A 243,793-nucleotide genomic window follows, 5' to 3' on the forward strand; every position below is an offset into this window, starting at 1 on the left:
ATTGCCGTAGGTTGCTTAATAACTGAGCTATGGCCGTTTAAAGTTTTGAAATTTCAAACGGCCATAACTCCGTTATTAAGCGACTTAGAGCGATGAATTTGGCACCGTTGGATTCCTCTCGTCAAGCAGCTTCTTTTGAGCCAAAAATCTTCGAAAATTAAAAAATATATTTTTTTGCTAATTTCGCAAAAATTTTTATTTCAAAAGAAGCTCTTTGACGAGAGGAATCCAACGGTGTAAAATTCATTGCCGTAGTTTGGTTAATAACTGAGCTATGGCCGTTTAAAGTTTTGAAATTTCAAACGGCCATAACTCCGTTATTAAGCGACTTAGAGCGATGAATTTGGCACCGTTGGATTCCTCTCGTCAAGCAGCTTCTTTTGAGCCAAAAATCTTCGAAAATTAAAAAAAAAATTTTTTTGCTAATTTCGCAAAAATTTTTATTTCAAAAGAAGCTCTTTGACGAGAGGAATCCAACGTTGTAAAATTCATTGCCGTAGGTTGCTTAATAACGGAGCTATGGCCGTTTAAAGTTTTGAAATTTCAAACGGCCATAACTCCGTTATTAAGCGACTTAGAGCGATGAATTTGGCACCGTTGGATTCCTCTCGTCAAGCAGCTTCTTTTAAGCCAAAAATCTTCGAAAATTAAAAAAAAATTTTTTTTGCTAATTTCGCAAAATTTTTTATTTCAAAAGAAGCTCTTTGACGAGAGGAATCCAACGTTGTAAAATTCATTGCCGTAGGTTGCTTAATAACGGAGCTATGGCCGTTTAAAGTTTTGAAACTTCAAACGGCCATAACTCCGTTATTAAGCGACTTAGAGCGATAAATTTTGCACCGTTGGATTCCTCTCGTCAAGCAGCTTCTTTTGAGCCAAAAACCTTCGAAAATTAAAAAAAAATGTTTTTGCTAATTTCGCAAAAATTTTCATTTCAAAAGAAGCTCCTTGACGAGAGAAATCCAACGGTGTAAAATTCATTGCCGTAGTTTGGTTAATAACTGAGCTATGGCCGTTTAAAGTTTTGAAATTTCAAACGGCCATAACTCCGTTATTAAGCGACTTAGAGCGATGAATTTGGCACCGTTGGATTCCTCTCGTCAAGCAGCTTCTTTTGAGCCAAAAATCTTCGAAAATTAAAAAATATATTTTTTTGCGAATTTCGCAAAAATTTTTATTTCAAAAGAAGCTCTTTGACGAGAGGAATCCAACGGTGTAAAATTCATTGCCGTAGGTTGCTTAATAACGGAGCTATGGCCGTTTAAAGTTTTGAAACTTCAAACGGCCATAACTCCGTTACTAAGCGACTTAGAGCGATGAATTTGGCACCGTTGGATTCCTCTCGTCAAGCAGCTTCTTTTGAGCCAAAAATCTTCGAAAATTAAAAAAAATATTTTTTTGCGAATTTCGCAAAAAATTTTATTTCAAAAGAAGCTCTTTGACGAGAGGAATCCAACGGTGTAAAATTCATTGCCGTAGTTTGGTTAATAACTGAGCTATGGCCGTTTAAACTTTTGAAATTTCAAACGGCCATAACTCCGTTATTAAGCGACTTAGAGCGATAAATTTTGCACCGTTGGATTCCTCTCGTCAAGCAGCTTCCTTTGAGCGGAAAATCTTCGAAAATTAAAAAAAAATTTTTTTTGCTAATTTCGCAAAAATTTTTATTTCAAAAGAAGCTCCTTGACGAGAGAAATCCAACGGTGTAAAATTCATTGCCGTAGGTTGCTTAATAACGGAGCTATAGCCGTTTAAAATTTTGACATTTCAAACGGCCACAACTCCGTTATTAAGCGACTTAGAGCGATGAATTTGGCACCACCGTTGGATTCCTCTCGTCAAGCAGCTTCTTTTGAGCAAAAAATCTTCGAAAACTAAAAAAAAAATTTTTTTGCGAATTTCGCAAAAATTTTTATTTGAAAAGAAGCTGCTTGACGAGAGGAATCCAACGGTGCCAAATTCATTGCCGTAGTTTGGTTAATAACTGAGCTATGGCCGTTTAAAATTTTGAAATTACAAACGGCCATAACTCCGTTATTAAGCGACTTAGAGCGATGAATTTGGCACCGTTGGATTCCTCTCGTCAAGCAGCTTCTTTTGAGCAAAAAATCTTCGAAAATTAAAAAAAAAATTTTTTTGCGAATTTCGCAAAAATTTTCATTTCAAAAGAAGCTCCTTGACGAGAGAAATCCAACGGTGTAAAATTCATTGCCGTAGGTTGCTTAATAACGGAGCTATGGCCGTTTAAAATTTTGACATTTCAAACGGCCACAACTCCGTTATTAAGCGACTTAGAGCGATGAATTTGGCACCGTTGGATTCCTCTCGTCAAGCAGCTTCTTTTGAGCCAAAAATCTTCGAAAATTAAAAAATATATTTTTTTGCTAATTTCGCAAAAATTTTCATTTCAAAAGAAGCTCCTTGACGAGAGAAATCCAACGGTGTAAAATTCATTGCCGTAGTTTGGTTAATAACTGAGCTATGGCCGTTTAAACTTTTGAAAGTTCAAACGGCCATAACTCCGTTATTAAGCGACTTAGAGCGATGAATTTGGCACCGTTGGATTCCTCTCGTCAAGCAGCTTCTTTTGAGCCAAAAATCTTCGAAAATTAAAAAATATATTTTTTTGCGAATTTCGCAAAAATTTTTATTTCAAAAGAAGCTCTTTGACGAGAGGAATCCAACGGTGTAAAATTCATTGCCGTAGGTTGCTTAATAACGGAGCTATGGCCGTTTAAAGTTTTGAAACTTCAAACGGCCATAACTCCGTTACTAAGCGACTTAGAGCGATGAATTTGGCACCGTTGGATTCCTCTCGTCAAGCAGCTTCTTTTGAGCCAAAAATCTTCGAAAATTAAAAAATATATTTTTTTGCTAATTTCGCAAAAATTTTCATTTCAAAAGAAGCTCCTTGACGAGAGAAATCCAACGGTGTAAAATTCATTGCCGTAGTTTGGTTAATAACTGAGCTATGGCCGTTTAAACTTTTGAAAGTTCAAACGGCCATAACTCCGTTATTAAGCGACTTAGAGCGATGAATTTGGCACCGTTGGATTCCTCTCGTCAAGCAGCTTCTTTTGAGCCAAAAATCTTCGAAAATTAAAAAATATATTTTTTTGCGAATTTCGCAAAAATTTTTATTTCAAAAGAAGCTCTTTGACGAGAGGAATCCAACGGTGTAAAATTCATTGCCGTAGTTTGGTTAATAACTGAGCTATGGCCGTTTAAACTTTTGAAATTTCAAACGGCCATAACTCCGTTATTAAGCGACTTAGAGCGATAAATTTTGCACCGTTGGATTCCTCTCGTCAAGCAGCTTCCTTTGAGCGGAAAACCTTCGAAAATTAAAAAAAAATTTTTTTTGCTAATTTCGCAAAAATTTTCATTTCAAAAGAAGCTCCTTGACGAGAGAAATCCAACGGTGTAAAATTCATTGCCGTAGGTTGCTTAATAACGGAGCTATAGCCGTTTAAAATTTTGACATTTCAAACGGCCACAACTCCGTTATTAAGCGACTTAGAGCGATGAATTTGGCACCACCGTTGGATTCCTCTCGTCAAGCAGCTTCTTTTGAGCAAAAAATCTTCGAAAACTAAAAAAAAAATTTTTTTGCGAATTTCGCAAAAATTTTTATTTGAAAAGAAGCTGCTTGACGAGAGGAATCCAACGGTGCCAAATTCATTGCCGTAGTTTGGTTAATAACTGAGCTATGGCCGTTTAAAATTTTGAAATTACAAACGGCCATAACTCCGTTATTAAGCGACTTAGAGCGATGAATTTGGCACCGTTGGATTCCTCTCGTCAAGCAGCTTCTTTTGAGCAAAAAATCTTCGAAAATTAAAAAAAAAATTTTTTTGCGAATTTCGCAAAAATTTTCATTTCAAAAGAAGCTCCTTGACGAGAGAAATCCAACGGTGTAAAATTCATTGCCGTAGGTTGCTTAATAACGGAGCTATGGCCGTTTAAAATTTTGACATTTCAAACGGCCACAACTCCGTTATTAAGCGACTTAGAGCGATGAATTTGGCACCGTTGGATTCCTCTCGTCAAGCAGCTTCTTTTGAGCCAAAAATCTTCGAAAATTAAAAAATATATTTTTTTGCTAATTTCGCAAAAATTTTCATTTCAAAAGAAGCTCCTTGACGAGAGAAATCCAACGGTGTAAAATTCATTGCCGTAGTTTGGTTAATAACTGAGCTATGGCCGTTTAAACTTTTGAAAGTTCAAACGGCCATAACTCCGTTATTAAGCGACTTAGAGCGATGAATTTGGCACCGTTGGATTCCTCTCGTCAAGCAGCTTCTTTTGAGCCAAAAATCTTCGAAAATTAAAAAATATATTTTTTTGCGAATTTCGCAAAAATTTTTATTTCAAAAGAAGCTCTTTGACGAGAGGAATCCAACGGTGTAAAATTCATTGCCGTAGGTTGCTTAATAACGGAGCTATGGCCGTTTAAAGTTTTGAAACTTCAAACGGCCATAACTCCGTTATTAAGCGACTTAGAGCGATGAATTTGGCACCACCGTTGGATTCCTCTCGTCAAGCAGCTTCTTTTGAGCAAAAAATCTTCGAAAACTAAAAAAAAAATTTTTTTGCGAATTTCGCAAAAATTTTTATTTGAAAAGAAGCTGCTTGACGAGAGGAATCCAACGGTGCCAAATTCATTGCCGTAGTTTGGTTAATAACTGAGCTATGGCCGTTTAAAATTTTGAAATTACAAACGGCCATAACTCCGTTATTAAGCGACTTAGAGCGATGAATTTGGCACCGTTGGATTCCTCTCGTCAAGCAGCTTCTTTTGAGCAAAAAATCTTCGAAAATTAAAAAAAAAATTTTTTTGCGAATTTCGCAAAAATTTTCATTTCAAAAGAAGCTCCTTGACGAGAGAAATCCAACGGTGTAAAATTCATTGCCGTAGGTTGCTTAATAACGGAGCTATGGCCGTTTAAAATTTTGACATTTCAAACGGCCACAACTCCGTTATTAAGCGACTTAGAGCGATGAATTTGGCACCGTTGGATTCCTCTCGTCAAGCAGCTTCTTTTGAGCCAAAAATCTTCGAAAATTAAAAAATATATTTTTTTGCTAATTTCGCAAAAATTTTCATTTCAAAAGAAGCTCCTTGACGAGAGAAATCCAACGGTGTAAAATTCATTGCCGTAGTTTGGTTAATAACTGAGCTATGGCCGTTTAAACTTTTGAAAGTTCAAACGGCCATAACTCCGTTATTAAGCGACTTAGAGCGATGAATTTGGCACCGTTGGATTCCTCTCGTCAAGCAGCTTCTTTTGAGCCAAAAATCTTCGAAAATTAAAAAAAATATTTTTTTGCGAATTTCGCAAAAAATTTTATTTCAAAAGAAGCTCTTTGACGAGAGGAATCCAACGGTGTAAAATTCATTGCCGTAGTTTGGTTAATAACTGAGCTATGGCCGTTTAAACTTTTGAAATTTCAAACGGCCATAACTCCGTTATTAAGCGACTTAGAGCGATAAATTTTGCACCGTTGGATTCCTCTCGTCAAGCAGCTTCCTTTGAGCGGAAAACCTTCGAAAATTAAAAAAAAATTTTTTTTGCTAATTTCGCAAAAATTTTCATTTCAAAAGAAGCTCCTTGACGAGAGAAATCCAACGGTGTAAAATTCATTGCCGTAGGTTGCTTAATAACGGAGCTATAGCCGTTTAAAATTTTGACATTTCAAACGGCCACAACTCCGTTATTAAGCGACTTAGAGCGATGAATTTGGCACCACCGTTGGATTCCTCTCGTCAAGCAGCTTCTTTTGAGCAAAAAATCTTCGAAAACTAAAAAAAAAATTTTTTTGCGAATTTCGCAAAAATTTTTATTTGAAAAGAAGCTGCTTGACGAGAGGAATCCAACGGTGCCAAATTCATTGCCGTAGTTTGGTTAATAACTGAGCTATGGCCGTTTAAAATTTTGAAATTACAAACGGCCATAACTCCGTTATTAAGCGACTTAGAGCGATGAATTTGGCACCGTTGGATTCCTCTCGTCAAGCAGCTTCTTTTGAGCCAAAAATCTTCGAAAATTAAAAAATATATTTTTTTGCGAATTTCGCAAAAATTTTTATTTGAAAAGAAGCTCTTTGACGAGAGGAATCCAACGGTGTAAAATTCATTGCCGTAGGTTGCTTAATAACGGAGCTATGGCCGTTTAAAATTTTGACATTTCAAACGGCCACAACTCCGTTATTAAGCGACTTAGAGCGATGAATTTGGCACCGTTGGATTCCTCTCGTCAAGCAGCTTCTTTTGAGCCAAAAATCTTCGAAAATTAAAAAATATATTTTTTTGCGAATTTCGCAAAAATTTTTATTTGAAAAGAAGCTCTTTGACGAGAGGAATCCAACGGTGTAAAATTCATTGCCGTAGGTTGCTTAATAACGGAGCTATAGCCGTTTAAAATTTTGACATTTCAAACGGCCACAACTCCGTTATTAAGCGACTTAGAGCGATGAATTTGGCACCACCGTTGGATTCCTCTCGTCAAGCAGCTTCTTTTGAGCAAAAAATCTTCGAAAACTAAAAAAAAAATTTTTTTGCGAATTTCGCAAAAATTTTTATTTGAAAAGAAGCTGCTTGACGAGAGGAATCCAACGGTGCCAAATTCATTGCCGTAGTTTGGTTAATAACTGAGCTATGGCCGTTTAAAATTTTGAAATTACAAACGGCCATAACTCCGTTATTAAGCGACTTAGAGCGATGAATTTGGCACCGTTGGATTCCTCTCGTCAAGCAGCTTCTTTTGAGCCAAAAATCTTCGAAAATTAAAAAATATATTTTTTTGCGAAATTAGCAAAATTTTTTATTTCAAAAGAAGCTCTTTGACGAGAGGAATCCAACGTTGTAAAATTCATTGCCGTAGGTTGCTTAATAACGGAGCTATAGCCGTTTAAAATTTTGACATTTCAAACGGCCACAACTCCGTTATTAAGCGACTTAGAGCGATGAATTTGGCACCACCGTTGGATTCCTCTCGTCAAGCAGCTTCTTTTGAGCAATAAATCTTCGAAAACTAAAAAAAAAATTTTTTTGCGAATTTCGCAAAAATTTTTATTTCAAAAGAAGCTCTTTGACGAGAGGAATCCAACGGTGTAAAATTCATTGCCGTAGTTTGGTTAATAACTGAGCTATGGCCGTTTAAAGTTTTGAAATTTCAAACGGCCATAACTCCGTTATTAAGCGACTTAGAGCGATGAATTTGGCACCGTTGGATTCCTCTCGTCAAGCAGCTTCTTTTGAGCCTAAAATCTTCGAAAATTAAAAAATATATTTTTTTGCGAATTTCGCAAAAATTTTTATTTGGAAAGAAGCTTTTTGACGAGAGGAATCCAACGGTGTAAAATTCATTGCCGTAGTTTGGTTAATAACTGAGCTATGGCCGTTTAAAGTTTTGAAATTTCAAACGGCCATAACTCCGTTATTAAGCGACTTAGAGCGATGAATTTGGCACCGTTGGATTCCTCTCGTCAAGCAGCTTCTTTTGAGCCAAAAATCTTCGAAAATTAAAAAAATATTTTTTTTGCTAATTTCGCAAAAATTTTTACTTCAAAAGAAGCTCTTTGACGAGAGGAATCCAACGGTGTAAAATTCATTGCCGTAGGTTGCTTAATAACGGAGCTATGGCCGTTTAAAATTTTGACATTTCAAACGGCCACAACTCCGTTATTAAGCGACTTAGAGCGATGAATTTGGCACCGTTGGATTCCTCTCGTCAAGCAGCTTCTTTTGAGCCAAAAATCTTCGAAAATTAAAAAATATATTTTTTTGCGAAATTAGCAAAAATTTTTATTTCAAAAGAAGCTCTTTGACGAGAGGAATCCAACGGTGTAAAATTCATTGCCGTAGTTTGGTTAATAACTGAGCTATGGCCGTTTAAAGTTTTGAAATTTCAAACGGCCATAACTCCGTTATTAAGCGACTTAGAGCGATGAATTTGGCACCGTTGGATTCCTCTCGTCAAGCAGCTTCTTTTGAGCCTAAAATCTTCGAAAATTAAAAAATATATTTTTTTGCGAATTTCGCAAAAATTTTTATTTGGAAAGAAGCTTTTTGACGAGAGGAATCCAACGGTGTAAAATTCATTGCCGTAGTTTGGTTAATAACTGAGCTATGGCCGTTTAAAGTTTTGAAATTTCAAACGGCCATAACTCCGTTATTAAGCGACTTAGAGCGATGAATTTGGCACCGTTGGATTCCTCTCGTCAAGCAGCTTCTTTTGAGCCAAAAATCTTCGAAAATTAAAAAAATATTTTTTTTGCTAATTTCGCAAAAATTTTTACTTCAAAAGAAGCTCTTTGACGAGAGGAATCCAACGGTGTAAAATTCATTGCCGTAGGTTGCTTAATAACGGAGCTATGGCCGTTTAAAATTTTGACATTTCAAACGGCCACAACTCCGTTATTAAGCGACTTAGAGCGATGAATTTGGCACCGTTGGATTCCTCTCGTCAAGCAGCTTCTTTTGAGCCAAAAATCTTCGAAAATTAAAAAATATATTTTTTTGCGAATTTCGCAAAAATTTTTATTTGGAAAGAAGCTTTTTGACGAGAGGAATCCAACGGTGTAAAATTCATTGCCGTAGGTTGCTTAATAACGGAGCTATGGCCGTTTAAAGTTTTGAAACTTCAAACGGCCATAACTCCGTTATTAAGCGACTTAGAGCGATAAATTTTGCACCGTTGGATTCCTCTCGTCAAGCAGCTTCCTTTGAGCCAAAAATCTTCGAAAATTAAAAAATATATTTTTTTGCGAAATTAGCAAAATTTTTTATTTCAAAAGAAGCTCTTTGACGAGAGGAATCCAACGTTGTAAAATTCATTGCCGTAGGTTGCTTAATAACGGAGCTATAGCCGTTTAAAATTTTGACATTTCAAACGGCCACAACTCCGTTATTAAGCGACTTAGAGCGATGAATTTGGCACCACCGTTGGATTCCTCTCGTCAAGCAGCTTCTTTTGAGCAATAAATCTTCGAAAACTAAAAAAAAAATTTTTTTGCGAATTTCGCAAAAATTTTTATTTCAAAAGAAGCTCTTTGACGAGAGGAATCCAACGGTGTAAAATTCATTGCCGTAGTTTGGTTAATAACTGAGCTATGGCCGTTTAAAGTTTTGAAATTTCAAACAGCCATAACTCCGTTATTAAGCGACTTAGAGCGATGAATTTGGCACCGTTGGATTCCTCTCGTCAAGCAGCTTCTTTTGAGCCAAAAATCTTCGAAAATTAAAAAATATATTTTTTTGCGAAATTAGCAAAATTTTTTATTTCAAAAGAAGCTCTTTGACGAGAGGAATCCAACGTTGTAAAATTCATTGCCGTAGGTTGCTTAATAACGGAGCTATGGCCGTTTAAAGTTTTGAAACTTCAAACGGCCATAACTCCGTTATTAAGCGACTTAGAGCGATAAATTTTGCACCGTTGGATTCCTCTCGTCAAGCAGCTTCTTTTGAGCCAAAAATCTTCGAAAATTAAAAAATATATTTTTTTGCGAAATTAGCAAAATTTTTTATTTCAAAAGAAGCTCTTTGACGAGAGGAATCCAACGTTGTAAAATTCATTGCCGTAGGTTGCTTAATAACGGAGCTATGGCCGTTTAAAGTTTTGAAACTTCAAACGGCCATAACTCCGTTATTAAGCGACTTAGAGCGATAAATTTTGCACCGTTGGATTCCTCTCGTCAAGCAGCTTCCTTTGAGCCAAAAATCTTCGAAAATTAAAAAATATATTTTTTTGCGAAATTAGCAAAATTTTTTATTTCAAAAGAAGCTCTTTGACGAGAGGAATCCAACGTTGTAAAATTCATTGCCGTAGGTTGCTTAATAACGGAGCTATAGCCGTTTAAAATTTTGACATTTCAAACGGCCACAACTCCGTTATTAAGCGACTTAGAGCGATGAATTTGGCACCACCGTTGGATTCCTCTCGTCAAGCAGCTTCTTTTGAGCAATAAATCTTCGAAAACTAAAAAAAAAATTTTTTTGCGAATTTCGCAAAAATTTTTATTTCAAAAGAAGCTCTTTGACGAGAGGAATCCAACGGTGTAAAATTCATTGCCGTAGTTTGGTTAATAACGGAGCTATGGCCGTTTAAAGTTTTGAAATTTCAAACGGCCATAACTCCGTTATTAAGCGACTTAGAGCGATGAATTTGGCACCACCGTTGGATTCCTCTCGTCAAGCAGCTTCTTTTGAGCAATAAATCTTCGAAAACTAAAAAAAAAATTTTTTTGCGAATTTCGCAAAAATTTTTATTTCAAAAGAAGCTCTTTGACGAGAGGAATCCAACGGTGTAAAATTCATTGCCGTAGTTTGGTTAATAACTGAGCTATGGCCGTTTAAAGTTTTGAAATTTCAAACGGCCATAACTCCGTTATTAAGCGACTTAGAGCGATGAATTTGGCACCGTTGGATTCCTCTCGTCAAGCAGCTTCTTTTGAGCCAAAAATCTTCGAAAATTAAAAAATATATTTTTTTGCGAATTTCGCAAAAATTTTTATTTGGAAAGAAGCTTTTTGACGAGAGGAATCCAACGGTGTAAAATTCATTGCCGTAGGTTGCTTAATAACGGAGCTATGGCCGTTTAAAGTTTTGAAACTTCAAACGGCCATAACTCCGTTATTAAGCGACTTAGAGCGATGAATTTGGCACCACCGTTGGATTCCTCTCGTCAAGCAGCTTCTTTTGAGCAATAAATCTTCGAAAACTAAAAAAAAAATTTTTTTGCGAATTTCGCAAAAATTTTTATTTCAAAAGAAGCTCTTTGACGAGAGGAATCCAACGGTGTAAAATTCATTGCCGTAGTTTGGTTAATAACTGAGCTATGGCCGTTTAAAGTTTTGAAATTTCAAACGGCCATAACTCCGTTATTAAGCGACTTAGAGCGATGAATTTGGCACCGTTGGATTCCTCTCGTCAAGCAGCTTCTTTTGAGCCAAAAATCTTCGAAAATTAAAAAAAAAATTTTTTTGCTAATTTCGCAAAAATTTTTACTTCAAAAGAAGCTCTTTGACGAGAGGAATCCAACGGTGTAAAATTCATTGCCGTAGGTTGCTTAATAACGGAGCTATGGCCGTTTAAAATTTTGACATTTCAAACGGCCACAACTCCGTTATTAAGCGACTTAGAGCGATGAATTTGGCACCGTTGGATTCCTCTCGTCAAGCAGCTTCTTTTGAGCCAAAAATCTTCGAAAATTAAAAAATATATTTTTTTGCGAAATTAGCAAAATTTTTTATTTCAAAAGAAGCTCTTTGACGAGAGGAATCCAACGTTGTAAAATTCATTGCCGTAGGTTGCTTAATAACGGAGCTATGGCCGTTTAAAGTTTTGAAACTTCAAACGGCCATAACTCCGTTATTAAGCGACTTAGAGCGATGAATTTGGCACCGTTGGATTCCTCTCGTCAAGCAGCTTCTTTTGAGCGAAAAATCTTCGAAAATTAAAAAATATATTTTTTTGCGAATTTCGCAAAAATTTTTATTTGGAAAGAAGCTTTTTGACGAGAGGAATCCAACGGTGTAAAATTCATTGCCGTAGTTTGGTTAATAACTGAGCTATGGCCGTTTAAAGTTTTGAAATTTCAAACGGCCATAACTCCGTTATTAAGCGACTTAGAGCGATGAATTTGGCACCGTTGGATTCCTCTCGTCAAGCAGCTTCTTTTGAGCCAAAAATCTTCGAAAATTAAAAAATATATTTTTTTGCGAATTTCGCAAAAATTTTTATTTGGAAAGAAGCTTTTTGACGAGAGGAATCCAACGGTGTAAAATTCATTGCCGTAGTTTGGTTAATAACTGAGCTATGGCCGTTTAAAGTTTTGAAACTTCAAACGGCCATAACTCCGTTATTAAGCGACTTAGAGCGATGAATTTGGCACCACCGTTGGATTCCTCTCGTCAAGCAGCTTCTTTTTTGCAATAAATCTTCGAAAACTAAAAAAAAATTTTTTTTGCGACGTAAGTTTCAATTATAACTCGTGAAAGGTACGGTTTCGGCCGGAAATTATTAAATTTTCTAAAAAGACGTAAGTTTCTACATCTCATGCGATTTTCTTAACCAGAAGTTTTCGAGGCAGAAATTTTATAACTCAAGAAATGTACGGTTTGGGCAGGAAATTCTTAAATTTCTGAAAAGACGTAAGTTTCAATTATAACTCGTGAAAGGTACGGTTTCGGCCGGAAATTATTAAATTTTCTAAAAAGACATAAGTTTCTACATCTCATGCGATTTTCTTAACCAGAAGTTTTCGAGGCAGAAATTTTATAACTCAAGAAATGTACGGTTTGGGCAGGAAATTCTTAAATTTCTGAAAAGACGTAAGTTTCAATTATAACTCGTGAAAGGTACGGTTTCGGCCGGAAATTATTAAATTTTCTAAAAAGACGTAAGTTTCTACATCTCATGCGATTTTCTTAACCAGAAGTTTTCGAAGCAGAAATTTTATAACTCAAGAAATGTACGGTTTGGGCAGGAAATTCTTAAATTTCTGAAAAGACGTAAGTTTCAATTATAACTCGTGAAAGGTACGGTTTCGGCCGGAAATTATTAAATTTTCTAAAAAGACGTAAGTTTCTACATCTCATGCGATTTTCTTAACCAGAAGTTGTTTTCGAGGCAGAAATTTTATAACTCAAGAAATGTACGGTTTGGGCAGGAAATTCTTAAATTTCTGAAAAGACCTAAGTTTCAATTATAACTCGTGAAAGGTACGGTTTCGGCCGGGAATTATTAAATTTTCTAAAAAGACGTAAGTTTCTACATCTCATGCAATTTTCTTAACCAGAAGTTTTCGAGGCAGAAATTTTATAACTCAAGAAATGTACGGTTTGGGCAGGAAATTCTTAAATTTCTGTAAAGACGTAAGTTTCAATTATAACTCGTGAAAGGTACGGTTTCGGCCGGAAATTATTAAATTTTCTAAAAAGACGTAAGTTTCTACATCTCATGCGATTTTCTTAACCAGAAGTTTTCGAGGCAGAAATTTTATAACTCAAGAAATGTACGGTTTGGGCAGGAAATTCTTAAATTTCTGAAAAGACGTAAGTTTCAATTATAACTCGTGAAAGGTACGGTTTCGGCCGGAAATTATTAAATTTTCTAAAAAGACGTAAGTTTCTACATCTCATGCGATTTTCTTAACCAGAAGTTTTCGAGGCAGAAATTTTATAACTCAAGAAATGTACGGTTTGGGCAGGAAATTCTTAAATTTCTGAAAAGACGTAAGTTTCAATTATAACTCGTGAAAGGTACGGTTTCGGCCGGAAATTATTAAATTTTCTAAAAAGACGTAAGTTTCTACATCTCATGCGATTTTCTTAATCAGAAGTTTTCGAGGCAGAAATTTTATAACTCAAGAAATGTACGGTTTGGGCAGGAAATTCTTAAATTTCTGAAAAGACGTAAGTTTCAATTATAACTCGTGAAAGGTACGGTTTCGGCCGGAAATTATTAAATTTTCTAAAAAGACGTAAGTTTCTACATCTCATGCGATTTTCTTAACCAGAAGTTTTCGAGGCAGAAATTTTATAACTCAAGAAATGTACGGTTTGGGCAGGAAATTCTTAAATTTCTGAAAAGACGTAAGTTTCAATTATAACTCGTGAAAGGTACGGTTTCGGCCGGAAATTATTAAATTTTCTAAAAAGACGTAAGTTTCTACATCTCATGCGATTTTCTTAATCAGAAGTTTTCGAGGCAGAAATTTTATAACTCAAGAAATGTACGGTTTGGGCAGGAAATTCTTAAATTTCTGAAAAGACGTAAGTTTCAATTATAACTCGTGAAAGGTACGGTTTCGGCCGGAAATTATTAAATTTTCTAAAAAGACGTAAGTTTCTACATCTCATGCGATTTTCTTAACCAGAAGTTTTCGAGGCAGAAATTTTATAACTCAAGAAATGTACGGTTTGGGCAGGAAATTCTTAAATTTCTGAAAAGACGTAAGTTTCAATTATAACTCGTGAAAGGTACGGTTTCGGCCGGAAATTATTAAATTTTCTAAAAAGACGTAAGTTTCTACATCTCATGCGATTTTCTTAACCAGAAGTTTTCGAGGCAGAAATTTTATAACTCAAGAAATGTACGGTTTGGGCAGGAAATTCTTAAATTTCTGAAAAGACGTAAGTTTCAATTATAACTCGTGAAAGGTACGGTTTCGGCCGGAAATTATTAAATTTTCTAAAAAGACGTAAGTTTCTACATCTCATGCGATTTTCTTAACCAGAAGTTTTCGAGGCAGAAATTTTATAACTCAAGAAATGTACGGTTTGGGCAGGAAATTCTTAAATTTCTAAAAAGACGTAAGTTTCAATTATAACTCGTGAAAGGTACGGTTTCGGCCGGAAATTATTAAATTTTCTAAAAAGACGTAAGTTTCTACATCTCATGCGATTTTCTTAACCAGAAGTTTTCGAGGCAGAAATTTTATAACTCAAGAAATGTACGGTTTGGGCAGGAAATTCTTAAATTTCTGAAAAGACGTAAGTTTCAATTATAACTCGTGAAAGGTACGGTTTCGGTCGGAAATTATTAAATTTTCTAAAAAGACGTAAGTTTCTACATCTCATGCGATTTTCTTAACCAGAAGTTTTCGAGGCAGAAATTTTATAACTCAAGAAATGTACGGTTTGGGCAGGAAATTCTTAAATTTCTGAAAAGACGTAAGTTTCAATTATAACTCGTGAAAGGTACGGTTTCGGCCGGAAATTATTAAATTTTCTAAAAAGACGTAAGTTTCTACATCTCATGCGATTTTCTTAACCAGAAGTTTTCGAGGCAGAAATTTTATAACTCAAGAAATGTACGGTTTGGGCAGGAAATTCTTAAATTTCTGAAAAGACGTAAGCTTCAATTATAACTCGTGAAAGGTACGGTTTCGGCCGGAAATTATTAAATTTTCTAAAAAGACGTAAGTTTCTACATCTCATGCGATTTTCTTAACCAGAAGTTTTCGAGGCAGAAATTTTATAACTCAAGAAATGTACGGTTTGGGCAGGAAATTCTTAAATTTCTGAAAAGACGTAAGTTTCAATTATAACTCGTGAAAGGTACGGTTTCGGCCGGAAATTATTAAATTTTCTAAAAAGACGTAAGTTTCTACATCTCATGCGATTTTCTTAACCAGAAGTTTTCGAGGCAGAAATTTTATAACTCAAGAAATGTACGGTTTGGGCAGGAAATTCTTAAATTTCTGAAAAGACGTAAGCTTCAATTATAACTCGTGAAAGGTACGGTTTCGTCCCGAAATTATTAAATTTTCTAAAAAGACGTAAGTTTCTACATCTCATGCGATTTTCTTAACCAGAAGTTTTCGAGGCAGAAATTTTATAACTCAAGAAATGTACGGTTTGGGCAGGAAATTCTTAAATTTCTGAAAAGACGTAAGTTTCAATTATAACTCGTGAAAGGTACGGTTTCGGCCGGAAATTATTAAATTTTCTAAAAAGACATAAGTTTCTACATCTCATGCGATTTTCTTAACCAGAAGTTTTCGAGGCAGAAATTTTATAACTCAAGAAATGTACGGTTTGGGCAGGAAATTCTTAAATTTCTGAAAAGACGTAAGTTTCAATTATAACTCGTGAAAGGTACGGTTTCGGCCGGAAATTATTAAATTTTCTAAAAAGACGTATTATCTATTCATTTTGATTGTGACCACTCCCTAGTAACTTTTCAGTTGCTAGGTTATTTATGGGGAATTTTAGATAACACTAAATCCAGTCGCAGTTGGCAACTCTCGGAGGCGCCATTTTGACAGAAACGTCACGCTCACAGAAGACAGAATGGAGCACGACTTGCGCAAACGTTTTTCGACGTACACTGTGCGCATATCTATAAAATTGAGTTTAGGTACAAAATTTTAGAATTCAAAAAGAAAATGCCACGTCGTCTTCTCAAAGTTGGGACCAAACGGTTAATATTGACTTGTTTCGAGACATTTATTGAAGCCAACGGGAAAACAACTCACAAAGACGAACATCACCAATAAAGTTAACTCTATTTGTGCTTTTTTGTTGTACATTTTGGCTAGTAAGTGTTGTAGTTTAATACCTTCTGCCTTTTCATCCCCTGTAAATCATTTTTTTGAACTTTCTGTCTGATTAGTTTTTATCTGAAAATACTTATTTGTATTAATCAATGCTAATTGATTAGTAATCCCCAGGCATTTTTCGCGTTTGTCTTACTGCCAAATGACCATTTCCTTCGTTCTTCATTAATATCGAGAATTGCATGAGGTGATTTCGAAGTTTTTACGTTAAATAATCTGTACCTGGATATAACCTCACTTTTCAACAGACGTGATCACAGAATCTGACAGACGTTTTTAGTTTCTCCTACTTCAAAGATTGATTTCCGTTATTAATATTGATAAATACATTAAAATCATAGCTTTACTACCGTGGTCAAGTTTTGACAATTCTGACATTTTCACATCATGTTACACCACACAAATATTTAGTGTAAAACGTATGCAGCACACAGCTAAACAGCGCCTACTATGTTTTTCGTTGTGGTCACAATCAAAGTGAATAGATATTAAGTTTCTACATCTCATGCGATTTTCTTAACCAGAAGTTTTCGAGGCAGAAATTTTATAACTCAAGAAATGTACGGTTTGGGCAGGAAATTCTTAAATTTCTGAAAAGACGTAAGTTTCAATTATAACTCGTGAAAGGTACGGTTTCGGCCGGAAATTATTAAATTTTCTAAAAAGACGTAAGTTTCTACATCTCATGCGATTTTCTTAACCAGAAGTTTTCGAGGCAGAAATTTTATAACTCAAGAAATGTACGGTTTGGGCAGGAAATTCTTAAATTTCTGAAAAGACGTAAGTTTCAATTATAACTCGTGAAAGGTACGGTTTCGGCCGAAAATTATTAAATTTTCTAAAAAGACGTAAGTTTCTACATCTCATGCGATTTTCTTAACCAGAAGTTTTCGAGGCAGAAATTTTATAACTCAAGAAATGTACGGTTTGGGCAGGAAATTCTTAAATTTCTGAAAAGACGTAAGTTTCAATTATAACTCGTGAAAGGTACGGTTTCGGCCGGAAATTATTAAATTTTCTAAAAAGACGTAAGTTTCTACATCTCATGCGATTTCCTTAACCAGAAGTTTTCGAGGCAGAAATTTTATAACTCAAGAAATGTACGGTTTGGGCAGGAAATTCTTAAATTTCTGAAAAGACGTAAGTTTCAATTATAACTCGTGAAAGGTACGGTTTCGGCCGGAAATTATTAAATTTTCTAAAAAGACGTAAGTTTCTACATCTCATGCGATTTTCTTAACCAGAAGTTTTCGAGGCAGAAATTTTATAACTCAAGAAATGTACGGTTTGGGCAGGAAATTCTTAAATTTCTGAAAAGACGTAAGTTTCAATTATAACTCGTGAAAGGTACGGTTTCGGCCGGAAATTATTAAATTTTCTAAAAAGACGTAAGTTTCTACATCTCATGCGATTTTCTTAACCAGAAGTTTTCGAGGCAGAAATTTTATAACTCAAGAAATGTACGGTTTGGGCAGGAAATTCTTAAATTTCTGAAAAGACGTAAGTTTCAATTATAACTCGTGAAAGGTACGGTTTCGGCCGGAAATTATTAAATTTTCTAAAAAGACGTAAGTTTCTACATCTCATGCGATTTTCTTAACCAGAAGTTTTCGAGGCAGAAATTTTATAACTCAAGAAATGTACGGTTTGGGCAGGAAATTCTTAAATTTCTGAAAAGACGTAAGTTTCAATTATAACTCGTGAAAGGTACGGTTTCGGCCGGAAATTATTAAATTTTCTAAAAAGACGTAAGTTTCTACATCTCATGCGATTTCCTTAACCAGAAGTTTTCGAGGCAGAAATTTTATAACTCAAGAAATGTACGGTTTGGGCAGGAAATTCTTAAATTTCTGAAAAGACGTAAGTTTCAATTATAACTCGTGAAAGGTACGGTTTCGGCCGGAAATTATTAAATTTTCTAAAAAGACGTAAGTTTCTACATCTCATGCGATTTTCTTAACCAGAAGTTTTCGAGGCAGAAATTTTATAACTCAAGAAATGTACGGTTTGGGCAGGAAATTCTTAAATTTCTGAAAAGACGTAAGTTTCAATTATAACTCGTGAAAGGTACGGTTTCGGCCGGAAATTATTAAATTTTCTAAAAAGACGTAAGTTTCTACATCTCATGCGATTTTCTTAACCAGAAGTTTTCGAGGCAGAAATTTTATAACTCAAGAAATGTACGGTTTGGGCAGGAAATTCTTAAATTTCTGAAAAGACGTAAGTTTCAATTATAACTCGTGAAAGGTACGGTTTCGGCCGAAAATTATTAAATTTTCTAAAAAGACGTAAGTTTCTACATCTCATGCGATTTTCTTAACCAGAAGTTTTCGAGGCAGAAATTTTATAACTCAAGAAATGTACGGTTTGGGCAGGAAATTCTTAAATTTCTGAAAAGACGTAAGTTTCAATTATAACTCGTGAAAGGTACGGTTTCGGCCGGAAATTATTAAATTTTCTAAAAAGACGTAAGTTTCTACATCTCATGCGATTTTCTTAACCAGAAGTTTTCGAGGCAGAAATTTTATAACTCAAGAAATGTACGGTTTGGGCAGGAAATTCTTAAATTTCTAAAAAGACGTAAGTTTCAATTATAACTCGTGAAAGGTACGGTTTCGGCCGGAAATTATTAAATTTTCTAAAAAGACGTAAGTTTCTACATCTCATGCGATTTTCTTAACCAGAAGTTTTCGAGGCAGAAATTTTATAACTCAAGAAATGTACGGTTTGGGCAGGAAATTCTTAAATTTCTGAAAAGACGTAAGTTTCAATTATAACTCGTGAAAGGTACGGTTTCGGCCGGAAATTATTAAATTTTCTAAAAAGACGTAAGTTTCTACATCTCATGCGATTTTCTTAACCAGAAGTTTTCGAGGCAGAAATTTTATAACTCAAGAAATGTACGGTTTGGGCAGGAAATTCTTAAATTTCTGAAAAGACGTAAGTTTCAATTATAACTCGTGAAAGGTACGGTTTCGGCCGGAAATTATTAAATTTTCTAAAAAGACGTAAGTTTCTACATCTCATGCGATTTTCTTAACCAGAAGTTTTCGAGGCAGAAATTTTATAACTCAAGAAATGTACGGTTTGGGCAGGAAATTCTTAAATTTCTAAAAAGACGTAAGTTTCAATTATAACTCGTGAAAGGTACGGTTTCGGCCGGAAATTATTAAATTTTCTAAAAAGACGTAAGTTTCTACATCTCATGCGATTTTCTTAACCAGAAGTTTTCGAGGCAGAAATTTTATAACTCAAGAAATGTACGGTTTGGGCAGGAAATTCTTAAATTTCTGAAAAGACGTAAGTTTCAATTATAACTCGTGAAAGGTACGGTTTCGGCCGGAAATTATTAAATTTTCTAAAAAGACGTAAGTTTCTACATCTCATGCGATTTTCTTAACCAGAAGTTTTCGAGGCAGAAATTTTATAACTCAAGAAATGTACGGTTTGGGCAGGAAATTCTTAAATTTCTGAAAAGACGTAAGCTTCAATTATAACTCGTGAAAGGTACGGTTTCGGCCGGAAATTATTAAATTTTCTAAAAAGACGTAAGTTTCTACATCTCATGCGATTTTCTTAACCAGAAGTTTTCGAGGCAGAAATTTTATAACTCAAGAAATGTACGGTTTGGGCAGGAAATTCTTAAATTTCTGAAAAGACGTAAGTTTCAATTATAACTCGTGAAAGGTACGGTTTCGGCCGGAAATTATTAAATTTTCTAAAAAGACGTAAGTTTCTACATCTCATGCGATTTTCTTAACCAGAAGTTTTCGAGGCAGAAATTTTATAACTCAAGAAATGTACGGTTTGGGCAGGAAATTCTTAAATTTCTGAAAAGACGTAAGATTCAATTATAACTCGTGAAAGGTACGGTTTCGTCGCGAAATTATTAAATTTTCTAAAAAGACGTAAGTTTCTACATCTCATGCGATTTTCTTAACCAGAAGTTTTCGAGGCAGAAATTTTATAACTCAAGAAATGTACGGTTTGGGCAGGAAATTCTTAAATTTCTGAAAAGACGTAAGTTTCAATTATAACTCGTGAAAGGTACGGTTTCGGCCGGAAATTATTAAATTTTCTAAAAAGACATAAGTTTCTACATCTCATGCGATTTTCTTAACCAGAAGTTTTCGAGGCAGAAATTTTATAACTCAAGAAATGTACGGTTTGGGCAGGAAATTCTTAAATTTCTGAAAAGACGTAAGTTTCAATTATAACTCGTGAAAGGTACGGTTTCGGCCGGAAATTATTAAATTTTCTAAAAAGACGTAAGTTTCTACATCTCATGCGATTTTCTTAACCAGAAGTTTTCGAGGCAGAAATTTTATAACTCAAGAAATGTACGGTTTGGGCAGGAAATTCTTAAATTTCTGAAAAGACGTAAGTTTCAATTATAACTCGTGAAAGGTACGGTTTCGGCCGGAAATTATTAAATTTTCTAAAAAGACGTAAGTTTCTACATCTCATGCGATTTTCTTAACCAGAAGTTTTCGAGGCAGAAATTTTATAACTCAAGAAATGTACGGTTTGGGCAGGAAATTCTTAAATTTCTGAAAAGACGTAAGTTTCAATTATAACTCGTGAAAGGTACGGTTTCGGCCGGAAATTATTAAATTTTCTAAAAAGACGTAAGTTTCTACATCTCATGCGACTTCCTTAACCTGAAGTTTTCGAGGCAGAAATTTTATAACTCAAGAAATGTACGGTTTGGGCAGGAAATTCTTAAATTTCTGAAAAGACGTAAGTTTCAATTATAACTCGTGAAAGGTACGGTTTCGGCCGGAAATTATTAAATTTTCTAAAAAGACATAAGTTTCTACATCTCATGCGATTTTCTTAACCAGAAGTTTTCGAGGCAGAAATTTTATAACTCAAGAAATGTACGGTTTGGGCAGGAAATTCTTAAATTTCTGAAAAGACGTAAGTTTCAATTATAACTCGTGAAAGGTACGGTTTCGGCCGGAAATTATTAAATTTTCTAAAAAGACGTAAGTTTCTACATCTCATGCGATTTTCTTAACCAGAAGTTTTCGAAGCAGAAATTTTATAACTCAAGAAATGTACGGTTTGGGCAGGAAATTCTTAAATTTCTGAAAAGACGTAAGTTTCAATTATAACTCGTGAAAGGTACGGTTTCGGCCGGAAATTATTAAATTTTCTAAAAAGACGTAAGTTTCTACATCTCATGCGATTTTCTTAACCAGAAGTTTTCGAGGCAGAAATTTTATAACTCAAGAAATGTACGGTTTGGGCAGGAAATTCTTAAATTTCTGAAAAGACGTAAGTTTCAATTATAACTCGTGAAAGGTACGGTTTCGGCCGGAAATTATTAAATTTTCTAAAAAGACGTAAGTTTCTACATCTCATGCGATTTTCTTAACCAGAAGTTTTCGAGGCAGAAATTTTATAACTCAAGAAATGTACGGTTTGGGCAGGAAATTCTTAAATTTCTGAAAAGACGTAAGCTTCAATTATAACTCGTGAAAGGTACGGTTTCGGCCGGAAATTATTAAATTTTCTAAAAAGACGTAAGTTTCTACATCTCATGCGATTTTCTTAACCAGAAGTTTTCGAGGCAGAAATTTTATAACTCAAGAAATGTACGGTTTGGGCAGGAAATTCTTAAATTTCTGAAAAGACGTAAGTTTCAATTATAACTCGTGAAAGGTACGGTTTCGGCCGGAAATTATTAAATTTTCTAAAAAGACGTAAGTTTCTACATCTCATGCGATTTTCTTAACCAGAAGTTTTCGAGGCAGAAATTTTATAACTCAAGAAATGTACGGTTTGGGCAGGAAATTCTTAAATTTCTGAAAAGACGTAAGATTCAATTATAACTCGTGAAAGGTACGGTTTCGTCCCGAAATTATTAAATTTTCTAAAAAGACGTAAGTTTCTACATCTCATGCGATTTTCTTAACCAGAAGTTTTCGAGGCAGAAATTTTATAACTCAAGAAATGTACGGTTTGGGCAGGAAATTCTTAAATTTCTGAAAAGACGTAAGTTTCAATTATAACTCGTGAAAGGTACGGTTTCGGCCGGAAATTATTAAATTTTCTAAAAAGACATAAGTTTCTACATCTCATGCGATTTTCTTAACCAGAAGTTTTCGAGGCAGAAATTTTATAACTCAAGAAATGTACGGTTTGGGCAGGAAATTCTTAAATTTCTGAAAAGACGTAAGTTTCAATTATAACTCGTGAAAGGTACGGTTTCGGCCGGAAATTATTAAATTTTCTAAAAAGACGTAAGTTTCTACATCTCATGCGATTTTCTTAACCAGAAGTTTTCGAGGCAGAAATTTTATAACTCAAGAAATGTACGGTTTGGGCAGGAAATTCTTAAATTTCTGAAAAGACGTAAGTTTCAATTATAACTCGTGAAAGGTACGGTTTCGGCCGGAAATTATTAAATTTTCTAAAAAGACGTAAGTTTCTACATCTCATGCGATTTTCTTAACCAGAAGTTTTCGAGGCAGAAATTTTATAACTCAAGAAATGTACGGTTTGGGCAGGAAATTCTTAAATTTCTGAAAAGACGTAAGTTTCAATTATAACTCGTGAAAGGTACGGTTTCGGCCGGAAATTATTAAATTTTCTAAAAAGACGTAAGTTTCTACATCTCATGCGACTTCCTTAACCTGAAGTTTTCGAGGCAGAAATTTTATAACTCAAGAAATGTACGGTTTGGGCAGGAAATTCTTAAATTTCTGAAAAGACGTAAGTTTCAATTATAACTCGTGAAAGGTACGGTTTCGGCCGGAAATTATTAAATTTTCTAAAAAGACGTAAGTTTCTACATCTCATGCGATTTTCTTAACCAGAAGTTTTCGAGGCAGAAATTTTATAACTCAAGAAATGTACGGTTTGGGCAGGAAATTCTTAAATTTCTGAAAAGACGTAAGTTTCAGTTATAACTCGTGAAAGGTACGGTTTCGGCCGGAAATTATTAAATTTTCTAAAAAGACGTAAGTTTCTACATCTCATGCGATTTTCTTAACCAGAAGTTTTCGAGGCAGAAATTTTATAACTCAAGAAATGTACGGTTTGGGCAGGAAATTCTTAAATTTCTGAAAAGACGTAAGTTTCAATTATAACTCGTGAAAGGTACGGTTTCGGCCGAAAATTATTAAATTTTCTAAAAAGACGTAAGTTTCTACATCTCATGCGATTTTCTTAACCAGAAGTTTTCGAGGCAGAAATTTTATAACTCAAGAAATGTACGGTTTGGGCAGGAAATTCTTAAATTTCTGAAAAGACGTAAGTTTCAATTATAACTCGTGAAAGGTACGGTTTCGGCCGGAAATTATTAAATTTTCTAAAAAGACGTAAGTTTCTACATCTCATGCGATTTTCTTAACCAGAAGTTTTCGAGGCAGAAATTTTATAACTCAAGAAATGTACGGTTTGGGCAGGAAATTCTTAAATTTCTAAAAAGACGTAAGTTTCAATTATAACTCGTGAAAGGTACGGTTTCGGCCGGAAATTATTAAATTTTCTAAAAAGACGTAAGTTTCTACATCTCATGCGATTTTCTTAACCAGAAGTTTTCGAGGCAGAAATTTTATAACTCAAGAAATGTACGGTTTGGGCAGGAAATTCTTAAATTTCTGAAAAGACGTAAGTTTCAATTATAACTCGTGAAAGGTACGGTTTCGGCCGGAAATTATTAAATTTTCTAAAAAGACGTAAGTTTCTACATCTCATGCGATTTTCTTAACCAGAAGTTTTCGAGGCAGAAATTTTATAACTCAAGAAATGTACGGTTTGGGCAGGAAATTCTTAAATTTCTGAAAAGACGTAAGTTTCAATTATAACTCGTGAAAGGTACGGTTTCGGCCGGAAATTATTAAATTTTCTAAAAAGACGTAAGTTTCTACATCTCATGCGATTTTCTTAACCAGAAGTTTTCGAGGCAGAAATTTTATAACTCAAGAAATGTACGGTTTGGGCAGGAAATTCTTAAATTTCTGAAAAGTCGTAAGTTTCAATTATAACTCGTGAAAGGTACGGTTTCGGCCGAAAATTATTAAATTTTCTAAAAAGACGTAAGTTTCTACATCTCATGCGATTTTCTTAACCAGAAGTTTTCGAGGCAGAAATTTTATAACTCAAGAAATGTACGGTTTGGGCAGGAAATTCTTAAATTTCTGAAAAGACGTAAGTTTCAATTATAACTCGTGAAAGGTACGGTTTCGGCCGGAAATTATTAAATTTTCTAAAAAGACGTAAGTTTCTACATCTCATGCGATTTTCTTAACCTGAAGTTTTCGAGGCAGAAATTTTATAACTCAAGAAATGTACGGTTTGGGCAGGAAATTCTTAAATTTCTGAAAAGACGTAAGCTTCAATTATAACTCGTGAAAGGTACGGTTTCGGCCGGAAATTATTAAATTTTCTAAAAAGACGTAAGTTTCTACATCTCATGCGATTTTCTTAACCAGAAGTTTTCGAGGCAGAAATTTTATAACTCAAGAAATGTACGGTTTGGGCAGGAAATTCTTAAATTTCTGAAAAGACGTAAGTTTCAATTATAACTCGTGAAAGGTACGGTTTCGGCCGGAAATTATTAAATTTTCTAAAAAGACGCAAGTTTCTACATCTCATGCGATTTTCTTAACCAGAAGTTTTCGAGGCAGAAATTTTATAACTCAAGAAATGTACGGTTTGGGCAGGAAATTCTTAAATTTCTGAAAAGACGTAAGCTTCAATTATAACTCGTGAAAGGTACGGTTTCGTCCCGAAATTATTAAATTTTCTAAAAAGACGTAAGTTTCTACATCTCATGCGATTTTCTTAACCAGAAGTTTTCGAGGCAGAAATTTTATAACTCAAGAAATGTACGGTTTGGGCAGGAAATTCTTAAATTTCTGAAAAGACGTAAGTTTCAATTATAACTCGTGAAAGGTACGGTTTCGGCCGGAAATTATTAAATTTTCTAAAAAGACATAAGTTTCTACATCTCATGCGATTTTCTTAACCAGAAGTTTTCGAGGCAGAAATTTTATAACTCAAGAAATGTACGGTTTGGGCAGGAAATTCTTAAATTTCTGAAAAGACGTAAGTTTAAATTATAACTCGTGAAAGGTACGGTTTCGGCCGAAAATTATTAAATTTTCTAAAAAGACGTAAGTTTCTACATCTCATGCGATTTTCTTAACCAGAAGTTTTCGAGGCAGAAATTTTATAACTCAAGAAATGTACGGTTTGGGCAGGAAATTCTTAAATTTCTGAAAAGACGTAAGTTTCAATTATAACTCGTGAAAGGTACGGTTTCGGCCGGAAATTATTAAATTTTCTAAAAAGACGTAAGTTTCTACATCTCATGCGATTTTCTTAACCAGAAGTTTTCGAGGCAGAAATTTTATAACTCAAGAAATGTACGGTTTGGGCAGGAAATTCTTAAATTTCTGAAAAGACGTAAGTTTCAATTATAACTCGTGAAAGGTACGGTTTCGGCCGGAAATTATTAAATTTTCTAAAAAGACGTAAGTTTCTACATCTCATGCGATTTTCTTAACCAGAAGTTTTCGAGGCAGAAATTTTATAACTCAAGAAATGTACGGTTTGGGCAGGAAATTCTTAAATTTCTGAAAAGACGTAAGTTTCAATTATAACTCGTGAAAGGTACGGTTTCGGCCGGAAATTATTAAATTTTCTAAAAAGACATAAGTTTCTACATCTCATGCGATTTTCTTAACCAGAAGTTTTCGAGGCAGAAATTTTATAACTCAAGAAATGTACGGTTTGGGCAGGAAATTCTTAAATTTCTGAAAAGACGTAAGTTTCAATTATAACTCGTGAAAGGTACGGTTTCGGCCGGAAATTATTAAATTTTCTAAAAAGACGTAAGTTTCTACATCTCATGCGATTTTCTTAACCAGAAGTTTTCGAGGCAGAAATTTTATAACTCAAGAAATGTACGGTTTGGGCAGGAAATTCTTAAATTTCTGAAAAGACGTAAGTTTCAATTATAACTCGTGAAAGGTACGGTTTCGGCCGGAAATTATTAAATTTTCTAAAAAGACATAAGTTTCTACATCTCATGCGATTTTCTTAACCAGAAGTTTTCGAGGCAGAAATTTTATAACTCAAGAAATGTACGGTTTGGGCAGGAAATTCTTAAATTTCTGAAAAGACGTAAGTTTCAATTATAACTCGTGAAAGGTACGGTTTCGGCCGGAAATTATTAAATTTTCTAAAAAGACGTAAGTTTCTACATCTCATGCGATTTTCTTAACCAGAAGTTTTCGAAGCAGAAATTTTATAACTCAAGAAATGTACGGTTTGGGCAGGAAATTTTTAAATTTCTGAAAAGACGTAAGTTTCAATTTTAACTCGTGAAAGGTACGGTTTCGGCCGGAAATTATTAAATTTTCTAAAAAGACGTAAGTTTCTACATCTCATGCGATTTTCTTAACCAGAAGTTTTCGAGGCAGAAATTTTATAACTCAAGAAATGTACGGTTTGGGCAGGAAATTCTTAAATTTCTGAAAAGACGTAAGTTTCAATTATAACTCGTGAAAGGTACGGTTTCGGCCGGAAATTATTAAATTTTCTAAAAAGACGTAAGTTTCTACATCTCATGCGATTTTCTTAATCAGAAGTTTTCGAGGCAGAAATTTTATAACTCAAGAAATGTACGGTTTGGGCAGGAAATTCTTAAATTTCTGAAAAGACGTAAGTTTCAATTATAACTCGTGAAAGGTACGGTTTCGGCCGGAAATTATTAAATTTTCTAAAAAGACGTAAGTTTCTACATCTCATGCGATTTTCTTAACCAGAAGTTGTCGAGGCAGAAATTTTATAACTCAAGAAATGTACGGTTTGCCCAGGAAATTCTTAAATTTCTGAAAAGACGTAAGTTTCAATTATAACTCGTGAAAGGTACGGTTTCGGCCGGAAATTATTAAATTTTCTAAAAAGACGTAAGTTTCTACATCTCATGCGATTTTCTTAACCAGAAGTTTTCGAGGCAGACATTTTATAACTCAAGAAATGTACGGTTTGGGCAGGAAATTCTTAAATTTCTGAAAAGACCTAAGTTTCAATTATAACTCGTGAAAGGTACGGTTTCGGCCGGGAATTATTAAATTTTCTAAAAAGACGTAAGTTTCTACATCTCATGCAATTTTCTTAACCAGAAGTTTTCGAGGCAGAAATTTTATAACTCAAGAAATGTACGGTTTGGGCAGGAAATTCTTAAATTTCTGAAAAGACGTAAGTTTCAATTATAACTCGTGAAAGGTACGGTTTCGGCCGGAAATTATTAAATTTTCTAAAAAGACGTAAGTTTCTACATCTCATGCGATTTTCTTAACCAGAAGTTGTCGAGGCAGAAATTTTATAACTCAAGAAATGTACGGTTTGCCCAGGAAATTCTTAAATTTCTGAAAAGACGTAAGTTTCAATTATAACTCGTGAAAGGTACGGTTTCGGCCGGAAATTATTAAATTTTCTAAAAAGACGTAAGTTTCTACATCTCATGCGATTTTCTTAACCAGAAGTTTTCGAGGCAGACATTTTATAACTCAAGAAATGTACGGTTTGGGCAGGAAATTCTTAAATTTCTGAAAAGACCTAAGTTTCAATTATAACTCGTGAAAGGTACGGTTTCGGCCGGGAATTATTAAATTTTCTAAAAAGACGTAAGTTTCTACATCTCATGCAATTTTCTTAACCAGAAGTTTTCGAGGCAGAAATTTTATAACTCAAGAAATGTACGGTTTGGGCAGGAAATTCTTAAATTTCTGAAAAGACGTAAGTTTCAATTATAACTCGTGAAAGGTACGGTTTCGGCCGGAAATTATTAAATTTTCTAAAAAGACGTAAGTTTCTACATCTCATGCGATTTTCTTAACCAGAAGTTTTCGAAGCAGAAATTTTATAACTCAAGAAATGTACGGTTTGGGCAGGAAATTCTTAAATTTCTGAAAAGACGTAAGTTTCAATTATAACTCGTGAAAGGTACGGTTTCGGCCGGAAATTATTAAATTTTCTAAAAATACGTAAGTTTCTACATCTCATGCGATTTTCTTAACCAGAAGTTTTCGAGGCAGAAATTTTATAACTCAAGAAATGTACGGTTTGGGCAGGAAATTCTTAAATTTCTGAAAAGACGTAAGTTTCAATTATAACTCGTGAAAGGTACGGTTTCGGCCGGAAATTATTAAATTTTCTAAAAAGACGTAAGTTTCTACATCTCATGCGATTTTCTTAACCAGAAGTTTTCGAAGCAGAAATTTTATAACTCAAGAAATGTACGGTTTGGGCAGGAAATTCTTAAATTTCTGAAAAGACGTAAGTTTCAATTATAACTCGTGAAAGGTACGGTTTCGGCCGGAAATTATTAAATTTTCTAAAAAGACGTAAGTTTCTACATCTCATGCGATTTTCTTAACCAGAAGTTTTCGAGGCAGAAATTTTATAACTCAAGAAATGTACGGTTTGGGCAGGAAATTCTTAAATTTCTGAAAAGACGTAAGTTTCAATTATAACTCGTGAAAGGTACGGTTTCGGCCGGAAATTATTAAATTTTCTAAAAAGACGTAAGTTTCTACATCTCATGCGATTTTCTTAACCAGAAGTTGTCGAGGCAGAAATTTTATAACTCAAGAAATGTACGGTTTGCCCAGGAAATTCTTAAATTTCTGAAAAGACGTAAGTTTCAATTATAACTCGTGAAAGGTACGGTTTCGGCCGGAAATTATTAAATTTTCTAAAAAGACGTAAGTTTCTACATCTCATGCGATTTTCTTAACCAGAAGTTTTCGAGGCAGACATTTTATAACTCAAGAAATGTACGGTTTGGGCAGGAAATTCTTAAATTTCTGAAAAGACCTAAGTTTCAATTATAACTCGTGAAAGGTACGGTTTCGGCCGGGAATTATTAAATTTTCTAAAAAGACGTAAGTTTCTACATCTCATGCAATTTTCTTAACCAGAAGTTTTCGAGGCAGAAATTTTATAACTCAAGAAATGTACGGTTTGGGCAGGAAATTCTTAAATTTCTGAAAAGACGTAAGTTTCAATTATAACTCGTGAAAGGTACGGTTTCGGCCGGAAATTATTAAATTTTCTAAAAAGACGTAAGTTTCTACATCTCATGCGATTTTCTTAACCAGAAGTTTTCGAAGCAGAAATTTTATAACTCAAGAAATGTACGGTTTGGGCAGGAAATTCTTAAATTTCTGAAAAGACGTAAGTTTCAATTATAACTCGTGAAAGGTACGGTTTCGGCCGGAAATTATTAAATTTTCTAAAAATACGTAAGTTTCTACATCTCATGCGATTTTCTTAACCAGAAGTTTTCGAGGCAGAAATTTTATAACTCAAGAAATGTACGGTTTGGGCAGGAAATTCTTAAATTTCTGAAAAGACGTAAGTTTCAATTATAACTCGTGAAAGGTACGGTTTCGGCCGGAAATTATTAAATTTTCTAAAAAGACGTAAGTTTCTACATCTCATGCGATTTTCTTAACCAGAAGTTTTCGAAGCAGAAATTTTATAACTCAAGAAATGTACGGTTTGGGCAGGAAATTCTTAAATTTCTGAAAAGACGTAAGTTTCAATTATAACTCGTGAAAGGTACGGTTTCGGCCGGAAATTATTAAATTTTCTAAAAAGACGTAAGTTTCTACATCTCATGCGATTTTCTTAACCAGAAGTTTTCGAGGCAGAAATTTTATAACTCAAGAAATGTACGGTTTGGGCAGGAAATTCTTAAATTTCTGAAAAGACGTAAGTTTCAATTATAACTCGTGAAAGGTACGGTTTCGGCCGGAAATTATTAAATTTTCTAAAAAGACGTAAGTTTCTACATCTCATGCGATTTTCTTAACCAGAAGTTTTCGAGGCAGAAATTTTATAACTCAAGAAATGTACGGTTTGGGCAGGAAATTCTTAAATTTCTGAAAAGACGTAAGTTTCAATTATAACTCGTGAAAGGTACGGTTTCGGCCGAAAATTATTAAATTTTCTAAAAAGACGTAAGTTTCTACATCTCATGCGATTTTCTTAACCAGAAGTTTTCGAGGCAGAAATTTTATAACTCAAGAAATGTACGGTTTGGGCAGGAAATTCTTAAATTTCTGAAAAGACGTAAGTTTCAATTATAACTCGTGAAAGGTACGGTTTCGGCCGGAAATTATTAAATTTTCTAAAAAGACGTAAGTTTCTACATCTCATGCGATTTTCTTAACCAGAAGTTTTCGAGGCAGAAATTTTATAACTCAAGAAATGTACGGTTTGGGCAGGAAATTCTTAAATTTCTGAAAAGACGTAAGTTTCAATTATAACTCGTGAAAGGTACGGTTTCGGCCGGAAATTATTAAATTTTCTAAAAAGACGTAAGTTTCTACATCTCATGCAATTTTCTTAACCAGAAGTTTTCGAGGCAGAAATTTTATAACTCAAGAAATGTACGGTTTGGGCAGGAAATTCTTAAATTTCTGAAAAGACGTAAGTTTCAATTATAACTCGTGAAAGGTACGGTTTCGGCCGGAAATTATTAAATTTTCTAAAAAGACGTAAGTTTCTACATCTCATGCGATTTTCTTAACCAGAAGTTTTCGAGGCAGAAATTTTATAACTCAAGAAATGTACGGTTTGGGCAGGAAATTCTTAAATTTCTGAAAAGACGTAAGTTTCAATTATAACTCGTGAAAGGTACGGTTTCGGCCGGAAATTATTAAATTTTCTAAAAAGACATAAGTTTCTACATCTCATGCGATTTTCTTAACCAGAAGTTTTCGAGGCAGAAATTTTATAACTCAAGAAATGTACGGTTTGGGCAGGAAATTCTTAAATTTCTGAAAAGACGTAAGTTTCAATTATAACTCGTGAAAGGTACGGTTTCGGCCGGAAATTATTAAATTTTCTAAAAAGACGTAAGTTTCTACATCTCATGCGATTTTCTTAACCAGAAGTTTTCGAGGCAGAAATTTTATAACTCAAGAAATGTACGGTTTGGGCAGGAAATTCTTAAATTTCTGAAAAGACGTAAGTTTCAATTATAACTCGTGAAAGGTACGGTTTCGGCCGGAAATTATTAAATTTTCTAAAAAGACGTAAGTTTCTACATCTCATGCGATTTTCTTAACCAGAAGTTTTCGAAGCAGAAATTTTATAACTCAAGAAATGTACGGTTTGGGCAGGAAATTCTTAAATTTCTGAAAAGACGTAAGTTTCAATTATAACTCGTGAAAGGTACGGTTTCGGCCGGAAATTATTAAATTTTCTAAAAAGACGTAAGTTTCTACATCTCATGCGATTTTCTTAACCAGAAGTTTTCGAAGCAGAAATTTTATAACTCAAGAAATGTACGGTTTGGGCAGGAAATTCTTAAATTTCTGAAAAGACGTAAGTTTCAATTATAACTCGTGAAAGGTACGGTTTCGGCCGGAAATTATTAAATTTTCTAAAAAGACGTAAGTTTCTACATCTCATGCGATTTTCTTAACCAGAAGTTTTCGAAGCAGAAATTTTATAACTCAAGAAATGTACGGTTTGGGCAGGAAATTCTTAAATTTCTGAAAAGACGTAAGTTTCAATTATAACTCGTGAAAGGTACGGTTTCGGCCGGAAATTATTAAATTTTCTAAAAAGACGTAAGTTTCTACATCTCATGCGATTTTCTTAACCAGAAGTTTTCGAGGCAGAAATTTTATAACTCAAGAAATGTACGGTTTGGGCAGGAAATTCTTAAATTTCTGAAAAGACGTAAGTTTCAATTATAACTCGTGAAAGGTACGGTTTCGGCCGGAAATTATTAAATTTTCTAAAAAGACGTAAGTTTCTACATCTCATGCGATTTTCTTAACCAGAAGTTTTCGAGGCAGAAATTTTATAACTCAAGAAATGTCCGGTTTGGGCAGGAAATTCTTAAATTTCTAAAAAGACGTAAGTTTCAATTATAACTCGTGAAAGGTACGGTTTCGGCCGGAAATTATTAAATTTTCTAAAAAGACGTAAGTTTCTACATCTCATGCGATTTTCTTAACCAGAAGTTTTCGAGGCAGAAATTTTATAACTCAAGAAATGTACGGTTTGGGCAGGAAATTCTTAAATTTTTGAAAAGACGTAAGTTTCAATTATAACTCGTGAAAGGTACGGTTTCGGCCGGAAATTATTAAATTTTCTAAAAAGACATAAGTTTCTACATCTCATGCGATTTTCTTAACCAGAAGTTTTCGAGGCAGAAATTTTATAACTCAAGAAATGTACGGTTTGGGCAGGAAATTCTTAAATTTCTGAAAAGACGTAAGTTTCAATTATAACTCGTGAAAGGTACGGTTTCGGCCGGAAATTATTAAATTTTCTAAAAAGACGTAAGTTTCTACATCTCATGCGATTTTCTTAACCAGAAGTTTTCGAAGCAGAAATTTTATAACTCAAGAAATGTACGGTTTGGGCAGGAAATTCTTAAATTTCTGAAAAGACGTAAGTTTCAATTATAACTCGTGAAAGGTACGGTTTCGGCCGGAAATTATTAAATTTTCCAAAAAGACGTAAGTTTCTACATGTCACACGAATTTCATAACCACAACTTTTCGAGGCAGAAATTTTTTAACTCAAGAAATGTACGGTTTCGGCCAGAAATTCTTAAATTTCTGAAAAGACGTAAGTTTCAATTATAACTCATGAAAGGTACGGTTTCGGCCGGAAATTATTAAATTTTCCAAAAAGACGTAAGTTTCTACATCTCACGAATTTCATAACCACAACTTTTCGAGGCAGAAATTTTTTAACTCAAGAAATGTACGGTTTCGGCCAGAAATTCTTAAATTTCTGAAAAGACGTAAGTTTCAATTATAACTCATGAAAGGTACGGTTTCGGCTGGAAATTATTAAATTTTCTAAAAAGACGTAAGTTTCTACATCTCATGCGATTTTCTTAACCAGAAGTTGTTTTCGAGGCAGAAATTTTATAACTCAAGAAATGTACGGTTTGGGCAGGAAATTCTTAAATTTCTGAAAAGACCTAAGTTTCAATTATAACTCGTGAAAGGTACGGTTTCGGCCGGGAATTATTAAATTTTCTAAAAAGACGTAAGTTTCTACATCTCATGCAATTTTCTTAACCAGAAGTTTTCGAGGCAGAAATTTTATAACTCAAGAAATGTACGGTTTGGGCAGGAAATTCTTAAATTTCTGTAAAGACGTAAGTTTCAATTATAACTCGTGAAAGGTACGGTTTCGGCCGGAAATTATTAAATTTTCTAAAAAGACGTAAGTTTCTACATCTCATGCGATTTTCTTAACCAGAAGTTTTCGAGGCAGAAATTTTATAACTCAAGAAATGTACGGTTTGGGCAGGAAATTCTTAAATTTCTGAAAAGACGTAAGTTTCAATTATAACTCGTGAAAGGTACGGTTTCGGCCGGAAATTATTAAATTTTCTAAAAAGACGTAAGTTTCTACATCTCATGCGATTTTCTTAATCAGAAGTTTTCGAGGCAGAAATTTTATAACTCAAGAAATGTACGGTTTGGGCAGGAAATTCTTAAATTTCTGAAAAGACGTAAGTTTCAATTATAACTCGTGAAAGGTACGGTTTCGGCCGGAAATTATTAAATTTTCTAAAAAGACGTAAGTTTCTACATCTCATGCGATTTTCTTAACCAGAAGTTTTCGAGGCAGAAATTTTATAACTCAAGAAATGTACGGTTTGGGCAGGAAATTCTTAAATTTCTGAAAAGACGTAAGTTTCAATTATAACTCGTGAAAGGTACGGTTTCGGCCGGAAATTATTAAATTTTCTAAAAAGACGTAAGTTTCTACATCTCATGCGATTTTCTTAACCAGAAGTTTTCGAGGCAGAAATTTTATAACTCAAGAAATGTACGGTTTGCCCAGGAAATTCTTAAATTTCTGAAAAGACGTAAGTTTCAATTATAACTCGTGAAAGGTACGGTTTCGGCCGGAAATTATTAAATTTTCTAAAAAGACGTAAGTTTCTACATCTCATGCGATTTTCTTAACCAGAAGTTTTCGAGGCAGAAATTTTATAACTCAAGAAATGTACGGTTTGGGCAGGAAATTCTTAAATTTCTGAAAAGACGTAAGTTTCAATTATAACTCGTGAAAGGTACGGTTTCGGCCGGAAATTATTAAATTTTCTAAAAAGACGTAAGTTTCTACATCTCATGCGATTTTCTTAACTAGAAGTTTTCGAGGCAGAAATTTTATAACTCAAGAAATGTACGGTTTGGGCAGGAAATTCTTAAATTTCTGAAAAGACGTAAGTTTCAATTATAACTCGTGAAAGGTACGGTTTCGGCCGGAAATTATTAAATTTTCTAAAAAGACGTAAGTTTCTACATCTCATGCGATTTTCTTAACCAGAAGTTTTCGAGGCAGAAATTTTATAACTCAAGAAATGTACGGTTTGGGCAGGAAATTCTTAAATTTCTGAAAAGACGTAAGTTTCAATTATAACTCGTGAAAGGTACGGTTTCGGCCGGAAATTATTAAATTTTCTAAAAAGACGTAAGTTTCTACATCTCATGCGATTTTCTTAACCAGAAGTTTTCGAGGCAGAAATTTTATAACTCAAGAAATGTACGGTTTGGGCAGGAAATTCTAAAATTTCTGAAAAGACGTAAGCTTCAATTATAACTCGTGAAAGGTACGGTTTCGGCCGGAAATTATTAAATTTTCTAAAAAGACGTAAGTTTCTACATCTCATGCGATTTTCTTAACCAGAAGTTTTCGAGGCAGAAATTTTATAACTCAAGAAATGTACGGTTTGGGCAGGAAATTCTTAAATTTCTAAAAAGACGTAAGTTTCAATTATAACTCGTGAAAGGTACGGTTTCGGCCGGAAATTATTAAATTTTCTAAAAAGACGTAAGTTTCTACATCTCATGCGATTTTCTTAACCAGAAGTTTTCGAGGCAGAAATTTTATAACTCAAGAAATGTACGGTTTGGGCAGGAAATTCTTAAATTTCTGAAAAGACGTAAGTTTCAATTATAACTCGTGAAAGGTACGGTTTCGGCCGAAAATTATTAAATTTTCTAAAAAGACGTAAGTTTCTACATCTCATGCGATTTTCTTAACCAGAAGTTTTCGAGGCAGAAATTTTATAACTCAAGAAATGTACGGTTTGGGCAGGAAATTCTTAAATTTCTGAAAAGACGTAAGTTTCAATTATAACTCGTGAAAGGTACGGTTTCGGCCGGAAATTATTAAATTTTCTAAAAAGACGTAAGTTTCTACATCTCATGCGATTTTCTTAACCAGAAGTTTTCGACGCAGAAATTTTATAACTCAAGAAATGTACGGTTTGGGCAGGAAATTCTTAAATTTCTGAAAAGACGTAAGTTTCAATTATAACTCGTGAAAGGTACGGTTTCGGCCGGAAATTATTAAATTTTCTAAAAAGACGTAAGTTTCTACATCTCATGCGATTTTCTTAACCAGAAGTTTTCGAGGCAGAAATTTTATAACTCAAGAAATGTACGGTTTGGGCAGGAAATTCTTAAATTTCTGAAAAGACGTAAGTTTCAATTATAACTCGTGAAAGGTACGGTTTCGGCCGGAAATTATTAAATTTTCTAAAAAGACGTAAGTTTCTACATCTCATGCGATTTTCTTAACCAGAAGTTTTTGAGGCAGAAATTTTATAACTCAAGAAATGTACGGTTTGGGCAGGAAATTCTTAAATTTCTGAAAAGACGTAAGTTTCAATTATAACTCGTGAAAGGTACGGTTTCGGCCGGAAATTATTAAATTTTCTAAAAAGACGTAAGTTTCTACATCTCATGCGATTTTCTTAACCAGAAGTTTTCGAGGCAGAAATTTTATAACTCAAGAAATGTACGGTTTGGGCAGGAAATTCTTAAATTTCTGAAAAGACGTAAGTTTCAATTATAACTCGTGAAAGGTACGGTTTCGGCCGGAAATTATTAAATTTTCTAAAAAGACGTAAGTTTCTACATCTCATGCGAATTTCTTAACCAGAAGTTTTCGAGGCAGAAATTTTATAACTCAAGAAATGTACGGTTTGGGCAGGAAATTCTTAAATTTCTGAAAAGACGTAAGTTTCAATTATAACTTGTGAAAGGTACGGTTTCGGCCGGAAATTATTAAATTTTCTAAAAAGACGTAAGTTTCTACATCTCATGCGATTTTCTTAACCAGAAGTTTTCGAAGCAGAAATTTTATAACTCAAGAAATGTACGGTTTGGGCAGGAAATTCTTAAATTTCTGAAAAGACGTAAGTTTCAATTATAACTCGTGAAAGGTACGGTTTCGGCCGGAAATTATTAAATTTTCTAAAAAGACGTAAGTTTCTACATCTCATGCGATTTTCTTAACCAAAAGTTTTCGAGGCAGAAATTTTATAACTCAAGAAATGTACGGTTTGGGCAGGAAATTCTTAAATTTCTGAAAAGACGTAAGTTTCAATTATAACTCGTGAAAGGTACGGTTTCGGCCGGAAATTATTAAATTTTCTAAAAAGACGTAAGTTTCTACATCTCATGCGATTTTCTTAACCAGAAGTTTTCGAGGCAGAAATTTTATAACTCAAGAAATGTACGGTTTGGGCAGGAAATTCTTAAATTTCTGAAAAGACGTAAGTTTCAATTATAACTCGTGAAAGGTACGGTTTCGGCCGGAAATTATTAAATTTTCTAAAAAGACGTAAGTTTCTACATCTCATGCGATTTTCTTAACCAGAAGTTTTCGAGGCAGAAATTTTATAACTCAAGAAATGTACGGTTTGGGCAGGAAATTCTTAAATTTCTGAAAAGACGTAAGTTTCAATTATAACTCGTGAAAGGTACGGTTTCGGCCGGAAATTATTAAATTTTCTAAAAAGACGTAAGTTTCTACATCTCATGCGAATTTCTTAACCAGAAGTTTTCGAGGCAGAAATTTTATAACTCAAGAAATGTACGGTTTGGGCAGGAAATTCTTAAATTTCTGAAAAGACGTAAGTTTCAATTATAACTCGTGAAAGGTACGGTTTCGGTCGGAAATTATTAAATTTTCTAAAAAGACGTAAGTTTCTACATCTCATGCGATTTTCTTAACCAGAAGTTTTCGAGGCAGAAATTTTATAACTCAAGAAATGTACGGTTTGGGCAGGAAATTCTTAAATTTCTGAAAAGACGTAAGTTTCAATTATAACTCGTGAAAGGTACGGTTTCGGCCGGAAATTATTAAATTTTCTAAAAAGACGTAAGTTTCTACATCTCATGCGATTTTCTTAACCAGAAGTTTTCGACGCAGAAATTTTATAACTCAAGAAATGTACGGTTTGGGCAGGAAATTCTTAAATTTCTGAAAAGACGTAAGTTTCAATTATAACTCGTGAAAGGTACGGTTTCGGCCGGAAATTATTAAATTTTCTAAAAAGACGTAAGTTTCTACATCTCATGCGAATTTCTTAACCAGAAGTTTTCGAGGCAGAAATTTTATAACTCAAGAAATGTACGGTTTGGGCAGGAAATTCTTAAATTTCTGAAAAGACGTAAGTTTCAATTATAACTTGTGAAAGGTACGGTTTCGGCCGGAAATTATTAAATTTTCTAAAAAGACGTAAGTTTCTACATCTCATGCGATTTTCTTAACCAGAAGTTTTCGAAGCAGAAATTTTATAACTCAAGAAATGTACGGTTTGGGCAGGAAAGGCAGGAAATTCTTAAATTTCTGAAAAGACGTAAGTTTCAATTATAACTGGTGAAAGGTACGGTTTCGGCCGGAAATTATTAAATTTTCTAAAAGACGAAGTTTCTAATCTAATTTTCTTAACCAAAGTTTTCGAGGCAGAAATTTTATAACTCAAGAAATGTACGGTTTGGGCAGGAAATTCTTAAATTTCTGAAAAGACGTAAGTTTCAATTATAACTCGTGAAAGGTACGGTTTCGGCCGGAAATTATTAAATTTTCTAAAAAGACGTAAGTTTCTACATCTCATGCGATTTTCTTAACCAGAAGTTTTCGAGGCAGAAATTTTATAACTCAAGAAATGTACGGTTTGGGCAGGAAATTCTTAAATTTCTGAAAAGACGTAAGTTTCAATTATAACTCATGAAAGGTACGGTTTCGGCCGGAAATTATTAAATTTTCTAAAAAGATGTAAGTTTCTACATCTCATGCGATTTTCTTAACCAGAAGTTTTCGAGGCAGAAATTTTATAACTCAAGAAATGTACGGTTTGGGCAGGAAATTCTTAAATTTCTGAAAAGACGTAAGTTTCAATTATAACTCGTGAAAGGTACGGTTTCGGCCGGAAATTATTAAATTTTCTAAAAAGACGTAAGTTTCTACATCTCATGCGATTTTCTTAACCAGAAGTTTTCGAGGCAGAAATTTTATAACTCAAGAAATGTACGGTTTGGGCAGGAAATTCTTAAATTTCTGAAAAGACGTAAGTTTCAATTATAACTCGTGAAAGGTACGGTTTCGGCCGGAAATTATTAAATTTTCTAAAAAGACGTAAGTTTCTACATCTCATGCGATTTTCTTAACCAGAAGTTTTCGAGGCAGAAATTTTATAACTCAAGAAATGTACGGTTTGGGCAGGAAATTCTTAAATTTCTGAAAAGACGTAAGTTTCAATTATAACTCGTGAAAGGTACGGTTTCGGCCGGAAATTATTAAATTTTCTAAAAAGACGTAAGTTTCTACATCTCATGCGATTTTCTTAACCAGAAGTTTTCGAGGCAGAAATTTTATAACTCAAGAAATGTACGGTTTGGGCAGGAAATTCTTAAATTTCTGAAAAGACGTAAGTTTCAATTATAACTCGTGAAAGGTACGGTTTCGGCCGGAAATTATTAAATTTTCTAAAAAGACGTAAGTTTCTACATCTCATGCGATTTTCTTAACCAGAAGTTTTCGAGGCAGAAATTTTATAACTCAAGAAATGTACGGTTTGGGCAGGAAATTCTTAAATTTCTGAAAAGACGTAAGTTTCAATTATAACTCGTGAAAGGTACGGTTTCGGCCGGAAATTATTAAATTTTCTAAAAAGACGTAAGTTTCTACATCTCATGCGATTTTCTTAACCAGAAGTTTTCGAGGCAGAAATTTTATAACTCAAGAAATGTACGGTTTGGGCAGGAAATTCTTAAATTTCTGAAAAGACGTAAGTTTCAATTATAACTCGTGAAAGGTACGGTTTCGGCCGGAAATTATTAAATTTTCTAAAAAGACGTAAGTTTCTACATCTCATGCGATTTTCTTAACCAGAAGTTTTCGAGGCAGAAATTTTATAACTCAAGAAATGTACGGTTTGGGCAGGAAATTCTTAAATTTCTGAAAAGACGTAAGTTTCAATTATAACTCGTGAAAGGTACGGTTTCGGCCGGAAATTATTAAATTTTCTAAAAAGACGTAAGTTTCTACATCTCATGCGATTTTCTTAACCAGAAGTTTTCGAGGCAGAAATTTTATAACTCAAGAAATGTACGGTTTGGGCAGGAAATTCTTAAATTTCTGAAAAGACGTAAGTTTCAATTATAACTCGTGAAAGGTACGGTTTCGGCCGGAAATTATTAAATTTTCTAAAAAGACGTAAGTTTCTACATCTCATGCGATTTTCTTAACCAGAAGTTTTCGAGGCAGAAATTTTATAACTCAAGAAATGTACGGTTTGGGCAGGAAATTCTTAAATTTCTGAAAAGACGTAAGTTTCAATTATAACTCGTGAAAGGTACGGTTTCGGCCGGAAATTATTAAATTTTCTAAAAAGACGTAAGTTTCTACATCTCATGCGATTTTCTTAACCAGAAGTTTTCGAGGCAGAAATTTTATAACTCAAGAAATGTACGGTTTGGGCAGGAAATTCTTAAATTTCTGAAAAGACGTAAGTTTCAATTATAACTCGTGAAAGGTACGGTTTCGGCCGGAAATTATTAAATTTTCTAAAAAGACGTAAGTTTCTACATCTCATGCGATTTTCTTAACCAGAAGTTTTCGAGGCAGAAATTTTATAACTCAAGAAATGTACGGTTTGGGCAGGAAATTCTTAAATTTCTGAAAAGACGTAAGTTTCAATTATAACTCGTGAAAGGTACGGTTTCGGCCGGAAATTATTAAATTTTCTAAAAAGACGTAAGTTTCTACATCTCATGCGATTTTCTTAACCAGAAGTTTTCGAGGCAGAAATTTTATAACTCAAGAAATGTACGGTTTGGGCAGGAAATTCTTAAATTTCTGAAAAGACGTAAGTTTCAATTATAACTCGTGAAAGGTACGGTTTCGGCCGGAAATTATTAAATTTTCTAAAAAGACGTAAGTTTCTACATCTCATGCGATTTTCTTAACCAGAAGTTTTCGAGGCAGAAATTTTATAACTCAAGAAATGTACGGTTTGGGCAGGAAATTCTTAAATTTCTGAAAAGACGTAAGTTTCAATTATAACTCGTGAAAGGTACGGTTTCGGCCGGAAATTATTAAATTTTCTAAAAAGACGTAAGTTTCTACATCTCATGCGATTTTCTTAACCAGAAGTTTTCGAGGCAGAAATTTTATAACTCAAGAAATGTACGGTTTGGGCAGGAAATTCTTAAATTTCTGAAAAGACGTAAGTTTCAATTATAACTCGTGAAAGGTACGGTTTCGGCCTGAAATTATTAAATTTTCTAAAAAGACGTAAGTTTCTACATCTCATGCGATTTTCTTAACCAGAAGTTTTCGAGGCAGAAATTTTATAACTCAAGAAATGTACGGTTTGGGCAGGAAATTCTTAAATTTCTGAAAAGACGTAAGTTTCAATTATAACTGGTGAAAGGTACGGTTTCGGCCGGAAATTATTAAATTTTCTAAAAAGACGTAAGTTTCTACATCTCATGCGATTTTCTTAACCAGAAGTTTTCGAGGCAGAAATTTTATAACTCAAGAAATGTACGGTTTGGGCAGGAAATTCTTAAATTTCTGAAAAGACGTAAGTTTCAATTATAACTCGTGAAAGGTACGGTTTCGGCCGAAAATTATTAAATTTTCTAAAAAGACGTAAGTTTCTACATCTCATGCGATTTTCTTAACCAGAAGTTTTCGAGGCAGAAATTTTATAACTCAAGAAATGTACGGTTTGGGCAGGAAATTCTTAAATTTCTGAAAAGACGTAAGTTTCAATTATAACTCGTGAAAGGTACGGTTTCGGCCGGAAATTATTAAATTTTCTAAAAAGACGTAAGTTTCTACATCTCATGCGATTTTCTTAACCAGAAGTTTTCGAGGCAGAAATTTTATAACTCAAGAAATGTACGGTTTGGGCAGGAAATTCTTAAATTTCTGAAAAGACGTAAGTTTCAATTATAACTCGTGAAAGGTACGGTTTCGGCCGGAAATTATTAAATTTTCTAAAAAGACGTAAGTTTCTACATCTCATGCGATTTTCTTAACCAGAAGTTTTCGAGGCAGAAATTTTATAACTCAAGAAATGTACGGTTTGGGCAGGAAATTCTTAAATTTCTGAAAAGACGTAAGTTTCAATTATAACTCGTGAAAGGTACGGTTTCGGCCGGAAATTATTAAATTTTCTAAAAAGACGTAAGTTTCTACATCTCATGCGATTTTCTTAACCAGAAGTTTTCGAGGCAGAAATTTTATAACTCAAGAAATGTACGGTTTGGGCAGGAAATTCTTAAATTTCTGAAAAGACGTAAGTTTCAATTATAACTCGTGAAAGGTACGGTTTCGGCCGGAAATTATTAAATTTTCTAAAAAGACGTAAGTTTCTACATCTCATGCGATTTTCTTAACCAGAAGTTTTCGAGGCAGAAATTTTATAACTCAAGAAATGTACGGTTTGGGCAGGAAATTCTTAAATTTCTGAAAAGACGTAAGTTTCAATTATAACTCGTGAAAGGTACGGTTTCGGCAGGAAATTAATAAATTTTCTGAAAAGACGTAAGTTTCTACATCTCATGCGATTTTCTTAACCAGAAGTTTTCGAGGCAGAAATTTTATAACTCAAGAAATGTACGGTTTGGGCAGGAAATTCTTAAATTTCTGAAAAGACGTAAGTTTCAATTATAACTCGTGAAAGGTACGGTTTCGGCAGGAAATTAATAAATTTTCTAAAAAGACGTAAGTTTCTACATCTCATGCGATTTTCTTAACCAGAAGTTTTCGAGGCAGAAATTTTATAACTCAAGAAATGTACGGTTTGGGCAGGAAATTCTTAAATTTCTGAAAAGACGTAAGTTTCAATTATAACTCGTGAAAGGTACGGTTTCGGCCGGAAATTATTAAATTTTCTAAAAAGACGTAAGTTTCTACATCTCATGCGATTTTCTTAACCAGAAGTTTTCGAGGCAGAAATTTTATAACTCAAGAAATGTACGGTTTGGGCAGGAAATTCTTAAATTTCTGAAAAGACGTAAGTTTCAATTATAACTCGTGAAAGGTACGGTTTCGGCCGGAAATTATTAAATTTTCTAAAAAGACGTAAGTTTCTACATCTCATGCGATTTTCTTAACCAGAAGTTTTCGAGGCAGAAATTTTATAACTCAAGAAATGTACGGTTTGGGCAGGAAATTCTTAAATTTCTGAAAAGACGTAAGTTTCAATTATAACTCGTGAAAGGTACGGTTTCGGCCGGAAATTATTAAATTTTCTAAAAAGACGTAAGTTTCTACATCTCATGCGATTTTCTTAACCAGAAGTTTTCGAGGCAGAAATTTTATAACTCAAGAAATGTACGGTTTGGGCAGGAAATTCTTAAATTTCTGAAAAGACGTAAGTTTCAATTATAACTCGTGAAAGGTACGGTTTCGGCAGGAAATTAATAAATTTTCTGAAAAGACGTAAGTTTCTACATCTCATGCGATTTTCTTAACCAGAAGTTTTCGAGGCAGAAATTTTATAACTCAAGAAATGTACGGTTTGGGCAGGAAATTCTTAAATTTCTGAAAAGACGTAAGTTTCAATTATAACTCGTGAAAGGTACGGTTTCGGCAGGAAATTAATAAATTTTCTAAAAAGACGTAAGTTTCTACATCTCATGCGATTTTCTTAACCAGAAGTTTTCGAGGCAGAAATTTTATAACTCAAGAAATGTACGGTTTGGGCAGGAAATTCTTAAATTTCTGAAAAGACGTAAGTTTCAATTATAACTCGTGAAAGGTACGGTTTCGGCCGGAAATTATTAAATTTTCTAAAAAGACGTAAGTTTCTACATCTCATGCGATTTTCTTAACCAGAAGTTTTCGAGGCAGAAATTTTATAACTCAAGAAATGTACGGTTTGGGCAGGAAATTCTTAAATTTCTGAAAAGACGTAAGTTTCAATTATAACTCGTGAAAGGTACGGTTTCGGCCGGAAATTATTAAATTTTCTAAAAAGACGTAAGTTTCTACATCTCATGCGATTTTCTTAACCAGAAGTTTTCGAGGCAGAAATTTTATAACTCAAGAAATGTACGGTTTGGGCAGGAAATTCTTAAATTTCTGAAAAGACGTAAGTTTCAATTATAACTCGTGAAAGGTACGGTTTCGGCCGGAAATTATTAAATTTTCTAAAAAGACGTAAGTTTCTACATCTCATGCGATTTTCTTAACCAGAAGTTTTCGAGGCAGAAATTTTATAACTCAAGAAATGTACGGTTTGGGCAGGAAATTCTTAAATTTCTGAAAAGACGTAAGTTTCAATTATAACTCGTGAAAGGTACGGTTTCGGCAGGAAATTAATAAATTTTCTGAAAAGACGTAAGTTTCTACATCTCATGCGATTTTCTTAACCAGAAGTTTTCGAGGCAGAAATTTTATAACTCAAGAAATGTACGGTTTGGGCAGGAAATTCTTAAATTTCTGAAAAGACGTAAGTTTCAATTATAACTCGTGAAAGGTACGGTTTCGGCAGGAAATTAATAAATTTTCTAAAAAGACGTAAGTTTCTACATCTCATGCGATTTTCTTAACCAGAAGTTTTCGAGGCAGAAATTTTATAACTCAAGAAATGTACGGTTTGGGCAGGAAATTCTTAAATTTCTGAAAAGAGGTAAGTTTCAATTATAACTCGTGAAAGGTACGGTTTCGGCCGGAAATTATTAAATTTTCTAAAAAGACGTAAGTTTCTACATCTCATGCGATTTTCTTAACCAGAAGTTTTCGAGGCAGAAATTTTATAACTCAAGAAATGTACGGTTTGGGCAGGAAATTCTTAAATTTCTGAAAAGACGTAAGTTTCAATTATAACTCGTGAAAGGTACGGTTTCGGCCGGAAATTATTAAATTTTCTAAAAAGACGTAAGTTTCTACATCTCATGCGATTTTCTTAACCAGAAGTTTTCGAGGCAGAAATTTTATAACTCAAGAAATGTACGGTTTGGGCAGGAAATTCTTAAATTTCTGAAAAGACGTAAGTTTCAATTATAACTCGTGAAAGGTACGGTTTCGGCCGGAAATTATTAAATTTTCTAAAAAGACGTAAGTTTCTACATCTCATGCGATTTTCTTAACCAGAAGTTTTCGAGGCAGAAATTTTATAACTCAAGAAATGTACGGTTTGGGCAGGAAATTCTTAAATTTCTGAAAAGACGTAAGTTTCAATTATAACTCGTGAAAGGTACGGTTTCGGCCGGAAATTATTAAATTTTCTAAAAAGACGTAAGTTTCTACATCTCATGCGATTTTCTTAACCAGAACTTTTCGAGGCAGAAATTTTATAACTCAAAAAATGTACGGTTTCGGCCGGAAATTCTTAAATTTTCTGAAAAGACGTAAGTTTCTATTATAAATCGTGAAAGGTACGGTTTCGGCCGGAAATTATTAAATTTCTTAAAAAGACCTAAGTTTCTACATCTTTGACGAGAGGAATCCAACGGTGTAAAATTCATTGCCGTAGGTTGCTTAATAACGGAGCTATGGCCGTTTAAAATTTTGAAATTTCAAACGGCCATAACTCCGTTATTAAGCCACTTAGAGCGATGAATTTTGCACCGTTGGATTCCTCTCGTCAAGCCGCTTCTTTTGAGCTAAAAATCTTCGAAAATTAAAAAAAATTATTTTTTTGCGAATTTCGCAAAAATTTTTATTTGAAAAGAAGCTCTTTGACGAGAGGAATCCAACGGTGTAAAATTTATTGCCGTAGCTTGCTTAATAACGGAGCTATGGCCGTTTAAAATTTTGAAATTTCAAACGGCCATAACTCCGTTACTAAGCCACTTAGAGCGATGAATTTTGCACCGTTGGATTCCTCTCGTCAAGCAGCTTCTTTTGAGCCAAAAATCTTCGAAAATTAAAAAAAATATTTTTTTTTGCGAATTTCGCAAAAATTTTTATTTGAAAAGAAGCTCTTTGACGAGAGGAATCCAACGGTGTGAAATTCATTGCCGTAGGTTGCTTAATAACGGAGCTATGGCCGTTTAAAATTTTGAAACTTCAAACCGCCACAACTCCGTTATTAAGCGACTTAGAGCAATGAATTTGGCACCGTTGGATTCCTCTCGTCAAGCAGCTTCTTTTGAGCGAAAAACCTTCGAAAATTAAAAAAATATATTTTTTTGCGAATTTCGCAAAAATTTTTATTTGAAAAGAAGCTCTTTGACGAGAGGAATCCAACGGTGTAAAATTTATTGCCGTAGCCTGCTTAATAACGGAGCTATGGCCGTTTAAAGTTTTGAAATTTCAAACGGCCATAACTCCGTTATTAAGCTACTTAGAGCAATGAATTTGGCACCGTTGGATTCCTCTCGTCAAGCAGCTTCTTTTGAGTCAAAAATCTTCGAAAATTAAAAAAAATATTTTTTTGCGAATTTCGCAAAAATTTTTATTTGAAAAGAAGCTCTTCGACGAGAGGAATCCAACGGTGGAAAATTTATTGCCGTAGCTTGCTTAATAACGGAGCTATGGCCGTTTAAAGTTTTGAAATTTCAAACGGCCATAACTCCGTTATTAAGCGACCTAGAGCAATGAATTTGGCACCGTTGGATTCCTCTCGTCAAGCAGCTTCTTTTGAGTCAAAAATCTTCGAAAATTAAAAAAAATATTTTTTTGCGAATTTCGCAAAAATTTTTATTTGAAAAGAAGCTCTTCGACGAGAGGAATCCAACGGTGGAAAATTTATTGCCGTAGCTTGCTTAATAACGGAGCTATGGCCGTTTAAAGTTTTGAAATTTCAAACGGCCATAACTCCGTTATTAAGCGACCTAGAGCAATGAATTTGGCACCGTTGGATTCCTCTCGTCAAGCAGCTTCTTTTGAGTCAAAAATCTTCGAAAATTAAAAAAAATATTTTTTTGCGAATTTCGCAAAAATTTTTATTTGAAAAGAAGCTCTTCGACGAGAGGAATCCAACGGTGGAAAATTTATTGCCGTAGCTTGCTTAATAACGGAGCTATGGCCGTTTAAAGTTTTGAAATTTCAAACGGCCATAACTCCGTTATTAAGCGACCTAGAGCAATGAATTTGGCACCGTTGGATTCCTCTCGTCAAGCAGCTTCTTTTGAGTCAAAAATCTTCGAAAATTAAAAAAAATATTTTTTTGCGAATTTCGCAAAAATTTTTATTTGAAAAGAAGCTCTTCGACGAGAGGAATCCAACGGTGGAAAATTTATTGCCGTAGCTTGCTTAATAACGGAGCTATGGCCGTTTAAAGTTTTGAAATTTCAAACGGCCATAACTCCGTTATTAAGCGACCTAGAGCAATGAATTTGGCACCGTTGGATTCCTCTCGTCAAGCAGCTTCTTTTGAGTCAAAAATCTTCGAAAATTAAAAAAAATATTTTTTTGCGAATTTCGCAAAAATTTTTATTTGAAAAGAAGCTCTTCGACGAGAGGAATCCAACGGTGGAAAATTTATTGCCGTAGCTTGCTTAATAACGGAGCTATGGCCGTTTAAAGTTTTGAAATTTCAAACGGCCATAACTCCGTTATTAAGCGACCTAGAGCAATGAATTTGGCACCGTTGGATTCCTCTCGTCAAGCAGCTTCTTTTGAGTCAAAAATCTTCGAAAATTAAAAAAAATATTTTTTTGCGAATTTCGCAAAAATTTTTATTTGAAAAGAAGCTCTTCGACGAGAGGAATCCAACGGTGGAAAATTTATTGCCGTAGCTTGCTTAATAACGGAGCTATGGCCGTTTAAAGTTTTGAAATTTCAAACGGCCATAACTCCGTTATTAAGCGACCTAGAGCAATGAATTTGGCACCGTTGGATTCCTCTCGTCAAGCAGCTTCTTTTGAGTCAAAAATCTTCGAAAATTAAAAAAAATATTTTTTTGCGAATTTCGCAAAAATTTTTATTTGAAAAGAAGCTCTTTGACGAGAGGAATCCAACGGTGTGAAATTCATTGCCGTAGGTTGCTTAATAACGGAGCTATGGCCGTTTAAAATTTTGAAACTTCAAACGGCCACAACTCCGTTATTAAGCGACTTAGAGCAATGAATTTGGCACCGTTGGATTCCTCTCGTCAAGCAGCTTCTTTTGAGCGAAAAATCTTCGAAAATTAAAAAAAATATTTTTTTGCGAATTTCGCAAAAATTTTTATTTGAAAAGAAGCTCTTCGACGAGAGGAATCCAACGGTGGAAAATTTATTGCCGTAGCTTGCTTAATAACGGAGCTATGGCCGTTTAAAGTTTTGAAATTTCAAACGGCCATAACTCCGTTATTAAGCTACTTAGAGCAATGAATTTGGCACCGTTGGATTCCTCTCATCAAGCAGCTTCTTTTGAGTCAAAAATCTTCGAAAATTAAAAAAAATATTTTTTTGCGAATTTCGCAAAAATTTTTATTTGAAAAGAAGCTCTTCGACGAGAGGAATCCAACGGTGGAAAATTTATTGCCGTAGCTTGCTTAATAACGGAGCTATGGCCGTTTAAAGTTTTGAAATTTCAAACGGCCATAACTCCGTTATTAAGCTACTTAGAGCAATGAATTTGGCACCGTTGGATTCCTCTCGTCAAGCAGCTTCTTTTGAGTCAAAAATCTTCGAAAATTAAAAAAAATATTTTTTTGCGAATTTCGCAAAAATTTTTATTTGAAAAGAAGCTCTTCGACGAGAGGAATCCAACGGTGGAAAATTTATTGCCGTAGCTTGCTTAATAACGGAGCTATGGCCGTTTAAAGTTTTGAAATTTCAAACGGCCATAACTCCGTTATTAAGCGACCTAGAGCAATGAATTTGGCACCGTTGGATTCCTCTCGTCAAGCAGCTTCTTTTGAGTCAAAAATCTTCGAAAATTAAAAAAAATATTTTTTTGCGAATTTCGCAAAAATTTTTATTTGAAAAGAAGCTCTTTGACGAGAGGAATCCAACGGTGTGAAATTCATTGCCGTAGGTTGCTTAATAACGGAGCTATGGCCGTTTAAAATTTTGAAACTTCAAACGGCCACAACTCCGTTATTAAGCGACTTAGAGCAATGAATTTGGCACCGTTGGATTCCTCTCGTCAAGCAGCTTCTTTTGAGCGAAAAATCTTCGAAAATTAAAAAAAATATTTTTTTGCGAATTTCGCAAAAATTTTTATTTGAAAAGAAGCTCTTCGACGAGAGGAATCCAACGGTGGAAAATTTATTGCCGTAGCTTGCTTAATAACGGAGCTATGGCCGTTTAAAATTTTGAAATTTCAAACGGCCATAACTCCGTTATTAAGCTACTTAGAGCAATGAATTTGGCACCGTTGGATTCCTCTCATCAAGCAGCTTCTTTTGAGTCAAAAATCTTCGAAAATTAAAAAAAATATTTTTTTGCGAATTTCGCAAAAATTTTTATTTGAAAAGAAGCTCTTCGACGAGAGGAATCCAACGGTGGAAAATTTATTGCCGTAGCTTGCTTAATAACGGAGCTATGGCCGTTTAAAGTTTTGAAATTTCAAACGGCCATAACTCCGTTATTAAGCGACCTAGAGCAATGAATTTGGCACCGTTGGATTCCTCTCGTCAAGCAGCTTCTTTTGAGTCAAAAATCTTCGAAAATTAAAAAATATATTTTTTGCGAATTTCGCAAAAATTTTTATTTGAAAAGAAGCTCTTCGACGAGAGGAATCCAACGGTGGAAAATTTATTGCCGTAGCTTGCTTAATAACGGAGCTATGGCCGTTTAAAGTTTTGAAATTTCAAACGGCCATAACTCCGTTATTAAGCGACCTAGAGCAATGAATTTGGCACCGTTGGATTCCTCTCGTCAAGCAGCTTCTTTTGAGTCAAAAATCTTCGAAAATTAAAAAATATATTTTTTGCGAATTTCGCAAAAATTTTTATTTGAAAAGAAGCTCTTTGACGAGAGGAATCCAACGGTGTAAAATTTATTGCCGTAGCTTGCTTAATAACGCAGCTATGGCCGTTTAAAGTTTTGAAATTTCAAACGGCCATAACTCCGTTATTAAGCGACTTAGAGCAATGAATTTGGCACCGTTGGATTCCTCTCGTCAAGCAGCTTCTTTTGAGTCAAAAATCTTCGAAAAATAAAAAAATTATTTTTTTGCGAATTTCGCAAAAATTTTTATTTGAAAAGAAGCTCTTTGACGAGAGGAATCCAACGGTGTGAAATTCATTGCCGTAGGTTGCTTAATAACGGAGCTATGGCCGTTTAAAATTTTGAAACTTCAAACGGCCACAACTCCGTTATTAAGCGACTTAGAGCAATGAATTTGGCACCGTTGGATTCCTCTCGTCAAGCAGCTTCTTTTGAGTCAAAAATCTTCGAAAATTAAAAAATATATTTTTTGCGAATTTCGCAAAAATTTTTATTTGAAAAGAAGCTCTTTGACGAGAGGAATCCAACGGTGTAAAATTTATTGCCGTAGCTTGCTTAATAACGCAGCTATGGCCGTTTAAAGTTTTGAAATTTCAAACGGCCATAACTCCGTTATTAAGCGACTTAGAGCAATGAATTTGGCACCGTTGGATTCCTCTCGTCAAGCAGCTTCTTTTGAATCAAAAATCTTCGAAAAATAAAAAAATTATTTTTTTGCGAATTTCGCAAAAATTTTTATTTGAAAAGAAGCTCTTTGACGAGAGGAATCCAACGGTGTGAAATTCATTGCCGTAGGTTGCTTAATAACGGAGCTATGGCCGTTTAAAATTTTGAAACTTCAAACGGCCACAACTCCGTTATTAAGCGACTTAGAGCAATGAATTTGGCACCGTTGGATTCCTCTCGTCAAGCAGCTTCTTTTGAGTCAAAAATCTTCGAAAATTAAAAAAAATATTTTTTTGCGAATTTCGCAAAAATTTTTATTTGAAAAGAAGCTCTTTGACGAGAGGAATCCAACGGTGTAAAATTTATTGCCGTAGCTTGCTTAATAACGGAGCTATGGCCGTTTAAAATTTTGAAATTTTAAACGGCCATAACTCCGTTATTAAGCGACCTAGAGCAATGAATTTGGCACCGTTGGATTCCTCTCGTCAAGCAGCTTCTTTTGAGTCAAAAATCTTCGAAAATTAAAAAATATATTTTTTGCGAATTTCGCAAAAATTTTTATTTGAAAAGAAGCTCTTTGACGAGAGGAATCCAACGGTGTAAAATTTATTGCCGTAGCTTGCTTAATAACGCAGCTATGGCCGTTTAAAGTTTTGAAATTTCAAACGGCCATAACTCCGTTATTAAGCGACTTAGAGCAATGAATTTGGCACCGTTGGATTCCTCTCGTCAAGCAGCTTCTTTTGAGTCAAAAATCTTCGAAAATTAAAAAAAATATTTTTTTGCGAATTTCGCAAAAATTTTTATTTGAAAAGAAGCTCTTTGACGAGAGGAATCCAACGGTGTGAAATTCATTGCCGTAGGTTGCTTAATAACGGAGCTATGGCCGTTTAAAATTTTGAAATTTTAAACGGCCATAACTCCGTTATTAAGCGACCTAGAGCAATGAATTTGGCACCGTTGGATTCCTCTCGTCAAGCAGCTTCTTTTGAGTCAAAAATCTTCGAAAATTAAAAAATATATTTTTTGCGAATTTCGCAAAAATTTTTATTTGAAAAGAAGCTCTTTGACGAGAGGAATCAAACGGTGTAAAATTTATTGCCGTAGCTTGCTTAATAACGCAGCTATGGCCGTTTAAAGTTTTGAAATTTCAAACGGCCATAACTCCGTTATTAAGCGACTTAGAGCAATGAATTTGGCACCGTTGGATTCCTCTCGTCAAGCAGCTTCTTTTGAGTCAAAAATCTTCGAAAATTAAAAAAAATATTTTTTTGCGAATTTCGCAAAAATTTTTATTTGAAAAGAAGCTCTTTGACGAGAGGAATCCAACGGTGTGAAATTCATTGCCGTAGCTTGCTTAATAACGCAGCTATGGCCGTTTAAAGTTTTGAAATTTCAAACGGCCATAACTCCGTTATTAAGCGACTTAGAGCAATGAATTTGGCACCGTTGGATTCCTCTCGTCAAGCAGCTTCTTTTGAACCAAAAATCTTCGAAAATTAAAAAAAAAAATTATTTGAAAAGAAGCTCTTTGACGAAAGGAATCCAACAGTGTAAAATTCATTGCCGTAGGTTGCTTAAGAGGCATCCACAGTCGAGCACGTGGTCGATTTTCTAATTTTATGTTTTATTTTCCCTAACGTCATAGAAATATACCCCAAATGGTTTTGCTTTGATATTGCTAACTTTACTGAAATATTTGGCTGGGAAATGGTACGACAAGGGTATAATAGGGGTAGACGAGAGAGTGACGATTTTGTTACCTGTGTCTTAGTAGTGATAACACCGGTCAACTGACACACAATTTGGAGCTAAAATTTTAATTTAAATATCTTTGATCAACTAAATATTGTCTCGAATGTTTCGAATGAATATAACGAAATCCAATGGATTCAAATCTAGGGATCTATCAGGCCGTCGAATAGGACCCATTCATCGATCACCAAAATAATTATTTAAAAATAAAACATTCGTGCATTCTGTGGTGTGACGCCATCCTGATGAAACACGACTCGGTTCAATACTGCTAATGGCATCTCATCCAGAAATTTGTTTAGTTAAGACTGCTATCGTCATACATTTTTCATACTTCGATATTTAAATTGAATTCATAGTTTGATCATTATGAAATGAATCCATTTTCAAATTTTAGTAAATATTTTTTATGTGTGTAAATGTTTACTTAGAGATCTTTGGCATTAGGCGAACAATAGAGTCATAAATGTACCCTCGACCATCCCTCGACCTACAGCTGAACGAGGTTTCTGTGAAAACGGCAATGAGTAAGACAAGAAGGCTAGCAAGAAAAGGATAGTGTGCTTTTAAATCGAAATTTGGAGACAAATTGTTGATTTGTTAAAATACGCACTGTGAGCAAAGATATGCCTGATTTTCAGATTCCTATAAACACTCGTTTACGAATTTTGGTCCTTAAAATTGCTATTTTGAAAAATCATACGGTCAGTTTGTAGAAAAAAGTGCAAGGATTTCAAAAATATAAATTTGATTCGGAAAAATTGAAAAATAACGGAGATATGATGCCGGAACTACAGTGTGTATCAAAACGACTGCACCAACTACTTGTGTTACAGATATTGAAAAATGGATTAATTAGACATAAGTTCCTTTTTTTTGTTTTGTTAGGACCGTGGTAGTTTTCACTTATGCGAAACAAGGGCAAATGTCCATTAGTCACACTTGCTGACAGATCTAAGACAGCCCTCTGCGTTTCCCATGGGTGTTAGAAACAGTTGACATATGTTTTATGGTTAGTGTGTAAATTTGCTGGGACTGACATGACCGTTGTGGTTTTTTGCGGGTGCATGTGGTTTGTGCATTTGGTGTGGGCGTTGGGTGAGTGAGGTGATAGATGGATGCCAGATGTAAGAAAGGGGATGTATAAATGCGATTTTAGTTAGTTTTTAGACACTCTTGTTTTGACCTAAGATCTGGTAACTTGTACTGATTTCCAAGAGTCCTTAATATAGTGAATTATTAAGAGGTCTGAGTTTGTTTTTTGAATCCTGACAAATTGAGTGTTTGATTGTAACACTTGTAATCGTATAAAGTAGTGAGAGGAACGTCAAAAAAAATAATACAAATGTTCTCCTGATGCTTTTTTGTTTTTTCTTATATTTCGAAATTTTGATTTTTTTTGTTGACATATACAAGCACATGATTAATTGACTAAGATTTATTCAAAAATCGTGTAACAAAAATTTTAAATTTCGGTTTTTAAAAAGGCAAACGGACTAAAAGAAAACTAATTTAATTAGTGAATGTTATTGCAATTGAACGAATACTCCGTCTAATGTACCTAATTGGAACAAAAACAATTTTTTTTCAACATTTTTGATTAAAATTTTCTAAATTTAACACGCTGTAACTTTTAATTGAAGCTGGGAAAAAAAAATTCCAATTTTTTTATATTCTTCTCCCTGTATTCTGTACAACTGCTAATAGTTGGTGCGTTCGTTTTGAATCACCTGTATACATTAAAAAACCCATAAGAGCGGTAGGGTGAGGACTCCTCTTAACTTGAACCGTGCCTGGCGAGAATGCATTTAACACATAGCCAAAGTACTGGCACATCGCGCCGCTGCGTGATCAGAAAGCAGGTTCAAACGTGCAAAATAATAGTTCTTTTCGATATAAGGACGCTGTCACATCATTTTTCAGGTCAGGTAAAGTCGGCGTTTTTATTTTCAATATTTAAAATTCGCGCCTAAACAGTTATGGGTGGAACGTGCTTAGGCTATGTGCTAAATGCATTCTCGCCCGTGTGCCTGTACCTGAACCTACACAACAGAAAATTTACTTTGGATTGGAACCACATTTTCATTTCAACGGTTAGAGGGCGCTTTCAGAACCAACTGGATAAATTGCAATTTTCGGTTCTTTCCTCTTCTAATAAATTAAGATGTTCTAAAAAATACATCACAGGATCTCATTGCTACCCGACGGATCATCATGTTATATAAAACCCGACAAATTTCCAAAACAAGTTTTATTCAGTTTCAATCGGTAACGCCATTTTGTTTTCATACCGACAGTGATTTAGACCGCAAGGTAAGTTCGGTAAGTGTATTCATTTTATTACCGATTGTACACAAATTGAAATTTGAGTAATTGCTACAATTCAAAACCTTTTTGAGAATTTGAAACCAACAAAACATGAACACTTCAACCAGAAAAAGGTTATTCGTGTACATTTCCTTAAAAAAATGACACTTCTTTGGTTACTTGATAAGAATTTTATTAACAGCAACTTTTGAAAAATGTCTGAAAGTGACCTGAAACTGGACGAAAGTGAAATCCACTACGTCTACGAGGACCAAGAATACATTCTAGACCAAGATGACATCAACCCAGAATTGAGAGATGTGAGTTGTTTTATGATTAAAAAGTTTCGATAACAGTAGGTATTGGGTTGCAGCTGCTTTGTAGCAACAAGTCGAGAGCCATTTTAGTTGATGGACAATATATAGTTACTGATAACCAAACAATACTCTTACAAGAAGGTGACACTAGTCTCACTCAATATTACATAAATGATACCAATGAAGGATTCGTGGTTGATGGAGAGGATGCATGTGTGAACAATTTGTTTCAAAACAGTGAGTGTGTGCAGTTGGTAGAAGAAGATACAAATAGTGTCCAACAAATCATTTATTACACAAATGATGAACCAGATGCTGAAGAATTCACTCCTGTGCATGAACTTGCTGAAGCAGATGTAGCAGGCATTCAAGATGAAGATGGTAATATTTATCCATTTAAACGGATCAAGTTGGAGGGACAAATGTTGAATTTTGATGAATTTGTTGAAAAACAAGAAAATTTAGTTGATCAACAAACTAATGAACAAAGGTAAATATCACTTATCAGTTTATTGCATTGTTGCTAGAGGTAAATGAAATTAATATACAGCAGTGAAATGAATCACCCTTAGCTACTAAATGGTGAAAACATTTCACCTTGTGCGATATAAATATTAAAAATCGTGATCACCGATAACGGCGTTATTCAAAAATCAAATCAATATTTTTTTTGTTTTCAAAATATGTATGTAAATAAAATTTTATTTCTAGAAAAAGCATTGCGTAAGTTGTAATTGCCGATTAAATGTTGAGGTTTTTTTTAATACATATGTACAAACTTCTTTATCTGTTTCATCTCATAACTTTCATTCTACTCTGCTTTTTTAAATTAAATTTTAAAAACAAAACCACCGATTTACGTATGTAAATATTATTTTTGCATGTCGTAATGAAAATGACACTTTTTTACACACAAAATCGTAGTGAAAGTAGCACTTTTTTACACGAAAAATCGTAGTGAAAGTTGTACTTTTTTGCATCATTTTATTCCATTTCCTTGGAGATGATTGTCAAAGCATACCAATTTTTTTTTTTGTAATTTTTCATACATTCTTTTGAACCAAATTTCTCAACTTACATCGATACGCAAAAAAATAGTGTGTACAACATGTTGTGAAAGTCCCCTTTTTCACATTTTTGCTTGATTAACTCGGGCTGCGCTCTCGTTAATCAATCTGCAAATTCGTGAAAAAAGTATGACTTTCATAACTAGTTGTACAAATAACTATTAATTTTCTTGTGATAGACTGTGTACATTAGGTACAACTTTTATTGTTTATACTGTTTTCTGAAACAAAGTAATATTCTGAACAGCTTGGAGTATACCATAATGGAAGATGAAAATACTTATCAAACTGAATCTTGCAACTCTGAAGATGTAACAACTGAATCAAGTGACGGTAAGGTTGAAAAAAATTGTACTGAAAATGAGACAATTGATCTATCCAAAATAACTGGACGCAACTTAATAACAGGTCAGACTGTAACTCTGCATAGTTACATGGAAAAGCTAAAAAGACGACTTAAAACATCCCACAGTACGAATCTGCGAAATAGATCACCTAAGAAAGTGTACAACGATGAATTAAGGAAACCAGAACTGAGCGATTTATTAGACAAAAAGATCTCAATAGGAAAAACGCGAAGTGGTAAAAAAATTATAGGAAAAATCATACACGTTGAGAGAAAGACAGATCTGAAAAGGAATCAGCAAGAGGAAGAAAAAAATGTTGTCGTGAATGATCGTCTTCCTCAGTGCGACGACGTAGAAGACACTTACGTGCATGAAAAGAACCAAGTTGAAGAAAATGAAGAAGAGGTTCCGATCGAGGCTGTGAAAATCGAAGATCCAGCTAGAATCTTGGTAAAGAAATGTTCAGTGTCAAAGGAAAGTTTTGAGCAAATTTCCAAAACACTAGGAGGTATAATGGAGATGGAGTCAGTTAGGAAGAAATTAGAAAACAAAAATATTGTTGTTAAATTAGTCGAAAGGAGATATTCCAGTGAAAATGACACGTTTATCAAGACTACGTCATATAGTTACGGTTATATGGAAAGGGATGTAGGTCAGATTGTCGACGATGAGGTTGTGGAGAAGTGGAAATTTGTTCTGGATCAGGATACTCAAGACGTGTTGTTAGGAGACCACTTCAGTATTGACAGCGGGAATGATAAACTGGAGAGAAAGTCAACGTGAGTATTTTTATGTTTATTCATAATTTTAATTTAAAATTGAAACACAACTAATTATTAATTATCCATAATAGAAAGTTATATAACAACTATAAAATGGACTTAAAAAAATTATTTCACAATAGTGGAATATCCACTGGAACGTTGGGTGTTGGAACACGCATAATACCGCTACTTTACATAACCTAAAATTATGAATACATATAATGTATACTGGGTGTAGAATGGATTTTGGTACATAGGCACTTTACGTATAATAGTAAAAATCCTCGGATATTGGTTCCCCTAATTATTTTCCAACAAAACCTTAAATACAAAAGTTGTAGAGTAAAAAAAAATGTACCTAAATTCATTTCTGATTATTTTCTAACACCTTCTGGTTCTGTTAGACCAGAAAAATTAAATATTAAGCATGTATTGATTAAATAGTAGGGAGTTATCCCCAAGTCCACACTAAAGTTGGGTAAAACCCGCTAAATTCTTTATCGTAACAATAAAATCATAACGGCACACGATATTTCCAACAAAATAACGTATGAATTTAAGGTAGCGTTCAATCCAGCGAACTTATTAAAATATAATGAGAAGTCGTTGATTAAATATGTAGTTGCAATTACGTGCTGTGTCATTTTTTGACGTTTTAAAATGATTTCGTGGTAAAGTTCTGTGAGTTTGCGTCATGCTAGGTTTTTAAAAATCGAAACAAGAGCGGTTACGTTTTTCAGCGGATGATGATTTAACCCTTCTTCGAGAGGTGGTTGCTCATAAATCCATACGAAGAATATACTCGCTACAAAATTGTTCACCAGAATATGTGCAGCTCAAAAGCAGACAAAAAGGAATTGATTTAAGAGAACTCGCTGTAAACTCATGTTTGTAGATTACAATAATTTTAATTTCGAGTAAAATAATAATAAAAGAGATTAATCTCAAACGTGTTTTCAGTAGTATCTATTGTTGATAGTTTTTATTAGTTAATAATGTCTGGGTAAAACACACTTTGAAAATATTAATTTTCTTATGTCACCGAAGTAGCGTCAGTTATACCAACAAACTGCGATAACTTCCAAATTGGCTCAACGCTAAATTTCAAATATCGTTTAGGTCACATGACTTTTATCCTAATAGTAAAAAATAATAAAAAGTCAACTTCGTAAAATGGTATTACTCCGGATTGTCTTTTAGAGACATGCAAGCAACATTTTTCTTGCATTCTATCCGGAGCGACCAGTTCCAAGTTTGATATGTCAAATTATCCTACATTGTTATCTTTGGTTGTCCTTTCGGTTACACTTCACAGTAATTGCCATTTTGACAAATTCGTCAATTATTTTTTCCATTATTTGTGTACTTTAAAAATTTTAATACTGACTCAATAAAAAAATGTCCCTCTAGATTTTTTGAGAAACAGTAATTTTTAAATTCGTTCCACTCGCGTTTTAAACTGGCCCACTCATGCCAAAAAAAGCCCAATTTACACACGAACGAGTTGAATACAACGTTTTTTTTTGTTCGAAGAGCCCCTTAAAGGGTCCAAATCGCTTAAAATCTTTAAAATCAGCTCGACGTTTCGTTTTGAAAAGTTGGGACATTTATCAAAATCCGTTCACACAGGAGAAAATTCTCAAATGCTGACAACCTACCGTTGTTTTACTAAGTATTTTTGTTTCGTCAATTGCAGAAAATTCACGATCACCACGAGCCTAACAATCCTAATATCGTACGGAAAGGGCGGCAACAAGACGATTCGCGTAAACCTAAATCCCGCCCCCGGCAACTTATGCATCATCTGCGCTCAATACTTCAAAACCAACCTCCAGCTCCGCCAACACATGAATGCCGTCCACAATACGTACGGCAACAACACCATCTGCGAGGTCTGCGACAAATCCTGCGATGACCTCCAGAAGCTCCAAGAGCATCGCAACATCCACGTCGAAGAAGGCAAACTCTTCCTCTGTTCGGAGTGCAACAAATGTTTCACTTCACAGAACAAACTCCAAAAGCACTTGCCCAGCCACGACGTCTATCTGAGGCCTTTGGAGTGTTCCGTGTGCGAGGTTCGGTGCGCCAGCGAGTGGGCTCTGAAGAGACATCTTCTGACGCACACCGGAATAAAGCCGTTCTCGTGTGATATTTGTAGCAAACAGTTCCTGACGCAGTACGACGTGAATTTTCATAAGAAAATCCATTTTCCGGATAAACATTTCGCTTGTAACGTTTGCATGAGGACTTTTTCCAGGCACTCAAACTTGTTGAGACACACCGAGATACATAAGGGTACGGGGGCTCTGTATAAGTAAGCGTCTGGTTTATTTTTGCTAGCGAGTGGTCGCCGTAACAGAAGATTTGTTTTAGGTGTGATATTTGTTATTGTTCTTATAATTATATCTCTTCTTTGACAAGGCATATGGTTCAAAATCATATAGATGCGGGGGATTTTCGAAAAGAAGATGAAAAAGAATGAAATGTAAATAGTTCCGATTGTTTTACTAATGAATTGTAGAAAATACAGTCAATAAAAATATTTTTTGGAAAAGTTCAAGTTTAGTCATTTAACATCAAAATAAAAACCATTAGTCGCCCCATCGAGCAACTAATTTCCAACGATGAAGTTGAACAACTGTCCAAAGAGCCCCCGCAAAAAACAAAAATTAAGGGAAACATAACCTCAAAACCGAAGTCTGACTTCAGGATTTCATATTCCAGCAATGTACCGCACCAAGGACACCGCAAAGGGCCTTCCCTTTAACACGGAAGACCTCGGGATGCGCCTGTTGCAGAAAATGGACTTTCCCACGATGAAATTCTCCTTGTGCTTACTTCATGGGCTACGAAGATCCCAAGGACGTACAAGGTGAACCGGGGACCGCTGACAGAGGCGAGTGAAGTTTCTCCCGCAATGCGATGATCGCGCATTTTTTACCGTTGGTAATTGTAGCAATTGGGCCACCGAAAACAACCTGGACTGTAAATATGTAAATGGAAATTCTGACCCGAGAGGAAAACAGTAAATGATCAAATAATAACGATAAAACTGATCGGTTTAAGTCACATCGGGGTGATGGTGCCCGACGTGGGCGAAGCCTGCAAACGCTTCGAAACATTGGGAGTGAATTTCATCAAGTTTATCACCGACTCGGACGACTGCTGGATCGAGATCTTTTCAAAAACAAGATGGCCCGCAACTTCTAACATCTTTATTAACATTCAATAAAACACTCACAATGATCACAGTGATATTTTCTCTAACACCTAGACAGACATCCACTTAAGCCCATAGACAATTATTAGTAAGGAATTTGATTCTGATAATACTGGATCATGTCGTAGGTCCTCGTCCTGAAATTCAAGAAACTGTTGCGGATAATCTGCAGCATGTACGTCGCCGCCTCCTTGTCGGTGGCCCCCGTGTGGAATCTCCCTCTCAACAGTTTGATCGTCTGGCCCCTGAAACACGGCAGTCCCGTGTCTAGCATGAGCGACACCAGAGAAATGATCGCTTCCTGGTAGGGTCTGAAACGACTCTTTTTTGACCGACACCTCCGTCTCGCATCGACCACCCCCTTACCTGACGGCGAGGTACGCCTGGACGCACAGGTCTGAGAACCACTTGAAAGGCGGTGCTTCCATCTTGCCCCCCATGATCATCACCATCTCGTCCGTCAGCTTGATGTCGGGTTCGAAGCCCAGGTTGCCGCCCGGGGACGACTCGAACATGAACCCGAAGTCGATGTGGATAATGTGGCCGTCCGTGTCCAGCATTATGTTGCCGTTGTGTCTGTCCTTGATCTGCAACAGGAAACCCACCACGCTGTACGCGGCCATCGAGACGATAAAGTTCCTGCGGGCGTTCTGGAACTCCTTGGTGCTCTCGTCGCCGTATTTCTTTAGGAAGTACTCGTAGAGACCGATGTCGGTTTGGCGCCCCAGTTGGTCGCGCGACTTTGCGTTCGGCACGCACTCGATAACGCCACACTGCGAAAAACAAATTAAAATTTATCTGGATTTAGAAGGATTTTTCGAAAAAATGGTAAATAGAAAAGTAATTTGTTTTGATGAGTTCTATCACCGGTTAAATTTTCTGAACGTATTTCAATAACATACTGTAGAATAAACCTTCCTTCGTTCACCACCACCGCATAGCAACCACGTGCAAACCACATGAATGAGCGCAGAAGCTGAATGCAGCTTCAATTCTTTTATTTCGCCGTTTTCAGTTCCCTTTACTCTCTCCCCTGCCCTCTGTACTCACCCCCGGAGCCGTGGCCACCACCCTGTACGGGAACAAGTACAACTCCAAGCCCACCGTCTGGAATATATTCTTGAATATCCCGATCACTTGGAGTGCTAGCATGTCCTGTCTGACGTCATCTCCCACTTTAAATATGGCCGCTTGCCACATCTCCGGTCCGAAACTCTGCTCGTGATTCTGAAAGTGTACGAATCTTTTAAAAATCATCGCACACAAATTTCCCTCCGCCAACCTCATTGACGGAAACCGCCATCGCGATGTTCTCCAGTTCATTGATGCCGCACCTGGCGACCTTGAACCTGGCCAAGTAGGGTGCCTTGGCGGCGCTCTGCATGGGCACGCCGCTGTTGTAGTCGATGTCGAGAACCATGGCTTCGGGGTTGCTCGGCAAGTAGCAGCCAGGTTGGACCTTGATCTTTCTGAGGGCGGCGAGACAGGCTTGTCTGCGTTCGGTGCCCTTCGGATAGGGACGGATCTCGCCCGAGATGTTGGTTATCTTACCGAAGAAGTCGAACTCGCGCTCGTAGAATTGCTTGGCGGGGCCGGAGAGCTCGGCGAGGATGCTGTTGCAGAGGCCGTCGAGGACGTCGTACAGGACGACGTCCTTGTGTTGCATGTCCTCGTCCAGGTACATGTTCGTCTTCATGTTCCAGATCAGCTGGTGGGCCACGATTTGGGACTTTTTCGCGATGTACTTGATGAACTCGGTGACGTAGCCCATCTGGGATTAAAGTTGCACACAATATGCAATCGTGACAAGATTATTAAATCGTGACAATTGAACGAAAAAAATAAAAAAATGGTATATGCGCTTTACCTTCGCACGAGGCCATGCCATGCCATGTACAGTTCAAGCATAAAAGTTGACTACGCCATGACATTCGTTAAGATTTAAAAATTATCGAGTGCAACGCAAAAAAGGTGCAAAAAGTGTTTGGTTTTCATTCCTAATATTCTTACACGTATATACGAGTATGTAAAACCCTTACTGTCACAACACGTTCGACATTTCGAACGCACAATTTCACCCCAACCGAAACAAAACCAAACCCAACGGAAACCTACCGTGTCGTGCCTCAACGCTTGCACCAGCTGGGGAATGTAGAACAACACGGCGTCCGCCGGATACGAGCACAACACCCTCACCGCGTACTGCGCGGTGATGGGATGCGGCGGAAACTGTCTGCTGAAATAGGAGAGCGCCGTGATCGGCGAGATCCTCGCCCACGTCAGCATGTGAACCAACTTGGTGCTGTCACTAAGGATGGTGTCCGTCGTGGCCAGGTACTGGAGGGCTTCGGGAACGTGCGACACGCACACCGGATTCTGCTGAACCTGGTGGCGAATCTCGCTCATGATCGCCTCGTTGACCTTGAAGCGGGCCGGCAAGTACGTCGCCAGAACCGGCGAGATGTCCCACGCCAGCCTCGTGTAGTCCTGCCACTGCTTCTCCGTGATGTTTTTCGCCCTCCAGGTGGCGATGTTATCCTCGCCGGGGATAAGTAGCTCCTGGCGAGACGTGGGGTTGTGCCACACCACCAGAAATTCGATTTCGACCGCCTGCAACGCGATACCTTAAATTTGTACCATTCGATGGTGCGAGACACACTCACGAGAAGGTCCAGGATGAGATTCCTCTTCTTCAGGTAGCACTTGACGAAGTTGTCCGCCATAGGGACCCTCTTCGACTTGGCCGACCTCTTGCTCAGAGTCGCGGTGCTACTGGAGAGCGGCACCGTGTTTATCCAGCCGGTGGTGGGTCTGTTGAACTCTCCCGGCTTGGTCAATTCGTTGTTCTGCACCATCGTCATGGGCGACGTGGGACCCAGATCTAGGTCCCCCACATCGCTGGCTTTCAAGTATTTCTTGTCGGAATGCAGCGTCTGCCAGAATCTGACCAGCGTGGTGATGTCCTCGCGCAGTTCTCTGGGAAATTGTGACGGACATGTCACCGGTTTGCAGAAATAATCCAGGCAGCTGCAGTAGATCCTCTCTCGCAGGACGTTCTTGGCGAGGCTCTTCGGAAGGATGTCGCCTTGCAAAAGCGACAGACCGCAAGTCAGCAACCTGAAGAAGTTTTATTTTTAAACGATTTAATTCTTCCTCTGGTGCGTCACAACTCACTTGAACCGGACTCCGATCGCCGACACCGATCTGGTCTGACACGGCGGCTCCGCCCCCACGCACATCGCCAAAGACCTGTGAATCAAACTGGCCAACATCTCCACCTTCTCGTAGCTGCTGTACTTGACGGTTTCGACGAGTTCGCAAATGAACTGGACCCAGATCCCGTGGGGCTTGACGAAGGGCGGATCTGGCTCTAGGCGCGCCCCTTCGCAAGCCGCCAGAGGGCCGGTCATGGGCTGGGACGCCGAGAACAGCCCCAGCTTCTTCTGCACGGTGCAGTTCCACGAGGAGACCATCTCCTGGAGGAATCGTATCTCGAGCTCGGGCTTGGAGGTGATGAGCCACTGCCAGCACTCCACCGCGCTGCGCATCGCTTCCGCCGTGAACAGCTCCACCTGCGACCACGCTATGCAGTGGAGGAGGCTGCGGTTGAGCTCCGTCGTCGAGATCAGGAGCGCCGTCGCTTGCCAGAGGGCGTCACGGTGATCGGCGTCGGAACGCTCCTTGCAGGCGGTCCACACCCTCTTCAGGATGAAGTCGACGAGGGCGCGTTTGCCTTCGGGGCCGTACACGGCGGACATCCCGATCACCTCGCCGATGTACTTGGATCTCATCGCCGACGTCGACATCAGCTTCGACGAGTCGCTCTTGACGCACTTGGGGCGCTTCTCCAGAGTGCTGATGCTCAACGGGGCGCTGTACAGGTTCAACGGACCAAACTGGAGGATCGACTCGAGCGCCATCGATAGACCGGTGTGGTGCCACATCCCTGAACTGGGGATCTGGTTGATGTACTCCTGGATGTGCGAACGCGTCCACTGCGGGGCCCACTTCATCGCTTCCTTGATGATGCGCTCCGAGTTGGCGGCGAAGTCTTTCACTATGGCCTCTCTGGCCTCCAGAGTGTCCATCAGCTGTATCGAGTACGGAGTCTGCGGAATTCTCAAGGTGGGAGTCTCTTGGTTGGGATCGAGCTGAAGTGAGTACGACAACACCTGGAGGATGTCGAGCATCGTCCACAACACCCTCCGACTCCACAACAAGTGCGGAAACCTGTCCACCAGACTCGCCAAGAACTTGTCGGACACCCTCCTGATCTGCTTGTGGGGGTCATTAAAGTTCACCAGCAAGAACTGGGCGTGTCCTTCGAGTTCCGCCTCTCTGGCCTCGTTCTTCGGCTTGTTCTTCATCACCTCGAGGAACTTTTCGAAGACGCGCTCGCTCACCGACGACACGCACACCCACATCCCCGACTTGTCCTTCTGCAAAGCGGTGTCGCTCAAGTACTCGGTGATGATGGTGACGAGACTCGGTTCCGCCGAGTTCTGAATTCGCAGGGTCTCCACCCAGTACACGCTCAGTAAGAACGTGCACTGGGCGAAGGTGAGCTTGTTGACGTACGCCGTCACGTCCGTCGGGTGTCTCAGCAGCTCCAAGATTTGGTTCTTCAGCTCTTGGAGCTCATTGAAGGAGACGCTGTCGTTCCTGACGGCGCTGGTGTATTGCAACTCGCGCATCTCTGATCGACTCGACGTCGGCGACACCAGAGCTGGAGACTTTACGGCGATCTCTTTCACGCCTTCGTACCACTCCTTCGGCCAGAGCCCCGAGTCGGAAGCGGTAAACCCCATGATCACGCAGTACAACCAGAAATCCCGGAACAACTTGTGGATGCGAGGCTTGGGGTTCTTGATCGGGGGGAGCCTTCTCAGCAGGACGGCGATCACGGGGATGAGTACCCCCAGGTTGCCGGCAGAGCTCGAGGCCTTCAGCGCGCCTTTAAATATTCCGATCACCAACAGAAAAAAAAATCTCGCTGATAGATATACCGGGTGATTTTTCGCTGGCTCGTTTTCCTTCGAGACCGAGCTGGACGAATAGTTCCAGCAGGCGACCCAACAATTCGTTCATCTGCGTTTCACTCTGTATGTTGGCGGCGATGTTGGCGAGGGCGTTGATCACGGGACGTGACACGTGTCTGCAATTAACAAATGAAACAAAACGTCACTTGTCACTATCAACTCCACTCTATACCGGTACTGAGCCTTCTCGTTCGTGGGGTTCCCGTAGGCGGCGTTGCTGCTCTCCACCGTGATCATGGTGAACATCTTCATGACCACCTCGTAAACGTGGCTCTCGCACTGCGCTATGATCATGCACCCCAACTGATCGACGATCAGCGTGTCCAGAGCAGAGGGAACTCTGCAGAATCTCTGTTGGAAAAACTGCAGAATGGTGTCGGTGGTCTTGGGCGTCCCCTTCATGGACACGGCCACGTGACCCAACATGATCACGATGTTGGTCGAGATCAGCGTCGATTCGCTGTCGCTCTTCTCCGCCGTGAACAATCGATTGGAGACGGACGCCACCAGGGCTCTGACGCAGTCCGGATCTGTGGAGTGCGCTGCCTCCAACGCGTAGCACAGGTTCTCGATGGCGGCGTCACGGAGCTTCTCGAAGGCCGACTGGGTCGGCGATGTCGTCTTCGTCGTTTCGGCTTTGAGTCCGTTCACGTGTGCTAAACAACGAACGGTTAGTCCTGAGGAAGTTTGCGTTGGCGAACTTGCGCACCTATTACTTTGAGATTCTCCTTGTTACCCTTTTCGTTGGCTTGTCGGTGGAGTTTGGACAGGATGGGGGAGGGAGTGATGAGGAAGTCGCGCAAGCAATAGATCGAAGTGGAAGCTATGTTGGGGAACTTCTTGGCTAGCGCCCCCAGACCCTCGAGACACACCATCAGGAGGGGCATGTGCGCCAGGACTAGTTTGTAGCCGTGGTTGGAGTTGATTTTCTCGGTGAGGCGACCGCACAGACTGTCGGCACCTACGAAACCATCGACTTCTTCAGACAGACGAAGAAATCAAAGACGGGGATTTATTAGTATTATGGAAAACGTTAAAACACTTTGAAGCTTTGGTCTCTTTGTAAGGGAGAATGCCAAAAACTTGAGGAAAACAATTCTAAACTAAATTCTTCAATCTTGACTACATCCGAGACATCAAAAAGCATCTTTAAATCTCTCAGTACAATTCAACATTCACCCGCCAGAGCAAACAGTTAACGTCTTCCTGTTGTAGTCAAGTTGAGGACAATTTAACCTCCATAAGGACCAACTCTTCTATTCTGACTTAAAACTAGTCTAGTAAGTAACGACTTGAGATCGTTGCGTTTGTCCCAATGAAGATTAAAATTTGGAACACACAACGCATTAAAAAAATTTTAATAAACAAAGAAAACGGGGGTAAACGATTTGTCACCTAAAACCCGCATTAAAAACCGTAGCAATGTCGGCAAGTTATACTCTTTATCGACTGGAAAAAATAATTCATAGTTATAGTGACGGTACTTGATGGAAGATCGATCGGAGTCGAATTCTCTTTTGTATTACCTGTTTCGTCTCCTATGGCCCAGACTAGCAAATCAACGCAAGCGGCGTTAGCCATCACGTTTACTTTGAATTTGTTAACTAGGGCGAAGTTGCTTTCGCGATCTTCTCTTTCGCTGGCGTCATGATTGCGGCTTTGCAATTCCGTCTGGCCGTTCAAATACAATCCTGAAATGACGCAAACAATTAATTCCTACAAAAAAACAAGGTTTTTTTTAAATGTTTTCCCATCTCATTTACTACATTCTTATCGTTGCCTTCCGGTTTTGTTTCAATCACCCCATTTACGAGTCCAGCCGTCATAATCTCTTTTTCTCGCAGATAGAGTTGACATTTCTTTGTATTGCTTTTACCTCTTTTTGTGTTATAATAGTTATTTACATTACATATGCGGTAAGCTACATTTTACAGCGCGAGGTTTTTAGATTAACAAAAACCGAGTGATGTAAAATGCCTACCGCATTAGTAATGTATTCATCTTTTTGGCCGACGACCATTAAGTACTTGTTTGTTATAACCAATAATTTTGCAAAACCTGTCAAAGATTGACATTTAATTAATGAAATGGCAGAAAGTTATCTATTATATCGATAACTGACACGCTTACAATTTACACCACAAGATAGCGCCATCAGACTTTAGAAGAAAACAATTAATTTCTGTTCGTTTTTGAAAACTGAGCGGATTAATGGTAGCGGTATCTTGTCTTAGCATAAATGGACGATACGTTAAACCTTTTTGGGAGGTTCCAGAAAGCTTAAAATTTTCTTGTTATTTTACACACTCCGTGCGGTAAAATGACAGATAGTTTGATTAGTGTGTAAAAATCAAGATACCGTAGGTGTTCAAAATGTGTAAACATGTCATTTAAAGTTGAGAAGCATACTTTACTACACTGTGTTGACAACCAGCACTGCCAACCTGACTGACTCACAGCCTACTACACCCGGCCTAACGCTTTTTAACACATTTTATACCTTTAACGAACTCCTGAACGTCCTTTGTGAATGGAATGGGAAGGCTCTTTTGTGGCTGAAGCAACTCTCTCATCAAAGTCACCATCACGAGATTGATAATCTCGGAATACGTCTTGTACGGAAAAATTTGTATTTTTCCTGTGGAATAAACCTCGAGAGACTGCTCGTCAAGAAAACTCAACATGTCTTTGGTCAACAACTTCTTGGCCAACGACAGAATCGTCTGCAAGTGTTGCAACTGGAAAATAATTTGCGGTTTCTTGTCGTTCGGATCGTTGACCCTCAAGTGCGGAAACTGATTGAAACTGGAACCGAACTTGGCAAAAAAATAGGTGGAGGGGTCGTAACTGCCCAAACTTTGGTTGATGAGAGAGCCGCGCTTCAACGACGCCGAACTGTAGGCGACGTCCGTGGTCTCGTAACCCTGCGTCAGCGCCAAGATGTCGACTGTCGCGGTCAAATTCCCTGACAAGCTTCTAGGAATGATGGAGCGAAAGCTGCTAAAGCTCCTCTTGTAGGCGTTCTGATCTGTGCTGATCGCCTGCGTTATGGGAGGTTCAGGTTTGGGGAACAATCGACAAATAAGGGGCCGCTCTGTGGTGCAAAACCTTCCTATAGCCCTTGACAAACCGATCAGAACTGGGATCGTAGTCTTGCAAAGAAAAAATTTGACGGCGGTGTTGCAGTTTTCGCGCGCTTTCAAAATCGCGTTGGTCAATTTTACCAAACACTCCACCTGAGTCTCGATTATCTCTTCTCTGGAAGTCTCGCATTTTACGGCGATGTCGCACAATAGAGTGTGCAGACAAAAACTGAATTTCTCACCCACCGGAATTCCTTCAACACAGATGTGAATCACAAATCCTAAAATACACGTACTATTCAACTCACTGTCTGTAGGATGCAGTCTGATCTCGTCAGACCACGTCGCTTTTCCTAGTGCTTTGGCTAATTTGAGTAAATACGGCAAGATCTTGTCTTTGTGTTGGAGGTCTGATTCGAGGAAGTAGATCCCCAGAGCGATGACAGCATCTTGTTGGCGGTTGTTGACCGAGAGGACCCCGTTGCTCGTCTCGGTGGGACACAGCGAGTAAAGCGTTTTCACCTGGAACACGAACCGATTAAACAACGGAGGCTAAAGTTCAAGGTAACAATTAAAAATTAACAGGACATGTCGATCACAGCTCAAGCAAATTCTTAAACAATTTTCAGCTCAATTACCTTATCCCATGGTGTGTTTTTGATAGAGGCTAAAGATCTGGCTAGATGCTGAACGGTCTTGTGGAAAAATAGTTTATCGTCCCTGGCCATTACGATTTAACCTCAAAACTAAACGTCACAGAACACTAAACGTCAAACTTTGTTATGACACAATTGGTCATAAAATGGTAATGGTGGACGGGTCGTCCAGGCCACCGAACGATTAGTCGGATTGGTCGAAATCAATGCGTTTGGTCGCGGCAAGGAGTATATTGTAGAATATTATACCGGGACATTTTTTTAACATTGAACATAGCCCATAATTATTCCCTATGTTCAGTTTTAAAAAACACAGATCAATGCATGTATGTAATCAAGTAACCAAGGTAACGAAAATAAGCACTTGACAGTTTAACAAAATGGTCAAGTTGTTTGAAGAAGAAATACACATAATGCAGTTATTCTATGCCAATCAGAGCATTAGAAATGTGCGTAACATTTCCAATGCAACACATGATAGACCAATTCCATCAATCGGAACAATTTTTAACATTATTTCAAAATCTCTGGTGTTCGGTATATTTGGTTGCATAACAACTCACAATGCATTGATCTGTGTTTTTTAAAATTGAACATAGGGAATAAGTATGGACTATGTTCAGAGTTAAAAAAATGTCCCGGTATACTCCTTGAGTCGCGGTTGCGGGCGAAGCTTGTCTTAAAAAAAAAAAAGATTTTTTCGCAAAATTTAGACCTTCGTAATTAAAATACTCGTGGGTTAACCCGTCATCATGTGTACAGTATTGCCATGAGAACTCCATTTCAGAAATTAAAAACATATAGTAAATTTAGTAACCTTTTTCTTGTGGACACACCTTTTTACCGCGAATTTGGGCTTTTAAAAAGTTAGGTTATGGGTTACGTCATTTGTTTTTACAAGCTAGTTCGTCATTACAAAAATGAATTTACTATAAACAAATTAATAAAATAACAGATTTATAATAAGTATGTACAGGGTGATTTACGAGGAATAATGAGCCCGACGGAATAGAAAATGCAACCCACAATACATTGCAACAAAAAGCCGGACATCGAAGCGGTAAATGTCCGGGTTTTTCTCCTGATGAATTGCGGGTTGCATTTTCTATTCCGTCGGGCTCATTATTCCTCGTAAATCACCCTGTATAAACAATAGTAGTTTATTTAACGAGTTCGTGTGTAAATTGGGCTCTTTATGGCATGAGTAGCCCCAAAGACCCACGAGTGCCATAAGGAGCCCAATTTACACACGAACGAGTTGAATACAACGTGTTTTTGTTCGACAAGCCCCTTAAAGGTTCCAAATCGCTTAAAATCTTTAAAATTAGCTTGACGTTGCATTTTGACAAGTTGTGACGTTTATCAAAATCCGTTCACACAGGAGAAAATTCACAAATTCTGACAGTGTCGAACAAAAAACATATTTATCTACTTTGCGTTATAGATGGGCTCATTATTATATCGAAAACAGTTTAATAATGAATCATATTATTAAACTGTTTTTGGTAAGTTTTAGCTTTTGTTATATTGGCAACACCAGCCGTTTGACGTCAGGCACCAAGGCAACGAGTGAAGCTACGAAGTAAATTTAGTAAATATAACAAATTATAACCTGAAATTTTTGTGAAAAATATCTGTTACCAACCCGCGCGGAAGTCCCTAGTCTAATATGAAAACTTGGGCACTTGAAATTTCAGGATTTAGTAAAACAAAGTAGATAAAATAGTATACTACACTCATTTAATAAGACGTATTATCACATTCGTTCCATTCTTGCTACACTCGTCGTGCTTTAAACACACTCATGTGGAAATCAAGCGTCTTATTAAACTCGTATAATAATATAGGTACTATTTTATGTTTGAACGTTTCGTCGTTGGCACGAATACACGACTTTTGTCGTTATTATGTAAATAAAATGTTCTTTCTGTTCATTGGGAAAGCGGTTTTTAAGCCTTCCCGTTTATGTAGCTTTGCTCTTCTCCTATCAGTTAATAATCAACCAACTACTCTTCACCGGCTTGAGATGAAAACAAACAGAAACAAACAAACATTCGACCGAGAACGGACAAAAAGTCAATCCTGACAGTAAACAATCACACAAATCATTAGGAAAAGTCGGAGCAAAACGCGCAGTTTTGGTCCGCAAAGACACGATTATCCTGAAAGCGCGCTTCTGAACTTTCAGTAAGCATCCCGACGTCGCATTAAACGCGTCGTTTCGGCCAACAGTGTCCGGGTGCGCGTCGGTTGCGATCATCGTCAAAGAACATAAGACTAAAGAAGAATACTCCCAATAAATAAACAATAAAAAAGAGACGATAATCTGTGAGAGCGGAAGTTGTGGGGTTGAAACTATAAATTCGGTAAGTTACGGTTTGTTGTGGAAATTGTAAAAGAAACAATCAATTCGTGATTCTCACGGTGTTGTGAAATTGGCACCGAGACAGTGGTAAAAAAGAAAAATTGAGTGTTGGAATAATAATCAGAATTTCAATTTTCGGACAGTAAAACAAATCTTTCGCCACTCCACTTCTGTTTGTTTGAATTTCGATTTAAACACAGAAAATGTGTTTTATGTTTCTTTTTTCTAATTACAGAATTACATAACTCCGGTTTCTCGCGCGATCAATTTCAATCGATTTCAAAAACTGCGACTCGTGTGAACGTCCATTTTGCAATGTTTGCCAACTGGTGCACCCCTCAATTATTGACATCATCAAAGCTGCGAAAGTGTTCGCACCCGACGATTTTTCAATAAACACCTTTGTTCCCGCCACCAATTAAACACTCGTGTATAACTGGTTGCGCGATTACGCAAATATTTACTCAAATTGTTGTCCATTAACACCTGTTCGTTAGGTCATCACTAGTAATAATTTTTTTCTTCACCTTGGTGTTAAATCCAGTTCTTGGAAACTGCCAACCGGAACGACGCTCCTGTCGGGAGGCGTCCCCATCGATCTGGTGCCGCTTCCGATGGACGGAAACGGCCTAACCGCCGCAAAAAAAAACATTTCTCTTTGGAAAATACGAGCGTCCTTCGTTTTTATCGCGTCGAAATCAATCGGTGTGGCAAATTGATCGTCAAGGGACGTGCTAAAAGATTACAGCAATAAAATTTACATTCGTATAAAAGCGCAGATAATTGTTGTGCACATATTTGTGTTGGATTTGGTCGTGTTTATGTCGGGATCTCTTCTCGATGTACGACATTCCGGGCGATTCGGTGTTTATAAATCGGCTGTTGGCGCGCCCTTAAAAAAATCCAAATGATCTGTTTGTTCAGACGGTTCGCCATTAAACACAATTAGCAAATTCATAAACACGGGGAGCGATTGATCGATTTATTTGCGGCAGCTAAAGGCCGATTCACGACGGTGGCACGTTTTGTTGCAGGTCGGCCGAGAGAAGTCGCCGAAGAATGTGAGATCAACAAGGTGGAAGTTGTTAAGAGACGAACAAACGAGCGCGAAGATGACGCAACTGTATCTTGTTCTTGGTGTTTTTTTTGTTAATCTACCGCATCGGCTTGTCACAGGTGAGTCTTCGATGGTATTGTGATAACGATAATTTGGTAATATTTATGAGGCAGATAACAGAATCTGATGGATTTTTCCGCTAGGGATTCGTTAATGCAGAAATTTGAAATTTGAGTCTGTCAAATTTTACATTATTTTCCATTTAAACAGATTACGTGATTTTATCGTTTTGTTGATGTCCGAGACAAACCAAATCGATAAGAAAATTGTTGAGCGGCAAATCGTAAACTATATTTTCTATTTGAAGATGCGACACTGCTGCTTCGTTTACTAAATAGCCGCTTTTGTTAAACTGTACAATTTCAAAACGAGTTTGGACATTATTGTTATCAGTTTTGAGCTAGAAAATGGAACTGAATACATTTGATTAAAATAGAAAAATATGGTGATTTTTTTCAATCATAGGTAAAATAATTACGACTGTGACAAAAACCGAATGAACAGATTTAGCTGTTTAAAATATAAATTACTTTGTATTTGTGTCTGAATTGTACTTTGTAAATATGTACTGTGCAGCTCTCCATTCATCCAAAATACCTGCAATCAGTATTAACAATACTTATGACAATTTTTATTAATACGTAATTTTACAATTTATCAAAATAACTAATTTCAGAATCTACTCTTCAGTTACCTACGTATAATAAATAATACAGGGTGATTCTAAAATAAGTTTGGAGAAAATACCCGGTAATTGGTGATGATGATAAGAAGTCATAGACAAAAAAATTTTCTTATAAAAGTTTTTTCGTTTTCGAGATACAAATGATTGAAAATTTGGTCAAAATTCCTAGTACGCTGCTGAGTTAAAGGTGATTACCTGATTATCTTGGTAGTTTAGCAACAATATACTCAAAGGTGCCCGTCAGTCACAAACGTAACCTTACTCCTCTCGATCATTTCCATAGAAACATTTACAAAGCAGTGTGCTTGCACCTACGACTTTATTGTGGAGTTGCTGGAACCATGGTTGCTAATGAAATTAACAAATTCGGACAAATTTTCCTTATTCGTAGGCGTTGAAAATACAAGGATATAGGGTAATTTCCATCCTTTGATTTCACCTCCAAAAGTCATTTACGCAGAATCCTTTTGTGTCAAAGGATACTCCACATTTTTTTACAAACTTATTTCAGAATCACCCTGTATAAAGAGAAAATAATGTTACTTGTATGTCCATATTTATTTAACGAGTTCCTGTGTAAATTGCGCTTTTTTGGCATGAGTGGGCCAGTTTTAAGGGCCCACTCATGCCACAAAAAGCCCAATTTACACACGAACGAGTTGAATACAACATTTTTTTGTTCGACGAGCCCCTTAATCCCTTAAAGGCTCCAAATCGCTTAAAATATTTAAAATTAGCTTGACGTTTCGTTTTGACAAGTTGTGACATTTATCAAAATCCGTTCACACAGGAAAAAATTCTCAAATTCTGACGATTAAGTTTGCAACCAAACGGTATGAAGTTAAATTACATACCTATGTACACTGATCACCAAAAAAAAATGTGAAATATAAAATTTGATCATGTAAATCAGATTATTAATTGCCAGCTTATGTCAGTTTTATTCGTGTCAAACCAAGTCTAATTAACTATTTTGATTATTCATTTCGGTGACAATGTCAGATAATTCTAACCTCTTTAAAAAAAAACCAAATTAAACAGATTAAAATACATACAAAAACAAATTTTTGTGTACGTCAATTTCCCATTTTTTTTGGTGGCAAGTTTACGAGTAAATAACATTTCTTGTAATATCATTACTATCAAGTAACGATAAAATTTATTATAAAAAATGAACGTAGGTAAGTAAAATTATCATAAAATCCATCTTCCTTTAATTTTACTACAAGTCGCGACATTATTATTATTATTATTACTGTCCGGATCTAGCCCCCTTGTTTACTATTTATTTCTAAAATTAAACGAACACAGAAAGCATAAACAATCCCATGAGGCTTCACAAGCGTCATTAATGTGACAGAAAAAATTTACACAAAAACTAATCAGTATTTAAAATTGTTTTGCGGTTTAATTGGATCAACGTTTGGTCAATAAAATCTTGGACAAAAAGTTGGAATGACATAAATTTATACCCGAAAACGAACGTTTCAGTATTATTATTAAAAAAAAATTTGTTTCACAGTCTAGGACTGGTTTACAAATCTCTGAGGGGCATGATGACCAAACTCAATAGACCGGGACCAATGGCTTAACGTGACTCCCGAAATACGAGATAGAATATAGCCTTTTTTTTAAATGTCGTCCTGGGTCGGAATTGAACCCGCGACCCTCGCGTCCCTGAGCCGAAACGGACTCCCTTAGACTATATTCATTCATTATTATTTTTATTACAAATATTTCATTTGGTTGCAGTTGGCTGTGATTTATATGTATTTATGTATTTGACATTTAATAATTCACACTTGTGTAAATCGTTTATCACTTTTCAAAGTGCAAATCGCAGTCTTTTGCGAAACTATTTTCTGCATGACGTTATGCACCAGCCCCTTGTTTTTAGGCAATCAATTAATCACATCAAATTTTTTTACTAGTACGGGTTCACATATGGTAGGTGACATGGTGGCAACACTGCGACGTTGGAACATTTTTATATAGGCTTTGCCATTTCTATTCAAACAACTCTGCAGCACACTCCTTCCAACACCTACTGTTCGCAAAAACGCGAGTAAAGTAAAATCGTTATAGATGTGAATTGTCATTGTCAAAGTTTTAAAAAATTCAGTAACTGTACTGCTAAAAAATGCAAAAAAATATTTACTGTTTTGCTGAGACTGTACGTATACGTCAGATGCTAAAAGTGTGGTTATACTCCAGAAAATGGAAAACATATTTATCTACTACGTTTCCATGAGGAACCGAAAGCGATTTGAAAACGGTATTGGTATTGAATACGATATATAAACGCCGTCAAAAACGTATTGAAATCGTTTTGACATTCAAGGTCGATACGGCAAATCCTGGGATCGTATCGAGATCGAGACTGAAAATTTATCATGTAAACGCTTGCAGTCATGCACACCTAAATATTCTTGACATATGATTTTTCCGAGACTTAACGACCTAACCATAATTGACACTATCGGCAGATGAATAAAATATTTGTAAACAGAATTCAAATCGATTCGACTACGTATTGAAACTACTCATATTTACACTTTCGTACTCAATACCAATACCGTTTTTAAATCGCTTTCGGTTCCTCATGGAAACGTAGTAATTGTTAAATTGCAATTTTTGGGCAATCATTGTTAAATTTCACTATGTACTATGTATAAAAGGGATAAATCTTGGTTTAAAGTTTGAACGACAATGTAGAGGTCATCAAACGTTGGAAATTTTCTTTCAATAAAATGTTCGAATTTACAACTTCACGTTTAACGATTGGCGCCAGAACAAAAACTTAAATTCAAAAATCCCGAGAAGCGCGCCTAGTAATTTTAGTTGATACCAACCACACGTCATTTTGACAATTCACATCTATAACGATTTTACTTTACGAACTGATTCATCCGTCAAATGAAAACAACGTTTCCATGTAGACACAATGGAGTCTGCACACACGTCAATAAATACCGTGTGAGCAACAAGTACTGATTGAGTTGGCAATAAATTCTGGTGATTTTTGGTGACTTTTGTGTCATGTTCCAACGAGAAAATCATTTTATTAATAAAAGATTACAAAAACCAAGACGTTTAAATTTGAAATGTATACCAGCTGTCAATAGTGTCAATAAAACAAACCGAAATACGTACAATTCACAGTCTTGAAAATTGTATGTATATTTTTTTTTTTGCCAACTGTAACAGTTATTGTTGCTCACCCTGTAGTATATTGTTATACGAGTTGCACAAGACACTCTATTGTCGAACGAGAGGGTTTAGTCTAAAGGAACGAGTTCGACATGTCTTGTGCAACGAGTGTAACATGCTATTTTTTCTACTTCGGCTTCATTAATTAAATTTCTTTAAATACGGGGTGATCAAGAAGGACTGTTTAAGTTGGTAATGCTGAATTTTATTTTTAAATGATACAACTGGAGTAACTTCCGGTTGTTGACGGCTTCACACTGACAGCCGCATCAATGACAAGTCAAATTTGACATTTCAAATTAAATTAAACATGCTGGTGAATCGTTCGAGAGAAGAGTTAATTTATGTATAGAGCAAAATGGGGAGCACTTCGAGAATTTCCTTTAGTTAATTTTTAGATTATTATTCCGAATTCCAACTTTGATTTCTTTTTGCCGTTAATTTTTACTCTCATAACCTACCATTTTGTCGTTATTTATGCTACGTCAGATATCTGTCCAATAAACCCTCAAAACATATCCGGTTGCAGTGTTGTAAATAGCCGAATAAAAAAATGTTCTTAATTGTATTGCCAACTTAAACAGTCCTTCTTGATCGCCCGGTATAAAATTATTATCTAGTGACTTTTATTAATGGAATTGGGTTGGTATTGACGAAGCAATGTCATTTCATTGAACATTAAATTTTAAATGGTCTCCCAGATGTTGTTACAATAGTAATCTACCCCCTTAATAGTTTATTTTGATCCAAAACATGGATTCGGGTTCAAATGACATCACATCACATTTAACACTGAAATTTACTTTCAATACCAATCCCAAATTCTAAATTTAGTAACTTTTTCCTTGTGAACACATTTTTCTACCGCAAATTTGGGCTTTTAAAAAGTTAGGTTATGCCTGCTTATTGATGCTTTACTCCGTTTTGGAAATTCATTCATTTTGGCAGTGACAATAATATGACAATTTAAATCATTGCCAACTGTCTAGTTTTCATTTATTTTGTGAAAAAATCTAACAAAAAAAAAGTTCCAGTTAGTTCGTCATTACAAAAATGAATGCATTATAGAAACGATGCTATAAAATTGATCTTTGTGAAACTGTTTTCGGTGTCACAAAGTGCTCATTGTGACACCGAGTAGAAAAAATACCTAATTGAATGCACTAATTACGACGAGCTTAGGCGTTGCACCGCTAATATAAATTTGATTTGAACGAGCACGGATAAACGTCAATGGCGACGAACAAGTACTTCCAATGATGCCAAAGTAACGCCGCCAAAGTCCCGCTCAATTCAGAAATAATCCACTCGAACCGAAAACTGTCGAGAGGAAGGTGAAGTTAATAAGATGTAGAAGCCCTGGAAAGTATTTCGTTGCTTGCAACATGTCGCCACTCGCCACTTGACACTTGCATAAATTCGCCGACGGCTTGCATACATTGGGGAAAGTTTAATTATCGAACGAAAGTCACAAACCGCAAATAAGCATAAATTGAGCAAAAGAGAAGTTTGTCAAGCGGCCCGACTCGAACTTACCCCCTAATGCTGCCTAAGTAATTCTCTGGAAAGCAGGAACGGAAACAAGGAAAACACTCGATTACAGTTTAATTGTAATTGGTCGTATAAAGCCGGCTTCTCTCTCACTAATTCACGTCAATCGAACAATCTGAAGACATCAATCACGCCGAGCAACGACGAACGAAGAGAGAGGGTGTAAAAAATAATCGGTATTTTTCATAGGGCCAACGACAGGTTTCATTAGTTATGGGGGGTGGTTTCGAATTAACATCGGAGGAATTTTACCCCGCCAGAAAAATTTATGTTTTTGTCTTGTATTCTGAGAGGGAGATTTACGAGAGCGAGCGTACAGGTGAGCCCTCCTCAGAATAATAAAAAACAACTTATATGTTCCGATATACCTACAGAGTGACGATATTTCAAAATTGAAAAATTTAGAGATTGTGCGGAAAGAGAGGGCGAATCATGCTTTTCCACATTGACAGTGAGGAGCGCCGTTTAAAAATAAATCGACTTCGGTTCGCTTGCGAGATTTTTTCATCAAAATATTATTAATATAAGAGCAAAATGTTGTCCGAATAATTATAGATTTATGGGTAAATAAAACTAAAATTGCTGATAGAGAGTAAAAATAAAATGACCGCAGGCGTAAAAATTCGACTGAAATATACAGAGTGGATGGAAACTGGAACTGTTTGAGGTCCGGAGCAACGTGAAAAATTTGATCAAATTGCACAAGGGGGCGAGTTTTAAATTTTTTTTTTTTGAGCATCGGTGTGAGTGTACAAATTTTGCGATAGAAAATCGATGGGAATAAATTAAGTGAACAAAGAATATCTGGAAAGCTTTGTATACAACTGTAAAAACCTGGAAAGTACAATTTCAGTTAAAATCAATGTCATCGAAGCTCCATAAATTCACTAAACTCTACTGGAATATTTAAAAGCCTTTGAAATTTGGTCTGAGAATAAATTTGTGTTGAAAGAACAGAACTAATGGAGTGTCTGGAATATAAAAAAACATATACGAGGAATTTTTTCCAAGAGAGCAGTGGCGGGTCATGTCTAGAAACTTGGTAGCATAAAAGGTTTTACAGAAATGATCAAATAGGAATATTCTGGAAAATAAGTAATTTATGAGTGAAGAACGTAACAGAAGCGTAAATATAGGAATTAAGGAAACATACATGATGTGATTGTTAAAGACACGCAAAAAAAATATATAGAAATGTTAGAGCATAACAAAACAAGTGAACAAAGCGATACAAGGCAGAGCTATAGTGAGCTATGAAATATAATAGCTTTGCATAAAGAAAGAAGAGAAAGGAAAAATAAATCGAAGAAAATAATAAAGACAGAATTGAAACAAATATTGTGTCAACACAGAGGAAAAAAAATAGTATATTGTGTTATTAGTATTAAAAGTGGTACATTTTTTTGACGGGTAATTTGTTCGCATAGCGAGGCGACGCGTATCGTAGTCAAAAAAAAAAGTCAAATAGAGGAAAAGTAAAAGACGATGTTCTCAAATTTAACCCACACAACATAAAATAATTAAACTTGCAAATGTGAAGAAAACGTCAACTGCGTTTTGAACAGATGTACGTGCAAAAATGCACAGGCCACTCCAAACGGATTAGTTTCTGAACGCAGGTTGTCTCGTTTGTGAATTTACTTTGATGGAGCAGTTGCTACAGTATAAATGTAGAAAATATTTTTGCGCCACCATTAAAAAAGTTGTATTTTAATCAATATCGTGCGTGTGAAGAGGATTAAAGCACTTCTATGAATGTTACAAAAACTATACTATGTATATTTTGCACTGATGTCTATGGTACCATAGAGATCAGTGATATTTTGCCACTTTTAGTGCTTAAAACATAGGTTTACGGTAATGGTGAAAAAAAGTACAAAACGTAAAGGAAACGTCGTTTGCGTGTCATTATTTCAGTCTGCAAATATACCTATTCATTCAAGCTGTCTCACGATCTTGGCTTTAGAAACGTCTAATTTTAGATTTATGGTTTGATGTTGATTGTTTTCTAATCGCGGTATTGCCACGACTTAAATTATTCATAATAAGTGTTACTTTACGCACTTGTTCTATAAATTACTATTATTTCACAGTTTAGGGAATTTTATTCAGCACATTTTTTTAGTACAAATTTTGCTAAATTTATTACACATTATATTTTAAACCCTTATATTTTAAACATAATTAAATGTATTATTAGATACATGTAGTAAATTTTTGAAATCTTATACATACATCTATACAGGTTGTCCGAAAGTTGCGAAAAAGCTCCATAACTTGTTTGTTGTTATTAAAGATAACAACTTTTTATTTTCTCTAGATGATAGCTACACTTCTACTGCACATTCGGAAATTATTGGGCTATATATACAGGGTGTCACAATATTATAAAAACACTAAAGTTACGTTTTTTTAAATAGAACCTACCCAATTTGATTTCATTTTTGGATTCAATGCTAAATTATGAATCAAATCTATAGAGGTGATTTTTCCTTATCTGCTATCGTTTTTGATCTGTGGCACTTTTTTTACCAAAATTTCGAATTGCAGTTAGTCTTTAGCGGAAAAGTTGCTCCCAATTTAGTGATTTTAGAATAACACCCTAGATTTTCACATTCGACTATACAAACCCTATACCGTTGGAAAATTTGTCAAAAAAGCTTTCGGTTACTGCAATAATAAACACTGGGTGCCATTTGAAAAAAATGAGTTTTTGACATTTTTAGTTTGTGTTTAAAAAATCGCAGCAGGCATATGCGACTGAGCAGGTTGTTCAGTAAACACTCGACAGATGCGGCAAACATTCAGGAATCAAACAGAGTAATCAATTTAATTTATGTGCAACGATTTGGAAGGTACGAATTTTCGAACGCACCCCCGAAATTCGAAATTCTGGTAAATAAAGCGCCACAGATCAAAAACCACGACAGATAAGTAAAAATGACCTCTATATATTTGATTCATAATTTAGCATATAATCCAAAGATGAAATCAAAATGGGTCGGTTCCATTTAAAAAAACATAATTGTAGTGTTTTTATAAAAATGAGACACCCACAATATTTTCCTAATGTGCAGTAGAAACGCAGCTATCATCTAAAAAAAAAAGAAACAGTTGATATCTCTAATAACAAACAAGTTATGGAGCTTTCTCGCAACTCTGGGACACCGGTATATCTAAATATTGTAAAGGTGAATTTGTAGATCACTGAACAATTTGAACACTTTTGGACGGAAAATTTAATCTCTTTAAAGGCACTACAAGAGCTCTACATTGCCAAAAAAATTTATTAAAAACTCGCCCAAGTTCCAGGAATATTTTTCCGAGAAATGAAATCAATATTGCGAAGAAAACTTTCCGATTCCTTTTGCTTGAAATACATTTGGGGGGGTTTTATAAACTCAACAATATCCACCGTTAAACACTTTTTATAAACCTTTGCACAAGACATTCTCCTGAATAAATTTCATCTCTGAGGGTATTGTCCATGGTAAAGGCTTTTCAAACATTTTCTCCTTCCTCTTGCACACCAAATATGTTTCCAGACAAACTTTTAATTTTCTAAAATTCCAATATGTATTTAATTTTTTACAACATATTTGATATTTAATATTTGACACCGAAGCTCTGAAAATGTATAAAAAATATATATGTACATATATACATATAATATACAGGGTGTTTTTGAAATGTGTGCACAAATTTTAACCACGAGCTACTGGCTTCATGTAGAACTCGGAAAAAATATCTAAAAAATTCTATGTTAAAAAATAAAATGACATTTATTTTTTGAGCTACAATTTTTTTTTAATTGATTTTAGTCTTCTACGTTGTCAAACAACCTCGTAGGTAAAATTTCGGCACATTTTAAAAATACACCCTCTATATCATATTTTATAAAACGTACACCAATGCGGTTTCCTTGTTTTAAAGCATATTTCCTAGAGGTTACTTTGCATTGGCGCACACAGTGTTTATTAATAATCATTTCAGATAAATTCCTCGGGTCTAAATATTAAAAGGCCACCAATTTATATAAAGTCAACAAATAACTCTTTGGCTCCCCGACAATGTTATTGGTTTTAACACTTGATCAAATACACGGACGACACGTTCCCCTCCGATTAAAATTTAACTATCTCGCGAGAAAAAAACATATCGTTTACGTTGGAAGTGAAGTGCTTTGATTTGATTTAGTTTAAGTGCGGGATGATTATATCGGCTACCTACGCGATCCACAATTAGGTCTCCCATCGAGGAAAAACTGACAACAAGAGATGGGATTTTATCGACTTTTGTAACAGTTTATGCGTTTTCAGTCGGCCTGCTGAAATCGGAGCGTTTCCGTTGCGCAATCCTCGTCATCTGGACCAAATGTACATCCTCACCGACACCGAATCGGCTTGATTTACCTTTTTATCGGTCGAATGGACCCTCCCGACTAATTCCCGTTTTATTTCGGCCTCCGCTCCAGACGGGAACAAATTGAAAACATCGCGACGAACAGCAAACGTTCACTTGTCGTTTCGGTTTCGTCGGAGGCGACACCAACCCTCGGAGTGGGAACTGTCATTAGATATATTGGTGACGTCACGACACAATAAGAACGCCATGTTGTTGCGAACATGATTTAATGGAGGCGTGGGAGGACGACCATGTCGAAAACGTAACAATATATCGTGGAGATATTTCTCTGTTTGTCTTTATCCAGAGATCACGCCTTGTAATGTGGTTTTGATCGGACAATCTCACCGCCGCTTTCCTTTTTATATTCAACACGTCCGTTTTAATAAGATTGACTCGTAAACGGATTACGTCGGGTCGGAGTGGGAACGAGTGTTCCTGAAAGGGCAATATTCCAGGATTTTTCACGGACGGATGTTGGGAGAGATGATCAGGATTCAATTGGGGTTGATTATTTTTGCCGATTTTCCTGCAGTCAATTAATTAATTTTGTGGAATTTTATTTGGGGAACAGAGTTTAAAGAGCCTAGGGAAATTTCGTTGTTTACACTTTTCCAATTAAATAAAAATTCATATTAAAATTTTTGTTACGGTGGGTAAGATAATAATAACGCAGCTGAATCAACATTCATTAAATTAAAATGTTAACTCCCTAAAATAAGGTAAAAAGTCCGGCTCGTTTATCCACATACAATATTTAAAAACAATATTTTCCGAATACATATCACATTTATGAGATTTTTTCTTCTCGCCAAATTTAATTTTTTTATTATTCGCCTTTTTATTTTTGCTACATAAAGTCTGTCTCAATTCTAAATTTCCACCAGCACTGCATTCTACCTTAGAAATACAACCGGCAACACTGTTTGGTAAAAAATATGTCAGGTTGTATTTGTGAGGTTATCATTTTCTGTGTCGTTTTTACAACTCAATATTTTAGAATAAAGGAAAAGAAAGGTGCCAGCCTTTTTACCTCTTCGAAACATTTTACTAGAGCATTTTTCATTTTAGCGTCAAGTAAATTACGTTGTTTTCGAATCATGTTTATAAAATAATTATATTGCCAACTGGTTATAACAATCCCCAATTTAGAAATATTTTTATTTTGCCAACATAATTCAACAGGTGGTGGAAATTTAGAATTGAGACAGACTATAGGTAAAATAATAATTTTAAAAAAATCGAGTAAGCCATGACCATTCTGACCTGACCATTTAAACTAGTGCTGCCAACTGAACCACGACAGTCATGGCTGACTAGATATACTCGTATATACGAGTATTAGTTTTTTATAGCACTGTAGTACCCAGGTACAGGGTTATTGTAATTGTAAAATATATTTCTAACATCGTAGTGTGCTGGGGAAATTTGTCACTTTAATTTTGCTGTACCTATACTATAGGGTGATCAAGAATGAGTGAATCTGTTGGTAACAATGAAAATTTGAATGATTTTGATAACACTGTAATCTAAACGCATTTCCGGTTTTCACCTTTGACAGTGTTGACAGGTAAATTTGAAATTTACCATTAAAAGTTCATTTTTGTAATAACATAAATATAACCGACATAACCTAATTTTTTCTTAATATCGTGTCAAACATCCGGTCAGTGCCAAAATTACGAGACAAAAAACACCAACAAAAATTCTTCTTGTTCCTGATCGTTTGTGTAAAAAATTTAATTAGATTCTACTTTCAACAATAAAAAATCACTGAAGGTTAGATGTGGCGAAGAAGGAGCTCGTTTGGATATTTCAATCACACCTTTAGAGACTACAATTATTTTTCATTACAATTTTGTCACTACGTGCAATTCAAATTCATCAATTTCAAATTTTTCTTCTAGATACTTTTTACTACTCGGAAAACCCATTGCAAAAACTGTCCAACAATATCTTCACTTAGCTTAGCTTAGGCACGATCGGTATCATACTAACGGCTTAAGCTTAGATTATAGTGACCGGAACGCTTCCGTATCCCGAACCGTGCCCTTCCCCGCAATCGCAACGTCCCCGCAAAAATGCGTTGCTAGTTATAGTGACCCGTAACGTTGCCGTACCCCTAAGGTATTGACAGATTTCATGTTAAATATTGTAGGTTATGCTATTCCAATTCGTATTTTGTTGAGAAGCCAGAGAGATCCCAGAAGACATAAAGTAATATTAATAATAATGTATGTAATACCTATTTAATACCAGTAAATATGTGACAGATTTAACAAAGCAAATAAAAATGTTGGGAAGTGAAAAACTTCCAGGAACAGATATAGAATTGCCGTATGTCATTGTTGCTGATGAGGCGTTCCCACTAAAATGTTATATTCAGTAGATAGGGTCCTTCCTATTTCGTCCCATGCCTGTTCTCGCATAAAGTCCATTCAAAAAACATTTGGACTGTCAAAATCAAAATTGCAGTTGTTAGGTTGGTTACATCACTAGTTATTTTCATATTGCCCGGTTGATATCTATTATTTTTTTGATTTTTCAAACTATTCATTTGTTTAAATAGACATTGTCAAATGTCTTTCCCGTCTTTGACAGATTTTGGTGTTTCTCAGGGGTCAACTTTGGAACCTCGTTTTTCACGATTTATGCAAACAACATAAAACCAATTCCTATAGTTCGCAGATGACTTCAAAATATTTCATTTAACAGCTTTTTGGTGTATTTGCCTTTGTGTCGTTGAAGAACGCATAGCATCATTTATTATTATTAGTTTAGTTATTATTAGCTAGTATTTAGTAGTGTTTAGTATTTATTTTTCTTTTTGTTTAGTTTGGTAAACAGCTAGTTAATTTTAAGTTTAGTCCATTACATATATTTTATTAGCGTCTATTTTTAATTTTCACCAATCTAATGTAAAGATCTTCGAATTGTTCTGTTGACTTTATTCACCGTTTCACTCTTTGTCTCTTTCGAAACGAATGTTATTACACAGTTGTCAGTCTAATTCTGATTTACTGCCGGCAACACACAAGAATTCTAGAATTCTTTCACGCTGTTCAGTTTTTACGCTCTTATAAAAATAATTCCTGTCTTCTTTCGAAATTTGCCAAAACTCACGTCTTCACCTCGAATTTTATTTGTAACGGTAAAATTAAAAAAAAAAATAATAACAAAAATAAAATCTACTGGAGATCACAATGAATAAAATTTCCATAAGAAGTGAGCCGCTGGAAAAATATGTAATCTCCTCCTCCACATGGGTGGAAAATCAATAAAATGTTATATTGATGTAAATTAAAAATTGGCTTTGATCAGAACTGTCATTTCCTATACACATTTTTGACAAAGGGATGCTGAAAGATTAAGTTTAATGAAACGTACATCAATGTCGAACAAGAAATTGGGCAAAACAGTACATCCCGATCCATCAAATTTTCTAAATAAAATATGATACGAAATGAGACCCGGCTCTCGCCCTTTCAACACCGGCTAATACCGAATTACCTCGAAACTAATCCTGAAAGTAAATTAACAATTCCATTTGGGCCTTATCTCCACGTTTACCTCCCACTGGGTACCTGACTTGCCGGGATTTTTCAACGGTTTGTGGAAGTTAAGTGCCAATTCTCCCCAAAGAAATATCTAATTAGAGCCAATTTATTTTTGCGCGATTGAAATCCTCTTTCTTTGATTAATGACATGCAAATCGGTCTAGTGGATGGCGGAAAAAGAACAAGTTCGTCCGGGGAAGTCCTCAAATTAAATAATGCAAATGTCTTTTTGATCTGCGCAAATTGTGAAACTGTGGCCACTTGACGTTTTGAGCGATTCGGATGGGGTGGTCCAACCACTGAAAAAAATTCAATTGTTTCCATCCCCGGGTGCAACAAAATATTTATTTTGAAGTCATTTAAACGAAAAGAAAAAAAATAAAACGTCATCTGTTGCCACTGTGACCTTTAAACTTTTTTCATCGACAGTAATTAAACCTGAAAATGTCAAGAGTGGTCAATTAGAGAGGCCTGATTGATGTTATTTCAAGTTTTAATGATTTCGATCAATTTTCGATCGGGTCGAATTTTCGACGATTGCGCTCGGAAGGACGATCTTTAACGTCCTCGACTCCTCCTAAAACAACTTGCACGACTTGAGGGGGTCCTTAACGACCCGATTAAATGTAATTAAATTCAGCATCGTTGAGCTCGAGAAATTATCCTAAAAATTCATGGATTTCAGTAATTAGCATTTTAATCCTGTCGTGCAGAAATTTCAGTTCGTACAATAAAGTTGTGTTTTACTTTTGACACGTTCTGTTGTGCTGAAAGCTGCGATAATGCTTTGACCTTTCAGTGCTTAGCCATCGACTACCTACAGATTAACTTAAAATTTATCTCAATGAATATTAGATTTCAGGATTTTATCGCTCGATCGGATGTGACTTCGTTAATAACTTCGTCATCGATTCGCTGACATTTTTTAAAAGTACGAGTATCTACAATCTACATATGTATATAAAATTTCTAAAAAATTCGATTCAGTGGGACATTCTACGTAAATATTTATTTTCGGAATTTGAAAACTTTAGGTAATATACAGCGTGACCAAAAAGGTTTTATCATTTCTGCTAACCTTTTAATTCAGCAGTCAACCAATTTAATTAATTTAGGAGATTTGAAAATTCACAAATATACATCAATTTACTTTGAAACTGTAATTAGCAAAGTAAAAAATTGTATTGTTTTCAAATATCTTTACATAAATTTTAGTTGACTCAAATGTTTTATTATTATCCTGGATTTCGTTTCCCAGATTAATAAAATTACAATGTATCTTTGTGAATTTACTAGCTTTTGCCTGCGGCTTTGCTCGCATATGTTAAGGAAAACTTTTAGTTGAAAGTTTCTCCAAAAGTTCGTCTAACTCTCTGGTTGAGCTTTCCCCTATCAACAAGTGAACCGTTTTAAAAGAATTATAAGTGCTGAAATAAATTCTAAAAAAAAATATGTGCGTTTAAAAAATTAACTTATTTCATCAAACAAATTAAGAAATGGCATTAATTAGAAATGGGAATAAATCATCAAATAGTTTTGGACCATAAAGAAAAGAAATAAAGATTCATCGTAATTCCGCAATATTCGCAGTATTCGCCAAATAATAACAGGTGTTCATTTAAATTTCTGGTCAAAGTTGGCGTTGAAGAGTCAATTGTGAACGCACCACTCGTGTAAAAACACAAACAACGGTAACATTTAAATAGCTGATCTGTGATCCGTAGTGTGTTCACAATCGACTCTTCAACGCCAACTTTGACCGGAATTTAAATGAACACCCGATACAAACAGAACTAAGAAATAATTTTGCTGATTACTTCGAATATTTTTTTTTTAGTTTTTCCATTACGCCTTTCCTCCTGTGAAAATATAAGACTGAAAATTTTACATTTATTACAAATTAAGTGCAATTTCTCCGTGTTCAGAAAGGGAGAATTTAGTAACTGCGCGCTATTACACATTAATCTCTCCGGAAAATGTGAAATAACTGGCGAAGGAAGTTTTCCCGTTGAATTTTTTTCTGGTAAATTTTATTAGTCTCGAATTTTCAAATACCGTTCATCATCTGTTAGCTCTCATTCGCATCGCACCCTCACTATTAATTCCTCCCTGAATGTAGCCACATTATTAACAAAATAAAACCTGCCATTTAAATGGAAATTTCTCATTCATCCCAAACTCATTTAATAGTGTTAATCTAAAATCGAGTGGAAGTAAATGAAGGCGCCGATACTCCGATTTTAAAAATAAAAAGCCCATAATATCGAAATCGGGAGACGTGACAAATGGAAAAAAACACATTTTAATTTCCTCGTAAACTCGACGAGGTTTCCATTAAAATAACATAATGGAATCCAATAAGATCTAATTGTCTTTCATTTCCGTCCGTTGGATTTACATTAAGCCAATTTCGGAATGAAACGCGTCCATACAATAATTTTCAGGTTGATTTGGTGTTTTTTTTCCTGCAGGAAGGTCGCCTGGTTGGCTGAGGAACGCCAAACTTAATTTTAATTAAAAAATGTGTTAGCTTAAAAGGCGCAATTAGCGACGTGGCAAGCTAATTAAAAGCTAATTGGTCGATATTAATAAGTTTCCCTGAAGTATGCTCCCGATCTATTAGTGAAGTTTCTTGAAACCTGGATCTTTGTAATTTAAACTATTCCAGGCTGATTAATAATGGGACTACCGGGAGCGAGTATACAGTTAAGTAACTTCTCGAATAAAATGCTAAAATGATTTTCTTAACGCTAAGTCTACGGGTTCATTGAGGTGGAAAACTGAAATAGAACCAACCAAAACATCTAAGAGACGAATTACTGGATCTTGTAAAGAAAAATTCTTTCTTCTGAAACAAATTCAATTTTTAAAAAGAGCGAGCGCCAGGAATATTGTTGAATAATAAAAGAGCTCTGCAAAAAAAATCTGTGGCAGGAGCGAAAAGCGTAGACGTGGAAAGCAAAATATTGTTAATGAATGAAAACGGTCATTTTACATACTCACAAGGGAAGAAAAGTAACTGTTTTAAGGACGCTGACCGTGGTGCCATCTGTTGCTCTGTTTAGTAAGTTAACAACGAGACAGACAAAACCGATGATTGTCCTGTCATAAATTATGTAAATTAGTATGTAATTGTATTGCAAATAGTAAATTTCTAGTTTTGTTGGCAAGCTGATATAAAAATACTATAAAATGTATTAATAAATGTATCTGTTTGAAAAAGATAGGGACAAAATAAATTGATTTGTAATTTTTCCAATGATGTTTTTTGCTTTGTAGTTCGTGCGTTCGGTTAAAAAATTTAATGTGCTAAAAAGTGCCTTTTGTCCTCGAATATTTTCAAGCCTCGGCTGCGCCTCGGCCAAAAAACCCAGACTCGAACGATATTGCATAAAAAACTGAACCCATTTTTTTTAGAAAACTACATTAAAAAGGTGATGAATAATATGATAAATAAAATGAAAGCAAAAAAATAATGACAACGCCAGAATAGATCGAGGGAAATTACGAAAAGAAAGTAACCACAGACTTAGAAAATTAGAAGAAAAGAGAAAATTATTTGAGTTGGGTTCAATGTTTAATGAAACGATAATTTATAAAATTGAAAAAAAAGCACCAAAATGATTAATAAGACAAAAATAAATATCTAAAAGATATTGGAAATTTCTTAACCGGAATGTAGTACATACAACTACAGAAACATTCATATGGAAATCTATAATAAGAGAGGAATAAAAATACATCACAGAAAATATTTATGTACATACATGTAATGGAAAATATTAAATATTTTTTTTTAATAACAGTGAATTGTGCTTAAAAATAAAAATATCTTTCAGATTAGAAGACATAATAAATTTGAATTGATAACTTTTCAAAACACTGAAGGCACAAGTTAAATTCAACTTGAAACTCACTTAATGAAGAAGCACAAAATCTTCGTTCTTCATAATTATTTTGCAACAATAATTATCTTTGTTAGAATGTATTTATGGAAAAAGATCTAAAGATTCTAAAGGATGCCAGTAAGTCATTATTAATTCGGTGCGTTATATTTCTTAGTTAAAACAAGATTGTCGACGGTCCTTATCGTTCGAACATTCTGTATATTCATGTAGCAACAATAACCTTACATCCCTTATCATTTGTGACAGCAGAAACCTCCAGTCCGCCTCCGTTCAGCCTCTTCACATAATCAGAGTTGCAGAAACGTAAAAGCCGCCCCGAGAACTCCGGGAAAAAAAACCTTCTCGCTCTAACCCCCAAAGGGATCACTAACCCCACACAACCGAAAATAATCCCGCAGACGTCAGTCACTCCGGCAATTTGCGTCGCGAACCGACGGACGAATTCTTATCGGACAATTAATTCTAATAAAAAGGGCATGCTAATGGCTTGCCGGAACGAAAGAAGGGAACGTCGTTTGAGATTTTCAAAAGGTGGAAATTAAAGGGCAAAATTAGAAACGTTCGCCGATTGCTGATCGAAAATATGTACAACAAATCAAAGGGTTAATTCCCGGAGTAAATTACCTAATCAAGACTCCGGTGCGTCGTCCTGGAATTGCATGGTTCGCGCATTTAATTACTCATTCTTGATTTCATCGACGTAATTGTCGGGGAGTTGTTCTTACAAAAGGAGCAAAGTGCTCTAAGCCGGATTTAGGTACGTGTCTGGTGGTTGCGTAATTAACCAATGGAAATAAACCGACAACGTTAATGAAGATCACACGTGGACTAACAAACAATAAACGTGATTAAGGGCAGATTTTCAACAGAGGGGTGATTATTGCGTGGTTTAAGACCGACGTGATGATTAGACGATTGTCTGTCATATTAGGGCGTGACGGGTTTAGTCTTAGTCCGGCGAGGGAGGTTTCAGCCTGGACGCTGCCCTTTCAAGGCGCCAAGATTAAAACAGAACTTAATTCCTTAATAAGGGGATTCAGATGCGGTAGGATTAGGGGCTACGAGAGAAACGTATCCGAGCATAAAAATTAGAAGGCCAAGGGCTTAGCTGTGACAAGTTAAATACGGTTATGAAGGAGTTCATGTGGATCTAGTGGAAAGAAAAAGAAACGAAAATTATTTCATTTTAAAAAGATGTTATTGGTGAACTAGTTTTTGAAACGACAAAAATATGAGAATTCGTTTGGACAAAGTAATAAAATACATAAGGCATAAAAAAACAACGCAGAAATAAATTAAAATGAGGTATACGAGAATGTTGAAAAAAATAATCAAAAACTATTTTCTTCAAAAAACATTACATATTTTAATCTCTGTCACTTTTATTTATTTGCCGTGTTATTTTCGTACGGGAAGTCTTTAAAACACACAATTATTTCCATATTCCAAATATTAGATTGAGATTTGTTGATTTTAAAATCGGTTTTTAAATTCCCAATTTACAAAATTTATTTTGATAATTAGCGTTAATAAACAAACTAATCTGCCCCAGAAAATAAAAAAAATCAGTTTATTATTTTTAATATCCCCGATAAACACGACCATAAAATCCACTTTTAGCATTACCATTTACACCGAAATTTTCACATTTACATAATTCCCCTTCTTCTCTAACCCGTCGCGCTAAAATTGAATTTTGCCGCTGTTCATCTTTTATTTTTGAACCGTTCTCACTTAGTTCGACGAGTTGTGCCGGCTTGGTTTGCACAGATAATTGTTTTGAAGCTGGGGAAACTAAATCTTGGAGAAGATTTTCGAAGGAATTAAGTCTAGCCCGGGGCTTACTCGCACAACTTTTGTTAACATCTCGAAACTATACTGATAATTAAACTTACTTCTGTAGTGCAAGGGTGGCGAAATCTGCCCCCTACACCCCCGATTAAAAACAGATCGAGCTACAACTTGTGGCAAATTTCCAAATCCACAGTGAAAATTTTACATACATAATAGGAAAAACGGCCCTTATCCACAGGTTTTAAAAATACATACAACAGTGACTAGTTCAAGTAAATAATAATAGTTATTTACGAACCAAGTGCGGGAAGACGATGTTCCCTCATGAGCGCATTTATTTTTAAGCACGAGCGACGAAGGAGCGAGTGCCTTTAATTAATGCGCGAATGAGCGGTAGACCCACGCAAGTGGGTCATACAATATTTTTTGTATGAACATTAAATTAAAAATTTTTGTTTTAATACATTAAACATAAACGAACATAAAACCAAGTAGGCAGTGACCTTTGGTTATTAGAAACAATTGCTTCACTTGACATTTCAATTTTTGCAATAATTTGTGAGTTTTGTTTTATTTGTATTGTATTTTATGTAGGATTTGTAGGAATAATTTTCAACGATTATAAATATTTCTCTAATTTTTAATGGAGGAAAATCCAGGGAAGTTGTATTTTATGAACTAAATTTTATTATTATCAAGACCGATTTTTTTTTAATGCCTTAAACGGCCAGTGTTTTTTGCAATTTTATGCAATGTTATAATTTATAGGATGTGATTTGTATTTAATAATAATAAAACACTTTCAAAGGAATTATCATTACTTGTGATAGAAATATCCTAATGATTAATTAATCAGCTCTCTATGTTTTACAATATGTAATAATAATGCTCGGCTTGCAAATTCTACCTTTGTTAAATTATATTGCTTTGTGTTTCCCATTTTCGGCGATACATCACAAGGACACTTACAACGTCAGTCTCATATCATAACTGTAACACCTCCACATCAATTTCTGCGATACATATTTCGAGCGGACATTGTTATTATTATTACGTAAGAATCTAACATATAAGTCACGTGTAAACAATCTCTTCATTATTTGGATGTGTTTTTTCGCGATTAAATTACTCGATGGAAAATTTTTGAAATAAGAAAGCAGGCTTGGAAACAAATTTCCAGCTATTATTGTTGGTAGTATTTTGTTAGTCTGAGCAATGAAAGTGTCAAAACCAGTCAGTATTAAGAAGATTTTGATTTTCTAAAAGAGAACTTTAGTAGAAGAATCTGATAAATAGTAGATAATAAAATGCACGAGGAATTGTCGAGACGTGTCTAAAGTTTTTCCTGAGCTGGATCTATGATGTGTGGCAGCGCGCTGAGTCGTTGAGAGGTCTCTCAAAGGTGGTCGCTGGAACGTTGTACAGAAATGGGGCGACAAATTCAGCGGTAGTGCGAAAGTGTAGTTTAAATTAAGTTCTTAGTGTTAAATTAATCTATTTCACATACTTAATAAAATATTTCAACATGAACTTTAATTGCAATTAAAACGATCGTCAAACTTTTGAAAGTTCTGTATCATACACAAGTCGACTCGATGACTCTGGACAGGGAAATAGAATTATTTATTTCAAGAAACACAAAATAATTCATCGACTATAAAACTTCACACCATTAACCAACATTTGAGATAAATTTGGAGGGTTATGCAAAGTTTCGTAGGGCTGTCGACGTAATTTCAACATCGAAGTTCTAGTCTTATAGAATTCTGAACAAATTTGATGAACTTTGTGAGAATAGTAATTTTGTTCGATACCTCTCTAGAAAGTGCGTCTGTATCCATAGTTACCAGGTTTCTCTTTCGTTCACTTCACTTTCGCTCATCGTTTTTCGCTCACTGTCTTTCACTCACTGATTTTCATTCACTCGTAAATTTTTCCAACTCTTTCTGATAACGTAATTTTGATTTTTTTTAGGCAACATTTGGTAGCTCGCGGCACTTGCCTCTTCCAGGACATCGTCAGGAACATATGTATAACTCCTTATTATCCATTTCCGCAATTTCCACAACGTGCACAACCACTTTATTCACGTTACATAATTTTGTTTATTTTGTATTTTATTTTTTACATTACATACATAGTTTGTAATTTTGTACACAAAAAAAATAAATAAAGTTATGCAATTTTGTGATGCATCCTTTCTAAAATATTTCGTCCAAGTTTGAGCTTACCAGCGCCAGCGCGACATTTCCTTCGATTCACTAAATTTAACACTTCCGTTGTGCTTCTCCACAAATGGAACAAATTTAGTTCCCACTTTATAACTTTATCACAGAGTTGTAAACACTTTTTAAAATTTTATTGGACAATCTCGTTTCGTACATGTGCGCCGTTTCAAAATACAAAGTATAAACGACGCCAACAAAAGACATATTATTGTTTCACTCGCGAAATTTGCATAATCGAATGTGCAAATAAAAAAGAAGTAAAAACTGTTGAGGCATGGGAAAAACGTGGAAGTTCGGAATTCGGTGGCTGCCAAACTTTTCCGGCCAAATTGAATGTTTCAACTTTACAATCTCGTTTGGTACGTCATGGATAGCTCACGTGAAGAAACTTGTGCACAGTTAAACGTCCGGGTCATAAATTACTATCAGGGTGGTCATCCGAACCAGTTATTTGTTCAACGCATGTTAAAACCCAAAAAATGACAACACACATTTTTGTCTGATCTTGTTGTGACACGCCCAAATTTGATTTTCCTTTCATTTCTAGAAAGGAAACAAAAGGTTAAACAAATTTTTCAGCGCATTTCCAAACACAAAATTATACTTGACCAACTTTTCTTTATTAAAACAATTACATCACTCAACAGAGACGTTGGAAATTTTTTATTTACATATTATTCTGTTCCCTTCCAATGTGTTCATCTACTTATCCTTCCAACTACTCCCGACGCTATTTATAATTTTATGTTAACCTATGTTGAAAAATTTCCCAGTTTGATGTGGTCCCATTTATTCATGTATTCCGTCTGGTAGTCGGAAGTGGTATAAATTTAAATTTTTATATCCAATTTCATTTACAATAGCATTCATATGTTAAAATATTTCTGTCCCACTAATTTACTCGTACATTTAAATTCACCTGATTTTGGATCCCCTTTTAATGCGATCATTTGTCACGTGATGATGCCCCTTAAGAAATAATATAAAAGAAAGATTTGGGTGATTTAAGACGACTGTAATCGAATTTAAACCATTTCAGAAACTTTTGCGAAACGCAAACCAGTAGTACCATGAATACTGAAAAGCAGTCTGTTTTAAAATTTCTTGCCAAAGAATAATTTAATATAAAAATAATAGCCACAAAATATTGGGTGATTCAAAATAATTGTGGATAAATACGGCAACTATGTACGAAAATTTATGTGGCAACTGTGTGGGTGGGGTAGAGTTGACATTTGTATGACATTTCATATGCGTGCATTTGATTTTTTTTTTACATACTTTGTACAGCGAGAGATTGGTTGACATAAAAATCACTAAATTCTACGCAGAGAAAGTAGTACCTAGCGCACGTAAAATTTGAAATATATCCTTCAAGCAGTAACATTCTAGTGCATTTTGTAGTGTTGAGTTACAAGCCTAGAATTTAAAATCTGCCAATCTCTCGCTGAACGAAGTGTACCATATTTGCGCCACTATTAACTGTCAAAGAAATGTCAACTCCCTCCTATCTACAGAGTTGCCACATATATTTTTGTACATACTTGCTATATTTATCCAGAAACATTTTGAATCGCCCATTACAATAATTTATTGATAGTCTATGTTTTTTTTTTCATTCTGTGAGAGGCTAGGTGGCCGTGATGTTTGGCCCACCCACTCTGGTCTATGCCAAATAATTAAGTGATGATTGGAATATTCTGAATAATTAATAATTCATCATTAAATATAAATTATTATTCCTTATCGTTTTAAAAGAATCCTTGAAATACATAGGTACCTATTTTAAATAAGAAATAAAATTACCTCATTAAAATGCATTTTATGCAAAATATTGTGTACGTACCGCTCGCTTTGTAAAATTACAGAGAACGTTTCACTTATAATAATTGGTGTTGTTGATAAAAAATTATCGGTGGCTATTTTTAATTTAATGGACTCCTTATTTATACGAAACGCAACAGTATATTTTTAAATAAAAATATTTGAAAAACGTTTACAACTTTTTGCAACTTTAAGTTTACGCCAGGATCATGGAATTGTCCTTGACGTTTGCTCCGCCCACCGTGCTCTACGGCACGTTGAGCGGAGTTAACTAAACTATTAGTTGAATAAAAGTTTACAATTGTTTCCCGACGTTTCATAAAGAAGATAAATGAAAAACAATGTGAACAGAAACATCAGAAGCAGCACCGGTTGTTACCAAGTTATCAGAACAATTTTGTTTTAAGCTAATTTGGTACAAGAATGAATGTTTGTATTTGTTTTCCACCATTTGTCTACGAAAGAGTTTTCGTTGACAGTTCATGATGGGACAAATGATTTATCTTTTGCAGGTTTGATGGACGAAGGGTCAACCGGGATCTGCACCCAAGGCTACTTCCAGTGTGAAGGCGACACCCTTTGCATACCCCAACAAAGCAACTGCGATGGCAAAAAAGACTGTCCCAGTGGTAGTGACGAAATGAGATGCGGTGAGTGGAATCGAAATTGTCCCGACCCATCTAAACCCAAATCTTGCAGATGACTTAGACTCGGACAGTTATTGGGATCACATCTACAAAAAGAGACCAGCGGCGGAGAACGACGACGCCGCCAACTTTTGCAGTGAGTCCAGTTACAAAGTCTCTTGCAGACCTGACCTGACTGTTCTAGACCTGACCTACAACGGGACCTGCGTGTGCAGAGGGCGCGAGTTGTTGTGCGGCCACAAGGAGTTGGACAAGATTTCTTCGGATCTTCCAAAAGACGAAACCATCAGCTTGCTGTGAGTGTAACGGTTTGTGATTTTGGACAACGAATTTTCGAATTGTTCCAGGGACTTCGAGGGCAACAATTTCGGAGTCCTGAGCCGGGACTTCCTGAGAGGCGTCCCGCAGGACGTCGATAAGATGTAAGTTTGCTCGTTAGTTGCTTTCGGTGTTGTTTTTCGATTATAATTTCACGGGAACATCGCTATTGAGGCGTGACGCAGAACAAACAACGATAATTGCTTCGATAATCTAATACACCTTTCAGATATTTACGAGTGGCTTGATTAACTTATTATTTTAATAAAATAATGCCATCAATCTTCAGGATGGACGCGTTAACGCCGCCCCCGCGCGGGGTTCGCAAACGAAAAATCGGTTGATCAAAACGATCGCGCCGATAGTTGATGGAAAATTCTCTCAAAGCTGGTTAACAGTTTTAATTGACGTCGGATAAACTGTGCGATTAATTATCGTCGTGATGGAGTCAATTAACATAAAAATTTTATTTATAGTGAAAATGAAACGTTTTTGTAGTGGAGAAAATTCGACGAGAAACGCGAAACCGGTCATCATCGATTCATCAAACACCAGAAGATGACTCAAGGTCGACTTTCAAAGACAACTCAGTCCCTATTTAATAAATCATCCACCTGAAACATATTTTAATATTCTAATGGACTGCTCTTCAGTGTTCTTGCATAAATTTCTCTTAAAATATTACCTGTCACGGTGTGGATACCGGAATTAATCAAAATTACGCCTCGTTGGTGGTCAATTTCTGACGTCAATCTCAATTTGCTGGGGATTTGAATGACGCTCTTACAAGTTTCACTACATTAAATTTACTAAAAACAGCTCTACACGTCAATTTGCGACCGCCGAAATCTGAATTTAGGTACTCCATTCTAGCGATTCCGAAATGTGTTTCTGATACATTAGCGATTTGTGATCAACATGAGTTTGTAACGACGAGATTGTCAAGTGATTGTCGTAATTGTCGCTAAATTATCCGAATTATTATCAGTTGCTCCATTTCTTGATGATAAGAATATTTTTTTTTATATTAATAAGTAGGTAGTAGATTGTTAATGTAGTAGATTGATAAAAGCTTTCATGTTCCTCGCATGAATAGTCGAAACTACACTACGTTTTATATTCCTGGCTACAGAACAAATGTGTTGCTTAAGTCGCCGATTATTTTAATGTGCAACAACTTTGATCGGTTCGCTGCAGGGTGTGACATTCACTTTGACTCTTTGAAGACAATTCTCGACGCTGTGGAGTGCCGACTGTTGTTTTTGAAGAGTTGATCATTATTGTGACTTATTTATTAGCTTGTAATCTAGTTGTACAGCACGTTGTTTCCTGTAATTGGGTGCTTCCTGTAGGAAATATATTTATTATTATTATTATTATTATTATTATTAAATAAATTTTCCTCACTAGTGAGTTTACTTTCTTCATTTTCCTCACTAGTAATAAATGCCTATTTTCCTCACTAAATTGAGTGATAAAAGTATCATTTTTATAAGCGATGTTGGAAAAAAGAAATCATTTGGGAAATTTTGCACTCTAGAAGGATTAATGGAAATTAAAAAAATGTGTTTTCATTCTATTCTATTCGACCACTTTAGCAACAATCACGAAAACCAACATCGCTATCACAAACTCGTGCTGATCACAAAACGATAACTACTCTAATCAAGATTTAACTGTTGTAATTTTAAATGTCAACGATAAATGAACATTCAAGGTTTCACAGACTCGTCTCTTCACTGTCTTATTCTGTGAAATTCTCAACGTTTGTTCTAAACAACCTAATTACAACTTTGTCGTCGTTGTTTTGTAATTATTTATATGTCACCTTCATTCGAGACATCACAAACTCGCCCGATCACAAACTGCCGTTCGATGAAATTAATTAATCATTTTCACTGGTCAAGTGAAGCGATTAGCTGTCGTGATTTTATTGCTTTTACACTTAAAATGTTTGTAGTTGTTGTTTTTGATGAAAATTTAAATCAAGAGAAGTTTGTCGCGTAATTTTATAAAACCGCACAAATATTTCAGTTTTCAGTGACGTAGCTACAATTTTTTTAAAATTGAACAATTGATTGTTCTAAAAATAAAAACTCATTGGTACAAAACAGCGGAAGGGACTTACCGATCGAGATAAAAGATCTCGTAAAAGACTCGTATATTTATTTAAATAAATTCCGTGGAGTGGAGACATAAAATTATCGTAAAAGCCAGAAGTTTAATTCATTCCCGACTCTGTAAAAATTGATGACTTCATATGACGTCACCGATCTCCGATTGCACTCTTCCCTGCAATTAAATTTAATTCACGAGCCAGATTTATTATTAAATATTTATCGGGTGAATTATTATTATTAATCCACAGTTTATTAGTCGACGATTCGTTTTTACACCCCGCCGGAGAAAATATGGAATTTGTTACGTCAACATTTTCCGGCCAGTCTCTTTGTTTTACTATTTATCTTTAGGGTTTTCTTGGGCGATCCTCGACTCCAAACCCTAAAATACGGAATTGGATGTTTTCATTGTCAATATTGCTGATCTGGCCTACTCAATCCAAATGTTTCTCCAGTTAATTCCCTCGAAACGACTTATCATTGTTTAACGAAGAGAAAAATCGATGTAGCTCCGGAAATTCCGATATTGGGGGTGAGCTGAAGGTGGGGACCGGGATAAACAGATCTGGGGGTTCAAGTCTTGTAAAAAAACACCCTTGGCGTAATTCGAAAAATTTTAATTTTCAGACGCCAATTACAAAATGTTTAATATCTTGAGCGGTGGAGCCTTTGTAGCGACCTCGATTCGTTTTTGTGGCCCTTAATCTCTTGTTGTATTTCTTCGAGTGTTTTTCCTCTGGTTTCGGGAACGCATTTCCAGCAGAAAAACCAGTGCAAGAGCTGCGCCACAGCGAAAACCAAAATGGGAGCTCCAGAACCGAAACTGTCGGACAGCACTTGATAGAGCTTGACGTTTGTGGCGACACACACCGCATACACAACTGACAGTACACAAAGACCTTTTGTCTTGACACTTGTGGAGAAGACCTCTCCGTTCAGACAGTTAACAACGTTCCCAAGTCCAACGCTGAAGAACACTTGAAAAACCAACATTCCAGCCAGCGGGATCCAGTTTTGATTCGTCACCTCCAAGGAGGAATAGCGATCTAGGAGAAAATATGCGGATAAGAGCGTCAAAGAAGCGCAACATCCTCCAATCGAGAAGAGCAAGAGAGGCTTCCTGCCCGTCCAATCAATGATCAGCATCGATACGACAGTGAAGAGCAACTGAAGACTTTGCATCAACGTCGCTGCCAGACTCTCAGACAACACATCTGTAGCATCCACAAAGAGCAGTTGGGCGTAGAACGTCAAAGAGGTGACGCCAGAAAACTCGCACGCTGCCGTCAAAACGACCATCATGACCAGAGCCTTTCTATTCGACTTGATCAAAACCAAATCTTGATACTTTCCTCTTTCGGACATCTGTCTCTTGACGTCGTTAGTCAGCGCGACCATTTCGTCTTCGACGTCTTCGTTCCGTCGCAGTTTCTTCAGAACCAGCAGAGACTCCTTCGACTTGTTCTTCATCAGCAAGTAGTACGGAGTCTCGTGCATGAAGATGAACGCCCCCAGAAACACCACGGGGAAGACCAGCGTGATCAGACTCGTGGTCTCGATGGAATAGTGAGAACCGACGATGTTTACGAACAAGCTACCGCCGTACCAAGCCACGGAGAAGAAAGACAGCAGAGTGCCTCTGATTCTAGGTTCAGAAATCTCCGAGATGTAGATTACTATGACGCACAAACATCCACCTTCCGCCAAGCCGCCTAGGAATCTAGCAATGTACAGAAGGATTATCGAGTGGGAAGAGAAATACAACATTATCATTGAGGTTATCTGAAGAGGTGCTGTCAGTAACATCGACATCTTTCTTCCGATGATATCAGCCTGTATTGTGAATACGATACTGCCGATGATATCACCGATTGAAGCTACGGTGGTGATGTAGGAAGCTTCATCCGAAGTCATGTTCAGAGGATGATCATTTGATAGTAGTCTGGGAAGTGAAGGAGTAGGCCATCCGTAATGAATTCCAGAAGTGAACATAGACACAACAACTTAAATGATCGATTTGATTTTGTCTAGATAATCAAGTGACTCACCTATCAAGGCAGATAGATATTGAGGCCATTTTTTATTTCTTTGACCGGCGACTTGTAATACTTGACACTCCATTATTTCGTGACCGCTTGGTTAGAGATTCCCTACAGTTCGTACACTAACAGATACTGTTTAAAATTTGCTTGATAATATTCAACCTTGGCTTATAGCGAACCTAGTAACACACTTACTCAGTAAAAATGTAGAATAGATTGTCAGAAGTCATACCAAATTATTCTTTTACTTGAGGAAGCAAAATATCAAATTTACAGTTAGTGATAAAAATTTGAAACAAACACAATAAAAACTAACTGATTAGATATGAATTAGATAAAAAAAAGTTATATAAAACATATGTAATCACTTGGGATTGAATAGATAAGACGTGAAAGTGAGGTTTTTCTTTCAAGGAAGTATCGAGTGTTCAGTTGAGTTGTTCATCAAGTAGCAATGACAAAGCTAGGTTAGGACCACGTTAAGTGACATTTTTGACTAAATTTATTTTATAGTCGATTTCAGTGACATCCGTGCTGTCAATATGACAGTAGGTTGGCATTATTTGCTGTTTCAGTTTAGTAATTTTCAATTTTCTAATTTGGCAATTTACCTTGACGCGGCAAATTGACAAATTCAAATTATTATCTATCATTTCCAACAAATCAAAGAAAATATGTAGTCTGATTTGGATTCCGAGGATGACATAGTCCAACTATCTTTTACACCATGTTGAAGACTGAATTTTATTATTTATTGTTGATGTTTCACGAAATATAAATTTTCTTTTACCATAACCTCAATTTCTTGTTTGACATTTTTTTAACTAGGATTTGCTTATACTCTGAATATTGATTATGGATTCGTGTGTACAATCCGCACCAACATATTAAAAATGACACTGACAGCACGGATGTCGTTGAAAACGACTATATATGTTTATATGTAATGTGAGTGCCAGGTTATCAAAGAGGTTTATAATTAGAGCAGGACATGTCTATGGCTACATGTTTGGTACCTAACATTGAATACAAAACCTCTTAATTCGACGAAAGTCGCAGAGATGTGTAATCTGCAAAATTTTAGGTTAGGTGTGTTTTTATGTTGAAAACATTAAATGCACACCAAGACATTGTTGCCTACGTTGCAGACAAGCCAATTGCAAAGATGTAATCTTCTGCTGTTCAATTCCTGCGTTGCTGGACGTTAGAGATAAAGGGTAACCTTGTACCAACAGAGAGATTAATTTGGTGACTCAATTGTCGGACAGATGTTTTTGGTACATTTTCCATTATCTTCAGCATTAATAACAATTTCGTCTGTACGTTTTTGAACTGCTCCACTGCTTGGTTTTCGCAAGATACTACCAGTTCTATGAAACAAATTTACAGCTCTGTCCAAAGTTTTCTTAAACTGTATGTAATCCACACCAGAATTTGGAAATTCAGCTTGAAATTTTTCAATACAATTTTGCATCGAATAAACACCAACTCCCCCGATTTTGGTGCCGTTTCGAAAATAACTTTCAGTTAAGAAAAGTTTTATGTCCACGGTGAAAACCATCGTGAGATATGTAGAAAAAGCGACTGTTGTTTACCAACTTGTGAAAGCAGTTGATTTATTATAATTCCACAGAAAACGAAACTCAACTCAAAAAAAGACGCAAAACACAAATGACATCTCTCAACTGTCATCATCCCTTTTTCGCTCTATCTTCTTTCATCAAAAAATTTAACAGCTTTGGCGAGGTAAAATGGAAATGTGGCCATAAACAAACACAAACATTCCCAACAACTGGTTTATTCACGAATACGAATAACCTAATTTAAAATACTTTCAACTTCCACACCTCTTTCTCTAAATTCTATGGTTGGCGCAACTCTTCTGTTGCCTTTAATTTTTTGTTGGATTTCTTCAAGTGTCTGACCTCTGGTCTCCGGTACAAACTTCCAACAGAAGATCCATCCTAGCAGTTGCACAAGTGCAAAAACTGCAAGAGGAGCCCCTAAGCCATATCTGTCGGACATAACTTGGTAGATTTTGGTGTTGAGAGCAACACACGTCGCGTACACAATTGTTTGGATGCAAAGAGCTTTCGTTTTGACACTTGCCGAAAACAGTTCTCCGCTCAAGCAGTTTACGATATTGCCCAAGCCCACGTTGAAAAAGATTTGGAAAATGATTATTCCCGCAAGAGGAATCCAGTTGGAGTTTGCCATGTCCAAAGTGGAATAGTCGTGGAGAAAAAAATAGATGGACAAGAAAGTCAACGACGCACAACATCCCCCGATTGAGGAGAGCAAGAGGGGTTTTCTTCCGACACAGTCAACGATCAGCAAAGACACTACAGTAAAAGTCAGCTGAAGCAGGATCATCAACGATGCGGCCCAGTCCTCGGACAAGGCGACCGTGGTCTCCATGAAGAACAATTGCGAGTAGAACGTCAAAGACGTGATGCCAGAAAATTCGCAAACAGTTCCCAACCCCACCATCACGAACAGAGCTGTTCTGTTGGACTTGATCAAAATTAAATCTCGATATTTGCCTCTTTCGGACATTTGTCTGTTGACATCGACCGCCAGTCTGGTCAATTCTTCTTCCACGTTGTCCCGTCTCAGTTTTTGCAAGGCGAGTCGAGACTCTCGAAACCTGTTCTTCATCAAGAAGAAGTAAGGAGTCTCGGACATGAAAACGAAGCTTCCCAAAAACACTCCAGGAAAGATCAACGTGACCAAACTCGTAGTTTCGATGGAGTAGTAAGAACCGACGATGTTTACGAACAAGCTGCCGCTATACCAAGCGATGGAGAAGAAAGACATCAAGACACCTCTGATCTCTGGTTCCGAAATCTCGCAGATGTAGATCGGGAGAATACAAATGCATGCACCTTCGGACATACCGCCTAGAAATCTAGCTGTGTATAGTAAAATCTTCGAGCGAGAAGAAAAGTAAAGCATTATCATCGAGAGTATTTGGGGTGGTGCTACTAGAAGGAGTGTTGCCTTTCTTCCGATGATGTCTGCCAAAATTGTGAACAAGATGTTGCCGACGATGTCTCCGGCTGAGGCTACAGTGGTGACGTACGACGCTTGGTCTGACGTCAAGTTGAGTGGATGACTGCCAGAAAGAAGTTTAGGAAGCGAAGGACTAGGCCATCCGTAATGAATTCCAGAGCTGAACATGGACATGACAGCTGAAATCGTCATGTTTAGTTCGGACACACTCAATCTGACAACTACCTGCTAAAGATGTCACGTATTGACGCCATTTTTTATTTCTTCGGATTTTTCGATAACTCCTGAAGCACTCCATTTGGACTGTTTAATTCTGCACAAGCATATTAAAAAGTAGTGCAAAACTGGTCTCTTCAAATTGTAGCAACTAACCTAGTGATTCACCCGAAAGTGGTGTGATGCAGAGACAGCGAATCTAAAACCAGTACGGAGAGTTGGACGATGGGAGGGTCCTTGACCACAACGTTCACTCCATCGAAACTGTTGCGTGTAGTATAGTATTATACGTATTGGGAGAAGTTATGAAAGCTCTTGAAAGTTCACACTGCTGCACTATAGCGATTAGTGCAATCGACAGCGAAAGGCGATGCGGATAGTATAAGAATTGATAACAGTAAAAGCTGGCGACCGATAGCGATAACTAAAAGCGATGAGGTACCAGGTTCGCCGCGAAAATTACATTTATTGGTGCAACTAAATAAAATATAGATGATGGAAGAGTCATTCGCATTACTCATTAATTACACTAGCAAAATCACAACACCGACTTTCAAAAATTAAATCATTCTATCAACTTTTTTAAATAGAAATAACAATTATTCTTACGTGCGACACACATTGGGTTCGACATATACTGATAATGGTAAATTCATACAGCTGTTATCACCTGTTTGTAATTATTCAATATAAAGGCTGCAATTTGGAGTAATGTATGAACACGATGCTAGCTTGGACTGCTTTAAATAGTGACATTTATAGCTGATAGTTTTTGCTGCTGCAGAAATCAGCAATCGTTGTGTATGTTAAAGAAGTTTAACAACAAACATGATTGTGTTCGGCGAGAACCACATGAAAGTGTGGAGCATTTCTTGTGAGGAAAGGATGGGTAAGTGTAGAGGATGTTGAGGGGGGAATTTTATAAGATAAGAGTGAGCTAAAAGAAGCAAAACAACAATCGAATGCAGGTTTTCACGGCCGTTGTCAACAGGGTTATTGTTTTCCGGGTTGTGCCGCGGTCGTCTGGATTGCTGGGTAGAAAATGTATATAATCTGTTTCAAAATCAAAAATCCACCAACACTGCATTCTACCTCGAAAATACAACCGACAACGTCGCCAACTTTTGTTTTTGGGTTGAAACTTATTCTAGGGATTTCTTTTTTCTGCCAACATAATTCAACAGGTGGTGGATTTTTGATTTTGAAACAAATTATAAGTGAAAGTACTAAATAAAATTTTCAAAATTTAACATGAACGTCTCCATATAAAATATGTACAATAGAACCAGTTTATTTAATAAAAGTCAAAAAATTAATCTCCAGATGAAAAAGTTTTGTTCGAATACAACTAAGTCTGGTGTAATCGAAAAAATTTCAGAACTATAGTTTTTAAAAGACAATGGTACTGGACGGTTTGGTTTGTGAAAAAATCTGTAACATCGTCCTAAATTTTTTTCCTTCACAAATTTTTTTGATAAATGTAAGGATTAGATTTCAAAACTACATTTAAAACACATTTACACTAAAATTTTTCATATTTGTTTATTTAAAAACTTGCTGTATTTACGAAATATATTTACGTATGAAAATCTATCAAATAAATATTTACAAATATGTAATAAATTGCATATTTAATAAGTAGTATATTATTTAACGAGCATATTATATGGAGGTTATAATTAACACGAGGATGAAAATTACGAAACGAGCCGTCAGGCCAGTGTAGTAATCATCCGAGTGTAATAATAACCCTTATATGCCAGTCAAATATGATCTTTTATCTACGACTATTGGCAAAAATCTCGTTTTTGAGAATGCATTTTTTTTCGAATGTAAGGGTATGCCAAGTGACACCTCGTTTGAAAGGCCACTTCCCGAGGAATACACACTATTTGTTTCCTGAATATGTATTTTCAAAGCCTACGTGCTAAAAAAATAAAAACTAATTTTATAAATTGAACAAGTTGGAGGTGTACATTTCGTATTTTAAAGTAACTTTTTTCAAAAGCCTTGATTGTCTTTTGTCTAATCAAGATTGAGGCACAATACCGGGTTATGTAAGGGTTGTCCCAGACAGCGAGAACCCAGTGTTGGAGAGGATGCTAGTTTAAACGTGTTATAGTAGCGGCCGGGGAAAATGAGAATCTGGCTTCATGACTTAAAGGCGCTTTTTTTCACATTATTTATCAATGTCCGAAAACAAAACCCGCGAAATAAAATTTTCATCTCTGCCGCTATATTAAGCAACCAAACACAAAAAGGCGTACGAGCACTAAAAGCACTGAAACAATAACTTCTACAAAATTAGCCCAACAGGGCACTCACGAAAACAGTTTTTCACCAACACATAATGAATATAGCATGAATTTTTCTAGAAGTTTTCCCAAAGCAATTTCACGTTTTTTCGTCAATTGAACTCTAAATAACAGGTTAAAAATTTAAATAAGTCAAAAATAAGACAAGCTTTAGTTATTAATATTCAGAAAGTATTTTAAAGACAGATTAAAAAAATACATATTTGGTGCACTCTGTCGACAAACTCGCAAAACATTCACTTTGTTCACTAGTGAGAAAATATTATTTCCTCATTAGTGATTAAATTGCCATCTTTGCCAACTATTTTCAGTGAGGAAAAATCACTAAAATTCAATGATAATAGAAAAAATAATATGTAGTAGTCATAGTTGCGATTGTAGAAAAAATGTTGTGTGTATTGCGAGCGCAAGTGTACATTGTCGATTTCAAGCAAATCTCTCAATCGACAATGTATCATTTTGCGCTCTTAATACACAAATAACTATACATTGTCAAGATAACACAAACACATCTTTCAAAAAAAGCAATGGCCCATTTGATTATAAAAAGTTTCGCGCGGATCGGTAATATGTATTCAATTGTGTAGCGACCAATTAAGTCCTCCATGGTATCTTGTCTGATTGGTCAATTTGGCAATGTCTTTTCTCGCTTATTGTGAGAGTAAAAAAATATACAGGGTGGAACAAAAGTATCAAATATTGGCTGTAACTTTTTAATTTGACAATTTATGAAAAAATGTTTATTACATAAGTTGATTGGGGTATTATCCTGCATCATCTGGTCTTTCTAGTTTGTTCCTATCTTCTTTTGTTTCGCTGCTATGGCAACCAACTTTGGGTTTTTTAAATAGCACCCATATTTTTTTTGTATGATTTTCAAACAAGCATATCTTTCTGTATTCATAAATACAGTTTTGCCATTATGGGGAAAAAGAATAACATTTAAAAAAAAAACAAATGTGATAAAATTAACTTGCTAAGTAATAAAATGCAATATCAAGAATGCCATGGAAATTTGACAATTTTTGTTGAACGTCATGCATGATAATAAACCAAACAATTTTTATATTGAACATTTTTTCATAATTTTTCAAATTGAATATAAAAATTGTTTGGTTTATTATCATGCATGACGTTCAACAAAAATTGTCAAATTTCCATGGCATTCTTGATATTGCATTTTATTACTTAGCAAGTTAATTTTATCACATTTGTTTTTTTTTTCAATTTTATTCCTTTTCCCGATAATGGAAAAACTGTATTTATGAATACAGAAAGATACGCTTGTTTGAAAATCACACAAAAAATGTATGGGTGCTATTTAAAAAACCAAAGTTGGTTGCCATAGCCGCGAAACAAACGAAGATAGGAACAAACTAGAAAGACCAGATGATGCAGGGTAATACACCAATCAACTTTTATATTAAACATTTTTTCATAAATTGTCAAATTAAAAAGTTACAACCAATATTTGATACTTTTGTTCCACCCTGTATATAGTTTTAAATTTACATTTCAGCGTAATTCCAGGAATTTGCCAGTTTTCTGTGGGCCGTCAGTCCTGCCACACCCAATATAGCACCGTGCACTGCTGTCAAATGTCAAAAGCAGACACAGATCATGTCGACTTCTTGATTCGGGCTTACCTCATCGGACTATAATTAAAGACTGTTATACTTATGTTATTTTTGCCATATAGAAGAATTTACCATTTGCAGAAACTGTTTCGATTCATCGTATTTGTATTGATTTAATTTCAATTATGAACATGCACGTCGCGAATACTTTCGCGTTTAGGTTGAGATTGGCTCGTTAAAAATTGTTATTTAATAATTTAATAACAAACACACCGCGATTTTCTAGATGAGTAGTTTTCCTATTGCGCTACCACCAAATCTCAGATGCCGCAATTAAAAATGCATCACGACGGATCAAGTCCGATTAACAATCCGTAATTGTTTATGACAGTCAAGCCGACGAGTTGGGAAAGAGAAAAATTTAATTAAAGCAGATTGTAGTAGATTGGATCGAAACGGAGTTAACGCGCAAGAGTACTCATTTAACATGTTATCGCGGGGTTAGTTGTGTTTCACTAATTAACGAAGGGGTAATTTGAAAGCTTCGCATTGTTTCCCTATTATCGGTACAGCGGAATTGGTTACAGCGACAGACGAAATAAAATTGTAATTAAACAGTTTCCAGAGTTAAATTGTGAAAATTGGAGTTGCTATCCAGGAAGGGTAACAGCTAAACTGAGACATTTTTACTAAAGTGCAATGTGCAGTCGAGTGATTTCAATTTAGTTTCTAGGTGTATTTGCGGTAAACAAAATTCTTGCGGTTTCGTTTTGTGAAGCGAACTGGAAATTATAGAGAGGAGAGTAACAGATCAGTATAAAGGCAACAACAAATTAACTTCCCTTCTAGTGTTTTTTTCCCAACAGTTTATTTGCTAATTTCACAAGAGCTTGAGGCGTGATATCCAATATACATATTTCCAGCAAAAGATTAAATGATCGGATTAACTAAAAAATTATTTTCATAGAGCAGGCGTGAAAGTTGGATGGAGTCAGATTGTTAATAAGCATCTGCGTTCTGCAAGGTGCTCTTTCTGGTCCAATTCTTGGCAGAGAAAATCAGAAATTTAAGTGAAAATTGTTTCTTCTTCACCAATTGAAGAATCATAATGATTTTATATTTCGCAACTTTAAAATCTAAATGTTACGTCGCTAACGACTCTACTATAACCTTTTAAGATTCTTCTCCCACCTTCAAAAGTCTTGTTAATATCCACTTTCCACTAATCTACATTTTATTGTTCTATTGTTTACAAGAATCTCATGTGTCGACAAAAATCGTTGCTCTTTTGATAAAATTATATTCACCAATCAAAACCTGCACGTATTCGTTTCATCACTTTGTCCACTACTTTGCATAAGAGTTCCACGTGCGAGTCTGTTTCGTTGTTAGCTACTATTTATAAATTAAATCTTTGTACTTTATGCATAAATTTACGTCACAAATGTACACCCAACATTGGCGTAAAAATTATCTCTAACCTTCAACAACTGTTCGTTTATAAATCTAAGTTATCTGAAACGTTAAACAGTGTCTTCCAAATAGTACCCGTTAGAGATGAAGCAATTACCGAAAGAAGAGAACAAGACGTGGCCTCAATATGTCGCTGTATGGACCGGTACTGTACCAACTTAAACTTAAACTAAGTGTCAAGTTTAACCCGGATTAAAATAAATTCCAGCTTTACTCTCGATGTTCTGTGCGGGAATGCACTTCGGATGGCCGAGTCCTTTCCTCCCGAAGATACTGTCAGACGAGTACCCCTTCGACGTAACACCGGAAGAAGCTTCCTACATGACAATCATTGGACCTCTTGGTGATATACTTGGTAACATTGCGTCATCACTACTAATTGATTTGATTGGTCGAAAATCATCAATTTTGCTGATAAGCCTACCCCAAATTGTTTCATCTATCTCCTTCTATTTCTCATCGTCGTCCAAGACGCTCCTCTACGTTGGAAGATTCAGTGGTGGTCTTTCCGAAGGAGCATGTTTCACCCTCCTTCCAATCTACATTTGTGAAATTTCCGAACCCAGAGTCAGGGGCATCCTGGGAGCATCATTTTCTCTAATAATGATGTTCGGAATTTTTCTCGTCAACGTTGTAGGATCTTACTGCAGTATCTACACCACCGCTCTAGTTTCCCTCACAGCGACCGCCACTTTCATAATAACGTTTTCCCCGATGCCCGAAAGTCCTTACTATCTGCTGATGCAAAACAAAGTCGAAGCGGCTCGACATTCTTTGAGAAAACTGAGATGGAAGAAAAACGTCGAATCAGAGCTTTCCTCTCTGATCAACGACGTTCAAAGGCAAATGTCCGAAAGCGGCACATTTAGTGATTTGTTATCGATCAAATCGAACAAAATGGCCCTGTCCGTCATGATCCTTTTACGAATCTTGCAACAGTACAGCGGGTTCGGGTCTTTCACATTTTATGCTCAGCTCTTGTTCGATGAAGCAACAGACGCCATCCCACAGCACTGGGCCGCCATTTTGATGATCTCCATCCAAGCTGTCTTCACACTGATTGCAACGCTGATTGTGGACATAGTAGGGCGGAAACCCTTGATTCTGACATCGATCGGGGGATGCTGCTTGTCTCTAACTTTCAACGGTGTCTTTTTTGTCCTGAGAGACTCTTCACTGGTCGATGTGTCCCATGTAAACTTGCTACCCCTAATAGGATTGCAAGTGTTCATAATATTCTTCGCGATGGGGTTGGGAAGTGTTGTTAACTTAGTTTCGGGGGAAGTGTTCCCCGCGAAAGTTAAAGCCAAAGCGCTTTGCGTGATGAATGTTGTTTTTTCCCTTAGTATGCTCACCAGTACCAAATTCTATCAGTTTACGGCAGACAATTACAGTTTAGCGATCCCTTTTATAGTTTTTGCTCTGTTTCAGTTTGTCGGTTTTGGACTTTGCTATCGATTTCTTCCCGAAACTAGACATAAAACACTGGAAGAAATCCAGCAGGAGCTCAAGGGAAACAAACACCAAATTCATGAGTTAAGTGCGAAACAAACGGTTTAATTGTCCTTGCAACAACGACGACGTGTCAACTGTGACAGATTTCCATAAAGCACGTTAAATGTTTACAGAAGATCTGCAAACAAATTTAAACAAAGATAAGAATTGTGAATATATTTTAACAAACATTTTGAGTGTAGAAACAATACAAATGTCTTAATTATAATCTATAACGTACGTGGACATTATCTTTCCTAATGTTTGAACTTTCACAGTTTGAATTTAATCGCGCTGATAATTGTATTAACCAGACTAAAGAGTGGTGTTAGATAACAATGACCTCAGATATCGCTTAAATTTAAACGATGATGGGACAAAACTGTTCAATTTTCGTTTGTAATGGCGAGTTCCTCAGATTTGTCTGTTGCTAAACGTGAAGAAGGTAAAAAATGGCCTCAATTTCTTGCAACTTCTGCCGGTAAGTTCAAAACGGTATTCCTGTACGACAACTAACACTTGTCGACTCTTCTTAGCAAACGTTGCCATTTTTACCATGGGGCTTCACTCGGGCTGGCCTGCACCCTCTCTTCCCAAGCTCCTGTCAGACGAATTCCCTTACGATGTAACCAACGAAGAAGCTTCTTACATCACAATCATAGGTTACGTGGGCAATCTTTGTGGAGGGTTGGTCGGCGCTGCACTCTTGGACAAAATCGGTCGTAGAAGAACAATACTCGCAATAGCTCTGCCCCAGCTGATATCTTTTATTCTCATCGCCATGTCTTACTACGTGTTCGAATTGTTGTACGTGGCTAGGGTGATAGGTGGTTTAAGTGAGGGTATGTCTCTATCCATCATCCCTCTGTACGTTGCAGAAATAGCCGATCCCTGTATTAGGGGCGTGCTGAGTACCATGATATCCTTGACTGTTATATTTGGTATATTGTTTGCTAACATAGTGGGCTCCTACGTAGCAATCAACGTCGCAGCTCTATCCTTTCTAGCGTTTCCACTAATATTTTTGGTAGCGTTCTGGAAAATGCCAGAAAGTCCCTATTTTCTCTTGATGAATAACAAACACGATGAAGCTGAACGTGTTTTGAAATTCTTGCGAGGAAAATCGAACGTCGGTGATGAACTGAATGCTCTAGTAAAAGATGTCGATCGACAAATGTCCGAATCTGGACAATTTCGCGACATTTTCGCTATTGACACAAACAAGAAAGCATTTTTGTTAGTGATAGGGACCAGAATTGTACAACAACTAACTGGAATTTCCGCTTTCAGTCTTTACATTCAAATTCTTCTAAGTGAAGCTTCCCAAACGTTGCCACCGCATATCGGGTCCACGATAATTCTTTCAGTGCAGCTCATCATGGTGTGTTTATCGTCACTGTTCGTGGACAGGTGGGGAAGAAAACCTCTTTTGCTCTTCTCAACTGGAGGGTGTTTCATCAGTTTACTCATCCAGACAGTTTATTTTGTACTCAAGGAACACACTAGCGTCGATGTTTCCATTATTGATGGGTTTCCTTTGGTCATGATGATTTTATTCATAATTGTATTCTCGTTGGGACTTGGGGTTGCGGTGACAATTTTCTCAAGTGAAATTTTTTCTGCAAGTATCAAAAGCAAAGCGATTTGTTTGGTTAATGTTGTATTTGCATTGGGCATGATGGGCACCACGAAGTTCTACCAAATCACAGCTGATGAATTTGGGCTAGCGGTTCCTTACTGCAGTTTTGCTTTAGCCACATTTTTAGGCGTTTTGTTTATATACTTTTGGCTACCAGAAACTAAAGGCAAAACATTGGAAGAGATTCAACGACGATTAAAGCAAAAGAAGGAGAAGACAGACGCGCCCATAAAAATTTAGTTTTAGAACAAGTAAATGTTTATGAAGTACTTACCTACTTTTTACAATTATATTTAAAACGAAATAAATAAAACAAAACATTTTTGCCTTTCTGGAAAGTTGTTTAAGACTTCTCATCTCCTCGTATTTAAGTTTTTTTATTAAATAATTTCTGGGGTATCATGAAAGACACTTTGTAAATAATCACAAATTAGAAGATTAAATCTTTTCAGTCGTGTTCGAAACGTTATTTTTTTCCTTTTATTGAACCTCCTCCAAAGTCTTGCTTTTGGTTTTTGGTAGGCACAAGTACCTTCAGAAATAAGGCTCCGAAAAAAGTGGTCGGAGCAAAACTGTAATAGGATCTTGTCAAACCAAATTCATCAACAGTAACTGGATAAGACCTTTGTAATGACCATCATTGCCAAACAGAGCGCTTTGTTCTTGATCTTTGTCGAAAAACTTAGCTTGATAAAATTGGTAATGGGACTCCCAAATACCAATGAGAACAAAAAAATAAATGACATCATCATGATCAAAAGAAACCCGTCAATAATGGAAATATCGACGTTAGTATGCTCTTTGAGTACGAAATAAATTATGTGGATGAGTTAGTTTATAAAACATCCTACGGTTGAGAAGAGCAAGAGAAGTTTCCTTCCCCACTTGTCTACGAACAGTGTGGACAAACCCATCATGAGGAATTGGATGAAAAGAAGAATCTAGAATCCGATATGAGGTGGCAAGGCTACTGTAGTATTATTTAAAAGAATTTGGATGTAGAGACTGGAAATCCAAGTTCCGGTTAGTTGTTAGACAATTCTAAGTAGTCCCTATCTCTAAGACCAAGACTTCCTTCATTAAGTTTTGTGAATGTAAACCAGAGTTTACTATACTGAAACCGGTAAACATATGGACGTCATCTTTAGTAGTATTTGAACTTTCTTGATTTCACTATAATCACGCTCATAATTGTCTTAAGATGTCTATACGGTGACACTAGATAACAGTGATCCTAGATAACTCTTAAATTTAAACAATGATTAAACAAAAATCTTAATCTTAATAAGAAAATTTTGCCTGTAATGATTAAAATGCCGTGTTCGTCAAACATGTCAGTTGGTAAAAATGAAGAAAGTAAAAAGTGGCCTCAATTCCTTGCAACTTGTGCTGGTAAGTTCAAAACTGGATTCCTGTAGAACAACTAACACTTCTAGATTTTTCTTAGCAAACGTTGCCATTTTTACCATGGGGCTTCATACCGGCTGGCCTGGACCCTCTCTTCCCAAGATTCTTTCGGATGAATTCCCTTACGATGTAAGCAACGAGGCGGGTTCCTACATTACCATCATAGGCAATTTGGGCACCATTTTCGGAGGATTGATTGGGTCTTTACTTTTGGACAGAATCGGTCGTAGAAGAACAATGCTCTTGATCGCTTTGCCTCAATTTATTTCGTTCTTTCTGATCGTCATGTCTTACTACGTGTTCGAACTGTTGTATGTGGCTAGGGTAATAGGTGGTCTGGGTGAGGGTATGTGTCTCTCCATCATCCCTCTGTACGTTGCAGAAATAGCCGATGCCTCTATTAGGGGCGTGTTGAGTACCATGATATCCTTGACTGTTATATGTGGTATATTATTTGTCAACATAGTCGGTTCCTACGTAGCCATTAACATCGCAGCTCTATCATTTCTTGTGTTTCCAATAATATTTTTCATAGCTTTCTGGAAAATGCCAGAGAGTCCATATTTTCTGTTGATGAAGAACAAACCAGAACAAGCTGAACACATTTTGAAATTCTTACGAAGAAAATCGAACGTTGATGAAGAACTGAACGCTTTGGAGAAAGATGTCAAACGACAAATGTCCGAGTCGGGGAATTTTCGTGATATTTTCACCGTTGATACAAACAGGACAGCACTCATCTTAGCAATAGGGACCCGACTTGTGCAACAACTAACTGGAATTTCAGCTTTCAGTCTCTACATTCAAATTCTTCTAAGTGAAGCCACTCAAGTGTTGTCACCACAAATCGGATCTTCCATTGTTCTTTTCGTCCAACTCATCATGATGAGCTTGTCCACATTGTTCGTGGACAAGTGGGGAAGAAAACCACTTTTGCTCGCCTCCGCTGGGGCTTGTTTCATCAATCTATTTATCCAAGCAATTTATTTCGTCTTTAAGGAATACACTAATGTCGACGTGTCTGTTATTGACTGGTTTCCTTTGGTGATGATGATTATATTCATAATCGTATTCTCGTTGGGACTTGGGGTTGTGGTGACTACTGTCTCAAGTGAAGTTTTTTCGGCAAGTATCAAGAGCAAAGCAATTTGTTTGGTGAATGTTGCATTTGCTTTGAGTATGATGGGTACCACGAAGTTCTACCAAGTCACTGCTGATGAATTTGGACTGACGGTTCCTTATTTCAGTTTTGCCCTAACCACGTTTTTAGGAGTTTTATTTATCTACTTCTGGTTACCAGAAACTAAAGGCAAAACTTTGGAAGAAATTCAACAACGATTAAAGAAAAATAAGAAAAAGACAGAGGCGACCATAAAAATTTAATTTTATCTCATTCGAAAAAATTACTATATTATGCTGCAAGAATTCAAGAAGAGTCGTGGGGAAGGATAGTAAAAGGAAATAAAAAGAAAAAATGTAAGAAACAATTTCAAATGTTCTGTTATCTATCAAAATAAATCATATTACGTAAATGTTTAAGTTTTATTTTTATTAAATAATAATTACTGAGGTACCATGAAATACGCTTTGTAAATAATCACATTTTAGAAGATTAAACCTTTTCAGTCGTGTTCGAAACTTTCTCTTTTCCCTTTAACTCTTGTTGAATCTCCTCCAAAGTCTTGCCTTTGGTTTCTGGTAGGCAGAAGAACAGAAACAAAACTCCTAAAAACGTGGTCAGCGCAAAACTGCAATAAAGAACCATCAGTCCAAATTCATCAGCAGTGACTTGGTTGAACTTCGTGGTGGCCATCATGCCAATGGCAACAAAAAAATAAATGAAATCATCATGATCAAAAGAAACCCGTCAATAATGGAAGCATCGACGTTAGTATGCTCTTTGATTACGAAATAAATTATATGGATGAGTTAGTTTATAAAACATCTTACGGTTGAGAAGAGCAAGAGAGGTTTTCTTCCCCACTTGTCTACGAACAGTGTGGACAAACCCATCATGAGGAATTGGATGAAAAGAAGAATCTAGAATCCGATATGAGGTGACAAGGCTTCTGTAGTGTTATTTAAAAGAATTTGGATGTAGAGACTGGAAATCCAAGTTCCGGTTAGTTGTTAGACAATTCTAGTCCCTATCTCTAAGATCAAGACTTCCTTCATTAAGGTTTGTGAATGTAAACCAGAGTTTACTATACTGAAACCGTTAAACATATGGACGTCATCTTTAGTAGTATTTGAACTTCCTTGATTTCACTGTAATCACGCTCATAATTGTCTTAAGATGTCTATACGGTGACACTAGATAACAGTGATCCTAGATAACTCTTAAATTTAAACAACATTCATTATACCGGGTGTAAAATTGGTTTACGAGACATAGGATTTTATATGTAAAAATAAAGAGTTTCAATTATTGGCTCCCCTAACAATTTTATGGCAAAATAGTTAAAATGAAAGTTAGAGAGAATTAAAATTACTGTCTAATTTCAATCTTAGTTTTATTCTAACATCTTGTGGTACTGAAAGAAAAGCAAGAAAAGAGTTAACACAAAAATACTAAAAAGTACTATGTACTAGGCATGAAATTTTATTTCTTTCTTTAAATGGTATTATGGAGGATCTTCTTTAAGAAACTTCCAAGCAACATTTGCTTCAGGTTTCCCAGACCGACCAATTTCAGCCACAGAAACAAATCGAAAAATTGGAGAGAAGTTTGAACATTTAATAGAAGATACCTTTTCATTCGTCCTGTAGTCCTGTACGAGTTCATTTGAAGGGCAGATCAAAAGAAAATTAAATAATAGTGAAACCACCCGACAAATAATTTTAGAAGTCAAATTTCATTCCTAGTACTGCTTTTTAGTATTTTTGTCTTAACTCCTTTCTTGCGTTTCTTTCAGTACCACAAGATGTTAGAAAAAAAACAAAGAGTGGAATTAGACAGTACTTTTAATTCTCTCTAACTTTCATTTTAACCATTTTGCCATAAAATTATTAGGGGAGCCAATAATTGGATCTCCTTATTTTTACATGTAAAATCCTATGTCTCGTAAACCAATTCTACACCCGGTATGTACATTTATCGAGCATTTATTATATTTTATTTTTCACTTTAGTATAATTGCATGATAACTCCTAGGATACGAAATACGTAAACATGTCCATAACAACCGGGGAATAATAACAGGGCGTAATAAGAATAAGCGGGCGTAATGAATTCATAACGCCCTCATCAATTCAAAATTGCAAAGATGCCATTTTTTTTTTAAGAACACGTATAGTGAAAAATAAAATCTTGTATGCACCACGGCGTCACCGAATGATTACGCTCATCGAACCATATCCATCTCTCGGGCTAAAGCCCTCGAGCTGGATTCATCGTTCTCCGGGCTTAATCATCGTTGTAACGCCATTGGTGCATAAATAGCTATTACCGAATATTTAATAATTTAGGAAGCATTAGAATTTGGTACTGAGCATTCGTTACATTTATTGAGCCTATATTTTTTATAACGAATATTTATTAATTTAGGAAGCATGTGAATTTGGTATGGAGCAATCATTTTATTTATCAAGTGTCTATTATTTTTATCGAATATTTATTATTTTAACAAGCATGTAAATTTTATATCGAGCATTCATTACATTTATCGGGCGTATATTATTTTTATCGAATATTTAGTTTCTTGTCATGCATTTGAATAAATTAACTGGAAAATGTAATATGCATTGGGAATAAAATATCGAGCATTTAATTTGTTCCCATTAAAATGCCGTGTTTGTCAAATATATCAGTTGGTAAAAATGAAGAAAGTAAAAAGTGGCCTCAATTCCTTGCAACTTCTGCTGGTAAGTTCAAAACTGGATTCCTGTAGAACAACTAGAGACCATTTAATCTAAGAAGTACATGATGACTCATCGAAATCTGACCGTAGGACGCTAGTCAGCTGATGATCAGTGGCGTAGAAACATTCGATTAGCTAAGCAGTCGATATAGTTCAATTAATTTATCTGATTAAAATTCTACCAAATTAATAATTCAATAATGAATGTCATAGTATGATACACAGAGAAAGAAATAACAATAACTAAACACTTCTGAACGCTAACGGGGTTAAGTTAGAAATAACCACGAGGGCATGGATTCCAGATGGTTGATGGGTCTGTGCGCCGTTGGACTCAAACCTCCCCTAAAAATTTGAACATGAACTCGTCCGACGACAAAGTGTTCGTGCGCATTATGTACTTCTTAGATGAAATGATTTGTAACACTTCTCGATTTTTCTTAGCAAACGTTGCCATTTTTACCATGGGGCTTCATACCGGCTGGCCTGGACCCTCTCTTCCCAAGATTCTTTCGGATGAATTCCCTTACGATGTAAGCAACGAGGCGGGTTCCTACATTACCATCGTAGGCAATTTGGGCACCGTTTTCGGAGGATTGATTGGGTCTTTACTTTTGGACAGAATCGGTCGTAGAAGAACAATGCTCTTGATCGCTTTGCCTCAATTTATTTCGTTCTTTCTGATCGCCATGTCTTACTACGTGTTCGAACTGTTGTATGTGGCTAGGGTAATAGGTGGTCTGGGTGAGGGTATGTGTCTCTCCATCATCCCTCTGTACGTTGCAGAAATAGCCGATGCCTCTATTAGGGGCGTGTTGAGTACCATGATATCCTTGACTGTTATATGTGGTATATTATTTGTCAACATAGTCGGTTCCTACGTAGCCATTAACATCGCAGCTCTATCATTTCTTGTGTTTCCAATAATATTTTTCATAGCTTTCTGGAAAATGCCAGAGAGTCCATATTTTCTGTTGATGAAGAACAAACCAGAACAAGCTGAACGCATTTTGAAATTCTTACGAAGAAAATCGAACGTTGATGAAGAACTGAACGCTTTGGAGAAAGACGTCAAACGACAAATGTCCGAGTCGGGGAATTTTCGTGATATTTTCACCGTTGATACAAACAGGACAGCACTCATCTTAGCAATAGGGACCCGACTTGTGCAACAACTAACTGGAATTTCAGCTTTCAGTCTCTACATTCAAATTCTTCTAAGTGAAGCCACTCAAGTGTTGTCACCACAAATCGGATCTTCCATTGTTCTTTTCGTCCAACTCATCATGATGAGCTTGTCCACATTGTTCGTGGACAAGTGGGGAAGAAAACCTCTTTTGCTCGCCTCCGCTGGGGCTTGTTTCATCAATCTATTTATCCAAGCAATTTATTTCGTCTTTAAGGAATACACAAATATCGACGTGTCTGTTATTGACTGGTTTCCTTTGGTGATGATGATTATATTCATAATTGTATTCTCGTTGGGACTTGGGGTTGTGGTGACTATTGTCTCAAGTGAAGTTTTTTCGGCAAGTATCAAGAGCAAAGCAATGTGTTTGGTGAATGTTGCATTTGCTTTGAGTATGATGGGTACCACGAAGTTCTACCAAGTCACTGCTGATGAATTTGGACTGACGGTTCCCTATTTCAGTTTTACCCTAACCACGTTTTTAGGAGTTTTATTTATCTACTTCTGGTTACCAGAAACTAAAGGCAAAACATTGGAAGAAATTCAACAACGATTAAAGAAAAATAAGAAGAAGACAGAGGCACCATAAAAATTTAATTTTATCTCATTGGAAAAAATTACTATATTATGCTGCAAGAATTCAAGAAGAGTCTTGGAGAAGGATAGTAAAAGGAAATAAAAAGAAAAAATGTAAGAAACAATCTCAAATGTTCTGTTATCTGTCGAAATAAATCATATTACGTAAATGTTTAAGTTTTATTTTTATTAAATAATAATTACTGAGGTACCATGAAATACGCTTTGTAAATAATCACATTTTAGAGGATTAAACCTTTTCAGTCGTGTTCGAAACTTTCTCTTTTCCCTTTAACTCTTGTTGAATCTCCTCCAAAGTCTTGCCTTTGGTTTCTGGTAGGCAAAAGTATAGAAACAAAACTCCTAAAAACGTGGTCAGGGCAAAAGTGCAATAAGGAACCGTCAATCCAAATTCATCAGCAGTGACTTGGTAGAACTTCGTGGTGGCCATCATGCCCAAAGCAAACGAAACATTCACCAAACAGGCCGCTTTGCTCTTGATACTCGTGGAAAAAATTTCACTAGAGACCATAGTCACTGCGACGCCCAAGCCCAACGAGAATAAAACGACAAATAAAATCATCATGACCAAAGGAAGCCAGTCGATAATGGATACATCGACGCTAGTGTGTTCCTTGAGTACGAAATAAATTGTCTGGATGAGTAAGTCGATGAAACAACCTCCGGTTGAGAAGAGCAAGAGAGGTTTTCTTCCCCACTTGTCCACGAACAATGTGGACAAGCTCATCATGATAAGTTGGACGAAAAGAACAATGGAAGATCCGATTTGAGGTGGCAAGGCTTCCGTGGCGTTACTTAAAAGAATTTGAATGTAGAGACTGAAAGCTGAAATTCCGGTTAATTGTTGGACAGTTCTGGTTCCAATTACTAAGAGAAATGCTTTCTTGTTTGAGTCGATAGTGAAGATGTCACGAAAATGTCCAGATTCTGACATTTGTCGATTGACATCTTTTATTAGAGTGTTCAGTTCATCACTAACGTTCGATTTTCCTCGCAAGAATTTCAAAACACGTTCAGCTTCATCGTGCTTGTTATTCATCAAGAGAAAATAAGGACTTTCAGGCATTTTCCAAAAGATCAGCAAAAATATTACCGGCAACGCTAAGAGAATGAGGGCTGCAATATTGATGGCTACGCATGAGCCTACTACGTTACAAATCAAAATACCAAAAACACCACTCAAAGATACTATTGTACTCAAGGTACCTCTGATGCTGGGCTCGGCTATTTCTGCAACATACAGGGGGACAATCGACAGAGCCATACCTTCACCTAGTCCACCTATGACCCTAGCTATGTATAGTAATTCGAACACATAGTAAGACATAGCGATCAGAAAGAAGGAAATAAATTGAGGCAAAGCAATCAAGAGGATTGTTCTTCTACGGCCGATTTTATCCAAAAATGAAGCCCCAATGAACCCTCCGCAGATATTGCCCACATAGCCTATGATGGTGATGTAGGAAGCTTCTTCGTTAGTGACATCGTTAGGGTATTCGTCCGAGAGGAGTTTAGGGAGTGAGGGTGCAGGCCAGCCTGAATGAAAGCCCACCGTGAAAACGGCAAAAGTTGCTGCGAAGAATCAAAAAGCGTCAGTTGCTTTAAAGAGGTACTTAGAATTTCGACTTACCCGCACATGTAGCAAGAAATTGAGGCCATTTTTTACCGTCTTCACGTTTGTGAAGTGACAAGGCCGGAGGATTGACCATTTTTGTCGTGACAAGCGAAATTTTGTGGAAAAATTCTCAACATTTTCGTCTCATCATTGTTTAAATTTAAGAGATATCTCGGGTCATTGTTATCTAACATTACTGTTTGGAGGTTTTAATACAATCTGGAGTACGATTAAGCTGAAGCTAGCAAAGTCGATGCGTTAAAAGAGAGAGCATTTTTTGTTTCATATGTAGTAGTAATGTAACAACTTTTTGTGGCAAATTTTCAGTGAGGTAGGCAGCAGGTGAAAGCGATGATTTAATTGTACTCGCTGCAATGAACTCAAAATTCAAAAACTGACTGCGTGACCGGCACAGAAAAGAATTTTTGAATGTCAGTCATGATGACAGTAAAAGGTGGTTTACAGAGATTTTGTTGAAGTGAGCGAAAAATGCTGCCCGGAATTTCGATTCCGCGACTGTATTTTATGATCATGGAAAAAATCAGATTCAATACGCATGAGCAAACGTACTCGCCTTCGGTTCGGACGCCCAACTTCCGTACTCGTGATTAAATGCACTACTTTCCTCACTTGTAGGCCCATTATTACTCGTGAATAACCCTGTATAACAAATCACTTGCACGAAAATTGTCATTTTTTCTTTCCGACGTTTATCAACAAGTGTCAAACAATTGTTTCTATGACAAAATCACATTGTTGGAGGAGGTGAATAACCGAAGTAATTATACCACGTCGTCAAGGGTATATTCACTTATCAATACATTGCCATTATGCAAAATTGGCGATTGCTATTGGCTAAATTTATGATGCGTTATATAGCATGAGTCTGCTAAAATAGGTCAGTCGTATAAAACAGAAACTAAAGAATGATTTGAAATTTTTTTGTAGTAAATTTAATGTGTGGTACACTCTCATTGTATGCATATTTTTTTAAGATTCTATGATAACCCTGTCAGGAGGTATTAATTAAAAGAAGATGTCAAAAAATGTTTTGTGCAAATGTATACCTTTTTATATTCATTTAAAAAAAAGATTTTCTTTTAATAACGTTAGTACATTTGTTTTGGTGAAAATGAAACAGATTTGCTCAAAACTCCCTAATTCTCAAAAATTATTTCAGCAATGTTGCTCATTTATTCAAAACAAAAGACAACAGGATCACGACTCGACTCTGTTTTGAATAAAAATGACAACATTCAATTCTTGAGAATAAGGTATTGTTTTGAGGAAATCTGTTTAATTTTCACCAAAACAAATGCACCAACATTATTTTTAAAAATCCTTCTTCAACTGAATATAAAAAGTTATAAATTTGCACAAAAAATTTTTTGTTGACGTCTTCTTTTAATTAATCCCTCCTGACAGGGTTATCATAGAATCCTAAAAAAATGTGCGTACAATGAGAGTGTCACAGATTAAAATTACCACAAAAAATTTTCAAATTATTCTTTAGTTTCTGTTTTATACGACTGACCTCTTTTAGCTGACTCAGGCTGTATAATCCGCATTAAACGTGGCACCTAGATTAAACCGGTCCATACAGCAAGATGTTGAGGCCATCTCTAACTCAGACAAATTAAGTTTGTAAACGAACAGTTGAAGATTAGAGATAATTTTTACGTTGTGTTGTAATTGTTACGTAACAGAATAATGTACAAGTTCATGGTTGTAATTTATAGATAACATGACTGACCTTCAAAGTGGATTCCTATTCTCGAAGCAAATATCAAAGGCACCCTTTGCTGAAAACAAACATGTTCAATTATGTCCAGATTAAACATAAACAAATGTCATTCGCGTCAAACGGCGGGAAATTCAATCTTTACACTGTTCCTAAAGTCCATTCACGTTGGATTTTCCCTGCCAAATTGTTGTCACGTTGCAAGCCTGCGCCTCCTTTCCTAGTAATTTCTACATTATCGTGTTTTATTCGTGATAGAGCGATTGAGAGCAATTTGACGTCTTTAATTTTGAATGTTAGTTTGACGTGTGAAATAAAGTCACAGATTTTTTAATAAAATTCTATTCCTGGGTGATTTCACCATGGCGAAAAGTAAAAAGGTTAATTTTAAAATTGCGTTAACCTTCCACAACTGACGTAATGTGACGAAACCCGCAAGCTAATACGGACTCAAGAAAAAATAGCTTCAGTTCGAAAATTAATTAGTTAGAATCCTTTAATATTTAATGTATTGTATGTATTAACATGATTATAATCTATTTACGACCTTTATTGAGCAGTTTTAACAATACAACGTTATTTTAAAGGTATGTACAGTTGTGGCCCCTACAAACTCAGACACCGACTTTTGACACATTCTGCCAAATTCAAAAAAATTGTAATGTGTAAATTTGACTTTTATCCGGTATGGCAATGTCAGTGTCAGTTTTTTGTAAGTCAAAAGCGTGCACAATTTTTAAAATGCCTCAATTAGATTCAAATATCTGTGGACGGTGTACAACGCACAGTTCTGTCAATGCCGAGGAGACTCCAAAAGGTCATAGATGCTAACGGTGATACAATAAAATATTAACTATTGTATTTGAATTTTTCAAATTTCTTATTTTATACGCCACTGACTTTCTTTCAGTTGGGTGACATTTTATAAACTTCAATTTTAGGACCATCTTACACCGCCAACATTTTTTATTTGTCACATTATCTGAGTTTGTAGGGGCTGCAACTGTACATCGAAAAACTTAAATTAGAAAAAAATAATTAAAAACCAAAATACACCTTTCTTTTGTGGTATGCAATTGTAACAATACATTCTTGAAACGTCACAACCACAATCAAAACGTATAAGTGTCTCTGAATAACTGAAATTTTATTGCCAAATTTGTTCCATCATTTAGATGCATTCCTTACTTCCATCGCTTCCAATGAAAGAAACTTCACACAATTTCCTATTGGGTTCATTTTCTATAACTTATTCTGGTTCCTCATCACTCATCATGTTAGTCGCAGAAGGTTAAGTAAATGTAATCGTTAAGGGTTTTTTCACTTAATCAACAACGCAAGCAGAAAAATACAACACCAGTAGGTAGGAGTTAGGTACCGATTGTATGTTCCTAATCCTATCATACCGATTAACAACACTATTTTTAGTGCAAGTGATAACAAAATGGATGTATTATTACCTATTGTTATCCTCTAAAAAGTTTAATAACAATATTTGAAAAATGACTGTTTCTTTGCTGACAGCGAATAACATAACCTCTATAGTCTACGAATGACTTGGTTACTTTATCAGCCCGTATTGGTGACATACACAGCTAAAGCATTTTTGAACTAAAAATCACACTGCCACAATATTGAATTATTTGACCTTGACTAGGAAAATCCAACGTGAATGGACTTTAAACGGTTTAATTTTTCCAACGCCTACTCAGCCCAGGATTTCAAAGGTCCTTTTTAAACAGGGTTGACACGTGTTTACTCCAAAATGGAATGCATGTTGAACAATTTTTACGATAGTTTTCTTTTTACGTTGTCATTTTGCTAATCAAATTTCCTACATTGTCATTTTGACGTTTGTAGTCAAAAACGCAATTTTGATTCAATTTATTATTTAAATTAAACACAGTATCAAGTGGTAAGTGGAATTAGTATTTTTAGTTGCATCTAAGAAAATTTTAGAAATAAACTACAATTGACTCAACCTGTATATTATTATTTCACAAGAGAAATTTCATTTGCCGCAGGTTGTTCAGTGTCAATTTTCCCTATCTGTTCTCTCGTAATTCCATTAGTTGGAAGATTATTTAAACAAATGGTTTGAAATAAATTATAATTCCAGCAATTTCGCCCATTGCAACATCGACGAACTCAAGGAACACACTTTTTACAACTTGTCGAGGATCAAACATCTGTAAGTGATCTACATATTCGAATTGATCACAAACCGAGCTGGAAATTAATTTTTCAGCCATTTGGACAACAACGATCTGAAAACATTCCCATCGGATCTGTTCGCGGAAGGCAACGATCTGAACACACTGTGAGTATCAGAACATCCTCGAGGAGAGTGGAATAAAATTTACAATTCATGAACTGTCGATAAATCAAAGCGTTTAATAAAAGCACAAAGTGACCGTTCCCGTTTGCAGGTCCGTAATGCACAATCATATATCCCGCATCCCGGCAGGTGCTTTTAAGGAATTGGTTAAGCTGAAAGAACTGTGAGTATCCCGAAACGCGAAACCGACTTAATGAAATAGGCTAGTCGTTCTTTCGAGAGTTTTTTAATTAAAATTTCGATTGGCAATCGTCGAATGTGATTTTTTGTTGTTATTCGAGGCACGAAATCGATTTTTATTGACTCTGAAGAATTGGAGAGCGGGGCGAAATGCCGAATTTTGCAAGTGCGAAATGAGAGTCCATTACAAACTTCGACGCCCTTTTCAAAACTTCACGTTCACCTTGTGCACTTCGATTAATATTAATACGCCCTCATAAATATTTCAGGGACCTGAGGGGGAACAAGATCGCTGAAATCAAGAGGGAGGTTCTGGAACCGCTGAAAAATCTCACCGCTCTGTAAGTGCAAACCCATCAACAGATTTCTTGCAAATGTTTATGTCTGTTCTGTTCTACTTCTGTTTCATCCCTTCAGACATCTGCAGAACAACCAAATACGCTACATCGTCGACACCACCTTCCCACCCTCGCGCCTCCGAGTCCTGTCGTTGATGGAGAACAAGATCGAGTCCTTGGACCAGGGGGCGTTCGCGATGATGCCATCTCTCAGACATTTGTAAGTCAACATTATTTATATTTATCAACCCTCTTCTCGACGTCAAACTTCTTCTGAACCATCTCTATCCAAATTAAAAAATCACTCTTCGACCAAGCATCCTCGAAAGACGATAGGTACATTTCTTTCACAGAATCTAAAATAGTTCTTGTTGACATGTCAAGTTTGTTCTCAACTTTTGCGCTTTGCACATTTTCGTTAAACTCGCACGTAGGTGCGAAATTTTACACCATTTATTTATAGTACGATAATGATAACATTTGTTTTTCCACATTTTCACTCGCGCCAGGTATAACGAGAGTTCAAAAAATTCTTGACGAGCAGAAAAACTCATTGAAAAGAACTAAGGTGGACAATGTACAAGAGTGAAAAACGTCCACCCACTGATTCCTACACAATTTTTCAAAATACATTATTTTATTGGAACAGTTCGTCACTATTCCAAATAAAAAACAATGCAATTAGAGTTGCCTAATTCGCAAAACAAAAGATAAAAAAGAGCTTTAGTGCGCAGTTTACAGTTTAACATTGTAATTGTTCCGTAATCCCCCCGATCTATCACCCGTTGAGTTTGTGTGGGATGCGATTAGTACGACGCAGTTATAGTTGTGTCAACTTTTATTCCACCTGACAAAAAAACTCATAAAATAATACATCTAATAATGTAACACCACTTAATTATTTTATGCACAGTTGATTAAGTGTGACATTCCAAGTATGTCAAAGGTTCATATATTTTTTTATTGTTGCAATAATCATCCGTGCAGCTTTTGCAGTATTTTAGAGTACCCATTGGGTTATTATAGTTGTCACAATAGTCACCGGTGGAATTGTCTGGTGGTGTCCAGCAATATCTTCTCACCAACTGTAGTACATCGTCTACAAACATAAATGAAATTGTGCAATTATAAACCTGTTCTAAAATTTACTCTGGAACCATTCGATTGATTCGTAACAGCTAGAATTAGGTTCATCACATACTTCAGTAATTCCTCCTGGAACCAGATCACTGCAGGGTTCAGAGGTGTGATAACCAGATTGACATCGATAGCACACAAGAGGGAGACCTAAAGAAACGATTACAATCTAACTAATCCACTTAATATTCTCCCAAAAAAATCTTCTATTTTTTTTGTTTTGACTTTACAGATGTAAACATGAAAGTTATTTGCAATTTACAATTAATTTCCACCAGAACTCTGTGTAATTTCAACTGAATAGTAAACAACTACGAAGTTACTTGTTATTTGTTTAGTTTCCAGAAAATTACGTTTTGTTTGGGTGCAATAAAAATCGAAAAATGTAGGTAAGGTAGATAAGTCGCGAATCGTTACATTTAGTCAAACTTACGAAAACAGAATAGTATATTACGATACGAGGTCTGTAAACGCCTTACTCGAAATCTGTTATAAGCAGCGAGTATCGTGTAATATTTTTTGACCTTCAAAATGACATTTCGCGACGGCATAGTAGTATGCGGTCTCAAGCCACTTTGAAGCACTAGTGTTTCAAAATCATCCAAAAAGCATTCGCCTTTTTGAGCATTCTGAAAATAATTTGACTCGATAATAATAAACTGTTTTAATTCGATTGACACTTTGGCAAGCACACGGACAAGCGCCATCTTATTCACAAAGGGTATACGACAAATCAGACATACTCGTAATATTCGTTTCAAAAAATATTGTACGAACTTCGATGCGGGAAGACGTGTTCGGCACATTCGCGCAAATGCTCTCATGTGCGAAAAATGTCTTCTCGCACTCATTTCGGAAATAACTATTTGACGCTACCAATTTTACTCAAACATACAAAATATACTGGTTGAAATGTACATTTTTTCCTGTTCATAACAGCACCTTGTACCGTTATAATCCATAATAGGTCTGCTGTCATCCGTAATAGTTCTGTTATTTTGTTGTTCCCATAACAACCGAGATAGATTCGGCAAGTTGATACTTCTGTGTCAGTTGGAGAAGCGGAAAATGAGCGAAAATAGGTGGGCTCGTTCATCCCTTGCATTTCAACCCCTCGCTAGCGTTACTCTACATCAATAAACAACGCCTCACACGTCACCTTCTTGATGTTCTCACCCCGAATGTGAAAAAGCGAGCCTGCTTGTAAATTACAACCCGAATATCGAACATTACTCACCCCAAGGTGCGAGCGTTGAAAATAAGAGCACTGCGAATAGCTTCATGTTTTACAGTGGTTCGCAAAAAAACTAAATAAATGTATGCATACGAGTATTAACATATGGCGACCTTCTTGTTCTCTCGTTGAACCGATTAGATAAAAACAGTAATATTTTAAAAAAGTAGAGTCATAAACAATGCGATTTAATGTTTAGCAAACTTTTTGGACGTTAATGGGTACGAGATAATTGCAATTTTGCTATTCTGGTTGCACATTTCAGATAAGGTGTCAGACTTACGTCGCCGGATTATTTTCGTCGACTCCGGACTTTCGGGGGTTTCAATATCAGCCATAAAATTCGTACCCAATAAAAATCTAATCGTGTGCTTCTTTGTCAAAATTTCAATAAAAGCACGTACTACAGTAGATAAATTTTTACGACATACCCGAGAAAATTTACACTTTTAATCTAACATGGCGACCGTCACGATATTTCTCAATTTTTTCTCGTCCTCCATTAGGTCCTGACATCTGTTTTCATCAAAGCTTCGAGTGGTCCTGCCGGGTTTGGGCCTTCATGTTTGCAAGTTTTATAAGTTTGTGGAGAGGGATTCTGTGTAGCAAGTTTGCTCTTGGTGAGGTGTCGATGGCACCCCTATTTTCTCCAGACGTGTTTTGCATACAGCAGCCTACGCACCCGCTATTTGTTAAGTAAAAGGAGCAGAAACGGGAAATGTGGTGTTTGTACAAGCGCCGCGCCGTTTAAAACACATTGTCAACAAGAACTCTTGTACAATTCTATAATATTTATTTTTTGCAGGAGTGAAAACACCATAAACTCTTTTGGAAAGAATTATTTTCTTGCTAGAAAGTTCTGAAAACTTTGAAACACTTGTAGCAATCTTGTATTTGTAAATTTTGCTTTGCATGGTCCAGAAATTGTTTAGAGGATTTAACAGAATTAAATGATGTGAAACATTTGACAATGTAATCAAAAACTCGAAAGAGGCTTCGATTAATTTTTTTTTTTTTACATAATTGTAGATTTCAGTTGTTACAATTAGTAGTTCCGCTAATCTGCGGAGTAAATTTGAATGGAATTTCAAATAGGATCTATGAAAATAGACTTCGGGCCTGATTTCAAGTCATAGTGGCAAATAGGTGGTACAGCGCAAATGTGTAGCTATCTTTGTCCTACACATTAATTATCAATATGCGTCATCTTTCTCTCTTGCGCCGTTACCATGACAACAAGTGCGACCGTCGCAAGTCAACTTGAAATCGGCCTCTAAGTCTTTATCTGAAGCAACAAACACGTTTCAGAAACTTCTGCCCTGCTCTCTGAAACAGCCAATACGCGAAAGCTCCCATAACAAAGTTTCAACTCATAAATGTAATTAAACGAATTTTGAATTGTTACGAAGTTCTAACGTGTTTATTAGGTTTAAGTATAAAATCTACGACGCACGAGCCTTTGATATTTTCTCACAACAAAATATTCGATGCAAAAATAATCTTCGCCATCAAGGAAATCCCTAATTCCTCATTTTATTATTTAGACTGGAAACGGATTATTTCACTGTTCCAGCGGTTCAATACGGTTGGTGTAGTTTCTTGTAAAAATTTATGAATCTTCTTTGGAAAATTATGAATCATAAATATGTAGCAGCTGCTTGAAACGCATTTTGTAGTTTTATTAATAAATTTGCTGTGCTTTCATCTTGTTCGACAAACGAGAAATTTTAATAAAAACCACATCATCGTGCCTTCGTAAAAGACGCCTTAAATTTTCAGTTTGATGTGTTTCATTTAGCAACGAACTACATAAAATATTAAGTAAATGGTTTACGAGATGGATTTCGGCAAATTTGAGTGCATGGGAACGTTTTCAACAGAAAATTACTCCAAATATCAAACGAATTGCATCATGACGCGTTTCATCGGTCGCATTTTGAAATCCGACAGGCATTATTCTAGCAAATGGGAAATCGTGGTGAGAACCGCAAATAAATGCGACCATTTCGTGTGTTTATTTGCCATCATTCTTGATGAATTCGCACGTGACAATTGGTGTAGTTAATAAAAACGCAATGTTCGCCAATTAAAGAGTCGATCGGATAATGTCCTCGGAGATGGGGATTATGGAAGATAGCCAAGACCGTAACATCCGGTGTTAAGTTGGAGTCTCGTAAAATGAGGTTTCAATCTCATAACTAATTAGAAAGGCTCATGCTGGGGGATTAACGTGAAAATTGTGATTCTGAACTGCTTTGGAGGGCGAAGTGCTTCATTCAACTTTTCAGACAATCGTTATTGTCGAGGGTTTGATGAGATCTCGGATTTGATTAGTCCAATTTTGAGGGATGGCTCACGAGGTTCTTTAAGTTTACGCACGCCTTAACGGCTCTGATAATATTGGAGTCGATGCGACATAAAAAATTTACTTCTTGATTTCGAAGCGAGGAAAGTAAACAATCGTAAGAGCAATTGGAAAAGTAAACGAAATATGTATGGAGGGTCAGTAAACGAGTAGAGGAGATGTGATACACAAGTAGAAATATAAAACAAATAAAAAATAAAACTGCTGAGTGCAATAGAATAGAAAGAAATTACGCTTTGGTTGTATTTATTAAAAATGTACGGAGGAATTGAATAGGTACTTCTATACATTTTAAGGAATATAAGATTTTATTTCTTCTTTAAAAAAAGACAAAAAATAAATAAAAAAGAAACAAAAAAACGGAATTAAAATTACACGAAAATCATCAAAAAAAAAATTAAGAAAAATTATAAAATGTAAAATGAAGACAGAATACCTTAAATTAAATGTAATTAAAAAAAAATATGTATGTCAACAACGCCCAGTGAAAAGAGATACAACAAATTCAATTAGTCAAGATAATAAAAATGGTCATTTTTAAATATAAAATTACAAAATTAATATGCTTTCATAAATGTTATACTGTCCAAAAATTATTCGATTTCGTTCACCCTATACAAATGAACACTTACGAGTATTTATATATTTTTTAAATTGTAAAAACAAATAATTGAATATATTTGTCCTACTGGCCAGAAAAAGAAACTAGAACTTAATATTTACACAATTATTGTTTATTTATTGAAAGGAAAATTTTGACAAATATTTTGAAAAATAATTCTAACATATTGAATTGGTCCTCGTTTAAAAAAAATTAATTACGTTACTCAAAGTACGTACATACTATGGTATTTAAGTCCCTAGCACAAACAAGAAAATTATGAATTATGAAGAGTGGTATATTTTAATTTAAGTGAGTATTAATTGCAGTTTACAAATAACATACAAATTAGGAGGGAAGAAAATGAAAATAAAAAAATTAGGGCAAGAAAATAAATATATTTTTTCTACGTTTATTGATTAGTTAAATCGATAGACTGACATATTTACTCTTTTATTACGAATCTCTAGTATCGTAAGAATGTTGTCAAAAAAATAATTCGAAGGAACTGATTTGGAAAAAAGGAAGCGTCTAAAAAATTTTAAAATCAAAATAATAAAAAATAAATAGAAACCATAATAAAAATATTGTATACGGCTGCCCTACTTATGAAAGCACTATCATTATTCGATGAATTCTTACATTTTGTAAGAATTCCAATGTTGTCAAAAATGTGACAGAAAGAACTGTAACAAAATCGAAGAATTGTCCAATTTCCACAAATGTGAAACTGTTTTCTTTTACTTCTCTTGATTCATTTTAGTTCTATTAATAGTTATTTGTGTATCAAGGCCAAAAAGTGAATCTTTTTTGCCCGAGTCTGGGTTTTCTAGTCAAGGCTGAGCCGAGACTTGAAAACAAGCGAGGACAAAAGGCACTTTTTGGCTGAGTTGCACATTAAATTTTTTAGGCAAACGCACAAAGTACAAAGCAAAAGGTAATACATAGTAATACATTTTAACTACAATGGTGCAAAAAGAAGTGTCTTACTTGCTTTCTTTTCACAAAAAAAGCGAAGAAATATAAATCTTCGACTTTATGGTCGACATTTTCAATGTTATACAGGTCTCCAGATTTTTTCGGAAGCAAGTCTTGTTTTGCAGCACTTGCTTCGTCTGCAATGTCCGGCGGCGTATCAGTCATCGCTTCGTCAATTTCACTGTCACTATCGACAACGTCAATGTCCATTTTCTTAATTTTCGCCAAATAACCACTACCAGAAGTAAACGATACAACACTTGCAAATAAAACAATTTGGTTAGGTAAACTTAACTGTCAAATATTGGTTGATTTTCAGTCGGTTTACTCGGTTTTGTGGGTTTCGTTGTTAACTTACTAAATAGACCAACAGATGGCGCCGCGGTCCATGCCTTGAAAAGTGCGTCCGAAAAAGAGTTACTTCTTGTTCGCATGGGAGTACGTAAAATTACCTGTTTCATTAAGGGTGCCTAAAATAGTTATTTGTACAACTAGTTATGAAAGTCATACTTTTTTTCACAAATTTGCAGATTGATTAACAAGGGCATAGTCCGAGTTAATCAAGCAAATAAGTGAAAAAAAGATACTTTCATAACGTGTTGTACACACTCTTTTTTTGTATATAAAAAAAAATAGGTATGCTTTGACAAACGTTTCCAAGGAGATGGAATAAAACAATGCAAAAAAATACTACTTTCACTACGATTTTTCGTGTAAAAAAGTGCTACTTTAACTACGATTTTGCGTGTAAAAAAGTGCCACTTTCTATTACGATATGCAAAAAACCATGTTTTAGTCTCGTTCACTCGCTCTCCGTTGTGAAAAGGTCGTCTGTCTCAAAATTTTAAAAATAAAAATAAGGTGGAAACTCATTTTCCTCTACTTTATCTTTTAGTTTCATGATTAAAACACAAATTTTAAAACAATTATAAGTGTGGAAAACTTCAAGGAGAAAATATTGTAAAGTTTCAAAGTGGAAAATTGATTCAACAAATGCTTCAGAAAAAAATTTTAAGCACCCACATTATGCCCGTCACCTGGAATTGTTCCTCCTCTCGCAGCACAAGCCTTTTAAACCAGTTTTTAAAAGCTGGCGAAGCCAATAAAAGCTTCAACGAATCCTCTCAATTCCACGTGTATCTCCGATAATAAGACCGGAGATGATATACTCTCCTGCATTTAGTTACTTGCAAATCAGCGGACATTTAAAATAAACACTACCGGAGAAATTAGCATAATGCTAAAAGCACTAGAGCAAAAACACAAAAGAAAAATAAATTCTTCTAAGTTTGATAGAACAGATTGCAAGAAAAATTGAGAAGACTGCAACGCAATCTTGTTAATTGTCGGTAATTAGTCCAATTAGGGAGATGAATCCGATTCGGGAAGGATTGGTAATTAACTAAGTTTAATTATTTAATGCACGATACAGGAATGAAAATCGCTCAAGTCAAAAGGAGCAGTTGCAGTTGTTTGTCTTCTAATGAAAGAATTCTTTGTTCTACGACTCTTCTTTAATACCTTGTGTCTCTGCTAGCATCCTACCATTTGGCATTTTCCCAATGGAAAAAGTGCAGGAAATTTTATACCGTTTCCTGCCAGCCAACCCTATTGAAAAACGAAACCTGAAAGATTTCCCAGAAATATTGCTTTCAATTATTGCAACCGGATTCAATAAACAACACAAACATTTACTCGTAACCTTTAGAAACCAATAATTCATCCGAAAAGACACAAGATTGGTTTTCTCCCAGCCGACCGACCCCTAATTAGTTTCGCGTCCCCTCGGCACGAATCAATTAATTTTAATAGAGCACTTCCGATAAAAACAACCCCCGATAAAAGAAAATCACGTCGTAATCGTTGCGTTTTATTTGGCGCGCTCACCGATAAAGCGTCTTATTTGTATTATTTGTAAAGGTCTCGATTTCATTTTGTCCCATCGAGGGGCGTTTTCAAATGTTAAATTTCAAAGGAGCCCCTCCGGCCGTAACGCATCCAAAGCAATATGTCCCAAAAAGGGTAAACTTGACTTCGATCCCTCGATCCTCTGCCCACAAATTTTATTTATCTCGTGCGAGGAGCGAGTAGTTAAACGGAATTTATGCGGCGCTATTTATACGTTCAAGGGGTGCAATATACCCGGTAGGACATCAATTCTGCGCGTCCTTGAGCTGCGAATAAATCAAACTAAATTGTCCTTTCTCCTTTGTCGCGTTGTTTGTTAATCAGATTTTTTGTTCCAGGTACTTGTCGAACAATCGACTGGTCCATCTGAAAAATGGGACTTTTTTCAACTTGACCAGACTGCTGATGTTGTGAGTATTCGCGTGTCGCACCAAAATAAAGCGGATTTATCCTTAAAATGTCCTTTGGAATTTTTCTGTTCTATTTTGAAATTTCCCCTTCGTGCCGACCGATATCTCGAGCGCGATAAGGCCGAAGCGCCCCTAAATTTTCACACTTAATCAAAATTGTCTGCAAAGTTTCTATACAAACGCGACACAAAAGGACTTTTATCAAATTTCAACGAGACTCGACGAAAGCGTGATCGCGAGTGTGGTGGATGCGCCGGGTTGCTAACAAAGAAATTTCATCTTTTCATATTTGCGGATTTTGGTGGAATACTGCTTCTTAATAAAATTAAAATTAAGTTCCTGCCTCGTGCTTCCACTAGGTTATGTGTTGGAGCTGTCGACGCACAAGATTGATCGCCCTTGAAAAATAAACTTTCTTGTCGATTGCAAAAAAAATTACTGCTGATTGACATCACGACCAAATTGGAAATTTTACAATGGAAACAAGGAAAAAATTGTTGAAAAACAGATTTGCGTCTCATATAAAAGACACTTGAAAGTAATAATACCAACATGCATGTTGTTTGAAAATTTAAAATGTCTTTAAAAATTAATAATTATAAAATAAATGTTCCATTCCATTCTTCTTTTCTTTTTTTCTCTCTCTCGAATTTACATTCTCGTTTTGTTGTTTCAACAACAATTTTTCCCTTTTCATATTTTCCTTAGTTTTACCCCTAACGATCCAACTTCCAAGGATAATTTCTATTTTGTTTCCAAGTGAAATTTTAGTCCTTCATTCACTTCCATTAATTCTAAAAGTAATAAAAAAATTCGTTTTGATTTATCAGTAAGAGCTTATATTAATAACATAATTACATAAACATTTTTGTTTTATAATACAAAAATTTCCGATAATATTGCGGAATCTGGAAAAGTGCCCCGAATGCTTGCAGCGTTTCCACGTTGAATGGCAAGGGAAATCCTCTCGAAAAGGAATTTCTTTGATTTTGAATCGCCTGATTCCGCGATAAGTCGATTTATTATAAACAACATTAGTTATAAAAAAAGTGTACTATATTCTAAGCAACAAAAAAATCTACAATTCAAGAAAAGAATAATAATCTTGGGATTAGTAGTATAGTCTATTTTTTTTATCAGAGAACCACGACCTGTTGATTTAAGTTTGCAATAATAAAATTTTACTAAATTTAGGGAATTTAATGATATCAATTGGCTACACCTGCCAACGCCTGTCATTTTTAATGTCCTTGAAAGTATGCAAACTGGCATTTCAAATTTGAACGTGTTTGTTATTAACTTTATTAACATGCTGCGGTACTATAGCAGTTTATTTGACGAGTTCTTGTGTAAATTGCGGTTTTTTGGCGCGAGTGGGCCAGAAAAGCCCAACTGACACACGAACGAGTTGAATACAACGTTTTTTTGTTCGACGACTCCCTTAAAGGCTCCAAATCGCTTAAAATCTTTAAAATTAGCTTGACGTTTCGTTTTGACAAGTTGTGACATTTATCAAAATCCGTTCACATAGGAGAAAATTCTCAAATTCTGATAGTCTCAAACAAAAAATATCTTTACATAACCTCAATTTTTATATGATGAGATTTTTCATCCTAGGTCAAAAGTGTACAATGTTACCAGCTCTAGTTTGGTGTAAATTGCGTTAAGGAGCATGTCACAGTTTGGTAAAAATTGGAAATTAAAATTTTACGTTTTTTAAACGTACGTTTTTAGGATTCAAACAAATTTTTTTGGGAAATAAAAAAACAGCATAATTTTGAATAATAAGTACAAATAATAATTTTTTGTTGAATCTTTTAACATCCTACGAAAATAAAATAACGAAAAAGAATAACGACGTGCCGATAGGACACGAAATTGCTTTTTGGAATTATTGGATTTGAATAAAACGACTTATCCTGCGTATCCTTGAATGTAGCTAAAAATAAAACAACATTTAAAAGAAAACAAGAGGGCCCTCTTGGACAATCCACCTACAACAAAATCCTTTAACGAAAAAAAAATATCTCGACGCCTCCCTTTCGATGTTCTTGACATTTTCAAAAACGCCCCCGCACCAGACTCGCATTAAAACAGACAAAAACTGTTTCAGAACATTGGACGACAACTTCATTAAGACGATAGAATACGGAGTCTTTACCGACATCCCCAATTTAATAACGCTGTGAGTAAAAGACAATTGTTTCGAAAGCACGCACCATTACAAAATCAATTTTAGGAAGCTCGAGCGGAACCAATTTCGTACATTGGACAAGAGGGTGCTGAGGCCGTTAAGAAACCTGAAGAACATGTAAGAATTTACGCTTAATCACATCTGAAAGCCCCCCCCCCCTTCCAGAGATAAGATCTGGGCGAGCTTTCTCGATTCAAACGCACAATTAGCAATGTTTCGTCAAGAAACTAACAAAATTCTAACAAAAAAGATTATTCAGTAATTGTATTTTGTTTGCAACCCCCGGCAGGGCTGTAATATAAATAATATAATTCCAAACAGTCTGAAGCTCTTAAAAAGTGTTTAAAGCTCCGTTGCAATTGATCAATTGATTGCGAACTTTAACCTCGCCTCGAATCCGGGCATCGTGGCACTTCTTCCGTAATTATCCCTCATCCATTTCCAGACACTTCGATCGGTTCGAGCTTTGCGAGAGCGCTTTGCACGTCAGAGTGTGCCACCCCAGGGGAGATGGCATCTCAAGTCGTGAACACCTGTTGGACAACCCCGTGCTAAGGGCCAGGTGAGATCCTCCCGCGCCCGTAACCCTAACTCCTTCCCCGGTTCCAGCGTCTGGATAATGGGAACCATCGGTTGCACCGGAAATTTGATCGTGCTGCTGGGACGTCTCCTCGCCCCCACCAACAACGTCGTTCACTCCCTTTACCTTCGAAATCTGGCCCTCTCCGACCTCCTGATGGGGGTGTACCTCTTCGCCATTGCCGTCGCCGATCAGCACTACAGAGGGGTCTATCTGCACTACCAGTACTCGTGGAGGCACAGTTACTTGTGTAATTTATGCGGTAGGTATCGAGCAATTTCGGAACTCGATAAACACGTATTTGCAACAAGAAATCTGATTAAAATCGGCTCGCTACTTAGATGCGTAAATTATTGATAAACATCGAGGGGGGCGGTTTAGTTCGACTCGCTTTTGTGGAGTTCACAGACGTTTAATTACGCCAATGACGTCACGGAGGGGGGAAAAACGCTAAGTTGTGACGGAGGAGGTGAAACGAATTATGTATTTGTTATTAAAGCGAAGGTGGTTGAATGACAAATGTGATTTCGAAGGTCAACTTGTGTGCGTGCTTGCATTGTATGACGCAGGGGAGCAACTTACAGAAGGTGGTGAACCCTGTTCTGTAGATATGAAACATTGTGTACATATAAATTGGGCAATTACGAGTACAGTTAAACAGGAATTGTTCCGTCGTTCCTCTTTATCTGACTGGGTCATATTTTAACTTCTTTCGTGTTTTTCTTTAACATGGTATATAAAAATGACCAGATAGGGAATTTATTTTTCTTTCATTGGCAACATAAAGGATCCAAGAAGCGACCGTTACGACCAAAGTCAATCAATTCCTCAAATATTCAAAACCGTCATCGTCCTCTCTGTTATTTATTACTAAGTCGTCCCAGATCCTTTTTTTGAATCCACCGTCACGCTCCACTATAGAACAAAAAAAAATTAACGCCCGATTTCTTGCCGTTTTTCTTCAACTCGCAAAGATCCAAACAATCCCAGAAAACACCCTTTTCGCCTCCACAAAAAGACTCCACCAGCCAACCGCGCTAAGACCTGACGGAGTTTGCCTCCCAAGTCTTCCCCTTTTTATCTCGACTTCGTTAACACAGCTTAATAGAAGGGTCTCCCAACTTCGCAAGATCCCCTAAATTAGTCTCTTGTTGGGATAGTTTGAAGTTGTCCTTGATCCCGCCCTCAACCAGTTTTTCAGTTTGGCTTCCGGTAGTTTGAGCACTTCGTGCAAAGCTTCAAAGCTGTGCTTTCACGAATATTAAAACGTGTTTGTCGACGACGCTCCACACAAACAGCTCACGGAAACAGGATATTGAAAAAATTGACGCAATTAAAACGTAGCAAAAATTAAAATTTGCGATTCTCCACCACCACCGGCGGCCGTATTTATTTTTGGGAGTTTTCACAAATTGGTAACTTCCGCTAAAAGTTATTGTTCTTCTGATAACGTAATAAAGATGTATGGCCAGTCAATTTTCTCCCACAGCTTTGTGCTTTTGAAGCTTTGTAAATACTTTTCGTCAATAATCACACATAAATCAAACCCGCTCGCTTCTCCTTCACCGAAAAACTTCCGGACTGATTAAATTTTTCTAAAAACCACCTCCCCGTTAAATTAAAAGAAATACTACTCCGACAGGACTCCACTTTGGCAAACTTTCTGAACGCTTCTTTCTAGTCGATCCTTTCCGCAATGTTTCTTCGCGGCTGTTCTATTAAATTATCGGAATGTTGGGGGGGGGGGGGGGGTAATCTCTGGAGACTCTCCACTATCCCCGTATCAAATTAATTAAGTCTCGTTCGCACCCTCCGCGGCATTGATTTATGACAGAATCAATTTTTTCCATAGACTCGTCTCCTCGTAAACTTCCCTTTATTTTTACGACAGTCTTGTCTATAATTGGATCATGATGGCTTCCGATTTTCCGCATATTTTTACGACACAACACAAACGAAACGAAAAAATTAGATTTACGGCGGAAGAGACAGCAAACTAACGTTTCATTTCCGAAGAGGTATTAAAATTGTACTGATGATGAAGATGAATGAGTCTTTCAGAATGACGAGAATATTTTGCGGTCTTCAGCGTGAGTTCACGCGAAAGGCGCCATCGACGGAACCCTCTGATTAATTAATTAATTCACAAAGTTTCAGAATCTGCGGTGGAATGCTCAAAATGGGAAAATAAAACAAAGTACAAGATAAAAGAGGACACTTTGACATTTCAAGACAAAATCGGTTTTGTTCTGTAAAAATCTTGTATCAATTGAATGATGAAAAAATTTTCGAATGTTTTTTGAATCGGGTTTGGGGTCTGTTTCCGTAGAAAATTCCAGTTTGTCTTGCTAATTTCTAGTTTAGAGTTACTGGAGGGTATATAATACGGGACAAACACGAGATCCCTGATCCTATTCATGAGGAACAGGCTGAAACCTGCAGGATTCAGTCGACGTCTCTGGGGAATTTTCAGAAAGGTAATGCATTAATGTAAACAGATAATACAGTTTCAGCCTCCGGTGAATTATTCCTCTGATTAAACGTAAATTTGCAAAAGAGCAAGGAACGGCGAAGGAACCACCGAGTGCTCCTGCTTCCAAGTGTTATTGATTAATTGGAGTCAGAAGTGACATTATCAGTTGAAATTTGTACCGCAACATGTTATTACCGATCTGAAATTCATAGAGTGTGGCATTTCTCTCATGGGAGATTTTACAAAGCTCTAATTAAAGCTATTAAACCCGTGTTAGTTGTAGCGTGTTAAATTACCACTCCATTGAAAGAAATCGATATTTCGCACTTGACGTTCGATCGACTTCTCACCGGTTTGCTCTCTGTCACAAGAAGAGACTGTTTCGCAATCGGCTAGTCTGAAATTTATCGAATTTGCTATTCATGGAGTTTCAAGCGTCGAATCGCATGTGCTTTCGTAACGGCGATTATCGGGATCATTACACTTGAAAAAATCGAATCAATCATCTAAATTAAACGCTCCTTCCCGATTGAAGTTTGCGTGCGAAATTAATCCGATAGGAAAGGTTTTGATAAGCGGAATTGCGGAAAATGCAAATATTTGTTTGAAGGACATGCGAAAATTGACAAAACGCTTCAAATCGTTGCCAATTTGTACTAATGAGTGTAGTATTTATTTTTCTGGTGTTGTAATTAGCAAACAAGACAGTGATAAAAGAATTTAACAAATTGAAAGATTCTGGTTGTGGTGAGTCGTTGGATAGTTACTGAACTATTAGAATTGAGAGAAAGATAAATTCAGAATTATTACCATATTCCATAGTTATTGTTATGTACGATTCCGAATAAACAGTTAATTGTTTTGTCATTTGGCTAAAGATAACATATTACGCTGGTTATGCATTAAATTCATTAGAAGCACAATTGGTCAAATTTTTATTCAAACACCCGACATAATATAACGTGTAAATAACGAATGTAACATTATTTTTTGATATTTTTGGGTAAATAGCCAAATTTTGTCAGCCTCCAATGGTCGATTGGCCAAATCGGCGAAAAATGCGTTCCGTCTTGTTGCACATTTGCGGTTTAGTTTCGAGTGTCGACGATGCCGCAAAATTCCTCCCCGACTCGCTTAAACAAACTCCACCCTAATTGCGATTAATTTAACATCAACAGGATTCCTCAGCACTCTCTCGTGCGAATCGTCCGTCCTCATCCTCTCCCTGGTAACTTGGGACCGATTCGTCTCCGTAACGCAGCCCCTGGCCAGGAAACAGCCCTCGCCGAGGGCAGCCGCCCTTACCCTTGTCGTCCTGTGGACGCTGGCGGCCGGCGTGGCTCTCGCCCCCTTCTCCAAGGGCTACTTCGGCGACGAGTTCTACGGCAACAACGGCGTCTGCCTCCCACTGCACATACACGACCCCTACGCCATGGTGAGTTCGCTCGTAAATCGCACCCGCCAATTTGAATACGGACGTACAAACGCGAATATTATTAAAATTGAACGCCGCCGCCGGTCCCCTCGCGAAAATCTCGTAAACTCCGCGTCTGAATCGGTCTTTCTTATTTTTATTTGCGATGTAATTTTTCGTGCGCAAACGAAACGCGGCGGCGCTTTTTAATAAAATTGGATGTCGCAACGGCCGTTGTTGGAATGTTCGTTTATTCGTTTGCCGCCCCCGGGCGGACGAATAAAACCCGTTCCGAGTACTTGGTCGGCAGAGTTGGTATTTAAGGGACCGTTCGCGAGAAACGACTTTGTAAAAAATGAAAGTTGGTCAAAGTGTTGCCAATAACAGTTCAAGGGGCGTGCAAATTGCCACACTTTACACAATAATGAAGAGATTGTTTAAAGTCGAAACGTCGACTTGCTACTAATTGGACTTTCTTTAATTGTCGCCTGCTTCGCATAATCTGCTACAGTCGCAGATTATAAAAGCACTAATTCTGAAAGTGTATTTAGAATTTGAAGAAGAAATTAACTGCTCTGGAATTATTTAAAAATCTCGTAAAATAAATTCTTGAAACTGGTCCCGCAAAGAAGTTTTCGAAAATTTTGCCACAAATAAAAAATTTGTTGGAGCTCCTTTTTGCTCTTGAAAGATGAATTTATTTTACATAAAAAAAAAGAAAATTTCTTTGAAATTTAAATAACTTTAAGAGATAATTAACAACAATATAGCTAGGTATAAAAATAAATGAAGTTGTCGTTTTTTTTAAACTTCGGAAATTCAAGTGACGGCGAGGTCGCAAAATTCCTCCCCGACCCGACGTACAAAAACCCTCCCTCGACTCGCTTAAATAAACCCTATTATAATTGAGGTTAATTTAACATAAACGGAATTCCCCAGCACCCTCTTGTGCGAATCGTCCGAACAAATTCTTGAAACTGGTCCCACAAAGAAATTTTTGAAGATTTTGCTACTCTCCTTAATGTTCTTTTCGAAACTTCTTCTGTACTTGATCCAACCTACCTACGTTTTAAATTTGTTTGAACTCGTGACCTCTGTGGTAAAATAAGTTGAAATTTGCACACCTGTGACGACTACTGACAAACAACATCCCTATGTTCTTTGTATGCAAATTGCGGATGCAATGCTTTTGAAGTAGCCCAACACACTCTAATTGAGAAATTCCTGATGCGTTAACAGCTCCGGCGTACATTTCATCACGGTTATTGTCAACAGAAATTTGCCGACAGACTAGTGTAATCAAGGGTGGCATTACTTAGATGAAATAAAGCTCAAAATTCACCAGTTGCACATCATACAACAATTCTCCACCAGAAATGACAGTTTTAATTTTATTTTTTCTCATGTGTGGCTAGTTCGTGAAGAATAGAACGCTTTTGACAGCTTATTAGCTATGAGAGAGAATTCAGGCTGTGCTAAAAATCTTGATGTGTTTGTAACTACCGTGTGAGTCAAGTTTTACCCCACGCACGATAAACCCTATTAAAAAATTAGTAAAAATTACGAAACTTTAGGGTTACATTCCGTTGATATAAGGCCTCAAACCAATTTTTTTCTACGACTGTGATGAAAAGTGGGTAAAAAAAGACTACTAACTATACTTGAAAATCATTGATTGCACACAACGTGTCACAAATCCTTTGCACACGTTCATTTTGTGTAGGTAAAGTCCATTCAAATATCAAAAAACCACCAACGTCGCATTTTCCTCGATAATTACTATCGGCAACGCTGTTTAGTGTAAATTTTGGTGAGAATTGTAATTTTGAGGTTAAGTGTTTATTAAATGTGTTGTTGTTCTGGGCATGTTTAATTAAAAAAATAAGAATCAATAAATAAATGAAACGTGCTGCTAATAAAACAATATGAACGGAAGTCAAAGCAATGGAATTTTATTTTGAATCAAATAAATGTCATAATTTTATAGTTACCAACATAGTATGAAAAAATATCTACCTAGAGTTTTTTAAATTTTACCAACCTAAAGCAACAGGTGGTGGTTTTTTGATTTTTGAATGGACTTTATCTAAAGTCTTTTTTAACAATTGTCAAAGGGTTGTCATGTTGGTATGAGCCACTAGTTATTTGATAGTTATTAGGTTGGCAACGTAAAATGTCAACTGTATGTCAGTGTCAGTCACAGTAATTTTGATGGGAAGGCGCTTGCGCTACTGAAGCCGCAATTACATTTAAATTAAAATAAAAAGTAAAAAGAGTTTCCGAAAGCAAGGATCTAACACAACGAGAAAAATTAGCTATGATTAGATTACGTGAAGAAATGCAGACAGAAAAACCGACCATGACCATGCTAATGTAAGAAATAAAGATGCACATTATATTCGAGGTATTTTCTTTTAATACATATATGGGCCAATAGTGTTCGTCACTGCCAGGAACTGATTAGAGAGGACTGGAAAAAATTAATGGGAAATCTACCAATTGAGGACATTCCCCCAATAATAATTCAACTTTCCGAAGAATCATAAATTCGGAAGACGTTGGGGGTCAGATTCTGAAAATGAATAAACTGCTTATATTACCCATTAAATAAATTCCCATTTTCCTGTATAGGTATGTTCAGTTGCACTTTTCAGTGTCATCATCGTCTTTATTTTTTGTCTTTTGGTATAAAATTTGCTTACACCTGAAACTTTTCTGACATTTGAAAATTACTGACATAACCTCAAACCTGATCCGAAACGAAAGGTTTTAGGGTGGTACAGCCTGGTCTTTGAGGGAATTTTGACTTTGACAATTGTTAAAAAAAATGGACTACCTACATCTAGGCAATCAAACATACTTTCCACACAATTTGTTATCTTACCAAACAATGAACTTCCTTCACGTTCCACAAACTTTTCAATAACGCACACTCCTGCAATAAAAATCGAAAATTGTTCCAATATAACAATAAATTATAATTTGAAATAATAAAATTTAATAAATAAAATTTCGTTTTTTGTGTATTCGCATCAGTCGTAGAAAAAGTACAGTGTGCAACACGTGTAAAAGGGACTTTTCACACTTTATGACTTGTGCTTGTGCCACTCGCCTACGGCTCGTGTCAGCAAACTGTCACATGCGTGTGAAAAGTGCTACTTTCAACACTTGTTGCACAATATACTATTCCCGTATCATTTCATTCAGAGCCATAGAATTAAAAAAAGTTTTTTTTCCGTACACGCTCATAATTCACAATTATTAATTCAAAGAACTTATTTAAATAAAATTCGCATCAAAAGAAAATTATTCGTTTTTGAATTATTCCAATTTTAACAGCGAAAATGATCAAGATTTACAACTGCAGTGCCGTAAATAAATACATACTTACATCATTGTTGGGGTAAACAGCTGTTAAGACCTTTTCTATGTCCTTAGTGTCATTAAGAAGTGACAATTATTAAAAATCACTTTGAAGTTTTTCCTGTGACATCAAAAAGCAGGGAAATGGCATAATCGAGTCAAAAGTCGGGTTATATTCATTAAAGGCCAGGTCACACATATTTGTCAGTTAAATGTCAGTTGTGGCCAAGATTCCGTGTCCGGAATAGTACTTACATAATTTTTCAGTCGCGGAATCAAAATTTCGGGCAGCATTTTTCTGTCATTTCAACAAAATCTCTGTAGTGTAAACCAACTTTTACTGCCATCATGACTGACATTCAAAAATTAAATTTTTCTGTGTCGGTCACACAGTCGGTTTTTGAATTTTGGGTCTTGAGTTAATTGCAATGAGTGTAATGAAATCATCGCTTTCCCCTGCTGCCTACCCATTATTATGCCACAAATCACTATTTTTTAATGTAAATAAATCAACATGACAAGAGTAAAAAATGAGGTTATATTAACGTAAAGGTTGTTTTAGAGTTTACACTATGAAAATAACAATACTGCCCGAAATTTTAATTCCGCAACTGTACGAGTAAATTAATGTAGCGGTTATTGAATTAAATCGAAATATTTACCTGTTTCATTAAAAAAATTTGAAATTTTTACAGATTATTCTACAGCGATAGACGATCATTCTTGAATTTTTTGAGAATTTTAAAACGATTATAAGTGGGTGTTTTCGCTCGGGCGGTAAAACTTGACTCACCCGGTACAAGAAGCTGAATAAAAAATATATGTCCGGTTGGATCCTCCAAGGAGACAAGGACTAGTCACACTAGAGCAGTAAAAGCTCGCAATCGTCTCTAAAAGGTGGAAAGTGTCGATATAAATGAGAGAAAAGCCAAGTGAAACAAAACTAATGATCGCAAGGCCAGTGACCGGTCCATAACTGCTCTCGCATCACATGCAAATTAGATTGTACACCAGAAGAGCTTTCGCAACTTTGTATTCTTGCATAGTGTAAAGGAAAAAGCGGAACAATTTGCATAATACATTTTTAAAACAACCGCTTCACGTTCATCTTATATCGATGAAAGTGCCGTAAGAGATCAACGCTGTACCGATGTGATAAACGTCAGAAACAGATTTACTCTGTGAAATGTTTCTATTATGTTAAATAATTAGGTACTTATGCGACACGTGTGCAAGGCACTAGTTTTTGTACAAGTGGGAAGGTTACACACGCGAGCGCAACGACGCCTAAGAAAATAACTTTCATTACTACGTCGAATACTTACCTGTAACACTTGCAACAGATTTAATTCAAATGGACAATTTTTTACGTTGTATTGGCAGACGTAAAGAGCCGAAAAACCTTTCACTTCATACTTTTTTGCGTTCCAGCACTCACGTTTATTGGTCCCTTACAAGTCGTATCGTTCACCTACTCTATTTGGGTCAAACTTTCGCAAACATCAAAACGAGATCCCCCTCAAACCGCAAATCCCCAATAAAACACCCCGAAGCTTAGACGGCAATAAAAATGTTTCCAGGGCTGGGAATATTCCGCGGTTATGTTCATGCTGGTGAACGCATTAGCCCTGACTTTCATCTGTTACGCCTACATGAGGATGATAAACGAAATCAAGGCGAGCGGAGTCGCCTGTCGATCAACCAGACAGAGCCACGATCGAGACAAGGTGGCCCAGAGATTCGGAATAATCGTGCTGACCGACTGCCTGTGCTGGGTCCCGATCATAGTGGTCAAGTTGGTGGCCCTGTCGGGTGAGTGTCGATAGTCGGTGCCTCCCCGAATCACAGTTTTCAGTTGCAGGCTACCCGATCCCACAGGATTTGTACGCTTGGCTGGCGATCTTCATCCTGCCGATCAACTCAGCCCTAAACCCGGTCCTATACACGCTCACGACCACCGTGTTTAAGAAACAGGTTGGTACTCGTCAAATTTGCGCACTTGTACTCATGTCTCGTTGCAGATGAGGAAAGTGGTCAATTCGTGCATGCACAAGAGGAACGAGCCGCACCACTCCGCGTCCGAATCGGGCTTCAGCCTGAGCTTTGGCGTCTTCCCGATAGGCGGCAGCACGAGGAGAATCTTGAGCTACAGGGTGGGATCAGGTACGTCTGGAAAGGAAAGGACTACAGTGGTCGGTTGCAGGGGACGCAGAGCAGTCTGACGGCGAGCAAGAACAGTTGGAAGAGACCCCCGACGGCCGTCTGATAATTGTAATAAACGTATTTTTCCTGCACGATAGTTTCAGAGTTGTAGATGACGCACACGTTAAATTCAACCCAACCTCACATATTTAACGAGGATCCAAGTCCACACCGACTGTACATTTTTGTGAAATTAAGTGTCACAATCACAAATGGGGAAATACGTTTCAAAACAATGTAAATAGTACAATAAGTGTATTTTTATATATACAATAATTACATTTGAAGTATCACTGTGATCTTAATGTTAGAACCAAATGTACTGTGTATGTGAATAAAGTTATGCAATATTATCTGAGAGCCTCACCACTTCAGGTAACGCTTCCAGCTTGTCGTACAGACTTGCGCACAACTTTAAATCGTCGTCGCCTAGTTCTTGGAATTTTAAAGGCACATAGTCCACACTGGCGCTAGTAATTTTATAACTGAATTTTTCCAAGCCTGTCACAACTTTTTTTAAATTCGTTGCCCCACAAATGAACTGCAAGGTGCCCTCAGGTTCTTGCCTTTTGACATCTTCAGCGCCCGCTTCGATGGCGTGATCTGTGGCGAGTTCCAGTACTTCCTCTGTTGACTTGCTCTCATCAACTTCTGCCAACACGATGCCTTTCTGATTGAACAGGTGGATACCCCCTCCATCACTGTATTTTCCATTGTGTTTCTTCAACAGAGTTGAAATGTTCTGCTTGAGTGTGTGTAGATTGTTTGTAAAAACCTCACATAAGATTATACAACCCCCGGGACCCCTGAAAACTGAATAATAACAAAATAACTAGTTGTGTTGGCTCTTGCACTTACTTCAATTCCAGCAGGTGGGGTTTACTGTTTGATTTGTCATTTTCGCAACTCTTTATCACACTTTGGATTGTCGCCACGGGCATGTTCGCTCGTCGCGCCTGTTCGAGTACGTTCTCCAATTTGGAGTTTTTTTTAACGTCAGTTGAACCTCCTTCTGTTAGAGTAGAAAGTGAGGTTATGTTAAGAAAAAGCACGTTTAATTTGAAATTCACTTGCCTTGGATTGCAACCTTCATCTGGCGACTTATTTTAACGAAAAGCACGGATCTAGCGGAGTCTTTGGCCGTTTTGATGTGTCGAATATTTTGCCATTTTGAATGACCGGCGAAACGTCGAGGAATTACATTTATTCCATCATAAACACTACAAACTCGCCAACACGTCGATGTCACGTTTCTAAACATTTTTAGTAAAGCAATTTTGTAATTTAAGCCCCAATAGCACTAACAGCTAACCTATAAATTCTAGTTAAATTGCCGTAAGTCAAGAACAGTCGATAAGTCGCTACCTAGATGAGTCGCTATTAGTGGCGTTCCACACCACAGTTCACAAATACACATGCCGGTAAATCAGATTTCGGTATTAATAAAATTGTATCCTGTGATTGTATCAAATTATTGTTGGCTGATTAATAATTATCAATCTAAATACGGAAATTAAAGTCGGAGTGGTGTGATTTTTATCATTTAAATCTGATGTAGTTCATTTGGTATCAATTTAATCGACTGTAATTACACGAGGTCTTTTTTTGTCAGGATAAAATTGAATGTTTTTACGATAATTTGGTTGCTTGGTAAATTGACGACACAAACCACCCGATAAAAAAAACGAGTCCGAAGGACGAGTTTTTTTATCTGGTGGTTTGTGGAGTCAATTTACCAAAAAGAAACCAAATTAGAGTTTAAAAAATGAAATTTTATCCTGGACGAAAAAACCTCGAGCGTAATTCGATGAGATAATTTAATGAATAATGATAGGTAGGTAATTATGAAAAATTGAATTGGCCATTTTGCACTTCAATTTATTATACAAGCTGTGTCAATGTTTAAGATTGTTGGTTCGTTATCATAACAACAAACAATAATCAGGTTCGAAAAAGTTTGCCATGGAAGTTTAAGCACATTTTATCCAGATGCAAAGTTAGGGCTAACTTTATCCGATGTCAAAGTGACAAATGCATCGCGGCTTATGGGATTTTTTATACATGAATTAAATTATCATAATTAAAATTTCTTTGTTACGGTTATGGACGGCAACAAAGCTGTTTTATCTCACGAGATTGCGTTTTTCAGGCTCATTAGGTAAACCAAATTTAACTGAAACTCTGAACGTTATATTATAATCACCATTTTGGATCCGCCATTTTTTTTTTTTTTTTGAAAGACTAATACCAAATTTGTAATCAGTGACCTAAAGACAGCCCCATTACTAAATTTCATAAAAATTGATAAACTTGATAATATTTAGATCCGCCATTTTTTTTTTGGAAAAACTAAGAACAAATTCGTAACCAGCGATCTCGAAAATCCCTATTTCTCAATTTTCAATCAATTATTTTGATTCTTTCGACTTTTGGCCAGCTTTTCGGTAATTTTTCCCACTGTGAAACGGTTGGTATGTCTGTTTGAAAAAATGACAAAGTGGTGCCAACGTAAATAGAAAATTGGTGAAGGATAGTGACGGTGAAATGCAAGGAGTACGAAAACATCCCTTTACTTCAATGCCTTTATTCAGGGGCACGTGACGAGTATGTTATTTTATTTCATAGTTACATATTATTAAAAATATGATAAAATTGTGTATAAACATATAATTTGTGCTTACAAAATTTCATAAAAGCGATTTGATGCCAAAAAACAAGCGTAACAAATAATTTCAACAAACAATTAGGGAAATATTTCAAATTGTCTTTCATTTGAAGATCTTTTTACCTCCTTAAAAAGATTTGTCGATTTTCCTAATTCAACCTTATCGTAAATTTTGAGACGGATATTTTTGTTCGGGTACTGGCGCCACGATCGATAGAAACGGAAACTTCGAACGAAATCACCTCAAACAACTAATTTATTGCTACTAAGAATTGCTACCGGAAATAAGGCTCCATTGCTTTTGACAAGGCAATTTATCGAGATATGCTTCGGCTAATCATAATTATAAAAAATCGATATGTAACAAAATTACGCGCGGGCGATCAGACGCCGCCGGCGGCGAGTCGTTGGTGTTTCGTGCTTGTCGTTGACCGCCACCAAGCCGCATTACGAATTTTCCCACCAGGACGCGTTGATCACCTGCAGCTGTCAAAACCGTAGAATTTTGCGAAAGTGACTTATTGTCCTTTTTGGACGCAGCGCCAGCCTGAAATCTAAGCTGCTGCAAACGAGACTTCACCGGTGACTCCCCGATAATTACGAAGCTAATATTTATAGCGAATTGCATTATTACACGGATTTAACTTTAGATATTACTCTACTATTACGAAATATCAAGAAAACTGGGTACACCACCGGCGAACCCCCATCCCCAGTGTGTCTTAAATTTAGCGAATTATTACATAATCTCACTGTGGTTTTGTTTCATATTTTTAAATGTAGTACGACAGTCTATAAGCTTCTTTCCGGTTACGTACTGAAAGCAATATAATCTTGAAAGATGACGTAACTAAAAAAACCGAAACGATGAAGCTATTTCTTGGGTTTTTTCGGACTGCCTTGCGGCGACTCCTGCAACAAAAAGAGCGTCAGCCAAGTTTAAACGAGGGACTCGTCGTCAGTACCAAATCCAGTTCGTCGAGCGATTCTAGCTTGGCGATTGGAGCCGATTTGTCTTCTTTGAACTCTTTTTCTTTCGTTATCGACACATCGGTCCACGATGAGTCTTGATACTTATCAAAATCGAAAGTTTTGTTGAATGATGCAAATCTACGACACCATTTACGTTCTAACCATCCGTTCAAACCCCATTGGAAAAGAGAGAATAGAGCTCGTCTTTGTTTTGTTTTTAAATTAAAACCATCGCGCCGAGCCCCATTCTCTTCCTGCCCTGCACCATCCTCACCTATGAAGTACTTGGGAATGCTGTTGACTCTTTGATATCGGTTTTGGCTCGCTAACGGACCTCTGAAACGTATGCCTACTCCTAATTGGGTCTAGGTTGACGTTCTCGTACTCGGGCATCTCGTGCCTGGCCTCGCCGCCGCCGCCGGCCTGCCCCTGCAGGAGGGTCAATATCATCTTGACGTCCGCCGCCAGAGTCTGCTCCAGCGACTGGACCCTCCGCGCCAGGTGGTCCAGCTTGGTGTTGATGTGCTCCAATTGACCCCTACTCACTACTAAATTATCAGAATGTGTTTCTATTGTGGAATGTTGCAAGTGCTGCGTCGTCTCGTGCTGCAATGTCTGCGCCATCGTGGCCGCGTCCCCGTGGTGGGGCGGGCTGGGGCTGTTGGTGTAGTAGCTGGTGCTGCTGGATATCGGCACCGAGCTATGCGGCTGTTGGGATTGTTGTTGTTGCTGCTGCTGCGGGGGGGCGTCCTGGTAGGTCCCTACCGACGACTGACGGCGGATGGTGCGGATCCGGTGGCTGGAAGGGGGCGTCGATTGCGCTGCAAAAGCCAATGGTCGGTAACACGGCCCCCGGAACCGCAGCGTCATGCAAGCATGCGAACGGTAAAGCCGCCTACTCAGATACATACATTCAAACGGTAGAATAGAAGTGCTAGAGAGCAATACGGTTGAGATAGTTTTACGCTAAACAATTTCGAATCAAGTGTTTTTGAAAAAAGAAAAGGTTGTAACAGTGCAGGTGCAGTTGAAATACATGTAAAGGCTGTCGGGGCAATAAAAACACAAAAAAAGGTGCACACTAAACAGCTGGAATACTCTGTACATGTCTTGGCTGTAACTGGGCATACAAGCGAATCTTAAAAAGAACTTCAACATTTTTTTTTCTTAATCTAACATTTTTTGACATTGTGACCTCACGTTAAAAACACATTGAAAAGAAAAAGGCAATAAGACACATTTGGGACCTCCTTTTTTATTTGGAAAAATGGATTAACTTTTTACTTGGTTCACGTCTACGTTTCCTCTCTCGGCACTACCAAATTAAAAACACTAAAGGAACCAAGTGGAGACACGCACGTGGGGACATGTATCTCAACAACACCCAGTATATATATAAGAGTGTAACATCGTGTATAGAAACACATATCTTACCTATGAGTGGCTGATGAGTTTTGTGTAACCTTAGGTCTGGTATACTTCTTTTGAGCTGTGATAGCATGCCTAAACACGGTCGATATGCAAATTACTTTTATTGGTGACACAGTTGGTGCAATAGAATTTTTTTTAGAACGTCAATAACTGTGTCACTAATAAAAGTGATCAGGACAAAAAGAAATTAATACAGGGTCGTTCCAAAATAACGAGCAAAAAGGGGGCAAGGGGCAGCACATCAAAACTGTCATCTCCAATAGAAACAAATGTATCTTGTATAGACTGAATTTTTTGTATTAATGGCTTGCAGCCAGTTTCTGGTTAGAGGTTTTTTTCAAAGATTAGTGTGGGAACAAATCGACGGTGTCCTTTACCTGTGATGGAATTTAAAGTGGACGATCTCTTCTTTTCCTCGCCGAAGTCCAGGTTGATAGGTGTTACGTCTTGGCCAGCTTTCTCTGTCGAAAATTCCAGTATTCCGTGGCCTAAAAAATGACAAATGCATTTAGATACGGAGGAACTAACTCAGGGAAATGTTTTCTTATTAAAATTAAAAACTGGATGTTTATTTTTAACAGAAAAAAACGCTAACAAAAACAAATGTGGAGATAAAAAAATATAGGACCACATCTGTTAAACGAATAGAAACATTTTCTTAAACAAACTCTTCATTTTACCTGACTCAGATTCGTCGCTGTACTGCGAATCCTGCCTCCCCGTCATCGAGTTGCCCCTGCTGGACACCCCATTCGAGTTGACACCCCTGAAATAGCGACTCTCTTTCGTATGCGTCTGTGCTTTCGGATAGAAAGAGCGTCTTGGAATAACGCCGGCTTGTTCCTCCTGACAAAAACACGATAACAAAACACACAACACACTCCACAGGGGAAGTACTTACATCTCTTAAATTAAACGTAATCTCTAAGTTATTCATGAATTGATTATAAAACTCCGGATACAATTCTAGCACGTCTAGGAGATCATCTCTATGTATCTTATGTAAATCACAGTACGTCAAAGCCCTAACGTTACAGCTCGACTTTCCCAATGTGGGATGTAGACAAGGATTTTCCCCGAAAATATCGTATTTACCTGAAAATGACATTCTATTTGTGGTAACTGCGCAGCAAACAATAGCGTAATGGCCGGTTTGTGAAAGCAGAAATGTACAAACTGCGATAGAGTTGTTGTTCGATGTTATCAAAGTCACACATCAAAATTGCTTAGTCGATAGTATTTGTACAGGATCCTAAAATACCATTTGTTTGTATGGATCTCTTGCATAACGCAACTTCCAAGAACCGACCACAAATTAAGGACCCACTGACCTAAAATAGCCATCACAATGTCATCCCTTAATATTTCAATGGAACCCCTCGATATGAAGTAGAGCGACGTGAGCACATCGCCCCTGTGCACCAAGGTGTCGCCAGGTGGCGCGTGCGTCGTTTTGAACTTCAAAGTGAACGCTCGCAGACAGCCGGGGCTGGCCCCGTCGAACACGCTGCAGTTCTGCAAGAGGTTCCTGTTCAGGTGCAGACAGATGTCCGCCTGAAGACACTCGGGGAATCCCTTCAGCACCGAGTTCATGTCGATGCCGTTGGTGAAGGTCCAAGCGTGCTGGAAGTACTCCTCGAGGCGCTGACGCAACGGGTTCGGGATCTGATGGAATCTGATGAACTCGCGGACGCGCAGCATCTGGGTGTGGTAGCGCGCTGTGCCCGAGTAGAGACGCTGGATGATGGCCGAAACGTTGCCGAAGATGCTGGCGTACATCAGGGCTAAAGAGACGAACAGATAGTTTATTTCAAATCCGTACAAATCCGTAATAAAATTGTTTCTTGAATATGTTTGTATGTTTACGTGTTTCGGATAAACTCGACAACTACTAGACCGATTTCAAACATTCTTTCACTGTTAGATAGATTGATTCTTCAGGAGTGACACAGGCTAGTATCATCACGCTAGTAAATAATGGCACTGACCAGTGAAATAAAATGTTAACACTAATTAAAAGTTCTCCAATAGTTACATGCTTTTACACCATATTTAAGATCTACTTAACTAAGCCAATAACTTATATGTATATAGGTACCTTAATTTTTTTGTTGTTAAAATATGTTTTCACCTTCAGAATGTCATTTAAATTCGATTTCATTTTCGTTTGTTAAGATTACATGAACCTCTTCGTGACGGAAATAAAATAAGGCATAAAATCGTAACGATAGGTGTCAGTTACATTACTGCTTCTATTTGTTTTGAAAGGAAACTATATTTTTTTTAGTCAAAGTACTCAATAAATTTTATAACTTAATCAGAATGGATAAATTGAAAAGTAAATTGCCACTGAAATTGAGATGTTTTCCTATCGCTGAAGTTATCTATTATGTTAAAAAGTTTTTATTTTTTATGAAACGAAGTGTTTTAAAGACTACCAGCTCAACGGATAAAAAATAATTATAATAAACGAGTTGTCGTTAAGTTCGTAGATAATTAAATCAAAGATAGTAGAATGCTAACCGAAGAAAACGTTAATATAGGCGGTGCGCGACTGGAAATTTCAGTAAGAAGTTTATAAATAAAACATTTGCAGAAATGGCATACCGGCTTCAACAAAATGGACCTCGTCCTTATACATAATGGTATTAGGTCTTTCAGTGAAATGGATTTAGAGGAGAAATTCGCTTTGAGTCGATTTTGCTTGTTACTTGTAGACTTGTTCTTGAAAATGCATAAACAGCGTGAACATTCTGCAGCTGTTTTGTCATTTCGGATACGTATTTTTAGTTTGCAATTTTCATTTATAATACCACGAGTAGTCCAAATTATGTCGATTTTTTTTCAAACTGGTCAGGAATTATCAATTTATTGTGCTTGGGAATGAATCCACGAGTGCGTCAGCACGAGTGAGATTCGCAAGCAAAATTGAATGAGTGCAACTAGTTTGAAAAATAGTCTACTTAATTTGGACTACGAGTTGTATTCGGAGGACTATTCCATGAACCAACTTTGGCAATTTGGCAGCAAATCGGAAGAAGAAATTAACACAGAAATCGAAGAAAATGTTTCCAACAACACAAAAAAGACACGTGAGTCCATTTGGAAGCAATTCTCAAGGCTGCATTCATTTGTTTAAAATTATCGCTGGGATCACTAGTGGTATTACCGATACAATTTCCACGAGTGGGAATATTCGGTCCAATTTTTTGAAACCATGGTAACAAATGTGTAAAATTGTGTTTTTAATGGTCCATTTTTAACAAATGACAGGTGAATGGAATAGTCAATGAAATTTCAGTTTGATTGAATTTTTTTCGATTGTTTATTTATAATGTAAGTACGGGCATACATAATTTGTGATTTATAATGATAAAAGCAACTGATAGTAATTTTTCTAATGCAAAAATTTAATTTGATCAAATTTACAACGTAAATTAATTCTTAATTAGCTTTTAAATATATGGCGTAATTAAAATTTAATTCTCGAACATTACACTAATTTAAATTTAATTCAATTAACCACACACTTTTAATTCAATCTCCAAACGCACTATTAGGTCAAATTGAATTCCGAGTCGGCCTGTTTGCAATTATCGATTAGTCTTGTGCTGAAATATACAGGGTTATTCTAAATGATTGTAGTCGAAGTAGGCGTGAAAACTGAATGTAAAATTTATGGTTGCCGCTTCACATAAAAAAATAATCAAAAATATGTTTTAATTTGGGTGCAAAACAACTCAATATTTTTAAAATTGATTGTAGAACAACTCAATAGTTCTGGATTCAATCGCTAATTTAACAAAAATAAATAAAACCCTCATCATCGCACTTTTCACCTAAAAAATGACAGTGACAGCGACACAACTGACAGTTCACATGAAAGCGGCAAAAATGTAATAACATGGGCACAGCCTACTTCGACTACAATCATTTAGAATAACCCTGTATTATTATTATTAAACTGAGAATATAGTGTCACATGGTACATTTTTGATTAATTTCATTGGTTGAAATACAGAAACAAAGACGCAGAAGAGGCTATCAACAAATCGATGATAATTTTATCACCGCATGTTGACTCTCACCTGTTTTTAATGAATAAAATTGGTTAATGTCAAAGTGACAGAAAATTTCAATGAACGCGACAACGTCAGAAAATAGTGCTGTTAACCAGAAAACGTTTCAACCAATAGTTCAATAGATCACCATCGATGAGGATATGCTAGCGAGGAAAAGATTCGAAAGTTAATTGAGAAGAAAACTCCAAAAAAATGTTGTATTGAGTATCCTGTTTGACATTTAAAAAAATGTATTTTCTGTTAGCGTTCATTACATTCTCTCACCAAATATAACACGTGTTATGATTAATCAACGATAATAATCATAACACTAGTTATATTATCCCCGAAAATATCAGTTGCAGCATTAAATGATGTTTTTATAAAACCTGACGTTGTCAACTTGTAATCATTGAAGGATATTTTTTTCTCCACGACCGTTAGTGAATGTTTCCGAAATCATTTTTAATAATAGAAAGTAAAAATTCTCACTCTTGAGATTGGAATATTTATTCAAACATCGTGGTTTAAGTAATCTATTCCTAAATTGTACTTTTTTGGAGAAATAAAGAGAATAATTTAGATGTGATTGCAAGCTCGAAATGGTTTAGTTGCTTTACTCAGATATACCAACAACAATTCGTTTAGATTACAACATAACATTTAAATGTTTTTTTTCTAATTTGTTGTTTTAACAAAGCTGTTAACGCATTCGTTTTGAATGCGTTAATAAGCTACTAAACACATCCGAAATCTAAGAACTATTTTCAGTTGGTAACACACATTGCCGGCAGCAAATTGACTCTGGTATTCTCTGCTGTTTGCCGCATTTCTGGATAATTCATCTTTAATTGCAATTTCACTTGCGAAAAATGACAATTATGTTTAGTCTAAATTCAAATTTAGGATTTCAGTTTAAATGTTAACCATGAAATAAATGTGTCACCATGTCACCAACTGTCACAAAATTCCCTAAATTACCAAAATTGATTTTATTAGTAAAAAAAACATGTATTTAATATGCAAATTAGAAAAAATTCGTTTTATAAAACTGCAAATCTGACTCGTGTCTTAATAAAAGTTTTATAAAACTCATGTTTTAATATACTATTATGCAATTACATACAAGCGGTGGAAATTATTTATTGATTATTAATTATTAATTATTATACTCGTGATGAACTGATGAGATGATTGTTTTGGTTGGTAGGTCAGATGAGTAGATGACATTGTTGAACTGAGTGGAAGGGGAATAGGGGGGTTCGGGAGGGTAATCGAGGTTTGCATTTCTAATCGCTTAGAGATTTTGTTGCTACGTTAGTTTTTTAATCATAACTTGACTAATATTCCCTCAAAATTATAATCACAAAGACCATCGTAATCAGAGAATATCGGTCTTTAGTTCTTAAAGAATACATTTTTGATTTGAGGCTTAGTTTTCGAGCATTGGAGTGAGAAACGTAAAAACATGGCAAAATTAACGAATTTTTGGCGAGCGTCGAACAGAGATACAGGCATTTGAATTTTATTCTTTCCATAAGACGCAATGCTAATTTGAAAATTGTTTATTTTTTTACAACCAAACGGCTACAGAAAATATTACGAAGTTTCCACCAAAAAAAATATTTGAACATCGGCTATCTGACACGCTACGTATGTCGAAAATTTTGAATAACGCCTTTTTGCACACGACAATTTTTGAACTTTTTTTTTTGAAAGTTCACCTATACATGATCAATCGATTTAGCAAGGTGTCAGCTTTTTGCCATTAACACGACCAACTTTTTAAGCCTCCGAGTTCTGTTAGTCGGAAAGCCAGCGAATATTTTTCTCATTTCATTTCGAAACGAGAATTTTATGATACGTACCGTTGCAGATGTGGCAATCACGGAGGTGACCATTTGGCAACAGTGCGTTATAACGTCCCGCGACAAGAGGGAAGAGAAAATGAAAAATACCTGATCTCTGAATATGTATTTGTATTGGAACGGTTCATCGTTTATTATATGGATCCTAAACCACTCGTATTGCTCCACTCTTTCTGTTGTTTTCATTTATAATTGTTTCCGAAAATTCTCCTTATTGATATTTAAAAACTGGGTTAATTTTTTTTTCGTTGAGTAAGACATTATTTCTTCGTGGTTTTAAATAGTACAATTCTCTATCATCTGGTGATAGAGTCATTAATAATACTAACACATTAATATCCTCTTGTACAACAGCTAGGTACATGAGGAAAGATCAGCATCACTTTCTGCTTTACTTCGTTGAAAATTATTTTCGGTTAGTTTTTTTGCAAAGAACATTAATAAATCTATTTTTATTTTTGATGTTTGACGTTTTAATCTGTGAAGTATCATACCACCATCAATTATATAGAAAAACTTGCTAACATCGTTAACATCCGTTTAAAATTATTCAAAAATATTATATACCTATGTAGCGACGCTTTAGTCGTTTTCCTCATTCCAGCATTCTTCTTCTTACTTATGGCTCTTACATTAAACATTTTTAATATGGGATGATACGTTTTGAGGGAGATTATAGGAAAAATCTTTTATGTTTAATATGTGATGTGTGAAAGTGAGTGTTGGTTGAACTACAGCGATAGCAGGTTGCGATTCACCTTAACAAACGAATTTTCAAAATACTTTAATGATGAATTAATTACATATCCATTGTGCTGTTTAGTATGTACAAGTAGATACAGGTAGTAGTGCCAAAACTATATGTAAGTAATATGTATATATTTCTCAATTTCTCAAAGATATCTAAAAATGTATATCTCTTACGTAACTTGAGCGATGTCTTGTCCCAATAGTATTTAAAAATTGCTTATTACGCTTTAATTCAGAGTCATCTACAGTATGCCATTTTGGCATGGGGTCATTCACCTTCGCGGCATAGACTGTTTAGGTTGCAGAGAAGAGCCATTAGAAGAATTGCAAAATTAGGGTACAAGGATGACTGCCACGAATATTTTCAGAAACTCAATATTCTCACTCTATCCTGTCTATACATTTACAAGTGTCTAGAACATATTATAAAAAATCTTGATTCCTACCCTACTCTTGGTGCATTTCATGACTACCACACCCGAGCCGAAGCCATTAGCTTTAAAACAATAAGATTATCTAAATCCAAGGATGCTATAAATTATTTTTGCTTAACATTTTTTAACAAACTTCCGGTGAAAATAACAAAAACCATTAATGAAAAGATGCTGTTGAGTAAAATCAAATCATATCTTATAGAAAAATCATTTTATTCGTTTGAAGAGTTTTTAGAGAATAAATTCACTGATTTTACATGATATGGGTGCACAAAGTCTTGTAGTTAATCAATAATTTTTCTTTGCTTTCGTTTTTGCTCTTTTACTCCTTATTAATTATAATTTGATGTACATATTATTATTATGCTTAGTTGAATTTTTTAGCTGCATTCTCTTCTGGTTAAATCTAGTTGGTTGACGTGTGCAAATACGCTGTATCTTGGCATGAATAAACTTATTATTATTATATTTCTCATTGTACCGCATTTTTATGTTGTAAAAATTGAATTTTTACTAGAAATGCTAGGTAACTTATAAAAAAATATACAACTTTTTATACTAGAGTTTCAATATAAAATATTATCTTTGGAATAAATATCGTGAAAAACTGATTTTTTTCCATAAATATCAAAATCATTGTTTAAACAATAGAAATTATTTATGTGTCCCCACCAAAGTGTTTCTGATTTCAAATAATATATGAAAACAAATATTTAAAAAAAAATCACTCGACTATTAGGACGAATAGTAAGATTGAAAAGTTATCGAGTGCAACGCAAAACAGGTGCAAAATGTTTTGTTGCGCGGGTGCTAGTACCGCCTACCGCGTGCAAGCAAGCCCCTTCATAAAGCATGAACCTTGCACCGTTGGATTCTTCCCGCCAAAGCGCTTCTTCTGAGCCTTAAAAAAATCACCTTCTCGCTTCCTTAATTTCCAAGAAATTCGCAAAAAACTGAAAAAAAAATCATATTTTTGCACATATTTAAAGTGGCTCTATAGAACGATGATCCTTTCGTCGAAGTCTGTTATGTGGACCACTTGTGCTTTGGTCTGATCCGTATTAAAGATTATTCAAGATCTTCGAATTTTAGACCAGTTCAACTCGCTTATTGGTTTTTATTTATTTATTAGTACTGAAGATACGGCAACATATTTTCCTTTTTTTTTCGGAAATTTTGTTATCAAAGGGTATGGTTTTTTAATGCCTTTACAATTAGAAAAAAAAACTAACAGAATCAATAAAAACAATTAAGTACACGTTACCATTGCCCATAAATGGGTAGATGGTATAAAAATTATATGCTCATTCGGGTTTGTAGTGTTTTTGGACCCATTTCGTTTCTTGTAGGTATTTTTTTTTTTCATTTGGGTCATCAATAGCAAAGTTATAGCGTGGATCGTTTTTTTAAGACAGCCTAAATAAAGTGTCTTGTCAAAAAATGATATTCTAGTTTGGTAAATCATAATTCATAACCATTTTTCTAACAATCATGGTTATGAATTTTGTTATACTTATAAACGTGTGACAAATCATCTTGCTACTTTGAAAGATGGACGTGGTTGCAGCAAATTTTCTTTTGCATTTTCAAAATAACGTGGAAAATGCTGAGAATCATTAAGTGTAATACAAATGTAGGTCAATAATTGAATAGTATGTACTTTTATTGCTATTACAAAGTTCTGTTGTGCTTTCAGGGCTACATTGAGATTAGAATATAGATTGATAAATGATAAGAGATTAAAATTACCTAATTAAAAAAAATTAAAAAATTATGAAAATATGCTCCTTCCCCAACGTCTGGACCGTAATTTCAGGACTATAATGTAAATATTACAAACAAAATAATTGTTTCCGTAGGTCTTGGGGACTGGCCGTGCGTGGGGAACAGAGCGGTGCGGGAGGGTGATCCAGGTTTACATTTCTAATGGCATCGAGATTTTGTTGCAACGTTAGTTTTTTAATCATAACTTGATTAATATTCCCTCAAAATTATAATAATAAACACCTTCGTAATCAGAGAATATCGGTCTTCAGTTCTTAAAGAATACATTTTTTCGATTTGAGGCTTAGTTTTTGAGCAATGGAGTGAGAAACGGAAAAACACAGCAAAATTAACGAATTTTTGGCGAGCGTCGAACAGAGATACAGCCATTTCAATTTTGCACTTCCCATAAAACGCAATGCTTCTTTGAAAATTGTTTATTTTTTTACAACCAAACGGCTACAGAAAATATTACAAAGTTTCTACCAAAAAAAATACTTGAAAACCGGCTATCCGATAAGCTACGTAACTCGAAAATTTTGAGTAACGCCCTTTTGCACACGGCAATTTTTGAACTTTTTTTTTTGGAAGTTCACCTATACATGACCAATCAATTTAGCAAGGTGTCAGCTTTTTGTCATTAACTGCCGACACGATGAACTTTTTGAGCCTCCGAGCGAATATTTTCGTGATTTCGTTTCGCCACGAGAATTTTATAATTCGTATCATGCGACTTGGCAATCATGGAGCTGACTATCTGGCAACAGTGCGTTAAAATGTAGCCGAGAGCCCACCGCCCAACTCGGCAAAAAGAAAAATATAATTTCCTCGATATTTGCATCATTGCCGGACAGTTTGATGGTTTTCAACATTTTAAAAAACGAGGTGCACCGTCAAAAGCGATCGGTCGTGACGCTAAATGTAGGTAATGAATTTCTTATAACCACACCAATTAAAATTATCGCATAGTTTTCATTTCATTTTGTTTGATTAAATGAATCCGACTCTGTCGTATCATTTCAATAATTTGAAGCCTTTTTGACGTATTTTCGCAATTTCAAACAAAAAAAAAGTAATTGCTTTGCTCCTCTCATTTAACGAAGTCTTCACAATGCTGGAACGTAATGAAGCGGTTCCGTTCACATTCCTCTATTTAATATGTTCCCGTCATTTCAGAGCAGTTCATTAAAAATTGAAAAAAGTTAAAACCCAAGACCTAGAAATGTAGACTAGAAAAATGCCTACAACTAAAAAAATTCAAAATGAAAACTTTGATGCAAGTAACTTGGAATTGTATTGTATACATATGTATATTATCAAAAAATAATTGTTGACGTCAATAAGTCGTCACGGAGTGGATTGTTAAAAAATTTCTGTCAAAAATCATATTTTCGCCATCATACATCAAAACAGCTTTCACAAGTTGATGCAATGAATTAGTCCACAGATTTGAAAAGTTATTGGATAAATAATACCGACATTGTCATTATCAAGGGTAACGTTTAGCTCGTTAGTTTTAATGATCTGTGAAGGATAAAATTAAGTTGGGTATTATGCCAACAAGATGAAATCGGTAATAAAATCATCTGCAACATCAAATGATCGTAGGCCAAAGAGCATCAAATCAGATATTTTTTTTGTACTCAATTTTAAAAGTTCCACATTTTTTTTAACTTGGTTTCTCTCCAAACAAAATTTCATCTCCACATCCCAACAATTTCATACTTCGATTATTCACAAATTTTGAAAACTTGTTATCGAACTTCGGTAACACTGCTCTCCATCACAATTCTTTCCTTGAGAATCCAGATATGTACAATGTTCCGACGCCCACAGCTTCGGTAGGAACAGAACTTCCAACGCTGCCTTTTCAGTAAGAAGGCGATATTAAGACAAGTTTCCAGTGGGTTAAATTTCCGGAATAATATAAAATTCTGAAATACGAGCTTCCAAAAAACACAAACCAGAAGTATCTTGTACGGTTGCAGCAAATAAAAGAAGTAAGCTAAAGCTCTGGGACATAATGCGGTTGTTGGCTCAAGTCAAGATAAGCAACTTCTCCTGTACTTGTGAGAAGCAACAGTAACATTTTACGATTTGTCTTTTACGGCAGCGTTGAGGATCAGGACAAATTTTAGACTCCAAAGATTTGTCGCATCTGGCATTTAAGGACCTTAACAAGGTCTTTGGATTTGGAATTTAAAGAAACAATGGTCTGATACCGGACTTGTCTAAAACTCAAACCTGTGCAATCAATAAAAAACGTTTTTCTTTTGTCCTCAAACCGATGACTGTAATTTGTTTGAGAAAAAAATCCAGTTGGAGTATTTTTCCTCAATTAAACAACGTAAAAGTTCGGCGGAGAATTTCGCTAAAAAATTATTTAGCCGATTAACGTCATTGACGGATCTGGAGATCGATAAAAATATTTTCTCCGATGGTTATTCGAGGGTAAATAACATCGTTCAATTCTTGAAATACACCAAAAACCGGAACAGTTTGATCGGGATAACGTCAGGGAAGTAAATGAAAGTACTTATTTTTAAGTTTATGCCGAGTTTCATCACGAAGAGTTCCTTGAGCTAAAAATACATTTTAACGCAACATTTAAACAAACGATATCGTTTCATCTGTAATCGTGTAAAGTTTACGGCACTCTCAGCAGAAAAGTATCTTTCTCTTGCTTCAAAGCGAGGACAATTCGTTTGTTGGCAGCCACTCTATTATTTCGTCTCGTTTCAATATCTCACCCTGAGAGAACAAGTCTGATAATTTTCAAAAACAAAAACCCAACTGGGAAAAAAATCTCATTATACAAAAGCGGATGAAAAAGTAGATATTTGACACCGCTGTCACGAAAATCGGTGAAGCAATTCTGGAGATATTCACGCTTAAACTAAACATATTTTTTCACTACTAGTAATAAAGTCTAGCGTTATCGGTTGTCATAAAACACTGAGAAGTTTCGTTTTTCTACCTTGGCCCAGTGACAGGTAAATAATTTTTCATTATTAACCAGTGGTGAATAATGGAACAGCCGTCACTTAGCAACGAAAGATTGTCGTCTATTTCATTGGTTAACGTAGACGATTTTCATACCAACTGTCAAGAAATGACAACTCGGACCCGTCGCATCCGACAAAATAATTTGATTAATAATTATTATCAGGAAGGGTTTTAACGTGTCTAGTAGTGAAAAAAATAGTATATAAACCACGGTGGAGAAGTCCCTTATAGCCTTCGCGCCTTACAACCCTCGGCACGCCTCGGGCTGTAATCTTGGCGCTCTGGCTATAATCATGAACTTCTCCACTTTGGTATATAATATAGGTACTATTATAACTCTTCCTCTACTTGTTTTTTGTACCTACTACAGATAATACAGCGCGTTATTATGTATATTCTACGTAACTCCTGAGTAAATGAGTTATAATATCCAGCAGTTAAAGTCCAGTCGAAATCGGTTCAGTATTTACGGCAGTAGGGGCGCACAAATATACAAACAAAAATACATTTGATCCAAACGAAGTGCGTTGTTTATTCCTTTTGTTTACAGAAAAAAAGCATAACCAATTCATTTTGTAGATGATTTTGTTTTTTTTTCAATAAAAAAAAAATCCTGGCAAAACCAAGAGTACTCGTATTATGTATTCGATCACGCTCAACTCATTTCGTCTTCTAATACCTTTATAATCAAATTAATAGGCTAAAATATGGACAAAACTTATTCCATTTTAGAGAATTAATTCGCTAATACTTTTAAAATTTAGTTTTGGCAAAACTGACATTTAAATCAAGACACTGGCATACATAAAAGACATTTTGACATTTATTGTTAATTAATTGTTTTTAATAACTTAAAAAACTGAGTTCGATGTTATTTGCAGTACAGTTTTTCCTTTTTCGATAAATATAACGAATTCACTTTTTTCCACGCCCCCTTCTAAGCGCGTGCGCGTATGTCAACTGTCAAAAATGAAACTGTCATTAGAATAACTAACGTTTCTTTTGAAAAATGTTACTGTCGGTGGAATTTAAAAGTTTTCGAAAGTCATCATTACATACTTACTCACTTGAAAATGTATGTCAGCTTAGAAATTAAAAATTCTTTTTAAAAATATTCCTCATACTCGTACGAATCAATCAACGAGACTACTTTTGTTTCTCACGACCAACTGACTGTTACTCGAAAATGTGTATTGTCATGGCTACTTAACCCTCAGTTCCGAAACTGTCTACATATTTATTGATTCACCCGTTCCTGTGAACCCCCGATCCCGATACTCACATCCCGCCAGCATCACGCAGATGGTGAAGATCTTCTCGGCGTCCGTGTTGGGTGCGACGTTTCCAAATCCGACGCTCGTCAGCGACGTAAACGTGAAGTAGAGCGCCGTCACGTATCGACTTTTGATACTGGGCCCCCCTGTATTGTTCGGACCGTAAAACTGATGAGTGTCGTTGGCCAATATCTCCAACCAGCCGATCTTCGAATGGTTTTCGGCGCTGCCGATGGCGTACCTGCGGCACACGAAAAAAAGTGAATCGGGCCGACGCAAGTCGCCACTCACCATATGCAAGCCAACCAGTGGGCTATGAGGGCGAAGGTGGCCATAAGCAGTAACAAAACGGCGGCGCCATATTCAGAATATCTGTCGATTTTTCTTGCCACACGTACTAAACGCAGGAGGCGAGCAGTCTTGAGTAGTCCGATCAAAGTAGTCGTCTGGAACAGGACAGGCGATTGTTAATTTATTGATTGTTGTAGTTTGGTCGCCAAGCAACTGAGACAACTCCACTTGAGACTAGCACACTATGTTTTTTTTTGTTCATTGTTTCACAACCACCGAAAAGGAAACGACATTTTAATCGAATCTCTGGATTTTTAATTCACGAATTTATCTCGATCGTTCATCAACAATTTCAACCGGAACATGTCTTATTTGAATTGTAAACGTCCAGCAGACACAGTCAAAACGGATGACTCTTGCAAAATGAATTTACTCCAGATACCTTCAATTTTAAAAGAAAGATCTCATTGCTTTTGTAACACGGATCCAAAGCCATTTTCTCGCTTTCGCTAATATAAGCTAGGCACTGCTAGTCCAAATCTGTAAAACGGAAACACAAAATGAGACAAAAACGTATCAGATCGTAACAAAAGTTTCCAAATGACAGTATAAAACTTATTGCAACGTAAACTACTTGTGTTTAAGACAAGGGATAATTTTCTACAAACATACTAAGTTTACAAACAGTTCTTGCAGGATAACGGTACAGTCAGTGTCAAGGGTAGAGCAAGGCCGGCCTGAGATATGACATTTGGTGGGGGAAATCTGAGCGGACAAAATATTCCAGTGGCATGGCAAAACCGGTCACAGCAGAGAGCATCGGTCACAGTAACAATCAGCTGATTTTTAATCTGTTGAACACCCCTATTTTACGAAAGATGGACTCGTCCGACTGTTTTCCGTTTACGCACACCCCCACCAACTGTCATATCTCAGGCCGGCCTTACTATACGGCTCGCCGTACCCCCGATCTGGTGTAGTATGGTTGTAATACAGAAGAATCTTTTTTTATTTTTCTTTGTGCAAAATTTTCCGTAACCGAATGCGAGTATTGTTTGATTTAGGTCGGTTCGGACAATCAACGAAACGATTAAATTTAAGTCTCAACTCTGAAATGAACCGTTAGCGTGGACGTAACGCCTTGCAAAATCAATCAACGACTTTATTTTTACTATTGGTTTGGCCTTTCCTCTTCAGTGGCTGAGTCGGTGTAATTTCACGTGTTCGGCAAGTCAAATATACAAAAGTCACCAACGAATTCGTGCTAATTTTACCTCCAATTGTTGGTTGTGAGTGTAAAAAGGTACATGCGTCATGCTGAAAGAGTGTCATGAGAAAAGTACAGTAGAGGGTGTAAGCTGCAGATAACCATGTTTGTAAGAAATGATGAGAATTTCGTGAGTGTGACAGTCACAAAGTTCCCATCGGGGAAAAAATGCATCAAACTACGTTTAACTACCTCGTCTTTATCCAAGCCCAACTATAGAAAAGAATTCTGTTTTAAAAATTATCATCAGTCAAAAAATATTGCTCGATGAACGAGATGAAAAAGTGATTGATTCTAGTCGGGAGCGGTTCAAAAACTCGACGTTCCCTCGTTTTTGAATCGTCCCTCTAACTACCTATCCTGCGACGTGACGGTGGAAAAGTGTCACTTTCAGACTAGGTAAACATCGAGCATTCCCTTCATCAAAAATGCAACATTTATAGAACATCAACGTGAATGTGACGACTGGGATCGGGGCGACTTACTTCGTCCGTGTCGCTGCCGAAAAATAACAGATCGAAAGGCACCGCCGCCACCAGATCTATGAAAAACCATCCCTTCAAATAGTGAACGGCTATCCTGACCGGATCCGAGACGATCTCGTCGTTACCGCTGACGTACGTCGTCCTGAAGTTGATCAGGATGTCGATGATGAAGGTCACGTCAACTGGAAATTAAAAACATAAATCAAGCACGACCAAAAGCAAATCCGTCTGATCGTCTTGTTAGTTTTACACAAAAATGTCATATTTATGTGTACTCGTATATTTTTAAATGTTCAATAACGCTGAAAACGATTTTTCGATATCACTCCCTCCATTTGAAACTGAAATAAATTCTTCCTGTAAGCTGTTTACAATTCATCAAGCTTTTCCCCCTCAATCTAGATTAAGCGTAGCGTGCTTTTGTAATTCTGCTTGACTACACTTTGATTGAAAAATTATCTTTTTAACCAAAGTCTGGTAAAACTTTAAGCTTGGTCCACACAATCGCTGAGTCTTTCTACCTACTGCTGACAAGACAGCGTGATGTACATCCTGTGGCACTCTTGGATAAATGAACTATTCACCGGTGGAAGTCCAATCGAAATAAGTTCAGTATTTAAAGCTACATGGATGCACTAACATACAAACAAACATACTCGTACGTTACAACCAAACACATTACCTTTGCTCCTTCGGCTGTGGGGTAAAAATAAATGTCCATTAACAATCCTGATTTGTTTAAATTCCAATCTGTATTTCTCTAATTGTATTATACATAACACACATTTCTGACATTTATTAAAAAAATGTATAGTTTAATCCTTTCAATTTTCTATTAAAAGTCACTTTGAAGTTTTTCGTGCGACATCAAAAAAGCAGGGAAATGGCATTATCGAGTCAAAAGTGGGGTTATATTCAATAAAGGCCAGTTCACACATATTTGTCAGTTAAATGTCAGTTGTGGCCAAGATTTCGTGTCCAGAATAGTACCTATTATGTTTATTACGTTTACATAATTTTGAGTTATTGTCAATTTTGTTTTGACATCTTGCAAAATTTATTAAATCGATAATTCGTAACTTGTTTTTCTAATGGAAACAGACCGACGTCAAATTTACGTTGTTTTTATGTGAATTATATGGCGCTAAAATTTTACAATTGGTGCAAGAAAAAATAAATGAAACTACCGGAACGCGGGCAAATTGTGATTTTACCTGAAGTAACGAGCGTTCAAAAATTTAAACTTGTTTTCTCGTTTCCTTCAAATGCTTAACTTCACTTTTATCATCACTTTAATGTAAATTATGTCATTAATCATCGTTTCGCGCTTAGAAAACCAGAGAAGTGCTCGTTGACTAGCTCCAAAAAGAATTGTTTTTACAAAAGGAATAAATCACATCACTGCTTGTTAGCTGAATAAATGACGTTTAAAATCTGTGCTTTGACAGTTGACGAAACTACGCCGTATGTCAACGGAAACAAAAGAAAGCGGCACTAATCACTAATTATTTGAACACACGGTAGTTAATCAGTTGACTTACGAAAACTTATGAAAAAATTAAAATTCTAAATGTAAAAACAACCGTCAAAATAATTTCCTAATCCACTTTTAGAAATATGTGCAGAAGTATAAAAACGTACAATTGTTTTGTTGTAAAATCCTTATTCCAAATAAGTAAATTCCGAACTTCCCTCTTAAATCAGTGGCCTTTCTCTATTGTGCAGCGTTCTATTTTACCATCTTGTATAGGTTATCATAAATCGTAGTTGTCTGTCATTCATATCTACACAGAAAAATTTTGCCGCCTCTTCTGAATTTGTAAATTTTACATTTGATGGTTCACACTTTGCAATTTTCATTGTTTATCATTTTTCAAAGTGTAAATTACAGTGTTTCCAACTAGTTAAAGCATCAAAGAGTCTTTTTCAAGACTGCCTCCTTCGAAACATTACTCGTAGTTATTATTTGTGAGAATTTTGTTACTGTTAGGCAACTAATCACTCACATCCACTCTCTCAAATAGTGTGGATACATTATGCATTGTATGCGGCAAATTTCTTTCTTCCTTCCACCATGCCCGAATACAGTTTGATTTTTATCTCAAGCTTCACGTTCTTTACTAAATTACATTACCGGTCTCAAATCTTGTTAGGAAATCTGACACACATAACCTGTTCAATTCTACACCCTTCGTACAGCTTCCAACCCCACTTCTCTACCCTTGACGCATTGATTTTATTAAACCATCAAGTTTCAGGAATGTCTCCGCTTTCCAAGTGTCTTTTGATTGAATTCTTCCTTAAATGTTTCAACTGCGTTGAAAAAGTTCTCGTGAAATTAAAATAAACAAACAATTTAACAGTTTCAAGGAAAAACAATAAAAAATTCCAATTATTCACTGTTTGTTATTTAAACAAAACCAACCGATTGATTAATCGACGAGCACCAATTAAAAAAATAAAATGTCGTATTTTTAAGCAAACGTCAACTGTCAGCGCGCGCCGACGAATCAATCCTCGACGCACGCCACAAATCGAATTTTGCAAGTGCGCTGTTGCGCGAACTTCAGAAATAATCCTTCTCACCTATCAGGTCTATGATAACGATGGGGTCCTCTCCGTACTTTTTGTTTTTCCTGTTGTTGTCTGGCTCGTTCAGTAAAAAAGCAGCGACGTAAGGCGTGAATATCGCAGTGTACATCACCAGTATCAGTATGATCCAATCCCAGACGGCTTTGAACGGCGAATAGTGCAAAATCGTCCAGTTGTGTATCTTGGGATTCTGCAGTTTGTATTCGGGTAGGACGTCGGCGCCCAGCGACAACACCTGCGGCCAAAAAGACAATTACAATTCGACCCTGGCGGGAGGAAAGACAGTCGAGCGTCGGTATCTGCACGTGTGCAGTGGGACGCCACTGGCGCATAAATATTTTGATGTTTTACCAAACGGACTAGTTTAGACGACCTCCTCCTGGAAGCTCTCTCGATGTTGACGTGCGGCATCCTTTTACGGCGCTGTCATGACGCGATCACTCCACCGACCGCTTCTAGCACCGCTCGAGTTCTACTGGTGTCAATAATCCGATCTCAGCCACATATCATGTTAATTTTTATTTAGAACTTTATGGGCATGTTATTTTTAACTTTACAATCGTCCAGTGCCAGCGTTACCAACCGACAATTTTCGAATTGATCGACTCATGCACCACACCTACCAGAGCGCATTCGTTCAGATCACCGGAGGACATTCCCACACCAGAATCTTCGACACTTCCCAACCGCCGCATCGATCTGGATCCGACTACTATTTAATTAAGGGGAATCAAGTTTCGCTGCTTTTATAATGACGTGTTCCAGGAGCGCACCGATTTTTTTGCCGCCTCATTATCTTCCCAGAATAGAAACGGGAACCGGCAAGACGAGAAACTGTGATTGCGCTCGCGTTAAGACGACATTTATCTTAGATTGTTCGTATAGGTGAAGAGTGGCGGCGGCGGGCTGGTCGGGGGTAGAAAGGGATTAATGCGAGCTTAGACTTGTGACCTCAAACTTGACATTTTTCTCGAGAGCAGGTCAAAGAAAGGATCAGAGCGATGCTGACAGATAAATCGTTGGCAGAACGAGCATGTGTGCTGGACTCAGCTCGTGTTGGAAAAATAATATACTCGTAAAATACAAAATTATTACAGGTTAAGGTTAAGTAATCGCGCAAGGGAGGAAATTATACTTTATTCCAGAGGCACAGACGCTACTTTCTTATTTTTTTACAAAAAAAAAACTTCAAATGTAAATTAAATTTTTTCAAAATTAAGTCATCAGAGTAAGCACACTTGCCGTTACCAGATTTATTTTGCTTATAGATACATAGTTTAGTTTTGTTTCTTGTATTTTTGTTGCACGATGTTTGTTTGTAGATATCGGGTGTTTTTTTAAATTTCACCTCATAGTAGGCGTTAAAGAGTCGATTGTGAACGCACTCTACAGGTTACGGATCACGGATCAGCTGTTTATAAATCTTACGTTTTACACGAGTGGTGCGTTCACAATCGACTTTTCAACGCCTACTGGGAGGTGAAATTAAAAAAAAACACTTGATACCATGTCTAAGGTCAAAACCCAAATTAACAAACAATTCTGTTTTTACAAAATTTAAATTTCAAAGCCAAATTTCCGAGCGAAATGAACGAAAGGAATAACCTATTATCGCCAGGATGACTCTTCAAAATAAACCTTCGTTGCTTTTTTTTTAATTTCGTCTGAAGTCTGAGACAAAGTGCAAATAAACCGGCAGCATACGTGTTTACTTCATAGAACATACTCGTAATTTCAATGTTCGCACATTTTTTGGGTTATATCAATGCAAAAACAAACAACAAAACCCTTGAGATTACCACATTTGAAATAAAAAGCAAGCACAGATTTCATAAATTGGGTTGAAACAAAATCAGCGAGAAAGATTGATTGGAATTTCCATTTTTTTCGTTTACTTTTCTCATTACTGTACGCCCACTCAAAAAAGAGTAGAATATCGCTCATTTTTCAGGTTCAGTTATATACACCAACTCAGTATTTCAGACCATTGTGCAATTCCACATAACACTGAACTAGTCACGAGGAGGAATAAAGCGTTTGGATGTAAAAAATGTATGTTTCTTATACGTATGTGCGCCCGTGTAGTAGCTTTCGACGAGACTTGTACTGCTGGATGGCTCATTTGTCCAAGAGTCATATAAAATATATAGCATCATGATTTTTGCACTTTTGAGTTTATTAAAAAAATGTATTTAATCCCATGCCATAAATGATACTTATTCCACTAATTTTGAGTGGGATAAGAACTTCATTACCGCACGCATTTTCATTACCACACTTAGTGGGATAAATTAGTTTCATTACCTCACTCAGTGGGATAAGTAAATTCTTATCCCACTGAGTGCGGTAATGAAACTCATTTATCCTACTGGCGAAAATCAATAAGATTTACCTTTTTTTTTAATTTGGGGCGGTCTTAGATAAAATATTGTACATAACACGGGCTAAAGTATATTACAGGAAACTCATGTGATTACAGAAGAACTCTTGCTAACGCCCTCGTCATCTGCAATCTTCACACACGAGTCCTGTAATATTGCTTTTATCCCACTAATTATGTAAATAACTATTATTCGTTGGTTAAACAACCATGTATTTAGTTTGTTTTTTTATTATTCTCACTTGTTTTGTATGTACTGTAGATTCGGTATGCAATATCTACTGAGATAGAGAGCGATTTGGATATTTCAAAAGCCAAAACAACTTTCCATTTTATACCAGTGTTCTTGTACAGTTTTGTATTGTATTCAAGGTAAATTGTATTATTTATTACATTTATTAGATTTCAAAAGAGACAAGACTTGAATTGATTGTTTTGTTGATGGAGGACGAAAGGGATATTGTGTTTAATAAAGTACGCCCTGTTGAAGAACCTATTGTCGACGAGTTATTTAACCCAAACCAGACAGCCTAACATGGAAAACAATGACACAACTTCATTTCAAACGTCTAAATCTAGTATAAAGTCTAACCAACCATATTATTTTTGACAATAGGAACTGCTGCAAAAGCTACGTCCCACGCTTACTTTCTGGGAAATTCTGATTGGGAAAATATTCGAAAAATCCCCAATCGACAAACTTTTTCTCTTCTGGAAGAATCAAGTTCTATGTTGTTACATTTTCCATGTTCATTTTGCAGTTCGCTTCAGCTCAAGCGCGAACTCCATGCATTCCCTTTTCTTAAAATCCTTGTTGACTTTCAACAAAAGGATTAATAAGTTATGGCAAACTGAATTAGGCGTTTGAGCACGAGACTGGACAATCTGACATAAAATCGGTTTTATCAGATCGTTCCGAAAGGGATGTTTGTTAGACGAGTGGAGGAAGTTTGTGAAATGAGAAAGAGCTGTTATTGGCAGCGTAGTTGCACGCGGTTTGCCTCGTCTCTTGTCTTGTCGTTTCGAATGCATTAAGCTTGAATAATAATTAATCAATAACGGTAATATTTTTAGGGTACAAACACAACAGCAGCAAATAAAGACGAGACAAATCAGAATTAATGTTGTGGTGTTTTACATAATAAGAGTGTGGGGAATAAATGTGCTAATAATATGGCTTGGAAAAAATTCTAGGTGGTTCTAATTCTAAAAGTTATCGATTTAACGCGGAAACAATATAAAAAAAATTGTATTTTTATTATTTATTACGATCATGTTAAGTTGTGATAATTTACAAAAAAGAATAAGTATTGTGTTTTGGTCAAATGTATTTTTGTTTGTTATGTTTGTGCACTTCTGCAGCCTTAAGTACTGAACCGATATCGACGGGACTTTCACTCACTTATCTGTGAGTGACATAATAAAACAATATCCCGTTATCTTATCAGTTAAAGATAAAAAAGAATAAATATAGAGGGAGTAGTAGGTACATTTTCTCGCATTTAAATGTGAATATACAGGGTGTTTCTGAAATAGGTACATTAATTTTAACTGGTAATAGAACTCGCCAAAAGGAACAACTTTTCTATGTACCATTTTGCCGAAAAACGATGTTTAATTCCAAAAAAAAAATTGGAGAGATTTTTCACTAAAATAGCCCTACGCCACTAAATACTGCAATGGTTAATTGAGATCAGCGCTAATATGAAAAAAACATCCATTTTCATCCAGAAAACGTGTTTTAACGCAGAAATCGAAATTCAAATAAATCTACCCGTATAGCAAAAAATCCACTTCGTAAGAATCTGGTTGTTTCACGTTTTTAGGTAGCTTGGTTTTGGAGATATGAACGGTTTTAGGAAAATCTTTCCTATTTTTTTAAGCCATTACGCAACGTTTTTTGCCAAAATGGCAGAGAGAAAAGTTGTTCCTTTTGATGAGTTCTATTACCAGTTAAAATTAATGCACTTATTTCAGAAACACGCTGTATAAAAACTTTGTCAACAGAATAAACGAATCTTAAATTAATTTTTTCCACATTCCCTTTTGGTTTTGAAACCATAAAAAACAAATTGTTGTTTGAAAAACAAAACAAAAATGGATGTTTACCTTTCATATAGAGTAAGGCAACTAACGGTCAATTAATACTACCGTCATCGTCTAGTGTTTATCTAATACACTGATAAATTAAAGTGTTATCAATTCTGTGTTTCTTCCACATTGCAGGTTGCGAACATACCTTAAATGCATCATAAATTAATTAAACAATGCAATATGCTTTACTATAGCTACACTCCATTCAGTGTTCAACTTTATTGCTACTGACACATTTAATTTCAGCTTGTTGATCCTCCAAAAACATAAATTATGCCAAATTTTGTTGCTTACGAGATAATGACAACAGGTAACAATACATGTCATTCAACACATGTATTGAAATGGAGCAAATGACATTCTAAAGCCCTCTTGATATTGTATGAATGGTGAAAAAACCAGAACAAAAAATATAAACCTTTTTAATTTTGAAATCAAGCTATTAAATTCCATTAGTTGCCACAAAGAAAATGAATTAAAATATTTTCGTATTTTCCACTGAAAATATTTTACGTTAGAGGAAAACAAAATTACCATAAAAAACAAACAAACAGTTCACACATTTTATTGTACAATAATTGTGTGTTTTTCATCTCGTTAAATAAATTTGTTGTTTTGTAATTGGGTTGTAAATTGTTCTTTGCCGCTACTATTGAAATGTTGTGAAGCAAACACGCACAATTAATTTTTCACCGTTCATTTGTTATTTACACACACTATAGTCCATTTTTTAATTATAGTCCGATGTATCAACAAAGAGTAACTATATAAAGAGGGCTCACTAGAAAGAAAAGTCATGTTTCTTGACAAAGATGGGAGATGTACCCCCGTTTAAATGTCCTTAGTCTTTGGTATCAATTAAAAAGCAGAACAACTGTCATATTGCTATCTCTTTTCAACATAGGGGAGAGAGGGGTAAAATAATCCCTCTAAGAAAGAAAAATTGATTTTTCTTAACGTGTTGAGTGAATTTGTGCGTAACTATATACATCGCTTTTATCCATCATTTAGCTACTCAAAAATATTTTTATTGGCGCCTTCAAGCTTCTGAATTTATATATATGTATAAATAATTGGGTAGTTGCAAAAGGATCATTTTGTACACAGGTTTGGGTAAAATGATCCCACACTAATAAATGCACAAAAAAGTTATATTGGATGAACAAAAGTTAAAAAAATACCAAATCTTCAAAATTTTAATAGGCGTTTGGATGAATTAGCATTATGAGATGAATTTGTTAGACAAAGGTCGCAGATGAAGTCATCCCAGGCGTTTTCATCTATTCCTGCACAAGCGTCATGAGCCCATTGACGACACCGTGAGCATTGTATCCACCCTTCGCCTTCGATAGAATTTCCATAGGGTTCAGAACAATAAATACAGAGTGCACCATTTTCCTGTTCTGATTCTTCGCTGCTACTTTCTGCAAGCTTTTTGGGAGGCCCTTTTTTTGATTTTTTTGGGTTGCATTTTCCTTTCTTGTTTTTTCTTGTTTCTTCCTTAGCAGCTTTTTGTTTTTTTTCTTCTGTTAAATTATCTTTGTAAGGCGTACTGGTTAACAATACGGTACCTACAGATTTCCTTTTCCTCTGTGCTCGGGGTCCACTTATTTTAGGTAAGGGCCTAAGTGTGATAGGACCGGCTTTGGTAAACGACGTATCGTGAGTCTTATCAATTTCAACATCCTCAGTCTTATTTGGACTAGTGTTACTTGTACTGGCTTCACCTAAATCAGTGGCATTTGCTTCAACATTTTCAGATAACTCAATCTCAGTTGTTTCTTTTTCATCCGTGGTTTCAGCCGCTATAAAATCTAAATCATTAAAAATACCACTGTTGTAAGGCACAATCCCTGTTTTTTTAAATGCATTAATCGCATTGGCTGGAGTGCAAGCCTTTAGATATCCCTCACAAAAAATTTTACTTATTTGAAAGGTTGTTATAGTCCTGCCAGGGTTGTTGTTTAGCCATCTTTCAAGTGCATGATCTACAGCTGTACTAAGTGGAAACATAATTCCTACATCTAGTGGCTGGAGCTTGTGCGTACAGTGTGGAGGTAAACATAAGATAGAAACAAAATTGTCCTTTGCTTTAACGATGACATTTAAATTTTTTGTATGGGACAGATGCCCATCTAAAATTAGAAGAACTGGATCTTCTGGCGAAGGTTTTGCAAAAGACAAAAAATGTTCAAACCATAAGGAAAACACTTCTTCTTTCATCCAGCCAGATTCATTGCATGCAAAGATGGTACCTGGAGGAGCTCCATCTTTTAATTCAGGTTTCATTCTCTTTCTACTAAAAATAATCATTGGTGGAAGAAACATGCCACCAGCTGACATACATATCACTGCAGTTGATGATTGTCCACGTTCTGCGGAAGTAACACGGCCAACTTGCTTGCGACCTTTTTTTGCAAAAGTTTTCGAATTGCGTCCGGGAACGGTGGACAATGAAGTTTCGTCCACATTGTATATTCTATGAGCTGGATAGTTGTGCTTTTGGTATTCAGCTTTTAATAAATCAAAGAATTTTGAAACAACCGGTTTATTAAAAGCTTTTGCTCGAGCAACCGATGTTGCTTCTGGGACACGCAGTGATAATCCAGGATGTCTCTTTTGGAAACCAAATAACCAGTCTCGACCAGCAATTTTATTTTCAAGTGAAAATGGGTGATTAGCAATACCATTTCGTTCAGCAAGTTGATATGCTAAACTTCGAACATCATGGGTAGTTAAACCATACATTCTCACTTCCATGTCCAAAATGTAATTTACCAATTCTTCTTCCTGTTCAGCAGAGAAGACTGTCTTTCTGCTGCCCAATATTTTTTTGTGAGTGTTAGTAATAACATTCCTACTCCTCACTCGACGTTTTAAGGACATTACAGGAACTCCAAAATTTCTGCTAGCGGTTTTTATTGGCATTCCTTGGTTCTTGACTGCGTTAATTGCACTTTCCATGCTCCGCTCTGACCAATTTTGCCTTGTGGTCTTTCGTATATACGTACGAGGCATTGTGTAGACTGAAACAAAACTTATTTACTTAGAAATCGTTGAGGAGGGTAAAATGATCCCCGGGATCATTTTACACCCTACTATGCAGGATCATTTTACCCCACACCGCATGTCTCACATTTACTTATTTTTTTTTAGGTTAAATTTGCGAAAAAATGTGATGATATTGCAGTATATCGAAAGTTTACAAAATGCTCTAATCACAAATGAATGCAATTTTACAACTACGTCGCAGTAAGTGTACTTACAATGGTAACAAAAGCCGGTTGGCCTTATATCAATGTCACAAAAAATAAATACTTCACTCTGCTGACGCTATGCGTGCTAGCTTTGGAACAATACTGGGTGCCCTGACTGCAACTGCATCTGTAAGTGATGTTGTAATCAATTTCCGCTAGATTGCGCTAACCATTCTGTCGTCATTGAGAGGGATCATTTCACCTGATAGGATCATTTTACCCCTCTCTCCCCTAATCTAAACAAACTATTGAATTCTTGTACGTATTGTATTAAGCGTGTCCCACTATGCATCTCGCTTTAGCATGTGCGATTAGAGCAAGACGCGAATTGTACGTTTATTCCACTAGCGACGTCAAATTTTTAGGTTACGTTTTAACCACGTTATTTGTGATAATTTTGTTTAATTTTGCTTGAAATATCCTACGTATGATGCCAACGAAAAGCATGTTGACAGATCCTTTTACAGAATTTGTAAATTGCAAAAATAATATTGGAATTGCGCGGAAACTTGCAAGACTGGAAGTTAACAGGTAAGGGGGTAAACTAATTCATAGAGGTTGTTTTGTGTTCATGGCGTTGCCGAAACAAAATCTAGGAAGAAAGAAAGACAGTCTAAACGTGGTTGTTTAGTGCTGTTTTCAACAATTTTTAATATATCTGACCTATTAGTTGATATGTAAATAGTTATCAAAAGCATTCTGAAGGGAGCGGTTTTTTGAAATATAAAATTAAAACGGAGGAATAAATTTGCAGAAATACCAAGAAAGCACGAAAGAACACAATATCTGTCTCATGTTGCCTAAATAAATTTTCAAATATTGGTAGAACCATGCACTGCTGTCAAATGTCGAAAGCAGACGCAGGTCATGTCGACTTCTTGATTCGGACTAAGCTCATCGGACTATAATAAAAAAATGGACTATACACGTAAAATTTCTCGCGCGTCTTGTATGTATGTATGTTCTCGATAAACTCGAGAACTACTCGTAGGTACTAGGCAGATTTGTGGAATTCTTTCAGTGTTAAGCCGGCCACACACACAGAGGGAAGAATGTGCAGTTAAAAGTGTACACGCTTGTTCTAAGTTAAACCCGTACTCTCTGTAAGTACACACACACTACTGCTTCCCCGTCAGTTGTGCAGTAAACGTTCATTGTGATGGTGGCCAAAAAGGAAATTTGTCTGATAACAGTGGCGTGCCCCTGTATTGTATTCAGGAGGCATATTTAGTAAATCAGACAAAATACGGCCGCCACTGATTTTAACCGAAGCATGAAGAGACTTGTCGTTGTCGCCACACACAGTGAGTTATCCCCGCGCGGGTTTGAATGTGCACGCCAAAAATCAAGACAGTCTTGATTCCAACTGACTTGAATGCGCGTGCCACATTCTTCTCCACACACACGGAGTTTTAACTGTACCCCGTGGCGTGTGCATTCAAGTCTTGACTCTTCCCTCTGTGTGTGTGGCCCCCATTAGAGAGCTTAGTTCTTCGGGAGTGACAGAATCAAGCTATTACGCAAGGAAGCGGTGGAGCAAAGTGAAATTGAGGGAATTGGAAAACAACTCGAAACTGCGACAAAAACTACAAATGTCATAATTTTTTTAACAGTTAAGGGAAAAAGTGAATCAACGATAACTACACCTTTTTTACAAATCTAATTCATCTGTTGTGTTCAAATTATTTTAATATAAAAGTGTTTCGATTCTTTCCAACTGTTCCAGAAACCATTAGAAATATTTTAGTTAATACCATGGCCCATAACAAAACCACCAACCCTGTTGCGAACAACCCTCCCACTTACATTTCCAATATTTTTCTTGACCTGATTCTGCGTCGGACTGAGCAGGTTCTGGTACTCCATGTTCTTCCCCATCGGGAGGCCATTGCAGGCCTCGATCTTGACGATGCTCTTTCTCGACTCATTGAAGCCGGTGCCCTTGATCCGTACGCTGGACCACTTCGCCGGCAAGCTGATCAAATTTGAGACGGACCTGTTCCGGCCGATCTCGTACTTGAAGGACCCTCCCGGCTGCAGGGTCTTCCCTTCGCCGTGGGTGCTCTGCTTCCGGACGTCGACGCTCTTCCTCCTCCGGTCGGCGACGTTCCGGGAGGCGTCCGGACTGGAGTTGGTTGACGTGATGATGAGGGGAATCTCGGTGGGTTGCAGGAGGTGGTCCGTCATGATTACATTTTTTGTGGGGTTTTAATTTAGCCGAGATGATATGTTTACAACGGTTGGGGAAAGACACGGTTTGTCATTTATTTCTGCAAAGGAATTGGCGCGAGATACGTCCAATCAGATTCGTTTGGTGACGGAATCGAGTCTGGTGGCGGCGGCGGCGACGGCGAAGTAGCTGTCGGACGAAAATAATAGAGCTCGAAAACGATGATGACGGCAATGTTTGTATCCTACTATTTAGTACGATCGCCTCACCGAGAATCAATCGTGATGGATTATTCATACTTCCATTTAGGTTCTATTGATCCCGCTGTATATAATTTATGAGAGCTTTTTCTACAGATGTTGTGATTAGTGGCGCTTTGGCACTATTTCCTAAGCAGAGCAAGGCGCTGATGAATTTTTTATGAACTTAATATAATTATTGTTTTGGTTTTGGACAAATGTCACTGACCAGAACTAGCACGAAACAAGAAGGAAAAAAAAATAAAAAGCACAACACCGACGTTCTACAATCCGTTCCAACGATTTCACGTTTTGACAAACAAATTTCGGATAATTTATTACAAACATTACAACGTACAAATTTGATTTTTTAAATTTTCATTTAGAGAAATTGCCTTTAGAAAAAAATTAACACTTTTTCTAATTGGATTTTTTCTACAGCATCTAGATTCTAGACGCTCTGGTATGTTTCTAATTTTTTTAAATTGTTTGCTAAGCCGACGTAAACTACTATATCTGTAAGTCACGTGAAAAAGGAACATTTCGTGACGCGCTTTTGAACGTCTCTCACGTCTACACTTTAGCTGCTGCAACACAACATATTTTGCTTTGGCGAGATCTACTTTTTGAGTTACAGTCGTTCACCGTCCTTCAAAACAAAACATCTTTTCCAAAAATCCACCACATCTGGCTCCTTTCCGTCCGACTCTACCTCACTTGCGCCACGTAAACGACATATCCTGGATTGTTGTACAAGACAATCGATACCCCACATCCTTCCTTCAATTGTTCAGGTTCAAATAAAAATTTTATGACTCGCGTGACTCGACCTCGTTCGTCGTGCCACATTAAAAGAACTACCCTTTCGTTTGTGCAAGCTCCCCTTTTTACGTTCCGATTAGCCAATTAGAATGCAAAATAGGAAGTATTTTTCGAGAAATTCGGCGATCACTCTCACCTTGCGAAAAATCGATGTTATCTGGAACCGGATTCTAATCTAAACTGTCCACTAAATTATCAGAATAAACTGGCGCGGCTGGCAAACACATCTAATATTTAAAATATTTACTTTAACTGTTTGACCCGAATTTAGATAGTGAGGAAGTAAAAATGTCACATTTAATGCAAGGAATTTTAATTTCGACCGGTGGAAGTGGCTTCCAAGAACGCAGAATTTATTTGTGCGTTTGGCAAACGGAATGATAAATAATGTCAAAAGCATGTGGAGCTGTTGTTGTATTTATAACTTGGACTTTGTAAATTTCTAACCATACACAGGAAAACAAAAATTGTGCTTGTCCAGATCTGTTTTATATTTTGAACAAAAATTCGGGTCAAGCTAAGAATGTGCAAACTAGATAACTGGTTTTTCAAACCTTAAAAAAAAAACTACTTTCGAGGAATAATCTAATTTGTTTATTATGCGATATAGTTGCGTGCAAATATTTTTAAAATAATTAAATAAATTGCAAAGATGTGACTTTGTTAGCAGGCTTTGTTGTACAAGGTTAGATTAAAGTTAGCACTAAATTTGTAGTTGGTAAGTCCAAATATTGAAATCTATTGTTTGAACAAGATATGCAACTTCGCGTCCTATTAAGAAATTATTAACATCAATTATGAGTAAATCAATTAAAAATTATTGGTGGCTGTATATGTATGTGCGCGAGGAAATCAAAATAGATAGACAATGGGGTAGAAAATCAATAGGGTGAGGAACCAGACAGTCGCTTGTATTTTTGATTTGGTCATAATTAAAACAGAAAGACTTCTGTGAACCTGTCGGAATCGTAACGAAATAAAATAAAGTTCTCGGCAAATAAAAAAAAAATACTTAGCTTTCAACTAAATGCTGTTGGATTTATAAAAATTTATAACTATATACATACATTTAAGTTTAATTTTGAGTTGTAACAAAAAATATACAGTTTATCATGAAGAGTCAAAAAAATGTTGATACTTTAGTCAAATAAATAAACAAAAAAAGCATTTGTCGAAAATTTTAATTGAGTGAAAAACGAAAGCAAACATTCTGTAGAGTTGTATAAATTTAATTAGCTCAACAGTTTGTTTTTGTACACTGTAAAAACACGATTTAAAAAAGCATCGCAGTAAAAATTTTGATCGAAAATTAAATTTTTAAAAAAGCTTTTGATTAAGTGTTGAAAATTCGATTTTTATTTTTTTTTTTTTCAAATATTCAAAACTAATGAAGTTTAATATACAGCAGGTCAGTCGTATAAAACAGAAACTATAGAATAATTTGAAATTGTTTTGTGGTAAATTTAATGTGTGGTGCCCTCTCATTGTATGCAGGTTTTTTTAGGATTCTGTGATAACCCTGGTAGGAGGTATTAATTATTATTAATTAAAACAAGACAACAAAACAATTTTTTTTGTATAAATTTGTACCTTTTTATATTCAGTTGAAGGATTATTTTTTAATAATGTTAGTGCATTTGTTTAGCTAACTCAAACTGTATAAATCTTAATTAATCTTGATAAAAAAAGTATCCTACCATACTAATCAGCGAATAAATTAAAACAACTGATTAATTTTTTTTATTTATTCCGCACTTGTAAAATGTCTCTTAACTGGCTAGCCTGTAATATATAGTTATTTACGTAGAGTAGAGTATAGAGGGCCGAAAGATTAACTTACGCCCGCGGACGAAGTTTTTCGTCCAAGGCCGTAAAGGTCTGTCGGCCTGAGGTACATACAACGTTTTACGCACAACTACCCATCAATGTTAATAACAAATTTTAAATTTAAAAAGACCAGCCAGCGAATATAATAAAAAAAATCTAGGTTGTCTCTGTCCATTTGCGGGCTTTTTGCTTTGGTTTACAGCCCGCCGGACCTGTAAAGTTACTTTACCGCCCGCCAGATGTAAAATTGAAGTTTCGTTCATAGTAACAAGATGCAAACCAACTTTTCTAATACAGCTGTGCGTAAAATTTTTACTGGCTAGCCAGTAAAATTTTACACCCGTGCTCATATGAGTCTCCTCCGTTTCCAAAGCAATACGTGTAAAGCTCATACGATTTTTTTTTTCAAATATTGGAATTTTTAATAGTTGGTATAACTATTTACAAGTGTGGAACAAATAAAATATTCAACAATACACGCAAGGTAATGGGTCCAGAAGGTGACTGGCTCGCCTTCGGGTCTCCCGTCATATCCTTCTGTCGCCAGTAAAAACCCTTTTACCATGCTAGTTAGTAATGTTAAATACCATACAGTTTTCAAAACTTTCAAAATTCACAAATTCCCACGTTTAATTTGATTTTTATTTATTTTCTTGAATTTTAAATATTACATATTTAAAATAAAAAATCGTAATGAATCTGTGCCTTTTCTGTTTTAACTCGACAAACAAAACGTAGTATAAGAGAACGAAAATAGTAATAAAAACAGAAACCAAATCAATAAATATCTTTTAACGCTTCCGAAAAATACCATTTTGTTCCTAACACGAAATGCTGAATTTTTCACACAAAACTTGTCACAACAAAAGCTTCAAATTGTCCAAAAATTACCTCCACAAACCGTCGTGAAAAACATATTCATAAATAATTCTAGCGAACGTGTACCGGATTTCCTGTCAACTTTTGTATTCGACACCTGAACAACAAGCTCTACTTCGAATAGCTCCACCATTTTAATTCTGCAATCCCACAAAAGCCGGAATTTCGCGCGAGTACTATGCCTCACAACATGGGAGACCCCATCTTAGATCGGACGTCCACAACAATCCAGGACCTTGTCGTTACTCGAGGGATTCCTTACGCACCGATAAACAAAGAAAGCGGCGATGTTTTACACACGACCGATGGATCCTTGCCAAGCGCCGGGGAATCCGGGCCGCGCTTCCACCGTCGCCTTCTCGTTCCGGGCTGCTCCGGGCATTCCTCACTTCCAGGGCGCGAAGCCGAATCCCGAACGCACTTTTCCCGTTTTCACCAGACACTGTCGCACGCGTTTCCATTCATAATGGTCAAATCGCGGGATGGGAGCCGAGTTATTGACGTTGTGTCTTGGAACGTTTTAGTTTGATACTAAACGGCCAGAGGAGAGGCTTGATTCTGGACCGGAGTGCGCAGGGATGCAACAGGGGGCGAATTCGGAAGGCGGCGCAGTTCGACGGCGGCGACACCGGCGGCGGGACGTCTCACGTGCGCCGCGTAATCGGCTCGTTCATGAATTAGGTGGACGCCGAAGGACGTATTTACACTCTTGGGGGAGGGTTTATTTCGAGATAAGGACTGAGCTCGCGATGAATTTTTTACTGGATACTCAAACTGTCTAAAAATAATCTACCTATTTTTAATTTTCGATGATCTAGGCTCACTAGACAAAGCAGCACTTTGAACGAAAAATTAAAAAAAAATAACACTCCCCACCTTTGCTTTTGTTTATTAAATCTAGCTCACAAAAAACGATCATTGCAGTCTTAATGGACGCAATCACCGAATAGATAAATAGATAAACACACCAGACATTTTCATAAATTCCACTTTTATTAGATTCTTGTATTTAATTATGCTTACCTATTGCTTACCACAGCCTTGTAATTTATTTTACTAAGAACTAAATTAACAAAAACATTATGAATAAATTCTTCCTAATTTTGCTTTGTTCAACGTCAGAAAAAAAAACTTGGCACAACCCCAAAACTCGGAAATTAAGTTATTGGGAGAGTAAAAGTTTTTCAATAAATTTTAAAGAAAGGTAATTTATTGATTATTATTTGTAAGTTTTGCTTGTTTCAAAAATAGAAGAATTTTGCTAAAATATAGCATAGTATAGTTGGTTAGAGCGTTAAGAAGAAAACTATTTTTATAATGGTTGAATATTTTAAGAGTTTTTAAATTTAAAGAACTAGAAATAATTCTGTGCTGTGAGATCAGAAAAGATAGTTCAATAAGACATTTATGGTTCTGATATACATAGTTTCAAATTCTTTTAAATGCATAAAACAGCGTTTTTCAAGAGTTTCTGGTAGGAAGTTAATAATTACTTGCTTAGAATTTTCTTGTACGTGTATTTCAAAAACATCCTCATGGGTCATGGCATAGTAAATGGCAAATTTTCTTGACACGCCATGATGTCAGAAACATTTATAAAAACCCAGTATTTACCCCGCAAAGTGGTTTTACTTTAATCTTTTAACAAGCAGTTCTTATGTCACAAAAAAGTCCAAAACCTCAATAGGTTTTTTAGTAATTCATTTTAACATTTTCAATAAGCTTAAGTAATTTTTAAGCAATTTTATTTTAAATTGGTATTGATACAATGATTTGTCACTTGATCGAACGTTTCAAGCAGCAGGATCCACAAGTGATTTATTTAGGGCCTCATCAAGCCCTACTTCTTTGCAGACGACGACGGTAATGCAGAGGCGGTTTCTCGGGAGCAATATCGGATCATGACAAAAAATGTGTACGCTTTGGGGTAGAAAATGGTTTCGAGATATAGTTTTAGCTGTTGAGACACTTTTCCCAAGCAAATAAACAAAATGCTGTTTCTAAATTTTTATAACGAGTGTCTACTATTACAGATAATCTAAATAATGTTTGCACTGTAAATTTTTCAGATAAGTGTAAAACAAAACGTTCTCATAAGAAACTAATTCACCACTCAAATTAATATATTGTTATTTGACAAACGGTCTGTACATTATTTCACATAAAAAAAAAAAATAATCTTGAAACTTAGAACTATACAGGGCGTAATCGAAATACACGGAATAATTTTAACCACGAGCTACTGGCTTCATGGAGAACTCGGAAAAAATATTTAAAAAATTCTATGTCAAAAAATAAATTGACGTTTAATTTTTGAAGTACAATTTTTTATAGTTGCTTTTAGTCTTCTACGTTGTCCCACAAACTCGTAGGTAAAATTTCGGCACATTTTTAAAATACACCGTTGTACGAGTATGTCATATTTTATAAAATGTACGCCATTTTTTAAATATTTTTTCCGAGTTCTACATGAAGCCAGTAGCTCGTGGTTAAAATTATTCCGTGTATTTCGATTACACCCTGTAGATCTACAGCAATTATTTTTCCATTAAGCTTCCATTTAATTGGTTACCACATATTTTAATTCCTTTCCGTGTTGAAATTCATCTTTGCGTTTCTCAACTTTCAGGCAGAACTATTCAATTTAGTTTTTCCATTCCAAAAATTCTGCACTGCAGATCTGTTCACTCGTCACTCCCAAACCATCATCACGTGGACAAATTTTAAAATTTTTCTTTTTATTTGTTGCGTAATATTTACATTAAACTCCTATTTCAACTCACTATATGGAATAAGAGCACCAAATAAACAGAAAACAAAATACGCAGTATTTTTTAATTTAAATTGATGAAGAGAGTTTACGGTTTAATCCCCGCAGGTCTCAATATTTCAACTGCTCATCCGAATTGTTTGTGTAAGTCCCTGTAATAATATTTGTTTAAGTTAATTTCATTACAAAAAAAAAATAAATTAAAATAAACACTGAATCAACCAGATCTCAAAAGCAAGTTATTTTTTATTTGTTAGCTTAACGTTAGTTAAAATTAAAATAAGATAACGTGTGATAATTTTCGTTCACGAGAATAAACGTGTTGAGGAACAAAAAAGGTGCTGTAAACCACAAAGCAATCGTAGATTTTAATGGAGGAGGGTTAAAGAAAAGATTCGGAGAAAGCATTTTTAACATTTCCGAACGTGAAAAATGATCGTCGAACCGGTGGAAAATTTCTGTCATAATCATCAAGCACGATTCTGAACCAATTTAAGTTGATGTTTTTTCACGACCGAGCGATAAAAGAAGTTTTGCTTGGCTTGGCAATTACGAGAAGAGATAAAAGCTCACTAAAAATCGGGATTCAAGAAATGAGAAAAAAAACATAGACCAACTAATTATTTAAAAATTTGAAAAACTAGTGGTGCTATTATTAACACATAAATAAAAAATATAGTTACTTTGTCTTAAGAAAAATCCAATGACTTCGTAGTTTAATAAATCGCATCTTAACGTAAAAGAAGTTAAGAAAAGAAATGCAACAGAAAACCTTATGAAATAAAATACGAGTATGATAGTACATATACAGGATGATTCTGAAATAAGTTTGGGAAAAAAACCGGTAATTGGTGATAATGAGAAGATGTTATAGTATAATTTTTTTTTCATTTTCAAGATACAAATGATTGAAAATTTGGGCCTGATTATCTTGGTAGTTTAGCAACAATAATAATGAAAGGTAAAAGGTGCCCGTCAGTCACAAACTCCTCTCGATCATTTCCATGGAAACATTTACAAAACAGTGTGCTTGCACCTACGACCTTATTGTGGAGTTGATGTAAAAATGATTGCTAATGAAATGAACAAATTCGGACAAATTTTCCCTATTCATAGGCGTTGAAAATACAAGAATATAGGGTAATTTCCATCCTTTTGATTTCACCTTCAAAAGTCATTTACGCAGAATTAATTTGTGTGAACGATACTCCACACTTTTTTTCCAAACTTAATTCAGAATCATCCTGTATGCGCGTGTGATAAAAAAATGGGAGACAAGAATAATTTTTATTATTTGAACTAACAAATTAATTTTTCTTTCTAGGATCGTCCAAAAAGTGAGTGTTCAATGCATTTTTCACGGACGACGCACAGGACTGAACTGTTGTTTATCGTTGTTTTTTTGTTCGATCGTAGAAAATATGCAACACGTGCAAAAAGTGTTATTGCACTTGACGTGTTGTCTCACTAGCCTGCGGCTCTTGGGACAATTTTCACGTCGCGTGCAATAATCATTCACTTTTTGCACTTGTTGCATAAATAACTATTGTACACTGACCGGCACAAAAAACGACTCACTTTGAATTTTATTAATATAATTAAGTAATTCATTGTCTTAGAAAAATTTTTGGATATCATGTTGTATTGATAAGTGTTATTTAAGTTATTAAGTTATTCTTTGCCAAAGAATATCCGACAAACAAAACATTAAACACAGCAAATAAAATTTTAATGAAAAAAAAAAATAAAAGTAATCTTTTAGAAAAAATTTTATGTTATTAAAAATTGCCAAAATTTGAACAGCATTTTGAATTAGTATCCCGTATTGTCACATTAAATCTTTTAATACGTAAATCAACCGACACAAACATAACGTGGAAGTAACGTAAATTTTCTAATAATTTATTTAAACAAAATAATTCGATTGCCATGGTGACCATAGCACTCCCGATCATTGAAAATATCCCAATTTAACTATAATAAAGAAAAATAAGCACAAATATAATTTCTAGATCATTTATTAAAGAAATCATAATGAGTCGTTTTTTATGCCGGTGAGTGTATTAACAGATTCAAACGCAAACAGCAAAAAAATCTGCATTAACAAATTAAGAACAATTACAAACATTTTTTTAAACTATTTTTTATTAACACTTCTCATTTCGCTAATGGAAGTACACACTTCTCGTAACGAATGTATTTGTTGCTTTTCAATCAAACCTACTCAACACACGTAGAGTTTTTAATCATTTTTAATTAGGGCCCGACTGTGTGATCGTTTTGTTTGTGTGGTTCTTGTTTCTGACGCAGGTTCTTAATGTAATTAATTTACAATATAATAAACACGTGGCTTCACCCTCGTGTTGGCGGAATCATAACATACGAAGCAACCCTAATAATCATGTTTGTTTGTATTGTACGATGTGACAGATCTCCTTGTCTTTGACATTTTCCCCCGTCATGTTTACTACCAAACAGCCTCTTCATAAAATCAGTGACGATCGTAAAGACAATACCTATTTGTTATGGCTTATCTACGTTGTCGGAATACCGACTTCTGTAATTGAGATATTTTTTTCACCACAGAAGAAAAAAAATCATTCATTATTTATGTCTAAAGATGTATTTTTCAAAATTAAACAACGATTAAATCGATTTGCATGTGTCAGTATAAAGTGTTGCAAGTACTATTCCGGACACAGAATCTTGGCCACAACTGACATTTAACTGACAAATATGTGTGAACTGGTCTTTATTGAATACAGGGTGTTATTGAAAATTGTACAGATATTTTAACCACGAACTACTGGCTTCATGTAGAACTCGGAAAAAATATCTAAAAAATTCTGTCAAAAAATAAAATGGCATTTATTTTTTGAGCTACAATTTTTTTTAATTGCTTTTAGTCTTCTACGTTGTCAAACAACCTCGTAGGTAAAATTTCGGCACATTTTAAAAATACACCCTGTATATCATATTTTATACTTTTATTTTTTTATTATTTTTATCATCATTTTCTAATATGAATTGACATTGCCCTATTGAGTTGTTCCGCGATATTTGGACCACCCAGTATAATACTTATAACGGGTGACTATTAAAATTTTCACTTGGAGTTGGCTTTGAACGAGTTTTTATTTTTCCTGTTACTTTAGACACACGCAAGAACGAACGACAAACGTCGGTCAGTACAATTGAAACATAGTTTTGAAATGTCAAACTTGTCAGTCTAAGGTGCAACGGAAAAGAAAGAATGATCCATAGTCAACCCAAAGTGAAAATTTTAATAGTCACCCGTTACAATTTTAAAAGGTAGGTTTTATACAAATAAATTACAGACAACTGTGATTTATGACGACCTGTTCAAGATGGTAACATAGAATAATAAAAAACCTGTTACGTTCCTACACTTTTATATTTCTATTTTGACGGTTGTTCTAACATTATTTCATGACTTATTAACTAACATGTGTTCAAAAATGTAGTGGCCGTGCGGCACTTGCTTTTGTTTCCGATGACGTATGGCGTAGTCAAAGCACAGATGTCAAACGTCACTGAACCAACAAGCAGCGGTGTGAATTATTTCTTTGCGAAAATAATTCTTTCGGGGAGTAACCAACGAGAGTTTCCCTTGTGTTCTTAGTGCGACTTGATGATCAATGATGCAATTGACATTAAAGTGAAAATGAAGTTATGTGCTTGAAGGAAATGTAAAGCAAAAAGTCTCATTTTTTGAACGCTCATTACTTCAGGCGAAATCACAATTTGTCCGCGTTCTGGTGCTTTGATTTATTTTTCTTTGCAGCAATTGCAGCAAAATTTTAGCACCGCACGATTAATATAAAAATGACTAGGTGTCAAATACAAATAAATCACAGCCAGTACGATGTTAGAAACTTTATATAAATCCTGCGTAGTCCTTTTTTTTTTCTTCCTGAAAAAAATGTTTCCTTCACTCTTTCTTTTTTACATTTAATACTTATTAACTTCTTATTATCATTACGAGCATTTTTTTCTGGCGTGACTCCCAATCTAACAAATCGATGTTGGTGAAAATTGTGTTGATTTATGCAAATTTTCGCCAAAGTAAAATATCCACGTCCTGCAAGGTCCCTTAAAAATACATATAACCGTCAGAGGGTCGACAACCTCGTGCGCCCTCGACATTGCCACACCATCCATCAAATATCGTCCTAATTGATTACAGGTTAGTCGACTTAATTGACAGTCGCCCTTGACATTCATATCAACCCCACAAGTCATTCTTCCCCATCCCGACCCCCATCCTTGCCTATTCGGAAAAGCCAACCGTTCCGTATGCGACAATAGCCAAGTCGCCTGGCGACATTCGACTGCGACTATTATTCTACGGAGGGTTCGTCGACATGCGCCCTGAAAACGACCCCGTTTATCGATTCACCCTTTACACAGTGAATTTTCCCCCGTTCTGTATCAATTCATTTAGGTGTTGTGACCGCTTCCTGCGGCCACTTTAATTGTCATTCAGCTGTCAATCGAAGATTACAATGCAATTGTTCGAGAAAAAATTAAGGAAAAAGAAGTTTTTATGAAGACGTGCCGATCTGGCGGGCGTTTCTGCTGGCGGCGCCGGGACAGAGTAGGCGGCGAGCCAAAATTGAAAATTTCCAAATATACAAGTCTGAAATATGAGGCGATGAGAGCGATTGAAAGAAATTAACCGGAAGCAATATACGTAAATTAATACAAAATTGACAACTTATTGATTGATTACGCGACACAAATTTTTAATAAACTAGGCAAAAATTAATAGGGATTTTTTTAATTTTTGAATTTTTTATAAATCAGTTTAAAATTTGTAATGAAATGTGTTATAAATATGTACCTATATATCTATACACATTAAATGTAACGTTTCCAATATCTGTAACATTTTAAATTTATCTAGTGTTTAAGAATACGTGGGAAGATTGGGGCAATTATTTTGCTTTTCAAGAAAAATTATGGAATTCCCTATTCATTTTTGCCTAGTTTATGTTAGTTGGAAAATTGGTTACTGCAGAAATCTAACCACAATTATTTCCAGCTCATGCAATTTGCTCGTGCATTTCATTAAAGTTCAAGGACAACAGATATTATACCATTTGAACATAAACCACTTAAATTCTGTTAATTTAATGATATAATTTCACAGATATTTTGTGTGCAAACGATACTGAAATGTAGCCTAATAAAATTTTAGTCTAATAATAATGGTTCCCAGCAAATTAGATTAATACAGAATGGAGTTGCAGAGCTATTTCAGTTGCTTTATTCTTCGGAATGTTTCTGACAATCATTGTCTTGAATTCTGAATGATACGTGTATGTGTTAGGCATTCTAGAAAGATAAAATTATGAAATTTCCTCCTAATACGTGACCAAACCAAGTTGGGAAAAAAATTAGACTGTCAAAATAACATACACATCACAGAAATGCTGTACATTTTCGTCCTTCGTATAATTATTGCCATCGCTGAGCTCAGGTAATAAACACACGCAAAATCAAAAAGATACATTTTAGTTCCTGGTCATATAAAAAACTAGGGCACCATAATATTTCGCTTAATAACGCTAGAAATAGTGAAGAACTTAAAACCTTGGTTACAATTATTAAAATCGTAGCAACAATTGTTTTTAAGCTTGGCTTAAAAATAAGAAATGTCGGTACAAACGGCCACTAGACAATCTACGGCAGATTAATACAATTAATAACAGCAATTTACATTTTATAAATAGATGCGAAAATTAACTAATGAGGGATGATCCAAAGATCCCCGAGAGCATTAGTATACCTTCATTTAGAAAATTCAAACGAGAGTTTTTTCATGAAAGCTCCTTTTTGTTTGCGTTTTAAATTTTAATTGAAATTAATGGAATGCTAGTCACACCTCATATGGATCTGCCTTGCATTAATGGAAAACTTGTGAAATGCAAAACGTATGTGTTAAATTTTTATTTGTTATGGCAACGCAACGGCGTTACAGATTTTACATACAGGGTGTAATCGAAATTAACGGAATAATTTTAATCACTAGCTACTGGCTTCATGTAGAAAAAATTCAAACTATTGTTTTAAATGGCAACGAGGCAACCTACTACAAATACAAATTAGTCAGTTCTATCAACCTTGATTGCCGTTTTCTGATTTGATTACAGATTTCGACTTAACCAATCATTATAATTGAATTTTTGTATTATTAATTTTTCGAATGTCATTTGAACGAAAAAAAACTCTCGGTGACAAAAACTTAAGATGAATAATATCCCCAAAAAGCGCCCGTATACTAGCGCTCTGCGGGGATCACTCAAACTACACTTTTGAACAGGCCGGTTATAATACAGCAGGTCGTGGTAACAAATATTCAATTGAAATGTTCATCAAGTTGGCTTTGACTTTATTTTTTAAAAGACAACAACATCATAAATAAGTGGACAAACTATAGCACGTCAGGCCCGATTTTTTTACGACGGACGTTCTCACATCATAAGAAAGTTTACGAGGCGACCCCGAATCCATCAAAGACAAAATTCAAATTTCATTTCATCAAGACCAAGAGAGAGATTTATGTCTTTCACCACCAACAAACGCATTCGTTCTGAAACCTCCACCGTTTCATCGCCAAAAATAAACGCGCTGACGTGGAGCATCGTCGATCTAGTCGCCCTCGTCAGGCCTCCTTCCCTTAATTAAAACAGCCATTTCATTCCACGTCTTACCTCCTTCACGTTCTTCGACACCCTCTCCTGGTGGTTCTTCGACTCCATGTAGGCTTTAACCTCGTCGACCGCGACATTGTTCGCCTTGAGAAAGCTCTTCCGGATGCGCGGCTTGAACGCGTTTGCGTCCGCGTTGCCGTTATCGTCGCCGTTCTCCACGAAATTGATGTAGACCTCGTCCTCGCTCCTGACGAAGTCGTCCAGGCTGTCGGCGCGACACCGCACCCGGAAGAACGCTCCGTCCAGGCTGCCCCCACTCTTCGGCGAGATCTGGCACCGCCTGTACCGGTGGATGAGCGAGTCGCTGCGGCTGATCTTGCAGCCGCGGCATCGCCTTCCGCGCTTGGAGGCCTTGCCCGGAGAGTTGTGCTCGAAGTCATCGATGATCTTCTTGATGATGTTGATATTTTCGGTGTTGACCTCGTCCATCTTCTGGTTCTTGATCAACATGGTACCGGTGTCACATTTTACCCTCGCATTTACTTTTCCGGCACTTTCTCTTATCCATCGGGGCGAACTGCACCACCGCACCGGAGGGCACGTTACATGTTAACCGCCGCTATTATTTACGAACTGCTGGACTGTGCGTGTCTCTCTCTGCTGCACTCCCACCGAATCGGATCAATTTTGCTCGCAGCAAACGTCAAAATTTTTCCTTCATCGCATGTTTATTCGCGGGGACGCATCCTGAAACGGGACCGGTGTAGGGGACGCAACGCCGCGCCGAACGTTTGGGGGGCGCTGGGTATAGTGCAAGGGTAAAAATAATCCATAATGCAAAGCAACTGCTCGGTATGGTTGTAACAGCCGTCGACTTAATTAGATCACGGCCATTTGGTCATTATTCGTGCTTTTGGGAGTTGCCTCCGCTATTTTATTCGACGCAATTTTTTTAAAGCTTCACATGCGAAAACAATTTCAGAGACTGCGTGGAATCGATAATGTGTCATTCACAGGTAAAAAACAACGAACTTGCTACGAAATTGCTACTGAAAATCGAGTTTACACCATTGGAACACGAAGTGCAGGCTGTTCAGTTGTCAGCGGTCCACAAAAGTTTGCTACATTTCATTAACGGGAGTAGTGGGCGTGTTACAACTAAATATTTGATGCAAGGGTGCAGACAAGCGAATTAATTCATTTTTGACGATCATGCGAATAGTAAATACATTTTATCATAATTTACAGAAAATTTTGTAATGTGGCGTCTGGATATATCCAGTAGAAAAAAGTTTTTTGGCTTGTATGTCAATACATTTCCATCAATATCCAATATCAATTTTTCCTCGATCTTTTAACAAAAAGGGCTAAATTGGCCATCTTTTAAAACATCTTTTTTCACACTTTGCTCAACAATATCCCCCTTGTTAGGTTTTGTTGTCCTCATTTAGTAGACTCAAAATGAGTATCAAGACGCTCTTTGATCTAAATGGGTTTGTCACTTGACATTTGTTTTTGATTTTTTATTTCCTCCAGTAGTACTATTGCCAGCACGGAATTTCGGGCAGACTTAAAATTTGACTGATATAAGATGTGAAAAAGGCTTTAGGTGCTAGACCTAAACCTAACCTCATTTTCTACTATTGTTACATGTCATTTTGAAAAACTGCATTCAGCAATCCTGAAAAGTGATGTGATTTTCCGAAAACTGAACAGTCTTTTATTAAACTTTGGAAATCAATCAAAATTAATTATTACGACATTTATGACAATAAAGCTTAGACTATATTGTTTTTTTTTTAAATGACATAAACTGCTGCCCGAAATACCGTGCTCCCCTCTGTACAACAATCAGTTTGCACAACTTAAATACACACGTAAAAAATAATTAAAAAAAAATGTCTAGTTTAAGATGTACCAACAAGTTTCTACATAATGTTCTACACTTACAACAAGATGAGGCTTTACCTCACTGTAACAGAAATATGCAGAACAGAATATTGCCCAATAAAATTACGCAAAAATAATTAGCAAAAAATAACAAAAAAATACATTGAGCATTTTCATGAAAATATGTTTTTGTTAATTTGCTTAGTTTTTATCATTTTGTTGTTACATACATATTTACTATTAATTGCAATATGATTTTTGAATAAAAATGCAAATAAAACAACTGCTTGATAAAAAAAAGAATATTTTATTCAAAAAATAGAAATTACGGCAAAACGGCAAAATGCCGAAAATAGGCATATACAATGTTAATAAAAGTGGCCTTAAAATTAAATTTTACATTTATATCTAGTGTCAAAAACGGTAGTTGGCATTTAAAAAAATAATTAAGTTTTCGACATTTTCTGATTATCAACTTTGAAAAATTGCAGTAGGCGTGTGAAACATAAAAAAGATGTCACTAGTAGCGCGGAAGATCGGCCAAACCTTTAGCAACTCTATTAAAAAAAAATCAATTATTTATTTTCAAGGGTTCAGAAGTTATAAATTTTTCAATGAAGCCCTGCAACTCCACTTTTTTGCGAAAAAGATGTAGGTCAAAAACGATGACAGAAGGACGTTCTAAACTCAAAATTTAACGTAGAATCGAAATTTGAAATCAAAATTGGGTTTTTCCCACAGACAATTAAACTATAGTAAGACTGTCAAGTGGGATTACATTTTCGGGGACGCGCTCAAGTGGCGCTGCCCGAGCGTTAGGCCAAACTAATGTATAACAAGTTGCATATCTGACTTTCTGTATACCTAGTTGCCTATTTTTTTTTTCAATTTGATTTAAATTGATACTTATTAAAAAAAAATAGAAACGACTAAATAAGTATTAAACATTTTAATACAAATTCTAACATATACAACAAATTAGTAGTTCATTAAACGAGTTTGTGTATAAATTGGGATTTTTTGGGCATGAGTGGGTTAGTTTAAGGCGAGTGAAACTGAATTGAAGGGTAGATCTAGTTCAATAATTTGATCTTGCGTTAACTTCTAAAATTTCTGGAGATAATTTTAGAATCGTGCAAAAGATTTTTTAATTTTGAAATTGTTTTTCGCTGATATCGGTCCATATAATAAATGTTTCTACCTTTTGAAGTACGACTACTAACTTTCTTGCATTCAAGTACTTGCAACACACTAGAAGATTTTGTTGGGTGTCTATTTTGGGCCTTGGGCATAACAGGAAGGATTAGATTCTCTACAGTGGGATTTTCAGTAATCCTAGAATTTTCAATTTGTTCAGCTGGTCTAACATTATTTATTGAAGTTTGTTTGTCTTCACGAAGAAAAATCGACGGCAGGGCGTATTTATGGAGTTTTGTTTTTTGAGTAAAGAAATTGTTGCTAAAATGTTTCTCGCAAATAAAGGCATTATCTGTTTTGAAGGGTGGTGCAACATTTACCTAAAGCTTCTATCCATCGTTTCCTTTGTTCTTCTAATTTTGGATATTTAAAATGTTTATTTTTTATCGCCGATCTTGTTGTTTACAAAGCATTTATGTTTAATTTTTCCCATATCCAAATAAATAAAATAAAAATTGCGATCTGAAAAACCATATTTCGTACTTTTTCAAAAAGAAAAAAATAACTTACCAAATAAAGAGATAACGAAAAATTATCTCAAGAGACTGGTTTGGAGTAATTTATTTTGTAGAACAATTTATAAAATTTATTGACTAAACCTTGACAGAAATTAGAAAATTCAAAATTACTGATGACATTATTAATTAATATTCAAATCAATCTTCTTTTTAAACGGAAATTCCCGATCGGATTAACGAGTAAATTCGGTAATTTAGTTTGGCCTAACGCTAGAGCAGCGCTAGTGTTGTCAGTGTCTCCCATGTTTTATACGGGTTTTGAAAGTCTTAATTCTGTTGATGGTCTGTGGTTTTTCCATTAAAAAAAAAAAAACAAAGATGGCGTCGATTTCCGGTATTTCCAGAAGTGTCACCATTTTGAAAGTATTTTATTTGATTGTAGTCGGCTACCAATTTTCGTATTAATACGATTTTTGGAAATCAAAAAGTTTCTAGCGAACGGGCTACGTGAATCACTCTGTATAATTAACTTTGTTAAAACATTAATTCTAATTTAAATATTGATTTTTAAAATTATAATGCATACTACTTGTAAATGTGACGGCACCGGTTTGATCAATATGTGTTAATTTTAGAATATTTCTGCAAAAGCATTGTTACTGTGGCAATAATGTTTACTTTATTTACCTAATGTGAACAAGTTATTTGTGTATTAAGAATGAAGCCAGTTTTTGTTAGTTATTGTCTATTAAGACAATAATTATAGTTATTAAGGTATCAAGGGTGTTAAAAGATTGATAACATGCGAGGTCGGCAGAATGAAACCCTAGGGCCTCTGGTCCGAGGGGAGTACACCGACCGAGGGCGTATCATTATAACACCCGTGGTGCCTTCAACGTTTAATGTCCGACTAGTTTCGTGTGTTTTTGAACTGACAATAATTTGACTAATTTATACCAATCAGTCAAAAATTGTTTGCAAACACATTAAACCTGGTCGTAACTATGCATCAAAGAACTTATAACGCCCTCGAGCCTGTTATTTAAAGATAATGTCCTAGGGGATTATTTCTACAGTAACGTATCAGAAAACTGGGTCATTATCGTTCGATAACAATAAAGTCGTACATTAAATATACAGGGTGTCTCAGCTAAAAATTTGAGCCTAATATCTCGGTTATTTTCCAACGGATTCTTGAGAAATTTAAAATGCAGATATTTTAAACAGTGAAGAGTAAAATCCCATTAATACAATAACCCAAGTCGTAAAAACGTAATTTTTACATGCTTTTTTAAAATGTTGAATCACTTAATGCTGTAAGGAGAAACTCGTCCTTGACAGAGGTCTGGTTTGCAAGAAAAAAGAAAAAAACCGTGTTAAACGTGGCTACAGATGCACAAACGTAGACGCGTATGAAACAAACGCGCACCCTTGCCGAATTTTGGTCACCCCTCTTCGCACAAGCGTGACATATTTGACATTTATCTTTCTAACCTTACCAACACTTACAAAGTTAAAGACAACATTTGGACGTAATTTATTATACTGGATACTTTAATTCTTCCATAAAGGACTAAAATACGATGGGGATATTTTAGCAAGGTAATTTAGTTCACGTACGCTTCCTGTGTCTTCAAATAAATTGACGACTCTCTGAACCTTAAATTTTGTAAAGCCTACATGAGAAAACGAACTGTGTCATTGAAGTTCTTACGACACTCTCCACAGGCAAACATTGTTTCCTTTTTCAACAATACTCAAATTTCTGCAAATATTGTAGTCTACTTCTAGAGTATTTTCTAATTTTTGACAGATTTTAAACTTCTCATCAGTTGTTTCAAAAGGTAACTGCTCAAATACCTTCACAATTTAGATTAAATTTTTAACAACAAAATCTAATGTTTTGGTTGAATCAAACGAGTGATTTATTTAATTGTTTGTGTAGACACCTATTTTTTAATGTTTAACAATCTAATAATAATTGCGCTTAATTTTCAATAAAGGAAATGTATGTAGTAAAATTACATTTTTTAACTTGAGGTAATTTTATTATTACTAATTAAACCTTCACCGTCTAAAATATCTGTATTTTAAATTTCATAAAAATCCGTTGGCAAATAATCGAGATATTAGGCTTGAAAGTCTTAGCTGAGACACCTGTATAAAAACTCCATTTGATTACATATTATACTCGTATATTTTTTTAAATTCGTTATTACATTATTGGAAATGGGAATTAATATTAAGTAAAAAAAAATCGCCATTAACCGTTCAAATAAAATTGAATTGAACCAAAATAATTTAGAACAGAGAGTTGATTAAAATTTAGTGAATTTGAAAAATTATTTTGTCTAAACCACTAAACAGTGGTGTGAACGAAGTCTTGGATTGTCTTGGATAAATTCCAATTTACTTGGAGTGTAATAAACTTTGAGAAAAATAAAACAAAAAATTGGAAAACATAACACGGTTGCGCACTGTTTATAAACCAAGGAACAAACATGACACCTACACAATACGTCTTATCGACTAGATGGCATGAAAAAACGAGGCCAAACAACTCGCCACGAAAATAGTTGTATCGATAATTCTTGATATTAATTTCAATACGAACTCCAACAATATCAAACAAGTTCACGGATAAAACATGCGCTTGGTATAGTTGTGGCAAGTTGTTCAAAGGGTTGACACTTGCTCTGCACTAATTTAGGGTCACATCATTGCAAAATTTGATCGATAATTCTCTAGCGTAATTTACAGAAGATAATCAACACGAAGTCGCAAGGGAAATGCATCGCACAGATTCTGCTGACTGTTGGTGGTTGGCTAATAAAAAGAAAAATGTTTGCAAAATGTCAATATTTTTCATCCCATGCGGTCCGTTGTTTTGTCTACGACAGTCTGTATTGGTAAATAGTTAAAAGGTAAATAAACGAAAAAAAAAATGAAGATACCCGACCGCCCATATCGACACACTGTCAACTTTGAGATCTTTCTTAGAATGTTTCTTAGATAAGTTTTGGCGAAACAAGACTTTAAGAAAGATATGAAAGAATAAAAACTGATTTCATTCAGTAGACACCGAACCACCAATACAAGAGTAACAACCAATTTTCAGAATTCGATACTTGCTGGGAATTATCTTCTATTTAATTTAAAGCAGCAAACTTGCAAAGATTGTCCCAATAAGTCACAAACTCTTTACCACCTTACAAATTGATACAAACAGTCTTCCTGAAAGTGTCTGCAATAACTTCTTTCTACGTTTTTTTCATTATTTCACCTACATGTACATACAGGATGTTATTGAAAGTTGTACAGATATTTTAACCACGAGCTACTGGCTTCATGTAGAACGCGGAAAAAATATCTAAAAAATTGTATCAAAAAATAAAATGGCATTTATTTTTTGAGTTACAATTTTTTTTATTTGCTTTTAGTCTTCTACGTTGTCCTACAACCTCGTAGGTAAAATTTTGGAACATTTTAAAAATACACTCTGTATATCATGTTTTATAAAATGTACGCCAATGCAATTAAAAAAAAATTGTAGCTCAAAAAATAAACGTCATTTTATTTTTTGACATAGAATTTTTTAGATATTTTTTCCGAGTTCTACATGAAGCCAGTAGCTCGTGGTTAAAATATCTGTACAACTTTCAATAACACCCTGTATATTCGTGTGGCAAAAAAATTGAAACAATCACAAACTGATGTCACAATTTCTCTGTTTTCAGTATACTTTTGTATCTCAAAAAGAATTGTAAATTTCTTTTATTCCTAGGGAAATAAAATTTTCAAACTGAATTATTTGTCCGAACGTATCTACATTTTGTATTCTTGAATTCTTAACGTTGTTTGTGGAAACGTTCCGTTCATAAATATTAAATCATTATCCTTTAAAAGAAACCTACTTTGCAGTTCAAGTTGAAACAAACAAGCTCTTCCAGATTGGAACAGTAAACACAACCAAATGCAAAACTGATTGCGCAATTTTTCTACGACGAAGCCAGTTTCAATGGTACGAACAACAAACAAAACATAAATCTACGGAAACAAATAGGTTCACAATTAGCAGCTTTATTTAAATGAAGTTGCGTTACAAACTTATTTATTCATAGAAACTTTGTAAGCAGGGTAAACTGTTTTCATTAATTCGCACGACTATTGTTTAAAGCTTTCTTCAAGATAAAATAGCATTGCTTTTAGCAGTTTTGTAAAATACGATGGTCACGCCACTGAACACCCTGCACGTTTGAAAATAATTCTAGCATTGATAAGGTATCAGAATCGTAAACAGATCAGTTTCTTCGATTTAAACGTCAACAGCAGTACAGACTCGTCCCGTAACTCAACCCCTGCAATCCTCGAAGCTTATCGAGGAACGATCCAGCTATTATTCCTGCGCCATGCAATAAAACAAAGTCTCAAAAATGACGAAACATCGACTCGAATTGAATGAATCAGTCGATCGCGCTCGCATTTACTACAATACAGAGAGGCGGCGAAGAGAAACTTTTAATTGTCTCATCGGAAGTTTAATTGTGTGAGGGTGTGAAACCGCCTCTGAAATATTTCCGAATTGGCGTAAACGAGTAACGTTTTGTCGAGGATGGCACTGCAGTGACCGTGAAAGTTTTGCTTTGTCCTTGCCATGCAATAAAGCTCTAAACTATACCGAGGAAGGATAATGAATAATTGGTGGATGCGCCGGGCGAATCATATTGTGCAAAATGCGTGGAAGCGATACCTCATCTCAGTTACCAAAAAAACAATGAAAAAAATAAAAATGAAAACTCATATTACAATTATTGAATCCCGAAGGTAGTCCCCTGACGGTAAACAAGGGGGCGGCGACGGCAAGGACGGGCTGAATAAAAGCGCGGATGCAATGCCTTTGTCTTACGGTAAGGCGAAGTGATCCGCTTTAGGAGGCGACACATACTGCTAGAGCTTCCGCCGACAGAGCTGCATAAGTCGGCTTTGTTATCGATCGTGGAGGGGGCGGCACGTGCCGCCCCCCTTTTCCAAAAAACGCGAGGGATGGCGCGTGGGGCGTGCGCACTCGCGCCCCAAATCACTTACCTGAGCAACTTTCTCGCCCATTTTGGGTGTGTGAATGCCGCTCTGGAAGTATTTAGCCGATCCATTGTCTTGGAAGGAGAACTGCAACGAAATTGAAGAATGTGTTACAGGGTGCTGGCGACAATGGCGGCTTTCGTCGCGACGCTAGCGACATCTGGCGGCGTCGACCCGACACGATTACAGGTTTCTGCATGCCCGTCAAATTTTCGCCCCGGACAACTAAATCGTGAATTCCGCAATTTCAACACAGGATGCAGTTATTCCACAACAAAGCCCCTCCCCGAAAGAACTACGCAAAAATTTCGTATTTACGCAGAAGCCATTGCGTGCTTCTCGGGGACTGGAAGCTTCAAATCAAAGTCCCTCAGTGCTCAGTAATGTAAATTAAAAAATCGAAAGCGCACTCACCTGAGGACACACTTTCTGCTTGAGAGAGTCGGTGGGGTTGCTCAGGCTCGGACTTTTCCTGTCGTGCGATTGGGGCGCAGTCCTGTACCTCTGCAAATCGCTCTCCGACGACACATTAGGAAACTGTTTGCTCAAGTGCGGTTTGTTGGCTGCGGAAACAAGGACGTCGTTACATATTTATGAAGTATAATGAAAATGAAAGAAAAACACACTTACAAACACTAACAGTAGGATATCCTGTCCTAAAACACTGCCTCCTAGCTATAGCATCTAAACTTGTCGCATGCGATACCTTATTTGGTGTTTGGTGCCTAGAAAAAATTACACTTGTGAAAGTCCGAATGAATTTTAAATGGACGAAAAAATTTATGAAGAGCGGTTTATCTTTACGTTACTCTCTTGTTCAATTTTAGGTCGCTTGGAACATCAATAATGCACATTCAGATGCAGTCGGGGCCCGCTCTTCTAAATATTTACACATTACATGATCTGCAAATACAAATAGGTACTCGTCCTGCTGCGATAATGGTTACACTTAAAATAAAATTATTGGAGTAGCTGCTGAAAATGAATGTCTGACAAAAATTATTATTTAGGACAAAATCCAGAGGGTTCGACGACAAACTATACATTAAATGGATATTTTAAGGATTATACGTTATTGTTGCAATATTTCTCTCATCTCAAACCCTCTCCTACAACTTGAAAATTCTCGACGGTTATCCAAGAGTCTTGGAATCATAAATATTCAGTTTCAATGTTTGCTTGTTTCCAAAGTTAATTTAAAGAAAAAGCGTTCCAACTTTTACACCGAGTGAATATAAAAAAGTGCATGTCCAGTGTAGTCTAGGGACACTTAAGTGAAGTTGTAACACGAAACCAATCAGCATTCGCCAGTGGAGATGTGTACCTACTTCTCTAAGAAAAGAGTAAAAGTAAGAACTACGGAATACCCTGTTCACATATCAAAGATCAACCAGAAGTCATCGAAAGTGCACGTCGCAACGCTGTTGAATTTGATCTAAGGAGCTAAGGATTAAGACCATGTTTAATTTTTTATTCGGTAAGATATTATACAGGGTGTCCCAAAAATGGCATACTAACGGTGCACTACGATGTAGAAGAGATTACCGTAAACATCAGAAAAATGTTTAAAAAATTCTATTGGACTTATTTGCTGATTTGGCGGTGTTTGAAAGTGGCACTTAACAGGTCAATTATTTCGAAATATATTTATTAAATTGTCATGACAGCTACCTCTAATCGTACATATTATCACAAAGTACAAGATCACTCACTACCAGTATCTAATCCTACATAATATAGAATTTAGAAGCTTTGGAAATCGAAAAAATTATTTTAAATCCACTACGGTAACATTGCAAGGTAATGTCGTAAGAGTATATCTTTGTTTATATTGTATTACCGTTAATAATAATAGCAAAATTGATTTTTTTGTCTGAACATTTTTTTCCATATTTTTTTCACGTACATTTAAACATCCTCGATAAGGTAGTAAGTAGTTAGTACGCAAATTTTGGGACAGCCTGTATTTAAATTTTTCTAAAGCATCACTTTTATAAAACTAAACTGTTGTTTCAGTGGTGTCAACTTGTATTGTCTTTAGTTACCACGTAGGATCATGGAGATATTTGCTGATTAACCAACATATCATAAGTCAACAGGTGGTGGATATTTGATATATGAATATACAGGTGTTTTTGAACACATTCACAGAAAATACTGTGACGACGGGTAAAAGGTTTTAACAAATGTTTTAAATTATGAGTCTTTTTTTAGAGATAAAAATAACTAAAACATTATTGGAAATTTGGAGTACGCTACTGAATTAAAAGTGATTCATAACGTAGTCCTGGTTGCTTAGCAACAATAATAAAATAATTAGATAATTATTGTATGATAATAGTCTATTGTACAACTAGTTATGAAAGTCATATTTTTTTCAAGAATTTACGGTTTGATTAACGAGGCGGAGCCCGAGTCAATCAAGCAAATGAGTGAAAAAAAGAGATTTTCATAACGTGTTGTACACCTTTGATGGTAAATTTCAAATTTGCCAAATTTCATTGTTACAACCAGATTCAGTCATTCTTGTTCACACTTTTAAACACCAAAACACAATGAATGCTTTGTAAAATGTATTTTTGGTTGCATTTTTACCTAGTCAGGCTCATCATCTTTCGTGAATAACCCTGTTTATTCGTATGAAGAAAAATACAGTTAAAATTCGAATAAATAAATGAAAAACTACGAGTATAAAATTGTAAAATTTAGGATGAAAAGTAAAAAAATAAAATAATTATGAATTTTATTTGCAATAAACAGTTTTATAATAAGTGTTTATCTAATTTGCTGTTTTAACAAAGCTGTTAACACATTCATTTTGAACGCGTTATTAAATCATTAACACATCCGAAATCTAGAAACTTTTTCAGTTGGTAACACACATTGCCGGCAGCAAATTTACTGTGGTATTCTGTACTATTTGTCGTATTTCTGGATAATTCATATTTGTTTGCAATTTCACTTGCGAAAAATGACAATTATGTTTAGTCTAGATTCAAATTTAAAATTTTACTTTAAATATCAACTTTTAAATAAAAATGTCACACCATTCCATAAATTACCAAAATTGATTTTATTAAATATTTATTTTGATATTTAATATCCAAATTAGAAAAAATAGCATAAACAGCACTCGTCATTTACAGGCCTCCTGCCTGTCGCAGTCGTGCTGCAAATCTGACTCGTGTCTTAATATGTATTAAGTTTTATAAAACTCATGTCTTACTTTTAATATAATACTATTACAGCTTATAATATTCTCTATCCAAAGCCTATTTAGTTCTTCAGAAAAAGATTTAACAAAGCATTATTTTTATTCATTTTAATTGTATAAACTCGTAAGGCCAAAAGAGTTCACGATACGTAAAAATGTACTAGATGAGAAATGTTTTTAAGATACTGGTGAGAGTTGATATACTCCGTACTCTGATAGATTGCACGTTTTTTGACAGAAGACAGACACAGAAACAAGCATGGCGGGAATTAATCTGCAAGGTTGCAACGGTTTTCTACATAACGTGAAACAATTCACATGGAGAGTTTAGTATTTTTCACTGCGTTATGTTTTGGAACTAGAATTTAAAAACGTGCAATCTATCACCGTACGGAGTATACAACTTTAATTGTCTAATTAGTTATTTATCACTATGTGATATAAAAAAATTAACTGTTATCTATACAATCTTTTTTAATAGCTAGTGATGTCCTTCATTACCCTACAATAATTGTGAATTTCATAACCTTGAGGAAAGAATAATTTTTCAATTAATTTAAGCGCATACTCTTCAACTACCTCTTTTAATGCAGCAAAATACAACGGATTTGACTGTAGCATTCTCAAATAATGATTTTCAATAATTTCAATAACAAAGATCGTTGATGCCTGGAACCCTCATACATGACCATTAATCTTCCAATTTCAACAATAACAATTCACAAACAGTTGGCTTTTGATGGATCGTTTAAAGAAACTTTCCCAGTTATATTTTTATGAAAGTAAGCTCACATTAAACTTTGAAATTACAACGATGAAACCTCAATTATTTTTTTTTCATCTGATTAAGTGGTAGGGATAAAAACTCAACCCCACGCACAGAAAAATGAATACATAAGTTGCGTACATAATTCTTTGCAACATTTTTGTTTCTGTGAAATTATCGTATTGCCGTTATAACTTTTTATCTGCTCCGCACACATAAATTGACCAATGAGAATCAAAGCCAGAATTTTGCTGTCAAATCCACAATTATTGTTTTAGGTTTTAAAAAATAAAATGTCATTAAAACAATTAAAACAATGTCAGAATTTTTTTTCTGCGTAAATCAGATCGTCTTAACAACCTATTTGATTGGTAACTAAGAAAATGTAATGGGCGGGGCAGATAAAATGTTACGTTGTCCTTAGTTTACCAAAAAATTATTCATGAAACTTATTTCAATTTGTGACACCAGGGCAGGGTGACGGTGCACATTTACAATTATTATTTGCATAAAATGAGTGAATACGGTGATGAGAATTATAATGCAATGATGTCATGTATCACACCACCACAAATTCATTTCGTATTTTCTCCAGCAAAGTAGGTAAGTAAAATTTGGTAAAGTGTGAAATAAAGGTCCTCAAGTGTAAAATGTAATATTTTATTTCACTGTGTGTAAAAAATGTCTACTTTAGACGCATAATGTGGTTTCAAAATTACAAATCATTAATGGTGGTGCAAAAAAATCTCTTGAGAGACAGTAATCACTGACCTATACAATCTGGCTGAGTTAGACAACCAACAATACACCACCTAACCACCAGACCACGTCTAATTTTAACGATGACACTTATCTAGCCAAGTAAACTAAAACTAATCACGATAACCTACGAGTCTATTAAATAAATCCATGCACAACCGTCTAATTTTAAATTTGTACGCGTCCTCCATTGACGCAGCTGTCGAATTTTGACATTTAAATTTAACACGGCCTCCCGCGATTATGACCAGCCTAATTCTACACATTCAAGTGAATAATTACACAGACGTTTCGGTGCATTTGGCAATGGCCACGCTCATAGATTCTCATTGATGGAGAAAGACACTTTTCAAAAATCAATTACCTACTACTACTGTTGATGGGGGGTCTGCTCCTCTCGACGCTCTCGCCGCGTTCAAACGAGGCCTGGTGGCTGGTCGGGGCGCTATGTGATATCGCCAACGCCGTGTACTCTTTGGGCTGAGGCGGCACTGGAATCGTTGTGTGCGTCGTGGCCGTGGGCACTTCGGTCTTCGACACCCAAGTCTGTTCCAAGATGGGGGTCGGAGAGTTCGATGTTAGAGGACTGCAAGGGATGAAACTGTCACTCGAACAAAACCAGGAAAATTTAAATAAGTATAACCGCTAATCTAGTGTCATGGTATTTTACTCGATTTATTGGTTTAAGTTAATTGATGAATTTAAATGCTTGAAACGGAGAGTTTGTTAAAACACTTTGGGGTGTGTGAATTAGGGAGAAATTACTTTAAACAAAGTAATGTCTCCAGGACCCTACCACACCGGTAACAGGTAAATCAATTAATTTACTTTTATTGAAATTATAATACAGGGTGTCCTAGAACTGGCTCCCCAGAGAAAAAAGGGAGCCTTAGGGCGAATATATTAACGTGTATTTTGAAGAAAAAAAGTCCTGTCTCAAATGATAACCGAGAAAAGACATTCTGAAGTTAACCAATCAGAGTTGAGCACCATTAAGGTAGAATAATGGCAATTTTGCGTTGCCTCATTCAGAAAATTAAGTCTCTCTCACTATGCACTATTCACTAGATTATTTTTGAGACCATTTTGCAAATAATTTGATTTTTTTTAAATTCAAATTTGCTCTTTAATTTTTATTTAGGCCTTTATATCATTTTTTCTTTGATTTGTTGTGAATGCAAATTGTTATAAATATTTCACTCGGGATCGAATTTAAAAACCATCAAATTAAATGGACAAGCGTGGTTCATCATTTATTATCTCTGACAGAAGCAAAAGATTAAATAATTTTATTTCACAGTCACCTTAAACACTAACACTAACTCATTTGGTGTGACGATGATGGAGTAGGTACTTTAATGTCCTTAGAAAAAAAATTGTTTCGTTTTGCTTCTTCATCTGGAAAATGACTACATACTTCGAGAGTAGTCTTTTGCTTTTACTGCCAGGAACAATAAACTCGTCAGGAACAATAAATAATTAACCACCCTGATATTGGCAGAAACTTGCGAGGACCAACTAATAGGCAAGTGTAAATTAAATTTGAAACAGTAACCTGACTATGCAAATTCCCAAATTAGAAAACAATTAGTTTAGCAAACAATGGGTGGCGGAATTAATTCAGAAATTTCCCTCAGACTCCAACTATCCTCGCTTAACGTTATTATAATACATCGTTTTGCATAATTACATTTCACTCTTCTCACACCGTTAGAGAACCCCTCCGGGAAAAAACTACAAAAACTTTCAAGTGAACCAATTTTCGTTGTGTTTTTCCAGCTCGAACAACAGTTGCTGCGACCTTTACAGTTATGGTGTCGTATAATTTTTAAAGCAGAGTTGTTTTGAAGGAAACACCCCCAAAAGCTTATTAAAATAACTGCACCGTTTTACAACGTCTCCATTCACAACAATAAAAAAATTTAGGGCCCCTCTATTTGACAAGCTAACGTCCATAGAAAAGTTGTCTTTATATGGATACAAACGTAAAAAATTCACTTGATCCAATTTAACAGGTATGTCCATACAATCGGATTAATTTTATTACGGCCACAATTCACGATGATTATCTTCGCTGATCTAGTCGTAAATGCGCATTCAAATTAATGCGGAAAATGTGAAAGAGAAAATGTATCAAAAACGTCAGGTCTACTTTGTTGCAATGGAAATTAAACGGAAACTGCAGCACTTTGTGGGATTTGCATAGGAATTATCCTTAAAAGTTTTGTTATTATGTTCGAAAGGATTAAATTTGAATCGAAGTGATTTTTTTTTATTCCCAAAACAGTAAGAAATTTTATTTTTATAAAAAAAAATATTCTGGAGTTTTCAATGTTTATAAAAGTGCCAAGGAATGTACGTTTATCAGTTCTGGAAGAATTTTAGAAATGAATGAGAAAGTTTGGTAATTTGGAACTTGTCAAAATTCAATAAAAAAATTTGTTGGTAACGAAAGAAATATATTTTGTTGTATTTTAATTTTGGAACAGCTGTATATTTTATAGAAATATTTTCCATCAAAATCTCTCTCGCATGAAAAATAAAAAAGCGAAGGACACCATTCCAAGTGTCCATTTCTGTGAATCACCCAATAACATTTTATTATTATCGCCAGATATGGTCGATTTTCGATCGTGGTCGTTCGGGTCCCCACGGTCTCGCATTATTACCAGTCAAATAAATTTTTGAAATAAAGTTATACTCGTGCCGACGAACCACTGACCATTGTTCCAAAGTATCCGCCTCCTCTTCGGCGGCGGTGACGTCACTGGGGGGCGTTAGATATCCCGCTAGTCTAAGGCCTCTGCCGCGCAAATTCGAACCCAACCTGAGACTTTGCCTGAACGAAGCCCTGGCCCTGTCGACTGAAAATCATTCCACAATAACCTCCTCTGAAATATCTGTCTTAAGAGAGATACTCACATTTGCTAAGTCGGGGTTTCCCCACGGGACTGCTTTCCAGGGACGCCGTCGGGGCCGCCGTTAAATCTTCGAAATTTATTATTATCAGACTTATGTCATCCACTTCGCTCCTTATCGGGGCTATCACTTCGGAACATAGGAACTTTGAGCCTGCGGACAAATCACGAAAATTAAAAATATTATAAATCAAAAACGGTTTATAAAAAATAACATAAAAAAGTAGTTTTTAGAATTTTTGTCTGTTCGTCTGTTTGTTTGTGTCCAATTAACTCAAAAACTAATCAATCGATTTTTCAAAGTTTGTTCGAATGGAGAGATTCCTGACTGCATTCGACACTTTCATCAAGAGATGACATCAGGGAGCTGCACAGTAACGATAAATCTACCGCGGTGTAGCGGGCTCGACTCACTCTAATCCCTGTTTCGTTGGTTCTAATTTCTTAATTTGATAGGTTAGCGTTTGTACATTTTTTAAACAAACTTAATTTTACATTAAATATTATTATTTTTGTTGACAACGGTTCGATGGTTGATAGGGACAGTGATTTACATGAATCTCTGTAAAAAAAATCTACGTGATAAAATCTCACAAGGTAGAGTAAATTTTTACAAACAGGTAATTTTAGATTGAGATACGGCGTACCTGTATTACAGCTCGTGTAAAAGTCCTAATGAGCAATTTAGGAGGCATTAGGGGTAACTTGGCGAACAAAGTCACCATCGAAAAATAATTTTTGGTGCGTGACATGCCATTATAATTTCCACTCGAAATTTCCAGAGATATATCGTGAAAAGTTCGCGATAAAATCTACCGAAGATAACCCAAATTTAAGGTTGTAGCGTTCCTCACCTGCCAACACATCTGCAACGTGCAACGTAAATAATTGTGACGTCTGTACGGGCGAAAATTCGTCTGCAAACTTTTCACTTTTATTGAGATGCGAATCGGACGAAGACGTACGAGCCGTGTTGCAACGCTGAAAGACACTAAATGCCAAAACATTTACAAATCGCAGACGAGTTTACAACGAATTTTCAACGCTCTTAATTTTTATTTATTATTATTTACAAGCTCGCGCATTCTGTGTAAACTCATGTGTGGATGTTTTGGTGTTGTGGACTTTTGCGGTGGCAGATTCCCGGCGCATCCGCCATTATCACGACACGAAACTCTGAACCGAAGATTGAATCGTAATTTTTGGAAAACCAACAAAAGCATACCGCATAATTTGTATTTAACGAGTGGGAAGGAAACGATAATGGCCCCAAATCGGTGTCCGTTGTGTTGGACACACGCCACAGACTAGTTTCGAACGGCCTTGTCAATTACACACATGTTAATGCTAATTTTTTTCTGCCTAGATGTAATTGAATAATGACACGTCGTGCAATTAGCAACCGTAAAATAAATGTCGCGTGGAAACGGCGACAACGCCAGGAAGTGCTAACACGAGAGAGGTGGAGGAAGAAAATTTTTTTTACAAATTTTCGTCAAAGATTAAATGCGATACGGCTAATCAGCGAGAAAATTGTGCGATAACTTTTACGTCGTCATAACTTTAACACACAAGAGTCTTGTGCAAACATTAATCAATCCTGTAATATTTTTTGTATGACTCATCGATGCTTGTAATAATTAAGAACGGAGTGACTTTCGACGAACAATTAGCGTGATCGAGTTATATCGCGCGTTCAAATGAAATCCTGGGCTGGGAGGGCGTTGGAAACCGTCAATTGTTGTGCTTTTTAAAGCGTAGATTAATTGGAACATGTTGACAGCTAACCTAAAATTTAGGCCCAAAAAAATCTTTCTTTTTTTCTTTCTTTGCAATGTTTTACATTAAAAATAGAATAACTTAACGATTCCTATTCTCGAAGCAAATATTTAAGGGCACCCTTTGGTGAAAACAAACATGTTCAATTATGTCCCGATTAGACATCATAAACAAATGTCATTCGTGTCAAACGGCGGGAAATTCAAAACTTTACACTGTTCTAAACGGTTTAATTTTTCCAACGCCTACTCAGCCCAGGATTTCCTTGAACGCGCGATACAATAGAAAAGCGTTGACGCTTTTAATTACCAACTTGTTCTGATTGAAGATTATTTTTTTAAGTGAGTGCAGTAGCTTCGAGAACTTTTATTTGCTCAAGAAAAATATTTTATTTTTGAGGGAACAGATTGGTTAGATTTGAAGTACGGAAGTCTGCAGTGTTAAGATTGAATTTTTTATTTCTACCTTGGCAAAAGATTATACCACCACAGGTTTCTACGTTTTCTGTTCTGGGTATTCATATCATTATATTTTTTCGTCAAGTACATGTTGACAACTTGAACAAACTAAAAAAAAAATAGCTTAAAAAGCGATGTCTCTATCATTCGTTTCCAACAATTATGAGCACAATCTTTAAATTTGCGCAGGATAATTCGAATACATTGATTTACTGCACAATAATGTGTTTCAAGCATATTTACGGTGGGATTTAGAATTACCTATAGATTTACAGGCTAATTCTGGAAACAAGTAAAATAAATTAAAAGTTTCCACATTACTGAGTTGTAAGAGCTGTGTAATTACTTGACTGTTTAATGGATAGAGTTGCAAAACTTTAAAAACGTATTTCCAATGGAGCTCTCTTGGAGTTATAGCTTCGTAACGTAAATACATTAAACGTTTTCACATAACTCTAAATCCGAAAAACCCCGAACACGTTTCTATGCAGATCTGGAAAAAATTGCATCTTGCAGTAAATATGTTTTTAAGTTGCTTTTAAACTGCTCTTAAAACAGAACCAGGAGGATAATCGTATTTCAGTAGGTACGAGTATGTTTCAATTCTGTTTCAACATACTAAGCGTAGAAAATTGCTTTACAACCATTAAAGGATAATAGTCCATGGAATAGATTTGAGAGCAAATTGTTGGTGGATTCACTTGACAATTCAACTCGCATTCTCTCGACCAATCAGATTTACGATATTGATCAGTACGGACCAATCACGTTTGTTTTAAAAAAATTGCCGCGGAAATTTTCACTAGTGAAAATTGCCACCAAAAATTTCCAACAAAATGTTTCCACTAGGATATTTTATTTTCTATTTTATTGAATTTTTCAATCTTCGCTCGGTGAATTGTCATGCCGAATACAAACTCGTGGGTACGAAATTGCCGGAAATTTTCTCCTCAGACCACTCGTATTTGTTTCTTAAGACAATTTTCACTTGTTCGCTTCGCTCACTCGTGAAAATTGTCGCCGAAACAAATACTCGTATCTGAGATCGAAAATTTCCGGCAATTTCGTACCCACTCGTTGTATTACTATTGAAAATCGTACGACACTCATTAATGACCAATAGAAAAATTAGTTCACGAGCCATAACCATGGCAACAAAAAAATTTCTTGGAAATTTTTTGTAGGTAAACCAACCTAACTGTGATTAATAAGTGGAAATTTTTTCAGCCAATCAAAATCATTTATTTTGTTGTTGTCTTGGTTATGGCTCGTGAACTAATTTTTCTATTGGTCTTTAATGAGTGTCGTACGATTTAAAAATTTATAATTTAAGAAGCATAATGTCCGTGTCGTTGCGATTTTCTTACCGAATATGCCCTCGTGCATTGATCAATATCCGGAAATTTTATTCTCATGCATTTCCAAAACGTAATTAGCCCACGTGTTCCACTCGGGCTAATTAATACGTTTTAGAAAAGCATTCGAAAAAATTTCCGGAAATAATCAATGAACTAAGGATATTATAAGTGAAAATCGCATTCATAAAATTATAACCAATCAAATTTTGTAATTTTTACTTTAGCAACCAATAAGACGATGATTTAGTGGAAATCACCATGGACATCACACAACACACTGATTTCCGGAAATCACTCTAGAGAGATTTTCGGAAATCATATCACGCGGCCATTCATTCATCAATACACACTTATAAATAATTTTATTTATGCGATTTTCTAGCTGAATCTATTTCGAGCCGTTTTGATTTCCAGAAATTATTATTTCTCCCTGTCTCGTTCTTTTAGCGTAATCACCACTCACTGGCGTTCGTGGTGATTAATACGCAAAAAGAACTCGACAGGTCGAAATAATTTCCGGAAATCAAAACGGCTCTTAATAGATTATATATGAAAATCCTTTAACAGGACAAAGCCAGCAAGAGTATCTTAAAATAGACAGCACTATACTCGTTTAATGATTTTTGGAGGTGAATTTTTAAGTGACCCTCATTACTTTCTGAATTATGCCCAATTGAATACATACAAAAGATCGTTCAAATGAAATCCTGAGCTGAGTAAGCGCTGGAAAAATTAAACCGTTTAGAACAGTGTAAAGTTTGAATTTCCCGCCATTTGACACGAATGACATTTCTTTGTGAAGTTATTCTATTTTTAATCTAAAACATTGCAAAGAAAAAAATAGTTATTTTTATATTAAGTGCGCGAAGAGAGTGTTTTTTGTGCTTGAAAAGGTCTTTTACGCCGAGACGAAGGTCGAGGCAGTATAAGCCTTTGAATGCACAAAAACATCTTCGCGCACGAAATATAAACAATATTTTTTCTATAATTGATTCAAAAAATTGAAATTAAAAATTCAAATTTTTGAAGGAACTCTGAAGTTTCAATGCAGTGACCATGTTGCTAGGTAACTAATAAAAAGCAGTGCGTGAAATGAAAAACAGAAATAGTCGTATGCGTGAAATTGCATTTCATACACTGTTTTGTACGGTTTCTATGGTTTCGATCTTACTAACAATGCAAAAAAAATTACACGTCAGAAAATGACCCACTTCAGGCACAGATAACTATGCGTGAATTTCAATTTTTTGAATCAATTATAGAAAAAAAGATTTTTTGGCTCTAAATTTTAGGTTAGCTGTCAACATGCTCAACGCTTTAAAAAAGCACAACAATTGACGGTTTCCAACGCCTTCCCAGCCCAGAAATTCATTTGAACGCGCGGTATAATCTGTACACATAATTACATACAATGAAACATTATATCGGGTTATCATTTAAATTTATCCTCAAAGTTGGAGTTGAAGAGTCGATTGTGAACGCACCACTCATCAGTCTGCGGAGAAAAAACAGAAACAACGCAAAAAGTGAGGTTAGATTTAAACAACTGATCCGTGATCCGTAATCCGTAGTGCGTTCACAATCGACTCCTCAACGCCTACTTTGAAGATAAATTTAAATGAACATCCGATATTATTATCTATATATTTTTTCACATTTGGTTCCTCAAGATGTTTATTTTTGAAAAAAAAAGTCCAAATTAAATCTTACATGTTTTATAATTTTTATTTTTTTTCGCTTCTTTTCTTTTTACTTTTTATCACTTCGCATTTGTCGTCGTTCTTCTCGTCGGTTCATAATTTCGGTTTTAGGAATACATATTTCTTTTTCCCGAGTTTACTACGTGAATTTTCTTCATTATATGGTCTTCTTACTTTCAACACTGTCTTACACAACTCTACTGTTAATTTTTTTATTAATCTACTTGCTTCCACTACACCCACCTTTTTTTTTATTTGTGAAGAAAATTTCAAGTTTTATTTTTAACCAGAAAACAAATATGTATTCAGAAATTGTTTGTAAGATAGCAGTGCTGTTACACAAAATACAAGAAAGAAAAACATCGACGAAGATATTTTTAAAATGGCAACATTGACATCCATTCATTATTTAGAATTAATAAATGTCATTAAAATATCTTTTCGAAAGAATCTAACAATTTGTCACATACCTATCTAACTGTCGGTTGATTTGAATAATTATAAAATTAATTAACTCAGTGAAGTAAAAAAGGAAAGTTGCTTTCATTTCTGGCCAACTCACAAGTATAAAAATGAATGCAAAATTTGCAAAATTATCCAAATAGATTTATCTATCACCTGCACAAACTTTCAATGTTTTCACTGTATTTTTTTTATTATAATTAAGAATTCAGTAATATAATAAAACAATTAACAATAGTTAAATGAAGTTAATCTAATTATTTTCAAACACAAATAAACAATATTGAAGAATGGTTTGTGGAAAGCAACGATTAAACGAGTCTACTTACGACTGCTTATTCAATCTTTCAGTAATTCCTTCAGCTAGACGTTTAAATATAGGATGAATATTAAAGGCTATTTATTATTTTGAGATGAACTAGATTCTTAACACATCCTTGAAAATTAATTTAATAAAGAAGTTGGGTAGGTGACCCAAATAACGTGGTTAAAAGGAGACCTCACCTAATCCCTAACGCCCATCTCTCTCCCTTACACGATATTATTTAATAAATCTATATCGCCATCGTACAGTCCAATAAAAAAGCATCATCGGCCTAAAACCCCAAGATTTTAATTAAAAATTATCCCATCAACTCCGAGCCTATCTCCTTTAAGGACGAGAAAATCTCCCGTACTTGACAAAAGGACTCCTTCCCCGATTTAGCGAAAGACAAAAACCCCGTTTGAACATTCGTCTCTGTGTAAATGTCAAACGTAATTGTCGATTAGCCAGTCAACAGTGGAGGATTTTACGTACCCCGAAACGACAAGCGTCCTCAGTCCTTTCCGGCGAGATCCTTCGATTGTTTATCGATCTGTCGGTTTGAACACGAGGGCACTAGTGCGAGTGTGTGTTGCTTTAACCGCCGTGGTCCGAACTAATACTGAAACGAATCGATGATATAGCCACCGGGGTTAAAATCTTTAAGGTGTAGCTACTATTTAAGGAAGTGGGTATATATTTACTACGTCAAAACCGCCACCCCCTCACCGCCGCATCAGTGCCGCCGGAATAACTAATCGGCCGCAAATGGGCGTCGATGAGGGAAAATTCCGGAGGAGGCTCAAGAAGAGTGCACCGTCGAAATTTGATTGAAGATGTTTGAAGCGATTTGCTCGCCATCTGGAAGTAGCCACCGGAAAGTGTTTGACAAGGAGGATTTGGGAACTGTACGAAGGGAGAACGATGAGTTGGGTTGTGATAATTAAGTGCCGTGGGGAAACGAAAAAGGTTGAGAGAGAATCTACTTTTTTCAAATAGATACATTTATTAATAGATACATTTTAACAATCTTTTAATAGTATTTTTTATCAACTTGCAAACAAAACGAGCAATTTACTATTTGCAATACAATTACTTATTTACCTAATTTATGGTGACAGGACAATTATTGCGATTATCATCTCCCATGTCCGTCGGCGTATTAGACATTTATTCAACACTTTCGCTGTTGTATTAGACATTTCTTCACTCTGTTGCTATCGATTATATGAACGTTCATTTTCTTATTATGCACCAAATAGCACCAGATAATAAAACGATACAACACTGTATATCATATTTTATAAAATGTACACCAATGCGGTTTCCTTGTTTTAACGCATATTTCCTAGAGGTTACTTCGCAAATTACTTCTAGAGGTTACTTCGAACAAATCGTGTCATTCCTGATCCAGTTTTCTTTGACAAAACTCTCCTCGGATAATCGATATAATTTTGCGACTTTGAGGCGCCATCGTGGTGTCTTTTTCTTCGCTTTCTGGAAAGTTCTCTACACAACTCAACTCTCGATTTGGCTTAATTACATCAAGAACTGTCTAGTTAGATACCTCGACAAGACAAGCAATTGTACACTGTGCTGAATGACTCGTTTATAAAAATGCACCAGTTTGACGTTTGCACTGTCATTCGTCAATTGTCACGTCGCATATGAAGATTAAAGATTGTCCAGGTTATACTACCGGGTCTTCATTGTTAAAGATCAACACAGCAAACGGGACTAATAATTCAGAAGGATAAAATTAGAAGGACAGAGTAGTGACAACAATGAACGAAACAAAGAGGCGTAGAAAATTTAATATTTATGCCAAGAAGAGGCAAATGGGATACGATTTAGATTCGCGACACAAATTTCTTCACCGTACACAAAGCATGAGCCAGTAAAGTGGCCACGTAAATTTGGGAAAATAATTTTCGCCTGACAATAGCCACATTGGCGACCGAATTCCATGAGTTTCGAATCTTTGGCGTATGGTCAAAAGACCACACTTAGCAATGAGCATTTTCATTTGTAGTAAACCCTTGCGATTCTTGGCAACAATTCTTGGCCGCTCGTCAACATCCAAGAACCATCCGAGTAGATTTAATAAAATTTCTTGTTCGGTCGAAGAACACCGTCACCAACCGTTCAATGTCTCGTGACATTTTTTGGAAAATCGTTAGGTGCTGGCAAACGCCACAACAAGCTCTTTGTTTCATTTTTTTCGAACGCATTTCATTATTTTTGAATTGTTGAAATAGCATGTTCCTGGCAGATGAATCGATCTGTTTTTACAGCGTCAAATTAATTTTTTGGCGTTTTATGAGCCAAGAAGTCGTAAAAATCCTCCTGGACACAATAATGTTGCATAAATGTTTCATCGGACTTTTAGTGCTTTTAAACTAGTCCGCAATCTTGTTAATAGGAATCGTTATAGAGCTATTAATAAAATTGTTAAATGTGAAAATGGAGTCAATTGCGGCAAACAATGCGACAAAGGATTTTATTTTCCGGCAGCTACTTTGTGGGAGCTCTATTTTTAAATGAAATTTATTTTGATCATATGATTCTATTTAGAAAATTTATTTTTTGCATAACGACACAATTTACGTGATTCACACGAGCGGAATTCACAACTGCTGACAGTTCTTTTCTTGTCGGTGCGACAGATTGTGGTTTAGAGTGCAAACAAGTGTACAAGAGTACATTTCGTTTCATCGCTAGTAGTATTTTTTGTACTGTCGTTTTCAGCTGTTCAAGTGAAGATCTAAGCACACTTTACGTTTTCGAACGGTCACTTTTAGGATTAAACTATCCCCTTAGAGAGCCATTACGTCATGTTTATTGCCACATTTTGCCCCCGTCGGTGTCTGGAGCCTCGTTAAATCGTTTATCGCATATCAAAAAAACAACAACAGCGCGAAGAACGCCACTGCCCCACGATTTTCCGCACCGTTAATAAATTAATTTTCATCCGATGGTGAATATGTATTTATTTTCATGCAGATAGCCTGTCTGTTGGATTTTTGACGTGAGAGGCGATTAAAAAATTCCGACGTAACAAGACGCGGGTCGAGCGCACACTTCCGTCCGGATGGCGCGTTCCGAAATTATCTCCGCAATGTTTACGCGACCTCGACGCGCGTCAAAAAGAAGAATGTACGAGGAAAAAATGAAGAACCTGACACAACTCCAGAACGAAAATAGACGGGCTGACGGTGTGACGTGGGGCACTTAACGGTGACGTCACGACGCCGTAGTGACACATATTCGAAGTCGACCTGCTAAATATAGGCGGAGGGAAACATCTTCGAGGGTCTCGAGGGCGGCGTGAAGAGGTCGCGAGATCGCAGGATTTGCGGGAAAAATGTTGCAGTAGGTGTCCGACATGATGGATGTGATTGGTATTTTTAAAAAAACGGGGAAGCCTAAAAATATCTAATTAAAAATAAAACATTCTTTGATATAATCAAAGTGTCTGGATGTGTTTCTTTTTTTGAGAATTATTAGATGTGAGACAGGTTAGATGGATTTGTTGAACGTCGAAATGATATTTTTGGGAAGTATGAAAACGTAAAGTTTGAAATAAAAGGATAGCAGAAAAACGTACTTCATCTAAATGCAAATGTGTTGTTTTTAGGAAAATTGTACTGAAATGGAGTTGAGGTTTAGAAAGGTCAACGTAGAAATATATACACGTGTCATGATTAGATGTAATCAGATCAATAAAGTAACACAGAAATACGCCGAAAAGTTAGAATAAGACCAAGTACTCGAAATAGAATAAATAATGGAACAAGACAAACAAAATGAAACTGGTAAAAAAGTGCACGTTATGCAGATCAGCAAAATTCTTTTATTTGTTACTAAATTGTAAACGTCATTTATTCGAACTGTCACTTGACGTTGAAAAGTCATTTTAACTGGCTAGTAGCGTTAAATTGACAGCAGACCAGTTATGAATTTAACAAGTTAGTAGAGAAATTTGAAATTTGGAAAGGATAGTAGCGTTTTTAACATTTGAACATTTTTATTTCTTTGTTTCATACAAATTAAAATTAAATGTACAATTAGAATTTCCGCTAATGTCGAACATTCCTGAAGCGGAAGTGAATTCGTTCGTCATTGGACAATTAATTGTAGAACCTCCCGAAGTGGAAGCCACATCTGTTGAGTTTCGTCCAGGAAACATTTTTTTCGCAATTTCAATTTTTTTATTGATAGAATCATCCACATAACCTTCCGCAATTCCACTACTTTTCCATCCTCCCACACGTTTTAGTGTCAAAATATCTCTACCTGCATCCACAACCATTGTTGCTGCTGATCGGCGAAATGAGTGACCTGTGTATAATTCAGGTTCTTGTAGCCCTAAGTATGTTGCAATTTTTTTCGGTACACCGCCAATAGTGTGCTGGCCAACATTGAGGGAAATACATTTGCCATTACGGTAGGTTAAAAAGAAACGTAATTGGTCTGCTTGACGAGGACGAAGAGCTGCATATTTTCTGTACAAAACACAAGGTTGAAAACTGCAGCCCTCATCTGTGATCGTAAATCTCCTTGTTGTTAAATTCTTTGTATTCCGTAAAGTGACGATAATATATTTCTCAACATCTTCTACGTCCTTCACCGTCAACGAGAGAAGCTCGTCACACCGGCAAGCACCAAAAATTGTAATCACTTTATATAACAACCAATAGTCATCAGGAGCTTCAACAAGAAATTTTTCCACTTGCTCTTTTGTTAAAACCCTTGCCTTCTTCGGCACGTAACGCTCATTCTTTCTCTTGAGAAAAGCAATTACCTTATGAAATCTACAAATGTCAAGTTAAAATATCACTTTTTTGACAACGTCTGTAATAGGAAAACAAACCTGCGAACTTCAGCATTTTCTTTAATTTCCAGGCAGCTTTTTAACATGGACCATTTCGACCACAAAGAATTGGGGCTAAATTTGTCTGATAGTTGGTGAAGATACACCAAAAGAACGTCTTCCGTTACACCAGTTACGTTATTGTTTTTCTGCCAATTTTTAAATTCTTCATATTCTCGTTCATATCTTGCTAAAGACTTCGCTGGCAGTAAACTGGAAGCCACGTTTATAGCTTCCTTTTTGATTTCTTCTGGCACGTTCATTTGAGAAAAAATCTTGACGGAAATAAACAATTTGAACAAACGGCGCGTTGTCATAGTAATTGTACTTCTAAGGTTTCTGAGTTTTGAGCAATAATTTGGAAGAAAACAGAATTTGATCATTTTTAATTTTATTTAGTAAAGAGAAAAGTAATTTTATTTACAGAACAATACACATTAATAAACAAGTAATAATTAAATGTATACATATAAATCATAAACAATGGACTTCTTCAAGTGGAGTTACATAAGGCAGAGTGCCTAAAATACTTGCAGCATTTCCACGTTGAATTGCCAATGAGATTCTTTGGTAGAAGAAAAATTTTGCTCTAGAATCTCCGGATTCAGTCATAAGTTTTGCACCAATGAAATCGATAATTTTTTTACATTCCAAACTCCATGGACCTAACGTTTCGAAAGCTAATGCTTTAAAAATATAATTTGCAGACTTTAAATTTTTATATTTGTCATGTTTTCGTTTACTTGCTTCTTCGGCAGCTGATCCTGCAATTATGGAAGTTTTTCTTATGTAAGAATCAGCTAAAGTGTCAACACATGTTACATCCCATATTAGGCGTTGACCTTTACTCCATGGAATGAGTGTAGCACCATCAGGTCTTTTACCATCGTCTCTCAAGAGGCCACATGGTTCAAGAGAGGAGGAAATGTGGATAGAACTTAAGGCTCGCTGGATAATTTGATTTAAATCTGAATGTCTTGAAAATCTGCCCTTATTTTTAGCACAACTAAGTCCGTGACGGCCATCATTTGAAACTGTAAAGCCGCAGTGGCAAGTATGTTTCTCAAAAATTTCAACACCAAAGCGATTTGCTACACATATTTGTAAAATCTTGTTATCCATAAATGTACCGATGTTTCTGGAGGGAAAGGCATGAAGCCAAGCATTAGATTCCTTTCTTTGTGCGGCAAGAAAACGAGCTGAACCAATTTTATCACAAAGATTAATTTCATTGGCGATGATTCTTGTTGTATTGATTATATCCCAGCCTTTTTGTAAAAATGTTTCCGTTGGAAATGTTTTACCATTTAATTCAATCCATAATCCAATAGCTTCTTCAGCAAAATGAACACTAACCTTTTTGTCCGTTTTTGGTAATATTTGAAAGACTAGGTCGTGAACACCATGTATTGAACCAAGGAAGGCTGGGAGAGAGATATCTTGAATTTTCCTAATACCGAGACCACCATTTGAAATAGGAAGGGAAGCAAGAGTCCATTGATTTTCATTAAACTTTATGTTTAAAAATTTTTGTAAACTGTTACGAATAGCATTGTCTATTGATTTAATACAATTGGGAAATTTCCAAAAGGTAGATGTTCTAAGTAAAAAATTTAATCTTGGAACAAAGAGACAATTTTTTACCAAAAAATAAGCCGTGTGTGAGTTTAAATTTTCTTGTTCTATATTTTTCAAAAGAAGAAAAACTTTTTCAATTTTCTTTTTGGCAATGAAATCAAAACCATCTTCAAAAATTGGGCTTCCAAGTAATTCTAAATTATTTTTGTTTACTACTAGAATTTCTGATGTTAGCGATTTGAATTTTCTTAAGACATCTTCATCAACAGTATCAGAACAAAAAAAAAGTTCACATTTATTTGGGTTAATATGTAGACCTACTTCCTTGGCCGTGTTGATAATTCTTTTAAAATTTTCAAAAACAATATCAGGAACGTCAGCTATTGTTGCGTCATCTAGATACCAGACGTTTAATTCAGTTGTAATTGATTCAACGATAGGATGAACTGTTAAGCTGAAGGCCATTGGTCCGCAAGGATCTCCTTGTTGGCATCCAACTACTGAAGGTATTATATAGTTTCCAAAGAAAAGGTGTGAAGGTTCTCTATAGCACTGATTCAAAAAAGGAAATAATGACGGAGTTTTATCCTTTACTTGTTGCAACATACTATCTCTTTCGATAGAGTTAAAGGCATTTGAGAAGTCAATTTTTAAAAGTATTTTTCCAAAATTTTCTGGGTTATGAACATATGTCCTGACAGAATGAATACAGCTTTCACAACCAAGTTTTGTAGCAACTCCAAGTTGATTTGGTGTCAAATAAGAATGTAGATCGCTCTGCAGTTTATAACATCCAATTTTTGCTGCAAGTCTTCGAAAAATGTTACCAATGGCAATAGGGCGAATACCACCATCTTTCTTCTTTAAAGCACAAAGAGAAGCACCGAAGATGAAAGGACACATTTCATTAATTATTTTTCCTGATAATAGAAAGTTACAGAGCAAGGTAATTGAAGATAATGCTCTTTGTCCGGCTTCACCAGCAGAGACAGATATCATATCTTTTAAGAACTGCGGTCTAAAACCATCTATGCCTGCAGCCGACCCACAAGGAAATGAATTAATGGCCTTTTTGACTTCAATTTCATTGACATTTAATATCTGGCAATCAGTAAGGTTTATATTTGGAAATATTAATTTTCGTGACGGTTGTGGATGTTTAGATTTAAGAATTTCCAAGGTTTCATCATCAAATGTCGCTAAAGTGTCGTTAGAGCTGAGTAATCGAACAGAGCCTTTAACATCAAAATCATTCATTTTAGCTTCTATAATTTTTGAAAGAGAAGGTTTGTTAATTTTTTTCTTACCATTTTCTTGCAAATTAAAATTTATCACATTTTCTTTTATAACCGATGTGAGAGATTTTTTTAACGATTTTTCGGAGATATTGAAAACTTTATATGAAAACAGAAGAAGATTAGACCAGGCTGTAATGGAATTTGAATCTAGACACTCTTTAATAATTGTGCAAAGCTTGACCGCTGCAGAATAACGTGCACCTTTCGGGATTCTACGTATGGTTTTAATATGAGATTTTGCATTCGCTAAATTTTCTTTCAGAATTAAAAGTTGTTTACCTTCATAAATCTTCGAATGATCATTTATATTAAGGATTTGAGGGTGTTTCTTCAATATTTCTTCGGGTGATCTTTTGATATCTTCAAATTTATTATTGCCTGTCGAAAAGTATTTTTGAGCTCTATGTATTCTTCCATTATGAATTTTAAGACCCTTTTCACTCTTGAAAGATTTGTCACATTGAGAACATACTTTTTCGAAAGTGTTTTCCTTAACATTTCCAGAAGATACATATTCTTTTGATGGTCCTGCTTCTATCGAATCTTTTTCGGAAATTTTAAATGATGATATTTTTTCCGCAAATTTTCCACTTGATGGGTATTTTAAAGGTAAATATTCGTCTTCGGAAAAATCAGTGTCTGACATTGACGTTCTGACATTGACGTTATTTTATTTAGTTGTTTACAATTTAGTAACAAATAAAATATTATACAAGACACGCCAGGTAACTGGTTTTACTGGCTCAAGGAGGTAACTGACTCGTCTTCGACTCGTCAGTTATATCCTCCATTCGCCAGTAAAAACCATTTTACCTGGCTTGTAATGTAAAATACTATAACGTAAAAAATGTCGCTCGCTTCATAGATGTCAAACGTTATTTTGTCAACGTACATGATTTATTTTGCAAAAGACAATTCTATTTAGGACTAACTGACATTTTACATTTTTGAGTTGATCAAAGTGAGGTTATGTATCTCTCGTTCGAGAGAGAGAGAAAACGAGAAAATTTTTGAACGCCTTTATGTGTTTGAAATAAAAACTTCTTATTTAAAGTGTTGTGACGTGACTTTGGTATAGGTACGTTAACCGCTTTTGAAATATTTTTAGAAATGGAATTAAAATTAGAATCCGCATTAATTTGTGATAAAGATAGGGAACTAATATCGTAGCTGTTTTTGTGTTTATAGAAGAGAAAAAAATACGATTACATTACCTGCCCATAAATGTTATTTTATCAAAGGAAGAGAAACATGAATCGGCACTTAATGATTGTGAACTTGATGTAAAAATTGATAACAGACAACAATTTCCATGCCGAGCTTAAAATAAAAGCCTGGCATGACTAAACTTAAAATAATGAGAATTATTGTTATTGTTGTAGACTTATGAAAATGTAAATGTGGTTATTTTTGTTCAAGTACCGTGCAGTAATTTTTAAATGTAAATGTTGAAACAAAATTAGGTAAATGTGTAATTTGTGCGAATTGTAATTTGTATACCATTGGGTGGAAATAGAAAATGGTATAATAGTCCAGTCAAATTCAAATTTTTCTTCCATTAATATTATAATAATAAAAAATATGTAGTTGATACAAATCGGTTGATTAGACCCTATTGCACATTTACACCGGAGAAAATATATGAACCATATGAAAAAATTAGAAATTTCGCAATCATTTTCGACAATTTCTTAATGTGTTTGAAATTCCCGCTAATTTCAAATGGCGCCGGCTTATGAGACGGGGTCGGTAAAACAGATACCATTATTATTACGACCTACACACTGATTGAAAAAGAAAAAAATCATCAGAAAAATCATCATACAGTAAAAAAGAGTGAGTGTAAATAGTGTAAATAGAGTAGTGATTAAATAAAGACATTAAAAAACTGTAAAAAAAATAAGACTTCAACATAATGACATTCATTAATCATGCTAGGTACTTTTATAAATTGTAATTTTATTTTAGTTTAATTAAATTTTTGTTACTGTTAAAAGAAAGTAATAATTAAATAAATAAGTAAAAGTAAGTAGGTAAACATGTGTGTAGTTAAATAGTTAATTATAAGAAATTGTACATACGAGTATTTACTGATTTAGAGAATGAAAAAATAGTTACTTTTGTTACAAAAAACAAATAAAAAACACGAGTATCTTAAAAAGCATTGCCTTCTTCTTTGGTAACTATTCAGTAATCCATAACTGTACCCATTTTTTTTCAACTTTTCCTGAATTGCCCCCTGAATTAGGTAAATAAGTAGAATTTGATGGTTTTTCGATACGTTGGTGAATTATTGTTCAAAATGGTAATGTTCAAAACTTATCAATTTTCTTTCATAAATACTTGAAACAAATCGTGACTTTTGGATCTTCACGCTATTCAATTTCTACTTAATTACATTTTATTCCAATCATTAATTTTTTATCCGCATAGTAGTGCGCCATATCGATGTTCGCGCACTACTATGCGGTCGCAGGCCATTTTAAAGCACTAGTGCTTCAAAATCATCCAAAAAGCCTTCGCCCTTTTGAGCATTCTGAAAATAATTTGACGTGATAATAATAAACCCTGGTTTACAAAACGCCATTTCTTCAATTTGGATGATGAAAATTTCGAAAGAGTGAAAATAAATCGCTATTAATTCGATTGACACTTTGGCAGTCGCATGGACAAGCGCCATCCTATTCACAAAGGGTATAAGACAAATTAGACATAATGTTCAAAAAATATTGTACAAACTTCGATGCGAGAAGACGTATTCAGTACATTCGCGCAAGTAAAGCACTCGCTCCTTGGTCGCTCGTGCCACAAATAATGCGCTCATGCGCGTACTTTCTCCTTTCCGGCGACAAATCTCTTGGCGGAAGATTATCTTTATAAAAACACGGTCCGTGTAATTATTTCCAGATCGGTGTCGTTTTCAGGAGTTCCCCAAACATGCGGCAACCACCGCACGAATTGATTGCCCCGTGCTGCCGCCACCGCGTCTGATTTAACCGGCGGCGGTTATCTCGACCGTGTCATCTTTGTTTATTGTTGTGTCGGAAATAATCCGGCGACATAACGTTCCGATTATGAGCGTCCGAGTTAATAAAATTTGAAAATTCAAAAACAAACACTCCTAAACTGCCCGTTTGTTTATCAAACGCAAAATTAGAAGCTTCGTAAATACGAAACGACCGAAATACACGCTCTTTGTTTTCACACTTGCGCACACACCCAACACCACCTACCGTCTTTCCTGTAGTAGAGGATCTCGGCGTGCTTCTCGACGCCCTCCTGGAGGGCCTCCCGCAGGCTCCCCACGGCCTGCTGGGATGTGAGGGGGCCGCAGAGAAACTCGCAGGAGGCAGGACGCTGCATCACTTCCGCCCTGGAGTAGCCGCTCAGTCGACAGAAGCCGTCGGAACAGTAGATTATGTGGCATTGTCCTTCGCGACTGTTGGCCACCAAAAATGAACGATCTGAAAGCAGAAGCAGGCTCTTTAAGACGTTCATCGTGGGTCTACATCGAAAATAAAGTGGGGCCGACGTGATCCGACACCGGATTAGTTGTAAGCAACGTCATGAAACTGAACAGAAAAAATCTGTAAATAATCCCGTCGGTCGACGCCGGTGACGTTTATTCAAATTATTTTCACCAATCTGACACTTCGATTAAAACAACCGCGCCCAATATAATAAACAATTAAGGAGTGAAATAAGCGGAGACTGACAGGGGCATTTGTCTGCTGCCAAGAAAATTTATAACACCAATTAAAATTCGTAGACCGTATTGATTGATTATAATTATGAACTGTCATGTTTGAATGTTAAAACAATTACTTGTGTGATGTTTTACTTTTTTTACAAGCGGGAAGCTTACACACACGAGCGCAGCGGGGATCCAGGATCGTATCAAGTTGAATATTGTCCATTTGTACTGATTAAACCTTTACAAAGCCCAGAATATGAGAACACCCGCGGTAAATGTCCTGCAAGATGCTATTTTAATTTTAACAGGAAATTGGTCATTTCTGAGTCTCAGTGTTTATTTAGCGCTGCCTGTTTTATATAAATGTAACAGTTTTTTGACAGTAACAGGTTCATCTCGTTTTTTTTAAAATACAAAATTGATTCAGTAACAGATGATTCGATTTTTTGTCATTATGTCGTATTTGAAGTGTAAACGGTTAATTGGAAAAAATTAGTGAAAAACTCGTAAAATCGTGCAGATATAAAAGTAAAAACACATAAATACATAAACAATCTCGTGAGTGCACATGTATGAGGAGCATTCAGCGTTTATCTCCTGCCTGGGAAAAGTCACTTGAGTCTCTGACTGCGATATACACATATCATCAACGAATAGTTTTAGGTGCCGGAATACAAACCTTCCGTAACTTCTTTCTCGAAGATAACTAAATATTCTGAAATATGTAAGTCACTAAACATAACACAAGTTTTCGAAGGGAAATAAGTTGCAGAGTATTTCACAATCAATTGTCATTGATTTTGTAATTCTAGCTGTTTCTACATGAATTCTATAATAGTATATTATTCGACGAGCCTGTAATGCTGACTATTACTCACGAGGTGAGGTTTCTGGTAGTCGAGTACTATAATATACCATAACCTTCCGAGTCGATAATAGCCATTACACGTGAGTAGAATACAATGCTTTTTCTATTCATTTTTTGCTTCTTATTAATGAAGATGATGAAGATGAGTAATGAAGTTCCAAAATAATTGTAACATATGAGTAATGTGCTGTATCACAGTAAATTTTATAAGCCTGTGGGATCATCATTTATAAATGCAATTTTGCGATCGGTTACAACCGATAGAGTAGCGGCTCATTACTCACGCCCGTGGGTAATGAAGATTTATTATTTAACAGTAAACGCATGAATTATATATCTATGTTTTCGTCCACTTTTTATTACAGTATAAATTGAACCAACCCATTTACAGTAGGTACTTTAGCAACTCAAAACTTTGTAAAATTAGTAGCAGTGGATTTGGATTTTTTGTAATTTTTTGTTATTATCACTTCCGATGCGAATGGGGAATGGCTTCATCGGTTGTAATCTAAATAATTCAATGTCCTGTACAAAGAAAATCGACTCTCTATTACTTAAATTAAATTATTTATTGCCCAAGTTCGTGTAGTGGTCATCAATTTAATGAAATTTTTGTGGATATATTCAATATCATTTGAATAAGCTTGAAACATTGGGTTGTAGGAATATGTGGATTTTTCCCATTAAAAACAATTCTAATCAAAAAGAATCATCAATATTTTTACATTCATTAACACAGACATTGCGTCAAACGTGAAATAAATTTTTAACAAACCGAATCTTCTGTTTTTAATAAATTGTCAATTACTGTGGTCCTAACAGTTAACATTTGATCGATTCATTTTTATTTCAATCGATCAGTACGATCGTTTAGTGTGGTAAAATTGAATTTATTACAACATTACCGATTTGTAAATCTAAGTACACGAGGGATGAAAAGGTGTACTTTACCTTTTCATCCCTCGTGTACTTATTGCCCTCGCTGCTTCGTGCTCCTTTGTCACATAATTTACTACATTCTATACATTTATACAGTTACCGAGTTATTTATTTCACTTTTTCACTATAATTTTTTTTTCTGAAACAGCCATCTCGTGACATTTTATTTTTCCAAAGGGCCCTAAATAAAATACCTTTTCTCCCTACCGGTTAGAAATGTAGGCTGTGGATACCTCATTTGAGGTGAGAAAATTCAACTTTCTCGCTAAGGTAAGAAAGTTAATCATGAAATGTTTATGGTAAAACTGTACCAAAATACAAATGTCAAAAGTGTCAAAAGTGAAATAAGTTATTGATAAATGAAAGCCAATTCAATGAAGTAAGTTGGTAGGTCAATCATATAATCTGGAAAATAAACAGATAAGCTAGGTAGGTAGATTACTTTACCCTGTTTATATCAAATTTTCGAACAAACCTCAAATCTTCAAATGCGATGACAAGTTAATTAAACAAATAACACAGCCTACTATTCAATTCTCAAAATTTTCGTTTTAATCACGAATATAACCATCTTTTTTGACTTTTTTCAACAAAGTTGTGCCGGTAGGGAAAAAAATTGTATTCAAACCTTGTTAAGAAAGTGTCCTTGCAGACCTTAGGCACCTCGTCTACGACTCGGTTTATAATCTTTGCCTGCGGTCTGCAAGAAACCACTTTCTTACCTTGGTTTGAAATATACTATTGAATGACAACGAACTCCAGTCATCTTTGCAACACCAAGAAATGTTTTCGACTGTTTCAATAACACGCATCAAACAACGGACGATATTGGCAGCTTCTTTTGTGTTCGTCGATCACTTTCTAGTTTCAAACACTAGATAAATTTGTACTGGATCCGGAGAATAAATTGGAACGTTTGTGGCATTTGCCTCTCGTGTAAATTTTCCGAGAGAAAAACAAAATTAATCATCCGGCGTCATGAAAATGTCAACTTCTTGTGATAAGAAAATACGCTCAGATAAGAAAGTCATATTTTCCCGTCACAAGTACTTTTTGTTCGTAAAATAATGAAGGAAATAATCAGATCAGACTGAAGATTAATAAAGCTGGGACGTGTTTACAAGTGCGAAATTTTTCCGAAAATTAATATTTACTTGGCCTGGATAGCTCAGGTTAGTTATTGATACTTTCAGGATAAAACAACCTTTAGCATAAAACGTACTTGTAATAACAATTACGTTACAAAGCGGAAATTCCGCTGTTTATTTACATATTCATATTTGTGCGTTTTTAAAACGTGAACTGCTGTTTGTAATTCTTCAAAGAAGAAAAAGTTATTTAAAATTCATATTTTACCGTTCTAATAACTCAACAGTTTTAATGATGCATCACATGTTGGATATTTACAGAAAACAGTTAATAATAAATATTCCGAGTTGCTGTTTGTGAACATTCGTGTGTCTGTGATCACTGCGTACGGTGCTAGGTGTCAAGTTATGATTACGATAAAATTTGCAAGTTGATTATTTTAATGAAAAGTACAATCTGAATCTAAGTAAAAATTTGTGAGTAAAATGTTAAGAAGAAAAAGAAGAAAAATGTTGGTGGTTATACAACAAGATTGTCCTGAGTGAAGCTTGTCTTTTTTGAACGCTGGTAACTCGATTCGTCACGAGCGAGCTTTCAGCCACGTCAGCGCCGAAAGCTAATCAAAATTCGTGAAACCCATCTGGGAGTATTTGCACCGATAATGGCTTCCTGAAAGGAATACCGAAATGCGTAAAAGAATTTTTCCAGATTTTCAGATTTCAATTCGACCACAGAATTCTGACACCTCGACAGAGTGTAACGCACAAGACGAAGTGAAAACGTATTTTTGCAAGTTTTCGTTCGATTCATGCTTCGCAAGAGAAAATCGTACACCAATAAAAAGCGAAAACGTCAAAACTGTAAATAAACTGATCTAACGTTTCTGAACAGTTAAAAGCGATTGCATTTTTCACGGATTCATGACACTTGATCAGATTGCACGTACGTCGGTGCTTGTAATGTGAGGCTCGGGTGTTCGATAAAAATGCACATGAGGTGTTGTTCTGTCAAGGTTGCTTTGATGCATTTTGCGCGAGGGTGAACGGTCAAACGAATTTTCTCTTGATTTTTAAATTAGAAAGTTGTAGATTTGACTAGGAAACTAGGGAATTAAGAATGTGGAAATGTTCGAAAAAAGAAATTATTGAAGGTTAAAAGCGTATTTTTTTCGAATTTATACAGGTGTCCCCAAAAAAGAAAATGAATCCATAACTCCCTTATTTATTGAAGGATTTTAATTATTTATGCACCAAATTAAATGGTTGTGAATAGGATATAAAAAGGCCTAATAAATTTACGTATAGCTCTAAGGGGTTCAAGGCTAAACTGTCAAAATCTTTTTTTTTTTTTTCAAATGGGAACACATATTTTTTTTTTTTTGTAATTCTAATAGAGATTTTTATTCTGAATAGAACAATGTATCACAAGTAGATATACACTTACATACCAAAAATACAAAAAAAAAAGAAAAAACGCTACTATCCCTAAAACTGCGTTCTGGGCAATCCCATATGTTATTATTTGTCATTTGTTTTTCAGCAAACTGAATTTGGTTATTACATTGTAACGCAATGCATTTTGATAGGTTCTCGCATCTGCATAATTATTTATTAAAGGAGGAGCTGTTAAATTATTGTCCTCGGATGACTCATTAGCTTCATTCAACGAAGATGTTGCTGAAGAACTTAAAAAAAAACATCCTTCACCATCTCGCGAACTTTTTTTCCCAGACCCTTTCAAACCAGGAGACATTAGTTTAATAGTCAATGAGCAAAACGTTCGAGAAGCTATCAATTCATTTCCTGCCGGTTCTTCACCAGGTTTAGATGGCATGAGACCACAATACTTGAAAGATATCATATCTTTGTCAGCGGGTGAAGCAGGTCAGAAGGCACTAAGAGCTTTAACCAAACTGTGCAATTTTTTATTATCTGGGCAACTTCCTTCAGAAATCTGCCATTTATTGTATGGCGCGTCTTTATGTGCCCTTAACAAAAAAGATGGAGGAATTAGACCGATCGCTATCGGAAACTGTTTGCGAAGATTGACCTCAAAGCTAGCCTGTTTTCAAAGTCGAAATATTGTAAATTCGTATTTATCTCCACACCAACTTGGAGTTGCAACTAAACTAGGATGCGAAGCAGCAATTCATACCACACGAACCTTTGTTAATAACGATCAAAACCGTGGCAAAGTTCTTCTTAAATTAGATTTCAAAAATGCCTTTAACTCAGTCGAGCGGGATTGTATTCTGAAAGAAGTCCAATGTCATACCCCACTTCTGTACCCTTATCTTTATCAATGCTATAGAAATCCTTCAACTTTATTTTTCGGTAATCATTTAATTTCTTCTTCTGTTGGAGCTCAGCAAGGAGATCCCTGCGGTCCCATGATTTTTAGTCTTGCCATTCAACCAATTATTTTATCTTTGGATTCTCAAATGAATATATGGTATTTAGATGATGGAACCTTAGCTGATTACCCAGAAGTAGTTTTATCCGACTTTAAAAAAGTTATAAATTTATCTCAGGAAATTGGCCTTGAATTAAACTTTAACAAATGCGAGATCTTTTGCTGTTCTGGAGACACAGATTTAAAAGTCATAAAGGAATTTCAAAATTTAGCACCAGGCATTAAAATCTGTGACCGAGAAAGTTTATCTCTTTTAGGCTCTCCAATCTTTGACCAAGGTTTCAAAAACACCGTCGAAAAAACTATAATTACAGTTGAAAATCTTTTAAACAAAACTGAACTCCTTAACAGACACGTGGCTTATACTTTAATCAAAAACTGTCTTTTCATACCAAAATTTAATTTTTTATTAAGAACAACTCCATTTTGGAAATTTTCTAATTATGTTAATTCAATTGATTCTTCTTTAAAGTCTTGTTTAGAGAGAATACTTAATTTACGTTTAACTGATTTACAATGGCGTCAGTCCACTTTACCGATTAGATTTGGTGGTCTGGGAATTCGTCGCATTTCCGATATTTGCCTCCCTGCATTCCTATCTTCAATTAATGGGGTTAAAAAGCTTGTTTCTTTATTACTAAACTCAAAGGATAATGAGCTTAATATTCACCATTATGATGAAGCTTTAGCAGCCTGGGGTGTAGCAAATGAGAACGAAATACCAACAATTCCACAATTTCAGAAGAATTGGGATAATATTAATATCAAAGGAATAATTGCCAATGACTTAATCTTTAATTCACCTAGAGACTTGGCTCGTTTTAAAGCTTTGCAATGCAGAGAATCAGGATCTTGGTTACATGCAATACCTTCTCCTAATATTGGTACTCTTTTAGATAACACTTCCTTCCAAGTTTGTATTGGTTTAAGATTGGGTTGTAATCTTTGTACACCTCATATTTGCAAATGCAATGCGAAAGTTGACGAAATTGGCACCCACGGTCTAAGTTGTTTCAAAAGCAGTGGTAGATTTTCAAGACACACTGAAATTAATTCCATTATCAATCGGTCTTTAACTTCAATTCATGTGAATTCAACTTTAGAACCAAACGGACTGTCTCGGGATGACGGAAAACGCCCAGATGGGATGACTTTAGTACCGTGGATTAAAGGTCAACCTTTGGTTTGGGACGTTACTGTTGTAGATACACTTGCAGACAGTTACGTATTGAAATCATCTGAAGTCTCAGGTTTTGCCGCTGAAATGGCTTGCAAACGCAAACATAGCAAATATAGTTCAATCATTTCGTCAAACTACGTGTTTAAAGGTTTAGCATTTGAAACCTTAGGCCCTTGGTGCAAAGAAGCCATCGATTTCATTAATGTCATCGGAAACCGACTTATCGCGGAATCAGGCGATTCAAAATCAAAGAAATTCCTTTTCGAGAGGATTTCCCTTGCCATTCAACGTGGAAACGCTGCAAGCATTCGAGGCACTTTTCCAGATTCCGCAATATTATCGGAAATTTTTGTATTATAAAACAAAAATGTTTATGTAATTATATTATTTATTAAATGTTTGCTTCCGTAATTAATACAGAAATAGATACAATTTTAATTTTAACAGAAAGTTTTCTCCTAATTTTGAACCACATTTATACCCACCCTGTGCACCAAAACATTTGTGCAACGGTTTTTTTCCCATCCAAACCCACCAATGAAAATTTTTGAAATCTTCCCAAAAAAAATCGCTCTAAATTTACCCGCGTGCTCCCGGTGTCAACGCCAAGGACGGGATGAACGTTTCAATCATTTCTGAGAAGTCCGAACATAAATATTTGGGCATCGTCGACAACTCCCGGTTCAAAAACCGAAAAGACACACTCCAAAGATAACAAACAAACACAACAAAAAAATAAAACGGGGTAAACGTTCACGAGATACGCCACTGGCAAATAAACAATCGATCGCTTTTTCAACCATGGGGGGGTCACCGCCGCCTAGTTTCCAAAAGCGGCATCCATCTCTCTCTATTTTTAGAAAATTTACGACCCAGATGAACTCTTTTAAAACGGCATTAAGCCGCAAACAAAACAAACAATCAAGCCGTTTGATGTTCATAGAAAATATCAAATGACCTCAGGCAAAACAAAAACCGCGTCGGCAATCGTCGCCACGTGCACGCGGAAGCGGCCGATCCTTATCTGATGCAGTATGATTTTTCAACATTTTAATTTGGTCTTGCCGCAAATCGCACCTCTCCTTCTACCTGACCGTCCAGAAAGAGAAAGTAGACGTTTGTGGGGTCGAAAGCACCGATTCGGATGAAATATTGATCGACTTGCACCATGTATATGGTGTGTAAGTTGAAGTTATTACACAGTGTCATCTAGCGGTGGACATGGCACTTCACGGAAAAGGACTGCATCGCGCGTAATTACCTGCCGTGACAGTTGAATTGATTTTCCCGTTTTTCGGTTTTAATGATCACAAACAAGTTGATTCGTCACGAACGAGCTTTCGGCTCACATCGCCGACGAAAGCGGATCAAAATTTTTTTCAGAAGGCAAGGCGAGGATTATCGCAGACGAGGGTCCTGCCGTGCGGGAGTTGGACGCATATGTCCCAACAACAGGTCCTTTGTGACAAGCGCAAACAGGTATAATTGTTTCGCTAGGCAGCAGGTGTCTTGGAGTACGTCCTGCGGGAGTAGCAGGAACGATAAAAAATTGTACACTGCTATGGAGCTTTTGGCTTGAACTTTAACACTTGAAGAGTTTCGCGAAAGATGTCAATGATCAAGTACTAGCTTTTCTTATGAACCATAAACGTGTCAAATTAACGAGGTTTGAGTTTATCAACGTTGTTTATGACACCGATAATGGTAAAGTTCTTCAAAGCTTTGAAACGTAACCAAAGTTTTCTGAAGAATGTATTCCTCAGGGTACTAATTTAGGAGCAATAGTATTCGAGTGGTTTGACGGTTTAATTTCTACATTCTGAAAATTTCTGTGCTGTCATGATGAGGAGCTACTAATGTAGTTTTGTTTGTTGTTCATTGGAAAAAACTTAATTTAATTAATTAACTAAATTTCGTCATCTTCGAAGAGATTTGTTAATTACGTTAACTACGTTATCATGTTTACATTAAATGTTTTAGTGTCATAACTGTCCATGTCAAGATAAGAAATTGTCTTTTGCTTCTATGATAAAAAGAATAAATAACGAACTATCTTTGTACACGTAAAATACAATGAGGAATAAGTTTCAAATTGTTTATCGTTTTGTCAAAAAAAGTATTGCGAAATCAACATGTCCAGTTCTCGAAGGCAAACTTTAGAGAAATTTACAAATTTCTATGATTCGCAAAAAGAATCCCAACTCCTCAAACAGAAAATTTACAACCAAGTATGGTAGAGAGCGTTCAAAAAATGTTTGTAGTCAAGTATACTGTGGTTTTCTCTCCTTGACAAACGTAGGTTGTCTTTTTAGGCCGTATGCTTTGACATTTCCTTCAAATACATAACCTCACTTTGATTATCATTTTAATATAAATTGATTTATTTATGAATTTAAATGCTGAAAAAACTAGAAATCTTTTCTCAATTAGTTTTGAAAAGAATTTTGCTTTTAAAAAAAAAATTCACACTACTCTTTATTTGATGAGAAAATGTCATTTGACATGATTGATTTGACAGCTGCTGAAACTAGGCCGTACGTTAACCGAAACAAAAGCACCAAGTTACTTCATCACACGTGTTTTTGAACGCTCGTTATCTCGTCCCTGGAATTAGCAATTCTCGAAAAACGTTCTAGGCCATAACCATGACCTGTCTTTAAATTGCTTATTACGTATTTTTCAAGGAGAAAACAAATAATTATAGAGTATTGATTCTTTAATTTTGAAATATCAAGAAATTACATTCGATTTGTACGTGGGAGTACATTTTCCGTGTCTCTGCAAAATATCTTGTGGTTAAAATATTTAGCTTCTCTTGCTCCATTTTCCTTAAACCAATGTAGTACCTAACACAAGCACTTGTTGGAATAAGGTACCAGTTTTCAATAATGTAACTTCGTTATTAATTTTTTCCTTAACATCTTTCCTAATAAGAGAATAGGTATTTTTATCTCTTTATTCTCTATGAAAATTATGTTAAACGTTACAGTTCCTAGTAACGTAAAATTATACAGGGTCGCTGTTAAATATGGGTAGAGTTGATTATTTAAAAAACCCTTTGTACTCGTAGGATCTCCGTGAAACAATTTTTTCAAGTAGAATTTTTATGAAAGATAAGATTAAACAGGTGGTACGAATGTAGGCTTATTTATTTAATAATTGTTTCTGACTTAGTTTTTTCGTTCTTGTTGTAAAGAAATTTTTAATTGTGCATTGAATTTATCCTTTGGTTGGATAGAACAAGAAACGAGAAGTTTTCAGAAATTAAAAACGAAAGTGTGCCTATGTCGACAATTTAATTTAATAATTTAATCAATGAAATTTCCCAAGTTACCCATTCAAATCCTACAACAGAGAAGAAATAATAATAAAATGCCCTGAAAGCAAAATTGGTGGTTTTTATTGCAAGAAAAATACTACGAAAGATACATACAACCACATTTGTAAAAAATTCAAAGAATGTGAGTATAATTTTTTTTTTAATCTGCGACAAAAAAAGTATGTACCTACCTACTCGTATATCCGATAGGTTTCACTGCAAAAGAATTCGCTAGAAGAATGTCAATGATCAAAGTCAAATAAATAAGTTATAAGATTACGAAAAATTTTAAAAAGACCTCCCGGCAATAAATTAGCAATTTTTCTGTCCCATTAAATTTTCTGTAAAGAAAATTTTAGCTATTAACATACCTAGGATGTAATGACTGTCATAACATAACGTAACAGCTGCGGATATCAGTTTGAAATCAGAGCCAGCTTCCGAGCTAGGATTTTAAGACATCTAAGGCTGTTATGAAATTCATTACTTTCCCAGTTTATTCAATATTTTATCGGTTTTTAAATCCAAAAACTCGCTTCAAAATAGATTGAGTTGATCGCGTTTGCATGATATGTTCAGGTGTCATAGTTACATTTGGTTGTTTATACAAACAGACATTTCGCAAAATGAGTTTGAATGATAATGTTTTACCGAAAAACGTCTTAAATGAAGCAGAACAACCTTTATTTAAAGCTTGTTCTGCTTCATTTAAGACGTTTTCCGGTATTAAGCTTAATACCGGAAAAATCAAAAGGCAGATAGGTACTTATCTGAAATCATACGAAACATTTAAACAATGCGACTTCCATATTGGTTACTCTATTCCACTAGCCAATAGGGAGGTAGCATTTCGTTGCAGAATTTTGTAAATGGCGCGCGAACCGCCTACCAGGAAAAAATACATACGTAGTCTTAAAATTTATTGTAATTACAAATTAAAATAAATTTTGCTTAAACGATGAAATGTTTTTTTTATTTTTTATATCTGTAAGGTAAAATTGATAGGTATAGGTATCGATACGATACCTACATAATATGTATCAGTATCGTAAAATTTTTACAGCAAACAATAAGGTTATGCCCGCCAAAGTTACCAGACTATTTTTGTGTAAGTAACGTAGATCTTAACTGACAGAAAACGATAAATTTTTATTCAAATCTACATAAATATTGTCATTACATCCGCCTATTGCGAATTTCTATACGTAGGCTTTTGCTTTTCAGAAGAGATAGTTTTTAAGTGTTTCAATTTTTTTCTCTCTAAATACGGTACAATTCTATAACTTGCTTCTACCTAAATATTCTAGTCCTTCGAAAAAAATTGTACTTACCTAATCAATGTCAATGCTAATCAAATTTCAATTCGTCAACAAATTTTTTGTTTTTTTTTAATTTTTAAGATAATAAATAAATATAAACAGAAATGGAAAGTCAGTACTTTTTAGTACCTACTTTGTTTTAATTTATGTGCTTATTATTTTCAGGTTTATGACCTTTGTCGTATGTAATAATGATTAATATACCTAATCTTATTGAGCTTGTCTCTTAATAACCCTGTAATTTGTAAAATACTATCAAAGTGATAAGTAGAATTGGCCGTGATTATGCTAATCAACTCAGGTAAATAAGATTAAAACACAACACAACATAATTGCCTTGGGAAAAATTTTAAAAATGATGGAGTTAACAAGATAGTATCGTGTGTTCCAATAAAAACTCACTCGCAGTAAGCCATGACTATAGAGGTAGATAGACTGGTCATGTCGATTTTAGGATCATTGGAAGTAGTTCATTTGTTACTTACAAATTTTCATCATATTGTAAGTTGTGACAGATAACCTATAAATTTACTTTAGTAGTTCATTTCACATCTGGTACTAAGACATACTTCACTTTTGTCATGGCTTGCTGGGAGTGAGTTTTTTGTGGAACACACGATAGAAGTAGTGTTGCCCAGAAACACCACCCATAACAACATGTCGTATTTTATGCGAACGAATTGAATTTTCCTTTCTCAAAACAAGCCATAAAAATTATTGCCGAGCTGAGTACAAAAATCCCTGTAATGCTGGCGGGGCAATAAAAGATAAACAGAACAAGCGGCAATTAAAAAATGACCAAAGCGAATAATAACACGAAAATTTTTTACAAGGCGCTAGAAAACAAACCGGGCAAAAATGAATAAACCATTAAGATGTTGTATTTAATTATGGACGAATGGCTTGTACGTAAGATGTTTATCGGCGATCGATCGGAACGATACTGGAATAAAATTAAACGACGTTTAATAAATCGTTTATGGTAGTCATGCCCACTTATTGTGTAGTGATACGGAGAGTCCATAAACAATAACGACTTGGAGTTGACGATGCAATATGACGTGTGACGTTTCTCATTTAACACATCTGTCACATTTGACAGATGAGGGTTGATTCTACCTATAATTGCAATCCAGAACTATTTACATTATACAGCGCAGCGGTTTTTGTGGAACGACCAAAATAAATTAAAGGTTTGAACCAAAATTTCAAGGAATTAAAAATCGCTTTGTATCTGTTATTCCAGAGATTCTGTGTTCCTATTTATATGTATATCTAAATAATCGGCGCGCAATATGTTTTTAAAATAACGCAAGAAACGTGAAAATTCTGTCGCGGTGGTATCTGCGCATTTAGAAAAATTCTGATATGATGTGTCGATATTTAATAAGACGAAATACGTACAAGATAATACAACATAATAATGAAAGATAGTTATTCATGTAATATGTGGATAAAGCACTAGTTCCTTGTACAAGCGGGAAGTTTGCACACACGAGGGCAACGACTGCTTTAATCCCTCGCGTAAAAAAATCTTAAGATAAACTTCAACTACTTTAAATATGATACAGCCCTCTGTGGTTCTGGAATTATTTTTTTTACATGAATTTATTCAGATTAGGTTTTTTGAATCAAGGCCAAAAATTAAGAAATGGCACCTGTGAAAATTGTCATCTAAATTAAAAACTCTGTTCCGTAAAAAATATTTAGACTATAAATTTCTGCAGTTTTTAAACATTCCGGGTTTTGATTATACGTATGAGACAAATGAAAATATATTTAGCATTGAGATTTTAAATCAAAATTATATACAAACAAGGAAAGTTCAGTAGATAAAATGTCTTGTCTTAACTATTTGAGAGAAGACATTTTAAAGTGAAAAACATGAAGTAATTAGATTTTTCTTCAGACAAGGAATAAAATTGATAGTAAAAAGTCAGGCTTAAGTAATATAGAAATATCTGAGATTATGAAAAATGAGAAGAATTTTCGTGGTGTTTTTGGTTAGTCAATTTAAAAGAACCGAAATTAATTACAGATTATGTATTTATATTTTTTGCCAGATGATTTTCAAGAAATTTCACATACTCGTATTTATCAAAGACCTTCAGGTGATGTTTTAATAGTTGTTAAAAATTTATATTATTTAATTGATTTTCCAAGTTTTAATGTTAAAAATGGATATAGGTAATGGTCAATCTATTGAAAATTTAGGAATACCAAAAGGAAAAAGAATTGATGCAATATTTAGAACTTATTCTGGAAAAACATATACAATGTGGAAACTACTTATGGAATAAATTCAGTAATTTCAAAACTAACGACATTTGTCGAAAACGCTGAAACAAGTCAATTTTTATTTCTCATAGTGCTTATTTTAAGTTGGTTCACTTTTTCATGACGTCATCCATTTTTCAGGTATGATGTCATCACCAATTTTTTTAAAAGACAACCCCCACTTTTTTCTTCTCTTTGTGATAGATCTTTGCACTAGCTAAACGATGAATGAAAAAAATCGATACCTTACCTATATAACATTTTCTTTTTCAAATCACAAATTTTACTTCAAAAGTTTAATGTATAATTTTTAATGTAAAATTTTTTTTGTATGTTAGTTGTGAATTGTCAAATTGTCATTAAATTGGCAATCCTGGTAAAAATTACCAAAACTCGGCGGTGGGAATTTCATTTTTTAATTGATAACTCAATTTTTTATGGAATTCGATTTCTAAAATTTCCACGCCAGGTTGGTCTTATATTTTTATGATTCAATGCTAGATATTTCTTTATTTGCTTGATGTAGTCCAGTCGTCAGAATATTAGAGCATGCAAAAATAAATAAAATAAGATACTTGTAAGATGTAATTATTTGAAAAATGTTAATTTTTAAATATACCTTAAAAACAGACTTTAACAATAAACAGGTGTAGTTTTTATATATAGCTGGAAAATTAATTGATTTTCAATTTTAGTAGATAGTCTAATATGTGTAACTTTTTAACTCAGATTATTATGCCTAGTTTTCTTAGTCATTTTCCTATTTTCTGTGCATTTTTTTCAACAAAAACCACAGATTCAGTTGTTACGTCTGGCTCACATTTTTTAAGAACTCATAAAAAAAAAGGGTTAGTCTTCCTTATTTTTGGCATACAAATCTGACTCACATTTTTAAAAAGCCCATAAAAAATAGGATAGTAGGTCATTTTCTTAATTTTTTGTGTTTTTGAAAAGACCTCAATGGCTGTTCTTCAAACTCAACAAACTTTCAACGACTAAAACTTGAAAATCAACTCATTTTCCTAAAAAAATTGATGATTTGGGAAAATCTGAGTTAGAAGTTAGGGTTTAAAAATAAGAGTAAAAAGTCAAATTCAACGTTGTTTTTGATGTTTTGGTAGAAATACCGATTTTTGTTGAAAAAAATGCATAGAAATAGGAAAATGACTAAGAAAACCAGGCATAATAATCTGAGTTAAAAAGTTACACATATTAGACTAATAACGAGTGTTTTAATACCTTGCGTAAAAAAAATCATGAGATAAAATTCAACCATGTACTTCAAATACGATACAGCTCTCTGTAATTCCCGAATTACTTTTCTTGCATGAATTTATTCAGATTACGTTTTTTGAACTAATGCCAAAAATTAAGAAATATTAAGTGTAATAAGTGTACCTGTAACGTCAAGCTTAATCGATTCTAATGGTGCAGTAAAAACAATTAATTTCTTCTTTAACATTTCAGGTATGTGGCTTTATGTTTTCATCCTTAGTCTATGGCACCTATGAAAATGGTCATCTAAATTAAAAACTCAGTTCCGTAAAAAATATTTAGACTATAAATTTCTGCAGTTTAAACAGTCCAGGTTTTGATTATACGTATGAGACAAATGAAAATATATTTAGCATTGAGATTTTAAACCAAAATTATATGCAAACAAGGAAAGTCCAGTGGAAATAGTGAAGAGAAGACGTTTGATTAAGTTTAGGTGGAAAACATTAAGTAATTAGATTTTTCTTTCGGTGTTCTCAAATTTGAAAAACAATTCAGGAGTCGTAAAATTCGTCAGTTTGTTGACTTTATTACATTTGCAAAAACCACGGGAGTGTCCGTACATCTGTATAAAAAATAATCAATATTTACTCTTCTTTTATTACTCTCTATTTTCAGACATTTCCTTAGTTTTCATTCGAGGCAATAATCTGGCGGGATCAAATTAAATTTCGGGAAGTTGTCAAATGTTCGCAACATTTGTCGAGATAATTAAATGCCACGTCGAATTTTTCTCCGTCACTGTAGGTATACAAAATAAATTGAAATTTTAATTTAATAAACGACAAACTCAAATTTACCGTCGTCAATTAACGAAATTAACTCGTGTTTACCAGACTGTACCCCGAATGCAATTATCATGATGATACCATTATCCGAGCTTATTAGATTACGTCAAAGCACCTGGTGCAGAAGAGCTCGTAACCTTTGAAAAATATGAACCGGAGAGTCGTAAGTAATAATTTCGCTTAGCGTCAACAACCAGACACGGTTTATTTGTTGAACGTACAATAAAGCGTATTTACGGTGAAATTAAACAATCGGAATGGAGATTTTTATCGAGTTCCACCCTTCCTGATCCATTTACGGTACAAAGGGCCTTTCAGAAACAGATTCTAATTAAGAGTGTCGAAACGACGTTTACAAATCCGGGATCATGACGAAATAGGTATGCAAATCCGGACCTGAATATCGCAATTCCGGGAGGAAATTGCGATTCTCGAAAAATATCGAACGCCCCCTCCCCTGCAAGGGAACGGCTGCCAAACACATTTTATTACACAAACAATTCCAGGTCGTGCGAAAACAAGCCGGAATTTTTCCACCCTCCGGAAATAAATTAGAAATGTTTCAATCCTGTCCCCGTGAATTTTTAACGTTTACGACGCGGCTCCGGATTGCTTTTTTCGGGTTAATGGGACCCGGGGCGACTTAGCGCCCTTTCTAATTAATGTTTTGACTTTTGACAGGCAGTGGTGCCAACCGCGAGCGATGCGATTGTACTCACTGTCTGTGTCGAATTTCCTGATGATTGTTTCAATAAGCGTGGTCCTCGGGGCGACAAGACCTCTTCTTACCGGCATATCAGTTGTTTGGGGTAACTAATACTACCAACTTAGAGTTTCCGAATTTCCTTCTCATTTTTCAGTGATTGGTCATCGATGGATGGAGTGAATCGTCGTCGACTCTTGTACGTATAAAAAATTCAGGCTTCCGTCGTGCTCCCCTCAGCGTACAAACAATGAAAATAAGGCATCCATAAGGCAAATTTAGCGTAATTTATAAAAAACGTTTCGAGCTATTTCAGTGTGTTTTCGTGCAATTTAAAAATAACCTCTAGTAGGCCGCCACACCGGAAAATTTTTCGTTTGGAACACAGCACACTGGGTCCTCCTCCGCACAAGCACAGAACACCACACTCCCGTCGGACGTGTCCCCCGGGAACATCACTTCGCATAGGAAACAGACCCGACTGTGTACAAATCTATACCGCAGGTTACAGGAACAATCCGTTAAAAATACACCCCTTCTGGGGACGTGCGCGCGCACCCCGCACGCCTCGCTAAGACTCGAAATTTTCGCGACATTCTCGTCCCTCCAAGCTCGCAGTGTCATTCAACTGAGCTTTCGCAGGTGGCAGGAGTCGCGCCAGCAGGAGAGGCGCGCGCACGCCCCCGCTCGTTCGCCGTCGGAGGTGTGTTCTCCCCCCGTGGGGTTGGAGAGGCGCGCCAATTTGGCCGGCGGGACGGGGCTGCAAGAGGCGGGTAGGCAACACGTAATGCGCTTCAAATTGAGCTTCCACGTGGAACTTGCCCCGACGAGGGAGCGATTCGCGTCGGGGCTGGTTTAAATGTTGATTTGAGCTTGACGGAAGCAATTCGAGCGATCGTCGATCGGTAGGAACCGATCGGAACAGTAAACGAAGATGTGGGAAACGATCCAGGAAGAATTCGATTTTTTTTTAACATGTTTCAGCCGGCAAGTGAGCTTTGATTGGACGGTTCTGATGCGTGAAAAACCGATCAATCCTAACGAATCGATGAATAAATGATCGACTTGATGTAAACAAACCAACTTGTGTTTTATAAAAAGAATATTGACCGAAGGCTTTTGACACACCGCTTTATCAACATTATTTTTTAATGAAAGTGTAGAACGAAAGTGACATTATAAATAGATTGTTTCTTTTGATCCGGGTAATGTAAATATTATTTTTCCTACTACGTATCTAGAAAGTTTCATCTACTGCCCTAGCAACACACTTGTAATCGAAAGTGAATCCTATCTTGCGTGTGGTTGCTAGCTACGAAAGTAAAATACTTACGCGACTAGGAGATTCCTTACGGGACGAGGAGAATTTATTTTATTTTGTGACAATTTCGATTGAGGTACCCAAATCATTAAATAGAAAACAGCAACACATTTTATAATAATATGTAGTTTAATTAGTCCAATTGAATACAACAAAGGAAAATTAATCTACTTATTCACATTTATTGTGATTTATGAATTGTTGGAAAGTTAGGTTATATCGCTCACCCGACTTGACAGGCGACAATGAGCCTAACATAATTCCAGCGGCTCTTTCAATTCCGTCACATTCCATATTTTGCGGGAAGACTTGTTGCATAAATACCAATAACCGCAAACTATCAAACTAACATTACTACGAATTACACGCACTTACACAATTCACGCCGTTTGAAGACGAAAAATAAAATGTTTGTAAAAGCTGTTGCTATGGTTTTTACTTCCAAGATCCAAGGATGGTCGCGATACGGCACGATTTTTG

At 35.9% G+C, this 243,793-nt stretch overlaps 11 protein-coding genes and 1 long non-coding RNA gene across 24 annotated transcripts; 5 read left to right on the forward strand and 7 right to left on the reverse strand.

Moving 5' to 3' along the window:
- Positions 1-53,773: 53,773 nt before the first annotated feature.
- On the forward strand, positions 53,774-58,999 carry LOC138129265 (GDNF-inducible zinc finger protein 1-like). Of its 3 annotated transcripts, none has more exons than XM_069045566.1 (6): positions 53,774-53,965; positions 54,153-54,270; positions 54,324-54,757; positions 55,582-56,460; positions 58,142-58,759; positions 58,819-58,999. In XM_069045566.1, the coding sequence occupies exons 2-6, from the start codon at positions 54,166-54,168 to the stop codon at positions 58,925-58,927; spliced, it is 2,145 nt and encodes a 714-aa protein (XP_068901667.1). In that variant the 5' UTR covers positions 53,774-53,965; positions 54,153-54,165; the 3' UTR covers positions 58,928-58,999. The 3 variants fall into 3 exon arrangements, with proteins under 3 accessions (XP_068901667.1, XP_068901668.1, XP_068901669.1); XM_069045567.1 differs by having other exon boundaries at positions 53,774-53,956; XM_069045568.1 differs by lacking the exon at positions 53,774-53,965 and having other exon boundaries at positions 53,972-54,270; positions 55,582-55,667; positions 55,743-56,460.
- Positions 59,000-59,645: 646 nt separating this feature from the next.
- Positions 59,646-68,630, reverse strand: Pi4KIIIalpha (phosphatidylinositol 4-kinase III alpha). Of its 3 annotated transcripts, XM_069045558.1 has the most exons (16): positions 68,426-68,630; positions 68,096-68,309; positions 67,205-68,041; positions 66,231-66,395; positions 66,107-66,153; positions 65,957-65,960; positions 65,414-65,665; positions 64,877-65,360; positions 64,672-64,820; positions 62,840-64,619; positions 62,329-62,782; positions 61,781-62,275; positions 60,948-61,436; positions 60,716-60,892; positions 60,032-60,438; positions 59,646-59,976 (listed from the first exon to the last, which is right to left on the reverse strand). In XM_069045558.1, the coding sequence occupies exons 1-16, from the start codon at positions 68,513-68,515 to the stop codon at positions 59,751-59,753; spliced, it is 6,270 nt and encodes a 2,089-aa protein (XP_068901659.1). In that variant the 5' UTR covers positions 68,516-68,630; the 3' UTR covers positions 59,646-59,750. The 3 variants fall into 3 exon arrangements, with proteins under 3 accessions (XP_068901659.1, XP_068901657.1, XP_068901658.1); XM_069045556.1 differs by lacking the exons at positions 65,957-65,960; positions 66,107-66,153 and having other exon boundaries at positions 65,414-65,683; XM_069045557.1 differs by lacking the exons at positions 65,957-65,960; positions 66,107-66,153 and having other exon boundaries at positions 68,426-68,629.
- Positions 68,631-70,622: 1,992 nt separating this feature from the next.
- Positions 70,623-146,416, forward strand: Lgr4 (Leucine-rich repeat-containing G protein-coupled receptor 4). 6 transcript variants are annotated; one of them, XM_069045561.1, is made up of 21 exons: positions 70,623-70,809; positions 71,843-71,984; positions 95,599-95,736; positions 95,786-95,869; positions 95,918-96,029; positions 96,081-96,155; positions 124,468-124,539; positions 124,597-124,668; positions 124,778-124,849; positions 125,136-125,207; positions 125,284-125,424; positions 133,766-133,837; positions 135,951-136,022; positions 136,077-136,148; positions 136,477-136,593; positions 136,641-136,873; positions 140,263-140,519; positions 145,442-145,673; positions 145,717-145,835; positions 145,883-146,014; positions 146,065-146,416. In XM_069045561.1, the coding sequence occupies exons 2-21, from the start codon at positions 71,921-71,923 to the stop codon at positions 146,125-146,127; spliced, it is 2,271 nt and encodes a 756-aa protein (XP_068901662.1). In that variant the 5' UTR covers positions 70,623-70,809; positions 71,843-71,920; the 3' UTR covers positions 146,128-146,416. The 6 variants fall into 6 exon arrangements, with proteins under 6 accessions (XP_068901662.1, XP_068901660.1, XP_068901661.1 ...); XM_069045559.1 differs by lacking the exon at positions 70,623-70,809 and adding an exon at positions 71,622-71,650; XM_069045560.1 differs by lacking the exon at positions 70,623-70,809 and adding an exon at positions 71,622-71,650 and having other exon boundaries at positions 145,723-145,835.
- LOC138129267 (facilitated trehalose transporter Tret1-2 homolog) lies at positions 98,774-100,702 on the reverse strand. Its single transcript, XM_069045570.1, has 3 exons — positions 100,446-100,702; positions 100,220-100,392; positions 98,774-100,174 (listed from the first exon to the last, which is right to left on the reverse strand). The coding sequence occupies exons 2-3, from the start codon at positions 100,290-100,292 to the stop codon at positions 98,817-98,819; spliced, it is 1,431 nt and encodes a 476-aa protein (XP_068901671.1). The 5' UTR covers positions 100,293-100,392; positions 100,446-100,702; the 3' UTR covers positions 98,774-98,816.
- On the reverse strand, positions 101,996-105,818 carry LOC138129266 (facilitated trehalose transporter Tret1-like). The gene is made up of 3 exons (XM_069045569.1): positions 103,598-105,818; positions 103,451-103,538; positions 101,996-103,404 (listed from the first exon to the last, which is right to left on the reverse strand). The coding sequence occupies exons 2-3, from the start codon at positions 103,521-103,523 to the stop codon at positions 102,032-102,034; spliced, it is 1,446 nt and encodes a 481-aa protein (XP_068901670.1). The 5' UTR covers positions 103,524-103,538; positions 103,598-105,818; the 3' UTR covers positions 101,996-102,031.
- On the forward strand, positions 107,213-110,540 carry LOC138129272 (facilitated trehalose transporter Tret1-like). Its single transcript, XM_069045574.1, has 2 exons — positions 107,213-108,951; positions 109,015-110,540. Exons 1-2 carry the CDS (start codon positions 108,891-108,893, stop codon positions 110,364-110,366), a joined length of 1,413 nt encoding a protein of 470 aa, XP_068901675.1. The 5' UTR covers positions 107,213-108,890; the 3' UTR covers positions 110,367-110,540.
- Positions 110,640-112,271, forward strand: LOC138129270 (facilitated trehalose transporter Tret1-like). The gene is made up of 2 exons (XM_069045572.1): positions 110,640-110,781; positions 110,837-112,271. The coding sequence occupies exons 1-2, from the start codon at positions 110,703-110,705 to the stop codon at positions 112,177-112,179; spliced, it is 1,422 nt and encodes a 473-aa protein (XP_068901673.1). The 5' UTR covers positions 110,640-110,702; the 3' UTR covers positions 112,180-112,271.
- LOC138129268 (facilitated trehalose transporter Tret1-like) lies at positions 112,805-114,878 on the forward strand. Its single transcript, XM_069045571.1, has 2 exons — positions 112,805-113,331; positions 113,387-114,878. The coding sequence occupies exons 1-2, from the start codon at positions 113,244-113,246 to the stop codon at positions 114,727-114,729; spliced, it is 1,431 nt and encodes a 476-aa protein (XP_068901672.1). The 5' UTR covers positions 112,805-113,243; the 3' UTR covers positions 114,730-114,878.
- Positions 119,138-121,525, reverse strand: LOC138129271 (facilitated trehalose transporter Tret1-like). Its single transcript, XM_069045573.1, has 2 exons — positions 120,623-121,525; positions 119,138-120,564 (listed from the first exon to the last, which is right to left on the reverse strand). Exons 1-2 carry the CDS (start codon positions 120,699-120,701, stop codon positions 119,222-119,224), a joined length of 1,422 nt encoding a protein of 473 aa, XP_068901674.1. The 5' UTR covers positions 120,702-121,525; the 3' UTR covers positions 119,138-119,221.
- Positions 126,163-127,633, reverse strand: LOC138129274 (uncharacterized). The gene is made up of 3 exons (XR_011159168.1): positions 127,579-127,633; positions 126,406-126,491; positions 126,163-126,303 (listed from the first exon to the last, which is right to left on the reverse strand). It is a non-coding gene; the product is annotated as an uncharacterized lncRNA (long non-coding RNA).
- On the reverse strand, positions 146,304-147,429 carry LOC138129273 (translational activator of cytochrome c oxidase 1). The gene is made up of 3 exons (XM_069045576.1): positions 147,138-147,429; positions 146,922-147,075; positions 146,304-146,869 (listed from the first exon to the last, which is right to left on the reverse strand). Exons 1-3 carry the CDS (start codon positions 147,322-147,324, stop codon positions 146,404-146,406), a joined length of 807 nt encoding a protein of 268 aa, XP_068901677.1. The 5' UTR covers positions 147,325-147,429; the 3' UTR covers positions 146,304-146,403.
- Positions 147,430-148,631: 1,202 nt separating this feature from the next.
- Positions 148,632-243,176, reverse strand: LOC138129954 (potassium voltage-gated channel unc-103-like). Of its 4 annotated transcripts, XM_069046290.1 has the most exons (21): positions 242,009-243,175; positions 225,363-225,593; positions 208,324-208,473; positions 208,124-208,265; positions 205,766-205,987; positions 201,293-201,387; positions 201,077-201,225; positions 200,669-200,749; positions 168,918-169,158; positions 166,332-166,513; positions 166,039-166,059; positions 164,580-164,734; positions 164,297-164,529; positions 152,463-152,915; positions 152,033-152,226; positions 151,812-151,977; positions 151,509-151,619; positions 151,135-151,203; positions 149,975-150,521; positions 149,694-149,838; positions 148,632-149,640 (listed from the first exon to the last, which is right to left on the reverse strand). In XM_069046290.1, the coding sequence occupies exons 1-21, from the start codon at positions 242,082-242,084 to the stop codon at positions 149,602-149,604; spliced, it is 3,702 nt and encodes a 1,233-aa protein (XP_068902391.1). In that variant the 5' UTR covers positions 242,085-243,175; the 3' UTR covers positions 148,632-149,601. The 4 variants fall into 4 exon arrangements, with proteins under 4 accessions (XP_068902391.1, XP_068902393.1, XP_068902392.1 ...); XM_069046292.1 differs by lacking the exon at positions 151,135-151,203 and having other exon boundaries at positions 242,009-243,176; XM_069046291.1 differs by lacking the exon at positions 166,039-166,059 and having other exon boundaries at positions 242,009-243,171.
- Positions 243,177-243,793: the final 617 nt, after the last annotated feature.

Source organism: Tenebrio molitor, chromosome 4 (assembly GCF_963966145.1).
Source record: "Tenebrio molitor chromosome 4, icTenMoli1.1, whole genome shotgun sequence".
Classification (NCBI taxonomy): domain Eukaryota; kingdom Metazoa; phylum Arthropoda; class Insecta; order Coleoptera; family Tenebrionidae; genus Tenebrio; species Tenebrio molitor.

What these genes read in the sequence shown, in the direction of transcription:
- LOC138129265 (XM_069045566.1), top strand. Translation starts at nt 54,166, where the DNA reads ATGTCTGAAAGTGACCTGAAACTGGACGAAAGTGAAATCCACTACGTC. An exon ending in AAACTGGAGAGAAAGTCAAC is followed by an intron (nt 56,461 to 58,141) that starts GTGAGTATTTTT and finishes CGTCAATTGCAG; the next exon opens with AAAATTCACGATCACCACGA. An exon ending in GGTACGGGGGCTCTGTATAA is followed by an intron (nt 58,760 to 58,818) that starts GTAAGCGTCTGG and finishes GATTTGTTTTAG; the next exon opens with GTGTGATATTTGTTATTGTT.
- Pi4KIIIalpha (XM_069045558.1), bottom strand. Translation starts at nt 68,515, where the DNA reads ATGGCCAGGGACGATAAACTATTTTTCCACAAGACCGTTCAGCATCTA. An exon ending in AAAACACACCATGGGATAAG is followed by an intron (nt 68,310 to 68,425) that starts GTAATTGAGCTG and finishes TTCGTGTTCCAG; the next exon opens with GTGAAAACGCTTTACTCGCT. An exon ending in CAGGCGTACCTCGCCGTCAG is followed by an intron (nt 59,977 to 60,031) that starts GTAAGGGGGTGG and finishes GAGTCGTTTCAG; the next exon opens with ACCCTACCAGGAAGCGATCA.
- Lgr4 (XM_069045559.1), top strand. Translation starts at nt 71,630, where the DNA reads ATGTCGGGATCTCTTCTCGAT. An exon ending in CCGCAGGACGTCGATAAGAT is followed by an intron (nt 96,156 to 124,467) that starts GTAAGTTTGCTC and finishes TTATAATTCCAG; the next exon opens with CAATTTCGCCCATTGCAACA. An exon ending in TTACTTGTGTAATTTATGCG is followed by an intron (nt 136,874 to 140,262) that starts GTAGGTATCGAG and finishes TAACATCAACAG; the next exon opens with GATTCCTCAGCACTCTCTCG.
- LOC138129267 (XM_069045570.1), bottom strand. Translation starts at nt 100,292, where the DNA reads ATGGAGTGTCAAGTATTACAAGTCGCCGGTCAAAGAAATAAAAAATGG. An exon ending in ATATCTATCTGCCTTGATAG is followed by an intron (nt 100,175 to 100,219) that starts GTGAGTCACTTG and finishes CGATCATTTAAG; the next exon opens with TTGTTGTGTCTATGTTCACT.
- LOC138129266 (XM_069045569.1), bottom strand. Translation starts at nt 103,523, where the DNA reads ATGGAGTGCTTCAGGAGTTATCGAAAAATCCGAAGAAATAAAAAATGG. An exon ending in ATACGTGACATCTTTAGCAG is followed by an intron (nt 103,405 to 103,450) that starts GTAGTTGTCAGA and finishes TGACGATTTCAG; the next exon opens with CTGTCATGTCCATGTTCAGC.
- LOC138129272 (XM_069045574.1), top strand. Translation starts at nt 108,891, where the DNA reads ATGAAGCAATTACCGAAAGAAGAGAACAAGACGTGGCCTCAATATGTC. An exon ending in ATATGTCGCTGTATGGACCG is followed by an intron (nt 108,952 to 109,014) that starts GTACTGTACCAA and finishes AATAAATTCCAG; the next exon opens with CTTTACTCTCGATGTTCTGT.
- LOC138129270 (XM_069045572.1), top strand. Translation starts at nt 110,703, where the DNA reads ATGGCGAGTTCCTCAGATTTGTCTGTTGCTAAACGTGAAGAAGGTAAA. An exon ending in ATTTCTTGCAACTTCTGCCG is followed by an intron (nt 110,782 to 110,836) that starts GTAAGTTCAAAA and finishes GACTCTTCTTAG; the next exon opens with CAAACGTTGCCATTTTTACC.
- LOC138129268 (XM_069045571.1), top strand. Translation starts at nt 113,244, where the DNA reads ATGATTAAAATGCCGTGTTCGTCAAACATGTCAGTTGGTAAAAATGAA. An exon ending in ATTCCTTGCAACTTGTGCTG is followed by an intron (nt 113,332 to 113,386) that starts GTAAGTTCAAAA and finishes GATTTTTCTTAG; the next exon opens with CAAACGTTGCCATTTTTACC.
- LOC138129271 (XM_069045573.1), bottom strand. Translation starts at nt 120,701, where the DNA reads ATGGTCAATCCTCCGGCCTTGTCACTTCACAAACGTGAAGACGGTAAA. An exon ending in ATTTCTTGCTACATGTGCGG is followed by an intron (nt 120,565 to 120,622) that starts GTAAGTCGAAAT and finishes GATTCTTCGCAG; the next exon opens with CAACTTTTGCCGTTTTCACG.
- LOC138129273 (XM_069045576.1), bottom strand. Translation starts at nt 147,324, where the DNA reads ATGTTTAGAAACGTGACATCGACGTGTTGGCGAGTTTGTAGTGTTTAT. An exon ending in GATGAAGGTTGCAATCCAAG is followed by an intron (nt 147,076 to 147,137) that starts GCAAGTGAATTT and finishes CTACTCTAACAG; the next exon opens with AAGGAGGTTCAACTGACGTT. An exon ending in CCCCACCTGCTGGAATTGAA is followed by an intron (nt 146,870 to 146,921) that starts GTAAGTGCAAGA and finishes TTCAGTTTTCAG; the next exon opens with GGGTCCCGGGGGTTGTATAA.
- LOC138129954 (XM_069046290.1), bottom strand. Translation starts at nt 242,084, where the DNA reads ATGCCGGTAAGAAGAGGTCTTGTCGCCCCGAGGACCACGCTTATTGAA. An exon ending in GCGGATACTTTGGAACAATG is followed by an intron (nt 205,988 to 208,123) that starts GTCAGTGGTTCG and finishes CATCCCTTGCAG; the next exon opens with TCCTCTAACATCGAACTCTC. An exon ending in CACTGGTTGGCTTGCATATG is followed by an intron (nt 164,530 to 164,579) that starts GTGAGTGGCGAC and finishes CGTGTGCCGCAG; the next exon opens with GTACGCCATCGGCAGCGCCG.